Source organism: Psittacula echo (assembly GCF_963264785.1).
Source record: "Psittacula echo genome assembly, chromosome: 1".
NCBI classification, from domain to species: Eukaryota; Metazoa; Chordata; class Aves; order Psittaciformes; family Psittacidae; genus Psittacula; species Psittacula echo.
Window position 1 is genome coordinate 15,508,058 of NC_137735.1, and position 288,358 is coordinate 15,796,415.

Genomic DNA, 288,358 nt, shown 5'->3' on the forward strand with positions numbered 1-288,358 from the left:
AAACAACTCAAAGCAGTACCACTGATATAAGCTCGATAAAGCTACTGAGATTAGAGATCATGTTAACTAATGGAGATAGCATAAATTATCAAGTGGAACAGCTCCAAATTACAGCATAAATGGACACATTTAAGAGGGATTATACATCAGGTTCAAAAAGAACGAGGAATCAATGAGAATAAGAGTACATACCAGATCCAACAAGTGGTCACCTTTTCCAGGACTGCTGTATTTCAGAAGGCTATATTTAACTTTTCAGGATAGGCAGTGGAAAGGAAACTGCAACAGGCACAACAAGAAGGGCCATCAGCTGTCTAAAAATCTATAATGTACTGAAAATGGCACTTAACGCATATTCGTCAGGGGCAGCAGAGTATTCTACACTGCAGCTAAATGCATTAGGACTAGCAGCAGACAGTCTAGCTACCAAAGATTGTCTCCATAGTATTCACTTTGGTTCCTCAGCATCCCTTCAGGTTACTCTCTTGTATTTGTTATGCCACTGCTGAAAGAGAAGGGCCATCTCCAGACCAGATTAAGCTCTTGATCATCTGAAGAAGAGAAATGACAGGTAGTTAGGTAGCACTCCTGTCTTCCAAACAGGGCTTTTAAAATGAATGGTTTATCACAAGTGCAAATGAATTAAACTCCTACTTGGGTTTCTCTATACAGCTACATAAAAGGTGAAGGACTAGGACAATGTCTAACCAAACCCAGCCCTATGCTCTGAGGGCTTGCTGTGATGTTTGTAATTTTACCATTCTCCCTGTTATGCATGGTAGGTTTCTGTGGAGCAACATCTTGCCTGCCTTGTTCACTTGTGTCAGCCGTACCCCAGCTATTAGTTCCCACTGATTTTCCTCAGGACTTGGCAGAACTGGATGCTCTACTTTTCTGGAACCACTTCAAACTGTGAGAAAAATGAGCCGTTTGAATAGCTCTGTGAAGGAGAAAGTCCTGCAGACACAGTCCTCAGAAAAAGGAGCATCAAATCTGGCTGACATTTGTAACACTAATGTACCCACTTCACTAACCAGACATATCATATGGCCAATTAAGCGTGCTTGCTGACAGCTTGTACTCATGGGAAACTCAGAGCTAAAATAGGGTTTCTGAAGATGGGTCAATCTTACTTTGGTGGAACTAGGGGGAACAGCTTGTAGGATTCTCACAATACCTGGTTCTACATCATACCATTAATCCTGATGGTTAATTAATTAATTATATGCATTCTCAAAACACTAATGTGGTTGAGCTCAAACTATCAGACAGTAAAGAAGAAACAAATTTCTTTATAGAAAAACCTTCAAAGCAGATCACAACCATAAAGGTCAGTTATTTCCCTGAGTGTAGCTTCAAGTAGGGGTGGAAGGAGGCAGAAAAGCAGGAAGTAAAAGCAGGCTCAGAAATGTGGTGCTTTGGACAGAGGATTGGTTGCGATCTTTGGGTTGAGAATTGTCTGAATTAGACTTGGAGCAAAAACTCTTTAAGTTGTTTGGCTCCAACTATACTCAGAGAAACAAGGTTTTATTTTAAGTAATTGCTGTAATGTCAAAGGCATTAAATTCTTGGGCACTTAGAGACACACCAAAGCTTTGATTTTTGACCAAAACCTCGCTGAGATAAAAGACATAGTGGTAAACCACAGCACTGCTGTGTGCGATGTTCCTCTTTGCAGGAGGGTCTAAAATTTAAATAGATATGAAAGATTACTTAAATTTTCAATATTTTAGTTAGTCTGTCCAATGATGTTTGAGGGAAATTCAGACTATGCTGTTGCACCGGTTCAACAGTTAATCTGAAGTTTTTTATACCTAATCTTGAACGTTTCATGAACATTAAAATACTTTAAATGGTTTTTGTCAGCATGGGCTGATAATACTTCAAGTGGAGGTATTACACTTACCTCCTGGCAAACTGGTTTGATGTCTACTGCAGGGAGCAAATGTTATGGTTCAGGTGAACTATGCAAAAGCAGACTATACTGTACCTTAATAAACCCCAGAAAATCCTAACCTGTCTCTGAGGAGGATTCCTCGAATGAGGAGCTGTATAAGTTAGTGGATATATCACGTAACAGATGGGCTGGAAGCTGCCCTCACCTAGAAATGTTAGAAGCTTGTATCCACCTTCTCCATTGCTTGTCTGCACTAATCACAGAACCTATTAGTGATGAAATGATAGAGCTAGATGCTGCCACTGGTATGCATTAGATTTCTTACCCTTTGATTTGAGCAAATGTAAGACAAATTAGGAAGCAAAGGAGGCCTTATTGGACTGCAGCATCACTGTCATAAAACATTATTCTTAAGTAGTTTATAGAGTCTAGAAAAAGCAAAATATTTGACAGGAAGGAATAAGTGCTGCCAGCATTGATTGTTTCAGATTTCAAGGGCAAATTTGAAACTGTACTTTCACAGTGAGTGAACATAGATCATTGGATAGATGTTCTCATAAACACCTGCAAGAGATATGAAAATCTGGCTCCTGGTAAAATACATTAATAATATAGAGACGCCTATATGTTAGATGTAGGAGGATGTGTGCAGAAAGGAATGGAAAGAAAAGCAAAATGGACAGGAAGGAGCACGGAAGATTAATAAGCCAGCCTAGAAAATAAAAGTTGTCATAGCAGTCTCCAGAATTTCCTTTTGGAAGGAGGATTGGCAAGAAGGAGCTCTCTGTAGAAGAAGTTCTGGCTTATAAACTGGGGGTGGGTTTCTGACATTATGGAGCTCCAGAGATGAAGACAGTCCCCTTGTCCAAATTCCCTTTCCATATTACTTCAGGTGCATCCCAGCTCCCTGTTTGTGGAAGTCCTTTCTTGTCCACATGGATGATCTTTTTTATTTTGACATAGAAAAGGCAGTAGAATTGATCTACTTTCCCATTTTCTATTCCTCTGTCAGCTACATTCCTAACTCTAAAACTTTGTTTTGTCCCATGGAAAGCCTCACAATCTGCCCTGCTTCCTGGTGCTCCTCTGCACTGCTTATCCTGCTGCTGGTATTACAGCCCTTCTGGTGTTCTTTGCCTAAGTATCCATATAAAAGAGAGGTTTCCATGTGTGAACAATGCAATGTATTCAAGGGAAACCCAACAGGCATAAAGGGCATCAAAGCACTGAAAGGAAAAATAACAGATTAGGGGGAGGAATCAAAAAAAAAACCCAACGAGATTTAACATTTTTCCCTCTGAAAAAAGAGAACAATCTACTGAAAAAAAAAAAAAAAGAGAAAACCATAAACTGTTCATAAATTAAAAAGTTGATAAATTATTCCTTGTAGATTTCATGTCATCTTTAGTGCAAATATTTCTGATTATAGCATTCACATTTCCGTGATTGCTCTGTTTTTTTTCTGTTTGCCTTTATGCAAATCTACTTAAACCTTCTTTTCAAATATTCTTCATATTCTCCTAATATTAAGTTTGCTATGGAAGTTTTCCCAGTTCAACATGCCTTGCCTGCCAACACTTACACAAGCAGCCTTTGTGAGTTAATTATTCCAGGTGGCTTAATTCTTCATGACAAATAATACAAAGGTAGAAAAAATAGGTATTATTTTTGTAACCCTTATAGAAACTGAGCACTGAGCTGCATTAACTCTTATGTGGCTTTTCAGACTTGCATCCTCTGAAGCGATCTAGTTTACAGCCCAACTAAAGGACTGAGACAATCCTTACTCTGAAATCTACAACAAAACCATCTTTGACTTTCTTGCTAGGCTGAAGCTCTTCCAGCTGCTCAGTCCTGGAGTTCAGAGGTGGCTTGGTCAGATTCCCACCATAAACAGTAAATGTCTCCCACCAGAGCATAATGTTGTGGCCAGTAGCCTGGAGAAAGCAGGGATCAGTATTCTCCCAGGGGGTCTGTATCAGAGCCTGCCAAGGTTGTAGTCACAGATAAGACCTACTGAACCACTGCTACAAAGGGGGAGGAGAACACAGCTGCTTGTGGAGGTGCTTGCTCCAATACACACATCACTGCTATGAGATAGAGGACAATCTTATCTCACAGATGAGTTTCAAACACACAGAGGCAGTTCAACACATGTATTTGGATGCTTAACTTCTAAGAGTATAAAAAATTGAAATACTAGTTATTTCTGCACATTTGGATCTAACCAGACTGGTGATCCTTTCTTTCTTCCCTCAGATTTTCTCTCGGGATAATTTTCTATGACCATCTAAAAAGATTAGAAAAATCGTCATACATCAGTCCATACTTTATCACAGCCAACTCGCAAACAACTATTTGTATGCTCTGTTATTTTTATTACATTACTGCCCATGTTATTGATGCTGTTTTTAATATAGACAATTTATATTTGGATTAGGAACAGTTAAAAAGATTAAATGCAACACTACTGTAATGTTTCAAAGTCAAGTTGACATCACAAGCTGACACACAATTCTCAAGATGAAGTGCCATAATGCTAGTTTGGTAAAAATATTTGTTTGCAATTGTGCTCTGCCTGATTGCTTATTTAAACTAGTTTGTAGGCTGATGTACTTAGTGCTATTGTATTATGCAGGAAAAGTTGCTGTGCTACAGATCTGAGAACCATTACGAGATATTTCTGCCTTTGCCTTGCTTTAACATTGCAACTAGAAGACATGTTAGCTCTGACAAAAATTATTTTTTGTTCCTTTTTAAACTGAATTTGACTTTTTTAAAATAATTTTTTTGAGCAAGTATTTGTCGGTATAAAAGCCCATGCTTGTGCCTACTGGTGTAAGCTTACAGATATGATTGAATCCTGTGCTACATACAGCCCAGCAACACTCTCTGCTTGTATGTCCCTGCTTGTATGTCTACTGCTTGTGGTCCCATTTTCCTGCCTAGTGAAAAAAAGTAAGTGAGTACAACTCTGTCAACACATTTTCCTCCAGAGTTTGCTGCAATCACATCGGGAGCCCTGCTGAGGGTCATCCTCTTCAGCTCAGCCCCTTCTTCTACAGGATGGAAAGAGCCAACAGCACTTGGAAATGGGAAGCCAGCTAATACTATAACTGAGAAAATACCATTATATACTCACTCTGAAATACATGTGTGCTTGAGATACAGAAGAAATTGAAGGAAGCTTAGAAACAAGCAATAAAAATTATCAGATACAGGAAGAATTTATGAGATGTATGTAATGAGAATGAGATGGATTAATTTAGCGGAGAGCTTAATAGGCAGACCCTCATGGAGGTGTACAAAGCAGTGAATGGCAAAGGGGGGACATGTGTGTAACCTCGCTTCAAACTATGTGAACTGTGAGACATAGAATGAAATTGAAGGCAACTCATTTAAAGCTGATAGAGGGAAATATTTTCTTATACTAAATAATTTAATGGTGGAATTCATTCCTAGGAAACATTTCTGAATGCACAGTTTAGACAGAACTGAAGAAGAATAGGAACCTTAAGCTAGAACAGGAATACCAAGGGTATAAATGCCTCCTGACCCAAGATCTGCAATAACCAGTAACTGTGGGAGATAAAAACCCTTGACCTTTAATTACATTGTTTCCTATTAAAAAGTTTCTTTCTCTTGATTTTGAAACAGCTCATACTAGCTAGTATCAGACACAGGTCAGTATATTAGATGGTCTGCTGGTCTTTTATGTTATCTAATTCCTCTGTTTCTTATTTCACTCTGGTATGGCACAGCCAGAAACATCCATCATTTATCTTCATCTCCCTGGATGACTTGTAATACATGGTGATTTAGGGCAGCTAATGAAACAGTTGTCTGTGAATGACACTGGTGCTGTAATATGTTCCTTGGAACAGGGAGGACCACTCCAAAGATGATAAAATTAGACTTGTGCATAATAGTGAATGACCTAAAAAAGGAGACCTTTATGATAAGCAGTTATAACTCCTCTCTCTGTGGAAGTCTATAAACCAGTCAGTAGGTGAATTTCAGGTAGGCTAAACTAGTTTTTCTGCCAGCAAAATTCCCATACAAATATCACAAAATAGAGCAAGAGCTTAGGGCTGACCTAGGCAATTGCATAAGGCTGAATTTGAGTTGTGAGTCTTAGGCAGGGCCAGGACAGGAAGGCAGACGTGTTTGAAGATGAGAGGTATTTCTAGGCAACAGAGGAACTCATAAGAAGTCTCAAATTTTGCTTAACTTTTGTTGGAAACTGTTTCATCCCCCACTGAGCACAGAGAGTGAAGAGCACAGTGGTTGCTTCTTTCTAAGGCTTGTATTCTGAGGAAGTCAAGACAGAAACTAGTTAAAATCTATGCTAAATATCCCTTCCAGGTAATTCACAGTGTTGTATTATATCTGACTGAATGTAAATATAGTTACACTAAAGCTATTTCTCGAGATTCCTTTAATAAGTCAGTGGACATAAGCACTTTTACAGTGTGATTCATGTCATCCTAAAGTAGGTATCTGACTAGTTCAGCTGAATCACACTTTAAAAATGCCTTTCTCTTTTATTCAGATCTAAGGGTAGGTAATGGTGATGAGTTTGGGTGTTAACATCTGGAGTACAGGCAAGTAAAGTTAAATGGTATAACTCTCACCCAAAGGCACAGGGCTTAGGGAGAGAATGGTGCATACGCCCAATCTCAGGGTGATTGCAGTGCTTACATTTGCTCCATTTTTGCCTACAGCCCAGATCTTGCTGCAGCCCTGTGACATGAGATATTTGCTTCAGAATCACCTCTGAGATAGAAGCCTGTTTTCTACTTGTCCTTTCTGATGACCAAAACAAGCAATGGGGCTTCATGCTGCAGCCCCATGCAAAATACCTTGCTCTTTCCTAGCTACAAACCCTTTCTAATGTGCTTTGCCATAATGGCTTTTTAGCCACAGAAATACAGCAGGGAGCAGAAGAAAATCCATTTATAAAACTGTTTCTGAATGCACTTCCACAGTCCTAAACCTCATTTGTTTTCTTTTCCCTTTTAATTAGGTTTTCTGCAGGCTCCAGCCATTAACTCTGTTTTAAAACAAACTGTCCAAGGCTTTTCTTTGATAATGGTTTAATTTTAGCTTTTTCTCCAACCTCTGAAACACAATTAACTTTCATGCCTGGTATCTCTCATCAGATTTTCCTACATCTCCTCCCTTGGCAGCCCTCCAAAGCAGGTTCATTTAACACCCACAAAGTTGCCACAATTGAATCCAATCTCTACAGATCTCACTTTCCCTGCACATCACCTCACTATGGAGAGCAATGGCTTCCTGTTTCATTTACATCAAAGCCACCAGATACTGTGGGCAGCAGGGCTTGTATGACTGGACTTTTTAATCCAGTCCTCACAGCTAAAGTGCCCAGCCAGGACACAGAAGGAGACTGCTGCTACTTATTATAAATGAGCTTCACAAATACATTGCCAACAATGCCACCGCAAAGACAATGACATGGGTTTCGGCTTGGAGTTAATTACTTTCCATTTTCCTCCCTGTACAGGCAAGAGGTGATCTGAGCATTTAGGCTGCTCACAGAATCTTGACACAGCCCCATTGCGAGCTGTTTTCTCCTGCTATTCACAGCCAGGCGTAATGATAGCCGTACACAGGGAGACAGCACAGCTCTTCCTCTTCGATGTGCGCATCACCAAACCAGCACAGTACTGCTTTGGAGGAAAGCAGTACCTCTGGTGGGGACAGGAATACTCATCATCATTCCCAGCATTCCTGGAGAAGCTTTCATCTGAAGGTTTCAAAGGACATACTCTTTTCCAGCGTTGTGTGTAATGCATAAACCTTACGATATCACTGACATGCAGGCTAGGCAGCTGCACTGTATTATGACTTGCTGAGTCCCCAAGAAAGCTTGACATCAGCAACAAGTAAACCAGAGGCACTTTAATTCGAAGCTACTGGATTCTCAGTACGGCAGGAAGCCAAGATGCTTCCTTTGAGCCAAACAGTTCTAGGCAGCTAGACTTGGACAAATTGTTGTCACAGGCACAGTACTGAGCTTTGACACTCTGAAGCCAAAATGCCTTTGCTTTAGAACTGCACATAATGCACCGGGGTAGAAAATTGTGTACAAACCTGCTACAGTGGGTGTACTGAGGACCCATTCGGCAGTTTTGATCATCTACAAGTCTAATTTAAGGAATTCATTGCTCTAGAGCCTTGCCACAGCAGTGAAGTTTACACTTCAACCCTCAGACCATCCTCACATTCATTAGTGTTGTTTTCCTGGGGTCAGATTTCTTTCTGCTGATAGGGAAGGGCACGATGGACATGTCTCTTCCCAGATTTTCCGAGACCGTGAAAATCTTATTCAGTGTCATAAGACTACTTTGCTCTCAAGAATCAGATAAGGTTTTGAAAGAAATAGACAAAATTAACATGGCAGAAATGAAGGAAAGACTAGAGCAAAGGAAATAAATGTAGGCCCTAAATGCTACAGAGAACTGCATGACAGAATTTATAAAGGCATCTTGAGAAATGTAGTTGGAAACCTGTCAGCATCATTAGATGCCTGGGCACTTTTACAAATCCACCTCTGAAGCTATGGAAGTAAAACAAGGGTTTTACTTCCAAGAATGCTCTCAGCAATGGATTGTGGGAGCTTAAAAATCTTTCTTTTTATTTTCCTTAACTTTATAGAGAGTTTGTAGGACAATATGTTAATCTATGCATACAGGGTTATATTCCTTGTGTATGCTTGAGTTTTTCGGGACTCTGGCAGGGTGTAAAGCAATCTGGTACAGAACTGCTGTGTGACTGTAGGCAAGTATCTTCTTTTTATACTCATTTTTCTCTCTATTTTGCAAATTTAGGTTCTAAGCGTGTTGTACTGTGACTCTTGGCTGTAGCACAGTACTCAGAATATTCCAAGTAAAACTGAAGAGGTGTTTATCCCTGTATAATCTTCCACTCATCCATACCCTGAAAATTGTCAACTGAAAACATTAAAATGAAATGTGTCTTTGAAAAACTATGGAACTTGCAAGTGAAATTTGTGCCGTATTGCAGTATAGCTCCTCCATTTTGTTGCCATGAAAACTATGCCACAGGGTGAGTCACAAATGTATTGGTGGACGCAAAGGTAAGTCAGCCCTGTTGGTGTAGATGGACAGAGTGAGCTTTATTAGAGAAATAGTCAATGTAACATGGCAATTCTATTTGTGTTTGCGAAGGAGAGACTGGTTATAGATAGCAAGAGAAGGAAAGAAGAACTTGGTGTAATCACAGAGGACTTTTTTTCTATAAGGCAAGAATTTGAAGTCAAGGCAAAGTAATGAAAGCACAAGGCTGCAGCTGACAGTGTCAGAAGCAGCTGCCAGGCTTCAGAGAATAAGGCTGGAGGGCTGGTGATGGACTGACATGTAAAGGTCTATAAAAACTTTGACAAAAGGGGTCTCAATGGAATAAGAGTGATAAATGAATTGGTGAGTGAGTAGTTTAATGAAGAGATTAGGAAGAGAAAATGACTGGTCAGGGGTTGAGATAGATCACTGACATGGACACAGCCGAAAATGAGGGAGAGGGATAACCGACTCAAGGGGGACAATAAAAATGGGTAAAAGCAAGCAGAAATGGTTTTATGAATCTGAAATGACAACTTTTCAGTGTTTTCGTATTTTGTTGCATTTAATTTAGATTTAGAACCAAGTCAAGATTGGAAGCCACAAAATACTTTGTGAAGTGGAATGCGCGTCTCCTGCACAGTTCTCACTGAAAGTCAATTGAGTTCTGGTTAAATTCACTTTCCACTTTCATGTTTATCAGATATTAGATTGCTAAATAATTGGAATATTTTTTGACATTTAAAACCTCTACACTTTTGTGTAAACTGATTTTGAAGAATTCTGAACAACTCAGTGCTAGGATAATTCCTTTATGTATAATGCAGTCAGTGGTAAGACTGGAAGTTCTCTGTGAAAACTTTCAGGTTATATGGGAAATGATGTTTCTAGACTATTTAGGAACTACTTTATTTCAGCCTTATTGCTGGAGATTTGAGTCCTTTAGTTGTGAAGCAATGCATCACCTGCCACTTGTAATCTTCAAGTATATCAACATATAATCGTTAAAATATGGTACAATCTCTTCCAGGAAGGCAACACACTTCACTTTTACAAACTCATCACCTGTCAGAGTATTCAGCTTCCATTTTTTCAGGAGAACCTTCAAATCACAGATGATTTTAACTGGAGATTTGCTGACTTTCATTGTTGTCATGACAACATCATTGAGAATTTTACTGAGCATCTTTTCCATTCAGCTTTGACTTGTGTATGTACAGTTATCATTTAAGATTATTCAGATGATGATATGAAGCTATATTAAGACAGTCTTTACTCTGGCACCTCTAAAGGTGCCACCAAATTTAGGCAAATGCAAGCTGAAATATTCCATATGCTTCAGCTGAGACATCCCTGAGAGAAACAAGGTCCTTTGTTTGGTCAGGAGTAGAAATCAGCTGAAACATATGTTACTCTTCCAGGCAGAAAGATAAACCTTTCTCCAAGGAACAGATTGATGTATCTCAAAAACAAGGTGGGGAAATGTCTTTAAAACCTCCTGTATTGCATGTGATCAGCGCAATGTGTGGACAGTTGGTCACCTACCTCACAATGTATGAATTTAGATGGTGATTCATTTTTCAGTTACCACAAGGACACTGCTCCCGCAGCAGTGATGGATAATGATGGGACAATTTTGTGACTGACCTGCATGGAAATTGAGGAGCAGTCACTGACCTTAGTGTTGGCTGAAGAAGAGGAAGGAGTGCGTGAGCAACACAAGCACCTGTCTGCCAGTGGCACAGCCACAGACTGACAGAGCTTCACAGCACTGCATCCCTTCACCTCTCTTCCTTTGGGCAAGTGCTGCTTTGCACAACAAACAAATGATGGTCCCTGGCTTGTTATAGCACATTCATGTCTCTTGAAGCATTCAATTTATATCTAACTTCTGTTCTCTTCATTTCCCAACATCTTGCCACATCACAGCGAAGACACATTTTCAAAATCAGATCAATTCCAACTGCCAGGGATGCATTGCTGAGCCACTTCACACGCTTTTAGTTTTCTTCTTGCTCTAGGTGGCTGGAACCAGAGACCTTTTCTCTTCAACCGGAGACTTTTCCTCTTAAACCCTTCAAACCCAGAATCTGATGCAGATATTTAATTGTGGTAACTTAGTTTTCTGCTCAAGGTTTTGGTTACATCCTCATTGCTACTCTGGAAATGCATTACTTCACTGGAAATGCAATGAATTGGGTAAAACCAGCAACCCCACCACTTCCTTACAGCTTAGCACCACTCCCAGTAAAGTGCCATTTCCTTTTCTTTGGGGTTTTTGGTAGTCCAGCACTGATCTCTAATGCCTGCTAGTTTCTTCACATTTCCAAACATTTCATAGTATCTCTAAATGTATTAGTTCCTTCATTTTTCTGCTCCCTGTGTCAGGAAGAGCTCTCAGGTCTCTTGCTCCCCACTGATTTCCAGTTTCTAGCAAAGTACTAACAAAGTTTCATATCTCTCTGTTTCACTGGCAGCTGCAAATAAATGCTCCTACTTTCATCTGCTCTTTGGGGAGCTTCACACAACAATTTCTATTCTGTTCAATATGCAAATGCCCTGGCTTCCTTCTGTTCCCCAGAAAGTGAATAGAGTTTATAAGGAGAGGCAACATCTTTTATTAGATTAATGGAGTGAGAAGAAAAAAGCAGAGGAGCTTGAGAGCACACAAGCTTTTCTTCACTTTGCAGAGATGCATGGATGCTGCTAATATATAACCATAATAATTCCTCAGCTGCCTCACATCAGGAAATATCTTCAGGTACGAAGGAAGCAAAAAACCATCACTGAATAGTAAACCTTGTGGGATTGTCAATGTAAGCTCCCCTGGGAGGGGGGCAAGGAGGGTGTAAGTCCTTTGAAAGGAAAACACAGATCCTCTCAGGTACCTGAACTGCACTCATCTTGAAATAATGATCTTTAAGAAAATGTGCTTTATGTGAGAATTCATGATCATATTCCCTTGTTGTTGTTATTCTGTTTAAAAATCAAAGAACAGGAACTTAGGCAGCCAAGTCACGGAACAGGAGTAATGAACATTGATAGCGTGAGTGGATGGTTTGTGAGCAGTCTATAGCTCAAATGTTACTCATACAGATTATTCAGAAAATAACAAAATGCTCAGAGAAAATAAGGGACAATGTAGTGAATGGTCCCATCTGCACTTCTTAATGCTAGTTATGAAAAGGTGATGGCAGCAGCAGTGGTGGTGATGAGTTTGACAGTATTGGAGTCACTGCAGTAAAATCCTATTTCAAACGCAGTGATGGCAATAAAGGTAAACTATATGGGAGTACAGATGAGATCCAGAGGAAGGCTCTCACTGTCATTAGTTATGTACAGCAGTGGCTCTGCTGTTAGTTACTCCAGAATAAGTTCAGAAACCAGATGATCAGTTATTCAACACTCAGGAGTCCTTTATGCAATCTATAAGCAGCAGAGGAAACTTGGTGGAGGTTTCATAAAAGGGCAGAGCAATAATGAGGATGTATGGTCATGAGGATGTGCACTGCAGTGAGGTAAATAAATAATAGAAAGACTAACTTAGGTAAGCTGCAGAAACAAATCTTTGGCTGAGACTAATGAGACACACAGAGTATACCCACCTTCACAGTGGAGTGAGATGCAGGGATCTTAAATAACTGCAAGCCTGTGAACTCTCGACCCAGAAGCAACATAACAACATCAGAGTGATACAGTGCTTCAGTTAATTAACAAATTAGATGGCACCAGCATGTTTATGTCAGTGTAGATAGGCTTCTAACTGCTGCTAGATAGGCTTCAGGTGCTATGTCCAAAATCACAATCCAGAAGAAAACATAATGCCATGAGTACTCTGGTGCCAGGTAATTAAAATGAGAAGGTCAGAGCTGCGTTCTGCCAAGGACTGGGATAAGGCTTTCCCTAGGCAGGCACAGGGGTGCAAGCAGGGCAGCAGAGCTCTGCACTGGGGATCTCATGGGAATGGAGACACCTGCAAGGGCTACTGGTTTCAGTTCCAGAAAAAGGTAGGATTTATAGCATACTTTGTGCAACATTTACTTTTAATCTATTACTAAATTGTTTTCTGCTCAGCTGAAACTAGTCTTATGAATTAATTATCTCCTGATCTTTAACACAAAATATATGTCTTCCATAGGGTTCCAGCTTCCCTCTAAATAAGAGGAGCTGACTTCAGAATGTCTTTATTCTTTATTGCATTAGCCCTTTTTTTACTATGTAAGGGACAAGCTATCTTCACTAGCAGATTTTTGAAATCTTTGACTGAAAAAATAAAAAATTACAAAGAAATGCATAAAGAGAAGATAAGTTATGTACCAACACTACCAGGAGCAAGGAAAATTGTCACCTAGAGCCCCTGTGAATCACTCCCGTGGCATGCTCCCAGGGATCTCTCTTACTGCTCACCAGCACAGCCAGGCTTTCCTTCAAACAGAAGCTATGTTTTTCCCTCAGCACATGATATTGTTCAGCTTTGCTCATAATCTAATAAATAACGTGTTCATATGAAGCCATGTCTGTCATGTTGTCACGTCAGTCTTTCAAAGTGATACACCAGAGCTTTCTCACTTCACAGGAGTCAATCTCTTTGCACAACCAGAGGCAACCCAAATCCATTTAAAAAGAAATCTGTACATGTAGTCTCATACATTGGAGAAAAAGCTTGTAACAAATGCCATTTGGGTTTGTCTTGTAGTTTGCGATTCTAGGATCTTGCCGAAATAGCTGAACAATAGCATCCATGTGGCAAATTGCCACCTTGGTGGCCAAGAAGATAATGCACATTATTAGGTAGACATTATCTAGACAAGAGTATACAGAAAGCCTGTGAAGCATTTTAAATTGTAGCCTTCATTTTGTAGTCCAAATGGTGTACCAAATATTTTGATCACTGCTTTTCATAAAAATCATATCTTTAACTCCTCTCCCTATCTTGCTATCAGCTTCTACTAAACACATAAGATAGATTAGTAGAGGTAGGATCCCATGCTGTTCTGAGATAGATAAAGAGATGATGAAAGGTCTTAAACTGAATGAGCAAATAACCCAGGTGTTCTAGAGAAGCAATAATAAAAATGCTTGGAAAATGAATGAACTCTCATTTTTTGTGCTTGCAGGGTTTATGAAAAAGTATAAAATACTTGGATGTTCACAAATAAATTCTAAATTTTATTACTATTTATTTTAAGCTCTGATCTGTGGCATGGTCATTTTAAGATTATCTTGTTTACAAAGAAAATTCTTTTGTACGCTCTCATAGAAATAACCATTTATCTGTCATATGAATTTTATCTGTGTCTCACTGTTTCCCAGTTTGCCACAGCTACTGCATTGAAAGCCGAGTTGTGCTTCTTCCTTACAATGCTCTTGCTCCTACAAAAGCCATAATGATGTCAAAGTGCTAAATTTGTGACAACTCTCCCCTCCCCCCAATTTCACATAAATCACACAAATCGCCAAGACAGTATCATCTCTGTGGGATGGGGAGAGAAGAACAATATAGACGACATGGATGGCTCCTCCGTCCCATCCTGAGTGCAGCAGCCCATTTTCCCTGGCAGCGATCTCTGTCCCTGATCCCATAACACTGTCCCTTCTGCCAACTTGCAAGCCCTCAGCTGGAGCAATGCTCATGGACCATCACTGCCCTTCCTATGTCAGAAGGGATGCAAACCTCACCTCTCATTTTAGAATTCTGCAGACCTCTGCCATGCTCCTTTTGTCTTTTACAGTTTATGTCCCATCGGCTTCACTAACAATGCCTGTCTCCTGCACTGAATGGTAAGCTTCCCAAGCAATGATGAGCTTTCGTAACAAAATTTGTCAGGGCTGCTCCTCTCCTTCAATCTCTCCTCAGGAACTACGACATTTGTGAGACAGGAGTCAGATAAAGTAAGAGTTAGGTATCACTTCAGTTGTCCATGGATTTATTAATGACAAAAATACCTGGCTTTCCCTCAGACTGCCTGGCTGCATAGCCTACATATATGCTTTTGGGTGTGAACGGCTTCAAAGCCAAATGATCCAACCAGTTATATTGCTTTCTGCTGTGAGTGACCTTCAAACTGTAGCTGGATTATAAGGGGTCTCTACATGCACACTGTGTTTCAAGGTATATCAGGGACAGCAATGACAGCCCCTGGCATGTCCTCCTGGCCCTGTTAGCTCCTTATATGCGGGAGCCCTTATGGGATGGTGTGGCTGATAGCAGGCAGATGAAGTGACTTGGAGTTCTGGAAGACCCCAGAAGTCCTCTGATGAAGCCAATTGCTATTTGTGAGGCAGACTGGTCAAAGTGTGATCATAAGCAATATAGGTTTGTGGGAAGGGGTCTGGGGAGAGCCTGGAGCTCAAGGATATCCCTGCTCACTCATGCCTAGGAACTACACACATAGCTGTACTTTCTATGTGACATCTAAGATGCTGAACACAAACTTCAGCAGCTATACACTGAACACCTCCATAATGTGTCCCTGACACATTCATCCTCAGGGGCCCTCAGGAGGAGACAGGACAGCGCATGTCCCAGAGGTGGAAAGCTTTGGTACTAAGTTCCAGATATTGAAAAATATAGATGTGTTTCATTCCCCTTGAAATTAGTAGCAGTCAGGCACATGAATATTGTCAAAACACAGAACTGTGGTTTTCCCAGCACCACTGCAACGGTGGGTAATGGAGCACAGAAAAGTTGCTTATCTTCTTTACTACTGCATTAGCTACCAGACCATCATTCCACTCTGTGTAACAATATGTTCTGATCAACATTACCCTCGTCCTACCAGCATCTCCCTGCCTGGGTGTTACCTTCATCTCCCTTCTTCTCAGCGGACAGCAGTAGCCTGGGGCACCCATCACAGCTGCAGCTGACAGGGGATCTGTGCCTTCTTACTTCTTGCATGGGGTCTTGTCCCTCTGTTTAGGCTGGGGTTCAAAACAGGTGTGCAGTTGGGGTCCAAAAGAAAACCATCCCAAAAAGAAATCTTTCCAGCTGAAACAAATAACATTCTTTTCCCAAGAACCCTCTTTTTTCTTTTTTTTCTTTTCCCTCTCTCTTAACATTTTTTTTCCTAGAAAGAAGCAGGGGGTTCAGCTTGGGCTATGTTAAAACAATGATAAGACACAACCCGTGTATTTATAAGCATCTGTTCTTCTAAGCGCATTTATACAAAGCACATTTCTGAGTTAGAGCAGTTACTAAGGTATATGCTCCCATGCTGCCATTTTACATCTATTCGCTAGAACTCTGGGGAAAAAAAAGTTAATTTTCTTTAAATGCTTTCTTTTGCACATCTGCTCCCATGTGCAAAGGCCTTTCTGAGGGCTCAATATAGCTCCTGAGGAGTTCAGCAATAATAGGAATACATTCTTAGTTTGTATAGTCAGGATGTGGATCCATTATTTAGAAAGAATTTCAATTGTCTGATGTCATTCAAATTTTTTTGTCATTCAGTGCTGACTGCCTACATCTCTGTGATGGGAGAAAGAAAACAACCCTTCTTCCAGGGGTAATAATACTGCAATCAAACTGTGTGATATGATTAGGTCTGCCTGAGCCCTTGGTGCATTCTCAGTGCATTGAAACAGTAGTCCCAGAGGGCCTGTCCATTGTATAGCATTCCTCTCAGTACCAGCAGCTGATAGAAGTCATAGCCTAAAGTTGCATAATCTGAAAAACAAACATACTAGCAGGGGAATGAAGCCAAAGCAAAAAAACCCATCATGAAAGAAAAAGATATAATTGAGAAGGGGGAAAAGCAGTCCAAAGGAAAAATATATCCCAAGTAAATAGAAACAATATTGGAAGAAAATAAGATCAAGAAAGTAAGTTATGTCAATAAAACAAGGAAAGGTTAAAATGTTTGCTATGAAAATGAAGGAAAGACGTAGAAAGAATAAACTCTACTTTGTCTCCAAAATCAAACCCAGCAAAAACAAAGCAACCAGAGAACACAGAGCAACCCACAGAAAATGAAGGTTAAGAAAAAAATACTTCTGAAAGAAGTACCACAGCTCCTATGTGAAAACTAAATGGTCTGCAAAGGTGAAGGTGTCTTCACCCTTGACATCTTAAAGGAGATACAGGCTATAATAACTACTGTCTGCAAAATCTACAGTTCAGAAATAGACTATTAGTTAGCTGGGTTTCATATGTTTTTATCATTGAAGATGAAGCTGGTTTTATTGCTCACATGGGGCATATTATACCATTTCTCTTTCTCCTTGCATAGTATTACTCTTCAAAGCAAGTTTTAGGTGCAAATAACTGATCATGACTTTCAATCTGCTCTTCTCAGTCATCTGGGACAGTCAAAAATGAGGCCCCATTGACTTCCTGGAGTTGAATTTCTACCTGTGAAATTTATTCATTTGGCAAACTTTCCTACCAACAAAAGCATAATGTTCTGGAATATTCATAAAAAGCAAGCAAAAAAGACAAACCCAGAGCTGGAGTCGAGGCATTTGAAAGGTCAAACAAGGAGCTGCATAAGTGTCACTGAGAGTTACCTGAAAGTAAAAGCTATTTTAAATGTATCTTTTCTTTGTTGGCTTTGTGTGTTCCTTCTACCAAATTAGTGTACTCCTGGGATAGTAGTTTCTAAAACAAAACTACCCTGAGGTAAGCGTGTCCAGTGCCTGTAACTTCCCACTTCTCCATCCCGCTTGTTTTCACTGACTTCAAAGTTCAGAAGTTCAGCAAGCAGGCCACCCATTAGAATGCTGATTTCCATATAAAAAGCAGTATTCTATGCAAGGAAACCCACAGGTCCCTATTAGGAAAGCATTTGATGTATTTTATTGACAAAAAATGTTTGAAAAGATTTTTGTTACTTCTGAACTGAGGGTTTTGTGAGCTGTCACTGTGATACATTGCTGGCAGCTCTGGTTTCCATTTCTGATACCATACAGAAACTCCAGGAGAGGGTCATTTTATGGTGATAAAACCACAGCGTCATTTTTCAAATCTTATTTTGTAAATCAAATGACAGCGAGTTTGAGCATTGACTTAGGGCATGACCACTTCATCGGTTCTGACTGCTTTGGTCAGAAAGATCAGCACCCCAATTATAGGCACTTTTGACAGTTAAGTCTTACTTTTGTCTCACTCACAATATAAGAAAGTTATTGATGAAGTAGAGCAAGCCCAGAAGAGGACAGTCACAATGGTGCAGGCAGAAGTACTTGCTCTGCAAGGAAGGGCTGGGAGATCTGGGCTGGTTCAGCCTGGAGAATTCAACCTGGGGGGACAGCATCAAGGAAATGGAACCAAGTCCCTCTTAGCAATGCATATGAGACATTTAAGAGCTCAAATCATCCCAGACACTTATAATCTGCTTGACCAGGGCCTACACATTGCAACATTCACCTATACACTTGTAACGTAATAATTGTCTCCTAGGGCTACACACATTTCTGACAGAAGTGCTAAAATATTCATGAATACAGGTGTTACAAAGGAAAAAGAAACAAATGAAACCTCAATAAATTCAGACAGAGTTATGAAGCACAACTATACTATGTAAACTAGCATAAGTAATACTTGATAGAGAAGACATACAGGCCTATGCGACAGTGGAGGTGAAATTATTTTAGAGTTAATATAAGCACCTGAAAGATCCGTGGTTCTGTGTTTACCGTATTAGTATCTGTTGTTAACTATGTTTACTGCAAGTAGTTGTCAGAGGACTGCTGACTTCTCTGTACAGAGTTAAGGAGAAAGGTCTGAACTGTATTGCTGGCCTGTTACCACCTCTTATAGAAAGGCATAACCCACAATGGTTATAAAACATGATGTGTTATATATACTCCATCCACTTTCCAGGTTTGCCTCCAAAGAGCTCTACATGTTACAGTTACTTTTGCAAGTAATGTAAAAGTCTTTTCCTTGGGCTTTGAGGAGCTCTGCATCCATGGTAAACATCACACTGTGGCAATAAGGGTCATTGTAGTTGCAACAAAATTTAGGTGTTTCTCTCCTAACAAGCAACTATCATGGTCTTTGGGCAAAGGAATTATTAGTAATTTCTCCAGAATGTTGGCAGACCCAGTTTCCTACTGCTGTTTCCAGGGGACATGTGCAGACAGCATTTAGCAGCAGGGACTGGTGCCTGGACACAAATTCCTTTAAGGGCCCTGGGCCAGAATAACTGCTGCAATCAGCTGCTGCAGCTTAAGGAGCTTGTTGGGTATGTAGGATTGTTTGCTCCTTATTGCTGTCTTGCTGCTTTCCCTGGTGCTGCTGTGGGGTAGAGAAAGAGTCTTCTGGAGTGCTTGGCAGCTCAGACTATTGCTCTTCAAACCTTTACCTTTTCCCTTCTGCCTCCTTTGTACCTTCAGTGCAAGAGGACCCAATAAAGAGCTGGTTAACAGCACAGTTAGGACCATATCCACAAAGGAAGCTGCGAGCAGTTTCCATGAATTTTCTGTAGTCTGGAAGGTCGATGCTGATATTCACCATCCCAAAGTGTTCATCCTGATTGCCTTTCCTCTAAAACCCATTTTGTATTTTTCTTTTTACAATTAGCTGGCTGTTCTTTGTGAAAGCACTGTCAAAGATATTGTGCATACATCTGGTTAGCTGTCACAGGTAATCTGCTACTTTTGCTAATGGCTACAGTTCTCTGAAATTGTTCTGCATCTCCAGACTCTCTGAATAGAGGTGCTGTCTGCAGTGTGCTCATTTCTCATTTTATTACAGATATAATGGTTCCTTTGCAAAGATTAACTGAGTCACAGGGCCTCTTAGTATAAGCAGCCTCATAGCAGAAGTCAGAAAGTTTGATATAGTTTATCCTAAATCTAAAAAATGCTTCAGATGTTTATTTAGTAAGCAGTAGTGTAAATGACTTCAAAATACCCACCCTGCAATGTCAAAAGAGCATCAGAAAGGTTACAATGAAAACATCTCACGAGAAATCGCATGATATTTCATATTCTCATGAAATCTTGTATTCTCGTGATATAAACATTGCACCTTTTCCTTATATTTACACATAATTTAATTTGCTATGTGCAGACAAAAAGACCTGTCAGAGATTTACCTGGTTCATAAAGTATTAAAGTGTGCCTGGCTGTGTAAGATGTAAAGAAAATGACCATCTGTGTTTCTAAGGAACCACAGGACTACCTGATGCTCATAAGCTATCCTGATGGCTGACACAATATCAGAAGAGAGAGCTATTAAGTATAAATCAGTTAGAACAGATATGCCTGAGATAGCTCTCTGCAATTGAGCATGGTATGCACAGGCTCTGCTTCATATGAGCTGGGCTGAGTCCAAAAGCAGAACAGTTATGTTCTTGGATAAATGCTTTTGTGTTGCCATTGACTTTGTGTCACACTCTGCTGTGTGGTGTTGACATGCTTGCAGTTGCCTGAGATGAGGATTTCCAGAAAGTCTCAGGTCTTCAGTAGAAAATGCTGACAGGAGGAATGAATGTGTATTGCACAGTGCTCTGCTGCTCTGGCAAACCTGACTTTCTCATACCTTCTGTGAGTGCCCATCACTGGGTGAAGACAAACTTCACAGCAAAAAATCCCCATTGTTAGTTTGTATTGGTCCCAGTCCTCCATGAATGATGCAGAAATAAGGCAGCAGAGGGGTTCCTGGCTGTGAATATTCTGTAGCTTTGCAGTATCACAGGTGATACAGCTATGTACATGGCCAGCAAGCCAGACATCAGATTTTACTGGCAGACACCTGGGTACTTAGAGGATTACACGGAAGCTGGTGAGAAACTGATGTGATGCCTAAATCTTCAGACTTAGGATATTAAAGCAACAATAACAGACTTTAATGATAAGCATTAATTCCTAATGCTTATCATTATTCCATATGACAAACTACACACACACACACATGGGTATGTATCTAAGCCAACATGGTTACACTGCTATATGATTTAGGTCACATATTTTCAAGGCCTTTCATAGGGCTGTGCAATCTTTCTGTAAAGACTAATAAGCAAAAACTGTGAAATTGCTCAAGAAAGGATTGAGATCATAATTATCTCACTAGTAGGCTTTCAAAATTAAAGTTTTCAGAAAAGACTGAAAGATCTGAAAATTGGAGCAGAATACAGATTTTGGATTGTTGGAGCTGAATTGAACCAATCTATTATGAAGAAGAGATCAAGAAAAACGTTCATATTCACATCAAGATTCCTACTTACATCAAAGGCTGGTGAAGGTTGGATGAAAAGCTGAAAGTAATATACATATGTAATATCAGTTGACATTTTTATGCCTAAGAACTCCACCTGCCATCAGAGGAGCCAGCTATTTTGTTCTCAGAGTTCTTGCAGGCTGTATTACCTTCATTTGCCTGTCTCGTATATTAAGTACTATGATGATACATCTTTATCATGTCTTCATTGCATAACAGTCTCTCCTAAATCTGTGCCTCAGTACACAGAGGATGAGGCTCATTTAGACATTTTCTATATTCAATACTTTTTCCTCTTTGTTCTTTGTAGTGGTTCCTACTTTGTTTACCATACATTTTCCAAACCCTCTTCTACAGAGTCCTTAATTTTTCATGGTTTTTGTTTTAGTGTATCTTATTTGTATAGACCTCATGATTTTCACAAACTTCCTGTTGTTTTTGTGATGCTTTTGAGAGATAAGTAGTGTCACCTCCATTTGCAGTTGTCAAACAAAGGTGTGGAGAGAATAAGGTAAAGCACAGAATAATTTGATATTATGTTCAAGTATGTAACATGATACAGTATTTTACATGTTTGGAGTTCTGCTTCTTTTAACATTCACTGCAGCTGTGAATCTTCAGTTTCTCACCTTCCTGCCAAATTTCAAGTGCCTTCTCTAAGGACACGAGCTTATGAAAGAAGAGGTCACCAGCATTTCTAACACAGACAAAAAAAATAGCCTCATTCAGAGAAAGACCCAGAACAGCTAGAGGTAAAATGCTCCACAAAACTACAGTCTGAGGCAGTCATGGGGCATATAGCATTTCAGTCTACATTATTAGAATTTGACAATTCACATGCAAACTTAAAAGTCTTGCTGCAGTGTTTAGCAACCATAGTAACAGCTGATGCTCTCAGACAAAGAGCAGTCTTCTAAAAAAGTGCGGTTGAATACATGATAACCTAAGGGTCGTGTTGGCTTCTATTTCATTCCTAAAAAAAACTGGCTTGTGCTGTGAATTCTTCTCTGTTCCTTACAAATACAAAACCTACTTTCTCTCAACCTATACCAAGATGCCTTTTAATATGAATTTTCAGTTTTAAACTTTGATTTGGAAATGTCATTCCTTAAATATTTTTGTTTCCTGAAATTCAGATACTTCAGCAAGATGTTGGTGCGAGCCTGGACAAAATGGAACATTATTCATATTGCATCTTTTCTGCAGATTCTTACACCTTTGGATTTTCCACACCATGTTTTCCCAACATGATCTCTGTTTTCAAGCTGAAGAATGGTCTTCTAGTTAAGGCATTCCCATGGGATTCAGAGTGCATGAATTCATTTCCCACACCTGCTTGGAAAATGCTCCATGTGGTGGATTTGTTCTGTCTCTGGTGCATTTTCCTATCTGTCAAATTGCTACCACAGTGTAAAGCCTGCCATCTATCATGTCTCTGACTGGCTGACATGGCTTTATTCCTGTCTTATCAACTGCTGGTAAGGCAACTCAACCTGCCAGTTTCATGCCATTTAAGATGTGATGGACTCAATGGACATGGGCCAGGTGGGTGACCTGTTTGTGCACCAAAACTGCAATAGATCTCAAATGTGATAATAGATCTCATACACAGAGCTACGTGTACTATACACAGTCTTTCCAGCACATCCTGGCCCCACTGGAGAGGAGTGCAAGTGTCATACATGTACTTTCCAAAAATTTCTGAAGGTGTTTGGTTCTGGTTTTGTACTGGGTCTGTAAATCGCAGAACTCCGTATCCCAGTATAGGCCTCCTTCTTCTAACAGAAATCAAATGAATAAGAAAAAGCAGTTATCATTTTCAGTCTTACATGCCCTCATGTTCGTAGAGGCAGATTATTTGAAGAAAGCAACTGCTTGTGTATCTACAAATACCTGCACACTCAAGATTTTCTCAGTTACAGGACTAAATGAAATAATGGCTAGGAGTTTTAGTGATATTAATGCACTTATCAAGGCAGGAACAACAAGAATGATGTTATTAAATTAAAAAGTGGATTGTTTTAACAATGCTGGAGTTCCAGAACCTTAATATTGATGAGAATATTTATACTAGTTACAAAAAAAAGCATCATTTTGCTAGTAAAAACTTATGCCACTTAATTTTGTCTCATATTCTTTTCTATTTGCCAAAAGTATCTATTCAGCAACATTTTTAGAGTGATTATAAATAAATCTATACCACTTCTGTATGTATTGTACTGCCATATTAATCTAACTAATCTTGATATAACTATCAGGAAGTGAGTTAGCTGTTCACTCTTCTGTATTTAATGGATCCCAAGTCACATTTTTCCTATATAATGGAAATGTGATGAGTATTCTGACAAATTCTCTTTATATGAATCTTTCTTCATTCTTACACTAGAAATAATTACAAACATTTATACAATCCTACATCTGAACTAAGTAAATTAATTCAAGATTTCCACTCTGAATTTCTGCTTATGAAGCCATGAATATATTTCCTGTTCTCTTTATTTCTCCAAAGGGATGCCATCCATTTCTCTCACAATAAAAGCTGTAATCTAAAGACTGCTGATAGCAGTGTGATTGGTGGCATGATGTTATTTTATTGGCATACAGGGTGAAGAGAGTAACATGCAAGTGAATAGATTTTGAATATATCTGGTTGTTTGATGTTCATCACCTAGAAGAACCAATTCTAATGTTAGCAATTCTGGATTTTTTGCTTTGCTGTCCCACAAAGCGAGCTTAATTTTTTTATCTTTTTTTTTTTTCATTTATCCTAGCTGTATTCTGATTTCACTTCACTGACTTCACTGAAGTTATACTGATTTTAATGTAAGTTAAGAATTACATTCAATTTGCTTTTGCTAGGATAAATTACTCTCAAGGGTCATGACTGAAGTTTAGAGAAAAGGAAAATGGAAAGACTGCCCTGTAATATTTTTCGATCAGGCTCATCAGAAGGTTTGCAAGGCTTCTCCATTCTCTAGCTAGCCTTTGAGAGAGATCTTGGTGGATTCTGATGAAGTCTGCTGAAAAGACCTGGAACCCTTGGCTGTCTGAAATCAAAAGATCTGAAGGGCCAGCCAAGAAAAGATGAGCATCATGTACTGAGGAAGAAGAATGAGCAGATCATAGTGTTTTATTATTATTATTGTCATGACTAGGCTGCCAGCAGTGCCCTGGGCTAGGGTTAAGCTAACCACACAGGATGTGGAGAACTACTTTACATGGCTTAGGAAACTGCTGGATGTGACAGATAACAATGAAGGAGGCTGGCAAAGGTTACAGTTAACACTGTGAAGAATGCTTCGATTTTAGAAGAGTTACGTGAGGGTGGGCTGAACTTCATGGGAAATTAAAGGGGGTGTGTTGAAAGCCATTTGAAGGTGGTATCTTGCAAGGACAACAGTGCACAGCAGAAATACCATGCAACTCTGAGATGACTGAGGAAACTATTAACCACACCCTCCGGTCCCAAATTTAGGTACTGATATAACAAAAGTAGGACCAATGAAGAAAAAGCAATTGGGGATGAGTTGTTCATTTGCAAGGAGGCTGGGTCAGGGAAAAGGAGGTCCAGGGAGGGCTGAGTAACTGGAAAAGGGATAATATGGAACAAATGATATAATCCTGGCCCTTGTGGGGTACTTGCCAGGCAGTCCCATGCTTGATTACTGCAGCCTAATAGGGACAATAAATGAAACCTCTTTGTCTTACTGTATGGCACACATCAAACCTGCTACCATGGTCAGGACTGGGGTGGGGACAAGAGTGATGCCCTTGTCTACAGGACATCACCCAAATGAGCATGCTGAACTGTGTCAGTGTTTGTCCTCTGCCTGATGGCATCAACATCTGCTCATCACTTTCTATCATTAATATTTTAATAGATTATGTTCAGACAGTGAACCATTTAATGAAGACGTTGACCAGCATTAAGATTGCAAAACCTGAGATGCTGCACACACCCAGACATTCTCATGGTCAATGAATGTCGCCAGTCATCGCTAGCATAAATGCTACACAAGTGACTTATGCCATTGTCTACACTGATCAAGCCACAGTTCATCACTGGGTGTCAGTACTTAAGGTGTAACACATTGATTTTTCTGAATTCAACCTACATTGCTGAGTAATTAGGTCTAAAACTTGGCCTTTTAAGGGATGGTTGCCCAATAAGAAATACCTTTCTGAGCTTAAGCATCAATATTAAAAATTCCACTGTCCTGTAGACAAGTACTTTTAGATCTTTTCCAAAATAATTCCGAAATCATGACTCCACAGTTTTTAAGTTCCTTTAGAAGCATCTAATAGTCCAGTAGAGGGAGCACAAGCTACCTTAAAAACGACTAAAGGCCGATTGAATCATATTTGTTGAATAATTTAATGTGCAATTCTTATATCTTTCAAATAAATTATTCAGAAAATATATTTTTTCCATTATTCACAAGTGTCTAGTGCTTCTGGAATAATTCACAACTATATTAATCACAAATTTTACTTGGTGAATTCAATTATTATTTAAAATAAAACATCCATACCCAGAACTATGCAAGCCACAGAAAGTGATGCTGAAGGCGATTAAAGACATCATCACCTAACTATTCAGATGACTTTTATGAAAACAGAGCACAGAAGCCACGGCATATTGATTTTAATGATGGGACAGTGGATAAAGGCAAGCATAAAAAAGAAAATAGTTGTCAGAAATTCAAGAAATAGAGAATAGCATTGTGATAGCTGCTTCTAATATTGACAGCCACCAACCAAACTTATGCTGTGATAGAAGAGATACTTTATATGTTAAGATCAAGAGAATAGCATGATTTGTCTCACAACACAAAGTGATTCTTAAAAAAATTATGTTAGCGTTTGGAAGGAAAAAGATTTCATTCAGTACAGTTAGAAATTAATATTTAGAGTTTTCGTGTCAGATTTTCACTAACTCTTAGGCTTGGGTTGCTACTGTAATGAGAGCTGAATATTAATCCTATTAGGTGAGGGAGGAGAACTGCAAATACAGGAAAAAGCGTACCTCTTGCTAACTTCTTCCTCAGATGTAATGTGGCAGGAAGAGGTGCTATTTCACAATGAATCATAGAATGATAGAATCATAGAGTTGTTTAGGTTTGAATAGATGTTTAAGATCACCAAGTCCAACAGTTAACCTAGCACTTCCAAACACTCCTTGTCCTTAAGTGGCACAATGAGGCATGGAGTAAGCTGACTGATATGCACAGTCTTGGAAAATCTGACAGCCTTATCCCAAACCAAGGGCTTATTCCTCTAAAATCTTGTGAAGCAAACTGCCTGCTTTGAAGCTATTTAATTTCCATTGCAAGCAATGTCAGCAATGGTAGGAAATTAATCCTGAGGATCAAAATCTACTTCTGTAACAGATCTACATTGTCAGGATTCTGTAGATCAACAAAGTTGGTCTACACTTATTTAGATTTTGTGGTACATTGTGGCAAAGGTAATCAAAGTTATAGCTGATCAATTTGCTTTAGGATTTTATGGGTACTTTAATCACTAAGCTTTGTGCCATGACTTGTTTCTCCCTGGGGAGACAACATCAATGGGCAGTTGCTGTTGAAGCAGAAGGTTCAGAAGAGATCCTACAGGCAAAAAAAAAAAAAAAAAGATGATTTCTTTTCTTTTCTTTTCTTTTCTTTTCTTTTCTTTTCTTTTCTTTTCTTTTCTTTTCTTTTCTTTTCTTTTCTTTTCTTTCCTTTCCTTTCCTTTCCTTTCCTTTCCTTTCCTTTCCTTTTCTTTTCTTTTCTTTTCTTTTCTGATTTTGTGTATATTAAGGTTGTGTATTAGTGCAATATTATGGTTTGGCTAAGTTAAATGAGAGTATTAACTTCTGATGAATTCAAGTTATCAAACATGTTTGAGATGTTCTCATAGAAATCTCTAATTTGCAAGAGGAGCAGATTTTGGGCTGCATGGAGATTTTTATTTAACATCGTGATAAGCTTAGTCTTATCTTTCAGCTGTGTGTGATAAAATCCTGCCCGCTGTTGTACTTAATGTACTAGCTGTGCTGCCTCTGTCATTAAACTCAAATTTTTTAACAGTATCGTGGCCAGCTTTCCCTTTTATGTTGCATAGAAAAAGGCTAAGAAACAGGGTATTTTCTATCGGAACCTATGGAGGTAACTTCTATTGCAAAGCACACTTGCCCACTCCTACACTGCATGTGCTGGAGTTCCACTTTCCCTGAGTAATATCCTGATGATGATTGTATTCCCCAGTTCTTGCAGCCCTTCCTCCAGCTGGTATCTGTATGCAGCTTGTGAGATCAGGCTCAGAAAGCACAAACGCAAGATGCTGTCCTTAAACAGGCATTAGGGAGGGGGACCACATGTCTAGCTATGGTGACCTTGACGTAGGGTTAGCATGGGACCGATGAACCAAAGCATTGTATTTCAGGCTATTGAACACTGCCCTCTTCCTTATGGTTTCAAAGGGAGAGATTTGTATTCTAAATGAAGCAATGACCTTTGATCTTGCTTTTTAATTAAGCACCTAGCTAGAAGGTTTCACAGGCCATGTTATTACCTGTGGGTTTATGATTAGATATTAAGATAAAAGATTCAGAGTATATGGTCTTGGGTCTTTTTCTTTTCTTACAGTGCCTTAAAGCTTGCTCTCTGTCTGCAATTTTAAAGATTTTATGCCAGCAATAAAATCCAAGTAGAAAAAGAATGGCTCATCCTCATAAAGAGGTTGGGCCAAATTGTATCAGTGTGACTTTTTAGAAGTTGGCAAGCAGAATTTGTCCTATAGTATCTTGCAGAATTAGGCACATTAGAAAAGGGTTGATCATAGAAAAAGTCAAGTTAAATGAGACACCAAAGCTCACCTGCCAAACCCCTTCCCACAAGTGGAAGCTTTGAAGTGGAATGAAAAGACTAATTATACCTTGTTTATCTTGGCCCTTTAAACAGCTATCCCTTCAACTTGCTTTTCTTTTTCACACGCCTGCATACTGCGGAACTCTTCAAATCAGCAAATCAGAGCTTAATCAACAGATGATTAAAAATCAAATCTATATTTTATGCTTCTGCTTTGCTGAATGTTGCACAAGTTAAGCATATGTTTAGTGGGTTTAAGGAATCAGGACTTTTTTCCTTTTTCTTCAAAATGTTTTTCTCTTTTCTTTTGAAAAGTTGGTTGAAATCATGTACTATATGCCCTTGTGGGAAAGAATTAATCTTGGACTGGAATGTATAGGGATCATTGTCCTAATAGGATTTAAGCTATTTTTTTCACTTTACTTTTCAGTATTCACTGTGACTGGAGAGAAATGGGTTTGCGTGGCTATTTCCTATATTAGTTTCTCTTAGAAAGGTGCTTGAATGGCCATTTAGTTCATGGTGATTACGCAAAGTGATGAAAATAGGATTAGTACCTTTGACTACCTTTTAAAAGATAACTGACTTTCTTCACATTTTAGTGCTGGGTGTACATTTTTGGTTTTTTTTGTTTTTCTTTTTTTATATCCTATGTTAAACTTCAAAAATAAGCAGACTGGTTACTGGAAGTCCTTGACTTCTTTTGTTTCAATTACTCTGACAGGATCCATTTGCACAGTAACTTTAACAGTCTGAAGCCTAATGTATTTAAATAGTGTTAGTAAGGTGCTGGAGGACAAGAGAAAGACGAGATATTAGCTTCCAAGAAAAATAACTTGATATTTTGCTCAGAGCAGTATAGAAATCTCTTTAGAAGAGAGTGTGAGTGGCATGATGGATATATATCCAGGCTAAATAAGTCTTGTCCCACTGGTGGTTGTTCTCATCTGCTCTGTACATTTGAGTGTTGTATCAGTTAGTTCTCCTCCTTTCCGACATCGTAAGAGCTGCTTCTCTTGCTCAGCTGAAGCATCTGCAGCATACGGGTCTGCCTATAGCCTGAATACCGCTTCTAGCAGTCTGTCAGACTCCCAAAATTACTTCACAGCATTCCCATCCTAAAATCTCTTCTCACTGAAATTGATCTAAAACCATCATCACTCTGTACTCTAGTCCCACTTCTTTTGAAATTAGAAAGATTTTTTTTTTTTTTTCCAAGAAAAATTCAGAAAAAAATAGTTGAATGCAACTATATCAAAAGGAGCCTCTGAGACTTCAGATTTCCTACTGGAGAGAGGCTCTGTTCTAGATGCACTGAAATATGATGCTTGCAGTATGCCCAGATTACATAAACATGCATGATCTGTATACAAAATAATTTGGAATGTCTGGAAATATATTTCTCTTCTTACCTGTGATCTGTTTGCCATCACTGTGGTTTGCAGAGGTGAAAAGAGTCAGGGAATTAATTTTACTCGGAGAGGATTTTAAAAGCGTGAGAGTTTTAAAAGCCCCCTCTCATCCTGGTAACTCCTGCTGACTTCGTTAGCTTTTCACCCCTGCAAGTCACAGGTCAATCTCATATTGAAAACTTGCTCCTACACTGTTAAATAATGCCCTTGTTGGGAAATTGCAATTAATAAATAACAAACAGCAACATGTGCAAGGCAATGTGTATCCTGAGAGAAGGGAGCCTGAGATTTTATAAGCAGCTGAACTATATATTTTCATATTCTAGAGGAGAAACTAAGACAGATCCTCTCTATCCTATGTAGCAGTATATTGCTCCACAAATTTATTGCAAGAAGTTTTTTCCCTTCTGTAAACAATTCATTTAGATGTGAACAACTTCCAAATAGCACCATAAGTTTAATTCATCTGTCTCAAGTGACATAACATATGTCACCAGTGCCTGTTGCAGAAGCAAGGACGTCTGCTACTGCGTGTAGTATTATGCTTTATAGCCATGCAAACCGTGTTGTCAGTACTAGAGCATTGTGAAAAAGAAATCTATGTGGCAACTATGGCAACCCTTTCTGCATGCACTTTCCTTCTTCAGGCTGTTGAATTTTGGTTTATTTTTGAGAGGTTTTTGGTAGGACAATAAAGACTCTTGGAAGGGAATTGATTATTTCACCTTTTCTAGGTAGAAAGTTCTTTTTGAGACTAAAAAATAATGTTTTCTTTCTCTCCATTTTCATTTTCTATTTGCTGTGAATGCAAATGAGATCTGAATGAGAAAAGTGAGAAAACCTCATTGATTCACTAAAATGCTGAGCTTCCTCTCTTGGAAGTTAAACAATTCTTAATATAAGTTCTCTCTCTTTACTAATCTGCATAGTATAGTTTGGCATTTGAAAACATAATTGTTTCAGTTATGAAGCATAAAGTCTGGATTAGGAGTGAGATTATGTTAGTCTAGTGGAGACATTTTTCAATAGTGTCAATAGGTGACACTAACCAATTACATTTATACCGTAAAGAAATGTCACATAGACTCAGGTTCTGTAGTCACCAAAGCACAAACTCTATACTGCTATGAAACTTATGGCCAACCTAAAATACCCCTTTTGCGATAAACTGAAGTCAGTCAGGTGAGAAGACCTTGGGCAGCTCTGATAATATTCCCAGTTTCAAATCTGGGTTTTTTGAAAGCTGTGCTTGTATTTGTATAATATGGTCAACCAAGAACCTTGAATCTGTTCTCCAGCCCTACAAACAAATGTAGGCTTCTTAAATTTAGATACAACTTCAGGGTTTGCCTATGTAGATAATTATACTAACCCTTGAAACATCATGTCAAAAATTTTAGGAATAAGGTAGAATCATGGCATGTGGTATCTTTTACCTATAAGATTGACCGTAATATTTTAACATAAAAACCTTTCAAACAGTTCAAAAATATTGAGACCACGGAGTGGAAACGAGCCCAAAGATGTGATAGTTGTACTTTTAAGAGTCAAACAAGACATTGAAAAAGTAAACTCTCCATTTAGGCATTTCTATACAGTGGGAACCCCAAAACTATTTATCAGGCAGAGATGACAAAAACAACTGCAAAGAATATATACAACCCTCCACACTGAACAGATGTTTTACCACTTACATGCTACAGTTCTGAAATTGTTAGAATAGCTCAGACGCTGCAGAAGCTGTGAGGCCTCTCTGTTTATTGCTCCTTGTGGATATAAAATCAAATAACGATTTGTTTGTCATTTTGTTTTATGGAAAGTTTTACACTGTCTAGTCCAGAACAACTGTGTTGATCTTTCAAACAAGACATAAAACTTGAGGTTTTAACCACTTCTGTTCATTAATATCCCTTGAGGGTGCAAGGGGATTTTTTTTTTTTTGGCAAGATTAGGAGTATTAGCATCCTGACTAAATTACTGCTCTGGTAATTACATTCTTCTTATCTACATATCCCCCTGCAGCTTAAATGGAATATGGTTTGCTCCTCTCCTGATGTGTTGTGCAGTGCTGCTATGTGCTGTTAAACCATTTGCTAAAGTGTGCCCAAAATCTGCCACTGGCAACAGATAGATAGCCTAAAATTGCTTATTAGGGACTTGCTACCCTTTCTCTTCCTAACTCTTTAAGCTAGAGTGGGGCTAGAGGCATTCAAAGGATGGGCATGGGGGGCAGTGGCCCCCTTTTCAGGTGCAAGCAGCACCTCCCTTGGGTAAAGCCTTAGGAATGAGCATTACTTTCCCATTTGTGGAGAAGGAACAAATTTAGTTTCTCTTACCACACGCCCTCCACAGGCACAAGAATAGCAAGGGTGAAGGAAAACTTCAGGGCAAAAGCTGATAGAGGTACACAGGAAAATCCTCAGCCACTAATATTTTCTGTGCTGCACACTGTCTGTTTGTCACAGTTTTTCTCTTTGCTAGAAAGGGTAAGGAAAGGGACTTTCAAAACGGCCTAAAGGACTGAAGTGCAAAAATTACATTCAATTTCAGTGACAGTAAAGCACCTAAGCCCACAAGGCCTTTGGAAATCCTGGCCATTGAATATAATAGCAGGGAGCAGAGCCAGAAGCTCCATATGGTCCTCTGGGTATTAAACTATTGCCAAACCTTTTTCTGTGTAAAACACTCAGATGCTGCAATGACAGGAGAATACAAAACCTTCAGTAGACAGATAATAAACCATGGTTAAATATGAACCACTGTCTTTTCTTTCCCAAAAGAAATAGTGCTGGGTTTGCTGGGTTTTGAAGGGTGCTCTTTGGCTCTGCTTTTGGGGCAATAGAAATTGATGAAAAGGCAAGCAATGCAACAAGCAATAGTAAGGTGACATTGCTCAGTAAACTGAGAGGGAGACTCTGCTTTAACAGATACCTTGGCACACACAGAGAAGTCAGACCTGCTTAGTTGGTGGATGGTGGTGCTTATGAAATTAATGTACAAGCAAGGAGAGGCTGTTTTGGGGTTGTCATTAAGCCCACAGTGCCTCACAGTCTCACAGTAATCTTAGGGTCATTTTGTTCTGAATAGCCTCACAGTATGTTAGAGATTGGAAGGGACCTCAAAAGATCATCTAGTCCAATCCCCCTGCCAGAGCAGGAACACCTAGATAAGATTACACAGGAATGTGTCCAGGCGGGTTTTGAATGTCTCCAGAGAAGGAGACTCCACAACCTCCCTGGGCAGCCTGTTCCAGAGTTCTGTCACCATTATGACCAAGAAAGTGGCCAAGACATTTGCGTTCCATTTGGGTTGAAATGATCACCAAGAACTATCTACCACTGCTATGTCTTAAGCTTTAAAAGTGTCTTGAGTTATAAAGAACTACCAATATGTGTAAATGGTGCTTATGGTTGGTTGCAAAGATGTGTAGCTGTAATGATGAAGTAGTCTATGCATGTGTATAACTCTTTGTTGTAAGTTACACTGTTTAGATGAATTTTAATGATACAAACATGTATAACAAACAAGTGTTGATTTCTCTATTGACAGTTTCAGTTTCATGAATTGCAGTTTTCAAGAATGAATCACTTTATCCCAGATCATTGTGATCATATACATGTATACTTATATAGCTGACACAACAGAAGTAGAGTAGTCATATCTGGTCAGCTTTATCTTCAGAATTATATGTTTTGCAATAGCATGTGTAGTATGATTGGTCAATAAAAGCCATTTTATTCTTAAAACAAATGGCAGAATAATGGTTGGCTCTACAGTGTTATTTCTTTTGGCTTGGATGGCTTTTGATGTCATCATTAACCTATATGTTAGAAGGATAAGAACATAAAACAGTATTCCTGGTAAATTAGACATTGGAGTGCAAATAAAAAAGTTAAACCAGAACCATGGTTCATCTTCCCTGCAAGTTAGAGCAAGTTGGAGGAGCAAGTCCAGAGGATGGCCATGAGGTTAATAAGGGGGCTGGAACACTTCCCAGATGAAGACATGCTAAGAGTTGTTTAGCCTGGAGAAGGCTGCATGGAGATCTCATAGCAGCCTTCCAGTATCTGAAAGAGTTTCCTATATCTTTCCAATATCCTATAAGGATGCCAGAGAGGGGCTCTTCATCAGGGACTGCAGTGATAAGACAAGGGGTAATGGGTTTAAAATTAAACAGGGGAACTTCAGGTTAGATTTAAGGAAGAAGTTCTTTACTGTGAGGGTGCTGAAGCACTGGAGCAGGTTGCCCAAAGAGGTGGCAAATGCTCCATCCCTGGCAGTGTTCAAAGCCAGGCTGGGCAGAACGTTGGGTGACATGGTCCAGTGTGAGGCATCCCGCCTATGGCAGGGGGTTGGAACTAGATGATCATATGGTCTTTTCCACCCCTAACAATTCTATGATTCTATGATTCTAACTAAAAGTAAAATAAAACATGTCCTGTGTTATTATAATTTGGATACATTATGAACAGCTGTCTGCAATTGAGTGATCCAGATTTCTTTGAACTTCATCCTCAAAATGAGGATCATAAACTCCCAAGCAGTATGTGGGGCTCTAGACTGATAACCACTGAATGGAAACAGGATTGAGGAAGAGTCTCTGTTGGAGAATGACATGAACAGAAATTACCAATGTTTTGTCCAACAAAGCCCAGTGTGCTTATTAGTAAAAGCAGGAATGTGGAGAAGGAGGCAAGTTAGTTAGGTGAAAACACCATGCCATTGGGTCTCTGTTGGGATTCTTTGTTAGTGCAAGGGTGGCACTGGGGAGTTAGAAGGGCTCCTGAGAATGTGATGATGATTTAAAAATCTGAGAGCAAAGGATTCCAGCAGCTAATTTAGTTTAGTTTATAAAAAACAAAGTTCCTGGCAAGCTGAACAGAATCTGTAATGGCTATGCAGGGAAGATAATTAGCTCTTCAATTTGGGAAGCAATACTAGAACTAAAACAAAGTGCTGGAAGGTAAGGCTAAGGCTAATATTGGATATTTTCTATAAAATACTCTATATTTAAATTAAATAAATTAGGACTGTTATGCAACATATGTTAAACAGCACAGCCTGGCACAGGTACTCCTTCTGGCTTAATTAGGAATCTCAGAAATCAACAGCAATATCCCAGCAGAAAGTTGTAGGGCCCCACATGCATCCCCCCAGGTCCTGGGAGCCCCTAATTATTTCGTTTCAGAGCTGGTGTTAAAATTTTGCACTCAGTACCATGACACTGTCAGTGGACAGCAACCCCTTGGTCTTATGCATGATCAGTTCAGAAAGTAAATCCCGCTGTTCCTGGCACTTTGGTTGATAGCCCCAGGCTCTGATGCAGAAAATACGTGAACACAGCCACATTTAGCTGTATTCACACAGGAGCCACTTTCACATTTGTTAAAATGCAGATAGGAGACAAGTAGGGTGCTCAAAAAGCTGGAAGCAGGTTTCAACCTGAGCACATCACTCAAAGTGCCGTTTCGAACTTGGCCTTTCAGATAGTGGGAATTAGCAGGCAGATAAACCTCTTTTGCTCAGCGTGCTGGTTGAATTGATTTTCCACAGAAAACGTTCACGGAACATTCATGGCTGGGGATTATTTTTGGAAGTATTGGCAGTTTAAGAAACATTTATATTTATTAAGCTACAACTGAAAATTTTTGGTGACTTCAGAATGTCTTTAAGGCTTTGCATAGAGATGCTAGCACAATAATCAACCAACAAACAAACCCAGAAAAGCTCAATTGCTAGAGCAGGAACGATTTCTCAGAAGGTCAGTTAAGCAGAGTGGGAGTGATAGCCGCTCAGATTTTGGCAGTCATTCTCTACTGAGTAGCTAAAAACACACAGAAGTCTTCTGTGCTGAGATGGTTTTTTTTGTGTTAAAAGAAAATAACTAATTTTGCTTGCAAAAGTTGAGGCCACATCTACTCTCTGCAGTAAGTTAACATTTTATCAACATTACACTGAATCTATATGAGCTTCATAAATAATTCAAAATTATTTTCAACAATATCCTCATAATGAATAAATCTATGGCAGTTGAGAAATGAAGTCAGCTACTTACTGTACACACTAAATACTTGAGATTTATCTGGCGTAATGTTTGGTGTCTGTAAAGCTCACTGGTTGTGAATGTTATGGTATTGCCTGAAGCATGTTTTCTATCAATACAGTCGGATCAGATAATCATTTCAATGAGAGTTAGCTACTAAAATTCAAACGCATGAGCTACTGTATCTTAAGGACCGCATACTATCTCCCAATGAATGAAAATACCTACAGCCAAATCCAAAAAGGGCTTTGATGCCTAACATGGGATTTAGGTACCTAAACAGAGAAGTGTAATCTTGAAAATCTTTTATAAGCTTCTGTTTAACCCAAGGCATGTCAAAACTCCCTCGACAGCTTGTTATTTCAGTTTTCAAGGTATCTGGTGTTGACTAATGCACTACTCAGAACTACTGTACTAGCAGATCTCATCCGCAAGTTAATTAACACTTTGGCATATCATTCATTCCTACAGCCAACCATAGTCTGTGAAACTATGTTCCCTTGCCTAAATCATTGGGGGGAAATCAAGACAGTAGAAAAGCCTGACAGGACCAGCAATTGTGATTATCCTTTCTATTTAAACGTGACTAAAACAATATTGGTATCCTGAAACAGTATTGGTATTTTTTTTTCTTAATAGGCACAGTAATCTTGCAGAAATTTGCCAATCCTCTCTTCTTAGCCTAAGTGGTTGAAGGCCAGCAAGACTCGGGGGTCTGCTGATGATTCAAGACAGTTCTAGACCGCCAAACTGTAGTCTCTTGGGAAGTGGACATACTCCACTAATCCTTACAGCAGGAACACAAGAGAGACAGGAACTCAGGATCGACTGAGAGATAGAAAGAGGAAGAAGAGTCTTTATAGTTTTTTTTCTACAGGGCACAGGCCTGACATCTCTCCTTCAGAGGCATCATAGAGTCCTCATAGATTCTAAGGAAGTGTGGATCAAGTCCTTAAATGTTAAGTATGATAGCACCTAAATTTTAAGTGCTTTGGTCTTTAATTCTGTCTCCCTCTCAAACTTATATTCATCAGATGCCCCTGGTCTAATTCTGCAAGTCAGGTAAGTGTCGTAAAGGGGGACTGCAGATGATGATGCAATGTTCAAGCTCCACAAACTATTCAGATTATGAAATTCGAGGCTTCCACTATTAGGCTTTTAGCTTACCTGTGTACTCTCTCATGCAATTACTCCAGAATACATCTACTTCACACAGGTATTAATTCCCATTTTTAATAGTAAAGCCAACAATTAATAATCACTTACATTGTTCTTTACATTTTCAAAGTGCTGAAGAAATAGTAATTCAGTTTCTTCATAAAACCTTAGTCTCTTTGTGATACTAATAGGCTGGCTGAATCATACCTTCATATTCATAAGCCATAGTTTCTTTCTCAGTACATTTCAGAATTTGCACAAATTGATTTTACAGCTGTTTGTTAAAAGGAACAGCAGCATCTCTGAAGCACAGGTTTATGCTATTGCAGTTACTGTATGAAATGAAATTTGCTATACAAAATGATATTTTTTATTTTATTTTTACATAGGATTGAAACATCTTAGAATAAAATTTTCTAAATTTAATTTTATTAAGTGTAGAAAATGTACCTTTCTCAACATATTCTTTGAACACAAAAATTTCGGTTCAATTTAAAAACTTCTTGGAACCAAGAATAGACCAACCTGCTGTTAAAAATCCCCAAACAACAAAACCCACAACAACTTAGAAAAAGCAGAAACCTTGCCAGCCTTTTGTTGCAACATTTCATTTCAATTGATAACTACAAAAACATGTGCTTTGGAGATGGTGAATTTCCTTGAACAAATGACTTTACAACACATTTATTTTTATTCTGAAATGTGTGAAAACACTAGCAATGGTTTATAAATATGAAGCTGTGACTCAGACAGTCTAGTAGCATCACAAGGAGCCTGGGGTTTTGTGAAGAAATGAGACTGACTTATTTAATCCTTTTCCAGTTCAAAGCCAGCTTCAACACTGCAGTGTATATGAACAGTTGCATAACCTGAAATCTCAGACCGCTATGCCAGTAGGTGTATGCAAGTAGGTGGTCAGATTTTCAAGCTCTGTTGTAATGTATGAATTATGCTCCTGAGACTAGAACCTAGCACTCTGGGAAAGGTGCTTTTAAAATAAAATATGACAATTGCTGTATTGGTTTTAATGTAACACAAATGCTGGCTTTCAGAACAAGTGATACACGACACCTATTCTGCCAGGACTGAATGACTGCGCCTTATCACATCAGGAATGTTTTTATTTAAGGGAAATTCAAAGGGTATAAAATCAGCATATGAAAATGTACATCTCACTTGCACATGAAACTTGAAAGTGCTCCCCTTCTGCCCCAAGCTGATAAATGTTCATGGCCATAGGTGGGGGAAAAGTCTGGGTTTAGATTCGGGTTTTGCACCAAAAGCTATTTCTGTATTTATCTGATGTCTGGTACCCAAATTTGTTCCCCATTCTTCTGGGGCAGTAACTTTAACAGCGTTAAGAGATAATTGGCCTGCTTCTTGTTTATATTTAATCTGATCTTATTTGTGTTGCATTTATTGTTGCCAAGGGGTCCTGCTTGGTCAGGACAGATGGACAGAGATCCCACTGGCACTGTGTTTCATTCAGCTAAGGCAGTCCCCTGCGTGTGGGAGTACTTGAAGAAGACCAGGTGAATATGCGAAATCTGCCTTATAGGCCATCTGTCTCAGTACTTTCCGCAGCATCTGGCTGTCTGGGTGATGACTCTTTGCTTTATTTAGGTTCTATTTGCTAGAAGTTTGAAGGAGAAACCCCTTCCAACCACTGCTTTTTCCCTTAATAACAGCTCCAGAAAGAACAGGATGAATCACAGCCTCATGAATCTTAATCTTTAGGTGTGTGAAAGCTTAATGGGATTCAAAGTTCTCAAACGACAGCCCTAAGCTCCGAAAACGATGGATTGGTTAAGCATGCATCAAAAAGTTAAGCTGCCTAGAGTCAGATTGCCCAAAGGTCACACTGTGCAGGAGGTAAAATATGTGTCCTAAATGTAGGTCCCTTAGCCTGGATTGAGTGCTGCTGCTTCCCACCGCTCAGGATTCACACCGCTAAGCCTGTTTCTGCAGTTAGGTGCCCAATGCCGTTCCAGAAACTGCCACTGAGTCAGCCAAAGCTTTGTAAGACAGGAAAAATAGTCTCATGACTTTTCTTGCCCAGTAAAAGTTACCTGTTAAATTCACAGAAGATGAAGGAAATGTGCCTTCTTTCCAAGGAAAGTGGAGCCACAACTCTCATCTACAAGGAGAATGCCCAAACCTCACAATTTAAGGAAATTTGTGGATGGATGGGGACATTTTTTATCCTTTGCCTTGAAAATGTCCCAGATTGCACAGATATAATTAAATATCCCCTGAGAAAGATGATAGAAAAAATCATAGACTTGAGTACAAGTCTACAGCTTTCTGGCTGGGACATTCACCTTGAAGGAAGGGATCTCCTCTCCCAGAAGTATGCAATATAATTTAGGGAAATTGTTCTTTGAAGCAGAACCTTGCAGACTAGCTTTCTTTCTCCTGGGTTAATGCCTTCTCTATTAGCCCAGATGCTGCTCTTTCCCCATGCCTGACCAAATTAATGCTATTTTTTTTATTCCCACCCTGGTAGAAAAGCCTCAATAAGAAGCTTAGCTGCAAATTCTGCTTGCAGGGTGATTTTCCAAAAGCAGTTCACAGAATCACAGAATGGCTGAGGTTGGAAGGCACCAGCAGAGGTCATCTAGTCCAACCTCCCTGCTCAACCGGGGTCTCCTAGAGCACATTGCCCAGGATTGTGTCCAGACAGCTCTTGAATATCTGCAGAGAAGGAGACTCCACAACCACTCTGGACAACCAATTCCAGTGCTCAATCATCCTCACAGTAAAGAAGTTCTACCTCATGTTCAGGTGGTACAGGTAATTTGTTGGCTTAGGAGCCCCAATTCTACTAAATTTCTTAATGAAAAACTATTTTTTGGGGGGAAAGGGAAAAGAGAGTTTTGAATTAAGGGACTGTTACCTCTCCCAGGAATAAAATGCAGTTTAGCATGCTAGGATTTCCAAAGGGTGGGCCTTCAATGAAAGGTTTTCCAAGCCTCCAGAACCCTGCATGAAGAAGACAAGGCTCATCACAGCTGTCAGATGCAGAGGCTCTGTATGAGCCTGAAGGGTATACAACGGCAACCCAAGTCCACAAACTTGAGATGAAGAGCAGAGAAATGCCTTGACTCACAGGAATCACATGAACAGCCCTGCCACAAACTCACTCATGAGCAGTCTGTTTGTTTATTACATCCTCCTTCTCTGCCACAGGGCTTTTCAAAGAGTGCCTTGGGTGCGTCACAGAAAGGTGTACAAATATTAATCACTCAAAATCTATAAAGCAATAGGTGGGTGGTTGGTAATTATAACTGTTGTGCTTACTACATTTGTCAGGATTATATTGCTGTTACCTCTCAGCCCACTCCATCCACCTGACACCTGAACTGAAAGCTCTTGAAGCCAACATCCCAAACTAGGGACGGTAACCTCTACCAGGGTTGTCAACCTGTTCGCATGTTTATCTACTGTTTATGCTTATATCTGGGGCTGTTTGAAAACAGTTGAGCTACAAGACTATCAGATTCAGAAGAAAGGTTGATAATTGCTGCATTAGACCAGCTGCTCTGGATACGTTTTCTATCAACATTTTCTTTTCAACGTTTATTATTGCATGTCTTTTTTCCTCTTCAGTATCTTATCTTTAACAAAAGAATGCCAGAATAGTCCAAAATGTCTTGTCCTTCACTGGTTATCAGATGATGCTTATATTAGAAGATGTCTGCTTAGGCCCCATTTTATCAGGAAAACATTTCATCTGCCTTTTCATGTAGCCATCTTCAGTATTCCTTGAAGCATGAAAAAACTTCCCTACTGACTTTGTCTTTTTTTAATTCCTTTGCCATAGGAGCTCTCTGTTCATGTCAATATAAACAACTCGGATTAGAGGGACCCTCTGCAGTGTCTAGAAAACTGATTCTGAGAGAAATCTGCAGTTAAAGATTGTCTTGAATGAATTTATTATGCTCACATGCTAAAGCATAAAACTGCCAATGCAAAAATGTGCTGCAGTGAAAACTGTCTACAACTTCTACTCCCATTTACAGGACCAAAAAGGATAAAATTTTATTTTAATAGTGTGTTTTGTTTGCAGCTGGGAGTGAGGTAGCATCAAGATACAATAAGTAAAATAGACATTAAAGGTGCAATGTAACAGATGGGTGCAAAAGTGAATTTTTATCATGATGATCCATTAGTGTTTTGCAGCCATGCAGAGAAACACAGTGACCTGGAACAAACCAAGAAGAATGATGCTTGACTTATGCTTTCTTCTGCAAATCGTGACCCATATTCATAGTTTTCAATTAGAAATGTATTTCCTTTATGGGAGGATGAACTAATTTCTACCCATTTTCATAATTCATTAAGTACGCAGGTCAAATTACAAATAAATGGGGAAAGAATGGGCTGGTCTTTGGACCAGTATCAAAAAGATTCCCTATGAAATAGAGAAATTGATTGACACATAGTGCTGTTGCATAAGCCACTGTTATCCTCAGACAACCTTGACTAAATCTTACCATCAATATTTAAAATAAGTCTAGCCCAAACCATGTTTTTAAAATCCTAAGCTAGTCATCTAGACAGATTTTTGTCCCATAAATGACCCCTGGAAGAGAAAATCACATGCACAGCACTTTCTTCTGTTAGTGGAAAGATGTTCATCATGTATAGGACTGGCAAGCAGTGCACAGGAAAGTACATTGATTTAAAGGCAATTTAAGGGAACTCTGAATGAACACAGCAGTGCTGTCTGGAGAGATAAGTCCATGGGGTTAGGTCCCCAGTCTTCGGTTTGAAAGAGATCCTGTTACTGCTAATTACTGTGTCTAACATTGGACATGTAAATGACCACGCATATGTGTTCCTATTAGCTGATCTGCTGAAGTGCAATATCACAGACAGTAACGTATCACAGTAAGACCAGATTCGGCACTCTTCCTTTGGTGGGATGTTACTATCTATGAAATATAACGCAAACCACACAAACCCTTACATTGCATTTTTTAGATCAGAAGATCAAACACTGCATCAAATGTTCAATGACAGTGGCCTCTCCATTTGACACTGGACTCTTCATTGCACATGCCATGAGTGTGAAAAGTGCAATGTATATGCAAAGATTTTGAAAACCTGAAACAGCGATTGCAATAATTTGTAGATTTACTCCTCTGAAGTCGGAAAAGATTCTTGAATTGTGTTTTCATCAATACTTAATGTGCAAGTTTCCATATTTCAGTGGCAAAATACTCGAGAGATGGCTGAAGTGAATGGATATATATGACACTTTTTGTCACTCAGATTGAAAAAAACACTGAAATATTGGCTTGCTATTGTTTTTATTTTGGACTGAACGGGCGCTTGCATTTTGCCAAGAATGGTGAATACCCAAAAAAGCATTCCATGTTCCAGCAATTTCTGTCTCTAAAGCTCTGAAATATCAACCAGCAGTATCTTAACAGCAGATAGCTGGAGCAGGTAAGGTTTAATATGGACTGAGACACACAAGTCTTGATCTAGACTCACGTCAAAGCAACACCCAGCTGCTCAATTAGCTGGTGAAAGGGAGGCAATTGGGAAGTTTACTTTTTGAGTGAGGTTGGCTGCAGAAATAACCCTTGATCATGTGAGCTTAAGGGGTTGTGTAGGGTTTGGTTAACCTTGACCCTTTTGCACTGCTGTGGCTGAAGAAAATATGTTCCTCTAATTATGAAGAAAATGAATACATTACCATTTAATCATCATTCCCTTGAAATGGCAACTTTAATTTCACGGTAGTGTTTACTGTTCTAGACTCACTACTTGTGTCAGAAATCCAAGCTCTGGTGAGCAAATGCTCTAAGCTTGACTGGAAAAAGCTTTTGAACTCACTGCCTCTTGCTCAAGAAGATGAAAAACAAACCTTAAAGTTGCCAATATTTATGTTTTGGGGAAACCAGCTGAAAAAGAGAAAGAGATTTTCTGAGCTCAAAACAAAAACAGAACATTAAAAAAGCTTATTTTGTTTTCTCCCTTTGAAAATTTGCTTTTCATTTTAATTAAGCTCTCACAGGATTCATGGTGTTGGCGAGTTTTCAAAGAAACAGAACTTGCTTGCCAGTTTTTTTGTCTTTTTTTTTTGTCTTTTTTTTTTTTTCTTTTTTCTTTTTTTCACCCTGCTAGCTCAGACAGCTCTACTTGTTACAAATATTTATCTGCTCTGAGAAAAGCAGTTGAAGCAGAAGAATGGTTGGGTGTGTTCAGAAAGCTGAAATACAATAATATTAGTAACAACTTCTACGTATTATAGAGAGAAAAGTTCAATGGTTCTTCTATTGTAGATATATTGATCCAAACTGAAAAATAAAACCTGCTCTAATTTAAGCCTTGTGTTACCTTACAGTTGTAAACCCAGGGTCATAGAAGCTTGATACTTCTACTAGGACTAGAAAGATACAGCTGTGCAATAATACATTGATTTGCAGTAAATTTTATGTAGTTTTGGCCACCATCCTACAAACACCAAGCTGGTCATTTCAGATATGGGTTTCCTTAGGGGCTGACAAAGACTTTATCTCCTTCCCAATAGCTCTGGCTGTTTCTCTCTTCCCAGTACAGGATCATGACTTTTCTCTGCATTTGGGAACTGGGTACTGAGTACATCCAGAGAGGCTCAGCAAGGCTGCTCAGCAGCTGCAGGGCAGAGGCTTCTCCTTGATTTCAGCTGACAGTACTGTGTCTGCTGAGCCCTGAGCAGTACTGCCAGGTTCCACACCAATCTGTCCCCAGGTCTGGGTATACCCAGATTCCATGGCATAAAATTACAGGCATAAACAGCCTCAGGCCTCTAGAAGACTGGCTTTCATAGCAAAGCACAGGACAGAAATGAAATAATGGGAAGTAGGGAAGGGAAGGGAAGAAAGAGAAGAGGATGGAATAATTTAGGTTATAAAAGACCTTGAAGATCATCAAGTTCAACTGTAAACTTAACACTGCCAAGTCCACCACTAAACCATGCTCCTAGAAAGAAATTTTTCCTAATATGCAATCTCAACCTCCCCTGGCACAGCTTGAGGCCTTTTTCTCTCAGCCTATCACCTGTTACTTGGGAGAAGAGACCAATACTCACCTTGCTACAACCTTCTTTCGGGTCATTGTAGAGAATGATAAGCTGAGCCTCCTTTTCTTCAGGCTAAACAACCCCAGGTCCTTCAGCCATTCCTTATAAGACTTGTTTCCAGACCCTTCATCATCTCTGTTGCTCTTTGGACACGCTCCAGCACCTCAATGTGTCTCTTGTAGTGAGGGGCCCAGAACTGGACACAGGATTCCAGGTGTGGCCTCACCAGTGCCCAGTACAGGGGGAAGATCACTGCCCTGGCCCTGCTGGCTATGCTGTTTTCGATAGGGGCCAGGATGCTCTTGGCCTTCTTGGCTGCCTGGGCACAAGCTGCTCATGTTCAGCTCCATCAGTCAGCACCTCAGGTCCTTTCCCTTCTACTGCTAGCCTCCAGTCAACTAGGACCTCCCTGGTTAGCCAGGACTGCTGATAAATGGTTGAAAGTGGCTTGGTGAGCATTTCTACCAGCTCTGTCAGTACCCATGTGGCCCCATAGCCTTGTGTGTATCTAAGTGGTGTAGGTGGTCACTGACCATTTCCACTCGGATTATAGGAGCTTCATTCTGCCATCCCTGTCTTCCAGCTCAGGGGGCTTGGAACCCCTAGAACAACTGGTATTATTCTTAAAGACTGAGGCAAAAAAAGGCATTGTACCTCAAGTACCAAGTACCAAGAACTTTTCCTTGTTCTTTGTCACTTTATTAGTTGCAGTTTTCCCCTGCAACCAATAAAGAATGGAGATTTGTCATCAAAATTAAGTCCATCAGGATGTTTCAGGTTTAAGTATTATTTACATTTTTAAATGTTTTAAAATCTATCTTATTTAGCCTGAAAATTGATCCATGTATCAGTTGCTAACTATGACATTCTGTTGAATTTAACAGAAGTCATATTTGTATATACAGGAGTAGAATCTGGCCTAATTAGATATTAAAAAGGTGGTTGTACTTGACACTTACGCAAGGCTGAAATCATCCTCAGATCTCAAAGTGTTTTATAAGGCATTAAAATAGTACAATCACCCTCTGCTGAATAGAGAAAATGACAGAGGAAAAAGTAAGGTGGCTTGTCTCAAATTACGCAGGTTTTCTGCACTGTCAATGGGACCAGAGTACCTTCATTCCCAAATAAATGAAAATCAGTATCAAGGTACTCAGTTTATGAGCATCTAGAACAAAAAATGGCTGCTGGATTTAGAACCAGTTTTTGAAAATTATCTACTTCTTGTTACATCTTGGCAAAAGAATGTGTATGAAAGATATTTTATGAGTAACATATAGCAAGTTTCCAAACAATATGAATTATATTATGCACAGTAATTTTCTCTTTTTTTATTCTTTGCAAAGGTCATACACGAAGATGAAGCAGTTTGATGTAACAGGAAAATTCAAAATGCTTTATCAATTTGATTTTACTACATGACTTAGTCCTTTTCTGGCTAAACTTTGTTGTTATAACAATGGAGAAACCTGGCCTTTATCAAGCATGTGCTCAGGTCTCTCTCCACAAACACATGCATACATGCACATACATCCAAGAGTACTGTCAAAGGCTTTTGTCAATTTGAATTGTTATTAATGTTTGCAGTCTAAAAATAAAGCCTTTTTTTGCCAAGATTGAAAGATCTTCAGGCAGTCCTGAGTAATTCATTGTGTGCTGCAACATATAAGTAATGACTGAATAGTGTGAAACTCCGAACAGACCTTTGCATTAAGATGAATAGGCCAGCAGACTACATTTGCTGAAGTGCTTTCTGTATGGGTGAGCACAACAGTATGTTTGAAATATATCAAAAGGAACTGTTGTGTATTTCACACTTCTTAACAGTGAGAGCAAAATGCATTGTATGTGGTATCATACAGGCAAGAGTTACAAGGAAAATGACACAAGATAAAGCTCCTCTGAATATTAAAATTAGGTTCAGAAAATGCAGCTATACTCTTAACAACTGGCTGATACAATAGCAGCAAACAAACAGGCGAGAGGGGTCTGAAATTAGCTCCTGTCTCTGCTCATATCTTGCCTATAATGAGGTCCCAGACTTTTCCCATTTGTTTGTTATTTAGCAGTTCATCTGAACAAATATCACTGCTCACAGAGCATTCATAAATGATTACAGCTCAATTGTCTGAGCGTTTAATGTTTGGGATCTGCTCGCTGAGTGTGCTGGTTGGTCACCTAAGGACACATCTACATTACACAATGTCGTGTCATGGGAGAGATAGCCAAGATAGCTCAAAAAGAAGGACAGTATGTCTGCATGGCACAGTGCCATGCTGCGTACTCATTCAGCTCCCAGGGGCTGTATAAATGAATTAGCTCAAGTCAGCTGGCACAGCTCTGTGCTGACCTGATCCTAGGACTGGAACTGCCTTGTTTGAAGGCAGGTCAATCTAGATAGACTTTTTGTCCCTCATTTGGTTGGCCTCAACTGTCCTCCTGCAGTTTATTTGCAATAAATACAGTATTTTCTCATTATTTTGTTTGTTTGTTTCACAATTAAACAACACTCAGGCCTAAAAGTTACTTCCAGCACACATTTCTGTAAGAAAGTCTCGCTTGACTAGCTGGAAAAATGAACAAAAAGAGGGCAAAAAAATAGTTGTTTAAAACAGAATTAAGAATTCGCAAGCATTATTGCAAATACATTTTCCTTCTGTTCACCCAGCACTAAATCTTACCCTTGGCAAACCTTAGTTATGCCTTTCATTAATAAAAATACTACTAGTAAGCAATAGGATATAATTCCACTAGCCAAAGAGTAATGATCAGACGCTACATTATACACAGCTGAATTCTTGAATTTTCCTTTCTGCGTTACAAGTGTATGATAATGTAATGACTCTAAACCACCCAGAAGTATTTTTTGTTATGACACAAGTGATTCTGAACTGGAAAAGCAGAGTGAATTGTTCGAATGAATCATAAATAATCCTGCTATCAAATTGTTCTAATTTCTTGCTGCCCCTGGTTTAAATTATTTCCATGTTTTTCCAATTATTTTTGTTGTTTATTAAATGGCACAAGACCACACAATAACTGTAAAAGAATGAGTCAAGGCAAACTTCATATAAACTTACAAGCTACTTTGCTCAATGATGCTGTGAAAATGTGAATCTTGGCAGGCTTAAAGCATTCGTTAGTGTGGCCTTTTTCATTGCCAGAAGGAGATTCAGGTGGGATGGGGAGAGCTCAGCCCCTACACTAATTACTGATGAGCTCAGTATTGAAGATGTCATTTCAAAACTACCGGAAGCTTTCTTTGTACTGTCCATCTCTACTGCTTCTTTAAGGGATGTTTGCAAATGAACCAGAACCCAACAATAACCATTTATCAGTAAAAAATATAAAAAATTATGTGAAAAAAAATCTAAAAATAAATTTGCTTTTGTCATATTATGTGATTTTAAACAAAGAGAACAGTAAACAATAGGCAAAAAATATAAGAATACAAGATGGAAACATAGCAAGAAGAGGAAGATTGCATAACATTTTGATGGGACAAGAAAAACACTTCACAGCGGAAACTTAGGAAGAAAATCCCTTTACAATCTCCCAAGAAAGCCTGGCAAACATATTTAATGTTGCGTATCATAACAGCCTTTTGCTGCAGGCTAGGAAAAAGTGAAATGAATAAGAGAAATTTATATCTAAGAAAGGAAGGATATTTGTATCCTCCCTGCAATCTGATGCTGTAAAAGTTCATTGAAGGGCTGTTACCTCATTGACTAATAAGCAGAGAAAAGGGGTTGCTAAAGGATGGAAACCTGATAAGATCTCGCATAAACTAAGAAACTGAAATGGCAGAACTGCAAAGCAAAGCCATTCACAACTCATCCCTGCTCCAATCCATGAGCAGCAGTGTGTGATTAAACTGAAGGTTTCCTGAGCACTTTTACATGCAAGAAGCGTTGCTATTACTAGTGACTTTGCTGGACTGATGTATGGACCCTATAGTGTCAAGTGACAGCATACAAGTCAGTGTATAATTTTACCTGGTATGAGCCTGTTTCCATGTAGCTGCACTGGGGCAATGCTGAATCTGAACAGATGAAACCTTGCCAAAGGACATAGTGTTTAGCTAGCTTAGAGGATGAGCAGGACAAGCACTCAACTACTGCAGGGTCGGCAGAGGGTCCTCCGTACTCCCTCAGCGAAAATGTAACCTAAAATAAACAGACAATGTTTATAGAAAGGAAACCTGATGTGTGTATCCAGATAAAATGAATTTTCTTTTTTTTTTTTTAAAAAAAGGAAATCTGTGCTACCCCTTCCCTCAGCCCTAATAATTAAATGAATGCAATACATACTTACTAGATTAAAAATGTAGCATACACTAATGGGTTGATGAAAGCTTCTCTGTCTAAAGAGTATGTACCAAATCAGCTGAAAAGTAAAGGATGCCAGATTCACCCCTGGGTTAGCTCTGTTGCTTGTTATGTTGAATTACACTGGCAGTGAATTTGGCCCTTTTACAGATTCTTCAGCTGCACTGCAGTCAGCGTTTTCTCATCACTCTTGCTTTCTTTCCTACAGTAAGCCGTAAAACAAACAACAAAAAGTAATGGTAGATAAAGAAACCACCACTTCTTATACAGAGCTCAGCAGGCACAAATGGCTAGGCTTCAACTAGCAGCTCTGTTGGCTTCCATCTGCTAATTTCCCCCATTGTAACATCAGCTCTTTCTCTGTTCGCTCTAAGATTTATGACATCTGAGCAAGTTTTCCAGGCTCTAGATTCCAGTCTGACCAGGCTTTCTCTGACCAGCATGGGAATTCCTTTGTTTGTTTTCCTAGAAACAAGCCTGTATCTTGTTGCAGCAGCTTGTTTTATATCACCAGGAAAGAAGTGTCTGTACCATAACTTGGTTAAATATTATTTTCAGAAAAAAAAAAAAAAAGAGAAAAAAAACCAACAGGAAACAAACAAACAAATGATCCCAAAAGGACTGCCAGCTCTGTTAGTTGCTGAGACTCCTGCAGCCTTGATAATAATGGCTGAATGACAGTTCATCTCTCGGTGTAGATTAACTTTCATTTTGATGGGCCTTAACTCTTGCTAAGTACATCATCTTACCTGAGATACTAACTCGAATGTTTGTCAAGCATAAATACCATTTCATCTATGGGAAGCCATACAGTGTGCTCGGGCAAATAAAATGTTGTTGCTTTGCAGCTGGTGAGCAAGTATTTCAGAACAATAATAAGACCATTATTAAATGTCAGTATGACTGCACTATATAATTCTGGATGACAAATGAAAAACCCACCACAGAGCAGATTCAGCATTTTGCCCATCGGAAACAGCAATACACAACAGCTGAAAATGGTCTATTTTTACATCCCTATCAATAGAAGTCTGAGTAGCTGTTAACAATGTTGCATCCGTGGATTTACAGCTGCAGTTATTAATGCAAAATTTCACCTATCACTGTCTATCATTTGTGACTCTAAAAGACCCATCAATGTAAGACCTTGAAGATTAGGCATTTTCAGTTTACTCACATGGTGTACATATATCCCCACACAGCTTTTCCCAGGCAGAGAACACATCGAATTCATTATTATGGTGAATTTGGCAGCAACCCCTGTATTTAAGTAGCTCAGCAGTACTAATTATAATGGGATTGTTGTGGCCTTTCCATTCCTCCATTATGTGTATTCAACCTTCTGCTGAAATGAATGCCTCCAGGATACAGCCACATCTTTTCCACATTCTGTGACATTTTCTTTTTTTTTCTTCTTTTTTTTTACATATATTTAAGTGATTAAAATTGTAACTTCCCTTCTGTGTGTTGCTGACCTAGGATAACTTTAGCAACACAAGAAAACAGCTGACTGAATGTGTGAGTATACTATAACTATCATTCAAGGCTAGAGATACTTCAGAGCCTTCTTGTGTTTTAGGTCCAAGGCCAAAGCACATTACACAGAACATTCATCCCTCGAAAGACGTGCTTCTCATCACCACTGTGTGAGGATACTTGTTGCGTATTCAGTTTTCCTGCCAATGTGCATCCTCATCTGAAAGGAGAGCCTTGAGCCTTTTATTTTCATTCTGAATAGTAGAGAATCTCAGTCCAAAAGTCAAGATGTGATTTGCTTTCTGTTCAAAGTTTCTTCTGTACTTTTTGGCTGCTGAAAAAAAGATAGATGTTTCACTCCTTAAAAATCTTGGTTTCATCCAAGGTGTGACACATACTCTTTAGCATATCCTCCTGTGGAAATGTGTCTTTTAGCCATAATATTGTCTGCTCAGATAAACATGATGGGGTCTCGTTCACATACAGAATTAGAAACAAAATAAATATTTATTAACCAGATGCTGAAGCACAGCATTTTCCAGCTCAGAAAGAGCTTAATAATCCCTGCTGGGGTTTTACCTTGCAGAGCTCTAAAAATCATTTGTATCCTCTCTCTGTCAGCATGAGTGGAAGATCAAGATGATGAACGATAGAAAGGGAGGAAGTTTTCTCTAGAAAAAAATGAAATGAAATAAAATGAAATAGAAAGTTATTTCCAGCACAGTCAAGGGTTGTGTGGTTTTTTTTTTTGGCGAGGTGGGGGGGTGGGGTGGGGTTTGGGTTTTATTTCTTTTTTTTTTTTTGTTTTCCTTGTAAAACAACCAACCTATGCTTTTTTAACATGTTTCTCACTACACGTCAGTATTCACAGATGTCTAATTATCAAGACATTGTCTTTATCCTCCAGTAAAGCACTGAGTGTAGCACCCATTGCAGGGACCTAATCCCACATTGTAGTATTGCAGGTCTATAAAAGGTAAACCAAACCCTGATAAGGAGTATAAAAAAGATCTGGTAAATTACCACAACTTTCTATTCTCAGAGTGGATGTCAGTCTGAGAAATGGTCTCATCAAACAAAGCAACAACTGTGCTCTTTAAATAATCGATGCTCAATTACAGTGATGACACCCTTGCTGCACAGCTTTATGCTGACCTCTTGCACAAAGATCATAAATCAATGAATACGGATGGCAAGAGAGAGGGATTTAAAACAGAGAAGTTGATGGGCACGAAGAAGGAAGATGGAGGTTCCAGTGTCTCCAGAGAACAAAAATTTTGTAGAAAAATAAATACTTTGTTGACTGTATCGGGCATGAAAAGAGAGAAAGGTACTGATGCTGCTGTACCACACTTTACAAACTTCCCATCATTATAATCTATAATTTTGGTCAGCTAAATATAAGACGCTATAAAACTGCAGTAGGGAATAAAAGGGTTTCTAGGACATGGCTTGTCATCCTTATAGTATGACCTTAGCCAAAATCATCCTTGAAAGAGCTAAATATTTTCCATCTGGTCATGAGGAAATCTTTGCTGGATTTTGAAAAGAAAATTGATAACTATGAGTACACTGCTGCTCTGGAGCAGTGGGAGAGGAGAACCTGATTATTTCATGACAGAGGTTAATAATTTTGTGAAAAGGGTGGTGCAACCCTGTCCTACATGATAGCAGTTACTGGAAGATTTTGTTTTGGGTGAACTCAATGATCCTCACTAGGTTTCTGGATAATGATGTTTGTGAAAGTTGTGTTAAGAACGCCTTCAACTTTATATTATTGTATTAATTTTGCAGACATTTATGCAGATGATATTAGACCTCTAAAATCAGAAGAGGGGTCTGAAGCTACATGTTATGTATAAACCTGGTATAAGTAAGTAAGATGTGAAGACTGAGCTCTATTAATCTCCAGAGAAAAGGAATTTACTGATGGCTATGAGCTCTGGGAACATAGGAGAATACGTTCACTGAAAGCTTAGTACTACTTAGTACTACCTGATGGTCATGCATGCCAATTTGGTCAGCATTATGGACAGTAAAAAGAAAAGCAATGTGTAGTCAGACGGCATAGAAATGCAGACACTACACAGCTATGCCATGCAGTGTCTGTGGACTCTGACAAGAAAAGGTATCTACCTTGATAAGTTCCTTGTGACTGCTTCTTACAACTTTCTGGAAAGTGGTTCTGTAGGGAAGGCCCTGGGGGTCTTAGTGGACAATAAGCTGTCTATGAGCCAGCAATATGCCCTTGTGACCAAGAAGGCAAATGGTATCATGGCACTGCTTTTGTTCATACTGTTTTGACAATTGAATGGGTCCGTTAACCATATCTTATCTGGCAAAGTCAGATAGTGATCAATGAAGAGGGATGAGGTGGCTTTACTTGCAGTAGGCTATGGAACATGTGGGAGCAGTGCCTTCTGGCAGGAGAGGCAGGTGCAGTACCATCTCCAGTCAGCTGAGCTAGACATGGGAAGTAACATCTTATGGCCTTGGCAGAGCACTTGGATGCACACAAACAGAGTGGCTTGCTGTGTGCCTGACAGAAAACAAGTGCTGGAAGTACTTTGTATGAACATTCACAGCCTGTGCTTCCTTTCTGAGAAAAGCTATGAATTTTAAACAAAAATGCCTCTGGTACTGCACTGAACACTCAACTATTGCAAGACCTCTGCTCAGTTGCCTCTGTATATCACCATATATTTTTCTACAATATCATGGCAAGGGATTATCTTCTGAAAACAGTTAAGCACCATATTCTGCAAGTAATAGAGGAGCCGAAAATGAGAGGTGTCATGCTTGACCTCATGCTCATCAACAGGGAAGGGCTGTCTGGAAATGTGACGCTCCAGGGAAGCCTTGGTTGTAGCGATCATGAGATGGTCAAATTCGAGATCCTCAGGACAGTGAGAATAGTGTGCAGCAAGCTCACTGCCCTGGACTTCAAGAGAGCAGACTTTGGCCTCTTCAGGAACCTGCTTAGTAAGGTTCCATGGGACATAGTGCTAGAGGGCAGGGGGGACCAAGACTGTTGGTTGATATTCAAGAATCACCTGCTCCAAGCTCAGGAGTGTTGCGTCCCAACTAGAAGGAAGCGCAGCAAGAGGGCCAGGAGACCTCCTTGGATGGATAAGGAGCTGCTGAGGAAAATTCAAAGGAAAGAAGAGGATTATGAAAGGTGGAAGCAAGGACAGGTGTCCTGGGAAGAATACAGGGATGTTGTTCAGGAAGCTAGGGACTAGGTTAGGAAAGCTAAGGCCCAGTTAGAATTAAACTTGGCTAGGGATGTGAAAGATAACAAGAAGGGATTCTATAGGTACATTGCAAATAAAAGGCAGACTAGGGACAATGTGGGCCCTCTCCAGAAGCTATCAGGAGAACTGGCTATCCTGGAGTTGGAGAAGGCTGAGGTTCTTAATGACTTCTTTGCCTCAGTCTTCACTGGCAAAGGCTCTGAGCACACCACCCAAGTCTTGGAAGGCAGACGCAGGGACTGTGAGAATGAAGACCCTAGGCCCACTGTAGGAGATGATCTGGTTCGAGACCATCTTAAGAACCTGAACATACACAAGTCCATGGGACCGGATGAAATCCATCCGTTGGTCCTGAAGGAGCTGGCGAATGAAGTTGCTAAGCCACTGGCCATCATATTTGAAAAATCATGGCAGTCAGGTGAAGCTCCCAATGACCGAAAAAAGGGAAATATAACCCCCATTTTCAGGATGGGGAAAACGGGTGATCCAGGGAATTACAGACCAGTCAGTCCCACCTCTGTGCCTGGTAAAATCTTGGAGCAGATTCTCCTGGAAGGCATGATAAAGGCACATGAAAACCAAGGAGGTGGTTGGTGACAGCCAGCATGGCTTCACTAAGGGGAAAACCTGCCTGACCAATTTGGTGGCCTTCTATGATGGGGCTACGAAACTGATGGACAGGGGTAGAGCCGCTGACGTCATCTACCTGGACTTGTGCAAAGTCACTTATGTGACTCTTCTTTAGGGACTGTAGTGATAGAACAAGGGGTAATGGGTTAAAACAAGGGAAGTTTAGATTGGATATAAGGAAGAATTTCTTTACTGTAAGGGTGGTGAGGCACGGGAATGGGTTGCCCAAGGAAGCTGTGAATGCTCCATTCCTGGTGGTGTTCAAGGCCAGGTTGGATGAGGCTTTGGGTGACATGGTTTAGCGTGAGGTGTCCCTACCCATGGCAGGGGAGTTGGAACTAGATGATCTTAAGGTCCTTTCCAACCCTAACTATTCTATGATTCTATGGTTCTATGATTCTATTGGCTTTGAGCACAACAGGCTGGTGATGCAGTTATGAAATTAAAACATAAAACATAGGGATACCTAAACTTGCTCAAAGAAATTCCAGCAAGCCTGGGCCTGTGTTACAGTGTCACAGTATGCTAGAGATTGGAAGGAACCTCAAAAGATCATCTAGTTCAATCCCCCTACTGGAACAGGAACACCTAGATGAGGTTACACAGGCATGTGTCCAGGCGGGTTTTGAATGTCTCCAGAGAAGGAGACTCCACAACCTCCCTGGGCAGCCTGTTCCAGTGTTCCGTCACCCTCACTGAGAAGAAGTTTCTTCTCAAGTTTAAGTGGAACCTCTTGTGTTCCAGTTTGTACCCATTACCCCTTGTCCTATCATTGTTTGCCACTGAGAAGAGCCTGGCTCCATCCTCATGACACTCCCCCTTTATATATTTATATACAGTAACAAGGTCACCCCTCAGTCTCCTCTTCTCCAAACTATAGAGACCCAGCTCCCTCAGCCTTTCCTCATAAGGGAGATGCTCCACTCCCTTAATCATCTTAGTTGCCCTGCGCTGGACTCTCTCCAGCAGATCCCTGTCCTTCTTGAACTGAGGGGCCCAGAACTGGACACAATATTCCAGATGCGGTCTCACCAGGGCGGAGTAGAGGGGAAGGAGAACCCCTCTTGACCTACTGACCACCCCCCTTCTAATACACCCCAAGATGCCATTGGCCTTCTTGGCCACCAGGGCACAGTGCTGGCTCATGGTCATCCTGCCGTCCACTAGGACCCCCAGGTCCCTCTCCCCTACACTGCTCTCTAACAGGTCGTTCCCCAACCTGTATTGGAACCTGGGGTTGTTCCTGCCCAGATGCAGGACTCTACACTTTCCCTTGTTATATTTCAAGTTATTCCCTGCCCAACTCTCCAGCCTGTCCAGGTCCCTCTGGATGGCAGCACAGCCTTCTGGCGTGTCAGCCACTCCTCCCAGCTTAGTGTCATCAGCAAACTTGCTGACAGTACACTCAATTCCCTCATCTAAATCATTGATGAATATATTAAATAATACTGGTCCCAATACTGACCCTTGAGGCACTCCACTAGATACAGGCCTCCAACCAGACTCCGCCCCATAGACTACAACTCTCTGGCTTCTGTCCTTCAGCCAGTTCGCAGTCCATCTCACTACCTGATCATCCAGACCACACTTCCTCAATTTAGCTATGAGGATGCTGTGGGAGACTGTGTCAAATGCTTTGCTGAAGTCAAGGTAGACCACATCCACCGCTCTGCCATCATCCATCCACAATGTTATTTCCTCATAAAAGGCTATGAGATTGGTCAAGCATGACTTCCCCTTGGTAAAGCCATGTTGACTGCCCCTCAGAATCCTCTTATCCTTGATATGCCTTAAGATGGCACCAAGGATAAGGTGTTCCATCACTTTCCCAGGGATGGAGGTGAGGCTGACCGGTCTATAGTTGCCCGGGTCCTCCTTCTTGCCCTTTTTGAAGACTGGAGTGACATTTGCTTTCCTCCAGTCCTCAGGCACCTCTCCCATTTCCCAAGACTTGGTAAAGATGATGGAGAGTGGTCTAGCAATGACTTCCACCAGTTCCCTCAGCACCCGTGGGTGCATCCCATCCGGACCCATGGATTTATGGATGTCCAGATTGCTCAACTGGTCTCTAACCCATTCCTCATCGACTAAGGCAAACTGCTCCAGTGACCTGACTTCATCTGAGGTCTCAGGGGTACAGGGCTCTTCAGGACTGCCTCCGGCAGAGTAGACAGAGACAAAGAAGGCATTCAGTAACTCTGCCGTCTCTGTATCTTCTGTCACCAGGGCACCCATCCCGTTCATCAGTGGGCCTACATTGCCTCTGGTGTTATTTTTATCTGCCATGTATTTGAAAAAGCTCTTTCTGCTGTCCTTGACCCCTCTCGCCATTTTTAATTCTAAGGAGGCCTTAGCCATCCTAGCTGCCTTCCTACATCCTCTAGCAGCAGCCTTATATTCCTCCCAAGTGGCCAGCCCCTCTTTCCATGACCTGTAAACTCTCCTCTTCCACTTGAGCATACCCAGCAGTTCCCTATTTAGCCACGCAGGTCTCCTGGCCCTCTTCCTTGACTTCCTATGTGTCGGGATGCTCTGATCTTGAGCTCGGAATAAGCAATCCTTGAATGCCAACCAACTGTCTTGGGCCCCTTTACCTTCAAGCAGCCTTGCCCATGGGATTTCCCATAGCAATTGCTTCAAAAGGCCAAAGTTTGCCCTGCTAAAGTCCAGGGCTGCAATTCTACTTGCTATTGTACTGGTCCTACCACACAAGATCCTGAATTCCACCATCTCGTGGTCGCTGCAACCAAGGCAGCCCTCAACCTTCACTGCTTCGACCAGACCCTCTTTGTTAGTGAGGATGAGATCCAGCAGCGCTCCTCTCCTGGTTGGCTCATCCACCATTTGTATGAGGAAGTTATCATCCATACACTGGAGGAACCTCCTGGACTGTGGCTGGGTTGCTGAGTAGTCCTTCCAGCAAACATCAGGGAAGTTAAAATCCCCCACGACGACCACGTCCTGTGACTGTGAGGCCACTCTCAGCTGCCTGTAGAAGGCCTCGTCAACTTCCTCACCCTGATCTGGTGGCCTGTAACAGACACCCACAACAGTATCACCCCTGCCAGCCTGCCCCTTAATTCTCACCCACAGACTCTCAACTCACTCATCATCTGTCCCTGGACAGAGCTCAGTACATTGTAGCTGCTCTCGCACATAAAGAGCAACCCCACCACCCCGCCTGGCTGGCCTGTCTTTCCTGAAAAGGACATAGCCCTCCATGACTATATTCCAGTCATGTGAGCTGTCCCACCACGTCTCTGTAATTGCCACCAGATCATAATCTCCTGATTTAACACAGGTTTCTAACTCCTCCTGCTTATTTTCCATGCTGTGCGCATTGGTGTACAGGCATTTCAAGGAGGGAGATGAGCTCACCGATTTCACTCTAGGATTATAGGAGGCCTCCCAGTCTTCATCAATCCTAGAGTGCTGCCCCACTGGGGCAAGCCCAGTTACAACCCCATCCCCCTTCGAATCTAGTTTAAAGCTCTCCAAATGAGCCCTGCTAATTCATGCCCCAGCATCCTTTTGCCTCTGTGAGAGCCTCTGTGAAAGCCTCTGCCTTTCCCACGTGCCATTGTCTGGACTGGTGCCTTATAAAACCAGCCATTATCAAAGAATCCAAAGCCCTGCCTGCAGCACCAGTCTCGTAGCCAATTGTTTACAGACTGAATTTTCCCATTCCATCCCACATCATCACCAGAAGATGGAAGAAGTGAGGAGAAGATCACTTGAGCCCCAGACTCTTTCACCATCCGCCCCAAGGCCCTGTAGTCTTTCTTCATCCCCCTCAGACTGCAGGAAGCAGCTTCCCCCCCACCTGTCTGGAAGACCAGCAGCGGGTAGTAGTCTGTCGGGTGCACCAGGCTGGGGAGCACCTTGGTGATATCCCTGATCCGGGCTCCAGGCAGACTACACACTTCCCTATGATGAGGGTCAACTCTGCATATCGGGCCCTCTGTTCCTCTCAGAATGAAATCGCCTACTACAATGACCTTTCTTTCTTTCTTATCAGAGGCAGTCTTGAGGTGCGAAGTCAACCGCCTTTTCCTATGTGACCTTGTAGGCTGGCCTTGCATCACATCCTCACCTACCTCTCCTTCAAGATCCAGGGCCTCAAACCTATTACGGAGGGACACCTGGGGAAGCAGGGCAGGAAGGGAGGAGGGTTGCCCACGACTCCGAACTGGAACTCGCTTCCAGCCCTCATCGTCTTTTTGGTCCCTTACCTCTGGGCGACAGCTACAGGGCAGGGGCTGTCTCGGGCCATCCCCCTCTGTCTGAGAGGGCAGGGGGTCCATCCCCTTTTGGGGGGTATCTCCCTGGAACCGTTCCAACTGGCACACCAGGGAGTTACTCCACCAGTTGATCTCCCTTTCACACTCCCTGATGGTCCTCAGCATCTCGACCTCCTCCTTAAGTTCTGCCACCAATCTAAGCAGATCTTCTACCTGCTCACAACTCACACAGGTGGAATGCTGGCCTCCCTCCCTCGGCAGCAGCAGGCTCTGGCACTCCCTGCAGCCAGAGACCTGAACAGCCACGGTCTGGGACGGGGTCTCTGAGTTGCTACAGTCTCCTTACTGCAAGCCCTCCTTCTGGAGGTGACCATGTTGGTCAGCAGTCTGGGGCACCAGCAACAGGGTTCGCAACATGACTCTGATGATTAAGGGAGTGGAGCATCTCCCTTATGAGGAAAGGCTGAGGGAGCTGGGTCTCTATAGTTTGGAGAAGAGGAGACTGAGGGGTGACCTTGTTACTGTATATAAATATATAAAGGGGGAGTGTCACGAGGATGGAGCCAGGCTCTTCTCAGTGGCAAACAATGATAGGACAAGGGGTAATGGGTACAAACTGGAACACAAGAGGTTCCACTTAAACTTGAGAAGAAACTTCTTCTCAGTGAGGGTGACGGAACACTGGAACAGGCTGCCCAGGGAGGTTGTGGAGTCTCCTTCTCTGGAGACATTCAAAACCCGCCTGGACACATTCCTGTGTAACCTTATCTAGGTGTTCCTGCTCTGGCAGGGGGATTAGACTAGATGATCTTTTGAGGTCCCTTCCAATCTCTAGCATACTGTGATACTGTGATACTGTGATACCTGCTTGTTCCTCCCTGCGCCTGGTGGGCAGCAACACGTCGCTGCCCTCTCAGAGGCTCTTTCAAGGCAAGGGGCAAGGGTGTGTTCGCGGTCACTGTGGGAACGCCCCCTGCTACGTCAACCGCTCTCTCGCAAGGGCTGCTGGGGCTTCGGGGATCGGTAGATGTCAGGAGTTGCAATGCCTCTGCGATATCCTTTCTGATTTTCCTAATCTCTGCTGAACCTCGCGGTCGCTGAAGCAATATTGTTCTTGCAATAGAGGGTTTTTTTTTAAATCTTGTTTTTTAGTAAAGTGTCTGTGGTAGAGTCAAAGATTACTCGTGCCTTCTCTTCACTGCCGTCATGTTTCTTTATCCCAACAGGCTTGTTCAAAGAGATTATACAGTGCACTAGTAAAGCATAATTTAATTTAAAACAAATTTTTATTATTAAAAAAATATATATCATATACATCCTATACTGAGTTAGAAGGCTTTCTCTGGTTTTCAGCTTTTAAAAGAGAAGACAGAGAATAAGAGAAGTGATCTCCAATCAAGTCCAATGTTTGTGTAAAGACTTTTCTGATGTTCCAAATGTGCATTTTTTTATTACATTTCGTCAAGATATTTCTTACTTAGGCTCGGGATTTGTGCAAAACTTTCCCATGCTTTAGGTGTGAAAAGAGCTTGGGTAATACTCTGCCCCAAACTGGGTACTCTAAAATAACTAACAACCAAGTTGTTACACACAAAACCTCATTTATCATTCTAAGAAATATATTTGAGATCAGCCCAGCTTATTTAGTAATACTTCAGCATTTCCTTTTCTTGTAATATTTATTCACACTTCCCTGTACTTCCTTGACAACAGAACAGCAGTTTGGCATTCCTTAAGTTTGGCAGTTCTTGTGTATCTCCTTTATAGAGGCACACTTGTTTTTCCTTTGTGTGGATCATCCTGCCTCACATACATACGATATTTACGAAGCACAGAGATGGGAAGTTTGTCTTTTGTGCGTTCAGTTAAAGCTGTTCTTTGCAGACTGTTCTCTTTTTCAGCATCCCTGAAGTGAGAGTGCCTGTGGCTCTGGTATTTCCCTCTGCAAGAGAAGTGGCCTGAATTGCCCCAGCTGGTGGCCGGGTGTCAGGCAGTCTGGGTGTTCTCTGTTCCCCATGCTCTACCACTGGCTGGTCAAAACACTTCTTATCAGAAGGACAGCAAAAGTTAACAGTCCTGATAAACCCTGCTGGATGTTGCTAGAAAGGTTTTTTTTTTAAAAAGACTGTTTTGTTTTATTATTATTTTTAAAATTAATTTGGCTCTTTGGCTGCTTGTCTGGTTCTGTGTTGAAAGTAAGACACCAAAACTTTCTCTTAAGACAGCAAGAGCTTTTTGTGAGATGGTCACTGCTTAAGTTGCTAGGAGTCAAATGCTGTGGGACTTTTAGGGCCTTGAAACAGAGTTGTGAAAGAGGCAGATTCTCATCTCTCAACCAAGCCATGCTTTCAAGGACCCAGGAGCCACCAACAAAGAAGTTTTCTCTTTTGATATTTTATTGTTGATTTTTTCAAAGCCTCAGCTGCTGGTCGGCCTGAAGGGAATAGCTCAGTTCTTTAGCCTTAAAAGTCTCAATTCTGCCGCAGAAAAGCTATCTAGCTGGCTCATTGGTATCACCTTTTGAAACTTCTGGAGAGAACTCAAGATTGACAGGTTCAATCGCTGATCAGGGTTGTGATCTCTGTCTCATTTATAAGAATTTTCAAAAGCCCGATGCTCTCTGTGCTTAGCTTGTGCAGCTGTTTTTTTCTGCCCTGGCTATACATATTCTGACCTATGGATACTCATACACAATTGATTAAGTCCCATCTGCATTTCATTACTTTCAGAAGCAGCATCCGTTAAAATCACCCACAATTAATAACATTTCTCACACTGAGTGTAAACAATCTTCTTCTGTAAAAGCCCTCCATGAACAGAGAAAAAGCCTCTTAAAAAGGGTTCCTTAAGCAAAAATTACTGGTGGTTGCAGTGCCCGATACCATATTTCCAGGCAGAAAGAACATCAGATTCATATTTTCTAACTATTTTCTCTGTAGAGAAAAGTTTCCCATAGTTACTTCTCCTTCAAAAATGCCTGAAAATGGACATGTTGGAAGAGAGTTTAAGTTTCTGTCAGCACTCTTATGTTTCTGATGCTGGCTGGCTCTTGGATGATTATTTTTCTACAGCACTCCTGAAGAGGGTTTAAGCAAAAGACTAAAGTTCTCAAGTTTTTGAAGTTGATATTTTCACGAGCCTTTCTAGACACAATAATGCAATTGATTTTCATGCAGGCCATTCAGTCTTTGTTTGCTCACCCTGCTGACGCTGGTGTTCTGATCTGGCAGAATATAGCTAGTCAGGTCCTCTGCATAAATGGTGTAAGAAGGTTTACAGATATAACAACAGCTGGATGAAGGTTCAGACACTACTCTGTAACAGCTGGAACAGATTGCATGCATCTGGAGGCATATAAATAATATAAGAGCAGTTCTGAGAAAATAGTTCTTCCAAAAACTTTCTTGTACATACCTCCCAAACATATCAAACCATTTGCAAGAAGTCTTGGAAGGCAGCTAAAAAAGCCATATTCAAACAAGACAGCAATCATTCATGAGGCCAGTATCAAATATTTTTGGTCCCTATCAGAATTTTACCATGAAGGAATTCAGAAACAATTTGGCAGAAACTTTAGACAGACAATGCCATCATAAATTGATACCTTTCCTACAGAAATAACCTATGAGTCGTGTTTGTTCACTAAACAGGAAACCTTGACCTTTTCTGCCTTCACTAGAAGATCTCCCTTATTGTTCTTGGCCAGCAGCTGGCTGACCCTCTGAAAGAAGCTAGAGGCTTTGCAGGCTGTTCCTCACTTTTCCAATCACATTTGGTTCCAAAGGCACCTGAGGTTTGCAGTATCTTTCTCCCACCAGTTATACAACATAGATGACAAGATAGAAAGTGCTGTGCAAAGAAGCCCTAGTAGCACCTAGTAACTCTAGACGTTGAACAGATGCTCAGGAGAAAGTCAGGACTTTCAGAACAGATTACAAGTGTCCAGGATTGCATAGCTTAGTTTAATCTCCAGAGAGGTTCAAACATGTAAAATCTCAGCTATAAATTTGCTTGCTGGCCTTGTGTTTCTTACACAGAGAAATGGTATTATCTCTATCCAAGAAGATCTACAAGATACCAGCAAGTTCAAGTTATATCACAGCCTCCCAATCATGCTCACACAGATTTAACATTTTGGGTAAATCATCCTGGTGGCTCTTAAAAGCAGTAAAACAAATAGCTGGAAACCTAACTGCATGACTATTTCTCCATACAACTGATAATGCATCCATAGCAGAATAAAACTCACAAGGACTGACTTTACCAGTGAAGACCACTTGAAAGTAGGGGACCTGTTGATATTTCAGCAGTAAACATTGGCAAATGCATGCTAAATGTTTATGGTATGTGAATAACAGCTTCCAAATAGCCTGGGTAGAATCTCACTTTTTCGCTTGAGACGGTTATCTGGTGAGAGAAGTTTTCTGGTTGAAGGGATAAAAATTGTAGGCCTGAGGCCAGCATGGAAAGCTTCTAGATCCAAAGCAAACTTTCAGTTTGTTTTCTAACTCCCACTGTCACAGCCACTTCTTTCATTGCTTTTTGTAGAGGATGCAGTCTTCTCTCAACATTTTTACATCCTGTTGGCTGCAATGACCCAGCTCTTTTTTGAGGTCAAATATGTTATTTTGATCAGTTTAACACCTCCCCAGAAAACCTGTTTTATCCCCATGCATCATACAGTCAACAGCATCCAGGTCTACTTCAAGCATGCTCCCAACATACTTCTGGCTTTTCAGTGTTGAAAATGTGGAAAGTAGCCTTTGGGCCTCTCAAACCCCATAATTTGCAATATCTGCCTGAACTTAATGGGATTTCATTAATCAACTAATCCTCAAATTTGGTAGCTTGCCTTTGCAAGCTCTGGAATTAACATTTAGGCTTTGTATCCATGTCTTCATGATAAAGTATACACCATAGTCATTGGCATGGGGAAGTCTCACAGCCAGACCATTTTTGCTATGAAGATGTTCACAAAATTTGAAAATATTCTTCACTCAAATTTTCATGAAATCTTACTTGTGTCTACACACCCAAATTAAGTGTTTCCTACACATGCTCAACATCTGGGAAAAAAAAACCCAACAAATGCACTATAAGTGATCTTTGGATGCTTTTTATTTCTGTAACCCAAACATTTGTTCTTTAGCAGTGGCATAAAGATATGTAAAGGTCTGTATTCTTCCTCTGCTCCTATTTTATAGAATCCTTTCAGTTGCCAGTATTAATTGTGCTAGTCCTGTACTTGCAGTTGACCTTTTTAGTGAGATCTAAGACATCTTGAATGGTAAAAGGTTCTTGCATGGTAAATTGCTGGAGATGTCATTAATGTCATTTTTTCATAGCTGATTTTTAACTCCATCCTTTTTGCAAGAACAGGTAGACCTCCATCCTCATATGAGTGACATTTCATTTAGAAGGGCTCACCTGTCATCAAACCCCAGATATTCTAGGGCATTATGTCTAGCTAACAACTCCAACATCCTTATATCTTTCTGAAACACCAATACTGCTGGAAATGTCAAAAAACACAGGGGGATGGTACAGGTACTATGCTTTAGACAATTCATTCCAGCTGCATTTACTTCAGCTGTGAAAGGAAAAGTTTCAAACAAAGCTCTAGTGGTGTTAACTGTTTTTGTTGGCGTGTAATAGTATTTTAGTATGAATCATGGAAATGTTTTCTTGAAACCTATGAAGTTTCTGAGTGTTTTTTGACACTTAGTGGCTGTCTCTGACAATTACTCTTAAGGTGAAAACCTGGTCAACATCTCACAGTATGAAATCGAGACTCCTCTGCACCAGCTTAACTGTTTTCTTTGTTCTAGTTCTGATCATTCTGGTGGAAGACTTTGTGACTGAAAGCAATTTCACATTGTACAGTGTAAACTGAAAAATTGTTCTTGCTTAATGAAGTTTTTGCTTCAGTTGCTATGGCTCCCATCATCGTTAATTCATTACCAGAGAACAGAAAAACAGATAAATTAGAATACTGTTGTCATGGCATAGGTAACAAGAATCTAACGAGAATATGAGACTGACAGAAAAGAAGAACAAATAAAGAGCCATCGTTCTTGGTCTCAGGTGACTCAAATATTTCAGAATAACAAGGTATCAAAATTCTTATAAAAGAAACATAAAGGAATAGTCTAAATAATGACTCAGGTGGACTATAAGAAAATTATTAATTTATGGATTAATATAATCAAGCTTACTGGATAGATAATGTCTGAGAAAAACAATCTTTTTCTTGTTTCCCCCTGATGCTTTAGAGAGGTTTCTGTATCTCTCTAGGTTTCCAGGTTATGTATTAATAACAATCAGAAAAGAATATAAAATACCTTGTTTTCCTACAAAGCTTTGTATATCCAAGACTGACCTTAAGACTTAAATATAGCAAAGGATTATAAATAAAAATAGAAAGAGTCTTATTGGTAGAATATTAATTAGTCACACATGTCATACTGTGTCTGTGTTTGCTATCTACTTGCTCTCCGTAACACCTAGAAGCCTTAGCTGAGCCTGGACATCATTGTGTGACGTGTTCACACAATATAAACTGTGTGATAATTTCCCTAAGTGTTTTTATTTACAGTTTAAAACCAAAAGAAGAAAAGCTTGGCTGGTGAAAGAGGGAACAGCAAACCAGTGCTATTAGATCAGTACCATGTGACTGCTCTATGGTGGCACAGTGCATAACAGTCCTGTAGGAAACATTTAAAACATGAAAGATAAACTGTAACTCCACATTGAAATTCATGTTTGGTGACAGGCTCATTCCCACTGGCCTTTTATTTAGTGAAAGGTTGTTCTTAGAAGGTTGTTTTTTTTCCTTGATTCTTTTGACTAAGCCTGAATAATTTGAATTAACCTTTGATGAGCAACTGGTCTGTTTTTGTCACCAACACATGAGCTCCTGCTTAACTCTTCCCATAAGCCTCCCCTCAGTTTTTAATGAAAACATCACTTAAAACCTCTGACCATTGATGCTTTTTTCCCTTGCTCAGCTGATCCTGAGATACAGAAAGGCTTTATTCCCCTCTAGTCTCTGCAAATTTTCCCCACTGATGAGATAGGTATTTGCTCTCAGATATTCACTTCTTGATGCAAATCAGACATTGCCTGTAGCATGCTTATACTTAGTCTTCATCCAGCCTGCTAGCCCTCATGGGAACCTGAGCACATCTCTTCAATCAGAGATGGTACAGACCAGAAAACTGTTCTTTAATGCCTGGTAGACATCACAAACTTGGCTGCTAAATGTCAGTGGCTCAGAAACCCTTTTTGTAAAAAAGTAACCACCTTGCTTAAGGGGCATAGTTACTGCAATTGGGATGCAGTAAAGAAAACCTGTGTTATTTAATTAATCCTTTCAGGTGCATGTCATTTTATTTATCACCAAAAGATAGCCGTAGAGAAAACTATTATCTCAGTGATGGTCCTGGGGAAGGATGAGATGAGAGCAGTAGTAGTCTCAGACATGCAGACTCCCAGCTAGGAGAGCTGCGGAAGTCAGTTGAGGCCTCAAAACCTTGGCAGAAGACATTTGTTTGCCTTATCAGAGACAGTGAACAGTCATTTGTTTTATATTTTCTTCCCACCTTCCAAGGTTTTACAGACTCTAGACACCTTTTTTTTTGTTTTTTCCAGGTTATTTTATTTTTATTCCAAGAATCCTAGTCTATTTGCATCTGGCAAGAAGAAAACATATCAAACTGTTTTAACAGGTTGGAGGGATAAAGAAGAAACCTTAGAGGTCATGTATCTTAGAAAACCTTTTGATGCAGCTTCATGTAAAACTTTCATAAGCAAGTCAAGAGAATGAAATGCTGTGGGGTGGATACAAAACCGTTTTTAATTTCATTTCAGAATAGAAGGATGTGTAAGTAGATTTCAGCCAGTTTGTCCTGGGCCTAGCCAATATTTTCACTTACAACTTGGATGAAGGAATAGAATATGAGTTTATTAAATCTGCAGATCATCCAGAACTGGCCAGGCTGTAATGAGATTAAAGAACAGGATTAAAGTGCAAAAGGATCTTGATAAATTGAAGAAATGTTCTGAAAAAATGAGATTCAGTTCAATAAGGACAAAGTTCTATATCAAAAATTATGAACTGCACAAATACAGAATGAGGAACAATTTGCCAGGAAGTAGTTCGGGAGAGGAGGACATGGCGAGAACAGTGAGTCACAAGCCTCGGATGCCACATTACTGTTGAAAAGCAGTATCATTGAGGCGTATAAGGTGCTCAGGGAAACATGATACAGGAGTGACTCTTTCTATGCTACACAGCATTGATAAAGCTGTAGCTGGAATCTTGTGCCCACTTTTGGGTCTTGTGGTCCAAGAAAGACAGAGAAAGAGAAGAGGAAAGCAGTGAGATGGAACTGAAGTGTGACAATGAGGGAGGATTTTAAGAAATGGGACTGTTAAGCCTAGAAGAAACTAGAGAGAAATGCACTAGTGTTCAAATATGTAAAATAACTCTGTAAGAAGAGAATAATGCCTTGCTTACATTCCTTGTGAACAGCCCATCCCATTTCAGAGAGAAATTAACTCTGAAAGAACCTCTGGAGAAAAGGAAGTTAGTATTAGATGTCAGGAAAAACTTTGTGATGTGAAGGTTAGCTAACAACTGCAACAGTTTGAGACATGAATCTCTGTCACTTGAGCTTTTTTTTACAAACAAGTTTAATAAACATATTTGTTAGACAGATGCCTATCAGAATAATTTTGATATTCTTGATCCTTCCTTTCATGGGTGGATGCTTTTTGATGACTACCTGATGTACTTCTCATCCCTGTTTTCTAGGTGATTTATGTACATAGCTAGAGACATACAAAGTAAGAGGGAATGCAGCACAGAATAATGATACAAGCTGGCAAGATGCTGGCTGCATTTATCTGCTTAGATAGGATATGATAATCAAACATCTGCAGCTCTGAAGCTTCAACTCAAACATTATTCCATCTTGAGCAAAAAATGGATATGAAGGATGACAATCTACCCAGTAAACAAACATGCACCTGTGTATATGCTCTCTTCAATATCTTATGCATTAAATAGATTGGACTAATAACAAATACTACAGTTTATGTCAGCAATGAGATGATACAGCACAGGTAACAGTGCCTCTTGCTGAGCAACTGCTTAATACCAGAGAAGTAGTCTAGTTTCAAGAAGAGAGGAGAACTACCAGCTCTCCAACAATCTCTTGGATAAGACCCTGAGTTAATGTTACCACAATAACCACTTTAACTTGGTCACCGCTAAACTAAGCAGTTTTGGGAATCACACTCATATTTAATACATTCAAAGGAAGAATGCCAACTGCATGATTACTAGGGTTATGAGGAATATGCACACACAGAGCCCAGAAACTGTCAGCAAATCTGTTTCTTCAGGAGATGTACTTGCTCTGAGAATGCATCCCTCAATTAGGTTTGGGGCATCCTGCAATTTGAGTTAAGGCACTTAGATTTTCTTTCTTTTCTCCATGACAAATAACCATCACCCAACCTCAAAACTTGCACATCTTTGCTCCAAATGTCCTTTGGATGATTTGTTGTCACTTATGTTGATAGAACTAATGTCTCCTAAGTAGATGAGATGGTAAGACCATGGCAGGGTCAGTAGGACAGGAAGCATTCAGTGTGCCTCATGATACAGAGGCACAAATTAGGGTTTTGCATGCCAAAACATTAGCTTTCTCAGCTGAGCTCAGTGAAAAATATGCATATACCTTTATCAGCAGTAGCCCTATTTGAAGCCTCTGAGAAAATGTTTCAATAGCAAGTATACTTTTCTGTAAAGAGAAGCTGAAATCACCACCATCAATCAGAGCAACATACATAGTATGTAGTCAACACTCGTACAAAATACCACTTGCTACAAACAAACAAATCATGCCTCCAAACTGCACTTAAATCTAATGAGTGCAGAAACCATAGAAAAGACATGATGTAAGAGGAGGACGTCTGTAAAAAAAAGAATTGAAAAGGATGTTATCCAAGAATTCTGTTCCATCAATGCAAGATCATAAATTTAAAAGGATTCATAGATTAGTTGAAAAAAGTTGGAGAAATTCACACCTACAAGCTACATATAATAAGGGAAAAAAATCATTAAGTCACTCTGACACCACTACACCATACTCTCCCACTGAAACTCCAAACATAATTTCTGGGAAATTGTTCCAATCACTGATTCATGGTTAAACCTTGAATCTTTTTTCTTGGCTGAATCTGTATAGCTGGAAGCCATGGGCTTCATGATGCTTTATCTCACACATTTATTGACACTATTTTTAAAGTTTTCTTCCCCATGTTGGTTCTTGCAGGCTATGATGAAATCAAGATGATCCAACTCATATTTTCCAAATATCAAATTGTCCCATTAAGATAGCAAATACATGGGGTTTGTCTGTTTTCACTGGAAAAAGTGCAACAAAGTCAGTGACTTGGCACTCAGTATGGCCCAGCTTTCAAATCTATAATTATAGTATTTTTCTCACTTTTTGGATTTCAGTGTGTTCATCTTTAAAATTAAAAATTTTCCAAGGACACACCAGCAGGGTCAAAGTTGTCAGTTTACGAAATCTGAGTGAAATAGATGCCCCCATCACAGCATGTATTTTTGTCACACACATATTATAGAATCTTTAGGATCTCCTTCTGCTGTTCCATAGTGTGATCTAGTGATCTATGTCAGATACAAACTATTACTCCCTTTAATGTTTTTTGAAATTTGTTGTATATATATTCAAGATAATTTCCTGTAAATTATCAGGAAGTCAGGGAGTGATCATGATATTTTGCCTTCCACTTTTCCCACACCACACTTCCCACATAAACCTGAACTTGCAGTTTTTACATTCCATTCATTCAAATCTTGCAGAGTTTTAGTACCAGTAACTAAATCAAGTAAATGTTCCTAAATACAAATTCTTCCTGATTTTTACACAGAATCCTGATACTGATGTGTAGACGCGCAGATATATTGATGTATTGATGCATAAAAAATGTCTTCTCATTCTGTCCCTTGAGGGTTTGCTTAGTTCTAGTTTTATTTTCTTTATTTGGCATAAAATTAATGCTACTTGTTCTGCTCTTGTTTTTGTAATCTAGCTGCTCCCCCAGCAGAAAGGTTCTTCCGTACTGTGATGGACAATGAACAGTTTTTTGCTTCCTTGACTATGGCATCACTTGCAGCTATTCAATGTGAGACTTTTCAAGGATATGGAACCACTGTGAATTGCATCACTACCAGTCCCCTTCACACTCTCCATGTGTTATGTACAGAAGTGCCATTTGTGCTAATATGCAATTTCACTCATGGAACTTTTCCTGCCAACCTTGAAATGTCTTCCTAGAATGATGTCATGAGATTTGGCTCCAAGGAGACAGCAGTTTGTTATTGTCTAGTCTCCTTTACAAACTGTTCTTTCCATTTCTTTTAGCACAGTAGTCTTGGACTTATGGGATCCTCTTGGACGCAGCTTTAGTGTCTTGTGAGGGGCCCTGAAAGCCAAACTCATGTTTCTGTCATGCAGTTCTCAGCTCTAGTTGACCAGCTTAAGCTGCAGAGAAAGCCTCTGTGGCTTCTGTTTGAAACTCAGCAGTACTTGGATATTTCTAAATGTATTCTCTTGGATATCTTCTTCTTAGTGGTTGCAATCTTCCTACTTTCATATGCTTCCAGCATATTGATATTCGGTGCCACCTATTTTACTTCCAGTATGTATGAAATCCTTCTTTTGTCTTTTGTCTTTCTCTCTTAAAATTCTTTCTTCACCTTGATTCTGGCCAGCCTGTCCTTTCTAAGGTTTTCCAATGTTTCCTAATGTCTGAGATTTCATAGCAGAGTCAGCAGCTTTGATTACATACAGGAGTAGTACTTTCCAGTCTCAGGAAGCAAAGAAAGCACAACACCAGTTCCATCTCTTTTCACCATGGTAATAAATATGAACTGTATGCAGGGCAAAATCTGCTTAAATATTTTCGAAAACTTCTTCTCAATACATCTGTTGCACTTGTCCATCTGATCAGAGCTTCACAAAGCAGTTGACAAGCACAAAAAGGCTCATAGCTTACCTCAAGCTGCCAGTGATTAAGAATTGAAATATTTAAACCCTGGAACTGGTATTGTACCTGCAGAACCCAGCAACATAATCCTTAGAGAGAAATGCATGTAATCAGGTATGGCTTTTTTCTATCCTGTTTAAGATCTATGCAGCCTTCATAGACAGCAAACAACCCTTGCTATTTCACTCAAGGGTGAATATATTTTGGTAGTGGGTAGATTAATTTTTTCTCATAAAAAGAACACTTAAGAACACTTTTCCCCCCAAGATGTATGTTCACATTCTTACATGCATCATTACGTGACATAAACACTTTGTATATGTACATAGGCATAGCTACTGGAACCATGAATATATAAAAGAAGCACACATAACGGCAGTATTTTTGTAGTACATGTAGTTATGCTGCTTTTTGAAGGTCTGCCTCATAACTCATAGTATTTAAGGCAGTTTTTTCTCCCCTGGATTGAAAAATAGGTATAATTATCATAAAAGGCACCACTATTTCCAATGCACCTTTGTGAATAAATATCAATTAATTCACACATCATGAAATGATAATGAAATATTACAACTTCATCTGTGATAACAGTGTAACTTTTCATGCCAGTTCACTTGCAATCATCCTCTCTAGATTGCTAATTATATGCCTCAAGCTGCATTTAGTAGAAAAGATGGAACCATTTGTTCTTCTGCATATTTTGTCAGAATAAGAATAAGGCTGTATGAAATATCTTTGGGCTTGTTCACCCAGGAAAAAATATCAGCACTCAAACCTACCACATTGTTTACTGGCATACCTGTAAAATACCTCACTTCTGTCTGCAAAAGCACTCCTTGGAGCACATGCATCCTTTAACTACATATTGGACTGTTCTTGTATGTCTTTGGGCTATTATGTTGCTATTATGCCATGGTATGTGTGCCTCAGCAACTGTGGCAACTCTACTAAAAAAATAGCAGCATGCACAGATCTTGCAGGTGTCCACACAATTTTCCCTGGATCAGCATCATCAGCTTTATGGTCTCCTATACCCCACAGCATAGATATTGAATAGATATTTTTCCTCAGAAAAAAAATCCTCCCACCCTTTTACTTGTGCACAGGATAGAGCTTATTTGTGTTATCTCTTTAACACTGAGTAAAACCTTGTACCTTGGTAATGTTATCTTCTGCTTAGCTCGAGGCTAGTTTTGTCAATCCCTCATTGCAGAAGTTAAAGTTTCCAGATCCAGTGTCTAGGTTTGAAGTACCAAGCTTTGACTGCAGAGATGAGGCTCTGTATTTAGCGATGGATCTGTCTCTATGGAGACTCCTATAGAATTGTGTTATTTGTGTTACCTGCAGTGATGGAAAAAAAAGAGGCTAAACCCTGACAACCTGGAGGAAGCACTGACAAAATGCTGTGGCCCTTGTTGCACAAAAGGCACAAGAGACCAGATGATTATAATTTTCCCCACGAACTCTAAACCCTGGAAATCACACCATAAGTAGCGTTGTATTTAGCTGAGACCACTTTCAGGGATATGCACAGTATTTGTCAGTCTCCTTCTATTCTGAGGGGTGGATTGGTTGCAGAGGGAAGCATTTAAAGACTACTTTCTGAGGTATCTATGTTTATGAAATATTAGCAAAGAAAGTAAAATACTAAACAGAACAGGTATCTTTCAAGTATTTTATTTTAGTGAGAAAATCTTACAAAGTCAGATGCTGCTGAAAGGTCCCAAATTATCGGCTGGAAATGTTTAAGGAGAGTGAGGTTTTTGCACAGGTAACAGTATTTACAGGAGGCTAAGCTTTCACATCAGTCTTCTTACAATGGAAATTCGTGTATTTATGTCTCATAACATAATTTTCCTGCACCTGAGGTGCTCTCAGCATGTATACATGCATATTCAATAGCTCTGTTTGATCGATATAAACCAACTTGTGCAATATGAAAATGGTGCACACGTATTTCCTAAACAAAGCAAAGGTTAGGGGGCTGGATGCCTTATGTGCATGGTTTACAGGATTTGGTCTTCACTTCTGAGAAAAGTATTTTGAAGCCAATCATGTCAGGAACAACCTAAAAGAGTTGTCATCTGTCATGAATCTGGAAACCCTTAGGGAAGAAATCTGTGAACTTTGCCCAGTTTCTAATGATTTCACATTACAGTCGGCACTGTCTGGTGATGTTGCTGCCATCTCACCCTATGTATGGTGGAGCACAGTAGGGATCCACATTATAGGCAGTTGCCCCTTCATGCTGGGCTCAGCATCAGGGTAAGAATACATAAGAAAATTTACAAGTCTCCTTTTCCTGCTACCTTGGCATAACAAACAGACAGCATCACTCTCCAGTCTAACTTTCTGCATGACTGCTGTTAGCTCTGAAAAAAGGGCAATAATATTAAACATTATCACCAAGATACGTGCAAAGGGAAACTGTACAACCATTTAGTTAGCAGCCCTAAAGGAAAGGGAAAGAAAACCCAATCTTATTGCAACAGCAGACCTCTTTGAAAGACATTTTTTACTTTTACCTGCTGATTTTAAGCTAAATAATTTTATTCTGGGCAGCCTGTTCCTGGAAATGGCCTCATAATTGCTAACTTTATCTTCTGCTGCCAGTGTCTATTTAATCACCTCCTTGTTGCATTCACAGCCCACACACTGACGCAAAACCTCCTCCTGTTCTGATCCTTCACGTATTGGAGTCTAGGCCCAAATACTTCTCTAATGCTGAATGAGCAAACACCAAGTCAATGTGAAAGCCAACCAGGCGTAACTTGTTGCAGAGAGCATTTCTGTGCATGTTTCCCCTTTCAAATATAATATAGACTAACAATATAGCCTTAAGGATGTTGGAATTCAATAGCTGCAGACATTTAGGTACTTTTTAAAAGCAAATACTTGTGCTGTATATTAAAATAGTCTTGTTTAAACTGCTGCACTGATTTATCAACAATGTAAATGAAACTTTAAGTTTAGTTACTTAGAAAAAGGAGTCAGAACTTTGAGTCAGCATTTGTTGGACGCTGGCCACCAGGAGCTTTGGTAATGCAGTCCACAAACACCATTGAAAATGAACAGGGTTAGGGTGGCTGCTGAATTAGGCAGTGACATGTCCACTTATGCAAAATCTGGGACAGTTCTATGTAGGCACTGCAAGCCCTGCTTTAGGCATCTGGAGGCTTTACAGTAAGAAAGTTAAGCATCCCTGTACCTTGGGCATCTCTAGGCTTGGAAAACAGCTGAACAGCAGCCTTTTGCAATCATGTTGTAACTGTTTGGTACTCAGGTGCCTGAATTCCCCCTAAGGCCCACTAAGCCCTTGTCTAGATATGGCCTTGAAGCTTAATTTTAGGCATCTAGGAATTCTGGCATAATGCCAGTACTTTAAAGCAGCTGAGGCATTTCTGCACCTAATCCAGGAGATAAGACTGTGATATGTGTCCCTGGTATTTACAGAGACGTAACCAGCGCTAGGGCGAGGCAGCCATGCGGCTCTCTGTGAGGACATGTATCTTCCAGGCACTGCGGGTATGAGCACGGGGCCAGACACCTTTCTGGGACTCAGGAGCTATGTGGGAGGTAGCATAGCTGGAGTCGGGGTTTATGGCTGCCAAGAAAACAGATAAGTAGGAATAATTTTGGTACACATCTGTGCAAAACTAAAGCAATGCAGACAGAAATCAGGCTGCTGTGTTTGCCACATGTGTACTTCAACCATGTACGAACAAGCTGTGTTCTATTGTGTTGCTGCAGAATATGTTATTTCCCCAGGAAAAGGGTAAGTACTATATTTCCACCCGGGGAAGCAATAGTTTGGTGGATTGGAAGGGACAGCTGGCATGTGTCTGTTGTGGCACTTTCCCTCTGCGCAGTTTTCAGGATGCAGCACAATGTTGGCTGCTGGAGTACAGCAGAATTTTAATGAACAAGCTGCAGGGAGAGAAATAAAACAAATTTGTCTCCATCCAAGTGATCAGCCACCAAGCATACACATAAAATTCAGGCATAAAATGGCAGAATAGTGAGGGAGTGTTGGTGATCAGTTTGGATTTTTCTTTTCATTCACTTTCTCAGATAAAATCTATCCTGGTACATTTATGTGAATGCAAATTTTACTTGAAATCGAAATCCCAGCCTATTAGTAACTAGTTTGTTACTGCTGCTAGTACTGTCTGTTGCTGTTGCACACCTTACATTTTTTCCTGTTACTTTAAAAATCTCATTTTATGTAAACAATCAATTTATCTGATGTGATGTATTTTTGCTTCAAATTCAGGCTGCATACTAGACAGTATATTACAATGCGGTCTCCACTACTTGCCCAAAGAAACAACTTACAGTGTTTCCCTTGAGAACATGATGGAGCCCAAGGTTGTGTTGTCTTTTCTACGTAGTCCAGCTGTGCCAAGGAACAGCCCTTTTGGGGAGACTTCAGGGAAGCTCCATCTGACAACACATCAGTGGAGGGTGAGCTCTGTGGGTCGAGCATTGAGGCACAATCTTGCGCCAAGCTGATAATTGCCACTTTTAAATCCCCTGACATTCAATCAAATGATGAGATTTTAACATAAATTAAGCATTGGATGAAGGTGTTTTATTATTAGTGATTTTTCAATATGCAAGAAGGGGACCAGATTGGGGGACATGGTCCTGTGCTGTCAGCACTGCCTTATACCTGCTCAACTAGAAAGACTCTATTCTAGCTGTAGAGACAATGACTGTAGAGACAATGTCTGTTACAGCTTACAGCCACACTGATGAAGGGACAAGTTTGGAACAGAGAAGAAGCCTAAACAGCAAGTTTTAGTGCTCCTTTCTGCAGTTTTGATGTTATCAATTCAAAATGCCCGGTACTACATACACAAAATGGGAACAAAGCCGAGTCAGAGTAGGAGCATGGGACTGAAACCCAGACCCATTGAAATCTTGGCAAAGGTGTCATGGATTAAAAGCGACCAGCATTTTGCTGCAGATGTGTTTCTTCTCCTAGGATATAGCAATGCCATTCACTCAGAAGAAGGGAAACGTGGATAGGAAGTTTACAAATCTTCCCTTGATAGGGACAGGAAACTCACTAAACTAAGTTCAGCCAAGAAGCCAAAATAAAGGCTGGTGAAGGGAAAGTCTGATGCATTTTTCAGTGCTGACAGCAAGACTTGTTAGTTACTTTTCCTGACTTCAACAGATTTTCTAACACCCAGTGGGAGCCAAGCATCAAACTTTTATTCCTGCCTTTAAAAATCACAAATGCAGCCATACAAAAAATAAGTAAATAACAGCTGCTTGTCCTTTTGCTCAGGTTCCTGCCTCTACCTTGGGACTTTTCCTAGGAGCACCTATTTCAGCCCTTTGGATCTCATGACTTTCATTTCCTGCAGTCTGTGTGTACTTTCCTAGGAACACTCAAAGCCAATGAGAAAGTATTGTCATTCTGATAAGAAAAGTGCAGAGATGTAACATGCCTTACAGAGCAATATGCTGTCAGCAAACCACCCGGCAAAGAGGGCCAAACAGGCTCCTACAAGAGTAAGTCTCTTTTCTCTCCACTACTTCTTGCTCAGTGCAGCAAACAAAAGGGAAATGAAAAGCCTGATCCAGAGTTTATTGATACAACACAGAATCTCCCCGCTGGATTTGGCTTCACCATAGATTTTGTCAGCAGCTCAATCTTTAACATTTTCTACCCTTGAAGAGATGCTACCTGCTACTAGCCCCAGTGACAGGCTCTTCTCTTTCCTTTTTAACCTGTAATTATTTTTCAGTTGGAGTTGTCTGTAGGGTAACTAAGTTAACACCTTGCTCTGGGGTGATGTTTTCATTTCCAGTGCACAATCTTGTAATGAAAGTAGCTTACAGTGACTTGTCCCTCCCTATGCCTCTGACTCCTGTGGAAGCACCGTAACTTCTCTATATAAAGTGCTGTGGGCCTCTGCTTTACCCCATGACCTCCTCTGCTCTCTCACTGTTTTCCAGTCTCATCTCAACTCTTCTTTGTTTTATCTAGTGTGCGTAGGTTGATAGACAGGAACACTCCAAAGCCTCGGTCAGGAATGAATTTCGATGCTCCTAACACATAGTCTGCTTTGACAGACTTGCCTCTTTAAACAACTGTGGCTGCATTTTGTGATGCAGCCAGACATGTTGCACCAGATGCTGTTAGCACAGGGGAGATTAGGACATCTTCACAAGATTCTTCTTGCAAATGCGTATATGGGAACCACAGTCCTAGGTAAATGCAAGGTCTAACAAGAGATAGTAATGAATTACGGAAAGAAAAAGAGGAAATAGTTTTGGGTTGGTTTTTTTTCAGGTTACAAGGACTAAGACAGAGACCTGGTCAAAAGCCCCGTAGGAATCTTACTTCTAATGTCAACAGTCTTTATATCAGGATTTGCATTAACTTCCAGTCTGTTTTGTCAAGCAATGATTCATGTACCTCATAAGGTGTCAATTCTGCCTTGTGATAGGACATCACTGGGAGCCGAGGGACATTCCCCTTCCCTGTGCAGCTGTCCATAAAAGAGGAGGTGAGCAATTGTAGTTTTGATGGAAAAGAGATTCTGGTTTGTTTCCAAGAGGTGCCATTTCTTCAGGGATTTGCAGAGAGCTGGGTTATTTGCACTATCTCCCTCAAGACTTCCTATGTATCTTGGCCTATACTTCAGCTAAGTGTGTTTTGCCCAGTGTTTGGAGAATGCAAAGGTTGCACACACACCAGGACTCCAAGAAAGCAACAAGAAAGTAAATGAGAAGAAAAGAACAGGAAAAAGTCTATTGCTTTGTATCTCTGTGAAAGGCATTGAATTCCAATGATCCCTTTCTGTTTTTCATGTCTTGCTGTGCTATCTTCAATGTAGTCTATAAACTCCTCAGTGCAGACACCTGCTTGCTTTATTTGCACTCATAAGATGTCCTTTGAATAAATTGCTGACAACTACAACAATAATATTGTGCAACAGTGGTATTTACTATAGCTAAGGCAGACAATGGGGAGTTCCCTAATCCAGAGCAAAGAGGTAAGAAAGAGCTTACGAGTGCAGTACAATTAAAAGGTGCTAATATCATTAATTATTATTAACACTTGTGTTTCTGTAGCAGAGGAGCTACAGCAAATTCAGATCCCAGTGCTGAGCAAGGCTGTTCAAAACCATAATAAGATCATTCCTGCCCTGAAAAAGAATACATTCAAAGTCTTTTTCTCTTGCAAAGGGTTCACAGATGAAGGAATAATGTACATCTGAAGAGAAGCTTGCAGGACTCCTAGGCAATGCAGACAGAGGAATATATAATAATGTTCCCATTATACAGATGGGGAACATGGATATTTGCATTAGCTCACAAAGAAAACCTGGAGCAGTGCAGTGAATCCAAATTTCCTGATATCTAGTTCTGTACCTTAACTGCTAGGCTGCCTTTAAGTTACTCCTTAACAGTATTGAGCATTTCTAAAAATGTCTTTGGTGTTGAGTCTTTCAGCCATTCAGAACTGAGCAATCTAGATTTAACTCTCTTGAACTGTTGCTGGATTCAGTTTCCTAAAACTTTAAGATATAAAGCATAACATTATATGTATAGGGAGAATAAGTCTTAAGGGTAAAATTAGTGAGACAAAGACAGAGATGATAGTACAAACTTTCTAACCTCTGCCTCAATAAAAGGTAATGTTCCAGTACACTGAAAATTGTACCAGAAAAAATTTATTACATCAAATATTATGTGGCATCAGGGCATACCTGACTTTCCAGGTGACAAGAGCTCTTGCTTTTTGGGAAACTTTTTCCTGAACTATTTCACTTAACATATGTGTTTTAATTTTGAATATGTTTATAACTCTTCAAATATAACTTTTCCTCTATTTCTTTATTTTTCTGGACCCTAACGTTTGCCTTGATATTTTCTGAAAATAAACATCGGATGGGCACCAATGAATTGAAAACCTAAAGAAGCCAGTTCCTTCTCTGTACTTTGATATGGCTGAAACCTACAAAACAGTAATATGGCCCTTCCATTCCAGAGCCCTTCTTCTGCCTGATCTCTGAAGATGTAAATTTATTTCTTGGATGCCTTATTGCCAACTCTGCCTGTACCAGTTCAGGCTTTTAGTGCAGAAGATCCTGAATAAATCTCTGGTGGGTTAATCAAGTTGGCTGCCAGCACCCTGGGTTCAGCAGCAGCAGTCAGTTTTTCTCCTTCTTAGTAGCTGTTGCAGCACTGTGTTTTTGACTTTCGGCCTGGGAACAGAGCTGATAACACCAATGTTTAGACTGACCAAGGACTTTGTGAGTCTCATGCTCTGCCAGGGAGGAGGAGAAGCTGGGAGGAAGCAGGGGCAGGACACCTGACCCAAACTAGACAAAGAGGTATTCCATACCATAGCACGTCATGCCCAGGATGTAGAATAGAGAGGGCCCGGAAGGGCTGGAACGCTGCGGGGTGGGGGCGAGGTACCGGTTGGTGAGCGGTTGTATTCTCTTCCTTGTTATTTCCTTTATCATTATTACTATTGGTGGTAGCAGTAGTGATTTGTGTTATACCTTAGTTATTAAACTGTTCTTATCTCAACCCGTGGGAGTTGCATTCTTTTGATTCTTCTCCCCGTCCCTCCAGAAGCGGAGGGAAGAAAGGTGTGTGTGGGGGGGAGTAAACTGCGTGGTTCTGATTTACGGCCTGGGCTTAAACCACGACACACATTAATACTTGATGTCCTCCCAGGGCCAGCAGCTACCTGCAGCTTGTGGGATGTGGAGTCTCTGACCTCTGAGCCATGAGAAGAAATGCTCCATACATAGTGGCAGGATGTGTGGCAGGAAGACTCAAGCATGCTACCAAGAATGCTTTCTTGGATGTCTCAGTTGTGTCATCTGGGTCTTGGTTCTCTTGTTGACTCTAATTGCTTAATACAGAGGCTGAACCTTCAGGAGACATGTCTTGTGCCCACCTCCCCATTTGATATCGATGCACCTTCAGTCTTCTATGGCTTAGCATCTGAACATGGCGTGGAAGGCATACATAACCTAGCTGCAGTTTCTTGGTGACAGTTCTTGAATGTCCTGCAGACAGTACATCTCCCCAGAAACAGCGTAATTCCATATTGTAAATATGACATTAAAATGAGAAAGGCATGATCCAGACAGTTTCTAAAGCCAGGCTACAGTTTCAAAAAGTTCTTGCTGGGGAAGGGAAGACTTTTCATGGTTCTCACTGTTCTCTCCAAACTGGGACACTGAAGTAGTTTTATTTCACAGACTTTTTTTATATTTATCTGTCTCATGATGGAAACTCTTAAGTCTGCTGACATTACTGCTTGCTCCATGCTGTAGTTATCCTACACTCAGTAGGAGTCGATTTCTTTCCACAGCACTAGGTCTTTGCAGTCTAATGAATTCTGCAGTGCAAGCTCTCTTCCTGCTATTTTCTCACCAGCATTACACTCAAAGTTCTACATACAGCACAAAAGCAGATTAATGCAACTAACATCAACTAATGCAGATGTCTGGTATGGAGAGAGTTAATGTCCTTAAGGTTATCTTACTGGAAAGAAACAGTAATTCCTCTTAGAGTAGACAGGTAAAATAGGTCAGATGAATCACTACCTAAAAGTGCCTATTTCTAACCACAGATTATAAATTGAGTCCTAGGTCACTTGCTCAGTTTCTGGTATCTGTACTGTAGATGCATTTTTAAATGAGATGAAATCCTCTCCCAGACCCTGTTTCAAGTATTGACTTTTGTAATCAGCTTTTTAGCTCTTACAGCATAGGAGACCTGATGATACCCATTAGCATGCTCTGAGTGCAGCATGCAGTGGTTTCCTCATGGAGATTTCCAGTGACTCCTTATCACCCTAGGTATCCTCCTGACCCCAAAATTAATCTGATGAATATATTTTTTCATTAAAAAACACAGCAAATAACTAACTCCTTTATCTAAGCCACAAATATTTTTGTGTCTAAGAAATCCACCAGAAAATGGTTTAGTATCCTGTTTATTATTTTGTATTCTGTTTATTTCCAGATTCATCTGGGACCAGTCCTGCTTCTGAAGTTGGGATCCTTTTGTAGAAGAAATGCATGCTTTCTGTGACCAGAATGATACTAATTGGAAAGTCACTTGTTCTGTCACCACTAGCATTACACAACAGCAAGTGGTGGTTACAGAGGCAAAAACATATCTTTCTTCCCTGGATGAGCTCTGTGACCCCTTTTGGATGATGCCTGCCATGTCAAATTTCAGCTTGAACAGTTGAAGCTTGGCGGAGCGTAAGTAACAGAAAGTGGGATCTCTTCAGGGCAAGGGTTGGATAGCATTAATAATACACACTGCTACCAGCTCTTTCCTAGTTGCTCACTGACAAGGCTTTATTTCTGGTCTTTCTTATACTTGATTTGAAGTGAAAGATTCTTCATAATCCTTGGTGATTTTCTTGGATCAGTTTGATTGGTGTAGTTACACTGAATACCATAAACAATGTTATTTCATTAGAAGGAATAATTTCCTTTCTTAACTGTAAAAGTCATGCTCTTAGTAACTGAAAGCCACAGGCAGCCTCCATCCTTGTCATCATAAAGGTGAAATTCTCAAGTTTTGCCTTTTCTGTTAAGGCCCTGAGCAGGTGAATTGTCCTGGAGCACTGCAGCAGAACCTAAAACGTTCAAAGAGCTTGGTCTATTCCTTCGAAGTACTCATATCCTTTTCTCCTTACAGACCTAGGATCAATCGTTTTTTTCTTGGAGGCTGGGAAGAAAACAGTGTAGTCCCCAGTTTGTGTTCTGACTTCCAGCAGTGCACTGCTTCCAACCTCCAAATGTCTTTGAAAAATCCTTTGCTAATCCTGACATTTTTTTCTCAGTTTGCAGCTATCTGACTGATTTATAACAGTTTCAAAGGGAACTGAGGACCCCATCTATTATCAATCAAGCCTCACCTCTCGCTAAACTGTAGAAAGACTATTCCAGCTGTATGGCTGTTACTCACCAGCACCATGTACCAGCAGGAAGATTAGAGGTCTTGAACTTTATAGAGCATTCTCATAGCACTCACTGAATTATGGACTGCAGACAAAAATTCACTATGCATCATGATCAGAGTATGCTACACTTATGCAGGACAGTGTTATTTTCAATCAAATTTGTGGTAGGTAGGGATATGAGAATGTATTTTCATGCCAGCCTGTTACTTGCAACACCAAGTGTATTAAACAGCTGGCAGAAGCTTCAGAAGCTCAGGACTTGCAAACTCCTCACGCGACTGAAGGTGGAACTCATTTTACCAGACTTTAATCTAGAAAACAGACATACAGCCCAAAGCAATTAGGGAATTTTTTATGGCAGGTAGTGTGAATGTTCTGAAGGTGCCTGTTTTCGGTTGCTGGCTATGGAAGGGACCTTAGAAAACCATTTAAATTTATTCCTAACATTTAGATGGCTGAAATCAGGTGAGATGAATCCCATCCTAATCCTATGTTGCGACTTCTACACTCCTAATTTATGGAAGTAAAGAACGTCAGTGTTAGAGCAAATGAGAAGTTTAGCAATTCCATGTTTCTGTCTGACCGGTATCGTCCCAGTGTAGTCTCTGAAAATATAGAACAGCACTGCTTGTTTTTTAGGCCAGGTCTTTTTTTTTTCCTCAGTTTGCTTTTTTTCTTTAATCATTCTCAACAAATATATAAGGAAGCCTTTCTTCCCAGGAACAAGGCAATTACTGAACATAGCTTGAAATCCAAGATGTGTGTATCTCCAATAGATTGTACCCAACTGCTGTATCCTCACAGCAGCTGGTGTGTTGCAGACCCCGTGATTCAGCCTTTTTTGCTGGTAATTTTAATTGATTTGGTGTTGGTCAGCATTAGAAAGCTGCAGAGAATTTGTAGTGCTGCACAACAGCTGGGGAGCAGGAGATGGCAATTAAGATTTTCCTAGTCCCTCCCTTGCAACCCCTATGTGATATAGCATAATACAATACTGAAATGATGCCACGGTTACAGCAGAATTCTGAACCTCCTGTAAGTCAGCCAAGGTCAAAGAGACCTTATTGAAACAAAGGATTTTGACTACGCTAAAGAAAAAAATAAAAATGCAATTAGAATATTTTGATACTTGAAAATACATTTTTTTTCCCATGTAAATTATTAACCCATCAGAAAAGTGACAAATTTAACTTGACATTTTGCTTTAGAGCAAATAATTCTTTATTAAAAAGCTAAAACTTTTTTTGAGGAATAACATTCCCAACTTCAAGCTGTCTGGATCCCAATATGTCATCCTGAAATCTCGCAGGGTGGAAACACATATTGCACAGGATTAATTGTTCATATGCGGACTGCAGCCCTGCAGCCCTGTATATGGAGAAGGGCTGACAGTCCAGTCTCTGAGAACTTGCTGGTGGCTGTGGAGCGGCTGGGCTACGCCCAGGCTTTCTGCCTACCACCTACCTGTGACAGGTGGAACCTGAGTAACAAAGCTCCCAGACTTTTCCATTGTGTTTCAATACCATGTGGAAGCTGATTTGTGTGATGGGACAAACACTTACTCCAATGGTGGATTTTGCTGGCATCAGTAGGACTTGTCATCTGGAAAAAACACTGGAGACAAATAGCAGTGACCCAAGAGCAAACTGCTGCCCTCCTCACCACTAAAAGATGAGTTTTTGAAAGCAATCAAAGCAGGTTTCAGTGACATTTAAGTCTGTGTGTGGTAAAACAAACCTATAAAACTCCACTTGCCCCCCTTCTTCCCTTTTGATTTACAAAGGTGGAAACTTTCAGCATGTCTTAGCTGTAGACCATAAAACATTTTTCAAAAACACATTAAGAGTGTCAAAAAACCACCTTTGAGATGAGTAACATCTTTTAAAGTAATGGGCTAAATCAAACCAAAACCTTTGCTGACATTTTGATTGCATTTGTGTTAGTCAGTATAATGAAAAATTAACTTTACACATAAAAAATTTATTGTAGCTTCTTTTATTGCTATGGAAGGAAAGTTTAGTGTGGCCAACTGAACCATGCTTCTTCATGGGTTGTCACTTTATACACTTTATTATTATAACTTATGGGGATGTTTGTAAGCAAAGGAGTGTTATTTATTCTGCAGTACTCCCATTTGCTCACTCATTATGCTCATCATGGCTCTATGTAATAAACTTCGTAATATCACACATTAATGTGGTTATTTAAACTATAACTACTGTAAGTTAATGTGCAAATGCCTTGCAGTTTTTCCATGTTTACTTGCAATTTTGAAATAATGTTCAAGACGTGCTCTCAGCTGGGGAAGAATCAGACACTTTAGTGCAATAATGTATGGGGAAACGTACAGTTATTTAATAAATATAGCAGAATTGACATTAATGTCTGTATATCACTGGGTGTGTCTATTCATTAAAATGATTGCTTGATGCTTATTTGTGGCAGATAAAACATATTTAGTGCCTTTTCATGCAAATTGCTCTGTCGAATGCTTGCCCAAACCAGTATAAACTTTGAAAATAGTTAAAATATTGTTGAAGTCTCCTTGTTTTCCTAAGAGTTAGCAAAAATGAGAAGCAGCTAAACTGCAGTTACCCAAAGGCAAGAACTCTGGTGATTAACTTTATTATTGCTTATTAATGTGTTTTCTTTCCCATTCTGACCAGGTCTATAGATCCATAATTCTTGTAACTTTTTGGTTGACTTAAAAGGGTACTGAATATTCTTTCCTTTATTCTGGAAACCAGAATGTGTGTGTGTGATCAATAATGCAGGAAGCATCTGAGTATTGAAAAACACAGATTTTCACTTGTGCTGAAATTGTAAACTTCATCCTAATTTTTCAGATGATAATTATTTTAATTCAGGAGTTTCACACACCGTAACTGTTCTTTAAATATATTTTTAGACATCTAACAGGGTACAAACAATGCACATTAAAAAGTTTATCTGATGAAATTACATCACTATCAAAAGCAGATGTTCCCATTATTCAGAAGAAGCCATTGATTTTTCAGAGTACTTCCTGATCCTCCTGAGAATGACAGCTAGTGATGAGGATACCTCTTGGTAAAAGCCAGTGATGTAAATTTGAAACACCATTTTACATGACAGATGATAGCTATTAATTTGCAAAGAGATGTGTGTGCTTTAGTGCATATGCCTATAAACGAATAGTCCAACATCAGAACAGCTCAAGCTTAAGTAAAGAAATAACTGGGTGGAGGGGGTACCTAGTGCACCTTGAAGGTCAGTTCCTCTCATTTTTACATAAGCTGTCCCTGGCTTTCTTGCTACCACCCTGCTTCATATTTGGGTTCCCCCCTCTTTCATTACAGCAGATAAAAGGATAGGATCTTCTGTTTTGAAATGACCCTGAAAAGTTCAGATCAAAGCCCTTTTAAATTCCATTATCTGAAATGCAGAAATCCTCTATGAAATGCTGCCAAGCATTGCCATGGCAACATGATGTCACCTGGTGACAGAAGAACAAGCATCATAGCATTTAGCTGAGACTGTGTTTCTTCCTTCACGAGCAAAAAGATGATATTGGAAGCTGGGGCAAAGGAACATCTTCAATCTAAACATTTCCATTCACCTTTGGTGGGATAGAAACTGCTTTCACTTTTCATCTCTGAACATGGTACTGGGTCTAAATCACACAGGCAGGAGACACACACTATCAAGAATGGAGAGTGGAGGATAAAACGTTATCAGTCAGTTTATGCTTTAAAGGCAAGCAAGAAAGGGAGTAGCTGTGAGTCCAGCTCTGCAGACTGTCCCATCCTCAGGATTCAGAGACCTCACTTGGAGTATTGTGTACAGTTCTGTTGTCCTCAACAGAAAAAGGACATGGAACTGTTGGAACAAGTCCAGAGGAGGGCCACAAGGATGATCAGGGGACTGGAGCACCTCCCGCATGAAGACAGACTGAGAAAGTTGGGGCTGTTCAGCCTGGAGAAGAGAAGGCTGTGTGCAGACCTCATAGCAGCCTTCCAGTATCTGAAGGGGGCCCACAGGGATGCTGGGGATGGACTATTCATCAGGGACTGTAGTGACAGGACAAGGGGTAACGGGTTAAAACTTAAACAGGGGAAGTTTAGATTGGGTATAAGGAAGAAATTCTTTACTGTGAGGGAGGTGAGGCACTGGAATGGGTTGCCCAGGGAAGTTGTGAATGCTCCATCCTTGGCGGTGTTCAAGGCCAGGTTGGATGAGGCCTTGGGAGACATGGTTTAGTGTGAGGTGTCCCTGCCCATGGCAGGGGGATTGGAACTATATGATCTTAAGGTCCTTCCCAACCCTAACTATTCTATGATTCTACGATTCTATGATTCATGGATAAGGCACACAGTCACTGCTGAGGGACTCAGCTTGGGCAACATGAGTGTGGCTTACCTGTTATATCACAGATGACAGACTTCTCATGCAATTCTGACATGCTTTAAATGTCAGCTTGTGCTCTCACTTTGGGTGCCTGGAAGATTTTAGACTGAGCTTTAAACTTGTCAGGGTGGATCCCTGTTATGTGGGTGCACTGCTTCACTATTTTGGGCCTCAGCCAAGAAAAACCTCCCAGTCAATATGCTTTTCCTCCAAGCTTTTAATAACCTTCACAGGAAGACAACAAGTACAGAAACCACCCACAGAATCTGCAACAGGATGAGTAAAAATAAGATATTTTGGCATGGATTAGAAGTGAAGAAAACAGGAAAGGGTCTGCTGGAATTCCAGGCAAACAGGAGTCCCACATACAAACAGTTGCAGCATCCTCTGGAGAAGTTTAACTGTAGTACGCATGCATTTTCCTTATTTTTTCTTTATGTTTTATTTTTTTTACATATATATTTCTGGCTTCTTTAATGCCTCTGATTTCTGGAACCCAGAAAGGCTGTTCAGAGGTGTGAGGCAGAGCCAAAACTGTGCTATGCTGCACTGAGGATCTTTTGCAAATATGCATGTCAAAGTTCTCACTAGTTTTAATCTGAGTTCACAGTCCTTGAGGCATCAGTGAAACTAACACCTCATAATGAAACCCGGGAAAAACTGCAAGGCAAATGTGATTTCAATATTTACAGCAAATCTCAAGCACATTACAAAGCTGTGAGCCAGCCCAGCTTTGTTGAGTTTTATTTGGATTTACACTGAGAAAAGTTATACTTGGAAAAGTTATAATTGGGATATTGATACTCCCATTTTCTTCCAAATAGGCTAGATTGCTCCACGTCAGTTGTAGTATAAACAAGAAAATGTTTGAATGAAGAGGAACTGTAAGAAACACATTTAGGAACACTTGAAACAATGCAAGATTTTAAATTATTCTTTCTTGTGCTGATATCCTTCAGGTTTCATTATTTCAAGAGATATCTTAAAATATGAAATTGAAAAATGTTTATTTTGGCCTTTCATAATCCTTGCTGATATGATGCGGGAAGTCCAATCTCTTCACCTCTCCCATTGCTCTTTTCTTGTAATTTAAAACCAACTTAAGTAAGCTGTACATCTTCACATACTGGGTGAAAACCATGTCCTAGCTCTGACCATGTCTGAGTCCAGCTCCTCAACATACCATTCCACACTGTATCACTCCTTTTGTAGACCTACTGAGCTCTACCTTAGTCTCTCCTATGGTGATCAGGACACCTTTCCAGAATCCAATTTTTCTAATAATTAGCAATTTTTTCCTAATTTCCAGTCTGTGTATATTCACACTTTCTTGAGTTTTCTCATCAAGGCAGATGGAAGTAAAAACCTCCTCTATTCCTACCATTCACAATCTGTCTTGCCTGGCTATATTTCTTGATACATAATTTTGCTGCTCTACATTTTAACAAAGGCATCACCCTCAACTCTCTAAGAGGAACTGTGAGTAATTCTATGCCTATACTTCAGCAGCAATTTTTTGCAGCAAAACTGAGCTGTTTTCCAAGGCATACTATAATTCTCCACAATGACCATTTGGCATGAAGTCAATGAAGAGTAACTTGGGTTATAACAGTTTTTCACTTTGGAGGGCACTCATTTTCTTTGAAATCAATGATGATTACTCCTTACTTCCTGAGGGTTTAGGTGAGATCAATTGCTGTTCACCATGTCTCAAGTACAGGTTTTGTGTGAAGATACTGAACCTTGGATTCAGGCACCCATCTTTAAAGACCTTTATCTGGAAACACCTGCAATGGTGATCTGGTGTTGAACAATGGTATAAGTACTGCTGTGTTCAGTGATGGTGGAAAATGTGAAGGAATCAGGCAGCCAAGCTCATGGGTTTTACCCTGTCCAGTTCATGCTAATGGTCTGCTGCAAGTTCTGTTTCACTGGGCATGTGTTAACTGTTTAGCTGCAGTCATATTTCACACAACTGTTGAGTTAACATTACATGAATTATACACGGTTTATAAAATGATTATTTAATCAGTGGAAAATTAAGTTCATAGATGTTTTCCAAATCTGAACTAGGACATTCATCAGCAGAACTGCTAAATTTTTAATCAAGTCTGCTGTGCTTGATGTAGCTATCACTCTAAATTGCCCTCTCTCCACTGGCCCTCTTATTGCAACATATATATTAGCGTTATACGTTCTCATTGCTAATTGATTTTTTTTCAGCTCAGATTTAAGGCAGAATGACATGCCATTCAGTATTTTCATCAAAGGACAGTTTTACTTACTTTTAACAGAATAAATGTTTTAAATATCAGGATGAGTGATTACAAATGTTGTCCAAAGTTCTTCAGCTCATTCAAACCAGCAAATACTTAGAAGAATCTTTTAAAAGCAAACTTGTGGCAGAGTTGTTAAAAGGAAGGTTTTCTGCTTGTCTTGAAGATGAAGACATGAGGAATAATTTGAAACAGTCTGGCCTGGATTTGTTTGGGGATAGGATTGCTTAACTTATTTCTGGAAAACATCTAGATGAGAAGAAGCAATGAGCAATACAGTTTCTCTAGGTATTTAATCATTTCCCATCCCATGCAGAATTCAGCTGCAAATGCATATTTGTCTGTTCTGTAAAACCTTTGGGAACTCTGTTCTATGGAAATCATAAGAAAAATATTTCCAAAGACGAGAAAAGCTCCAGATAATTTACTTGAGAATAACCTGAAAGTCTAGGTATTGTGATTTGCTAGAGCCATGGCAGGTAGGGGAGAGAGTGCAATGTCTTCTCAATCCTGATTTCTCACATTCCCCTGAGTAAGCTTTTCAGGATGCTCAGTACCAGAAGGTGTGAAGCCTTTTCTGGTAGACATACATTCATTTCATCCCTTCAGTTGTAGATTCATATGTACAGCTTATTCCTAAAGGATTTTGGGATGCATGTAGGAAGCTAAGAATTCTCACATTTACCCAACTAAACAAACACTTTACTAAAGCTCCTTGTAAGCACTATCTGTCTGCACAAACATGTTATAAATCTCGCTATGCATTTTTTAAGCATCCTAAATTTGCTCATCATGAGAACAGGGTTCACTCTTGCTTGGGACTTCAACCTATTACTTGTTCCTTCCTAATGGCATGACTTAACATATTAGTACTGCAAATTAAAACTCAGAGTAATTTTTTAAGGACAGCCATGCTTTGAATCTGGCAGTCAAGTTTAATGCAAGCTGGAGATTTTTCCATTAGGCCATAATGTAAATTAAAAAAATAATGCCCAAACGAACCAATTGTCATTGTGCCAAACTTTCTGAATGCTGGGTTTCAATCTTTTTCAAAGGTTGCTTACAAGCCTGTGTACCTGCATAGCCCTAAATAATGGTGCTGCACAATATATTAGGAGTAGAAATAAACGATATCCTGGATGTTAGAGATGCTGTGACGCATGTAAATTTTACTCTCAGCTTCCATCCACATGCTCTGTACTGCTGAAATTTTTCCATTTGTCCCCATTCTCTTAATTTTTTTTATGTCTAATGCAACAAGGAAGAGGTTCGATAGAACTGAACTACTCTCCTGTATTCCTAATCCTGTATGCATCTCTTTTGGAACAATTCTTCTCCATCAGTATATTTTGAATACCATGTTCATTTTATAAACATAATTCTTCACAGTTTTGTTATTCATTCAGCTAATATAAAACCAGTGATAATAAGGACCAGATGCTCAGCTGGAATAAAATTTACACCAGCTGAAGATCTATCCAGAGTTACAAAAACCTCCTATGGTGAAACACAGATGAAAGTGTCAAGCCACAAAATGTTATTTCATATTGCTCTGAAGCCATGCAGAAAAATAAAGATCTGCATGGGTTCAATGAAGAATTATAAAAAAACCTTCATTTATTCAAGGCATTTCATGAACCATTTTTCATTTCCTGACAAATCTGAGATGATTTTTAAGACTCTAACAAAACCATAATGGTTTGAGGTTTTGTAAGAAAAGTTTTGCCTTGTTTTTTTTTACAGATAATGGTTTGAGATTTATTTCACTGGCTCTTATCCTTTTCCCTGCATTTTGAGTTTATTCTGCATATAGACACAGAATATACATATATGCCACATATATATATGACAAATACTGCTTATTCACACTGCACATCTAAGATCAGATGTGCCCAAAATATGAAAATGTTTTCAAATGAAATATCTTAATCACTTCCATATTCTGCAGGTCTATTTTTGGCAATAATACCAGCCTCTGTTTTGCACATGTATTTATTTAATGACAGTCTCTGTTCCTTAAATTGCCAATTGTATTGCTGATTTTCTTTTCATGGTAATAACCCAGTTCTTTCAGACTCTTTGTATTAGGTTGTTATCAGGGTTGTTTTCTATGTTGGGGGCATGTCTTCCTTTTTTCCAGGAGGTTGTATTCATCAAGCTGGAGAGCAGGCAGTTATTATAGAGATTTTAAATATTTACAATTAAGCCCCACTCCTGCAAAGAATTATCCATGATCCTTACTTTAAACACATGATCTGTCACACCAGAAGGTTAATGCTAAGTATATATGCAAATCTCAGCAGGTTTAGAACCTAAGTAACATTTGGTTTTTTGTATACCTGAACCTAAAACAATTGACCAGGTGATGATTAGACACTAAGCAGTTAGTTCCAAAGTGAATTGTCAATTACAAGAGTATTCATCCTGGGGCAAAGTTCTGAGTTGCGACTTACCTAGAAAGCTTGGGTCAAGATCTGGCTCTCCCATGCCCTCATGAAATAGCCTTGAATAAATTACTGAGGTTCAGATATCAAAACTCCTTCAGCTTCCTAACTCCCTGGCTTGAATTTCTCAGATTTAAGTGTCTCAATGTTCTCGCATTTGTAGACAAAAAAGTCTTGTAGCTGATTGCAGTAAGGCAGAGTGCTACTCCCATAAAGAATGACATTATCAGTGCTCCATCTGTCCATGGTGCTAGCATGCATGTACCCATGCTTCGGTTCCTTGTGTGTTTAAAAATGCCTTGTGTGCTAAAAATACCTCTTCCAGAGAAGGGTTCACTGCTTTTACATTTCAAAGTATTTGAAGACATGGCCTTTTTACCAGTGGTATTGATTGTAGTTTAGTCTAGCCACTAAGTGTTCTGGTCATGAAAATTAATAATAAAAATATAGATGAATAATGGTGAAATCAATGTACAGCTACTCTTTAAACATGCTTGTATGTATGTAGAAGCTATGCTTTATATCTACCTGCTTTCATATATATTCAACAATGCTGAGCTAATTATAACATTTGTATTCTAGAGAATTATGGGAGGCTACAGCAAAGTTTCCTGTGTTCTCCTCACATCCTTCAGCTGATCATGAGTGAGACCTGCAATGCTTATTACAATATTATTAGCATAAGTTGTTTTAGTAAAATAGTAAATAATTCAGAAGGAAATCTGCAAAAGCAAATGTTTACCTTGTCCCCCATTTCCATTGGGTTTGAAGAGCATTATTCACTTTCTTCAAATATTTGATTTAAAAATATGGTAACAGTGTGTTTTCCACTCCAAATGGCCTGTGTGTTTGTTCTTTTCTGAGTAAAACTTTTGAAAACTCGGTGCCATAGTGAAAGTAAGGAAAGCACCCAGACAACTGAGGTTCTTCATCTGTTCTTTAAAGAGAGCAGGACATAAAAGAAAAAGTGGATCTCAGATTGCAAGTAGCCAGGGCTAGGTCTGCAAGGTGCTGAAACAGCTAATTTCCACTGAAATTTCATCATGTGCCTGTTTAAAATAGAAACAGCATTGTGACATCTATGCTGCAGTCACACAAAAAGATGAAAGTCAGGGAATAAATCCCCACTGCAGTGGGCACTGTAGAAATTAAAGGGAGATTCTGTTCACCAAAGAGTTTACAGTTTTATCCTATTTATTTCTTTAAGACTAATTTCTGTTAGTACTTTATATTCCAGGTAGGCACACAACTATGAAATAAACCCTGAAATATCAATTTGGAAGAGGTCTGTATCCTGTAATGAAAGAATACCCTCTCTTTTTTATAGAGTTTCAAAAGGTTATAGTATTTCCAAACAGTAGGGATGTCTCCAGCCTGTTGTGTTTGACAACATAACTTATATACAGACTGCCTACAAGCCCCATGCTGTATGTAATCCTCCTGGGAAGGAAGAGGCAAGTAACACAAGCAAACCTTATGCAAGCACAATGTGAGCAGATGGTGTTAATTCCAAAGTCAACTCATGCACCTAAACTCTGTTCACTTCAGGAGGGACAAACACACAACATAGTTGTATGAGTTCGAGCTGTCATTTCCTAGACCTGGTAAGCCTAAAAGAGATTAATCTTTCAGTTGTTGCTTGAAACGTCAAGTTCAACTAAACTAGGGGCAAGGCCTGCCACTACTGAATTCAGGTCAAAGCTAGAATTCTGCCAATGAGACAGCCAGTTTCAGATTGATTTTTATGCACCAAATCCTCTTAGACAACAGAAACACAGTTTTGGGGGAGAAGGAGAAATAATAAAATAGCATTTTAAAAGATTCATATTCATACTCTACTGGAGAATGAACTTCTAAATGGTACTAGATCAAAATAACTCGTGGGAGAGCATTTTTTAACCAAAGAGGGTATTTCTATAATTTGGGGGAATTAAAAGTTGTCAAGGAGGCCAGTAGTCAAAGGATGACTCAGATCCTCTGATTTTAGCAGGTAAGAAGATAAGACCCACCTAGGCTTGGTGTCCAAGCTCCCATGAGGATGAATGGAGAAAAGTATGTGTCTCCAGAGGCAATCCACCTCACCTGAGACATGACTTTGCTTGGACTCACTCCTCTTTATCAAGTTTATTTCTCTTTCTGTTGACTCTGAAAGGGAACCAGAGCACTGTCTTGTTTGAGAACATCGTTTTCATATGGCTAAAGACAAGATAAAGTATATTATATCCTCAGCAGAAAATTTATATCCTAATTACAAACCAGAACTTTTAAAATACAATTTCCTTTCTGCTATCTTCTCAGCTGAAGCCTCGTGTAAACTTCACAGCCTGAAGACAGCTTCTCTTCCATTCTAAGTTTGTATAGCACCAAGAACACTGCTATCAGACAAATAAAAAGAATAATAAAACTCAATCATGCTTGTATATATAGAAGACCAATCAATGTAAACACAGGGTTTCTCTAAACAGGAGAAAAGCGTGAGCCAGATGGCATGAAATCATTGATAGCTGTTTCATAAACTTTTCCTGCAATCAAATCTAATTGAAATAACACTAGATTGTAGGCTTTAGCAGGTGGGCAGCACACACAGCTGTTTCTGCTAGATGATTTCCAAAGAATGCATACATAAAACATTTCACAGGGACTGACATACGGGGGAAAAAAGGTTAGCCCAGATGGGATGCTCTCTTTCAGGCTTTATTTCACTGACAAATTTCTGAAGCCTGCCTCTTTAAAAATGTGAGCAGAAGTGTTTGTCTGGTATTGCTGAACCAATTACAGTCTTATACAATGAGGCTGGGAACCATGGCCTGGTGAGCTACTGTCTTCCAACATCAATTTGTATTTCAAGGCAAGGTAGAGCAGAGAGAGACCTCCTAGTGTCCAGTTTATTGCTTTGAAGTGAGGTAGGGTAGACGTAGCTGAATAATCTCTGTGAGATATTTCTGTTTCATGGAAATTCCCCAAGGAAAAATTCCACCAGTTTCTTTGGCAGTTTATTCCAGGCTTTCCCTGCACTAATAGCTAGGTATTTTCACAACCTCTTTAGGTTTCAGTATACTTTAAAGTACAATTAAGCTAATGGCCACATATGTTCAAGGAGAGGAAACAGTTAATGTCTTTTTCTGTTTTAATCTTTTACATATTGTAAGATTTATCACTTCCTCTCTTCTCCTTCTGCCATTTTGTGCACAGATGTCTCATGGCACAACTCTTGGAGGCTCACAGATGACCTCCAGCAATCAGGTAGGTCTTCCAGAGAGGTCCAGCATCTAAGGTGGGCTTGGCAGGGTTTCCTGTGGCTGACCAGAAAGCTAATTTGAAAGTTTGGCCTGAATTTTTCTTTGAATATTTCCTTGCATTGGAAATTAAGATCAAGCAAAAGCATTAAAGAAGGACGGACAAATGGGAAAGACCAACTTATGTGGATCACATGAGAGCTGAAATGAGTGAAATGAAACACACAGTGTAGGTCCAATACCTTGTGCCTTCTGGCTAGATGACATAGTAAAGTTTCTATTCTTCATAATCTTTATATATATATATATATATACACACATCACATAAAAAACAACATGGTCTTTTCCATTACTATTTATAGCAGAATCTGAGCTTTTACACTTCAGTCTAAAGGATCAGAAGCTGCCACAGTCTCACTAACAGTAAACCAGAAGTACTGGTATAAGTGAACTCAGATTTGTTTTCAGATCACATAAATCTTTTGCCTTTTACTAAAGACTTCCATGGAGAGGAACAATTTATTTATAGCAGCCTTCCAGCACTTACAGGGGGCCTGCAGGAAAGATAGGGAGGGACTCCCATCAGGAAACATAGTGATAGGATAGGGGCAATGACTTTAAGCTTAAAGAGGGTAGATTTGGATTAGATATTTACTATTAGGGGGATGAGACACTGGCACAAGTTGCCCAGAGAAGCTGTGGCTGCCCCATCAGTGGCAGTGTTCAAGGCCAGGTTGGATGGGGCTCTAAGCAACCTGGTCTAGTGGAAGGTGTCCCTGCACATGGCAGGGGGTTGGAACTGGCTGAGCCTTAAGGTTCCTTCCAACCGAACCCAGTCTGTGATTCTATGATTCTATAATCTACCCGCGTGGTGGCTGATGCCTCCACTCAGACGGAACTGCTGCAGGGAAAGGCTGCAGTGCAGACCCCGGGCTGCAGGAAGAGCCCAGACCTTTCTTCTGGGTCAGGGACAGGCAGCAGACCTGCCTGCAGATGTGCCCATGTGGAGGACCTCCTGCAGCAGACAGCTGAGCTGCAGGAGGCAGTGAGGAGGCTGTGTAGCATCAGGGAGGCTGAGAAGGAGTTAGATAGCTGTTTCTAGGCACAGTCTGCAGTGAGACCTACAGCCAAACAGCCAAAAACTCCCCCACCAGCACACACAGAAGGGAGGGGGCCAATAATGCAGAGGAATGGAAGCTTGCAAAACGAAGGACCTGCAGGAGGTAGAGACTTCTTCACATAATCCATAACTTGAAATGCCATTGCCATAGGATGCTTTGGAAGCCAAAATGATAAAAGGGTTCAAGAAACATCTAGACAAACTCATGGAATAAATATCTGCTCTGGGCTGACCCGCAGAAGTGCCCCATGGAGGTGTCACTGTGAGCTGACCCTGCAGTCAGCCTCCTTAGGGTCATTTTGCAGTTGTTGTCAGAACCAGGCATGGTGTCATACAGCCCCTTCTCGTGCGGTCACAGATACAGACTTTAGGTTACTTCAGAAACCAGGTACAGTTCTGAAGTGAAACCCTACTTTTCTCAGAGAGAAAGCAGGAGGAAATCGGCAGTAGCCCCAAGTAGTGGAAGCAACTGCTTGCAAAAGGCAGTGAGAATCAGCCTTGGGGTCATATGACTCTGCAAGAAATAAATAAGCGTGAAATAAATGCTTTCAAAAGCACCCATCTCAGCTCTGTGACAGAGAAAACAGGAACACTCAGACAGAATCAGTAACAAAATATCCAAAAGAGGCATTTGCTTCCCTGCAGGGGAGAAAACAAAGAGTTTACAAAGATGCAGAGCAGTAAACCATCAAAGTGCTCTTCTGAAAATATTTCAAATGTGATGTTCATTCCCACATTTATACAGAAGGCACAGTAAAGACAGAAAAAAAGATACAGCCCTTGTCTTTAAGGGCATTTGTACTAAAGTAGGTGTAGCACGTCAAGTAAGAAGGATGGCAAAGCAACAAAGAGGAAAAGAGGAAGGACTGCAGGAGGGGTGGGGGCACAAGGATTATATGTAAATTTATATGAGTGGTTTGGATTGCTGGGAAAAATCTTCATCAGCTTGTTTATTGCCTTGTTCTGTATCTCTTTACTTGCCTTAAACTGAAGTAGTTATTTCAGGCTGCTGAAGGGATCTGATTTGAGTGTGGTCTCATAAAGGTTGATTATAGGATGGGGTTTGTGGGAGGCAAAGGCATGAAGACAAAAGCAGAGATGAAGATAAAGAACAATAAATGCAGAAACAGGGGAGACCTGGTGCAGGTCCTAGCGTTGCTAATAATAATAGCTGGCTTTCATATAGAGCTTTTCAAGAGCAGATTTTGAAGTGTTTTAAATTGAAGTCTGAATCATTTTGTTTGTAATATAACAAATTATATGCTCAAGGTCACTCAGCAGAAAAATATGCACTGTAGCTGGGCAGAGGATTCATAGGCCCTGAATGCCAGTGCCATGCTGCTCAATAGTCGTGCTGCCCTTCCAACAGCTTGAACTGTCACCTGCAACATGGAGGTGATGTGTTAGAATTTAATTTATCAGCTGCTTTCTCTATAAATGATATGCTGAAATACCATATCAGCCCATTTGTAGGAAGTACTGACCTTGGTGGGAACATGTACACCAGGCAGGGATTTACTGCAGAGACAAAGAGAGTTTAATCTCTCTTCTCTGTCATTATTATGACTACCTGCTGTAAAATGGGATCCAGACAGGTAACAGTCTCAGCTAGACTGGAGACATAGTAAGACAGACAAGCTGGTTCAGGGCTACAGCCAGGCCACTCTCAAGGCCAGACACAGAGTCTGTTCAGACAACAGTTTGCAATACACCCCAAGCAGAAAGGTCCAATGTCCAGAGGTTTACCAGCAGGCTTGGATATAAAAGCAGAAAGTGCCAAGCTCATGGATCATCTGAAAGGTTCTCTCAGTGTTAGTTTGTATAATGGGCAGAGGGACAGTTTAATTGCACACAGTAGTGTTCTTATTTATTTATTTTCTTAGATAGAATTCTTTACCACAGGTGAAGAAATCTTTAAAAATCAGAATATCTGTGATGATAATACTTAACTGTCATCACAAACAGAGATGTTGCCTATTTAACTAACTAGCTAATATTACTGGTCTTTTATATGCCCTTCCTTCTAACAAACACAATTGTATCTCAAAATCTAATATTTTCAAAGGAGAAATTACAGTTTTATGTGACTGGACCGTGCTCATTTATGGTAATAGTATTCCCTTAACTTATTGCCATACAACAATGAAATTTCTACTTGCCTGGTTCATTGCAAACCCACTCAACAGCTGTGCTGCAGATGTTGTCACACATTCATCTGAAATTGCTGTCTCCCAGCATTGTCTGGCCTAGCATACATTAGGAGATGTTCCTGTTTGGGTTTTAGAATGAAATCTTGCTTTATTACGTCTACCAACTCAAAATTAGCTGAACATCATTCATCTTTATAGATCTATAAATAGTAGCAAACATTACTCCAGGTTCATTTCTTATACAAAAAAAAAAAAAAAATTTAATGGTCTAAAAGTTACAGTAACAATTTTAGTGTTTATATCTTTTTTTACTGCTGATGCTACTCTTATCATGCAGCAGTTTAGAGGGGATCTTTTGATAAATGTGAAATTTTAATGGCTTGAAAGATTTTGTTACATTTGGTTTGACATCTTGAACTAGTGGTAGGAACTTTCTCTGCTGAGATAATTATCACATGAAATTGTTTTGAGCAACTGTACATCATCATCATCATCATCATCATGTTTCACTGCTAATCAGAAAACAAGTGGCTGCAGCACCATACTGCAGATATGAAATGCACAAACTGTAGTACGCCTATTGTATGGAGCAATGATTATTTTCCCTCTTTGTGCTTATCGAAAGGTAACTTTAATGTGCTGGCTAATGAATTCCACCCCAGCTGTGTGTGATCTTATAATTACATGGTTCAGGCTCCACATCAGCTAATCAAATAGTCTCTTCAGTTCAATTTTACAATGATTCAGACCCTAACTCACTGAAGTATTTGCCTAAAATCAGGTTTATTTAGGGGCCATTGGAACCATCTTCACTTGCTTAAATAGTTGGCTAAAATATATACAGGATCATTCACATACTTTTAGGCAGATTGTAGCACTAGTTTGATCTATAAAGATAATACTGTGGAACCAAGTGCCATACTTGGAAGTAATGTATTGATTTCTGCTAGAAATTATTCTATAACACATAGTGTCAGTAGCACAAGACAATTTCAGCACACGCAACATATGATCTAAAAGGAAAGAAACCCAATGAATCAACTCCCTAGAGCAAATACTCAGTAAACTATACATTTCCAGTCAATAACCATTTTTCTCTAAAATCTATGGATTATCATATCCTTCTAGTTTCTTGTTTTATTGTTTTGTTTCCAGCAAAATCTTTCTCTTTGCAAGAAAACACAGGAATAATGTGTATCCATGCATCAGCTATTTGGCTGTTAACAAACAGAGATAATGGCCACTGGGAATGCAAAAGCCAGAATACTTAGCTGCTCTGACAAATGGAATCCAGGAGTAATGAGTCACACTAGATGTGATCATTTAAAAAGAAACATTGGCAAACTCTCAGATTTTAAAATAACTTTGCTGAGATCAAGTGGAGCTGTCTTCAGCCATGATGAAAAAGCTAAAAATGAGTATCTGACTGTGCAGATAATTCCAACAGCCTAGTAGCATTCACTTGTGAAGCAGCCTAGCTTAATAAAAGGCTCGTACTGATGCTAATGCGAACTGGACGATGCGGATATATATTGCATAATCACTGCATACGTGGCACCTTCATTCATATACTGCCATCTCTGGTTATCAGTTTAGAGAGAAGATAATGTACATGCCTGCGAGCCAGCCTCTGAGCCGGGTTTTGTTTTGCTCTGCATTGCTAGGCAGAGTGCAGAGTGCTCACTTTCCTGAGCAAGGAAGGCCAAGCACATCTTCCCTGCAATTTTAGCAAATTTAGTCAAATGGAACAGTGCAAGCATGCCACTCACCAGCAATGGCTGAAGGTGGATCCTCTTCAGGATACACAAAATACACAGGTCTTGAGCTGGATTTGCAAGATCTATTGCCATGGATGTTAACTCAAAAATCACCTCTGTGGTTTGGCTTTTTGTGATAATGTGCGGTCTGCATCCCTTAGAAATCAAAGGTAAGTTTTTTATTGAACATTGCGCGTTTGCTCCATCTGAATGTGAACCAAACCCATCCACTGCTCTGCACATTTTGAATAAAACCCCAAACTTTTATCTGGTGGTGTTGCTGAAGGAAATACCATTTTTCATTTCTCTGCACCTTCTGACAGCCACCTCCAAGTTGTTTGTGATTCAGGTACACTTAAAAAAAATTATTAGAATAATTATCTGTCTGCAGCAATAGCGCATGCAGAAGTTTACCGCCAGAGAGAGGCCTGCTTAACTTTCTGGTTCAACAAGAAAATCTCAAAGAAACAAAGTTCCGGGCTATAGGAAGAAAGTCTACCTGTCATCCCATATATCTTTTAGGCTCTGAGGAACCACACATTAATCAATAGAAGCAAGGCAGTGAGCAGAAACAAACAAGCTGAAAAATCCCAGGCACATTCCAATTTTGTTACAGTGGATTTCTTACGGAGATCTCTTCAGGCAGACTTTCCTTTAACTCCCAGCTAAATGATTCCTGCTAAATGAAATAAAAGTTTGCACTTCAGTGCTCTGCTTCACCAGCATACAACGCAAACCACTAACATTGCTGACTGAAATAGTTTTATTAGGCAGATGAGAATTTTGCAAATGGTTAAATTAGAATTGCGTCTGTTCATGTTTTTTTAATATTCTACAATACTTTTTTCATATCAGTAAGGAAATTCTAGGTGTACAATAGTGCTGGGCAGTGTTCTGTAAAGTATTGGTATTTTACAGATACATCACAATATGGAAATGGATTTGAGAAACATAGAAGAGAATGATGTATAAAATGCAAAGCAGAAATGTCACTGATCACTGATATAACTATTATATTCAGAAGCAGGCAAAAATTCATATTTACTGTCAGGCAACTTTGCAATACTTCCATTTTATCTAGGCTACCTGTGGTTTCCCAGCAGAAAATTCACATTAAATAATATTAAACAGACAAGAAGAGACAACACAGTAGTGGAGTCTCTGTGTAAAGGTTTTATCTCTGGGAGATTGAGTTGCCCAAGTTATTGATCAGTTTGTATATGGCAGATATTTCAAAGGGAAGCAAAAGAGGGCACAAGCAGTATTGTTAAATGTTCTTGTGTCGTTTTTTGTACATATTTCCCTAGATTCCTTTGTTACATTATGAGACCAAATGCACAAATTACAAGGGAAGAAAGACTTCATAACCAGTTTGTTAACCTCTGCAGGTTTGTAAAGGATCTGATTCAACCCTGCTGAAATCAATAGCAGCCTCTCATTTGATTTCATAGACTTTTAGATTTCATCATAGCTTATTAAAAATATCTTTAAAATGCAGTGATTTAGGACATTACACAAATCTGCTTTTGTAAGGCCAGGAATGACCCTTCTGCATGAGCATAAAGATAACAGTATGATCACCAGCTGTCAGACTGAACATTTTAATGGCAGATCAGGAATGAGTGAGTAACTCTTACCCCTCTACTTGAGATGTTACCTGTTGCCCTCAGGGGGAAAAAGAGAGGGAAGATATATTTCCATAATGAATGTTATTTTTTCTGTAGGATCCCTGCTAGATACAGATACCTTTTGGTAACTGTTTGAACTTGCTCAGCTGGTTGGAATGAAAGGATTGTCCCTGGGGAAACAGATAAGCAGACTGACAGCAGAGAGAAGGTGAAACTGCCAAAAGTGTAAATTTATCAAAAGTGCATGCAGTTTTTCACATGACTTTATAATTTATAAGGAAAATTAATAGATACCACCATCCTGTGATACGTCAGGTGCTTGTTGGATGAGATAGTTTTGGTTTTGTTGAGAGTTTGGCAAAAATGGTGATAGATCCCAGAAAAATCAAAAGTCAAGAGTAGGGTTTCTCAGCTAAAGGAATACAACCATGGTCAAAAATGAAGACAAATCTGGAATTATAGGAAATAAGAACAGAAAATAACTGAAGGAGTCACGCAGTCATTCCTCTACTTTGAGACTGGATGAGCTATTCTTATGCTATTTCTGATAGACATTTGCCCAAACCACTATTATAAATTTCTCAAGTGAGGTTTCCAATACTGTACTGGATTCTCTGCTTCATTATCCTTCTTGCTGGAAAGATTTTCCTTATGTCCAACCCATATTGTCTTGTAGTAATGTGAGAGCATTTGTTCTTATCTGACAGGCAGACAAATGGAAGAGCTCATTCGCTTCCTCATCTAAGCTGTCTGTTATTTAAACTTACAGTCTTTGGACGAATAATATCCAACACCTTCATTTTTCCCCAGATGTCCCTTCTTAATCTTCATCATTCTCATTGCTGCCCTTTGGTCCCTCTCTCGCTAATCTACATCTTTTTTGTGCTCCATCACCTAAGCTGGCCACAAGACACATACTGAAGACATAACATCACTCAGAAATCTTATTGTTACAGCAGAGCCACTAAATAAGTAAATACACATGTATTTGTCTTTTTTCTTTTTTTTTTTTTTTTTTTTTCCAGCAAATGGCAGTATTTTTGGTGATTCATTTTAAATCTGAGCTACTTTCTGCAGTGCTGCTGCATTACCCTCCAGCTTTTGAGTGGTTTACTATTCCTGCCGAAAGGCAGAGCTTTGCATTTTTTAGCTTATTGAATTGCATTCTATTTTTCCAGACTATTTCTCCAATTTATCAACACCATTTTAGTTCTAATTCTGTCTTGTCATACATATATCACCCAGCTGGTGATCTCTGTAAACTTAATATATTGTGCTCTCCATCCTGTTTTGAAAATCACAAAGGGAAGCATTACGTAGTGTTAAGGATTATTCCTGTAAACATCCACTCAATCCATCCTTCTAATTTAATCAGGAATTAGTGACACCTATTCTTTTAATAAACATCTCTCCAATGAATAAGGCAGTCACATAATAATTTTTTTCATCTAGTCCATATTTCCTAAGTTGCACATGAGAGTCCAGATGTGTACTGAAGTCAAGATAAATGATATCTACCAATTTTCTTCCTATCTGCATAGCAGAAAATGCATGTGACTGAAATTCAGTTCTGAGATAGCCTGTAGAATGGCAATCCAGGAGAAAGAAGTAGGTAGCATAGCAAGGATCTCTGTTGTCCAAGTCCATGGTGCACTCCACTGTAAACACAATTTCACAATAATTACAGGCAGTGAAGTATATTGCCTTTCCTCATTAAGAAACACACTTTTGGGTTGTCCAACAAGAGGATGTGCCTTCTTAACACTTCTTGGGTTGGAAAACCCTTAGAACATCTCACATTGGTCTGGAAGACTCCTGGAAAACTATTACCTAAACAAAATGGTGAACCTACTACTAGCTTAATACAATATACTCCTGGTACAGTTTAGCTTTCTATAAGTGATACTAGGTGCCGAAAGCATGGGCTAAGAAGAATTGCCTGGAATTATCTCTTTATGATGCTTACCTCAAAGCAGATTATTGTTGACAACAGTAAAGGGTCCTCTGAATGTTAGGTACAGGACTGTAGGGGATGTGAAATATTCTTGCTCATCAACATATTGAGACTTCATATAAACAGAAAATCTAACGGACTGTATATTTTGTTGAAGTGTATCACTTTGCAAATGAACAAGCAAAAATCAATAGCTGGTTGCAAGCTCATCAAGGGAAACTATTGTGGCGAGAAAAGAATGGTATTTTACAATTTTACACTTCACTCAGATGGGTGAATGTCCAAATGGCTGAAATATCAATTTGGAAGTTTGACCCAAAGCTTTTCTAAACCTCTTTAAAAATGAACAGAAATTTTAATGAGTAGAAGCTTTTAATGGATTTTTTTTGACAAACATTTTTCCAACTTGGTAAAAACAAGAGAAAGATCTTTAGTACATTTGATACCCATCTTCATAGCTGCTGGTGGTGAAACAAAAATGTACTTTAAACCATTTCAGAACCTTGAAGAAGTTTGACTTCAGTGTAAAGTCAAAAATTGCAAAGGTTAAACAGGAGACTGTGTGAAAATCCCATTTAATTGCGATGGCACAAAGTGCCACTGTCCCACTCAGTGATGCAAAACTGTAATTAGGTGAACTGTATTTCTTTCCCTACAAGTAAAACAAATAAATCTCTTGAGGGAGGACTGAGAAGGCAAAGAAATGAACCATGTGTTTGGGAAAAGAAACCTGCAGTCACCGACGAAAAAGTACAGTAGGAGGACACCTTGTCAGGAGGTGATGTCCTCCCCTGTTTAGCAGTGGCTCCACTGCAGAGCTCTAAGTTTTCCCTCTGTCGCATGTCAGTTGTTGGAGCAGCTATGTCCCAAAAACCCATTGGTTTTGACCACAGCCCCTGTGCTTTAATTTGAAGTTGGGTCCTTCAGGTTCTTAAAAATGTTTTGGAGTCTGTCAGGAAACCTGTGTATGTTGAACGATTTGTGGTGATCTCTTTCTCGTACCCCAGCAACAACACACTGACAGTCTCTTGGCCACTTCAGCTTGATTTATCATAAGTTCCCAGAGCCACCTCTGTGTCACACCATATGCAGGGATTCTGATATACTCCTAATCTCAGCAAGGTCTGGCCAGTGTTTCTCCAACCATTACCAGAGACAGAGAACAAAGCCTGTTTCAATAGCTACCCTCACAGCTGGATAAAACCCCTTTCCATGCACATCTTTCCACATGCACAGGTTACCATGTTCCCTCTGATTAAGGAAGCTTCTTCATCTGAGGTATGTACAATATTTTTCACTTCATTTGTTATCAAGGAGGGACAATATAATGTAATTAAGCCAAAGTTTTGGGTCACAAAACATGAAGAAAAGAAAAATTGTCTCTAGACATTTTGACATATAACTACTTCAAGTGAATAGTGAGAAATAGAAATATAGAAATATATTAAAGATATTTGCAGTCATCTGTAACATTGCATCTATGTAGGAGATACGAATCAGCCCAGATTTCAGAAAAGCTTACTATTTTCTCTTATGTTTGATACTTGACTCTTTTAACTTGCTCAGTACTTGTGATTAAAACTTTTTCTTCAGTTTTTTCCCAAATTATTTCCCACTCTGAAATGAAAATAGTGCCACAAGTCATAAGATTCAGAATTTATCCATCATTTTTTATCTATGCATTTTTGGATGAAATTTCAATTTTTTTTTTTTTTTTTTTTTTTCCCATAGGAAATGCCTGTTGCCCACAGATATTTCATAGAGGATCACAGAGCTTGGAATTAAAGGTGGTTTTTTTTAGGGGAACTACTTTATTGTCACAAATTTTCCTCATACAACCCATTGTCTTCTAGAAGCCAGGTAGTTTAGCTAAATACAAGGCTCCCTGTGCAGCAGTCGCTGTCTTTGAAGGTGCAACCCATGCCTCCACAGCTTAGGGTTCCGCCATACCCTCTGGGACACTGACGGATGATTCCATGAGAGCCCTATAAGGCAGGTAGAAGGGGTGGGTGAAGCAAGCTAATTATAATACAAAACCAATACCGCACTGCAATGTCACAGTCAAATATTCAGCTATTATTATTATTATATTGTTGTTGTTGTTTTGTTGTTATTGTTGTTTTACAGGCAAAGATCTTATATTTCCAAAGAAAATGTCAACAGTAATACTGATGTAGAAAGCACCTTCCACTTTCTGATGTGATCAATGGTAATTATGACAGTTGCCTACATACCATGGAGTCCCTAAAGGAAGGAAATGCTGTCCTTCCTTCTCACTCTAAAGTTATTTTAGATAAATTATTATATACCTCTACAGGTAATGATGGCAGAGTAGAAGTTATACTGGCTGAAAGTAGGTTCATGTGCCATCGCCAATGCTGTTCTACCTTTTGTTGGTGATAAAGGCATCTGTGATGTTTTCTTATGATACTGTATGAGAGAGAATATGTGGCAGTCAGCAATAAGACTGTCATTGCTGGTTATTGTACCACCAGCATGGCATCTTTGAATGTCCTCTATTTTCCCTCCTCCCCAGGGTAATACAGCTGAAAACAACTTTTCATATATCAGCTTTTGACTCTTGTGGGAACATGGCAAGCACTGATAGATATTAGCGTTCAGTGTGCTGAGCTGAGAAGTGAATTTATGCTTGTGGATTTCTACTGTGAAGATTCAAAGAAGTGAGACATTACTCACTCTTAGTTTGGGCTGGTAATATTAGACTATTATTCAAAAAAGGCAAAAACATATGTCTAAGCTGGTGTGTCATGACATATTTAGAAGGCATGGAATGTGTTTCGGAGTGCTTGTTATTTTTCCTTCTAGCAAGTCTCAAAGTCTTTGTACTTTGTTCTAAGAATCACAAACAAACTTTACTCCTCTCTATTCTTTCCCAAATGATTCTTTTCTGCAGAAAAACAAGATACATTTTTTTCAGTTTTGTTTTGGGTTGACAAGCTTCTTTAGCTCTTGACAACTGATGCCGCATATAACAACAGCAAATCTCTAAATCAATTCTCCCACACTCAGTGTTTTGCTGACCAGCCCTTGAGGAATACAGGAGAAGAATCAAGAATATAAAGTGTTTTGGTGACAGCAGCAACCCTGTGTCCATTTGCTTCTGAGTCTGTTTTACAACATGACCCTTGTAGAGGTTACAACAGTCCCTGAGATATCAGGACAGAGTCTCTCCAGACCTTAATTTACAGAGGACATCCAGTCTGTATAGACCATAGAAAGAGGTATCACAGAAAGGGAGACTTTGACAACAGTGTCCCTTTGGGGGAACAAAAAGAAAGAAGAATTCTAGCTATGATGTGGAGAATCCTACTCAGAGGATATACTGAAAATAATTAAGTCCTCTTAGGCTCAGAGTTCCTTTTCATACATATTTAAAGTGTTATTTATAGCTTCATCCTCTCATCTGTTGTATTTAATTGCACTGGATCTTTCAGCTGGCACTGTTTGCTATCTTGCTTACGGTTATAACAGGAGCCTGGAAGAGAAGTGCATGCCAGTAAGTGTCAATGCCCTTACTGGCAACATATTCAGGTTTCCTTAGGATCAAGTCATTCCACAAACTTTAGTTGCTACTACTTTAGGCAAAGTTTAGAGAGATCTGACATCTCACTAAAAAAGGTTCTAACATAGAACCAAATGACATTGCCAGAAATGTTGTTGAAAGTAGAAAATTAAAGATCATGCTCTGAGGTATATATTCTTTGTTAAAGTTGCAGAATATCTGAAGAGGAGATTTTTATTTGGGTGAAAAAGGCTGTAGACTTTTTAGTTAAAAATTCAGCATACCTTACCTTCTCAGCCTGAAGCCTGTTGAGAGTTCTGGGTATTGTAGTCTAAATGGCCAATGCCAGGGATAATTTTAGATTTTCTCACAGACAATGCTGGAAATATTAGTGACCAAAAAACTCCCATGCGAAGAGGCTGAAACAGAAAGTGCATCCTGTTGGCTATCACAAAAAACTGCTGGCTTGTACAGACAAAACAAGTACAAGAAACCAGGCAGAATGCCACAGGTATAAAACCCCATTTAGTATTCTTTTTGATAGGTAAACAAGGATTCATGTTTGTAGCCACTTTTAAATAATCACCAATATAGATAAATAATAAGTGAAGTTTTAAAGAAAAGCACAGTTAAGAAAGGCACCTTTTCCTAATATCTGTTACTTCTCCCATTAAAGACATTTTTAGAGATTTGAATGTTTTCTATAGTGCCCTTTACAAGAGGCAAGGCAGACACTACTATGTAACTTCAGTAAAAATCTTCTGCTTCTCAGTAACTTCAGATTGCTCATAAACGTAAATCACAACGGTTTGTGACAAAGATACCATTACCAACTGTTACTATAAGTTTTGCTTCATGATGGGTCAGTGGCCTCAAATTTATTTTAAGTACCAATGAAATATTTTAAAGAATGGTAGCTCTGTCATTTTATATTAAATATCTGCAACAAGTTTAGCAGCTGAAAGTCATGGGATTATCCAGCTTTACGAACCCTGCTGAGTAAGCTGAACTAGAAGAGAGCTTTGTTTCTGATGGAAAAGGTGCCACCATGGCCCAGAAAATCAAACACATTAGGATTTACGTTCCTGCCTCTAAGCTAAACGGTCACTTGCTGCACTACATAAACAGCAAGGAAAATACTCTTTTGGCAGATGCCCTGACCTGCATGAGTGGAAGCCTACATAAAAGCTTCTGAGAAAGGCCCGATTAAAGCTGATCACAGAGAAATTTCCCCTTGGAGACTGTTGGTGTCAGCAGTTTTTGGTAATCTGTCATATTAGTGGCATTTGTATTGTATTAGTGATTTACATAGTGTAATACAACATTAAAAATGCTAGCACAATGTGAATGGCTAACATTTTACATCTGATATCTCTATCTCACAACAGACTTTTACAAACCATTATTAGAAATGGTCAATATTCAAAAATGTTTTTGTAAAAATAAAGCAGCAGTAAAAAAGTTGGGAGCTTTAAAAAGAGCACCAAAGCCAAGGAAACCTCAGATCTATCTAGAAAAAAACAAAGGAAAGTTCTTCCGTAGTTGAAAGGAAGCATAGGAGCATAGGCTTTTGTCAAATTGTCTGCTGATTTCCCTCACTCTTCCCAGAGCTCATAGAAGTATATGCAATATGACCTGAGCTGTGGAACGGAACATACACTTATTAAATTTGCAGCTGACATGAAGCTAGGAAGGATTGCAAGTAAATTGGAGGGTAGGATTTAAATCTAAAAATCATCTTGACAGATTGGAAGAATGGGCTGAAAAGAACAAGATGAAATTCAATAGAGACAAATGCAACTCTCAGGCAGGAATGATCAGCCACAGGAATTGAAGATAAAGAACAACTGGTGAGGCAGCAGTTCAGCAGCCAAACAGCAGGTTCATTGTGAAATGCGAGTGGTGGTCAGGTTTGCCCACCTGGGCATTCCCCAGGTATGCCCCAGGTTTGGTTTTAGGCAATTACCTTCTAGAAAGCTGCAGACCAGCCAGAGAAATATTGCAGAGATGTGACAGCAGTCAGAAGTCAAGGAAATGTGACTCTGAGATCAAAGGGGCATAAAAAGGAGGAGGCTGAGGGGCATGATAACAGTTTTCAAGTGTGAGAAAGGGTGTTATGAAGGGATGAAGAGGAACATCTGGTGCTCATGGCCATAGAGCATAGGATGAGTAGTGACAGTTTTAAATTATAAGCAGAAACATGCAGGTCAGACTGAAAATGCTGGGGATAGAAAACCGATGGAAAAGTTTTACAGATGGAGGCCATGGGATCTCTAATTTTAGAGGTCTTTAAGGACATCATACTGTTGAAAAACAGCCTGTCCTAGCAGATATCTCTCAGGAATGACTAATCTGGGGAAATGGACCAAATGTCCTCCTGATGCCCTTCACAGTCATATCCTTTTGTGGGTTTGTGAATTACAAGAAACAATACAATTATTGAATGGTAACACTGCACTATAAGAGAAGGGCAGTGTGTCTCAGGGTACGGGAAAGCAAATATTTATCAGTGACTTTTAAATTATGACAATGATTTAGAAGTGCATAATGCCAGAATTTCTGGCATCTTTTCATCACTGGCTCTGTAGTCATTCCCTCCGTGAAAATAACCCAGTTGCTTTGTCTCTTGGTATCAACCCTCTATCTGTAACATAGCTATAACTCAGTACTATCATGAGGCTGTGAGTTAATGAATGCTTATACTGCATACAGAGAATTCTGGATGAAAGGGATATAAAACTGCAAGTAATGATCCCTTATTTATTAGTGCTACGGTTCAATAAAAGCTAGTTGGTTCCAGTTTTCTTATGTAGCACTGGTTCCCTTACATTAAGCATCTGAATTTTGAAGGAAGTTGAAACCCAAAACCAACCTCTTTTGAACTCTAGAAAGAAAGATAATGTCATCAGCATTATGATTTCCAGGCAACTGCATGAAACACTTTGTTTGCAAGGATTAGCAGCATGTAGACCAGAGAGCTAGAGATGCTTGACCTCTGTAGCGATGGAGTCATAACTCCTTACTTGTCAGCTGCCCCCTCTCCTGTAACAACCTTCCACCCTCAGCAAACATGAACCCTGGTGCACACTTGAACAGCTGTGACCTGTGCTGGAGGTCAGCTTCATTCCCAGGAGCTTCAAACCCATGAGAATTAAATGGTAGTGTGAGCTCATCTTCACCACACCTCAGAGTGGTCTTGTGAGCCACAACAGCACCCCATCATTCTGCTATCCATCAGTCTCTGCACTGCACACCTCATATCAACACTAGTGCTTTGTCACCAGCAATTGTGTTCACTCCATAGATTCAAGAACAGTCATGACCATGACGCAGATAGAACTGTTTTTAGCTGTCAGTCTTAAGGCTGTAAAAGTACTTGTAATTTGTACTATATATGATGTACAGCTCTTAGCTACTTTTGTGGTATTTATTGCTAGAAAGCCTTGATCTTTAAGGGAAAAAGCCAGATAGAAATCTGAGACAGGGCCCACATTAGCACTCATGTGCTTTGACAGAGAAAGTGATGGTTTGGCCTTCCTGAAGCTGAAATCCAGAGCACTGAGACAGGTTCCTCAGCTCCTTACACAGTGCTTAAGAAAAATAAAGTATATCATAGAAGTCTTAAAAACAACCCACACTTTCTGCAAGGGAAATGCCTGAGGCTGACATACTGAACAGGGTATTGCCTGAAACTACTCACCAGCAAAACTCTGGGAATAGAGACATCTCCTAAATAAAGCCCTTTTCAGGTGCCTGCATCTATTCAGAATTCATCAGAGCAAAGAGCTTGTGACCTTTCCTAAAAGAAAATGAATGGAAATGGTGCTTTTTTTTTTTTTTTTTTTTTTTTTTTTTTTGTGGGTATGAGTAGTGACAATATTTTTCTTTTCTTTGGTTTTCTCAGGGCAGTCTGGTGCTGCTGTGCAAGTTATGCAGTGATACTAAGGTAGCACTGGGTAGTCTTCTCTCCCATCATGCAACAGATCATAACTATTCGCAACCCCTCTTTCACCTAAAGTTATTTCTTTGTCTTACTCTGGCAGTTTGAGAGGACCCTCTCTGAGTAGGGAACCTGCCTCATGCTGTCTTGGCTAAACTATACTTCTAGGTTGCTAATACAAATGCTGTGCAATATGGTCAGCTGGCTGAAAGCAGGGTGGTATCTTTCTAATAGAGGGTGGAGGGCCTGATGCTGCTTCTCCTAGTCAACCTCTCCCATAGCATTATTGCAGATAATATAACTCTTGAACCTATTGAGAGTAGTCAGTAGCCTAAATTCTGTGTCCATGTCCACCAATTCCCTAGAGTGTCAGGTTAAAGATGGAGATAGATGTCTCGGCATTTTTTGCTCAGGTGTGCAGAAATACATTAAAAACTTACCAAAAACCATGGTGTTTATTTGCAGTGGAATCCAATTTAATGCCTGAAGCCAGAGCCTCAGTGGAGGAATACGTAAATCTGGTTTCTGGGCCGTGATGTATTTAGTTATGATATTCTATGATTCTGTGATGGGTATGCTGTGTCACAGACAGTCATATCTTCTGGACATGAGCTCAAGAGATCTCTGGATGCCCAGCAGATGGCAAGTGAGTGTTCATGACTTCTGATCTCATTCAGGGATACGTAGCAACTGAAGGAGGACTCCAGGTCACAGTTTTCTAACTCAGATACTTTTGTTAGACCTACTCCTGATTTCATGCAGCCAAATTGTTCTTGAATCTGCTCCTAGTCATTTACATTTAATTATCTTTACTTGTCATACTGGGAGATCAAGGCAAAAGTAAGTAGATTTGCCAAGCCACAGTATTCAGACAACCAGATCGCCAAGTCAGTCTGAGCCAAGCAAGAGTCCTAAAATTGGATTTAGATTTCTCAGTTAAGGATTTAGTCCTAAGGAACTTGATGAACAAAGCTCAGACTAGCCAAGAAGCTCCTGACCCCTGGCCCAGCATCCTGCTACCCTGCTGGTACCATTGTTTGCATACATACAAGGGAGAAAGAAGATCACTACAGTGGACTGTTTGTGGGAGTTTGAGCTATTAGAGCACTTTCACTAGTTAATTTCCAGGAGCAGGTGCTGAAATTAAAGCAGAAACAAAACCTGCCCCTACACGTGTGATTCCCATGAGAAAGTAATTGGTCCCCCATGGTCTTCCTTACATGAATTGCACATGACAATACCAACATACACAAATTAAGTTGATGCTTGGTATGTGCTCTTTCAGGAAAGCAATTTTTCATAAGTTGTTATAAAGTATTTTATTGAATATAACCTTAAATATCTTCCCTGTAGCGCCCCAGCCCTTGTCACTATCTTTCACCTGAACGCTTTGCTCTTAGCCCATGAATAATGAAACTGAGCAATTACATACAAGCAATGACTCCTGCTGCAAAGCCCAGAAACTAATCCAATGGAGCTTTTCTCTTTTACTTTTGAAAGTCTGGACACCCCTGGGGCGAAGAAGGTGATATGTGCCCCTAGTAATCTGGGCAAAAGACACAGTGGACTTTTCACAGTGCTCCAGTTGCTCACTTTGCTTAACTGTGTAAAAATTTTATAGTAGCCTAATGTGGTTGAAAAAGCTCTGAATTTCCAGATTTATTGTTTTTTTTTTTTTTTTTTTTTTTTTTTTTTTAACAGACTGCTATTGTTTTTACTAATAAGGAAATGTCAGCATTTATTTATGGTACCGTAACACTATACGGTTCCTTCATGAGCAGTATAATTCTGATACATCTCACTTCATTTAAAAACTTGTTTCAAAGAGACCTTGAATAAATTTTGCAGAGCTGCAGTTGTGAACACGGAGGTGAATCTACTGACACAGCTTCAGCAGATGCTTTTACTACTGTTCATTAACTTTAGTTCTGCTGCCATCAGAATTATACAAGGAACATAAAGGAAATTTAAAAAAAAATAAAAATGACTCATGCAATTTGATTTCTGCTGCGTCATTTCCCACTGTTTTCCTCTTTGTACCTCAACAAGCTGGCAATCGAACAGACTATTGAGGTCACAGTACAGAAACGAATGGCAAGGGTTCAAAGTTGAAAATGCAATTATCTTTCCCACTTCCAAATACAATGACAAGAGTAACATCAGTGAGGCTGTAACACAAAACTCCTTCTAAATTCTGGTTTGATTTGGCAAAGATGTTCTTCCCTCCCTTTTCCTTGTTCCTTCACCCTTTCCATCCTTCTTTCCCTTCCTTTTCCCCTATTCTTTTCACCTTTGTGGTGAGGTTTAGAAACATTTATTGTAGAAAAGGTGTATATTTCATGTGTTCAGTTTGAAACCAATTAATCGCTCATTTTATGTTCATGTCACATAGAGTACCTGAATCTTTAGATACTACTTTTCTTTGCTTTTACAGATATTCACTTAATCTAAAGCCACAGTTAAACTTTCTGTTCTTCTACAGGATATAAAATCAAACATAGTAAAATCAGCAATTAAGAAAACTGTGGGTTTTTCTTTTCCTTTCTGCTGCAATTTATGAGCTTGGGGATTGGGGGAAGTGGTGAAAAGGAGGAATGAAAGTATAAATCCTTGTTCAACCAATATTAATCTATATGCAACACAGCTACCCAGCAAATGTTTGGTTTTATCTGAATAACAGAATAGGCATTTCCCATGCACCTATTGGATTGACATAAAAGAAACAAACTGAAGCTTGCAGGTGCTTCAGTAAGTGAGTTTTGAGTACAGGAAGCCTGCAATTTTTCAGGATGATCCAAATAAGCAGATGATACAAGACATAAGAGGAAAGGTTTTTTTTTGGAACTTCTGAGAAAATGCATATTAGAAAAAAGATACTAGTCTTGAATTTAAATTCACTTCTTCATTACTGTCTTTATATTGATGAATTTTTTATTCTTCTCCTCCCCTAATTTATGTTTTCCCATTTGTTTTTGAATGAATCTTTTTCCAGTGCATTTACCTTCCTACTGCTTTTTGTAGATCAATCGTTTGCCAATTGCACTTATTTTGAAAGACCTGATCCAATACTATCAACTGCACTATCCTACCACTGTAACTCCACTGAATTTAGTGGAATACTTATTCATATGAAATTACAAGAACAAGCAGACATATGACTTTTTTTGGACCAGGTTCATTAAGGTGCTAACAGGTCAGATATTACATAGCATAAATCCTAGGCATAAGATTGAGTTTGGAATCCAAGTATTAGAAATAAGCTCTCTACGTGAACACACTGCTTGAGAAGAATGAACAAAAAGAAGTTAATGGGTTGGAAGCTGTTTTAATAACACAGAAGTGTCTAAATCTTCACCTTTCTTTCCTGAAGCTTAAACTCCTCAGTTAAATTAGGATGCAGAAACTGGTGTCTTCTCTTGGAAAAAAATCACTTTGAAATAATCTCAAAAGTCTTTAAATGCAGGTATTAGTGGAGGATTCTTTCACAACATTCCAGTAGCTAGAGTATGAGTCTCATACTGAAGGAACGGAACTTTGTTTCAGTTCCTTCCTTCACTAGAAAATTAAAATCACAATTCACATACCAGAAAAATGTGTGAATCAAAAAAAAAAAAAATGATTGTTTTCCAATAAAGAATATTCAGCATATTAAAGAAATTGTTGATGTTATTTCATCGTATACTTTAAAATGAGTACATTTAGAACAATGATCCTTAGGAACCTTATTGGCAACAGGAAGAATTCCATAGGAGTTTTGAACACCAGAGGCTGTGGATCATGTCTCAGGGCATAGACGGACACAGTTGTATAAGATTAACAGCACTCATTTAAAAATCTGTGCATTGCCAGGTATTGCTATCAGCTGCAAACTCAATGCCACTGAATTTCAAAACTTTTAAGTTCAGTTAAACCATTAGCAATCACCTTGGTTTTAACTGCATTGCTGCCTGTGTGGCAGAATAGAGACATATCAAATAAATCACCATATCTTTCCTTTCAATCATTGCTCTCAGGTTCTTAGGGGACACACTGATGGAAAATGAACAAGTAAAAGGAAAGAAGGAGAAATAAAAAATTCAGGTCTGTTAACACTTATAAATCCACAGGCTTTTCTACAGATTAAAGGCTCAAGCTAAGGGGATAAAGTTAATCTTACATTTAAGACAAACCACTTTTCTTTTCCACATTACAGTATTTCTTTTAGCAACAAACAAATATTTTCTCATTTATTCTTCTAAAATTGTTCTGTGTTGGGGGATCTTTGCAGAGCTTTTGCAAAAATTTTTAAAGCTGTACTTAAACTCCTAGTAGAAGTCTACGCTCCTGAATATTTAGAAATATAAAACGATACAGCAGGTAGAAGACAGACAGATAGACAAATTAATTATTTAAAAGGAACAAGCATTTACTATTGCCACTCAAATCTCACTAAAGCCAGGTGTGAAGTTACTGTAGTATAGATTTCACAGTTCATCAAGATTCTGATGGCTAAGCAAAACTTAATAAACAAAGCAAGCTAGTTATTACTTTGAAAACATTTGGTATAAAAATCATTAATGAGTCAAAATATGAATAACAGTTAATTTGTGGACATGGAAGATGCTCAGGAGAACATGTAATTTCTTGATACATCTTTGCTTTATCTCATTTTTGTGGCTTTCACAGTTGTCTTACACATAACACAATGCACTTGACTAATTATATTTAAATTTACCTCCCCTAAAATGGTTTTATATTGGATATTAGTTTGGACTAGAAAATGCATATCTAAGTTTTGAACCACTATACAGATCTAATTTTACATTTGAATTGTATTTCCCAAAAGCCTGAGAGTGTTAAATTCTGAGATATTAGTGTTAGCATATCTGCAGCCTTTTCACACTAGGGAATTTCAGGAGAAAATTCCCAGCTGTGTTAACATTGGTTCAGCTGTGTCAGCAGGAGCTTGATGATTTGATCATCTTTCCAGTTTTAATGCAGAAATTAACTATGTGAATCCACATTCATTCATTTTTTTTCCAGTTCAAAATTTAAATGTTTTGATGATTAGCAAATATTCAAATGCCCTCTTTAAAACTACCTAAAACTCCCAAATATGTTCTCAGATAACCCAGACACCTTCATGAGGGAATACTGCCATTTTCCTGATGATACTGTAATTCTTATAATTTCACATTTTGCCATTGAGTTCCATATTCCTCTAAAATGTATTATGATTTATTTTTCAAACAAGTGGTTCATCATAAAAGTTCTTAGCAACAGAGAATTATCATAGATAAGGTAGATAATGGAAATGGCAGACATATGTACAATTTCTCAAGCTCTCTAGACTATATTTGGGAGCTAGATGATGTTAAGGCCCTTTGCAACCCAAATTATTCTATGATATTTGAAGTGCAAGTATTCAGAAGAGAGGCTTCTGACTTTCTGAAACCCCTTACTCCATAAAAATCAGAACATGTGTAAATACATTTATTGAAAACAGTATTGATGCCAAATTTTCAGCCATTCCTAAAGTCTCTACTCTGTATTTTAGCACTGCTGAAATGGTGCTATAATGGGCGTTATCTTTTTCTTACAATTTCCTCACATATCCAAGGCCAGTGATACAAACATTATCTGAAAACGCTCTACAGTGTTAAATAATGCAGGCTCACAGTTGCTTTCTTTTTTTAACCCAGTTGCACTGCATAGCTTTACAGCAAGAAGACAAGAAAGAACAGCCATGTTCTGAAATACTATTTCCCAAACTACATTGAAAGAACCAAGTGAAGGAGTCGAGAAGGTGATCAAGGAGCTCAGGCACTGGAAGGGGAAAGGCTGTGTTCTGCTGTTGCTCTGCAATCACTCAAAGCCAAGAAGTCCTGACATGTGTCTGGTTTATTCACTGATGGAAATACCTTAGTTCAGCATTGCATAATGTGAACCTCAGCAACACAACTGCTGTTATGAAAGTCTTATAAAGATACCACTCTGTGCAATGGGAAGGCATGCAGGAACCCGGGAGACTGATCCTAGAAAGCCAGAAGCCATTGCCTAAAGCTCTCCATTTCACTCTCAGTCTGATGTTTGTCCCCTGGCTGTGAATGTACACAGAGTCCTTGGCTGACAACACAGAATGAATCTAAATCAAAAAACCAAGTAACCAAGTAACCAAGTTGTGTCACAGTTCAGGGAAATTCTCAGGAGAGGTCTTTAATTCACAGACTGTACTCATTCCCACTGACTGCAATGGAACACCACAATAACGACAGATAATCCTGAATAATATGGTGGATGCAGATTAATCAAATTACAACTTCTTGCTGAGGCACCCTGGCAATTTTCTTGCTCTGCAGATCTCTGTAAAAGATGTCTGAGGATTAATCTATTTTTTTTCTTCCATCCATGTTTCTCTTAATGTAGGGAATCATGCATCCAGACCAAAACTTTAGTAGACCTTGCTGTATACCAAGTAAGGCAACAAATGATAAACTACTAAAGAAAGCCATGTCTAAGACTCACAAAGTTGCAAGTTCTCACTTTTATGACTATCCCATTTCATGGCAGCAGAGTGACATTGGTAGGGGTTTTTTTTTTGGGGTCTAATGGGCACATCCAGGCTCCTGCCAAACATGCTGCTTGCCAGATGAGCTGCTGCCAGATTGTAAACTTCAAAGGACTTGTTATCCAGAGGAATAAAAGAACTTGCTCTCAGGCTACATTTTGCAATTTTATTAACAGCTTCATTGCTACCTGTCAGAGTATCTTCATCAGTCAAAGAGCACCTTGAGTGCTGTCCAAACCTTGGAGATGGATCCAAATGTCCCTGATTACATAAAGTTTCCATTCTGACCTCAGATGTCTCTAGACAACCTCAGTGTTCTCATTTGGATTCAACAGAACACCAGGGTTTCACTTGGAAGACGTCACAATCATGAGCACAGGGAACAAACCATGATATATTTTGACAAAAAGAAAGGGGAGAAATGCAATTTTCTGTGGCTATGTAAATTAGAGTTTAATCAGAGATATAAAATATAATGCAGAAAAACAATAACATGTTTGGATGTGGGCCAGCTCAAGAAAACTTGAAAGAACACTCGCCCTACTCAAAGTTCATGTGCACATTCTCACCTTACAAGAGATATGTTCATGATCCAAGACAGTAAAATACTCAGACAACCATTAGCATTCATTGCATATGAGACTCAGAGAGTCTGTCTGAAAATACAAAGTGTAATTCTGCAAAGAATATCCTATAAAATATGGGTAGCTTAAAATGCATCACAATTTGGGTCAGCATCAAATTATTTTCAGAAAAGCAAAAATTTGAAAAAACCATGTTTAATATTTTTATTTTTCATTTAGCTCTGCATTTCAGTCAGAAAAAAAAAAAAAAGAAAATCTGTGCTTATTTTGAGCTTTTAAAATTATTCTTAAAAGTGGTTTTGAAAGGGAAAATTCAGAAGTTTGATTTACAAACTGATCTGGCCAAATATGTTGATTGTTTTGTAATGTATTTTCTGGTATGTGCCTTTTGGCAAAACAGACATGAATTTACCAAACAGTTTGGTTTCATCATATCTCCAATTTTCTATTTCATCCAGAAGCATTGATAGATATAACAGGATGAAAACTATGTCATGTGTCTTACCTCAGATCAGGTTTTTATGAAGTAGGTCTTTAAAACCCCTCATGTTTTAGAAGATATTCACTGATGTCTTATAAAAGTATCTGCTTTAAGTGATGTTTTTACCTATATCTATCTTCTGAACAACTGTTGCCTAACCCTGTTGATCCTCTCAGGGCTATCATAAATACTCTTTCATAAAGTAAACACTGTTATTTGGTATTTACTATTATTTATATATGTAAAGGTTGCATCAACTTGTTTTTAGCAATCAAAAAATTAGGTGGGAGATACTGCTTTGATACTACTTCCCTGTGGGATTTGGAGTAAATCACCCTGCAATGCTGCTATTCTGCTTATAACATCAGTTCTCTGAAAAGAAATTGTCTTTCACATTGTATTTGTATGTTGCCTCTCATCTGAGACCTCCAGATGCTACTGTAATACAGAAATTAAATAGCAGTACTATCTGTTAAATAATGAATACTACAAACATGCTGATGAGACATCCATTTGGGATGAGGAAGCAAAGCAGGGATATTGAATAACTTTCCCAAGGTCATGTGATTAATTATTGCCAGAGAAAGAATGGTGAGTGCAAGAGCCTCATGCCCAGAATAAGGGTGCACAAGGTCTCTTCAAGGTCTTGCAGGCTCTCTGCTGGGGTAGTACACTCCTGCTGTCTTTGACCAGTTATCAGGTAAAGTGGCTCCAGAGATAGCGGCACCGCTCAGCCAAGGGAAAAGGTTGTGGGATCTAACAGTCATTTCAGAAGTGCACAAGGGGCTTGGGGCTCCACCATTTTACAGGTGAAAAACTGAACTAGAAATACAGATTATTATAGACTGTATTAATAAATTAATGTCAGGGAGCATTCCTAGGCATTGGATATCAGTTGCATGTATCAGTTGAACAGCCCTGCCTGTGCATCTGGCCAGGGCCAACCAGCAGTCTCTCAAAGAGTTCCTGGCCATAATTCATGAGATCAGGAGCCATTCCTACTTAACTATTTGCCTCCTGGCAAATACCCAGTACTAGAGGATAAGGGAGATACATGTAGGGACATAAGGCATCTCCTGCCAGAGATCAGTCCTTGATGTGCTTAATCTTCTCATACAGCCACTAGCACTTGCAAAAACACTGAGCTCAGTCCTGCATTTGACACTTTGAAGGTCAGACTATGTTAGACTGCAAGATTTCCTTTTTAAGTTCATTATGCTGGTCAGAGGATTGATACTTCACCTTTCTCCCTTTTACCTTTATTGGCGCTCGAAGACGTCTCATAACCAGAAAGAAGCTACTTGCATCTCCAGGACTGAACTAGCTACCCTACTAATTATGTGCCATGGTGCACAATGGTAAATTAAGCCAACCTTAGCTGTACGGTACTTCTCTAACATAGTCCTTATGTGCGCTCTGACCGCTGTCATCCTCAGGCAGTTGCTTGGCAACACCAACATCTTTGATATTCACTAGCCAGGCGTTAGGTAATAAACTCACCAATGAGGCTACAGCTAGCTAATTTCCTTTGCTGTTTGCAGCAAAGGATAACATAAATCTGCAGTATCTTCGTGATATGCCTAAACAACTGCCTGAAGACATTCTTTTGTTACAAATTGAATTTCTCTGTTTCAACTGACAAGTCCTTTACCCCTAGTCGTCTGTCTCATGTTTGGGAATAAACAGAGAGATGGAGCACCTGAGGAGCTGCTATTTCTATTTGTGCACCAGCATACCAAACAGTTTGCTATCTAGTAATCAGCAACTGCAAGCCTGACATTGTGCAAGATGCAAACTACAGCTGGTGCTTGCTGGACAGAGAGAAGCAGTACAAATTGAACTGTGCAGGAGGATGAGTAACTATCACATTTCCTGTCTGGGATGATGATTTTAGTGGAAAAGCTAAAACGTTATGATTTGTAAGACACCTCCATCTAATGACAAAAAAAAAAAAAAATAAGAGTGAGTCTGGGCTAGTATACCCCCCCCTTCTTCCTTTCTCATAGAAAGAAATATGCTTTTTCAGGGAAAAGACAGGGTTGAATCAGCAGCCCATCCCTTTTCCATTGGTTTGGTGAGGTGGTAAAGTGAACTAATTAATAATCCCCTAACTGCCAATAAATTGATTAAACCCACTCAAAGTGCTCTGTGACTTCTCATGGTAGGTTTGGGCAAAAAGCCTTCATGGTGCCATGACTGAGATTTTGTGCTCGATGTCACTATTGGATAATCCAATATATTGGATTCTTCAATCCATTTCAGACAGACATATACAGACAGAGAAGGTGCAAACTCTTCCTGTAAGACAAAATAAACAAAGTGAATGAACAATAGAGTGGAAGAAATTAATATTAACCTATTATTAGCTTGTCAAATATAAGCCATCTAGCCTGAGTTACTGTCTGCTTTCCTTCATGAGTCACTGGAGAAGATGGATGGGGTGCCTTAGAGAGAAGGAGCTTGTCTATCCTTCTTCATCACAAGGAAGGACTAAATGATGACTTGAGACTAAACACTAAACACTTAAATAGCTAATGTTAGTTGAAGCTGAATCCTGTCCAAGTTTCTGTAGATAATGTACCACTTTGGTTGTGCCAAACTAACTTTTTCTGGGAAAGGTCAGATGACGAGCGTGTAAAGACTAGTTAGATAGCTGCTACCCATCACAGATTTCACAGTCAGATGAGAAATCTGTTATCTATGATCTATGATTCCACTATAAACGGACATCTAGAATTTTGGGGGAGAATATGTTTAAATTGGGTCAAATAGATCAAGGCTAACTTCAGAGGCACTGGACTGGATCTTCATATACATGCAGAGGCTTCCTGGCAACCTGGTGGAAGACTTGGCTCTGTTCAGATTCTGGGTCTTATGTACTTAAATAATGCATAAGAACCTAAGGAATGTTGCACTGGATCAGATTAAATATTTATCGCTGTTTCCCTCTCTAGCAGTGGCCAAGCGCAGATGCCTTAGCAAAAGACGTAGCAATGTGATAGAGTTATAATGCTTGATAGACAGAAATTTAAAGACTTGTTTGTTCAGAGGCTTTATCAACATGTTTGTTCATAGGAATCCCTGATGACCTTTTCTTCCAGAGTAAATTTTTTCATAATAAAACCCTGTAGATTTTGTCAAAAAGCCATCTGAAATTTCTCCATTTTGAAGGCTACCCAGAGGAATAAGAGTGGCCATGAATAGATTAGATAGATTAGAATAGACTGAGAACTCCAATTAGAAATTGTGTCCATCCTGCAGTGTGAAGCAGAGATGAGTCTGTGGGTCTTAGCATAGCAGGGTTCTGTCTTATAGTGGGAGTCCATAGGAGATGCCTATTGTTCCCTGGTACATAATTCTAAGAAAATATTTGAGGATGCAGGTATTACTTCTACTAACGACAACATATCATTGCAACAGCTGTTTGATATTCAAAACTATCACAAGGGAAATGTACTGCCCAGGATTTCACTAAGTGTGCTTAGCAGTGATTCCCCATCACATAAATGAGAGTATGAATGCAGGCATAAAAAGCTGAGGTGATAAAAAGAAAGCTAACACCTTCAAATACTGACACTGGGGCATGTGTTGCCAGCACAGCATTTCTCTCCTGACATTCGAGGAGCATATTTCAAGTCCTGAGAAGTGCTGAGCTTGGAAGGTGCACCTATTTCTGAATGAAGGGTACTTCAGAGCTCCGAGATCTTTGATGCTCTTTCCTTGCAACCCAGAGCAGGAAGAAAGCCTGCCCCTCCCAGTGCAGTGTATATCCAGAGAGATTTGTAAAAGAAACAAGTTTCACAGACAGCCTCAGTGGTGGATGTCTGAGCATCATAGCTTGTAGCAAATGAAGGGAAATGTCAAGCCCCGTCAATGCTCTGCTTATGAGGATGGACAGCAACCTGTGTCTGTGCAGCCCAGCAGAAATTAAGTGTCATTTAAATCACTTATGTACAGAAATGAGTAATGCTGTTGGCATCTATTTCCTACCTTTCACGTATTCTACCACTTTTGGAAACCAAGAACCAGCTTTGACAATGGATTTAACACCACAGTTTCTAATTGCTTCCAAGCACCCTCAATTGCATTCAAATTTGTCTCTCACAAAATCTACTCTGGCAAGTCTATAGGCTCAAATGGATGAAATGAGATTCATTGGGATGGCAAGGGAAATCTAGAGGATTATTAATTTATTAGACTCAATTTCTGGCAGAAGAAAATATCTTACAAGACTTGAATCTAGAAGAGCAGGAAACAAAAATCATTCCTTACAGAAGCAAAAGGAAGGCAAAAGGACAAGGAGAGGGAGACATTTAGGATGTCCTTGTTGGTGGAATAAAACCATCACAAGAAGCACTCTGTCTTTACTCCTGCAGACTCTCCCTGGGGGCCCGAGATTCCTATAGCCCCAGAAGGAGTCAGGATAAAGGAGGAGTTTGCTTTGGTAGATGAGGATTGGGTTAGGGATCAGTTAAGCAATCTGGACATCTATAAATCGATGGGTCTGGATGGAATGCACCCACGGGTGCTGAGGGAGCTGGCGGAGGTCATTGCTAGGCCACTCTCCATCATCTTTAGTAAGTCGTGGGAAACAGGAGAGGTGCCTGAGGATTGGAGGATGGCAAATGTCATGCCAGTCTATAAAAAGGGCAAGAAGGAGGACCCGGGTAATTATAGACCTGTCAGCCTTACCTCCATCCCTGGAAAGGTGATGGAACAACTTATTCTTGACACCATCCCTAGACATATCAAGGATGAGGGGGTCATTAAGAGTAGCCAACATGGTTTTACCAAGGGGAAGTCATGTTTGACCAACCTTATAGCCTTCTATGAGGAAGTAACTAGGTGGATGGATGATGGTAGAGCGGTAAATGTGGTTTTTCTTGATTTCAGTAAGGCATTTGATACTGTCTCCCACAGCATCCTCATAGATAAGCTAAGGAAGTGTGGGCTTAATGATCAGGTAGTGAGGTGGATCAAGAACTGGTTGAAAGGAAGAAGGCAGAGAGTTGTGGTCAATGGGGCAGAATCTAGCTGGAGGTCTGTGACTAGGGGAGTCCCTCAGGGGTCGGTGCTGGGACCAGTGCTGTTTCGTATTTTCAGCAACGGCCTGGATGAGGGAACTGAATGTACCCTCAGCAAGTTTGCTGATGACACTAAACTGGGAGGAGTGGCTGACACACCAGAAGGCTGTGTTGCCATTCAGCGAGACCTGGACAGGCTGGAGAGTTGGGCAGGGAGAAACTTGATGAAATTCAACCAGGGCAAGTGTAGAGTCTTGCATCTGGGGAAGAACAACCCCATGTACCAGTACAGGTTGGGGGTTGACCTGCTGGAAAGTAGTGAAGGGGAAAGGGACCTGAGGGTCCTGGTGGATAGGAGGGTGACCCTGATCCAGCAATGTGCCCTGGTGGCCAAGAAGGCCAATGGCATCCTAGGGTGCATTAGAAAGGGGGGTGGTCAGTAGGCCAAGAGAGGTTCTCCTCCCTCTCTACTCTGCCTTGGTGAGGCCACGTCTGGAATATTGTGTCCAGTTCTGGGCCCCTCAGTTCAAGAAGGACAAGGACCTGCTGGAGAGAGTCCAGCGCAGGGCAACTAAGATGATTAAGGGAGTGGAGCATCTCCCTTATGAGGAAAGACTGAGGGAGCTGGGTCTCTTTAGCTTGGAGAAGAGGAGACTGAGGGGTGACCTCATCAATGTTTACAAATATGTAAAGGGTGGAGCTAGGTTTTTCTCAGTGATGTCCAGTGATAGGACAAGGGGTAATGGGTGCAAACTGGAGCATAAGAGTTTCCATGTGAACATCAGGAAAAACTTCTTTACTGTGAGAGTGACAGAGCACTGGAACAGGTTGCCCAGGGGGGTTGTGGAGTCTCCTAAGTTGGAGATATTCAAGGCCCGCCTGGACAAGTTCCTGTGTGATGTACTCTAGGTTACCATGCTCTTGCAGAGGGGTTGGACTAGATGATCTTTTGAGGTCCCTTCCAACCCTTGGGATTCTGGGATTCTGTGATTAGAGGCCAGGCTGGAAATAAAGGCAAGGACAGAGTCATTCAAAATCTCAAAGACAGGGACAATAATACTAAATTAGCTTATAAAGAAGTGTCAGCAGAGAAACTTTATGCCTTGATTGACAAGGAAGAAATACCCCTGTACAACTTGCAGTTTGAATGGAAGGGAGTGGCTGAAACAGTTCACAACAGTTGTTTTCTATCACTATTTCTGCAATTGCCACACTTCCACTTCAAGTTGACTTTGCACTTTTTCATAGCGACATCTTGAATGATTTTTTTTTCACACTGAGATCAATAATAGACAATACCAAGTGACACAAATCATAACCATCCTTAAAAGGCTACAAACAGGTGGAAATCTAGTTTAATTTACATTATACACTTTGATAACTTATTTAGTCTGTCCTTTTATTGATAGTAGGACAAAACACAGCATAAAATAGCACGTAACAAGAATGAGAAGCACATACACATACTGTAAAGTCAGTTTCTGAAGGAAGTGTAGTCTGTATTTTGTGTGCAATACTGTGACTCAATCTTGGTTTTGAGATATGACCAGGTCTTCAAAGATAATCATATGGCTCTCTTTTCATTTAGTGCTTGCACATTGGCTAGTTTGCACATACACAAGTTGCTCTCACAGTTTAGAACTTAAGAAAAATTGACAAGTTTCCCACCTCTGTTCTGTCATGGGAAGGTGAGTCAATTTAAGGGCTGACTTTTAGAAGTTGCTGGTCACATCCCCTTAAAATCATATTCTCCAGAGGTTCTTCCCTGAGGCAACCAAAACCATATAGCCTAAGATTCCTACTAACCTCTGCAAATGTCAGCCTATTGCAGTCTTCTCAACTTTCAGTTTTACAGGAGGCAAGTGTCACAGTTGTTCTGTAGAACTCTGCAGTCCCTTCGGCACTGAAGGATCTTCCTGAGTTGGTTAATAGGGGCCAGAGTGTATTGACTAACACTACAGGATGACTGTTGGGTCAGGGTGTGGACATTTGCTGTGCTGCTGTTCCAAGGTCTTGCTATGCTATTTGCCGTTCTGTTTTCATACTCCAGGAGGTTTCTTCTCCCACTCCCACAGACTGTGCATCACTGATACCAGGAGCTGCGACCTGAGGCTGGATACCACCAAGGATGGTTATTCTCTCACTGTCTTGGGATTTCTGTAGCCATCACAATGTGCCATAGCCCTTATGTGTCATCTCAAATATACCTAAAAAATGTACTAATCATGCAGAAAATCACTAATACATGAGTTTAAACAGAGTGTGAAACATGGAACAATGATGATTAGATAATGGCTCCATTATCTGTGCAAGTGTAGTGCTACTGCAGTAGTTCATCATAAGATAACATTATCTGAAATCTGCAGCTATTTTCAGAACTGTCTAGGGGATTGAGGTACATATACACTGACATTAATGGTGGACATGTTCCCTCCATCGATTAAAAAATTTCAACCTACATTTCGAGATAAAATAATAAGCTAAGTACAAGATGATTCCAAGACTGAAGGTCACAGATAGCACAAGGCATTCAGGCTGGCCCTTACCACAATGAAATATCAAGCACAGATGCTTTCATGGGAAACCTGTTCCAACTTAGATGTAAAATTAAATCTGTCTTCAAATTTCCTCATGAAAGGATCTCAGGGAAAAAAAAAGTTTATTAACAGTTTCATTGCAGAATTTTCTCTTATTTTTTGAGATTTGCTTTGAGAAACCTCTGTGCATATTATTTTTTAGCATAGTATTTTAGAATGCAGTAGTACTATCATTGATGTGGAATGATAAGATGTAACAGGTGAAGTATTTTCTTTTGGAAAATTTTTACATTCATTAGCTAGCATTGCTATAAAGCCTTTTTAAGCATCAGAAAATCTAAACATGCAACAGAAATGAATAGATGGAAACGTTCAATATGAGAAAAGAGCATTTTTTTTTTTTTTAAATAAGATATAAGTAAACACAATTTTCTTTCCCCTAAGCAATTTTTTTTTTAAATTAAATTATTTTACAAAAAACTTGGGCTTGGAACAATTTCTCTGCATAAAAACACCTTTTCAGAGGTGGGCTTGGAAATGGCAATATTATTTAATATTTAAATATGACATAAAATTAAAATATTACACAAATGAAATGGAACCATTAATGTCATTTATACAGGAGCAAATCATCTGTATTCACATACACAGTGTTGTTTAAAAGAGGTTAAATACAGCATGTCTTTTGGAAATCAAGTGGGAGTTTATTTAGATATAACATGATATCCTATTTGAATGGCAGCTGTGTGTTCAGCTCTACTGCCCTCTATCAAAGACTTGCAAATAGAGGTGTAAAGTGACTACAAAGGAATCTCTCCGTATTCTTATGATGGGAAAAGCTTTTACTCCAGACGTATTACAGGTGAGCATACCTATTGAGTAACGGGAAGCATAAAAAGTAGTAGAAAGAAAAATGTTTTTTCCAGGCATGTTGTGTTAGCAGCTCTTCAACTATGCATGTCTGGAAAGACATATGTAACTTCATGACTCCTACTTCCGTTATTTAGCTTGTTAACTGAATGACTTAGTAAAGGCAAGTAAATTAAATGTCTGATGCAGGATGGGTCATAGATGGCATTACTCTGCCTGCAGAAAAATGATGTTGACAAACTGCTGATGAAGATTAAGCTGATGGGTGCCAAAGTAAAAAGAAAAGTTTGTCAGCTGTATGGTAAAGTACTTGGTAGACCTGGAACGCACTTGTATGCATGAATAAAATGTTTCTTGATGATAGTCTGCCTCACAGTTCATTTGCCTGAAAATTGCTTGGCAGACGTTTGGATCAGGTTTAAATAAAATGTAATAGTAAGCCCCTAATCTGACAGTGATAAGCTGGTGACAATGATTATTCATGAGTTTATAGGGAGAGTAGACCTTGAGAAGCAGATGTGAGTCCTTTCTTTCAGGACCAGTTTCAGTGCTTTAAACATATTGGAACCACTTCAGAACATAAGGTTTGTTTTATATAAAGAAAAAAAAAAAAAAGCTACTTTAATTAGCTTGACATCTAATTGCTTCCTAAGTCAGAAGTTACCCCAAAGAAAAAGAAACAAAGTAATTTCCCAAGGCTTTCTGCACATGCACCCTCACACACACACACACACACACAGAGAGAGTTTTTTTTGTTAAATTGACAATCCAAAGTTCATGAAATGGCTTGTTCCTGTTTCAGAGGGCAACTGCTCTGAAGTAGGGGGATATCACTTTACTGTTTTATAAAAATAGAAGAACTTAGGGAAGGTGTTTCAGAATCACTTAACTTCAACTGAACTCTGCCCTCAGGAATTAGTCTTCAAGACTTGGCCAATGGAGAAAGCTCTTTAACCCTAATGGGCCTAATCCAATGATTTTTTTAAGTCAACAGGCAGTTTTCCATTGACTCCCCTGCATTTCGGATAGATCTTTAAATTTACTCAAGTTAAGATGGGAATTTAGGAAATAGGTTTTCCCAGGGAAGTGGTTGTGTCACCTTTCCTGGAGATGTTTGAAAGACATGTACATGTGGCACTTAATGACATAGTTTAGTGATAGACTTGGCAGTGTTAGGTTGACAGACTCAATAATCTTAATGGTCTTCCCTGTTAAGAGACTCTATGATTCCTTCAGAAGCTCATGCATGATGTAAGTAAAGGGCTTGCTTTTCTGCTTGCTCCCAAAGAAGACCTTCAGTTGCTTCTGAGAAGGGAGATAAATGGAAAGCTTTGGCTTGAGAGCAGTTGCAGCGTTTGCAGGCTTCCATGTTTGACCATGTTGCATTCTAATGCACAATTTTATGCCCCTAAAGGACAAACAATTGGGATTCTTATGGATAATTCAAGTGCTAGGAGTTCATGGGAGAAATTTGGAGTAAGCTAGGGGAAGGAACATTCATATTGGCTAGAGAAACCCTCATAGGAAAACCCATCCTTGCAGAATGGAGACCGTGCGCACTATTATCTAAGTATTGGCATTGGCTGTGGTTATTTCTGTAATACAATGGCATCTAGACATTCCCCCAAGAGTGGAAGCCTGCAAAAAGAAACTCATTGTTCAAAGATGTGCTCCAAGAAACTCCAAGCTTAAACTGGTGTCAGCTGTAAAGGTAACGTTAACAGCTTACTGTCATCTAGCTAGGCTAGGCTAGTCTCTAATAGAAATGAAATTTCATGGTTTAGTGTGTGATGTCCCTGCCCATGGCAGGGGGGTCGGAACTAGGTAATCTTGGGGTCCTTTCCAACCCTATTTTATGATTCTATATGATTACCCAAGATTCCATCTACTGCCACAGTCCTACATGGTTTTTCAGCTATTTTGACCTTTTCTTCAGTTTCTTTAGCTTCTTTTCTCCTCTCTTTTTGTTTTTCTTTTGGACCCAGGAGTAACAGGCAAATAAAAAGCTAAAAGTTCAGAGTCATCAAACATACATCCGATGATATTTTCTCAACTGTTAGCAGATGTGAGGATAAGGGGTTACAGAATCCCAGTCCTAAATGCTCTCCTGGGATCCAGGAAAATATGGGAATATGGCTGGATCCAGGTCGGATATTTAACTCTGGCAAAGGAAGCAATTTTCACACCATGTGGCTAGAAGCAAAATACTCTACCCATTTGAGCTAACAAGAAACAACAGCCCTTTTGGCCTCCTTAGCAAGTCCATACATAATGGAGAGCTGCTTCTTCCTCTTTATCACCACAGGACATGGCTTGAGATACACAGTTTTAATCTTACTGTGATGCATGAGGTTGGTACAAATTCTGCCCTCAGCCCTCTTTGTAACAGCACTAATGAAATTACTCTGGGGCTGTCATTTTTCATCTTGGTATTCTTATGTGGCTGATCTGCATTGCAGCACTTTTCTTTGCTCCCAAGGACTCAAACTTTGCTTTGTAGTTATACGACTATTCAGGAACAGCCTGAAGACTCAGTCAAACCAGAATCAGCAGAGAACTGACCTTTAACACACTGGGAAAGGGAGAAGCCAAAATTAACCTTCAGACCAAGTATCCTTCTTTAATACAGAAAGCCAGTGGGGAAAATATTCATGGTTGCTAAAGGAGCTTAGCTGAGACTAACCAGAGCTCTCCTTTGAGCACATCCTTGGCACAGCTAGCCATGAACATGGAAGTCAGTTTGAGACAAGTTCAACTGGAACCAGTAAGCACAGAAAGCTGGTTTCAAGCCTACTGATACACGCAAATTCACAGTAAGCAAATCAACTGGTAGAAAGCAAGACTGATAGAAAAGTCTTAGGGGTGTGAAACTGTTATTCTAGGTGGACCATGGAGACTTTCCTACTACTTTGTGACATCTCCCAGTTTCACAGACTTCGCATTTCCAAGAGTGCAAGAGTGACAATGGAGTCATGCCATTCTTGTTGTCTGGACAGGGAAGCAGTAGGTGCTCTTCTTGGCAAAATAATGCAGGTTTTGGCTTCAGTATCATTTCAGTTATGTATCCCCCCAATCCCAGATCTACTCGTTAGGATTCTACAGGGATCCATGTCACAAACAGCACTAAGACAGCTAGCAGCTGAGAAAGAAATTACCCATTAGAACTCAGAATTGTTGTAGCACCTTTTTAGATGCAACACAAATTGCAGAATAAAAAATAAATGAAGAACATGCTCCAGAATGGGGTGACAGGGAGAACAGGCTATAGTCAGATGTAGAACAGGAAGAATCTACAACTACCAGAGACTAAGGAAAAAATGATAAGTAAATCCATGGCAGGAGATAACATGCTTGCACATTGCAGCTTTCTGAGAATTTTTATGCAAATAATTAGAAGAACTCCCCAAATCAGAATTAGAGAAACCTCTCAGTGAGGAGACCCTTCCTGCTAAATACAGTACCTGCCACAGGGCACACACTACTCCCAGTCTCTAGCTGTAAGCACATTGTGTGCCATGCAGTGCTTCATGCCGGAGCAAAGCCACCTGCCTTAATGTTGTAGATAGAAGAAAACATTTATTTCTCTCCCAAAGCTACTCATCCACTGTTTGGCATTAACATACTCTGCTTTGATTTTATCATAAATGAGCTTTTGGTTCTGCCCAGGCGCCTGCCATCAGCCCCACCTATCAGCTCATGAGCACATCTCTGAAGCCTGAACTAGTCGTGGTGGTACTCAGAGGACATCCGGCAGTACTCAGGGACAAAAGGCAGCAGAGATTGTACAACTTCCAAATAGATCTTCCTGTGGGTAATTAAACAAATTGAGACCTTTTTGGATGGACTCACAAATAGAAGTGCTTTGGAATTGGTTTTACAGGATGGAAAGTGTTACAAAACAAGGCCAAAATTAGTTTATCAAAGCACAATGAGAACAGGGGCAGAAAGCAGGTGCAAGAACAGCCAGCTGGGCTAGTTATTGCAAATCGGATAACATAACTCAGAGGGTTGGTGCAGATAAAAAAATTGTTGTTTCATTAGTTTTTCCTTAAAATAACAGATGACTACTAATCCTTGCTATAACATATACCTAAAATGTGCTTGGTTGCAGGCTTTGGATTGTAACCAACTTCTAACCGCTACAAGTCAGTAGTGTAAATAAGCCTGAAGTATTTAGTTATGTGGCACGGTTATGGGCCTGTACCCTTTGAAAAGTGTCCCAATACTTACAAAAAATTATGAAAAAAGAAAAAAGAGAAAGTCTAATTTTCTTGTCTTCTGTCTGTTTTTACACTGGCACACTCCCAAGGATCACTTGGAACCAATAGAGCTGGCTATGATTAAAGAGCCCATACACACACACAAACAAAAACCAGATTACACAGCAGAGCAACAAGACCAAAGACCATTTGAAATGGATTGCTTACTCAAAAGGATCTGTTTCTTGGAAGGGACACGGCTGTGCTAGTTAATCAGTACTGTTGAAATAGATGTCTCTATCGTAGCCTGTTATTTATTTTGCATCAAGAAAGCAACAGTACCTGATGAAGTTTGGAAAGAAAACACAACACTCCAAATTGCTTTTCTAGAACTGAAAAGAGCAGATTTATGGAGGAGACTGCTCCAAAAATGCACTGCTATATAATACTGGGGGTGAAAGGAAAAAAAAAAAAGTATGTGTGATATTGCTGACTGCACTGCTGACAGGGCACTTGTTCTGGAGGAAAGAATTTTTACAGTGCACCTGAAAAAAAGCAGCCAACCATCTCCTGAGATCAGATTGGTTAGAATACAAAATCTTGATCACAAATACAAAAGAAACTTTCTTCTGGCAGCAAATCAAAAATCAAAGGGAAGCCTCTGATTAAAAATGAAAAAATGTACTACTGAGCCTCAGGTCATCTGCATGATAGTGCATCATTAATGAAGAACACCAAGAGTATTAATATTGTTACTATGATTAATTTCTTTTTTTTGAATCTAGAATTTTAAATTATCACAAGTAAAATATTACTAATTCAATATATATATTGAAAGCATATTTTACTAGGGTTTTTCTTCTGAACTGAAATAGCTACAGGTTTCTTCAAGGTATAGAAATACATTAGTATGTTTTCATTAGCAATGTTTTGAACTTACATTTTAAGTACATCTAAAATGAGAATGAAATGGAACATATTTTAGACAAAATTAGAGCTAGAAAAAGAACAGGATGAAGTATTGGGGAGGGGGGTTCAACATTAGACCACTTGTTAGAATCAGTAGTGAAAGTCCTGCACTCTTTATATGCTGATGACTAAGATATTGCTGTAAAGACTTCCATAGACAATGAATAAAAAGAATTGTTTTGCATGAAAGTATTGGTGATTCCAAGCTTGGTAGTATTCCACTGAGATCTTCCCTCCCTCCCCCTATTAGTGGAAAACTAAGCTTTCACCCCTACAAGGTTTTGATGACATATGAAAAATCAAAGGCTATATCTTAGCAGAGTTAGTGTGGACATTGACACAGAATTTCTCAAGTTATTTTTGTAACTACTGTCTTTTGTATAAATAAATGCTTATTGATATGGAGCTTGAAGGGTAACCTCAGTCTTTCAAACCCCAGGTGAGCACCTGTTTTGGTGCTGGAAAACCTAAATAAAATACCTGTTCATACAAAAGCATATAAAGAGTAGTATAATCTGCAAGAAGGACATTTCAGAGACAACATTTAGTCCATCTTTATATTTTATACAGTGATGGCATGAATGTCCTTGATATTTCATGTTCTCTACTAGTTGTTGATTATGAAGTTCCAGATGTCAGTAACTCAGCAGGCAGCTTTCAAACGAGTGAAATACTTAGATTTGAGCACACATTTTCCATTCCACATCTCCCTTCCCCCCTCCCAGGAATGCTTACTGGTGAAAAATTGATTTCTCAGAGTGACAAAAGGTATTGCTTAATGGTTACATGTGAAATAAACAACTAGGGATGAATTCTGAACTTTTCAGAAATTTTGAATTTTTTCTTATTTTCAATATCTAACTTTAACATTTATATTAAAAAGTGTTGATTGCCGATTTAGGTATGAGCTTTTTTTGAAAATGTCTGCATAAGATGAATTCATCCATGAAATTTAAGAAATTTTGACACCCCACCCCCCAATCTAGTTTTTGTAATCATACTAAGAGTAAATTTCCATACATATGTTTCAATGAGCCCATGTACCAAGACTATCTTCCCTGTGATTCACAAAATCCATACTCCTGTTATATTTTTTAAACTGAAAATTAGTCCTGATAGTACCAACACAACTATACTCTCTATTCACGTTATAATGAAAAGAAGCAGAAGGTTCTAATTCAGTATAAGCATTAGTTTAAGCAAAAGAAACAGGAAAATTACTCAGACTGGGTTTTTGCACTTCATTTTTCTCCTGCCTTTTAACAAGGACCATGACCTTGAACATGCACCACCTGCGTATTGGAGAATAACTTAAGGAATACATATCACCTAGAGATCTTTTAGTATCATGGAGTGAGAACAAAAGTCCAGAGTTAAACATTCAAATATTAACAGAATATGATGACAAAAAAAAAAAAAAAAAAAAAGGAGAGGAAGCCATGAAGAGGAGCATTTATGAAATAAAAATTGAAAATACTCTAATTCCTCACTAAGAATCCATAGTCAAGGCCTGAATTACAAGCTGACTAAATTCCTGGAATATCAAACTTGGTTGGAAAGCTATATTTTATAAATTTTGATATTCTTTATAGGTAGAAATGAAGCTTACAGTTTGTATGTTCTCAAACTCAGGCATATTCATTATTTCAAACAATTCGATTATTTATTATCTTTCCTTCAGTTTTCTAAGGCTGTGGTCCACCTCCAGTTCGTGCACTTAGACCAATGAATCATAGGTGTAAACCACAGATGACTGCAGCAGAGGGAGCAGGCAGTGGCTGCACAGCATGAAAACAGCCATAGGACTCCTGATTCTAGGCCTTCCAAGCATCCAGCTGCACTCCAGCATCTGCCTGTATGCTCTATGGCTTCTGTCAAGGCATGTTCTTGCTGGAGAGGGTGGATGCTTTGGGCAAAGAGGTCTGGCCTGGGTGATGGTATCTTATTTGGTTGGTTGGGTTTTTTTGTTTGTTTGTTTGCTTTGGTTTTATTTGTTTGGGGTTTTTAAGTGTAAGAAAAGAGTAAAAAAAGATGAACAAAAACTTGCAAAAAAATTCAGATAAGAAAATCCTATACAGCTTGAAAAAGTTGCCCTAAGTTCTTCTGAGAGAAGGTTTTCAGCAAAGAATTGAGAAGCTGCTATTTGAAAGAGATTTGCTTCTTTTAGCTGGAAAACTGCCTCTGGGTTTCTTGAGTCTTCATGTGTTCAGGGTCTTTCCTAAATGTCTAATGTTTATGACCACAGGAAATACTGCTAAGTTTCACTTTTTGTAGCCTGCTCCTCCTCTCCTTGGGGCCACTAGACCCCAGCACTGACAACAGCCTTGCTTGTGTCTCTGCCTGCTCCTGCAGGTTGCTCTTCCATCATGGGTTCCTTGCTCACCCTTCCTGGGTAGAACCTGAGGAACCCTCATCTGCCCTTTCTTCAGCTGCTCCTGGCAAGACTCCCAGCTGACGCTTTGACCATTTTCAAATGGGGTTTAAAAAGCATAAATTTCTAATGAAAGCCAGTCACTGAAGAAACACTCAAGGTTTTCCAGACAGAGACTGTCTTTTGTTGGACACATTTAAACTTCTAACTTTGTTAAAAATTATTTTAATATCAGCTTCTATTGGAAAATTTATGTCTTCTGCTATTACATCTATGCTATTATGGAAAACAATTATGGCTTAACTTTCATTGAAGCTTGGTGATAGATTTTGGCTAAAATATCTCTTAGAGAAATTATTCAGTGAACAGCAAAATATATCAACTAGTGACATTGAATTTACTGAATACTTTTAGCCACAGGCAGCTTAAAGTAGTCTTCCTTCAAAACAAAACTAAACAAACAAACAAAAAAACCCCAAAACAATAAAGTTTTGATATTTAAAGAAAATTAGATAGTTCTGCTTTTTCATTCAAAATAGTATTTAATTTAGAAAATTTCTAACAAACTTTTTTTAAAACTGAAAAAAACCCCAAACCCAACATTTAAACAACAGATTTTGCTTCAGGTCAAAATGAAGCATGTAACCTGACCAAAGGTAATTTCATTTCTCTTAAAAATGTTTCCTTTACTTTCAACCCAAAATAATTTTTTCTGTACTTTCAGAAATACCAGCAAAACAAAAGATTCATTATTTACACAGCTGCTTTTCTGACACATATGCCACAGTCTCACAGCTACATTTCTTATTCCTGGCTGGGCTTCCCAAGGACATTCCACTAGTTAATAGCAGTAACATGGGTCAATTCAGGCTTGAGGTAGGTAGGTGGTTAGAGAATTTTTGCCCACTGCCATTAAGTCTAAATGGATTCCATTTTATTATTTTATCAGTTTCTCAAATCTGGGGTAACATTTTATGTTGCAATCTGTTCTTTGATTCTGATAGAAGTAAGGTTCAGGATTCTGATAAAGGTACTAATACAGGTTTCCTACTTCAAAATGTTTTATTACTTCCTTACCATTCTCATTATTGTGTTTTTCCAAAGTAGCATATTTGCAGAAGTCTTATTCTTGGCCTAGTCTATGTTACTGGCAATTCACATCCTCATTTTTGGAATCTGCTGCAGCAAGCCATTGTGGTGCTCTAAAGTTTGCCCACAGACTTTGCTTACTGTGCTCTGGTAAGATGTTAGGTTTCTCAGTTTGGGAATATAATTCTGCTGAAGCAGTGGAGGTGGAATGTCTCACTAGGACTTAAGCTCACATTTAGAAAAACAGAGTCAATGTTTTCTTTAGCATTTAATCAAATTCACACCAAAAAGCTTTTCCTCTACATGCTCACAGCTTCTCTGAAATTTATTGCTTTTTCTCTTTCGCACCTTTCCATTTTAAGTTCTCTGAACACTAGCTTATACTCCAGTAATTCTCACCTTTCACTACTTTACTCACCTTCTTTCTGTTTCACCATTTTCTTTTCATTCATCCACTAGACATATTTCTGACACCATTTTTTTTACTGTCTCACTCAATGCTTTTCCTGTTTTGAATTTCTGCACTAGCTTATGCTTCCCCTGTCCCCCACCACTTCTGTGTCCTCTATGGAGCTTTCTTGGACTCTATTATTTCTACATTTCCGTTCTTGTCCTCATGCTGATATACTCCTTAACGCCTTTTCTCCTTTGGTTTGTTGTTTGTTTTTCATCAAATCCTTTACACAGAAGTTGTTCAATGCCTCCCTCAATCCCCTCATTCATAATTTTCTCATGCTTGTAGCACTCTCCAGATGCATATAAACTTCACTTAATCCAAAAGCTAGAATGACCAATGACTTTTACCCATGACCAATTCAAGTAACCACAGCAACTAGATTCCAGTCTTCCTTTGTTCGCTCTACTGTGATACTTGTCCTCTTAGCCTTTTCTTTCTAAACAACTATTTTATTGAGCTTGTAGATGTGATCAAGGCAGTGGGTCCCAAAGCACTAATAAAGTATTTTGGATAATATTTAGCTTAGCTTTAAGGTATCCTTCCTGCCTCTCATCAGAAAGCTAGCTTTCTTCTGCTTCCTCAAGAAGATCATGATTACAAAAGGGATCACTCTCTCAGCTGGAGTACATACTACCCATACTTCGCCAGACAGATCCCTGGGTTTCTGTCCGGAGAATTTTTACATGCTGGGTGGAAAAAGGGCCATTAAGTAGTTTAGGAGCCCTCAACAAAAGGATGTAAGTAGCGAAGCTTAACTGTAATTTAATCGTTGCTAACAATAAACTGTTATTTACAATGTAACCAGACAAAGGAGGAACTTGCTGTATCACATAGAAAAAGGAGAGGGGAAAAAAAGAATATATCACCATGTTATAGCTTCCATCTGTTCAGACATAGAAGGAGATATTTGCATGACATTTAGAACAAATATGATATTTGTTTATCCAAAACAGAGACTATCAAATTGTGCAGCCCGTTCCTCAGGCACATCTTGCTGAGAGTGCCTGAGCTGCAGGATACTGCTCCGAAGGTGACCTCATTCTGAAAGCTGAATCCAAATGAATATAAAAATATTTGCTTATTGAAATGTGTTGTAGCAGTTTTCAAAAAGTGACCTAGTGAGACTTGTAGCCGAGGAAAAAAGGTTTATTTTAGTTACTGCTCAGCTTGGTATATTATGCATCAGCCCAGGGCTCCTTCCACTAAGGCTCTCAAATTGTTTTAGGAAAAAGCAGAATGAATAAAATAGATATATATTACTTCCACAGAACAGCTTTGTACTCTTAGTTGTATCAGGATAAATTCAGAGTAAGTCTAATTAAGTCAATGGTTTTCTAATAGTGTAAAAGCGAACAAATTGAGCTCTGAAGCTTCTCATGTTTTATTTGCCAAGTGTTTTCATGTTATGCTGGCAAATGGACAGTGACAGGATGTACAGGTTTTGGGAACCCTTTGGCAGGCACCAAAGAAGCCCTATTATACCCTACGACAATACAGCCATTTGCAAATGCTACCAGAACGGGACTTCCTAGCCAGAAGCAGAGCAGTTCCTGTCACTGGTTTGTTGTCCTCAAATGCTTACTTGCTAAATTGTAAGGAAAAAGGCATGCTGGACTTTTCCTTGAGGTGGCAATTGGGGTTGAATGGGATTATTTTCACTAAAACCCAAATATGAAGGAAAAACATTAAAGAAAAGTTGCAAACAACAGTCATCCACTCTTTTCCTCCTCTCCTCAAACATAGGCTTGAGCTCTTTCTAAACTCTCACAATACCCAGTATCATGGCTCTTTTATTCAGTCAGAACAGATAATTTTCTTTTGGAGATAAGCTTTCAACCTCACATTAAATTACTTGCATTATTTCTTAACAGCTTCTATGTTTGCTGAAAGAATAGAGTCATTTTTCATATTTAACTTCATTTGTGCTGAATGAATTAGAGGGCAAGATCCAGAAAAGACCTTCGGCACCTTAACCGCATCTTCCGGAAAAGCTGGGTTTGCAAATGTGTTTTCAGTTCTGAAAGCATCCTCTGAATTGTCATTTCACATGAGGGTGCTGGCACTTCAAAGCCACCTCCCTTCAGAGATCAGAAAGGCCTTGCTCCCAGGCTGCCCCTCCAGCGACAAAGGGGAGCCAGCAGATCAGCAGAGCTGCCTAGAGGCTTCAGTGAAAGAGCAGTAGTTTATCCCTCAAGAGGACCTAATACATACATAGGACACTGCTTCTGGCTAAAGTCAGCAGTGACTGGCGCTTTCACCTAAGACAGCTGTAGGAGGTGTAAGCACCCACTTTAAGCCAAGCCTGTCTGCTGGAGAAACTGGTTGCAACTCTTCCCCTTTTAGTGTCCTAAATGATCCAGCATAGGCACATTCACTGCTGATTTTGAACCATTCTGGAAAGCAAAAGGAGAGCCACACGAGAAATAAGTATGAACATGATTGAGACCAAATGGTTATAGCTGGTATAGAGAAGAAAATGCTAAGCTTGGGTTTCTCCTTGAAGCATTCAAACAGCTGGAATACAACCCAATGCCACCCTTGCAGGTTTCTTTCAACATTCCCCTTGTAATAACCTTGTTGTGATTTCACGTGACCCGTAACCCTACTGCATCTCCATCCCTCATGAGCAAGATGAGAAGCATTGCAAGCTACCTATGGGGCAAGCCGTTGCACAAGAAACCCTGCCAGATGGCTACTCAAAAAATGAGCAGAAAATTATAGTCCAAGAAGGAGGAAGAGTCCTAAACTAGTTCTTATAGCAATGGAAGAGACTTCTTCAGTGCTGCCTCAGCTGTCTGGAAGGCTCATCTCTTCTGTCAGCGTTGACTGAATCTGGTCAACAAGGCTCAGAAGTTATTGTAGGGAATTGCAGCAGCTTGCTTCCTTACCCTTGTACAAAACCTCACACCACCTAAGCAATGTCAAACCACTCATAATCAGCAAGACCTCTTCTGTGTTATTACTTGAGACAATATAGCACAATTGATGATCTTCATCCTATCAAAAAAAGCCTGTAGCTCATCCTTGTTCTGTACATCTTGGACATGGTCCTTCCTCATTCAGCCCTCTATTCTTTCCCCAAGTGAAGTTAGAATGGGGATTCAAGAGAAAGGCTGAAAGGGAGGGGGTTGTGCCCATTAACTCTTGTTAGCGTATCTGGGCATCAGCTTATCACCTGCTGTTAGTGTACTGAAACACAGAACAAAGCTGCATTTCTGTAAGAGACATTGGGTGCAAAATTGGACAGAAGAGCGTCAGATTGCAGTTATTCCATTCTTTCACACAAAATGTGAAATAACATGTTAACTGCCTTCTGGGCATACAGTAAGCTTCCATTAAAATAATCACCATATGGCTCTTTTTGGGACATGGTAACTTTCATGTTATTTCACAGTCCATTCAGATGAACAATTTCACAATGGACCCTACAGGACCTTGAAAGGATTTTATCAGGTTACTGGATTAAGGCTTTGATAGAGATTCTAAGGAAAAAGCAGGTGGAAATAACAGTTCATACAGTGCCTCTGCAGAGTGATTACTGGGCTGTATTCTCTGTTCAAATGGGAAAAGGAAATCCCTTGATATAAAAGTCTGGTTGCCGCTGATTAGCTGACAAGAAGGAAATTCAATACTACACACATAAGCCATACACTCTATGCGCTACCGACAGATCCATCATGTCAGCAGTTCATTTTCTTATGGTAGGCATGGGTTTGGAGAGGAATTCTTTAAGGCCCAAATAAATTAATAGCAAAGAATCCCCTGCCTTGCACGATTTTCTATATACATAGTTTAGAAGTCTAATTTGGGGTTGTTATTTTTTTTATATTTATCCGTTCCTCACTTTACTGCATTATACAGTCAGGGATCCAAATATTTTGCTTTTTGCTGCTATCAGCATAAAACATCAGTTTCTCCAGCTGCAGGAGTACTGTAGTAAGAATATTCTCTATGGAACACATTTCCAAAACTTTGAGTGGTTCCAGTTGTACCTGGAGCTTAGTACAAGGATTAAGGGCATGAAAGATTAAGGGTGAGCTCTGGTTAACATTCACCTAAAACATCATTATAGGTTGGGGTTTTTTTTTAAACAATCTGTATCATCTTTTTTTCCTTCAGTTTTACCCCTTTCAGAGACTTTGATATGCATTGTCTGTTGGAGGACTCCAGTTATACTGGTGATGGTACGTTAGGTGGCAAGTCCCATGAAGCACGTTAATATGCACTAATCTTTTAATGATGATGAATATTTGACTCTTTATAATAGGGGTATTTTTTTTTCCATAAAGAGGTTTTCCACAAAAAAAAAATCATCACAATGGCTGTCACAAGTAAGCTTCCCTCCCCTTTGAAAGAACAGACTATAGTGGAAAAGATAATTACTTAGTTCCTTTATCTCCAAATTATTTGTAATAAAACCCGAAATCGCACCACAAGGTCTTTCATGAGGATGTCATAAATTAAGATGCATCGATGTATTTGGTGCATCTGTTCAGCTCTGTGCTCCTTTGTCTTCTGCAAATAGCGCAGCAGCTTCAATACCCAGCAGACAGCATTTACGCAAATGATGTCGTGGTCTGTATCATTAATATTCAGCGATTGTCTGTCATAGACACCTTACTGTACATCTGTTATGCAAATTTATGTTAATTTTTGCTCACTGACAGCTGCCTTGGTTCCCTCCCTAAAATGATCTTTTCCATTTTGAAGTTTGCAATCTGTTCCCAAAAATGTTAATCTAACAATTAACTGAAATTGCTAAACAGAAATTTTACATGTTATGTCCAAAATAGAAACCAGTGTTTTTAAATAGATGGTGAATCTTCTTTTCACATCATTTGTTTTATATGCGATTCAGAGAAGGGTAAACATTGATCTTTGCACAGCCTGTGTTGGGATAAGTGACAATCTCCCTATACAGTAATAGGTTTTGCAGGAAATGATGCCATCTTTTCACATAGGCTATAGGCATAAGACTGGCTTTTCCATTAAAAAATGCTCTTTGTACAATTGCTTTTCTATTTAGACTGTTTGAAACAGAGAGGCAATTCTTTATTAATATGTTATTCATTTAAATCTTTGATATTAAGTAATATGACCACATTTCAAATAAAGACAGCACTTAAAACATGTTTCAGAGCAACTAAAACATGATAGGATAATGTATTAGGAAAAGTAAGATATGGAGGTCTTGAAATCCAGGTTCAGACTGCTGAGGCAAATGCTTTGACCCAGTGTGTGCACAACCAGGTTTTTGCTTCTAGTCAGGAACCAGACAAGTTACACCAGGTATCCCGCAAAGAACCAGTGGGCATGTGGGCACATGGGGTACAGGAGAGGGTTTAAGTCTGTTAGACATTAGGGGAGGTACATGAGTACAGCCTAGACAGAAAAACAGTCTTCAACTTAAGCCAAAGTGTAACTAGATTGCTGGCACAGTGTTTACATGTTCCAGGGCATTACTTAGATCTGGAGCAAGTGAAACATTGACCGGAGCCAAGGGAGAGCTTCAGTCAGACACACACCTGCAAGAGATGTCAGAAACACCAGGGTATCTCCTTGTCTCAGAGAGGACAGCTCTTAAACTGGGAATGAAATGGAGAGAGACAAGTTGCAGTTGCAGACCAGGCTGTTAGGAAAGGGAATTAAATAAGAGTAGGCATATTGCCCATAATGAGAAAGAAGCCCTTGAGTGTCCATATACTGAGGCCTACACCTTCAAAGCAGAAACCTCTTAACTACATTTACTGATGGTGTAAAATATGGCCATGAGTTTTTAGAAACCTATGAGCAAATCTGAATTTAAGAGAATACAGAACCTTACTATAAACCACAGATGAAGACAGGCTGAAAGAAGTTAAGTTGTAGACATTAGAAACAGCATTACAGCACACCACAGATTCAGTATCAGTCTTCACCACAGAAAATACAGCCAAGATACCTATCCAAGCCCTACCCTTATCAGAAAATAAAGAGTATGCTATGTCAGGCTGAGCTGTCAAAATAAGAAGAGTAGGAAAATTAAACTGATAAATTAAAGAGCAGCATGTCACCTGACTGATGGCATCCCTCCAGGAGATCTCTTAGAAGCATAGCTGCTGTTTCTAACAAAGAATACAGAATAGTTCATTAAAAATACAGAATTGCAGGGTAGCAAACATTGCCTTTTCCTTCCAAAAAGAGAAACAGGGGAATTCTTAGTTACAAACTATGAACCCTCAGAAAAGTTTTTGGAACAACTCATTATGACAAAAGTATAAAATCACAAAAATGAGAACATTATGAGGCCAAGGGAGCAGAGCTTTTGTTGAGGAAAATTGTTCTTCTCTAGTCTATTGTAATGCATCAAGAGTGTTAAACAATGGATGATGAAGACCATTTTGTAAATAAGTTCACTTGAAAGCCCAAGTATTTAATTGAAAAACTATTTCCTGAGGAACCAATTAGGAAAACAAAGCAATCATGTAAGAAGGGTGAATATTCTGCTGTAGTTCAGAAAGTGATTGACAAAGCTACAGCAAAAAGTATATAACTTACTCCTAAATTGGAAACTTATAATGAAATATTGCTGAGCTATTTCTGAAGCTGCAATTAATAAGATAGATTGTTTGGAAAAGGGCTAAACAGGCATATCAGTATTTGCAGGTGACAACACTTTGTCTAGATGTCCAGACAAAAGAAAGTGCTTGATACTTAGGAAAGCCCTTAAAATAAATCACAAGGCAGCACTTGAAAAACAAATTCAATGTCAAATACAAGATAAATTTAGGCACATGGGATACTAGGTTTCAAGTAACCTCCTGAGGCATCAGATTCTACTATTTACTGTTACAGGCAACCACATCATATAACTTCATACAGTTTATCAAGTTCCAGTTTTTGTTCAAATCAGAATAATCATACACAGCTTTGATAAACAATCTTAGAATAAAGTTTTAATTGTTTATAGGAACATTCAAGCATATAACAAGCTTCTGCGAAACAACGATTAAAAAGAATTAAACCTTCCTTTGACTCTAGTGTTTAATGTCTTTTAATTAACTTTACTAGATAAAGCAGAGCTTGAAATATAGTTCAAATAATATAATATTATCCTAGTGCAGGGAAACCCCTACACAAAGATTTTTTTATATATATATATATATCAATATCAGCTAATATTGGGGATGAGGCATTTTACAGTCATTACTTTTTTATTTTTAGGCACCAGCAGAGAATGGAAGAACCCTTCCTGTGGTTCTCTCTATATGGCCTTCTGTGCATTAACGTATTTCAGCACTTCAGCCTTCATAAATAGTTTTTCTAATTACAATAGCCTGAAATACCCTCCTATGAAAATTTTGGTTGGTTGGGTTTATTACAGAAAACTGGCATGGCGGACAGGAGAACACACCAAAGATTGTCTATCTAACAGCACCTGTAATGTTGGAGTAAAGCAGTGGGATGACAGCAGGACAGTGGCGCAGGCAGAAAGCTCTTAAGAGCGTTAGATGAGTCCAAGGTTACTGGCACCCCAGCAAGCCTATCCCTGCCTGCTGAATGCTATTCATCAGTCCCAAAGCTCAGGGCTCTGCCTCTGCTGTTTTAGCTTAGTTTTGAACTTATTTCAAACATCCTAAGTCCACAGAGATTGTTATTGAGGTCCACAGAGAGATATAGCTTTCATTGTTTGAAATAGTTCAGTCACAGCAGCTAGAAGAAAAATGCCAAATAGCAGCTACAACATAACTAATCTCAGAGTTTAAATCTGATATCTCTTTGGTGACCAGATCTTCTAAAACTGATTTATTTCCCCTTGATATTATAATTAGATGATTTTCTTTTTTAATACAGCATTTTACCATCATCATTTCTAAGGAAACAGAATGTGATAAACTGCTTTATTTAGTGTCCTTAAATCTTGTCAATATTTTTGTACCATGTAAAACTCAAACTGTGGACTGTATCCTCAGCAGGAGCTCAAAGGCTATGCCAAGAATTTCCACTTATAGAAGTGAGCTGAGATAAAGACGATTTTGCCATTTTGATTTTCTCCTTTCCTTTTTGAAATGGAAATACCTATTTCAGTGTTTCCTGATTGAAAAAAAAAAAAAAAAAAAAAGCTGTCAGAAAGTTGTGACAGACTGATAAGGGTATTTTGATTCCAGTAAACAAATGCTGTAGTCTAGTTCTTAAGGTTCTGAACATATTTTTTATATAGACAAAATAAGTTTTTACAGAAATGATGCCTTAATATGAAATAAATCAAAACATTGATCCAGAACTGGTGAAACATTTTAATCATATTGTTTTAAAAGTGTTTCTTCCAGACTACTTTTAAAATTCTTAATGAACCATATTTCATTTGAAGTGGTGGAAGAGAATTTCAGAGGTGCCTTTGACAGTAGTTTCCTGAACAGCCCTTTCCTGAGCTCTGATGCGCAAGACACTGGATTTTAACTGTCTGAAACCAAAACGGTGAGTCTGAGTGAACTGCAACTCACACTCTACGCCCAGCTCTTCGCACATGCTTTGTATACAAATAGAATCCAAAGATAAGGCACAGTAGCTTTCTAGGTCTTTCATATCAAAGAAATGCAGCAAAAGCCTACCCAAAAGCACAGGGATGGGCAGCAATTCTCCAAAGGACCAGATTGGTATGATGACTGTTTTGCAACTCACTGCTTCTGCACTAGGCAGCGCACAATTCCTGCTCAGCACTGGTGTTCCCCAGTACCCCTCACCACTGCACAGACAGTTTTTTTCCTGCTGCCACCTTGCTATTGCACAGTGACTTTTGGAGATGATATCTGCAGCCACAAGGACAAAAGGGGCTTGTTTGTTTTAGGAATGCTGCTGAACCAGAAAAAAAACCACTGTTATTTTCACTGTAAGTCTTCTTTATCTTGACATCTACCTCCCCAAGACAGAAAACAAGCCTAAAAAAGAGAGACTTAATTATATTTCTTTTTTCTGACAGTCACTACTGCAATAACATTCTCTCCCACATAGGTCACAGAAAATAAGATTGAAGGGATCTGAGAAGATTGGAAGTCTGATAAATTATTCACAAGAGCAGCGCTGAGGCTCACCTGTGGAGCTGAATTTTTTCATGGGACTGACTTTCATCAGTCATTTTATTGACCAGTGTAGAAAAATGCAAGTTAATGCACATGGGAATACCCCCCACTAAAACACAAAATCTGCTCCAGCACCACAACTTTGACTGTCGCTAAATTAAGTAATGGGATCTTGGGGTTATAATAAGTGATTTCATAGATCTATCACCTCACTGATTAATAGTGATCAAACAAGCCAGCTAAATACTAAGAGTCATTAGGAGACAAGTAGACAAGAAGACAGAGGGTATTGTGATCCTACTGAATAAATCTGTAGTTTGCCTGCATGTCAGGTATTATGTTTTACACTTGCCTCCAGTTCTCAAAAAGTAAAAAGATGACTGTAAAACCAGGAAACATTCTGAAAAGAGCATAATGAAAAATCACTTTTGTGTAAGGAATGGCTAAATAAACTGTTTTCAGTCCGCAGACTGTAATAATGTGTACAGTCATTACTAGCATGGATGTTTAGGAAGTGACTGTTTACCCTCTATTCTGTTGCAAGACATCAGGAGCAAAGATGAGCTGGACTGAACACAAAGAAGGTAGTTAGCAAATTAGTCCTCAGAGAAGCCACATTTGGTTCAGAAAGCCTTCAAGCTGAAGTTGGAAAGTAAAACAGTGGCTAGGGAGGACACAGCAGCAGCATATTCATGCATCCTACTGCCCTCTAGGTCATCTATTTCTTTTAAATGCAGACACAAGATGTTAAGGAAGAGAAACCTTCCTTTGAGGCTTAGGTACTCAAATAAGACTTCCATGCTGTCCACAGGAAAAATGAATTAGTGTTCAAATTAGGGTGCAACCCCCCAAACAAAAAAATCAATATATTTTGCAGTTTTCAGCCCTAAATAGACCACAAAACATGCCTAAACATAATCAGCCAAACTTACCTTCAAAGGTAGGGCTCTTTTCCTGATATGAGAAAAAAACAGCTCTTTGCCAACTGTTCAGAAAATCCCAACACCACCTAAGCCCTCAGCCTGCCTTCACTCCCCATATTTATAGGCTGCAGCTATGATCTGTGATCAACCAAAGGCTGAAAAGCACCATCCCAAATGAAAACCATTTAGTCTTTAGTGTCATCAAGCAACCCATTTCACCTGAGAAAAGGACTCCCTGCACTTGTGGTACACTTGGGAACTTCTCCCAGTTCCTGCAGTGCCTCTACCTCATACATCACCCCAATTGTTTTCAAATACAAGTGTTTATTAGAATGCGACTTCAGCTAAAGGAAAATTAAAGTCGTGTGTTTCAAAAGAGATTTAGCAACTTAGTAGATAGAGGTAATTTAGAAAACAAAAACATGGAGGTTGATAATAAATGATGATCTAAAAGAGATTTTTGATCACTAGCTTTCATTCATCTGTTCCTTTCAGTCCCACTTAATCTAAACCATTGAACTAATTGCACATTCCTTGTATTAAGATAAAACTGCTGCTAGTCTAACAACTCCCAGTGAATCGTGAACCTCTGCTACATGTATTTAATTGTTCTGTTTCTTTAAAAATGCTACAGTGATAAAGAAGAACAGAAACAAAATAAACCTAGAATAATTAATTATCATGTGGCTGGGATATGGAATAGCTTGAATTTGTGAGTGTGTATATGCTGGTACTTCCAGAGATCTTACTGAAAATGATACTATACCAGAAGTAATATGAAGGGGAAAATGACGCAAGATGATTCAATAGCAAGTTATGAGTATCTGCAGAGGACACTCCACAAATGCTGAACTTTTTGTGGCTTTGACTGCAATAATTAATATGATTCATGGAAAAAGATGCCTCTAATATCAGAATAATGGAGCTTTAGAAGGTCATTTTGAGTGGGTTTTTTATAGGCTTAAAAAAATAAAACAACTCCCTAGACTTACTGGAAAAATTTCCATTAACCTGCATGGAAGAAAAAGTCAAGCTCACAGTTGAGTAGGAATAGGTGACATTTTGATCTAGCTAATACGAGAGTATACAAAGCATAAATGGATCTAATTTAGATGTGCAGAAGCATATGTAAGTTTAGAATTTTGCCAAGCAATTTTTATTAAAATGAAGTCTTTCTCAAATGCCAAATATTCTTTGGGAATAAATAGAGGTGTCAATGAAAAGACCAAGTAAACCCAGATAAACTTTAAGATGAATTGCTTAAGTAGGTGTGTAGGTTAGAAAAAATCACAAAGAAATTCCCCCTGTGAAAAGGCATGTATTCACTTTGTGAACTGCCTGGGTTTGTATATTCACACCTTTTTGGCCTTTGTTTTTCATTAATTCTAGTAAATGAAGTTATTTTGGCAAACCAAAGAAAAATACAAATTTAAGAAAAAAAGATACCCCTGAAAAGCAAATTTGCAGTATTTCAAGCTCACCTGGGGATCTGCGCCAAGACGTGAATCCTATGAGCTGTGTTCAGGACTTGGGAGAGGGAGATTTTTGCCAAGCTCTGCCTTTGTGAAGAACATAGCATACTCTAGTCATGTGAGTGTTCCTCATGCATTGCAGTTTTCATGAAAGTCATCAAGCTTACAGCTAAAAGCAAAATGACTGAATCCAAGGTTTAACGTACATGTCTTGTACATTTCCATCGCATCATATTTACACTGAAAAGGTCACGAGCTGAACTGTGTAAAATGTAGCAGATCCAGTGTGGTGAATCATTTGGGTTTTCATTTTTACACATGAATACACTGAGCTTTCCTCCACTGTGTTTTTATACAAGCCTTAGGATAACACCTAGTTGGCACCCTGTCTCCTGAGCCAAGTTATGCTGCAGTAAGAAGTACACTCATTTATTCCCAGGGCCTGTTGGTTAAGTCATCGTTGTGTAAGGAGCAAATAAGCATTTTCACAAGGAGATCTGCAATCCACTTCATTCTGCAAATTTTTAGGCTTAGTTCTCCATGGTCCTGGCAGCTTCAGTCTCACAAGTAGACTGATTCAGGCAGCCCTACAGCAAGTAATACGGAATGGGATTACTGAAATTATGTTCTTGAGGGTGTTTTCCCCACCCTGTATTTGCACTGCGAGTTAAAATGAATTTTCAGTGTTTTCCTAGCACTTATCACTATGACACCCAAACACCCGGGTACAGGCAATACACACTTTGATCTGGCTGGCTAATGCAAGGTAATTCTTCCTGTAAAATCAAACTGCCAAGGTGGGCAGTCTCTCCCATATGGTTAGGGTTTTATTATTATTATTTTACTACCTCACATCAGGACCTCTATATTCTCTGTAATTGACTTCTTTGTTCTATTGACAGCTGCTGCAATCATTGTGCATAACTATTGGAAAACAAATTTGAAGTAAAAAGTCTCACAAAGTCAGAATGTAGTAAAATTTCTTTAGAGGACTTCAATAAGCATTGCTTTTGCAAAATTGTTGTGATTCTGGGCTAAACCTGCAAGGTAAAATCCAGCTACACACAGTCTATGTGACCCTTTGGTTATAATGTGAAGACAGGTACAACCTGGAGCCAATTCTGGAGAGGCATCCACCAGATAAGCCATGCAAATAAGCCTTGTCTTCCACAAGGAGTCTTTCTACTGTCGACTCTATTTACTGTCACTGTAACATTATCCATCACGCTGTAGAAAGTGTCAGACATAAAAGTAAAGTGTAAATCTATAAGACTGGTTTTGAGCCAGTAAAAAATATCAATTTTGTGGCAGCCTTTATTAATCCTATTAACTGTGATATTTTGGAATCTGTAGGATTTCAGAAGACTCATAATGCAAGCAGTGTTTGGATTAAAAAAGACACATAGAAATCCCACAAATGTATATGCAGGGAAACTTAAAGAAATGACTCAGTGGCTGACATTCAGTTGTGTCAAAGCTGGTATGGTTGAGAGGGCTATTGAGTCTTGTTGAACTGGTTATCTTCTCCATAGTACCACCACGGGAAATTTTAATGTTGCCATTTAGAGATGTAGCTTCTCACAGTTGACTTGAACAGTACCCTTTCCCTCACCTATGGGCTGAGCTGCCACGTTGAATGAGCTATGCCTCCCTCTACGTATCATGTCACACCTCTCTTCTTGAAGAAAAACTTGTGTTTTCATCAGAGGAGATCTAATCCAGCCAATCACACATAGTTACAAGAGTATTGTACAAAGTGTGTTAAACACCTTTTGAAATATTTGTCCTGTTATCAGAATAATTTTTATCTTTTTGCTTTATTTGTTAGATTTAGATTTACTATTTTTCCTAAGTAATTGTATGACATGTAACTGACCTGGAGGGTATAGAATTAAATATTTTACAATAAGAAATTCTGAAGGAAAAGAAGAAAATGGCAATGTCCTTAGCTCTAAGGATATACAATGAACTAAAAGTCTGACTGTGAACCTTTTCTTCCCTCTGGGGAACATTTTTTCACATAAGTAAACTCATTTATTTACACTGGAAGTACACTGAAGATTCCAAAGGCAAGTGTCAGATAAGAGCAGTTCAGCTGGAGCTGCACATAAGACAACAGGCTGTGAACTGTGGTTTATTAATTCATTCTGGCAATGTGACCCAGTAAGTGCAAAATAATAATGTGAAATATGGTACACAAAATGTGAATAACAGCAATTATGCTAACTGTGAATCTAATCTTTGAGAAAGCTGCAATGAGGGATGTTCAGCATCCCAGGACATGTGTGGTTAACCTCAGCTAACTGGGTTAATCTCTCTATGCTCTCTGTTATGCCTATGGGGAACGATAAGCTCATCCAGACTATTATTTTAGAGCAGAAGTCTAACTTTACTGATTTTTACTTACTCTTGAGGACTCTTTGTGTCTGTCTTTCTCTCTCTTTCCACACATTGCAGGAGGACACTTAGACTATCTTAGAAAAGTGGCTCTTGTAAATACCCATCTTAGTACTGTGGTGGAAAGTAAGTTTCAGTACATAAATTAACATAAGTTGCATATGAATTTACATGTTGAAAGTCAAGATATATAGATATATATAGAAAAGTCTTTTAAAGATTTTTTACTACAACATATAGATTGCCATCAGTAATGCAAAAGAGGATGCAAATGAAGCACATGTTTGGTAGCTTTGCTTGTTGGCAAATAACAAACAAATAAACAAATCAATATCCACTGCATTAGGAAGTTCAAAATAATTGTATAAGCACAGAGAAAAGGTCCAAAGGACCAGGCAGCAGGTTGTCACAGGCTGCCCATGGCTGTCCAGTGCCAACACTACTGTGACTTGGGATTTGACTTGGGCTAACTAGTGCTGCCCCATAGCATGCCCAGGCAATGCTGAAGCCCAGGGAAGGTACTCAGAAGCCACCCTATTCTGTGATGGTCAAAGTGCCAACTATGCAGACAGGTTATATCAGGCTGTTTGCCATATGGGGCAGAGGATAACCTGTGACCTGCTTTATCTAATAGTTTAAACCAGCCTATCTTGACAAGGCTGCAGCATGGCTGCATAATGTGATACTAATTTCCATCTCTATGCCATGTCCATCTTCACAGGTAATATGGACTCTTGCTTCAAAATTGCTATACACAGGTTCACCACAAACATGAAATAAACACCCCTACCTAATACCTCAGTCCCAGCCCTGGCACAGGCATGTTTCACTGGTATAGTGACTGAATTATTCCCTTATCATTGATATATTCCTATTAATAACATTCTGCTGTGACTAACAAACAGCTTTATTTTACTGCCATGATTCCTGGCTTTCTCACAGTCTTTAAAAATACGAACTGAAACACTCACTCCAGGAGTGGTCAAAAAATATTACTACTTCAATACAATATTGCAGGTAGTAAATCTTTTCACATATGAAAATTAATCCCTCTGCTTGTTTAGAAAGACATATATTACAGAATAAAACCACAACTGTAAGTGATAAGAAAATCTCCACAAATGAAAAATGAAAATCTCCACTTCACTGTTTTCAACTGATATCAGAGCTACCTGGTGCAAGGTAATCTGCTGCTTTCATAGAAATATCAACCATAGTTGAGATGACATTGCTGGGATACCACATATCAGCAGAGAGAGGAAGGAGAATCTTCATTAGCAGCATCTCAGTTAAACAGGATATGCAGGTTCAATCCTGGGAATATTGACTTCATTTGTGATATTTGCTCTCTATGGACTTGAGAGAGAAAGGCAAGTCCAGTCTGAGGTCCCAGCCACTAACAATACCTCTTGTCTCATGATGGAGAAGAACTTTCTCAGAGAAAGCAAAGCTTGTCTGGGCAAGGACTTCCCTGAAGCTTAGTCTGAGACAGTCAAGACATCTAAAGTCTCTAAGGTCTACAATAAACATCAACACATTCAACTTCAAGTGCAAGGTGAAAATCTTTTCATCTGCCTTTTCCAACAGGAACACAAAATAACATGCAGATTTAAAAAAAAGGAAAAAATAAAAGCTTCACATACTTCACAGCCAATGTGTATGTAACTGAAGTACTCATACACTATGGCAATTATGGTGATAAAAGATCAGTGAAGCCAGAGTGGCTGCAGCTCAGGATCAGGCAGTGCTCCATGGGTGTGCAGCCACACAACCAGAATCCTGAGACACTTTCCCAGGTGTCTGAAGATATCTCCTGCTCTGAGAAGCAGTTATGCATTGGGCAGACTCTCCACTCTAAGACAGGACAGTATGTCTATGTTCAGTAGTCAATTTAAAAAATTATGCTTTTTGGAGGAATCAGTCATCTCAAGGCTTATGATAGCTTTGATCACATTCTAAAACCCCTGAAAATTATCCTCCTAGTCTACTCTGCAGCACCATCATTGTTTTGGGTTATATGATTGACTGCTTGGGCAAATGAAGATGTTAAATTAGTCCTATGAGTAACAGATGTCCTCTACTGTATTCCTGATGACCACATTTTTGATGGAATGGGATTTGCGCTGAGTGAGCTCATACAGCTCTAAAGATAAGATAATCTGTGCAAGCAAATAAACCCCCGAAACCAAACCACCAAAAGAAATGAAAAAGTTCTTTACTGTGAGAATGATGAGGCACTGGAACAGGCTGCCCAAAGGTGTTGTGAATGCTCCATCCCTGGCAGTGCTCAAGGACAGTTTGGACAGGGCTTTGAGCAACCTTGTCTAGTGTGAGGTGTCCCTGTCCATGACAGGGGGAGTTGGAACTAGATGATCTTAAGGTTCTTTCCAACCCAAACCGTTCTATGATTCTATAAAAAAGAAACCCATTCCCATCTGAAATTGCAGTACTTTAATAAAAACATGAAGGGACACATGGTCCTTCCTAAAAAATAAACCAATCTCATTTTGTAGCTCTCAGGAAAGCATATGCATAGTGTGGGAATAGGGAGAAGGACACAGACTCCATCTTCAGACTCCCTCTTCAAGTCACCAGCTATCTATCCTGCAGGATGTTCTTGGATTTGCTGCTCTGATGCACAAGTATTACCCTGCTTTAGCTGTTTTACAGGAGAAGGTCAGTTAAGCTGGACCTAATCAGTTCTGCCTGTTTAAGAAAATAAAATTGCATACAATGAAATCTAAGTTAAAATAACCATTTTTTAGTAAGTTGAAACGTACTGTCAGGAAAGGAACTAAAAGCAGAGAAAGCAAAGCAAGCTATCACAGAAAGCATTGCACTGCCACTACCAGCCGAGCTTAAGGCCATGCATGCTTTCACTGGTTTGGTATGTTCTGAAGGCGGAAGAAGTTTACAAGTTGTCCCGCTCACCGTGTGACCCCGTGCAGGCTGCTCCACCCTGCCTCGCAGCTGCTCGGAGCCTGCCAAGCCTGCACAGAGAGTACAGCACAGCTCCCCCGTTTCTCTCCTCTGTGCGTTGTCAGCACCATGATAAAGTGTTTTGGGGGTTGTTTTTTCTTCTTTTCACCTCTGTTCTGAGTTACTTCCCATTCTTCCTCAGGGGATACATAAATACAGTCATAACAGTTTATTCCTTAAGCGCAAAGGGCTACCAGATAAAATAACACAAACTAAGGAATGTAGGCCAAGTATGCGTCCCAATAGTCGAAGTGAGTTTCACCATGGGCTGCAAAGGGACTCTGACTTGGCCTTATTTCTGCAGATGTGGAAAACATTAGCGAAGCTTTAGAACATGCCTGGGGCTCTGTCCTAAGATCTGCTGAGCAGCTATAGGAAAAATATAGGAAACATAAATTTCTCCTCTTCTCATGAGCCAGGGCAGGAGACTTGTCCAATGAATTATTTTGAAGGTGCCATACATTTTGCAAACTATCAGAAGATATAAAATGCATGCAGCTCCCAGCAGCAACTTTAGCCAGTAGGCTAAAGTGGGCATCTCATAGAGGAGCACGAAATATTTCATAAGGAGCTGCAGCCAAGGCACAGTTCTGATGGGAGCTGACACTATCTCAAAGGCAGAGGAAACATCAGGCTGTGGTATTCTTCTGTACTGCTGCGCGAGCTAGGCCAGTTTAGCTCATGCTTTGTAATTACCAAAGGTGATTTATTCTCTTATTATCATCACAGAAGATTAATCAAGAGAAAGGTCATAAAAAAAGATCGAGACTTTTACACATTTCAAAAGTCTGGCTTGATATTCTGCTACGTATTAGGAGTAGAGCTTCTTTGCTCCATAGTCTGAGCAGAACTGGGCTTGGCAAAGGAGAGGATGCAATCAACTTCATTTGTACTTTGCCTTCTCTCACAGAAACTGGGAACATATGTCAAAATAAGCAACCACGGGAGTATCCAGGATCATGGTTTTCATTTTTCTGGAAAAATAGAACAGATTGAAAGCCAAGTAACCACATTTTTTCATTGAGCGTGACTTTTTACCATGGGTGTGTAAGAGGTTAAATATTATCTTCCTCCTGTTGTTTGCCAGTTCAAGTTTAAGGAATTTGATGTGGAATTATTCTTAAAGAATTGTGCATGAGACTGACAAAACCAGCAAAGCAATTGGAAAAACCACTGCAGAGTGTTTGGGCATGTAACTGCACTTCCTGCAAGACTTGAAGAAGATGAGAATTACTATGGTGTAATGCAATTTTGCTATGGGAGGGAGGTAAAAATCTCTCCATATGGTTTGGTCTTATTTTAGAGAATGATGCACGCAGACACTGTAATTTCATACACAAGAAGTGAAAAGGGTGATTTCTGCATAACAATATGTCACTTCCTTCTATCCCAGGCTGTTCTGTATTCTGATCATTATGGCATGACCTTTCTGGTGCTGAAATCAAGCAGCTCTCTCATAGCATATGTGAAGGGTTTAGCTATGTTTGGTGTTCAATATAAAGATCCAGGCGTGTCATTTTGCCATGGCAAATTTTGAGCGAAAGAATGGATTAGTCATGGTAAAAATGCTAAGTATAGATGGAACTCTGCAAAAGCTATGGGCTTGTTTTCTAGCGGCTCAGTGAGTGTTGTGTCATTCTATTTACCAGAGAGGGTTTTGCTAGCGATTGCTTTTATTGGTTTTGGTTTTAAACATGAGGGTAGGTGACAGTGGAATGCATGAGCCAGTGCTAGAACTGAAATGGGGGCAAAGACCACTGTAAGATTAGTGACTTTATGTAAAGATAAAAAATGTTTATTATTTACATCCATATTGCTTCACAATTCTAGCTGGGGACCAGGAGTTCATAATGGTTTGTGATGGACATGGCAAAGACCCTTAGGATCTTAGAAATGAGGTATAAGATGAGAGGGAGCACATGACTTTAGGCAAGTAGCCACAGAAGTATGAAAAAACAGTGGCATAGACCCTGTTCCTCAGAATCAAATGTTTCTGAGGTCTGCACAGCAGACCAGCAGTATAGTCTTCAAACATGTTGGGTAGCACAGAAAGGAAAAATAAGAAGAAAGATTTTGAAGGAGAATAGCAAAGTGAGATACTGTGAATGTTTCTTGTTCAGAGTATGAATCAGTGAGAAATTACTCCAAACATATACAAACCAGTTACTGATTTCTAGCACAGGACACAGGACATAGCATGGTCTGAGCCTTGAGCTGCCACAATTGCCTTCTGCTGGTATGAGGGAAGAATTATTTTCACCTTCCTGGGTGAAGGTCAAGACTCTCCAAGGCAGGGATCAGTGAACCCATCGAGTTTAGCATTGTGAATACGTGTAAGACTCCCATTTTCCTCTTGTGAAGTTTGCTTTCTATTTGGGACATCAATGCCCAAAGTGAATTCTGTGAAGTTCATGGAGTTGCAGTGTTTAATTTTGCCCTAGGAGATTAAAGTAAAATGCTCAATACTTCTGAAATTTCTATGCTGAACACTTCTGTTTGTATTCCTTTGTTTTTTGGATTTTTTTTTCAAAAAAGAACTTTGATTTTCAGGTTGAGATTTTAAACACACAGAAGTCTGGAAGTTCTAAGGTACTGTTACCACAGCAACAAAAATTATATATACCAATTAAAGACTGTAAATGTAACAACCACAGAGAGTAATACTGATTCCTAAAGGAATCTCCATTCTGGCTAATAAGGATCTTTCCTTGTCTTTTTGTGGGTTTATGTGAATAGAAATGGATATGCAAATAATAACACTACTCCAAACAAAAAATCTTCCAATTAAATTACTGTATAAGCATTTTATTATAGAATTTTCTACTTTTCCTTCTACATTATCTTTGATTTTTGTCCCTTTCCCCAAAAGCTGGAAACCTAAACATAAAAAAATAGAACAATTAATCTTAAATATTAAACAATAAGGTAATTTAGGTTCTAATTACCTGTGGTTTAGTTCTGCAAACCTGATTGAAGAACTTGTGCAGCACTGAACCTTTGAAAACTTTGACTTCTGCTTAGAGCAGTCTTATGTAAGAAAGCATTGCTAACACTGGGCTGACTGATTAATTTGTTTCATAGTGGTTGTTAAGTGTGCATCAATTTATCATCCTGTACCTTGCACTGGGAGACAGCTATGCTTAAAAAAAAATACTTCTATTAAAAATTGGAATATAATTTTTTGACAAAGAAAACTGGATGCACAGGACTTGTCTCACAAAATCAGTCTCTGGAAGAGTGTGTCCCTCTCCATCGACCATAAAAAGGTCTGGCTGACAGTCTAAGATGAGGAGCCTAGCATTTACGCACTAAATTTAGATAAAATTCATTCCTTTTTTATATGGATGATGCACAACTCTCTTTTTCTGTTCTTGGAAGGAAGGTCTGCTGAAACTGACCTCTGAGTCTGGCACCTTCATGCTACCCCATGAGAGCTGATGGGCTTTAGAGAAAGATGAAGCCACTAGGACATTATGACAATCCCTAACAAGTCGCCATTTGAAGTTCCCGTTTCCTGCCCTACAAAATGGGAAACAACAGGGTCAAGACAGGTATCACAGAAAGGGTGTGCACATGAAAAGGTGACACACTAAGGATCACTGCAGGTGGTGTGACACCCCCACACAGTACCTGTGTGTTACTGAGGTGGCATAGTGCATTAGCAGCTTACACTGCTTCATTTGTCTGTGTATATAAGCTTCACTCTGTGTGTGCGCACATGCCACCACTGAGCAATTAAAGCTGCTGAAGATGACAGGCCTCACTGTAATAGTTTTAAGCTTTGCTCAGTCATAACTAAAGGAGAAAAACTGGTTTTTAAATGGAGAGCAGTGATAAATAATAGATGTTAACATTTCAAATAAAATTATTAATCAGTCAGAGGAAGCACAGTCTTTAGGTTTCAAGAACAAAATATTAATCCATTTCAAGGCCAGGAATATACTTCTGAAAATGATGGGGTTTGGCTCTACCAAAATTTCACCCAAATTGTCATTTCAAGGTGTTTTGTCTTTCTTAACCATGAACTGATACAGGAAATCAAAACCTTGTAAAATAACTGCAGTTATCTAAAATATGCTAACATTCAGCCACTGCTTCCTGGCTTTATGGATTACCACGTCTACCCTGTTACTGGTAATTTGTTTATTTATACTCCTTGGGGAAACACTTGTGCCTCCTAATCAAAAAAATACAATAAAAATCAATGTCGCATGCAAATCATAGGAATGGTGGAAGGCATTTCACTTCCAAACTATTTGAACCTCAAGGCTCAATGCACCAAGGTGCCAGTCTGTGCTTTGAAGCATTGCTCCTGAGATTTCCAAGAAGGTGGTGATCCCCTAGGTGGATATTTAGCAAAATCCAGCCACTGGCACTTTTACTTGTTGCTGATCAGAAACACCCTTTGCTTTGTATCTCCTTTTTGTGGTTATCCTGGAGGAAAAGAAAATCATATGAACAAAACCACAGACACTAGATGTGCAAACACATACAGAGATGCTGGTAAGATAATTCTCACACTCTTTTTAGACTGTGCCCAGGTTTTATCTCCCCAGTCATCTATACTTTTTCCTTCACACAGACACACACTAGAGGATAGGAGTAATCTCACTTATCTTTATTAATCTAAAACTTGTCTAGTCTAAACTAGTTATATAGGTTCCCTCTGGAGTCTGCAGGGAACAAAAGCAAGAGGCAGGCACATCCATAGGGCAATTTACTCGCCTGTGTTAGACACTGAGGATAGGATGAATCAGCTTTTAGAAATGCTCCTCTCTCTTCTGGCTGCAGACAGAACACAGACAACCTGCCTGGAGAAAATAATTAACTGACACAGTTAGTAAGGTGATTCACACAAAATGCATAGGTATACCCTGCTTTTGGAGATTGTGTTGTCCTATGTTGGGACTGTATCATGATAGCAGAAGAGACAATACTTCACTAAGACAAACCAGCAGAGTGATTGAAACCTAATCTGAGCTCATACTGCACCTTTCTGCTAGTGAGAAAGTGTTTGGAAAGCATCCCCAAATTTTCATGCACCAACATGTTTCCCACTTCAGGTTAGAAATGGAAGTGGCAAAACAGCACAAGAAAATCAACCTTGGCTCTGCTGCAAAGCAGCTCTCATTAGATTTCTTCCAAGGCTGAATAAGTAAAGGATGTTGGAATAGTTCAGTCAAATTCTGGGTAAGTGTCCATACTTCAGGGTGCAGCAAACAGAGCGAAGCACTTGTCTTCTTCAAAGATTGCCTAAGCATTGTTTGAAATTGCAGACTAGCATAGTATATAGTAGACCAACTACAGTGCAGGATAGGGCATATAGAAAACACAAAGCTCAATGCATTAACTCTCTGTGTGAGGCTACCAACAGCTCCTTCAGGAACTAGCACTCATTCTGCACTTGTAGCAGTAATATTCATCCAGTAAAAGCCCAATATACCTCTCACAGAAGATGAAGCAGAGTGTTATGGAAATGGAGAGCAATTTAATATGTGGCCTCATGCTGCACACTAGTCAAACACTTTGTGGAGAGAGGACTGTTCCTTTCCTCCTGCAATTCCAGACAGAGCTCTGTACTGGGTGGTTAAAGATGCTATAGCAGCACCATGGAGGTATAAAGGTATAAAGGTCAAGATCTTCACTAGCCTTGTCTGTCTGTTTTAAGACACTAAACACCTGATATTGTCACATATGTGAAGACACAGCACACTACATAGCATTTATCATATAAAAGAACACATCCTGTCGATTTAACTTGTGACAGTGAATCCATGGAGCTTTCAAAAGGCAGATCTTGGATGCTTTATCACAACTAAATGATTAGAAAATGGAACAAAAGAAAAAGGTTGGATTTGGTTTTGTTTTTTAATTCATGAGCTACTGTAAAAAGTTTGGTTTGAATGTCATGTTTACCATGAAAAGAGAATGTAATAGAAGAGACAGACAGAGATATCTTCATATTAGTAGATGCCTTAATTGCAAGTCTTTACTTTCACTGCAGTTTATGTACATGTTCTCATTTCTGCAAAATTTCATTAAACAAACTTTTTAGCTTTCACTCCTTCCCTTATGCCCTGCATTTTCACTAGGAAGCTGAAGAATTATTCAAGACCTCACCCGCAATCTTTTGAAACTTCTGCTCTACAAAGATTCATGAATATAAGTCTTGGAGTTGTTTGGTTTTTTAAATTACATGTCTCCCTTTCCAGCCAGAGAAGAAGCGCTCAGTGGGCTATCTGGCTTCCCAAAATTCTTTCATTGTCCCTTTCTCTTTTCACTCTTCAAAATCCTTCAATAATTCATATTGTCATTTCCCCTGATTCAATATAATCTAGACTTTGCCTCATTAGGCTAGGAAAAATCCTTCTTCATTTAAGAATGAAAGTGAGGTTTCTCAAGACAATTGGTTAGGAGTCACAGTCATCAGTGCTGCAATTTAATATCAGTGCTCCCTTTAAATAAATTGTCGTTACAGCTTTTGGGTTGAGAGGTTCAGAGACTGAGCTGTACAGTTCACATTGCCCAATCACTTTAACTTGGAATTAAATAAAATCCTTAACTTTAAAAAATATGAGCAAATTTGCAAGGTGAAAATTAGATGTGTAAAGGCTGCCTTGTCCCAGTCTGATGGGAAAGCTCTTGGACTGATGGTCAGATGACTATTTTGCAGAAAAGGACTATCTACTGCTTAATGAGAGGTGAGGTGTCCATGGCATATTTTGGTCAATTCTCAATGAACAAAGCAAACTTACACCCTTTGTGGATATCATCACTACCAATGGTCCAATTGGAAGGAAAACTGGAAATTATTTTCTAGCTTTAGTTCTGTTTTCTAAAGAAAAGACATTTCTAGTCTCTTTCTTTGTGATTAAAACCTTCGACGTACAAGCTGCTAGAAAACTGATGTAACCAGATTGTCAGGATGGAAAGAGAAAAGCAGCTGGGATCCCCATCTGCTGCAATAAGAAGCTAAGCTAAAAATCCTCCCAACTTGCTCATCTGAGGTAAAATGAGTCAATAAAACTGCATTTTTATCCATAGAAGCACCCCAGAAATTCCTTCCTCTATTTCCCCTTACTTTACCTCTTTACAACACCATTTAGGCCAGTATCATCCAATATGGTCAGGGTTTTTAGCCAAGTCCACAATCTGCTATATGAACAAAATGCATAGCGTGCGATTTATGTTTAATGTCAAGGACATGATTTGCCTCACTTTGTTCAGCAATGCTACACAAACGTGTCAATTGTGGTGCTTCCTCTGATCTCTCAATAGTTCCCACAATTGCCACTCCAGTGTGATGGTGATGGGCTCACTGGAGTCACTGAGGCAGCATTAGGCATTTGGTGCAGACTCTCCTGAATACTAGTCAGCACTATAAATGGTAACACACCAGTTCCACTGCCTCCAGAAACTGAAAAAAAAGAAAAGACAGATTCAGATGAGAGATGGCATTTCATTTTAGTATGGGAAAAACAAAGAAAACCAGAAGGGGACTGACAGTTTTAGATAGGTATAATTAAAAAATTGTTAATGTTTAATATTTTATATCAATCAAGTTGAAGCTGAAGTCATGTAGCATTTCTGCCTTTGTTATAATTAATTTATTTCCTTTTCAATGTAAACAATACATTTAGTTTCTTTTCCTGGTCTACTAAAATATTTTTCTTTTACTATATCTTTTTTTTATTCTGTTCCCTCTATTTTAGTTTTAATCTTATTTTTGCTAATTGAAAAGTTTTATTCTTTAAGTATAAACTATTTCTACCTTTTCATTTCTTGACCTTGTTTTGGTGTTTCTCCCTTATTATTATTTCAGTTCTTATTTTCTGGATATTCTAAACTTGAGCACAACTCAGGGGATGCCCTCTTATTTAGGCTATCCAACTTTAATATTTTTTTTTAAGAATGGAACCTTAGAATTGAAGATATTTCTTTTCATAGAACTTTAAATTTAAGAATTTTAAGATATTAACCATAGTGATAATTTCATTAGTCTATTTGATTATGTAAAGTTACATTAAAATGAATATGACAAAGACAAAATACTAAATTTTCTCAAGATAAAACATTTTATAATGCAAAGCATTTTTTATTTTAACACAGAAATATTTAATTGCAGTAATTTTAATCTACAAGACCCTCACCCTACTTTTTAGCTCTCAAAATTATTTTTCTATCTGTATTGCAAACAGAGAAGAGCAGAGAAAGAATACAAGAGAGAAACAAGGGAGGAAAGTGGGAACAACGTGCAGCTTTGGGGTATATACACCTTTATACAAACAAACAAAAAAAACAAGGTACCCAAGCTATCTTGTTTCTAGGAGTCTTGGCTTCAATGACATGCTGCTTTGTTTAACCAAAAAAAATGGCAGTTATCCACATGCAGTCTTTCATCAATGTACTGTATGTTGTTGTCACACCTCACAACAGACATGGACTATGTCCATAAGATCATGGCATTATGGCTATATATGTTCATAAACATCAGACTAACACAGTTCAAAGAGGATGCGTAGACCTTAATGTCATGACTACCAAATATTTTTCAAAGCACAGCTGTATTTCTTCTCTTTTGCATATTCTTCATGACAATCTTCCCATGGGTCTCATTTTTGCCTGTTTTTCCCCCATACCTGACAGTTTCAGCTACACACATTCCTCAAGTACTTCATCCTTGAAGAAGTGTTTAAGGATCAGCACTTTGTATGTATTCAGCAATACTGAGGAAGAGCATCAGTAGGCAGCATCTGTGTAAAGCCTTAGTGCTACATGGTCTGCATTCTGCCAGACACCAGCAGCAACATCTTCAGACCAAAATCTCGGCAGTTGAATGGTAAACAAGAGCCGCTAGGCTTTGCAGAAGTGTGCCTGTGTCTCCCCTGCAGCGCCATTTGTGGTACCAAGCAGCCTACCAGCCACCAGCCACTTGGCCACACAGTGAGTGTTCTTGAGCACAATGAGCACAGCTCAAAGGAGAAAACGACAAAAAGTCTTAAACAAAAAAATCCTAAAGAGGCAGCATTACACCATGGCTTATTGGCTGTGGTAAAAACAAGTTTAAGGGGTATAAATAGCAAGCAGAATTCCTCTCCACCATTGATGGAGCACTGAGGGGTGTTTGAAAGTGCTCTTCAGATTTGGTGCATGAATTATCACCTCTAATAGCTGATAATTAAACCACTTCAGCAAAGCTGTGAAATAGAGAGGACTAGCAATAAAATCTCAGTCTCACCTGGCAATTATTTTGAAACTATGCTCCAAATAACCAGATAAATAAATCTGTCTACGTCACAGGCAATTCTCTGCAGACTACCAATTCCATAAATAAACACACACACACACAGATGCACACATCCATAGCCACATCTATATGTATAAGCTTCAGTGAAATATACACTAGGTCTTAAAATCAATTGCACAATCAAGGAAAAGAATACGCTAAAACTAGAGACGTTCTCAATGACCTCTCTTGAACACTGTGTAACTGGCTCGAGAACATTATATAAAAGCCTAGATCAAAAAGAAAGAGCTAATAAGCAGATATTTTCATTTATGGAATCTGAAAAGCTCTCTGGCAATCCTGCTCATTGTTCTGTTTTAGAAGTAAACCAAACTGTTCTAGGAACAAGTATCAATTTCACCATTAAAAGAAAACTACCCATTCATAAATATTAAGTGATGATATTATCTCTTTCCATGGCTGCTTCTTTTTAGGCAACAAAAGAAACATACTCCACATCCAGGAAAACAAGAAATAGCTTTAGCAGCTACAAAATCTACTCATCCAACACATATCTTAAATGGAAAACTGGAAGTATATTTTGGGAAACTGTCCCACTGCAGAAAAAAGAAAGAGCACTCTATGAAAGACTGTAGTACTGCAGATAAACTTCTACAAACATAGAAGGGACAGTATTAAGTATTTCAAGCCGTTTGATCTAATGAAAAATGCCCTCTATGTCTTTTATCTTCTAAAAAAGTTGTTTTTGTTCTCCATAGTTGCAGAATAAAACAAAAACAAGCCTCATGCAGTACTGTGAGAAACTTTGCGTTCATTAGGAAGCTTAACATTTAGAATCTTGTGATAAAATTATGAGTTAGAGTTCAGAATTTCTCTTTACTTATTATTCCTTAGAAACAAGGAAGTTTGGAGTCCCTTTAGGTAAGGATGTAAAACACTGGAAAATTCTTCATGGTCGACTGTGAAGATGTAACTGTTGATTCCTAATCAGGTCCAAAGACCTCTTTCAATATCTTTACTGTCTTCTCAAACTTACAAAATTTGCTTTATAACTATTGTACTCAAAACCTGCTGACTTTCAAAACCAGTTGTGGAATTTGACATTTCAAGAGGTAATTGAATTATCTTTCCATCTCTTCTTTCCATGTACGATAGATAAAAAATTCTGCTTTTTTTTTTTTTTTTTTTCCCAATATATATAAAAGAGGGCATTTCGTTTTAGGCACATAGTGCAAGAAAGACACTAAGTGTGGAATCATGCAAATAAAGACAATGAAAGAGAAGACAACACTAGAGCTACATGCAGAAGTAAATTAAGAGGGGAGAGAAAGGTGTTCACTGCTAAAAACATGCTATTCACAGTGTGAAAACATTTGAAAACACTTTATGGGGGGAAAACCCTGAAAAAGCTCATCACTACATAAAAGCGAACATGAGGCACAATCCTACACAAAAGCTCAGTCCTAGGTGGATGATGTAATTTGTAGAGGAAGGTCATTTGGAGCAGAATGAAACACAGATCTACTTTGCCTCCACATAAGACTGCCTTCTCTCCTTGATGCTGTGCTACATATTTTCTCCCTAGAAATACCTGAGATAATTTCTTTTTGCTAGTTATGGGCATACAAAAACTGCCCCAAGGGAAATTGTAGTGGGAAGTAGAACTGAGAAAGGAAACAAAAAAACCCATAGGAATGGGAATATGCATAGACAGACAGAGAAAGCAGGATTATATTAGTTTCTCTGATTTCTCTGGAGTTATTTCTAGCATGGCAAGAAGAATATCAGGCTAAACAATTCACAGCTATTACCTGATTCAGAAATTTCAGTGCAGAAGGGAAGAGTGCCAACGAATAAAGTGTTTTCCCTTAATAATACATACATTAATGCATTATTTTACAATCAGTACAGTCACTAAAATTAAATAGAAACCCAAATGCTTCAGATAAACCCATCATCACTTATAATAGTCATGTTTCATGCAGTAGCTTTCATTATAGTGTAGGCAAGCAACGACTTTGTTTTTACTGTACCTAAACCTCCCACTCTACATCAGAATCAAGCAGACAGATAGAAGTTTTCAGAATTTCTCCAGATCTGACAAGGAGAGAACAGCAGCAAGAACAGCAAACAAAGAACACTTCAGTTTTGAAAATCTCCTGCAAAAGCTCCGAACAAATTTTGATTTGTTATGAAAGGCATGTTTGAGATAAGTCCTAGTGCACCTGGAAGAAGTTTTTGACTGGAAAAATCATATTCTTATAGAATTTGGATCTATTTACACATTTTAAATCCAAGGTCATATTTCAAGCATCTTCTTGTTCTTGTGAAGAATGAAGCAAATGCAAGTCGTAAAGTTATGCAGCTTCTGAGGAATTTTTTTGTCTGTGTATGGAGGTTATGTCTAGGGGATAGGCTGCAGCCTGTTTTCACTGTATTTCTTCTACAATTTTGGTGCAAAAGGCAGTATATGGAAGACCCTATGGTGTCATTGTTTAGTTCCTTTCTGGTAAGGAATATATAATTTTTAACTCACATTCCTCTTTATCAAATGCTCTATCCATTTCACAGATTAATGTGTTTTATACACATATTATTTTATATTTCATGGTATTGTCTCCTAGAACAGCAACTCAAAATTTAAAATAAGAGAGGGTGAGGCCAAAAAAATATTATTGAAAGTAAAAAAATCTTCCAAACAGGCCTACTGGTTTCTGTTCTAGTCTCAAAAGACCAAGCATACTCAAGTATGACAAAGTCACACTATAAACCAAGGTACATTAAAGGAATCCCTGAAGAAATTTATGCCAAGAAAGTATGACCTCAGATAAGCTGCATTAATACAAAAATTAACTGCACTGGTAAATTAGACAGAAATTGATAGGTTTTACAGACAGAGCAGTGAAAAGTGAGGTGCATAGTGAGATGGCAAAGTCAGTTCTAAGTGGACTGTGAGAAGTTGCATACGGATCTCACAACACTGACCATCCAAGCGGTTAAATATAAGATTAAGTTCAGTGCTGCTGAGTTCAGTGCATGTGAGAAAAACAATTTTAACTACATGTATACTTCAAGAGCCTCTAAATTACTTAATAACCCTCAGGAAAGAGATTTTAGACTTGTGAATGCTCTTAGAAAATGTCAGCTCAGTGCCTAGTGATGGTTCAAAGAACAAACACCATCTTCTGAATTGTCAGAAAGGAATAAAGAGGATGAAGAAGAACAGAAAATATTATACTAGTGTATAAATCAATGGCACACCCATTTCTTGAATCTATGTGAAGTTTTGGTCCCACTATTATAAAAATGATAGAGTAGAACTAGAAAAGGTGCAGAAAAGGGCAATAAAAACCATCTTATCGAATGGCTTTTTTTTGGGAAAGCGAGAATAAATAAGGTATGACTCTTCAAGCAATGAATAAGAGTAAATACAATAGAGGTCTATAAAACCAGACTTGGCAAAGAGAAGTTGCAGGGACAACATATATTGACATGTGCCACGAGTCATACAAAAGTATTATTAGACAGCAGACTTAAACCTAACAAAAAGAAGTACTTTTTCAAACAACACATAAATTGTAAAACTCATAGCCACAGGAAGTTCTGAAAGCCAAAAATATAAACTGTTGAACTATTAGAATAGCTTTTAAATGCAGTAGTATGGGTGTGACCTCCAACTAAGACAGTCCCCAGGCTGCTGATTGCTGGGAGGCAGGAAGACCAGGCTGGAGAGCGTGATTTCCAATATGCCTTTTAAGATCAGAATATTGAGAGGGTGATATTTTCCTTTCTGATTTGTGAACAATAAAAATCATTGCTATGCATTTTCATTCTCTCTCTGGAATTAGCACCTATTAAAATATTCCTGTTCCCTTTAAGGCAGAAAAGCTAAATATCTGGTTCTTTAGTTTTGTTTCAGGCTGAAACTGCCTCTCACAGAAAGAGGATAGATAAGTAAGTGGACCTTTTGGTTCCCAAGTTCTTGCTAAATATCTCGTAAAATAAAGGTCAAAGAATCACAGCCTCCTTAATTGTTTTTAAACAAATGCTGAAGGGAAAGTAACATCCACGGTGCATTAAAGTACAACTTTCTTAGAGTATCATACAAAAGCTTTCTTCTTTTTCATGTCAGCTTCACCATTCTTTTATGACTTGCAGAAGCTTTGTATCAGTCACAGAAAACACATCTGAAGTGTGTAACTCAAAATGTTCTGGCATTATACAGCAGATAAGTCTAAACTCAAGAGCTAGGGAAAAGGGCAGCAAAAAAGTATAACATCTTCCTTAATGGTATCATCAGACAGTTTTACTTCAAGTGCCCAGTAATGCCTTGGTTTTGTCTGACATAAAGTCAAAGAGCCAGAAATAGCTTCAGCAATGTTGTCAGAAAACCATTTCTTTAGCTTTCCTGTCATGAAAAGAACAAGAACTTTCCTGTGATTTATATTTCCATTTCTGGAAGTATATGGTACTTTCTGTGCTGTTCATAACATCAGGTAAAGAACAGTTCCTCTGATGTTTCTTTAGTCCTCTCAATATACTGATCTTAATGGAAACCTAGTGGATCCTAACAGTATTTCTGCAATAAATATGTGCTCCTAGCTATCTGTTGTAGTTTGAGTTTCGTTGCTTTAAGACCTGACTGCACTTTTTCACGTCCAGGAGCTATAGAGTCTGGACACAAACCCAGCTGAGTGTCCTGCCTGCAGCAAGTCTGGAGAGCTCATTAGGCAAAGCTTACAGGGAAAGCACTGGAAGGAGGCAGAGGTAGCTGACTGAAAAAGCATTTACTTCTGAGCTGTGACTGGAACTCAGACTCTTTTACAGAAGACAAGGCTGTTGATTACACAGGTCTACATGTAAATTAATAGTGTTAACACAGGAAAAATGCATACTGAAATGCTGTTATATCTAGAAGCTGTCTTTGTATTTTCATCATTTTTTATGATCTGATAATCAACAAGGAACAACATTTTTTCTTTTGTTTTCAGCTATATACAGCTTGAGAAGGTGAAGGTACTGAGCAAGTGATAGTGAAGATGAACTTTAGAATTTCTGGAGACATGCTGGGTTAGTTGCAGATTTCCTCCATGTCTGCCTATGGGGATCTGAATAGAAGAGCACTGCCCTTCAGGGTGCAGAGCAGTGCCAGTCTTGCTGTTCCACTGAAACCTGATGGAATGACCCATGCCTTCACCTATGGCTGGCACAGCCACCTCTGATCAACTCTGCACCTTTAAAGCAGAGAAACAGACACATCTGAGGCATGATTCATCTCACACGTTTTGGCTGTTTACTTGAGGTTGAGATTAATTACACTCTAAAAAGGAATTTTTTATTTCTTCTGAATTTGGAGGGAGTCTGGATGACTTGCTCAGGTATAGCCATCTGTATAGCTGTATAGCCATCTGTAATGCCTACAGTTAGGTGAGATGAATGCCCCAAATTTCTCTTGCTTGCTTTCCTGCCAATGCTACACCCACCAAATCCGTACTTCAGTTTCCTTTGTCCACATCCTTTTCCCCTGGTGAAAACGAAGCATCCCAATCCTGTTTTTACTGTGGGTCTTGCATTTGAGATGCAAAACCCCAGTGGCTGGCTGTCTGTTTCCACTCTTAGCTCTGCAGATTCTAAACCATAATCTTCACCTGCTAGTCTGAACTCACATTAGCTTAGATGCCTGTTGCATTGGTCCCCTCACAGTTTTCCGGGTGGCTGCCTATGCCCATAAAAAAGAGAGACAACGGCATGCCTTGTAATCATTCCCATTCCCCAGGGGGGCTGGTTAGACAGGCTCGGCCTTTTGCTTCCCTTAAAGCATAATTCTTCTGTCTTTAGTCATGGACACAGTCCCAGTAGTGTCCAGGAGAATTACTCCCTTGAGTTAATAGTGCTGAACCTCTGTTTCACTTCTCTTTAATTGTGCTAATCTTCATCTTTTATTCACTAACTGATAACGATGGAACTGCAAGCTCTGTCTTGCCTTCTTCTAAATCTTAGGCAACAATATGTAAACCATTTAGGAATTCTAGAGAAGATGGGAGATTTAACTCTTTGTTAGTGATGCCATGGGTGAGTTAGTTCATCTGCTGAATCACAATTCAATAAAGAAAAATCCGATTGGCAAAGCATTATTTATTTGTTTGTTTGTTTATTTAATGTTGGTATATTTTTCTGGCTTGGAAGTAATTTTTTTTCCTGCTTTGTACAATACTGAAGGTAAAAGTAATCTCTAGACATCAGAGCGTTTCACTGGGTGGCAGAAACAAACAGACTGCTTTTTTAAAATGCTGCTATGGCTATTCTGATGTTCTGTCAGGAAGCCAATACTATTCAACACCTATATGACCGATTATACCTCAATCCCTCACCAGATAACCAAACAGATGTCACCACCAAGGATGCCTAGTGGCTACTGAATAACATTTCTGCTGCAGTGACACGGCCTCAATCAGGAGGAGAGGGGATTTTCTCAGGGAGGTAATTACTTCTTACTGATATGAAATCTGGATGCTGAAAACAGTGAGCTCCCAAACAGTGAGGTCGAGGGAACAAATTTAAAAAGAATAGAGGCATCCAACCTTACCTACAAATGGTGAATAGGAGCCTAGCAACAAATATTTTGCAATACTAGGCTGAGCTCTATTTGAACAAATATCTTCTCAAAGTGCTGGGGATGACAAATACTGTATTCTTGACTGCACTAACACATTATTCAGTCAACACAACACATTCAAGTGAAGAAATGCTCTTTGCTTTGAGCTGATATGCAGGAATGTTACTAAGACTCAGGCATGGCATTCAAATATATTTCTAGTTTGTTTTACATAAGCCATTTCTAAGGAAGAAAAAAGCTTCTGAAATACAAAATTTACACTAAAAACAATGAGCATGTTGAAGGTCTCGTAACATTGCAGAATCAGAACAGGAACCTATGTGTTTTCCCACCTCCTTGAAACGCACTGTGATAAACAGGCTGAGTTACTGTTAATGATAGTGATATGTAGCCTGCTCACACAAGGAGAAATATATTCCAGATATGCATCCATCACAGCTGTAGTCAGCTCTGGAAATAAAGCAGCATTCTTACCTCTGTATAGTCAGGTTTCTTGCTAGAGACAAGAGCAGCATTTTAACTATCTGCTGAGTCTCTACTTCATTTCACTGCATTGCAACTTTGAAACTTCATCTTCTCTGTCTGACCTTGCATAGATTTTTATTTCCTGGGCAGTTTTTTCTTTAAATTTTAGCCTCTCAGTAAACTCAGGATGGTCAACATCTAAATGTGTAAAATTTATTTATTTAGTATTTTGGCTAAGTCCCACGTAGCTCTTAAAATCTCAGTTTTACTACTTCATTTATACTCAAAACACCTATTATTATTTACAAGGATTTGGGCTAAAGCTGTTTAATGTGAATGCCTAAAACCTCATGCATAAATCCATACTGACACCATCCCCCCCCTCCCCCCTATAAAGAGACTGACTAAGAGGAGGTAAACTTCCTCTGAAAGCAAAAGCTGTGATCACATCCTGGCCATAGAACAAGCACATCAAACTTCCTTCAGCCACGCTGGGGTGACTTAGCCGAACTTACACCAAATATCTGCGGCAGAACATGAAACAAACATTACAAGCTTTAGAAATTCCTGGTTCCTGCACCGCCATGGAGAACAAAGATTTTGTTGTTGTTGTTGTTAATAGTTTTCATATTGCAATACTTACAGAGAAAACAGCCCCTCAAGGTACAGGGTATCTCTGCAGAGCACCTCAAAAAATTTTACATTGTTAAATGAACCTGTCTCTATCTAGCACACAAAGACTGTTGTGGCTTTGGGCCCTTTTGTTGCCTGTGCAGCACTTTGGTCTCTCTTCCTCCGTCTGAGCCAGGGTGACAGGAGCTTGTGGCCAAGCAATTGGCAGGAGCCCCCATTGATTCCAGACAGTGGGAATAGCACAGACTGCTGAAGCCTGGGCTCCCCTCTATGAAACCACCAGATCCATTTGCTGTGGTCTTCCTGGGATTGCTTGCATCATGGAGAGGTCAAGTCATGGATTGCTTTCTTTCCCTCCAGTTGCTCCTGGGTTGTGGTGGTCATTCCTGTAGGCAACCCCTGCCCACTCACTTTTATATTCCAGGCACAACACAACCACCATACTTGCCTCTGTCTCAGGAAAACAAGAGATAAATGTGACTTTGAAACCTAGGCTTTGCATAGCACCAGCCATCATCTTAGAGGAGTTTCGTGCCTCAAAAAAGCAGTAGGATCAAGAAACTGAGACAAAGAAAAAAAGGCCTGAACCAGACTATATAAAGTCTTGGTTAATTTTAGTGTTGATTTAAACTGACTTTGCACCAGGCCCAAATTGTACAGAGCTGTTCAATGAATCAGATACTTAAATGAAGCCAACTGAGAGGACCTGAAGAGGTTATGTGCAGAAGACATTGCCAAATTCCGCACATACAGCAATGTGCAAAGTTAAAAGGCCAAATGTTTCTTCAGAAAAAAACTGTAGAAAATATGCAGCTTAAAGCCAACCTGTGTTACACAGTAGGCATGAATATTTTGTTTGAGCACAGAGGAAACCTACAGCTATTTAATAGAAGATCTCCCAACTCATCTGCACTGATTAAGATATGCACATATTTATTGTTTGACAATGAAACAGGGGGCAAATACTGGTCTTTCAGCTATCACTTGAAAAACCACATGCCTTCTTGTTAGCCTTGTGTGATACCTGATGGTGTGATGGAGAGGAGCAAGGAACATCTGTCAGTTTATACTGCATGCCCAGGAACACAAATGGCACAAGCATTGAACTATGGCTGTGACAACAGGGAAGGCTGAGTCCAGCTTTTACCTCTCAAGAGAGGCCCAAGGGAGCGTGTCATTGCCTTTTTCAGTGGATTTTTTAGGGGTTTCATAGCTCCTCCTCATACCTCTTAGGAGCATGTCCTGCCACCCGTTCTGAAGAACTCCAGCAGGACACGTGAATGGGTCACACCAGGTCACCCTCAGGCATATGTCCATGTGGGGATGGCTACAAAACCTGAGGTGCCGGGAAAGGAAAGTCTACAGAGCCTTGGGATTATCAGTGCCTTGAGTTCACAACTCTGTCTGATTGTAGGTGTGCAGCAGTCACTGCAGATTATTGGTCATATTACCAAAATATCATGCCACCAGGGTTTATTTTGCACTAATTATGGGCTTACTGTTGTATACTTAATATAGTAAATATCTTTTTAATTCCGGTAAATATCTGTCTCGGTATGCATCAACAGCAGATTTCTACAGTGAATGTCATTAAGATAGTTGTGAATTAATGAACTAAAGATGTTACTGCATCTGCTACAAACCTGGTAATGAAACACATTGTCTTTACTGATACCAGCACAGCAAGGTTGTTGAAGAGTTGATAATGAAATTTTAGCCTTTATTCATCAATAAAGAAATCATAACTTGACAGGGAGGAGAAGGTAGTCAGTTCCCATTACTCAAGAAGCTGCAGCTCCAGGAAACCTTTTGCTCTGTAAGCAGAACTATTTTAGGCTTTATGCAACACTATTTAAGAGCTGTAAGGGAGATGCTTAGTCCAACACAGCCCTTTTTAAGACTTCTGGGAGAAAAAGAGATTCAGATTGTGAACTGGCCTTCAGGGCTTTGCGACGTCTGTAAGAATCTTGTACAGGTTTCGAGATGTGATGATAAAGCTTCCTTCTGAGCTTAACCTCAAATCCTTGGTGCAAAAAGACTGAAAAGTTCATGCTGACTTTCTGATAGTCCTGAGGTCAAAGAAACAGACAGACACCACTTAAACATTTGCCTAAATTCCACATGGGGCCTCTGCAGCCCAGTACAGGACCCAGGGTATGACCAGGAAAGAAGGGTTCAGTGAAGAACCTTGCAACAGTGCAGTATAACTGTGCATCATAGTATGTTTTCTTCAGAAGTAAACCTGTGAGTTTTTTTAGACAAAATAATTTTTATTGTAGATTAAAGAAAAATATCAGAATTAAAGAAAATACAAACTATTTAGGAGAGATCACAGTCCTTCTTCAAGACCTGGAATCCTGAGCAGCACCAAAACATTTACCCCTGCAGACAGTAGTACGCTAATGTACACAATGGTAATTGCAGTTGCTTAGCTGATTGAGCTAAAACCTCACATGATGTTAGCTGCTTTGACTTAAATCCCAGTTTGGATAGTTTCCAGGAAAGAACATAAAAATTATGGCTCAATGTTTTCTATTCTTTGTGTTCTTCTGAAAAAATATTTCCTTCTGGTGTTTACCAAAAAATTAAAATCGATAATTCAAAGCAGGCATTTCCAGTAGAGACAGAAGAATATGGATGTTGTCATAGAAGATGAAAGCAAAATGTCAACTGATTAAACATAAGCCCGTGTTCATATAAGTTTGTTTAAACTGAAATAGGTTCTGGGAAGGGCATTGAGATCAAGGCAGAGGAAGTTTAAAATTTGCTGATGGTCCTTCTTTTTAGATGAAATGACAAAGGTGCTACACATCTAAGGAATGAGAAATACAACAGGTTTTAAGGAGTTGAAGAATATGTGTGGTACAGATCAGCATAAGAACATCTGTGAAAACTTTGCTTTTCCCAAGTTGTGGACCAAGAAGTTATAATGTGACTCAATGAACTGAGGAGGTTTCCTGCCTGTTGTTACTAATTCTTTATTATGCACTCAATGCTGACAAGTCATTCTCAACTGTGCATGACACAAAGATAGCCCCTTTCCTACACAGTAGAGGGTGCTTGTAAAATTTGCATTTGTAATGTATAATTGATATTCATACACTGTTATTAATTCTATTCTTATGGGCTTTGCATACAATGGAGAGATATTAGGAGGGCTTTGAAATGGAAGTCATAGGTAATTTGGCAAACTCTGAATGGGAATTTGGCTTCCTGCGTGTTTTCTATGCTTATATTCCGTTTCCATGCCTAGCCTTCTTTCCTCATTAATATAATTTCTTTCTGGTTTTGCCTTGCTCCAGATATTTTTGTTTTAAAGACAGAAATAAAGATAGAGGTATTTAAAATTAGTTCAATCTCATTGCACAGAAACTATAAAAATGTTCCAAGATACCCATAAAATAACAAGTTCTGGCTTTTTTATTTATTTTTTATTTTTTTAAAGTCATAAAAAAGCCACTGAAACTTCCCAGCTTTGGGATTTTTTTCACAGAGCCACTGTTTAATTTACAGTAAGTCAAGAGGCAGGAGGGATGATAAAGTTAAGCTCATGCTGTTGAGAACAATTATCCTGGCCCAGAGACATATGTAGCCCCAGAAGGCTGAACAGACCACCATAGCTTAAAGGCACTAAGATAAAAGGGCACGTGCTGTGTGGGCCCAGTGGGAACAAGGCCACAGCCTGCAAACAGAGCCCACTCAGCTTTAATTTGATTTGTGCCTCTCTCTTTCCCCATCTCTCATTTTGTGTTGGGTGGGGTTTTTTTGTTTGGTTTTTTGTTTTGTTTTGTTTTTTTAATTTGATTTATTTAATAAGACCCTGGTGCATTCATTGGAAAGAAAAAGAGAATGGTTGCTGGGGCAGCATGACAACACCAATCTAGCATTTACTACAGACAAAAATAGCTAGTCCAAGAACCATGGCAGCCTCTCTAAAAGATTGAAGACACTCAAGCAAGATGTAAAGTAAAATAAACTAAGTCAGGAGACATTTAGATTCTGCACCAACAGAATAGCAGCAACTATTCTTTTTTTCCCCTGTCTCCTTAATCATGCTGGTTAATTGTTGAGATAATGATTTCACAAGTTCATGTAATACAGAAAAGGATTATCCCTGAACTGTGCATTGCACTCGGCATTTACTTCTACATATGCCAGTATCTCTGCAATAAAATGAGAGGATGCTTTTAATTTTCCTTTCTCTATTGCCCAGTTTTCCTGGAGAACTAATTGTTTGTTGTTCTCAAGGACAGAAATAAAGAGAGAAAACTTCAGATAGCAATTCATAAAGGAGATCACATCTTTTCAAAATGAAAACGGTAAAGGACATAAAGATAGAAAAATAAAGAAAACAGTTATGTAGTGTACGTGATTAACTCATACCTCTGAAAAGGATTCCATTTTTTGTTAGGGGTGTAAGTTTTTTTTTATTATTCTTTTTTTTTGCCAAAAACAGTGGAATTTTTCATACCTTTTGGCAGTGAGTTCAGATTTCTAAAAATAACAGAATATTAAGACCGTCATTCCTGTGATTTCAGTTCATACTGTTCAGAAAAATGTGATGCCTATCTGTCACTGAAGCTAAAGGAGATTTGCTTCTGGATGCCTGTAAGAAATGGTGTGCTTACCTGAATTCTAAAGCACTTAATGTTTGCTGATTAAAAACATACATGTTTTCTACAAGCTGAAATCAATTAAATTCTTTGGATTTTTAAATTGATAATATTTTATTACTGTTTTACTCTAGTGCTTTTTCCCATTTTCATGTAGAATTTAAAATAACTTTCTTTTTTTTTTTTTTTTTCCTGAAGAACACTGCCAAACCCACTCTAAATATTATTGATCCCCATCTCCGAACTGTAAAAAAGATACATCAGGTTTCTGTGCACTATTCTGAACTTCCAAAACTTTGTAATATTCCAGCAAGGTGACTTGTGAGACATTATTTTTTCTAATGTAATCACCCACAGAAAGACTGATTCCATAAATTGGCAGTTCGAAACCTTCCCCTTGTAATTCTGAAACCATACAGATTTATTGACACAAAACCTGCCCACCAAAGGAAGCACGGATACAATAAGAGACTTTGGTTTCTCATATTTGTTCTATTTTTTCCACTACAAATTGATATTTAAGCAGACGAACAGTGAGCTGCTGCTGTAGTAGTACTTTATGATGTCAAGCATAACAAACTCACACTTCACTCTCTCTTCTTGGTGGAAAAACAACTCAGCAGTAATCCTCTCAGCTAACTCTTGCGTGCTTCAAGCTGCAGTATGAGAAACTCTTTGGGGCATTTTCTTAGCTGAATATTTGCAACTCTTTCTGACAAAAATTTGACCCTGTCTGAGGCAAAGCAACAATCTCTCAGGGTGAGATCACAGTCACGCGTTTTATCACATCAAGGAATGAAAGACTGATAAAAACACAGCTCAGAGCGACTTGGTTCTGTCCTCTGCTTTGTAGTGGAGGCATCAGGAAATCCTTTACTTTTCGCATTGACATAAAGGTCCATTTCATGATGCAATGTAAAAGGTGTAATTTATTTTGGAATAGGTCTCAGAGTGTCCTGTCTCAAGCAATGTCTCCTTTGGATACAACCCTGGATTAAGTATCTAGTATTAATGATTCAGACAGAAATAGTCTTGCTTGTTTCAATAATGACTGCACATTAACCTTCCCATGCAAAAGATAGAGATATTAATCTTTTCAAAAGGAGAAATTCATGTTTTGTCTCAAAATGACAGATTTCACTTTGCCTCCTCACTGTTTCACCACAGCCACAGGGAGGACAAGCATCTTATGATCAGTTAGAAGTGTCATATCACACTGGGCACCATCACACTAATAAATATTGCCTCCTTCCTTTCATCCCTAAAACTTTCATGATCTTGAAGAGCAAGGGAGTTTGAAGCCACTGCAGTCAGTATGTGGGGACTCCATGAGCAGGAATGAAGGTTAAATTCAAAGGCTAAATTATTTATTTCAAACTATTTTCTTAGCCCCAGCACTGGAGAACAGCGGAACAAATGGAATTTAGATACAACACGTAGTAAGAACAAAGGCTGCAATCCCATTTCTAGTACTCCATGCTTAAATTTCCCGTGTTTTAAGAACTGCAGTGTTAGCTTTTCTCTCTCATTAAACTGCCTTTATTCTATATTGAACCTATCTTGCATTTTTTTTCCCATTTTCAGTTTACCTAGAAATCACATGTTCTGAAAAATTCAATGGGCATAATGAATGAAAACAGACATGGTCTACAAGGCAGAGCATACAGACGTTGTATGTACAGACACGGGACTGTTCAGAGAGGGCATCTCATTGCTATTGTGACAATATACTATAGAGGTTATAACTCAGCCAAAAAGTAGCTGACCTGCTTGCCTTGCTGCAGAAAATCTGCAGCAATCACAGACACAACGCAAGTGCTGCCTTTGGAAAGGTGGTGAGCAGTGAGCTGGGACCACCACAGCAGCAGTCCTGCACCCATGCACATGGTGCATTCAACCCTTCTCCATTTAAGGTGTCAGCACAGTCCTTTTAATCAACAAAGAAGCTGCTGCTGGTTTCTGAGTGTGGCATCTCCCCAGCTTTATGCCTGTACCTCTTGGCTAGTCTGTGTAGTCCAGCTAAGCAAGGCCAGCTGAAGGCACAGAAATGTTTCTGCAGGCCTCCTAGGAAGGAGAAGGCATGCTAGGTCGGCTCAGCCCCCTCTTTCTGCTACTTTTGAAGCTTTCATGATCTGTGTTATTTTTATGCATTCCCTCAGCATCTCACAGACACGGGAGTATAGCATTTTAGTCATTTAGAGCCAAGCTCTGCCTTTGCTTACACCCATGCAACTCATGGCCCTGGAAGACAAATAAATCTGTCAACAAACCATCACTCAAAGTTCAATTTCTTGAAACAAACAAACAAAAATAGACCACTAAAACAAATAGAAGTATTTTGCAGCAAACGAAGTGAGGTTGGTCAACTAATACTGAGCTGAGCTGAGCTCTGAGCGAGTTATGAGCTAATTTGCTGTGATATGATGCATTATAAACCTGGTAGATTACAGAGACTTCAGGAAGCTGAATGAGTATAGTAGTTACTCCAAATTAATGAGAATAAACCATCTTATTTCACTTTTACATACAGGTTGTTTCTTCCTCCCATTCTCTATAACAAGTCAGTAGTCATAGCTACAATGCTAAATTTCTTAAGGTAGAACACATGAATACTATCATACACCTTCTCAGTAAAAATATCTGAAACCTTATCCTAAGGATTCTTAGTAACACCAATGCTTTTAGAGATAAAGTCCCTCAAGTGTCCTGCACCAAGCATCCTTCTCACCTTCTACTTAAGAAAACATCCCATTGACCTCGATAGGCTATTTTTTTTCACATTTATCAGTCAAGACTGTAAGAACAGGACACAATACATATGATATCCCACTTCCAAATTTACTTTTTTACCACTTTTAGAATATGCTTCTTTACGAAATAGAAAAGCTCAAACGTTAACATGCTGGTTTGCAACAGTTATTTTGTAAAAGTTTTAATGTTTGTAACAAACTGTGAGAGTTGGTTACAAAACAGTGGCTTTGCTCATATAAAAGCAATTTTTGGAAATGTTCTGAGCTCTGTTTTCAGGACACTCTTCCCAAGAAGAATTGTTGAGTATTCAAAAGCTGGAATAAAGCCTCAGATCAATGTTCTTTAACCTCTTACCAGCACTAAGATATTCACATCCATTTTCTAAACAATTGCTGCAGGTTTATGCTGCAGAACAAAGGGGATGAGAAGGGTGGTCATCCCCTGCTGAAACCTACCGAACTCCATAGGTGTGGAGCCAAATACCTCCTGCTTCAGATTAGCAGATGTGTGCATGGAAGGACTCTTTGATTCAGCTCACTGGTTATTGCTGATCTCTTCAGTGTCGATTGCATACTGATGTGGCCAAAAAACCAGAGCTTTCTGTCTCCTGCTAGAGCTACTGATGCAAAACCCTAAAAATTCTAAACTGAGTTAATTATACTGTGGTTGTGCTGCCATCATCCCACGTTTATTCATTTTGTGTTCCAATCTGGCATAATACTGATATTCATCCTAAATAATCATAGCACTCACTTTTATTTTGGTCTAAAGTTCCTAGTTTCAAAAAAAGGTTTTTAAATTTGGCAGTTTTTTAAAGAAAATGTCTGCTATGAAGCTGGCATTTATTTTCAGGGATTTTAAACACTTCATAACTCAGGAATAAATTAACAAGAAATTGAAAACCTTCAAAATTCCCCAGTTGAAAGTATTATAATGTTTTAACAAGTTTGGGTTGGAGGTTTGGTTTTTTTTTAGTATTGGTAGTGCTTGTAGGATGAGTCAAACATAATTATGGAATCATAGAAACTGTGGTTGGAATAGTCCCCTCTGGACGTTTCAAGGCCACCTTTCTGTTCAGAACAGGTCTGTCACCAGCACGAGCAGGATGGCTGTGCCCTTGTCCAGCTGAGCCTTGCAAACCTCCACAGATGGAAACTGCTGCTTTTCTGGGTAACCTCTTCTGGTCTCAGACTAGAGAGTTTGTAACAGAAGCCGGACATAGATATTTATGCAATGGTACAGCACTGCTAATCATTCTCAAACTGAGAGGGAGACACTAAGATCGTTCATGTCTTCGTGAGACTGCAACCACAAAGGAAAAAAGCATCCAACTAAAAAAAACTCCAACCAGCTGGAGAGTGAGTGTCACATCTAAGTGCAAAATGGAAGGTGACAGCCTCCCAGCATTTCCACTTGTTTTAGTTTGCTTTAACATCCAGCCTAGACCAACCGGCCAAATCTGCAGCACAGAGGTAAATTTTGCTCCTGCAGAATTTTAATCTCTAAAGAAACTGAGAAACGAGGACTGTGCCAGGCTGTTTGTGACTACACTGACTTTTCTGCAATGCTTTGACCATGGTAGTCTTTCTTATTTCAAGATAACGTTTTGCCTTTTCCTTGACTTGATAGTGAATTCCTCTTTCTTTCTGAATGCCTTTTGTGCAGCTATTATGGAAAATTAATTCCAGCATAGAACTGGCTAAATTTAGTCATGAAAGAAGGCAATTCACATGCATTTATGCATTTCAAGAATGCACGCATTTGCATCCACATGTGTGTGTATGGTTTATATAAACACAGATCTGTAGATAAAATTGGAAAAAAAATAGGTAGATAGAAATAAACAACTATAATTAACATGTACTTTCATATTTGTAAAAAAAAATACACAATCATTCATAAAAAAATCTAAATATTTAATTGCTGAAGAATTTATTTAAATTATAGCTTAAAGATACTCATTTCAAGCAGCCACAGACTTTTATTCTTTCTAATTGTTCACTTCCTTTTTAGCTCCTGTTTCCTTCTCCATTTCTTCTTAGTCCTCTCAGGTATAAGAGAGCAGTTCATGCCTCCCAAGTGCATTGAGCCACATTTTAAAGTACCCTGCAAACTTGTATTAGGCATCCATAGTCATTAGGTGCCCCTGATGGAACTATAATGAGATGCCACTAACTGATGGATTAGACTTTACACTCAAGATAAAATAAATACTGAAATCTTTAAGATGAAATATGCCACAAAATAACACAATGCAGATGACATTTCAAGATTAAATGTAGCTTGTGCCCCACTGATTAAAAATATACTGAAAGACAATTTTTTTTTGTACAAAGATTATTTTGTAAATCAGCATCCCAGAGCCCTATCTATCTTGTCTAGGGCAAGATGCTCACTTTGGGACCTCAACAACAAGCATGCTCAGAAGCTAAATCTATACTGCTAAGTGTGGCTGAGCCTCAGTGGCCAAGCAGATGGTTGGAGCCATACTGCTTGGAGCTACCTGCCTCTAGAGCAGACTGCACCATTAGTCATGCAATACATACACTGGATCTCCTCTAGCCCTTCATTGTCCTGAAATGTAGAAATTCCAGGGAGAAACAAGTTTCAGCTAAAAGCTGTTTTACAGCCCTCTGGGGAGGTGGTGGAGAGTAGATGTGGGCATCACGACAGAAAAGAATGTATGAGATGCTGAAGGATGTAAAGCCTTTAATAGTCTTGTAGGACAACATAGGCTAAGAACCAAATCAGGTACAGTTTCATCCATGCTGCTTTAAAAGTGGTTCTTGGAGTTAACTATCCCCAAAACTATACTTCGTCTTTTTTTTTTTTTTTTCAGATAAAACTAGTTGGTTGATTCAAAAAAAAAAAAAAAAAAAGAAGCCAAGAGCAAACTAACAGACCGTCAGACACCTTATTTTATTCACAGCTACCTCAAGGGAGGGGAGCTGGAGACAAGTTTCACCTGACATCCTTTTCATCATGTAATTGCGTCATAACAGTTATGAACTTTGGTTGGGAGGGACTGCCAGATATTGAAAGTGCTTGTTAAGATTTCTCAATATTCCAAGCAGAACATGTTTAGTGTGGCAGCAATAAATGGACTATTGATATACATGTTCATGGTGATAAATAATATTCAAAACAAAAATTACCCCGGTGAACATATGTACACCATCAAACCCACACTTCTGCTCAAGATGAAGGCTCATTCAGGACTCCAACTTGCTGGCTGAGAAAAATGTTCCTATCTGAGGAAGACATACTGAGATCCAATGTGGCAGTTACATATCCACACATACTTTTGTAAAACATACATCTTAATCATGGAAACATGACCTTTTGACTTGTATAGACACATTCTACATAGGTGATAACCCGGGAACCCTGGGATTCCCATCTCCATAGCCAGATACAATAGCTGTTGATAGGAAGAGTGTGGTATATCCTTTCCAATAGGACTGTAGCTTTCCTTCATATGAAAATCTCAGCAACTTCACACACAGAAGGCTGCAAGTTTACACAACAAATGTTGGGAGAAGTAACAGCTATGAAGATAGCTGTATCCTTTATTTTCTCCTACTATATTTTAATTTCTTTTAAGAGTTTTCCATGGGCAATCTGAAACTTATTGTCACATAAACCCTAACATCAACTGCCTTATCTCTTCCATACATTGTAACACAGAAGTTCTACTTATGTCCACGGATATTGCTCATTAAGTCTGTCCTTTCAAAAGATAAATGTTGTTCTGCTAAACTTTATCTGATCCTCAATATACATGATGACCTAAGTCCTCCAGACTTCACGCTGGCAGAGTTCTCAGAGAGCTTTTTTCAACGAGCTTTTGGATCAGGTTTTGTGCTTGTGATTCATTAATAGAAGCTCTCAGTCTTTCCCGTAACATTTCACTCAGGCTTAATAATTATGTAATACAGAGAAACCTGAGAAAAAGACTCCCCTGCCTCTATACTCTCTAGAATACTTTAAATTCTAAAATCCTTGTCTTCCTCATCAAACTCCCTAATTACTTAATTAAAACTATAGTATGTGCCTAAAAAGCTGCTGCAGGCTCTCGGAAATTTAGCTTGTAGTAATTAAAACAGTGAAGCCCTTATAACATGATACACCTGAAAAGATCCTCTTTTCCATCCCTTTTCTTACCTCAAAATCTTCTTGTCTTTCATTTTGCTTCCTCCTAATATCTTTGTTTCCTAGATGGTGCCTTCTGCCTTGGCAGGTACCAAATTTACTTAGCTCTTGCCTCTGTCACCTAAGTCCCAGTGCACAGTGCTGTTTTGGGCTGGTTTCAGGCTGCCAGCATCACCTGGTCAGCAAGACACTGCTTTTTCAGGCATTTTCCGACCTAGCTAGTAACAGGTAAGAGGCCTATGAGCACAGAGCTCACTCTCTACCCATTTCTTCCCAACATCACAGTAGAAATCTTCCTCAAAATTTGAGAATCCCACTGCTCTTTATAAGTAATTCAGGAGAACTCTGCTTGGGCTTCACACCTGGTTGCAGCCATCTACCACCAGGCAAATGAAACCATTTCCACTTTCTCAGCTCTCTGCTGAGGTTAGTGCAAACCAGCACCCCAACATATACTGAGGTAATTGCCAATCTACAGGAGCAAAGAGTTAATTGAAAATCACAGGCTCTTTCAGATGGTATCAAGCCTGCAATTCTCCAGAGTATCCAGAAATGGTAATTACTCAATGAGCGCTTTTCCCTGTGCTCCCATCCCCTGAGGGTGACCTTACTCTACAAAAAATCCATCCGTCTCTTGCATGCTTTATGCATCTTCCCCACAGAGTATGCGTTTTATGTAACAGAATGATTAATTCTTCATCTCCACATCAGGGAGAAAGAATTCCTTGAAGAGACAAAGCAAAAGGATTAGGGTGATGCAGTCCTTGCTGAAACAGACTTTCATGAGGCTTTACTTTGCATTTGTGTTTGAGTTGTTGTTATGTGAATGGACTTGATGCTGGTAAGTCAGAAACAAAGGAGGTTTTTGCCATGCTATTTGAAGATAATTGGTTTTCAACTTGTCCTACTGAGTATTTAGTACCTCCTGGGCATTATGTGATAGACTGTACTCTGTGCCTGTTCCTCATACTGATTTTACCTGTTTACAAAGCTATGGTATACCTGGCTGTGGTATTAAAAGATAGTCAGCATGACTGATCCATAAGAACTTCAGCCCCATGTAAGCTTTAGTTGTTGCACTGGAATTAATGCCACTGAAGAGATTCTATTCTTATGTGCCCTCAGCTCACCTTCTGCTTCTCCTGAATATTTAGCCAAGAGTTCCATTCACGTAGATTACTATCTACGGTCAGAGGGCTGTCTCAATATTGGAGCACTATCTATAACCTTATTTCATACATTTAAAGAAGCATCTGAAACTAGGCACCTAAATTTGCATAGTTATAAGTATCCTGAATGTAAAAAATAGCCTGGCTAAATGAAAAAAAAAAGGTATTTACTGACTTCAGAGAAGTTTAGTGTCCTTTGCTGTCTTTGAACGGCGGAGAATTTGGTGTTGGAAATGCTGATCCTGTACACAGAGCAACAGAAAAGCCAACCCAAAAGGTTCTTTCCCTGCATGGCCCCAGAGACCCATCCTTTCTTTCACACTACTGGAAATAAAATCAATTGTTTATCCTGGGTCACTCCGTGCTGTGATCAACAGACCCTTCTTGTCTTACCCACCTTCAGCAAACAATACTTCTTTCTTGAATCTTGGTATACTCACAAACCTCAGATGCTTCCTGGCTCAGGACTGCAAAAATACATCCTATCAACTGATGAATGTTGCAGATAGGAGCTGCTGCATATAATCATTCATTGCAGATACCAAAGATATTTGTTCTTAACAGATTCTGCAGGTGCTATCACAGCTAGACTGTTTCCAGTACCTTGTCCATCTTGCTGGCATTTCCAAACCACAGTCCTCAATGTAGGCATGCTCCCAAAATGAAAAGACTTTTTGAAATCATGGGGAAAGTCTGGCAGAACAAAAGTTTAAGTTTAGATCTCCTGATACTCATTGCAGTCCCTTAATCCACTACTACTAGTTTTTTGGTTTTGGTTTTTTTTTTTTTTTAAAGAATAAAAGAAAAAACAATGAACAGGCAGAGGAGTAGAGGATCTTGAGTGAATTCTCAGTGTATTGCAAATTAATTGGAAATATGCTGTGCTAACTCAAGTAACTTAGCTTATTAAGCCCTGTGGTCTGTGCACTTACTTGTTCTTAGATTATGTTACCCTTCTTTTCTGCTTTATTATGATGAAATTATTTTTTTTATTTAATTCTGAAGGGAATTCCTAGCAGGTTGCTGGTGCATTTATATATTTATATGCATTGTGTTTGTATATTTATATGCATTGTAGGCAACAAAGACACCACATCTGTTCTGTCTCTTTGTTACCACATCTGGGAAATCTCTACATTCTTCATCTGGCATGACTTACTGCATGGCACAGCTCAGGGCAGATAAACATACAGAAATGGGAGAGAACTTCTTGGCTTTTCACATCAGCTCAGTGTCAGAATTTTGCACAGCCAGAACCTACTCTGAATAGATTGTTCCTGTGACACATGGATTAGGCACCTATAATCAGTGTTTATTTCTGTTATTCAAATAGACCATTCACTAAAAACCAGGAACGCTAATGCCACCCTGGATAATGTGTCCGCCCTGGGTAATGTGTCCATCTTGGGTATGTGTACATTGTGCAATGTCAGCAAAGGCAAGTGAGGGTCTCATCTTACAGAGTAAACCTCATTGTGTTTGAGCTCATTTTCCTTTAACCTCAATTTGTTTACAGCAATGCATCTTCCAGTCTTTCTATTAACAAATATCAGTTGAATAAATAAATAGCAGATTTTAAAATAAAATATCAACATTAAATGCATTGATCCTGCCAGGTTTTACTTGGAAAGTTATTAAAATAGAGTATTTCCATCTTATCATTTTCACTTCAAAACATAAAAGAAGCTAAAGCAGTTATAGGAACGTTATTAGCTGAAAGAATGAGGCATAATTTAACCTATTGCTGTGAAATGTCTTTAAGGCTGTAATGACCTCTACGTTTAGCAGTTTTGCTCTTAACACTTAAATATAGTCTTAAGCTACTCTTTGTCCTCCAAGAGGAATGCCATATTGTAGAGTGAAAAGTAAAGTAAATTTTCTCATCTAGAAGAATTTTACATGATATATTCAGGGTTCTAAGACTATTTTTTTATTTGATTTTTGCAAAGGTGACTTTAAAACTGTCTTTCTTCTGAAAAACAACTGAAGGTGTGGTCCTAAGAGTTTGTGGGACATCATTAGTTTATCTGAAGAGGAGTCAAGAAAGTTCAAACTGAGGTCTTATACATAATAAGTCTCATGGCTGTTAAATAATTCCCAGTAGACAGTCATGAACATTATTAATGAGGCCTCATTAATAGTTTAGAAAACCCTTAGTTGAACTCTACTCGCAGTTCCATTCATTAATTACAGTAATTAACATTAAGGACTGCAAAAGCTTAATAAATGGCTTTTCCATTAGTACATATGATGCTTACAGTGAAGTCAGGTGCTTAGAGCCATAACTGTGGAGTGCATTTGAAGCAACAACAGCAACCAAATAACACACAAAACTTGCAGATTATTCTTTGATATTTGCAGAATGAGAAATCATATCTGTGAAACTAAAGAGGCTTCTTATCACACTGGTAGCTTAGCAGGATTTATCTTTCCATCTGTTCCTATCTTCAGTTACACTGTTGGGGTTTTTTTGCTAATATAATGTGTAAATTTCTGGGACAACTTGGTTGTCCTTCATTTCTGCAAATCATCACAATTATGACACTGATTGTAATATGGATTGGATTTTTCATTATTTGAACAGAATGTAAAGCCAGGGCAGAAAATAGCTCAACTGAGAACAAAAAAAACCCCAAAACCTGCTGCATAGGTTAGGCAAAACTCTTCAAATAGGTATGGAAAGAATTAAAAGATGGAGAGTATCTTATCAGTTATCAATACAAAAAGAAAGCAAAACCAAACACCAAAGAAAACATAAACCACGTTAAAAGAATAGACATAATCAGCTTAGTTGATTTTCTCTAAGGAATATAGAAAACCTAGAAATAGTCCAGAATGGTAAAGGCAACAGAAGGCATTACCACCTGAATGAAAGGCTGAGTGTTATTTTGACTGATTCTTACTTAGAAGAAATGCATAAATGTCTGTGAGAATATGATTATAGAACCCATAGAATGATATTAGTAAGACAAATTTAGAAATAAAGTGTTAGGAGTGAAGATTCTTCTTATTGTGAAGTTGAATTATTTCAATGAAAACAAAACCAAATCCCTGATGCAGCAATTCTTTTTAAGGTATTTCTGGTCTTTCTAATATGTAGATCCACCATTTCTTTAGAAAAACAATACTGCTAATTATAAGGTCCCTCTTAAATCCCAACTGGATAATTGCATTTTGTCTACTTATAGAATCACAGAATCATAGAATAGTTAGGGTTGGAAAGGAACTTAGGATCACCTAGTTCCAAACCCCCTGCCATGGGCAGGGACACCTCACACTAAACCATGCCACCCAAGGCCTCATCCAACCTGGCCTTGAACACCGCCAGGGATGGAGCATTCACAACTTCCCTGGGCAACCCATTCCAGTGCCTCACCACCCTCACAGTAAAGAACTTCTTCCTTATATCCAATCTAAACTTCCCCTGTTTAAGTTTAAACCATTACCCCTTGTCCTACCACTACAGTCCCTAATGAAGAGTCCCTCCCCAGCATCCTTATAGGCTTCCTTCAGGTAGTGGAAAGCTGCTATGAGGTCCCCACACAGCCTTCTCTTCTCCAGGCTGAACAGCCCCAACTTTCTCAGCCTGTCTTCATGCGGGAGGTGCTCCAGCTCTCTGATCATCCTCTTGGTCCTCTGGACTTGCCTTAACAGTTCCATGTCTTTTTTATGTTGAGGACACCAGAACTGCACACAATACTGCAAGTGAGGTCTCACGAGAGCAGAGTAGAGGGGCAGGATCACCTCCTTCGACCTGCTGGTCATGCTCCTTTTGATGCAGCCCAGGATACAGTTGGCTTTCTGGGCTGCGAGCGCACACTGAAGCCGGCTCATGTTCATTTTCTCATTGACCAACACCCCCAAGTCCTTCTCTGCAGGGCTGCTCTGAATCTCTTCACTGCCCAACCTGTAGCTGTGCCTGGGATTACTCCGACCCAGGTGTAGGACCTTGCACTTGGCATGGTTAAACTTCATAAGGTTGGCATCAGCCCACCTCACAAGCGTGTCGAGGTCCCTCTGGATGGCATCCCTTCCCTCCGGCGTATCAATCGAACCACACAGCTTGGTGTCATCAGCAAACTCGCTGAAGGCACACTCAATCCCACTGTCCACGTCACCAACAAAGATGTTGAACAAGACTGGTCCCAACACCGATCCCTGAGGGACACCACTCGTTACTGGTCTCCTGCTGGACATCGAGCCATTGACCACAACTCTTTGCGTGCGGCCATCCAGCCAGTTCTTTATCCACCGAGTGGTCCACCCATCAGATTGATGTCTCTCCAATTTAGAGACAAGGATGTCATGTGGGACAGTGTTGAACGCTTTGCACAAGTCCAGGTAGATGACGTCAGCTGCACTGCCCCTGTCCATCAGTTTCGTAGCCCCATCATAGAAGGCCACCAAATTGGTCAGGCAGGATTTCCCCTTAGTGAAGCCATGCTGGCTGTCACCAACCACCTCCTTGTTTTTCATGTGCCTTAGCATGCCTTCCAGGAGAATCTGCTCAAGATTTTGCCAGGCACAGAGGTGAGACTGACTGCTCTGTAATTCCCCGGGTCATCCATTTTCCCCTTCTTGAAAATGGGGTTATATTTCCCTTTTTCAAGTTGTTGGGAACTTCACTTGACTCCCATGGTTTTTCAAATATGATGGCCACAAATATGATGCCAAAACTGTGACAGGAAGAAGTCTTATTCACCTGCTTTTTCAAGCTTTTGTGTATTTTTACTATTGATTAGTTGCTACATTTCCCCCCAGAAAAAGCTGAATTTCACAAGCGGATTGAGAAGACTCCTGGACATTCTTTGTACCTATAGGTATAGAAGTGCTTTGATCCTTTAAAGTATATGACTGTAAGATGATTTTAATTAACTTATAATTCCGAAAAACATTTATCTGGTCCTTTGAAAGCTGAAATAGCTTAGAAAATAGAATCTTTTCCTTCTTTAAAAATCTGAGTGAAGTACCATATGCAGTAGGAATTTATAGGCAGATCCCAGCTAGTAATAGAAAGATGAGGAATCTATTCCCACTTTTATTCAGTTGCTGTGAAAAAAAAATATGGGAATTAAGGTATTTCTACCTACTTTTAGTTCTTAAGCTCATGTTCAGTGCAAAGATGTAGCACATTTTTACTCCATGAAAATGGCACAGGTATTTTTCTTTCCAGCTTAGGGGGTTAAATATTTCTAGATTAATCACAGCAAGAGAAAGCAAGTATATTTTTCATTAAAATTGACTCACACAGTGTCAGAATATAATGTCATAAAATCATCTTTTCACTACTCTCTAGAGAACGTTGTGTTCTGGGCCTTCCAAGTGGCGTTGTCATCTTTACCTTGTTATGCGACAGCTACTTAGAAATCACATCGCTTAAGCAGAGCACTTTTGTGCCATTCAGAAATCTTATTGACTGTAAATTAGAGATGAAATGGACACAGAAACTAGCAGTCCAGGTTGATACAGACATTATTAGATTCTTATTAATATTTCATCTAAGTATTAATCATCTATATTATTCTACATATGGATTCCTATCTACACAGAGAACTTAGCTGCTTTTTAAGTTTTTTGTGTTTGTAACAGTATTTAAATACTGAAGCTAACAGCAACAAAACTCTGTTTCCCTGCCAACATAAGGAGAAAGATGTGAAAGCCTTTGCATTGAGAAATGGTCATTATCTGGTGACAAGGTAACATCAAATTTCAGTGCATTCTTACGGAAGCCAAGATTCAAATAAAACCCTGTGAAAAGAAAGTTCCTTCCACTACTGCATCAGGTAATGCTGTCATTTACTATCAGTTGATTTTTTTTTCTGGTAGTCCATGACAGTTAAGCCTTGGGCCAGCCTAAAGACATGATGAATCCAATGTGTTATGTACAGTATGGTTACAGTCAGGCACTAGCAGTTCCCCAGGTAACTAGCACCCACTGTGGACTTAGGTACTGCTCTCATCTGTATGTCTTGGCCTGGGAAAAAACACAAGACCTAGAAATCTTTCGACTCTATTTCAGTGATTTGGGGATAATGTGTTTTGAAGAAAGACTTAAGCTTAGAGAGGATTTGACCTCCAGCGTATCCAGAAGATCTATGGAATAATTGTGGATTGCAGTGTGGATTACAGCTTCTTTTTATCCATGCAGATACAGCTCAAACACTGCCTGAGGTACGAGACTTACAATGGTAGACATTGACTTAAATCTTTTAGGTCACATCCAAACAGAGGATGTGTAAAGGCCAGTACTAATATGGTGCAAACTTGGACATATAGATGCTAAAAATATAGCTGTGCCTATATGAGCAAGAATATGGTACAACAGAGACAAATCTGCAGAACAAAGTCTTTGATGCTGCAAAGCTACACCCGGCATGGTTTGTTTTGAAGTAGGTCTAGTCTAGTCATGTGGACTGAGCATCTATTAGTACTTAGAACACATGTGTGCCCTCCCAGAGCCCATCTTTTGGTTTCAATTCACCCACAAGGCATCCAGTTCACATGCTCTGTACCAACTCTACAATGTGATTACAAATGCTGAAAATGAGTGTCAACCAGATTTGCTTCCATATTTGCATCTTCCACCCCAGAATGGAAATTAAATGGTGATGCAGATGTACCCACTATTGCTGCCTATGCAGAAGAAGACTATTTCTGTCCGTATTTTTCATCCAAACCCTAAAAGTTGGTACCTTTGACAGCCCAGTAAAATGTTCCTTTCCTGTTGTTGCCATTGAAAAGACATGACTTCAAAGTAATCTTTGTGTTGTTTCTTTTCCATCAGCCTGAGAGGCAAAATCCTGTTCCCACGAAAGTCAGCAGAATATTTTCTACTGATATTCACGCAGCTAGGATTTTACTCAGGATTTGTCCACACCCAAGATATAGCCTCCTTCAGTGTGTGAAGAACTAGAAAAGGCAAGAGCGTGGAACTACGCTTGTCCTATGTGATGGATGGATGGCTAGCTCAGGACTCTCCAGATGCTTCAGCAGAAAGATGCTGTAAGTCTGCCTGTGTACGCCTAGGCTGTGCTCTTGGGATTTACTTTTGACTTCACTGATAATTCTCATGCCAGTTCTCACGGTCACAGACAACCAACAGTGCTGTGCTCAGAGTCCTAGAACCTGAATTCAGTCTTGCTCTCGGTGAGTATTCACGCAAGTCACTTCAATCTCTGCTTCATTCGCTGCATACCTCCTATCTGGGTTATTTCAGCTGTAACATCAACTGCGTCAGGTCACTTTCCATGCTTACATGCAAAGCTTTGCACAGCAGAGAGCTCTGTGCATGACTGACACTGGCGTAGAACAAATGCCAGCATCAAAATACAACGTTGTTCTTAGAGAAAAATTCTGTTCCTTCCTCTCCTCTAAGCTTCATCTGAGGTTTCTCATCTAATGAGAAATAAAGGATTAATGTAATGAAGGAAAATAACCTGTCACCCTGGACAATAATGTTTTATGAGGTTTATCTATTCTTTATCAGTGTTGGCACTTAACTAACATTAACTAAACACTGATCAATGGCAGCAGAAATTCATGGGAGCTGTGACTTGCACAGCACTATTTCCCAACAAAAGTTTTCTGGATCTCTATTTACTTTATATCCTATTTTTCTTTCCTCTTCTTTTTCTTTAGCAGCTTTTATTCACATGTGAGTTTCTGGCAGTTTCAATATGTTAAAACCCATTTAAACAACATCAAGACTGAGAATTCTCCACTGTATAAGTTTAATTCAAATTACTCTTATTCCCTTGTTATCTGCTGGTTATAATGTGAAGTACTTTCAAAACTGGCACATTAAAGAAGCTATAATTTCTCAACAGCTGTGCAAACTGTGTTAATTAAAGGAAAAATTAATTGGTTTTATTTTGATGTTTCTTTTATTATATTGCAAGCATGAGAATTTTCTCTTCAAGGTAAGAAGTCATCAATTCTCATCTGTCCATCCATCTATATACATACCTCAGCATCACACTTCTCTGAGCACCTTCCAAAAAATGAAAATGTAGAAATCATCTTTATCTCTTTTTTTCTCTCCTCAGCCTGTAGAATAAATAAATTTTAAAGTCAACAAGGACCGCTAGGTTATTTAATATGAGATCCTTGATCAAGCATTGCATCTAGGCATCCCTTTATTGAGCACAATGATGTGATTTCAACTCAAGCATTTCCAGACAGGCAGTCAGTTTTGATATGAAAACTTCAAGAAATGAAAAATTCAGCAATTCCTTCAGCAGTTTCTTCCAATGTGTGCTGTGCTGAGCACCTCTGTGACTTCTTTCTGGTTGAATTTCTACCTGCTAGTTCTTACAGCACCTTTCTCCAGTAGATTAGGAAGCTCTTTAGCAGTGACTATATTCCAAATGACATACATACCATAAAATCAAAGCTTATCTTGGTTTCCTTTTAATTAGATTTTAATTTCTGTCATTTCCATTATAAGAGAACTTTCAGATCACAGGTGAAATGCATCAAATTTCTTATGCACTTTTTAAAATTACGAGATCCAAACCAGAAGCAGTTTGATTCTGCACAATTACTACAAGGTGAAGGGGCAAAACCATTTTCGAGCTCTAATTCCTGTTCCTTTTGCACATTCAGGGGCAGTGGGCCTTTGCTGTGGTTTTAGGCAAGTTGCTCATGGGGAACTGCTTCACCAGCATGATTCCTAAAACATTTGCCATCTATTTTCATGGTCCTTTCCTCAGCTTCAGCTGTGAAGGACAGATTCCTACTAGCCCAGACACTAATTTCTAGTAAATGTTCTAGCAAATTCAGTTCCCATGACAGATGTCATATATTGATTCTTACTATGCAGGGCACTATGATCTCTAGAAGAAAGCTACAAAGAAAACTCAGTTCAGGCAAACCTAGCTCCAAGGATACTTACAGAGATGAGTATAGACTGCACCTATGTGACTGGACTCACAACTGGAGCAGACCGGCTCACTTTTTAAAATTAAGTGGTGCAGATCCTTCCAAAATTATAATTAAAGGATTGTTGACTGGTCTTGCAGATATTGGCTAGAGCCTTTCTCTTCCTTAAACTTCCAATCGATACAACTTGTATACAAGTATTTGTCTTTATAAGTACTTTTCATTAAAAGCTAATTATAGTATACTTCTGCAATTAATTATTAGCTGCTTGAAGTAGATATCTTACAAGATCATACTAAATAAAAAGAATCAGTCATTCTTAGCACAGTGCAAGTTAGAGAATTGTTTTAAAGATAAGTTTAATTCCAGCTAAACAAGATGTACTGTAAATGTTCCCTTATACATTCTTTTGACATCCAAGTCTCTGGAGAACTTTTTCTTCTTTTCTAGTTCGCTCTGCATCCGTTTTACTTCCCTTCTGGACATCCATTACAAAGACGAATCGGGTTGCTATGCTGAGACACCACTGCTGCAGCACTACCCTGAGTTATTCCTTTAGCACGCAGGTTCAACTCTCTTTGTTTATTGATTTTCTCCAGGTTTCTCAGAACATCTCCTTATGGCTGATTGCAGGACAACTGCACTGCCAGCCACAGGTCTGCATCTGGTAAGGGCAGGAGGAAGCCTGTCCTTGGGGGATAAGGAACCCAGCAGCATTGCAAATACATCAGATTCTACTGTGAATTGCACAAACAGTTAATAACAGGCTAAATTTCCTTTCCTTAGTTGGATCATGAAAATGAACAGAACAGTAGGTAAACAAAAATAACACAGTAATAAATAATTGTTGACACCTTAATTATCACAGTAGGGAGATAAAAAAAAGAAAAGCTGCATATATCTTTCTTCAGATTTCTGACTTGTGTACTGGAAGCTTTTTGCTCAAGAACAAGCTCAATGCAAGCTACTAGGTTCCACCTAGAAGAAATACCTGTACTGAATAAAAACTAATGCAAATGAGGTTAGTATCTACTTACCACCTGGTAAGCTATCCTTAAAGGGTTAGAAAAGAGAGCGGTAATACTGCTTGAGCATGCCTAAATTACCGATTCCGTCTTTTGCTTCTGCAGATAAGATCCAAGAAAATTAATCTGTGGAGAGACACAAGAATATCTCACCTTCTAAAGGCAATTACTTTCACTGAGAAAAGTTGTTATAACAAAAGCTTTCTACTTTCAAAGTGTGAATCCACCTTTGGCTGCATGTACCTGAAGAAGAAGTTAAAAATAAAAGTCACTGAATTACCAGACTGGTATTACTGAGTTAATGTAACAAAGATCTACATTTGATTTTAAACAGTTCAGAGTCATTTCCATAATTAATCATGCAAGTTTTACTTCAGTTTACCCATTGTGCAGCTTGACCAAAACAAGGCACATAGTACTCTTTAGGTCTCATGTGCAATTCATTGACACTGAAGGGCCCTCCTAGATATTTCACTGAGATTTCAGATACAACTTTATAAATGCATTTTGAAATAAAGCTATGATCCCAAAGCAAAAAGAGTAGTCATAAAGAAACCAAGGTATTTTCTTGACAAATGTTCAGTCTTTCCTGGAGACTGGACACAAGTCCTGGAAGCTTTTCTTTCAGCAGTTTTGTTCTTTGCTGAAAGGTAATAGTGTTAAGGTATTAAGGGCAAAAGAACAAATGTGAAAAAAAGACAACAATAAAAATGATCCATTGGCAGGAGGACATCATGCATTCTTTCCATTTTGTACCAAGCTGTTTTACTGTTTTATTATCTGAAGGAGGAGATGCAGTAGGGTATGCTGCTCATAGGACTGTGGGGACCTGGTCTACCAGGGTGTGCTGTGACCATTGGCTTGAGCAAACCAGCTACAAAGCAATTGTAAAGCTGTTAGACTCCTGATGGTAGCATCATACGCACACTGATTTCACATTCCCTTTACACTTTGCCTATGCAAAGAGCAGGAAATGGCATCAGTCGGGTGCCAGTTTGTCTTCCACCATGTGGTATATCTTTAATATAGCAAGAGAAAACTAGTCAAACTATACTGTGAAAAAAAAAAAAAAGTTGTGAAATGGGGGTGGGGGAATGGTGGTGTCTTTTTTCTTTTTCATGAATTGCTTTAACAAATGCAGGTTAGACTGTTATTCTCTGATAAAATATCATTCAAATACTGATTTTAAGAATTTAAACCACCTAGATATAAGTCCAGAGGCAGTATAAGAAAGTGAGGTTTCATCAATGATTATCTGGACAGTTAAAAGGGTAATATCTAATTATTCTTCACTTGTCATTTAAAGGAAATGTTGAGCTCTTTTATGTTAAAACGGTGCAACAAAGTTAACATTTTCTGTTGTTTCTACAAATATCACTGCATGTGATAAAGGCTTCTCTTTGCATGGGTCTGTTTGCTAATAATGAACTATATGTTAAGATACCTGAAGTCAGCTGAAAAGCATAAGTGGCCAGAAAGCACATTTATACCCTTTCAGTCCAACATATCTTATGAAACAAATAAAATTCACATGATAGACTTTGCAAAAAAGAGTGAAAACTAGAAGGACTTTTTACTCATTAACAGAAAAGAAACCACTTTTGACACATAAAAGTGTCATTTCCGTGTCTCTTGCTTAAGATGTGTAAACAACAAAGTATTCTTGGATTGTATACTGTTTCTGGTAGAAATGAAAGCCAAGTGGCCAATTTGAGTCATTTTATGTCTTTCAGATGAATAGTTGTGAGGAACAGCCTTTGAGGCAGACGAATTATTTGAGACAGTTCCCAAAAGGTATGATTATATATAAGCACCTGCTCGCTGTTATGATGATTCAGGCAAGAACAATTGTGAATGCTTTTATGAGTTCTGCAAAGCTATTAACCTCAGCAGAGTGAAAACCAGCCTTTTTCTAAAGTGTCATAGCTCTGAAAACCCTCCAGCCACTGTTGTGTATAATGTGACGAACAAGTCTTCAAATACTGGACCACACAGTCTAGAAGGACAAAACTTCAGACTGATGAACTACCAGGACAGGAGCAAGCAGTGAACCTCTAAACTGAATGAAACTGTTTGGAAACTGAAATGAGTATAAATTCAGCAATGACTGGATCTGTGAAAGGCCTTTTCTCGTACTATGGACTATGAAACTTAGTTTAGTAACACCCCTTGACAGAGGATCTATTTAGTTACCTCAGGGTGCAGATTCTGATGTTCAGATTTCTGCATCAATGTAGGCAAGGACTGTGTAGCATGAAGCCCAGATTTAATTCAGACTTATTCACAGGAGCACAAAAAGCAGCAAAGCACAGTGAGACTAACATTATACCAAGAGAAATGCGAAGCAAAGGCTCTCGCCTTGCATAATGTTGTGAAGCAAGGACCAATAGGAGCATGAAAGAGGTGGTCCAAGAGAAAGTGAATGCTGTTACTGCTTATGCAAATGGATTATTAGGAAGGTTTGAATGTTGGAATGTAATAGCACATCCTGCTTTCATTCATGTCTCTCTTCAAAATCAAAGACAAGAAAAGAGGAAAGAACATTGTGTGTGGGAGCATGAATACGGACCTTTACACTTAGAGAAGACAGAGATTATGGACCTATCACAAGCTTAGAGGTTCTTAACAGAAGACACTTATGAAAATGAATGTGGCTTAACAACACTCCTTAATAAACTGTTATGTGGCAAGTATTGTACAAAGTAGATAAAATAATATGTATGTATATATAATAGACATAAAAATATTATTATGCACATCATTTGATGACACATTTACTTCAAAGCCAGTGAACAGGCAGAAAATGAGATATCATTATGAGTAGCACTTGTCCATGTGAATGGAATTCCACCATGAACGAAACTCCTGATCACAAGGCAGTGGTGCTATTATCCCCTGTTAACTGAAGAGAAACATTATAGTCAAGGCCATGAGCTTCTCTTCTGTGATCAGTGATCTCCAGATTCATTATGAAACTTCATAGACCTTCACATGTCAAACACGTGTTTGGAAGGATTTACAGATATGTATTCAGCTATATTTTTCTGCTTTGCAGCATGTTATGGCTGTTAAGAGTCCAGACATCTTAGCTCCAAAAATTCACATACGTTACAAAAATATTTCTCATGTTAGGCCTCTGTCATTGATGGCCATGCATGTAATTGAACTTGAAAAATAATTTTCTCATCATTAAAAGCCCTTGTCTACAGAACAGCGTGACCTAAGTGGGCACAGAATTAGCAGAGGAGAGCATCCTCCTCTGTCTTATTATGATGTTTATACATTGATAAAGCTTGTCTTCATTCAGTGAAAAGCATCTGGTCTCCTAGTCATGCTGAATGAGTGAAGAATGATTAGCAGAAAGACACAGCTAGTGTCTTCCTCTATCACTCCTTTGCCTCTTTGGCTTTGTCATGGTTTAAGCCAGTCGGCAAGTCAGCCATGCAGTGCCTACTGCCCCCCGCCCCCCTGCTGGAGGGATGGTGAGGAGAATCAAAAGAATGTAACTCCCACGGGTTGAGATAAAAACAGTCCAGTAACTAAGGTATAACACAAATCACTACTGCTGCCACCAATAATAACAATGATAAAAGAAATAACAAGGGAAGAGAATACGATACCACCCGCCAAAAATGACTCCGACTGAGCAGAGCGTGCCCTTCCGGGTAACTCCCAGTTACATCCCCGGGCATGACATGCTGTGGTATGGAATACCTCTTTGGTTAGTTTGGGTCAGGTGTCCTGTCCCTGCTACCTCCCAGGTTTCCCTCCTCCCTGGCAGAGCATGAGACTCACAAAGTCCTTGGTCAGAGTAAACATTCTGACCAGCAACTGAAAACATCAGTTTTATCAGTACTATCCCCAGGCCAAAAGTCAAAAACCACAGCGCTGCATCAGCTACTAAGGAGGAGAAAAAGTGACTGCTGCTGCTGAACCCAGGACAGGCTTCATCACAGTAGCTGAAGCTGAAGCCTGCACAGCCATGACCTCTTCTCCTGCCTGCCCTTTTCTTACTGCTCTTTTCAAACTTGGTAGGACAAAGACTGATGCTAGCATCACCCAGATCAATGATACTTTTCAAAGAGATTGAGTCAAGCGTGTAAAATTCCTCCTGTCAGCCTGCACTTTGTAGCTTGCATAACCTTGATTGACATATGTGAAGTGGTTCGGCGAGCTGTGATCAACTAGGGATTAGTCTGATCTTGAGTTTCATGCACAGATGAAGGGGTTGGATAAGGGAAGTCAATTTTTTTTTCTGCTTATTTGTGCTTTTTATGAGTGGAAATACCTGTCTTGTTTGCAAACACTGTTGTCTCAGATCTGGATATTGACCATTTCTCCCTAGCTGCATAAGAGGCATAGAACAAAAGGCTTCAATTGCCTGTGGTTTGCTGCTCTTCCAATCTGAGGCTTTGCTTGACTGCTGTATTAACCCAGTTGTTCAGTTCTGAATTAGATCCCTCTAGTCAGCAATGGCTCACACACCAAACCCACACACTTAGAGCAATGTCTGTTCTGACTGCAACATGAGTAAATATATCAAATCCAGTTTTAATCTTGGTAGCTTGTGTTCTTGTGCATTAAAGATGTATTTGAGAGTAAGTGCTCTCTGGCAGGCTTGCTCAGTATTTTAGTGTTGAAATTCATGCCACCATCTCCTCATTTATTGGCCAGCAGTTAGACTGAATCCAGCCCATTGTGCCTAAAAGTAGTGCACTCATTATACCCATTGTAAACCTTGTAAGTTTGCTTCTGCAGGGTTGAAACACTTTAAACCTGAGCAACTAGTTCACCTAAGGTGTATAAAACAGACTGCAGCTTACAATGCAGAAATAGTCCACCAGTTAGGCACAGCCTAAACCTTTGTGCATTCACGCTTACCTGGTGTCACAATTTCTGCTGTAGACTCACAAAAGCTGTCTCATTTTTCTGGAAAGAACAGTAAAAATACCCCAGAATGGCTGAACTTAACAAGTGCTATGAATGATTGAACATGACTCTCTCACATGTATGATACACAACCTCTTTGGATACTTTTGAGTTGATGTACTTGGTGGAGCTTGCAAAAACTTTGCTCTAGACCTACCTAATTGCCAAGATCAGCTCTTGAGTTCTTGCCTAAATTCAGGCTTTGATTTCAACATGTGCACAGAGAAATGTTGAAAAACTATTCTGATTAAATACTTTTCCAACAATTGTTCTTTTGCTAAGATGCATGAAAGAAGTTGTGATGTACAATAAAACATTTCCCAAAAAATCCTTAATCAGTTGTTACCTGCTTAAAAGGAAAGCTCCTGATTCAAGTCTTTGTGTCCTAATAAGCTATGGGTTTTGCAGAGGATACTTCTCCAATATCATTTACCAAATGCAAAGTGAAAAATGTCTGAAATCATCATGATTTTCATAGTCTAAGAAAGCTGTCTCCTACTGATTATGAAACACATATACGTGCAAAAGGTTAGAGAGGTTCACAACAGCTGATTTTAGTTGATTTTAGGGGCAAATATTTTTAGTACACTGGCTATAAAGAATCCCAGATTTTGTGTCCAAGATTTTTTTTTAAGAGAAAAATGTAATTGCAGTTTTCCAGTCAACTTCATTTTATACATACAAGCTTTAACCTTCACTTTATTTGCTCAATGGGTGGGTCATGACTCATCACCATAATCTCTTCAGTCTGCCAGCCTGGGTGCCCTCTCTAATGGTATTGCTTGTTTTGTGCATTGATACAGTGACAGTTGAGAAAAATGCTTATTCTTTGAAAGGTCATTGTACAGCTTAATCTACATCAGAACAATCCGTTTCAGCAAAACCTACTGCTGAAACACAGTTTTTAACCTTTTTACCTCTCAGCTTTTCAGTCCTCTTTTCACTTACTGTGCTCTAGACTGACACAACAGCTATTTGACGTTAAGGTCTGAATTCTTCTCTCCAAAATGCTAAGTTTGGTAAGGTCAGGAGGTATATCTGTTCTTACTTATCCTCAAGAGTATTTTAATGAAAGACCAGCATTACACAGCTCAGTGCTAAAAGGATTATAGAAATTGCAGAGCACAGCACTCCTGATTCTGTTTTATGTGGGCAATCAAAGCCAAAAGTGGTCTGTCTTTTCACTACAAATAACATTTGCATCCCATCATGACTGGACAGAACCTTGAGAAGACTTTCTATCTACCCATCTGCAGTATTGTTTTTCCTGCCATTTGCCATCAAGCTGTGGTCAATAAGCAACTTGGGGCAGAGCAGAACTTGCTCAATGCAAAGCATACAATCATCACTGAAAGTAACTCCATTAACATTCCTCTGCCTTAAGGCCTTCAGAACAACATTGTGCTCTTGAGAGTGTTTCATGCTGAGTATACATGCACACACACAGGAGGAATACACACTGTTGGAAAAACAAAGTATTTGGCTATTGCAAGTTTTTTCAAGACAACTAAAGAAATTATTTAGGTGGGCCAGATGCATATGTGCAAACATCTGAGACAATCAGCAGAAAGGCAGTGAACCACATAGAATTTTACCACACGACTCTACTTGCAATTTATAATGTGAGTTAAATAATACAGTTCAAAACCTTTTCACATCACTTTGCTGTTCTCCCTTGGCACAACAGAATGAATTAAGCAGCTGTCACATTGTCTGTAAATAATGTTCAAAGCTAATTTCTTTGAAGATATTCCTTTATATGCATTTCAGTAAGACGAATGTAGATAATTAAATATTAAGATATTTAAATCAAGTTGAATATAGTCAGCAGCCGAAGTAAATTACTACCTTGTACTGAATCCTTATCACATGAATTTGCTTGTTTTGTTTTGCTTTGTCTTACTCTATTCAGAAAGCAATACCGATGAATTCTCTCTAGTGCTGGATACAGTGTTCAGATGACAACCTCCTTTTCATCAAACAGGGACATTTTTTTCCATTCTTTGTGTCTTGCTGTATATGGCGTAAGGTAGGAGATGTGAGGATCATATTCTAATGTGAGATTGTATTCTGTGCTCTGTAGTTGGAGTAAATTACTAAGCAAAATGTTGGAGTGAAAGCTCCTCTGAGGTCATGGAAAACAACTAGAAGCAACATTGTCTGTACAAACAGCAGTACCAAGGAGGAAAATGACCTCAAGGGCAACGAGAAGCATCAGAGGAAGTTCAGTGAGGTTTTTAATGCCCGTTGAGAGGCAATGAGGGGTTGGTGTTTCATATCCACATCATAGGAGTCTAAAGGGCCTTTGTCACCGGGCTTTGTCTGACACAGTAAGACACAACACGCCATGGCTTCGCCTCGGCAGGAGAAGATGCTAAGCTAGAACTGACCACCAGAACTGAGCCTGTGCTCCCAGCTCTGACACGCCATTATGCCACGTTTCCTGGATTCATCCCTCAGGCCTGTCAAATACGTATATCGCATGACAAGCAACATGAAGCATTAACTGATTGGGAAACGGTTCAGTATGAACTCAGTAAAACAAAGCTGGTTACTGTTTACTCCATGAATTTTATGCTATGCACTTAAACGTTTACAGACTAAGATATTTCAGAGCCACAAATCATTTGCAGCCATCATCCATAGCTTATGACTGTGACCTGAGTCTCCAGGAAACCAGGCATCATTAGCTAACCAAAATAAAATGCAATTTCTACTTATTGACGCTTGCACTAAAATGGAGGGAGGTACGTGGGCATGTGTATAAGCTTTCCATTGAAGCAGAGCTATATGGAGGTGAGAACAGAAGAGCTGTCCAAAAGTGGCGCTGTTTTTAACTTACTTCCAAGCTGGTTTGTGTACCATACGTTGTTATGTCAAGTCATCCCACATGCAGTCTGGTTTGGTTTGATTTTTAAGAGTCTCACACTCCCTGGGTCAGGAGAACATTGCCAGAAATACATATTTAACAGTGAAAGGATAGAGACTCTTCGCCATTCGCATCCGCTTTCTGCTACCTGCAGCCCATAGTTTAATAGAGGAAAATGAAAAGTAGGTAATGTAAAGGGTATGATGAAAAATAAAGGATTGTATGAAAACAAGAAATTTGCTGTATTCCCTAACATCTCATTTACAGGCATCCTAATAACACAATATTTTTTCAAGCATACATTGTTCTTGTAAGGGAGACATAGCCTCATTTTGGAATGGCACTGCTACGCTGCAACACTTTTGCAGCCTTTACATTTCAGTAATTAAGTTATTTATGGGAGAACTACTCTATAAATTCCCCCAAACAGGTAGTAAAAAAACCCATATACACACATAATGCATGAGTGATTTATAGGGACTGTCAGCCTGTAAGTTATGTAGCAAAATAATGATTTCTTCAAGTTAGATGGCTAGTTTTAGTGACATGTGCACTAAACAGTTGCCACGTAATACCTCCCTGTAAACGGATACATTGCAAGTTGTCATTGCTCTTTGCAGTATAAAAATTGTGACAAACATACTGAAAGAGTGATCTGTTTTCTCTTTCAGTTGACTGTTCTTCCAAGATTGTGAGGAGAATAGCAAGCATGTTTGTAATTAAAGATAACACAAAATTATTCTGTGTTATCATTTTACCTACAAAACCCTAGGGTAAAACAGCTTTAGCATGAAAAGAAACACATATGGAGCTGCTGATGGGATATTCTCTGCTTGAAGTATGGCTTAGATAGAGCAAAAATTTTGAGCACAGATCCTAACAATAAGAAAATAAATAGGATTCCATCTTGTGCCTCTGTTTGCTCAGTATTCTCTCAAAATAGCTGTCTTCAAAGAAAGTGCTGAAATCAAACTTCTCCTGGACAACTATTACCTGTTATTACCATATAGGAAGATGAGACTGCCTGTAATCTCCATTCACTGTCCACATCAGTCAGCAAACCCTCTTAGTGCTTGGAGACTTTCAGGTATTCCCCTTCCACAAAGGTCAAGCCAAGGCAGTGAGAAAGTCTCCTGCTGACTTCTGTGAGAATACAATGTATTGGAACCAATAGGAAAATGTGTGCTCTCAGAAAAACATGAAAATTAGTCCTGAAAAGCAGCACAGAGATGTTAACATCTTTCAGACAGAAGAAAAATGGAGTACATGTTTTCATGAAATGTTAACTGCAGATAATAAGTTTAAGAAAGATCTGCTCTTTCACAGAAACTTTTAGAATTTCTTGGGTATTTTTCAGCAGGACTCCCTGCCATGGCCATACTATGCTCAGCAGGGCACACAAAAGCAGGAATGGCTTGATGAGGCTCTGAAGTCTGTCCCACTGCATCTGCCTGTGAGATCTGGCCATAGTCCAGATTTTGTCCAGTCTTCAGGCTGGTCAGACGTAGGCTTGTGAGGCCCTATTCTCTTCTGAAGAGCTAAGGCTGAATGGTCTCACGAATGGTGCCTTTGGTATCCAGTGCAGAAAACAGACTAGTTCTTCTTATTAATAAAGATCATCTGATCACCTTACTACTGTCACCTCTTGCTTGGCACAAATTAAATAATTATAGCTGTCCTTTCTGGTATTAAAGATCTACTAATTTATGACCCTGGATTTAAAATTTGTCAAGGCTTTCTAATACTTAGATCAAGGATTTCTGTTCTGCTCAATCTTTGTATTTTGTGCACACACAGTTTTGCCAGTTATGTCAGGAAGCAACCCCCATACCTATGTTTTAACTGGAAAAAATGAGCACCAGTTCATTACATTCCAATTTATTAACATGCCTCAGTAACTCCCAACGGGAACCAGGCATGGGTTTTCACAGGAGCATGCAAAAACATTTGAGAACACAATAACAATCTGATATGTGACATCTTTTAGACACGATAATGGAAAAGACCATGGCAATTTTATGTGGACTTTAAGGAAAATAATGAAATATAGAAAATGTATGAGTAGAGCACTGTCAAAGGAACTCTGCAATCAGATTATTTTTCTACCAGACTCTAACTCCTGCTTCATGATGCATAGCATATATCACAACCTAGTATTTCCCAGTAGAGCCCATAACAGTGAGAACTATTGATTAAATGTTAACCCCTTGACTCTGAAAGTTGAAATTTCACGAAGCGCATCCCATTACCAGAAATAGCAATGTGTTGAGAAAGATCAACAATTCCAAAGAGTTACTGTAATAGGAATTTTTATCTGTGGATTTGAATTTAAACATTATTTTTCACTGCATGCAATTGTAAAACAAGTGCACCTCAAAATATAGTTTAACTTATACACACACGCACATATATTTATACAGTAGTGATAAAATATTTGCAAATTAGCAAATAGAAAAATGAATATCAATCTGCATGTAGATATCAACATACTGTTATGCTAAAATCTGTATGTGTATTTTCAACTACTCACCATATTAACATTGGAAGTTTATAATAGTTGGTTATTTGCATATATAATTATGTGAATTGCACAAACTCTTTAAGTATTTAAATGTGTATACAATGTATTCCTTTTTTACCTTAAAGTAATTAGTTTACCCTGAATTTCTTCATTGGTTTTCTTTCTGAAATTCAACTTCTTCCTGACATTTTTTCCCTGTAAAACCTTGACATCTTATCTGTAAGGCAAGCTCGCATGTTTTCATTTTTCTAATGAAATATTTATGAGAAGTAGGATTTTCTTTATCTGAAGAAAAGATATAATTTAAGTCAGAAAATGTTCAGCTTCTACAAGCATAATTGGCAAATTTAAAAATAAGCAATTCTCAAAAAATTCACTCAGATGAAAATCTCTGGGGTTCACACAGCAGAGCAAAACCTCAAGGTAAAAAGTACTGGAATTCTCTGTAATGCTTTCTCTGGGTGAATATTTTTGACTTCATGATGCAACAAAGATTTTACTCTCAGTCCCTTATACTAATAATGCTGTCAATAGAGACAGCCTCAAGTGAAAAAACCATTAAGTTGTAGAAATTATAGAACTGGGACAAAACTGTGATTTTTGTTCACTCAGTTTAGTTACAGGTTTGATTTTGGTTTTGCATAAGAAAATATATCACTGCTTGTAAGCATTACTATTAGTTTCATTAATGCTATACACATCAACAGTCAGAGATATTTAGATGCCTGGTTTCGCTAGAAGTTGCCTCTTAAAGATGTCAGAGGATAGATGTGTCTACATTTCCCAGTGGCACTGAATCAAGACTCAGCATAATGAGTCTGTGTAAAGCACTGTTGTATCTGCCTTAGAAATGTTTGTAGGACATCCTAAAAACATCTTGAGCAGCACACTGTTGCAGTCAGAGGCTTTATACAGCAAATCCATGTTTATGCAGCAACCCATAAGGTTACTCCTTTGGAAAGTCCTTACCAAGGTGTAGTCAATGGCAACAATATCATGCCTTTCATTTATTAGGAGCTGTGTAAAAGCCAAGCACAGTACTAAATAAGGAGGGAACATATGAGAAGTCCTGAAGAGTTTTACCTTTCATTATAGGGGAGTTCCACTGCAGCAGTTTATGGACTTGTGATTTTATGGAGTGTGCTTTTGATTTCTTATTTTTTATCTAGATATATTCAATCAATTACTTTAATTTACTCTCTGGGCAGGCTGCAAGTTATTGTGTGAGAAGTTCTCAGTGCTTGCAAACAGTACATGGCAATATTCATTGTAGAGAATAGCTGTGTTGGAAATGCTTTCTAGGATCTTGATCTTTCTCATCCCCCATATTTCTTGGGGATGAGGGGTTATTTTTTACATTATGCGTCATGAAGGACATAGTAGTCAGTAGTCCTTTTACATTCTTATAAGTCTTGATATATTGTTCATAATCATACTGTCTGTTTTAATCAATGGACAAACTACAATGAATAGCAAATCTATAGACAAAAATAATTTGATGTCACAGAACAAACTGAACCTGAGACTTTGTCAGAGATGGTATCACAATGAACAGCTAGTGATTCTTACCTGATTACTTTAAAATCTAAGCTAGCTGGACAGCATTGCAGAAGCAGGGAAATCAGGCACATGGTGCCTCAGTTCTCATTGTTCCCCTTTTGTTTTGTACCAAGAAACCAGCCACAGCTTCTGTCATCAGTAAATGCATGTGCAAAGGAAGGGGTCAAAGGCAAGGCATGGGAAGGAGGTTGCTGGGTACGTTTCTCTGTGTTGACACAATTTCTTGGTCTGAGCCTGCGTGGATCAACCTTGCTGGTCCTCACTGCCTCATCTGTGTAACGATCAGAATGAAACCAGGTGCCATAGCTCTCCCTGTCCATGGCCACCAGCTATGCAGAAGGGAGCAACAGCTCTCTCTGTCCATGTACTAAACCAGGGTTAAAGCATGCATGCAAGAAGTGGGAAGTCTGGGGTTTTAGGCCCCTCACAGCCATCAGAAAATGTGCTTTTTCCATTTCACTGGAAAATGTGTCCAGAAATGTCCCTGTGAAGTGCCTGGACCATCAGGCTGTGATTCAGCTGGGACATTTGATTCTCCCACTGAGGCTGTGACTCCTGGGACAGGCATGGAAAATTGATGGGGCTGGGAAGAGAAGGTAATGGGCAGGAAGGAGCCTGGCATTGAACTGTCTGCTGTCATGCTGCAGAGAGCAAAAATACAAATGTATTCCAGAAAGGATTAGACTAATTCATGAACGATAGGTCCATCAGGAGCTATTCAGTACAAAGGCAGGGACAACTTCACCTTGCTCAGAAAGTCTTCAGATCACTGATTGCTGGGGAATGATGCACATCAGTGGAAACATATTTCTACATTTATCTTCTTTACCATGCTTTTCCCTGAACGTTGACTTAGAGCAGGGTGCTGGCTTAAGCAGACTCCACATCTGAATCAGAAGGGCTGTTCTACCTATTCTTTGTACGTTTTATATTAAATAGTCATTGACAGGAGGGAGTGGGGGGCATTAAAACAGCAGATATAATCCTACAGTAAAGGTCAACTTAAAGTAAAAGCAGGAAATATGGGCAAGAGGAACAACTTATGAATGAGGAGAGTTAGTTCAACTTCAACACTACAGGAGATCAGTGTTCCTGCTGTCCTTGCAAATATGCCAATGTATGCCATTTCAGGTGGCTACAGTTGTGTGATGTACATGTTTCTCACAGGGAACAGAGGGAAACATCCATTTCATATAGACCACTAAATAGCTGACAGATGATAATGACTTCATGTCACAGGTGACCCAAAGGTGAAGGTCTTCATATCTCATTACGCAGCCCCTTAGCTGTCCAGTAATCCCAAGTGCTTTTTGTCAGACCCACACTTTTTGACTGGGGAAGAAAGCACTCAATCATGCAGAATATTTCTGTTCCTTTGACAGATACTTCCTTCAGGATGGGGAGCCCCTCAGGCTTTTCAGGTCTGAGATACTGTATTTGAAAGGTTATTTTCACCAGCTTGTAAAGCCCGAAGTAGGCATCACTAGTCCCAGGCACACAGAGCTCTAATTGAAACCGTTCCCAACAGCTCTGTATCTACATGTACACATCCTGATTATGACAAAGCTCATGAATAATCACTGGTATGAACTTGTTCCTTATTGTCACCAGTTCAGGAAAGCAATGGGGATCCAATTGCATAACCTGATCCCTCTGCATGGCAAAGATGACAAAGTTCCCATTTTCTAAAAATAATTACATAGCCCAGTGTGAATTTGTGCTGCAAAGGACGCCAGGATGACTCAGAAAGACAGATTATGAAAATGTATTCGTGCTGCAGCATTAGGATTAAGACAGAGTGAAGTTGTAAATATTCAGCTTCACTTCAGGTTTCACCTCAGCTCTTCAAACTTCTGGCTAACCCCATTTGCAGAATTAACTCTGCATTGTAGTTTCCTTAAGCACCCAAAAAATATTCCCTCCTAAAAGCTTTTAACTGTGATACAGCAAATTCTGGCTTTAATGCTGTGCTCTCACTCCCTTGTTAACATGTGGTTTTCGAAGGGGGAAATATAAGCCAGGCAATTTCTGTTTTCTGACCCCATGAATCTAAAATGAGATAGTTTCATTGTTTTTCTTTATCCACACTGTAATTGCTGCTCCTGGTATATTTCCAAAAGTTACCTCTCTGGGGATCCACACACAATCACAGTATATTACAATATTTCAATGCTTTTATTTTCTTCATGGCTCTTGTAGCGCTTTTCTTTCATATTCCTGATCCTTACTGGAACATACTGGAGTACCTCTGCTGAAGTCAATGAAATGTCATTCATTTGCGCCCACTGACAATTTGATCAGAGACCTTTAGCTTTATCTGTGTTGTAACACAGCCTAGAAAGTTTACTGTATATTTTGCTCTTTTGAAGAGCATAAATATATGTGGTTATGTGTGCAAATTTACTCAAGTAAAACTTACATGACCATGATTATACAAAGTAAAGGGGTTATTAATAATGCCAAGAAAATAATTTTCAACATCCTAAATAGACTTAAGTAATAAAAAGTATAGAGTGAAAACTTGTCTTGAGATGGAACAAACACCGAGATCAGCAACCTTCATGGTACTTTTCTAGAAAACTGAGGTCCTTTCTATTAGTTACTCCAATATTCCAAATCAATATTTTTGAAAGCATCGGCAGGTAGAATTTAGGGATAGGTCTTGTTAAAATGGGTATGTTTGTTTTAAGAGAAATGTGGATTATCTTTTTTCCATTATGACTAGAAAATAATGCTTTGGAAATATTGGTGTAACAGTAAGCTTCTTACCTTGAAAATTGTGTTTAGGAAAAATGTTGATTTCAATTGCATTTATTTCAAAATACATTTTTACCTGCTCACTATACAGTTATGGCTTTGCATTTCTTTGTTTCATTATACTCAGTAAAAGGTGTGCATAAATGCCCTATTGTGCAATGGCTAAAAGTGATATGGCATGGAAAAATAAAGAATACAAGTATATATATTTTTCTAAATTCCAAATGTAACTCTGATTTCTTTTGATGACAGTAACTCCAAAGCAAAATGTTTTCAGCTGCAATTTTTTTCCTTGATGGCTTTGATTTAAATGGGTACACATTTGAAGTCTTGGTGCTTCTATGTATTATTTTCTAAGGAATCAGTTTGACAAAATGTTTAGACAAAGTGTGTTGAAGCTGCAGAAGAGGTAGCTGATAAACATGACTGAGATAATGGTAACTTTTTCCCCTGAAGAGTGCCATGCAGTGAAGCAGGCTGTCCAGAGAGACTGTGATGTCCCCATCCTTGGAAGCTTTGAACACCCTGCTAAATAAAGACCTGAGCAACCTGGCCTGATCCCACAGCTGTCCAGCTTTGGGCAGGAGGTTACACTGGAGACCTCCTGCAGTCCCTATCAGCCTAAATTGTACTGCTATCTTCCAATCCTAGAAAATGTGAAAACACATCTTCCAACTTCATCCCTCTAAAACTAACTGTCTTGTCTAAACTAGTTTTCTAAGCTACTTTCCTTCTAATGGTAAAAAGAGATATATAGACATCTTTCAAGGCAGAATTACTGGATCCTAAAACATATATCATGAATCACTTCATGGGATATCTACCATGTATATAGGTATTTAAATTCTGAAGCCAGATGCAGGAAACATTTATCATGATTTTGACAAAAGGCATCTAAAGTTATAATGAAATTCTCATTAATATCTCCCATCTGATTTTTTTAATATTAAAAAAAATATTAATGTTAAATTCTGAAAAAAAAAATAACCCAATAGAAATATCTCCCGTTTCATACCCTTTCTTCCTTTTCTTTGTTCATTTATGAAACATTTTAATAGCAGAAGTGAAATCTACAACTTTTTTAGACTGATATTTACTTCATTTTTTCCACCTCTCCAGATTGCTAGAACTGGCCACATTTTCAAATTTTCCATGAATATAACATTTTGAAATGTATTATTGGATTTGATCATAGCACCCACAAGTATACCTGGAGCATAACGGTTTCCAAAAAGAAGGGAGAGAGGGAAGAAAAAGGAGGAAGGGGAAGAAAAAGACGCACATTATTCCCACAAACAGAAGTGATGAAGTGCTACTGGTTCCATTTTTATATAGTAAGAAAAAAGAAGGCAAAGCTTTAAAAAAAATATAAAATATCTAATTGCAAAGTTTTCTCTTTCAATCTGAAATCCTGAATAAACCTTATTCATTTATTTATCTCTGGTTTATAATCAAAACTGTTTTGAACACCTTATTTCTAAAAAGATTTTACTGTTTATAGCTAAAATGAGAATTTTAGTAAGAATTTCCAAAGACAGTAAAAAATCTTCCTATCCAGAACCCCGGCAGTTCAGAGAGATGCATGAGACCTTAGCAACCTGGCCAGCACACACCACTTACAGGCTGCCAGCAGACCTTTAGTGCAACACTAATCACCTAGAAAAGATCAGGAGAGCAGGCAAGGCTCATACTGCTATTGATCTACAGTCAGAAACTCTTGTGTGTTTGACAAGGGTCTCTGCAGCAAAATAAGCCAGAGAGTATATAAGTAGATATTTAGATTAAGGCAGTGGCTCCATCATTAGCAAGGTTGTGTTAAGGTTACATTCAAGTCATCACCACCACCTGCTGTTTTTGTAAGTCCTGTGTCACTCCCTCAGTAATCAGGCACTGTGCAGATAAGGTAGTGTTCAAAGGCACAACTGACGGTTAGAAACTGGAAGGATAAAGCTCTGAGAAAAGAGCTGAGCATAATTGTAGCCAATTTATAAAGGGCTTTCTGCAGTGAATATCAGGAATTTTAAAGACTGGATAAGCCAGGAAAATGGCAGTGTGGTGGACAAAATGGCATCTCAAGCACTATGAGGTCCTCTGTGATATGAACTGGTTGCAAATAAAGTGTCCTCATAATGTTTTGTCCTTTTTTATTTTAAATCTGTGCTCCCTCTCACTGTAAAGAAAAAGCTAATATATCCCGTGCAGTGCAGGGAGTCCTCACAGACTGTAAAGGGCAACCAAGGTAAACCAGTACCAAGATACAAACTAGTTGCTAAAACTTTTAAAGTTACACCATTTTTTTAAAATATGTCTTACTCCTTTCACCTCAGTGCAGACTGAATGTTCATCAGTGTACTACTTACTGACCTTGTGCTCATACACTGTTCCAAAGCACTATATTATCAGAGATTGTTTTCTTGCCTGTACTGTGTTTATAATACACTCAGAGAAGTCCATATCTCTTAAGAGGCTATAATGTTGAAATGCATTGTAAGGATGAGGAAAATCATATAAACAAATCATTCAAGTGCTGCAGAATTGAGAACATTCCCAAAGAACTCAGCTTAAAAATACATTTTGGACATCAGAAAAAACACCTTTGTATCGTGTTGTTTCTTTCTCTGGATAAAGGTATAAAAATTCAGAGCCATTTAACTAAAGCACATTTCTAATACCATAGTCCACTGAGCTCCATACCACCTTCTAGCTTTGATTTCTAATGTTCCACATTTAGTAATCACCCCATTTGTTCTGGCGGGTAATAGGAATAGTATTTATGGGTGAGAAGTGCTCCGAACAGCTCCTGTCCTTGAGAAGCCATTTGCTGCACTTGTATTCCTCATACACTGCGCTCTGTCATATTTAAAAGCTGCTCACACGTACAGTACTGCGGCTTCAGTTCCAGGAGTAAAAAGCTTTCCTTTTCCAAACCAGAACACCCACTATACCTATGTATTCCTGAATAATTTCCAGAAAATATTTTTGTGAGCAGTTCTGAGTGTTTAGTGCACAGCCACCTCTGCAGTGTTGGGAAAAGATATGAGAGATGCTTAAAGACTGGGAAAATGTGCTATAGGAGCAGTTGCCTGTATGCTTTGGGTACAACAGTTGTTGGTACAAAGAAATAAATCAACAGAAAGTTCTTGCTTTTTATGCCTCTCTTTCAATAGAGATTATTTGTTTTGGTGATGTAGACAAACTAAATATTGCCTTGATAATTGCTCCACAAGACAGTGTGTCTGTAATTGAGTGGCACCACTGCAGAGAGACATTTTAAGATATTTAGCCTAGCGGCCTGCTTCCTGCCATGGTAGAAGGTGGTTCAGTCAACAGCTCACATCTGCAGGAACCTTGGCTGTTTTACCTATTTTTTTCCTCAGTCCAGATACTCCCTTAACATGCCGTTAACCTCTTCATTTTCCTTGAGTTTGGACTAAAGGAAATCAAACCCAGGCTAAGTAAGATATCGCTCAAGAAGATTAGGATACAGCATGATAGAAGTCAAAGGGCTCAATAAGTAGCAAACTAAGTAGATCAATTGCAAGACATACATAGCTGATAAATCATGATGAAAAGTATTTGGAACTTCATACCTGTGAGAAAAGAGAAGTATCCCTCATTGCCTCAGGTACCTAACACAGTGTTAAAGTGCTGTCTTCTCAGTGGAATGAGTATTTTTAAAGAATTTATGAGCTGAATCTTATGTTCTTTGTGAATATTACCAAGATATAATTGGTCAACACAGCCTCTTGAAAATGTGCTTTCTTTTCTGGAGTATGGTGTTTCTCCTACTTCCCAGTCATACAAAGTTCTTCTATGACTGGTTAGCATCCACTGGATAGAGGTGGCCTCTGCGTTTGTCTCACCAGAGACAGGTGTGACCTAAACTACTGAAAGTGTACTTGACTGTTTTTCCAGGTATTCTTGCTATTCCACTTGATGGTTCTGAGAAACTCCAAGGACTGCAGGCACTTCTGCAACCAAAGCGGAAATATCTCCACAATACACTTTAAATTGAATAAAGTGAGACATCTGTACAGAAAATCAAATGGTATAACATGATTCCAAAAAGGAAACACACCCTGACAGGGATACAGCCATCATTCCCCATCCAAGAGATCCACGGGTCCAACTGGAAAACACACATGGAAGTTTGTTCAAAAAAATCAGAACTGAGCTTTTTTACTTCTAATATTATCGAAAACTCCTTGCAGAAAGCTGAGTGTAAAACAGGCAAGGTCAGATAAGCCTAAAGCAAGCAGCTGAATACCCAGCTGTAGAAATCCTGAGGCCATCTCTTATAGAGCAAGTTCCATTAAAATACAGATTGTATCAGAGAAGAGATGTATCTTTGTACTTTAAAACCTGCCTATTGTGCAAAAGGCATTAGGCTTATATCAGTCTAGCAGAGATTTTTATGGCAATTTAGATGGCAGCAAATTATTAACCTGTTTTATCGAAAATATCACTTTGCTTTTTGCCTGATTTTCATCATGTGCCATATGTACAGCAGTTGATCAAAGGCTGTGAATGCATTATCTCTTGCCTTGCTTATCATTTCTGAGAAAAGATGAGAAGGAGGAGAAGGGAGGGACAAAAGATGATGATCAGAAATAGAAAAGTTGTAAAGTAGATCTATCAAATAAGGCTGTCCGTAATAGTTTCCCTTTAATGAAAGGCATCATTAATCAGCTGTAATGATGGCTGAATGTTGATGAAACAGTACATAAGCTGAAAAAAAAAAGCAGTCTCCAAGAATAAATGTGCACTGCATTGCAGCAGACGTGCTTCTTGTTAGTTTAACGCAAATGTCACTAGTTAATGGGGAAAGCAATTTAGCAACCATCCTACATGGTAACACTCTAGTTACTTCATCAGCCTTTCTCTAGGCACCTAACTAGTGCACATGTACAACATGCTAACAGCAGACATGCATTTATGAGTACTTTCCAGACCTTTCTTACACCCTGCCCCTTCAAAAAAAAATGAGCAGGGAGATACACAGAGCTCTGCTACTGCCCATGAATAAGAAATTGCCTTGCTTGAAGCCCCACCAGAAGGTTTTACACTGCAGCACAGCCTGGGAACAGCTGTGAGACAGAAGGGTCAGTTGCATCAATGATATTGGTGCAGTGTCTGCGTGAGCCAGACCACCTATGCTTGGCACCAGGCTGAAGCAACACACTCCACAGTCATTCCTCTGCCTACTGCAACTTGCTCCAGCACCCAAAACCTGTGCACTGCCGGGCTTATATCCTTTCATCAAGGGGAGACTGCCAAGGCTCTTAAACAGAGAAACTGGCTGAGCTTTTCAATAGTCCCTTCGGAAAGTTCCTATAATAACCTTCCCTTAAAAGTGCCACATGCATGTAATGATGTAATGATGGTATAAGTGTTGTATCATTCTCCTCTGCTGTTTTGCAGATACAGACCACAGACCTGCTAACAACCTGTCCTGTGGCTACTGTGCAGAGTGGGCTGGAGCTAGAATAGAGAAACACCAGAAGTGCAGACTGACTATCTGGAAAAGCCCCTAAAACTAGATCAAGAGACCAGGGGCTAGAGAGATCATGAAGCTCTCCTAACTCTGCTTCTGCCAAAGTCCAGAAACAGGATCAAGGGCAATCATCCCACAGCTCTGTTTTACATCTCTCTCCTATATCTGCAACATTGAGAACATTCATAGTAATTGTTAAGAAAATTTTATTTGAAACATTAATGTTAAGACTAAATATAGATATTTTGTATTCATTTTAATATGAAAAATGAGACATGCTATCCAAGTGAATCTAACAAACTGAAAACTTACGGTACTGTGACAACAGGAAACCTTCAGTGCCAAATATTCATCTATGAAATCAGAACTTTCATTCAGTAGTAATTTCAGAGGAGCTGGTGTCCATTAACTGAAGTTCCAGTGGTAACAAGCAAAGCAGGAGGAATTAACCAAATCTGGGGTCTTAAATCTTCTCAGAACTGTGTCATCCTCTGTGTGAAAAAAGTTCAACAGTGGAACAAAGCCACTCATTTCATAATTAAATCAAAGCTTAATTTGTCAACACTCACCTGTCCTTTTTATAACCTCTGATTCTCCCTAAAACTTTTCTGTGCTCTTCAAAAGGCACATACATTTGGGTGAAAAACACTCACCTATCACTGCTGCCACACAGTTTTGTTCACTTTTTCAGGATATTTCCATTCACATTGATTGTCTTTCAGCTTGATCTGTACATGATAGTGTAATAATGCTGGCTACATGAAATAAAGCCCAGATTTCATAGCTGAATATTTGGTATTGAGGATTTACCGTTGTTGCAGTACCATAAGTTTTCATACAAGAATGAGCTCTAGTAGAACAGTAAAGCAGCTGAAATTCAGTCATTCCATACGCCAAAGCAAAATTGTACTCTTTCACTTCCAACACTAGAGAACAGTTGATTTTCACAGAGAACATGCAAAAAGTCATGCCCTGCTGATTTGGTTTACTAACTGTGGAGCTAAGAGTATTCATTTTGGCCTGTCAGAACAGCTGATCTTGTAATTCACTTCAAGATCCAAGTGACCTGCACAAAAAATGCCTGCTTTGTTTTTTACTTAACCAATCTCAGTAAGGCAGTACACTAAACAAGTGAAGAAAATATCTCATTGAGCTGCAGCTGGAGAATACAACTTGCTTCCACTCTCTTTGACTTCACATTTGAAAAAGAAGTCTGCTAAAATTTACAATTGGAATCAGATTTTTGCAATGTGCTAATGCAAAATGCATGTGGCACATGGGAGCTTCTGCCTGCACACAGGACAGTTGTCAGTCTCTCAGCATCTGCTCTTAGAAACTAAGGTGAAGTGGCTTGCAGCCAGATACCTGCCTTTATCTGTCTGCATACTTTCTTTCATGTACTCTGGGTTAAAACTTTGAAGAAACCTTTGATAATATGTAAAATAGGAGGCATTCTTACCCTACTTTGAAAAGATTCCTTGAGCTTTTTTAACTGATTAACCTTGTATCTTTACCAGTGAGAACTAGTGAGCACAGATAACAATCCCAACAGCAAATCTTTACTAAGTAGCAGAGAGCTGAATCTTGACAAACTGAGTAAGCACTCCAACAGGGTCAAGAGCAGGGCAGTTGCTAGAAGCATCATCTAAAGCATCAGCAGTGGTACCATCGTACTGCCTGTCTAGCCAATTCATCGTGTCAATGAGTGATGTTAAAATCTTTCCAAGAGCATAATTACTTTGAAATGGAATTATATCACTATCCAGGTGGTCAGGGTCTTCCCCAAGATGTTTCCAGTAGAGTCAGCGGAATGTTATTTCTGAAGAGAGGTGATAGAGTAAAGCCAAAATACATCCATACTGAGACTGGAGGTGCCTTTTTCCCTGGAAACACCACTACACGCACTTAGGTAAAAATGTGCCTGTTGGCATATTTTGGAAGGAGTATGCAGCCAGTATTTTTATATCATTTCATTCTAGGTCTAGATGTAGGTCTATTCATTTTCTTCAACTGTGCCATAACTGGACCAGCAGACTGCTTTGAAAGCTGTGAAGAAAGAAGGGAGTTAAAGCGACAAACCAGGAGTCTGAAACCCAAATTGCTGCAGTGACAGCTGTTGACAAGCACAGTATGGGAACATCCCAGATACTAGTTACCTAGCAGCATGTGATCAACCCAATATATGAACTTTGCCATGAGAGGTTAAGAAGGAACCATCCTCCCTATGTCTAATGCATGTTTGAACTTCAGTCATGAGATCCTTTGGTTTCTGTCCATCTTCTGGTGGCTCCAGTGCAGTCAGCAGGACACCACAGGCTGTCAGAAAAGTTCACCCTAAGCTGCAAAGCACCCAGCATTATAGAATTCAGCTCCATTTAGTTCTTCTAATAAAGAGACTTGTTTTTGGTTAGTTTGGTAGAATTCAATACTAGCATTGTCATCTGTCACACATAGAACCCAAAGCGTAGCATTTCCATTTAAACACTTTAAATGGCGTCTACAGACTTATCTAGATGTTTGTCTGCATTGTTTTTGCTGATCAGATGGAGGGATGTTTAGCTCTATCAGTATATGGTGGCAGAGAGAAATAGGCACAGTGCCAAAATGTTTCAAATCAGATCACCATCATGAGCTCTGCTATCTCAGAAGGGAAAAACAAAATTAATCTTGCCTGCAGGTGGGTAAAATTCAATGCTGCCAATAAAAATGCAAGCAAAACTGCTTTTACGTCTACAAAGTGTCTCCAGCTGCTGCATTATGGTACCAAACAAGTTCCACATGTCAGCCAAGGAATGCAGTGTGGTGCTGAAAAAAAGAAATGGCAGGCATCATCTGCATTCTTATATATTCAGCAGTTGCCTGGAGAGTTGCTGCCATTGAAAGGAGCAAGATTACTTCTCTGCTATTAATAAGGAAACTTGACAAGACTGAAAAGGACTTGAAGGAGCTGTCATTAGAGAAGTTTACATTTCACAGCATCTCCCAGCAAAATGAATGCAGCCCTGAGACATGTAGGTACTTACCAAAACAATGAAATGTAGGTATTTTCTGCCAAAAATTTCCAGTAAATAAAACCTAGTTCTTCAAGAGGAAAGGCTTGGGGCAGTAGCAGATCTATATCTTTTTTAAGCATTATTACGCACTGTTTGGCTTCACTTCTTATGAAGACTTCAGAGCAGCTCTATCGGGGTGGTGAGTAGGGGTATCAAATGTATACTGGACAACCCTTCATGAAGCAGCCTTGAAATTTGTACCATGAAATCAAGAGAGACTTGTTCTGCAGCTTTGCTGTCAGCACATGCATAAAGATCTTCCAAGGCAAGGACCACCTATTTGTGTTCACACTCCCCCCGCCTGTAGGAAGTGGTATGAAATGAAAGGAGGATTAAAGGGATCAGTAAGGAAATCTGCAGCAACCACAAGATGCATCATTTTGCATTGGTAGGTATATATTTACTTGTGGATGTGAAAGAAGGGAGGAAGGCTATTGTCATATTCGTTGACCCCTGGGGTTTTCATCTACTTGGGCTGCCTGCCTGAATGCTGCTGCCTTCTCTAAGCATGGTGTACCATGGAAGCGAATTAACTTCTGCAGAGTGGCATGGAGGTGAATATGCCAAGCAGCTTGTTAGCGTAATGCTGGTACATTGCTCATTGTTCAGATGCTAATTCCCATTTTGAGCCTGGAGGGTATGCAAAGGGCAGGTAAACAGTTAATGAATATGATTTTTTGAATTGAGCGGCTGAATCTGTGCTGAACTTTTAAATCTTTTATATCTGTGATATTTCAGAGTCCTAAAAATGAATCAGAACGTCTGACAGGTATGCCATGAAGTTCCATATATGCACTGTGCCTAGATTTAGCACTGAGCATTTACCTTCTGATATGCTGACAAAGGGAAAATGGTTTATGCAGAGGTCTGTGGGCTGTTTTGCACCTAAAAGAAGCTGGTAAAATAGAGCTTTTTACTGTTTCTTCTTTCACATAGAAAAATTACATCAAAACACAATCAGTGGTTTCATAGCACTACTACAAGCAAAAGGTTACTTCATCACTAAAATAATGTTGGTGCTCGAAGGCTTAATATATACATTACTGAGGAGATGGCACCCAAGGTCAATATTGAAATAAAGTCAGCAGTGTCCCTAAAGTTAAACTAATCCTCTACACTTACATTGCCCAGTTCATCTCAAAGCTCCTTCCTTTCTAAACAAACACGGAACAGTTAACCAGCCTGAATTACAGTTACAATTGCAATGCAGCTTCTTTGTGGCATCTATTTACCATCCTGCAGTAAAACTGTGATTTTGTTGACCAGAAAATCGCACGTTTCCTGGAAAAAGAAGTAACAAATTTCCGAGGAATTACTAATTTTTCCAGAGGCAAAGAAAAATAAGAATGTAATGTTTTATTTTGCTATAAAACAGAACTGCTGCTTAGGTTTCTGTCTTTAGGTTTACAGATTCCCAAGGCTGTGTCTGAATCTGTTACTGAAGTCTCCTGCATTTTTGTGACTATCACTCACTGCCCCTTTGAAATACCCACATACAGATGCTACAAGCTTTGCTGTTCCTGTATGGAATCTTGCACAACTGCCAGATGCTGACATCCCCATGTTACCAAAGCAGTGTAAACTGTAAAGGTTTTCAAGACCTGTCTGGATGATGCCCTGAGCAACCTGTTCCTGCCGCATGGGTGATCCTGCTTTGAGAGGAGGCTGGACCAGAGAACCCCTGAGGTCCCATCCAGCCTGAGTTACCTGTGATCCTCCCTATCTGGTGGGGTGCACAACCTCTAGTGCTGAAGCCTGCTGCAAGGGTAGAAGGAAAGGTGAATGAAAAGTACATGCCATGGGAGGGATTTGCTTCCAGAAGGATTTTAATGTACAGGAAATTTCCAGAATTTGCTAGTCCAGAGGTTAATCTTTAAGATTTTATCAGGACAGGAGATTTTTTTTTCATTTAACTCCTCTCTAGAATATTATCACATACAGAACAGGAACTGCTAGTAAAGATACAGATGCATTGTTCTGAGACTGAGTATGGGCTTTTCTTCCCCACATATGCCATGAGTGCGTTTTTAAGATGTGGTATTGAGAATTCCTGAATCTCATATAGTCATCTTCAACTGCACCCCGAGCCCTTTTGCTGCAGCATGAACTCCTCTTTCCTTCAGAAGACAGAGATCTTCTGACTCTGGGCAGATATTCCTGTTCAAGTTCATATTCATAAGAAGTATCCATAAAAAAAAAAGGTAGACATTCACAACAAAAATCTGTCAGAAAGAAAATAAATATTTCTGCTCCTTCCTTGATTTGAGTAAAAGTACACAGAGAAGCAATTAAAAGAGGCTTAACTTAAATTGGTTTTCCAGATGAACAACAGTTTGGATAGCAGTGATTGCATATATAACATTTATCCCTTGGGTTAATGATACTCGCTTCCAATTCTCCTTAATCTCATTACAAAGTCAATAAATATTTCTTTTTCCCCAACACTCTTCTCCGGCATTGTTTAGAAAAAGGAAGAGGAGAGGAGAGGAGAGGAGAGGAGAGGAGAGGAGAGGAGAGGAGAGGGGAGGGGAGGGGAGGAGAGGAGAGGGGAGGGGAGGGGAGGGGAGGGGAGGGGAGAGGAGAGGAGAGGAGAGGAGAGGAGAGGAGAGGAGAGGAGAGGAGAGGAGAGGAGAGGAGAGGAGAGGAGAGGAGAGGAGAGGAGAGGAGAGGAGAGGAGAGGAGAGGAGAGGAGAGGAGAGGAGAGGAGAGGAGAGAGGAGAGGAGAGAAAGGAAAGGAAGGGAAGGGAAGGGAAGGGGAGAGGAGGGAAGGGAAGGGAAGGGAAGGGAAGGGAAGGGAAGGGAAGGGAAGGGAAGGGAAGGGAAGGGAAAAAGAAGAGAAGATAAAAGAGACTAAATTTAGAACTTGAGTTTGAGGAAACTGATGTCTCCTGAAATTCTTTGTATTAAAATTACTCATCTGATCTCAAACTTCCACTCTCAAGGGCTCTTCAGCCATTCACTTCAACAAGTGTCACAGACCATATGATGTGTTATGCCTCATTTGAGGGACTCTTGATACAAAGCATCTAACAACATATATCAAAAACTTCCAGTAGTGTCCTCCATATCCCACCACCGCACAAATACTACTCATATGCAAAGCTGCTACTTCTTTTAAATGTTGTTTTCCTGTTGATGTGTTGGATCATTTTGCAATCTTCTAAAAATTTCCGGCTCCTCATTTTTCAGCTGTCCATCTTTGAGATTTGACAAGGGAAAATCTGTATGGTCATTAGCTGCCTTTCTTTGATTACATATGTAATTTTTGTGTATATATATATATACACACATAAATACATATGTATGCATGACCTTTTCCATCATTCATATGCATACAAATATATGTAGCTACTTAGTGATACCCTAATTATGTAAATGATTAAGTCAATTTCATTTATAGCCACAATTACAGCACATAATCCATCCCAAAGAAGTGGGTGGATTGGACAGAAAATATCTGTCTAATCTCTTTCATCTTAAATATTTTTATGTCTTTTGTGTTTCCCACTGTGTTTAGTTCATTTGGAAAGTATCTATCCAAAACAGCATGGTCAACTTTTTTAACAAAATCTCTGTTAAAATACCATCAGAATACAATCTGCATTTGTTATGCCTGCTTACAATCAACAAAGCTCTTTTTGTTCCTTGAACTGTGCTTATCAGCTAAACCACAAGTGGGAAGCACAACAAATGCTTCAGAACAATGCCATCAGATACAGAAACTTTGTGATTGCTCCTGTCCGGCTCTTTATGAAAACTGCAGGTCACAAAAGATTAAAATTCTGCCTTGACTGGGTTCATTTTTTAATAAAGAGGGAAAAGGGGGCAGGGAGCCCTGGGAGGATCAGAAGAACAGATTAGCTGTCTACAGAAACACTAGTTATGTATCATTAACTCTACTGAAGCTATTCATAGTTAAAGCTGAAAAATGCCCAAGATGACATTCCTTCCTCCCATGCTGTCAGGGGGGAGGCCAGAGACAAGATTTTCCACTTCATCTCCCAGTTTCCTTTTATATACAGGCTCTCAGCAAACTGCTCATGTTGCCACAACAGAGACCTTGAACCTTCAAAGCTGTCTACAGAAACAGACCCTTAGCCTCAATCAATATGGCTCAGCAAAGAGGCACAGGCTACCCACATATATCTCTTTGCAGGACTAGGACTTAAGTTTTCAGTGACTGAACTTTTCATTAAAGGGCAGAATGTCACTGCCAATTGGTTTCTGCAAAGAGAGCTAAAAAAGTTGAGTTTTCATAGAACAATAAGAATGGGGACATGATTTCTTTGGAGAGTCAGTCATCACTGTGACAGAGGAAAGTCAGCAACACACACAATCCTGAATCCTTTTCTGTGACAGGAAATAAGAGCCAGCTAATGGGAGAGGAGGTGATTTTTCTTCAGAAGAGAGTTCTTCATTAGGTCCTGTCTGAATATCAACATGCATAACCTAAAGGAGAAAAGGCTACATTATTTCATTTTTCAAATAATGGTAAATACTGATGAGGGACAAGAATACTGTGCAATTCAGAGCAAGAGAGTAACAAAGCAGAAATTTGCTTGAAAACTTGCCATCCACAAGAAGAATCACTCACCTGTGGAAAGTGATGAGGAGTGGAAAACCTGAAAAGCATGACCCTGATAGAAAGCAACATTGAAAGGTGGAAGTTAGACACAAATAAGATGCTTAAGACCAAATAGGCTTGGTTGGAATGCTCACATCAGCTTTTTCCTCAAATATTTTTTTAAGAGAGGAGACTAGCTGAGCTCTTGTGTGTCTCTATTGCCCCAAAAAGCTACCTCCAACAGAGATGGCTGAAGAAAAAAAGGGAGATTGTTGTTTCAATTCAGCACTGCTTCAAAGCTCCACCATGCTTCTTCCATCCACATGCTAATGTGTTTTTTAGATCATAGAATCATAGAATGGTTTGGGTTAGAAATGACCTTAAGATCATCCAGTTCCAACCCTCTTGCTATGGGCAGGGATTCCTCACCCTAGACCATGTTGCCCAAAGCTCTGTCCAGCCTGGCCTTGAACACTGCCAGGGATGGAGCATTTACCACTTTTTTGGGCAATCTGTTCCAGTGCCTCACCACCGTCACTGTAAAGAACTTCTTCCTTATATCTAACCTGAACTTATCCTGTGTAAGTTTAAACCCATTACCCCTTGTCCTACCATTGCAGTCCCTAATGAAGAGTCCCTCCCCAGCATCCTTATAGGCTTCCTTCAGGTAGTGGAAGGCTGCTATGAGGTCTCCACGCAGCCTTCTCTTCTCCAGGCTGAACAGCCCCAACTTTCTCAGCCTGTCTTCATATGGGAGGTGCTCCAGCTCCCTGATCATCCTCTTGGTCCTCTGGACTTGCCTTAACAGCTCCATGTCCTTCTTATGCTGAGAACACCAGAACTGTACACAATACTCCAAGTGTGGTCTCATGAGAGCAGAGGGGCAGAATCACCTCCTTTGACCTGCTGACCTTCGACCTGCTCGTTTTGATGCAGCCCAGGATACGGTTGGCTTTCTGGGCTGTGAGTGCACAATGAAGCCGGATTGTGTTCAATTTCTTGTCAATCAACACCCCCAAGTCCTTCTCTGCAGGGCTGCTCTGAATCTCTTTTCCAACCAACTTTTAGCTGTGCTTGGGATTGCCCTGACCCAGCTGTAGGACCTTGCACTTGGCATGGTTAAACTTCATCAGGTTGGCATCAGCCCACCTCACAAGCGTGTCAAGGTCCCTCTGGATGGCATCCCTTCCCTCCAGTGTATCAACCGAACCACACAGCTTGGTGTCATTGGCAAACTTGATGAGGGCACACTCAATCCCACTGTCCATGTCACCGACAAAGATGTTGAACAAGACTGGTCCCAACACTGATTCCTGAAGGACACCACTTGTTACTGGTCTCAAACTGGACATTGAGCCATTGACCGCAATTCTTTGCGTGCGGCCATCCAGCCAGCTCGTTATTCACCAAGTGGTCCATCCATCAAATATATGTCTCTCCAGTTGAGAGACAAGGATGTCAGATATCAATAGTTTAGGGATACCAGTTAGCTTTTCTTATTGCTTTGGTGATCCCTGTGTGAGTGTTGTTGCCATGTATCACCCCACCCCTCTGAAGCAAGTCTCTGCCCAACACATACTGTTGCATAACCACTCTTTTAGAAGATCGAAGTGTCATTTTTTGAAATAAGGAATGGAGGAGTTCATGATGTTCCCATGATGTTTTTCTTTAAAGCCATTTATTTTCCTAGGGTATGTCCGCATTTTTCATTCAAGGAAGATGTAAACTTTTTCTGGCAAAGATGCTGATAGAAGGACTGCTTTCCATAGAGAAGTTGCCTGCATTAAATATGCATAGGCTGTCTAAACAAGATCCATAGGGAATATTAAAGTGTTTTAATGACTGGAGTGTAAGGACAAAGAAAAGGAAGGAATGTAGGTGCATGTTGATGGCAAAACCAAACCAAAATAATACGATAAAACACCATAGGCATTTGCACACTTCTGACATGATGTTAACATTAGACCTGAAAGCCAACCAGCGGCAAAAATTCTGCATAAACTAAGAAATGCTCCCTATGAAAGTCCACAGAACTGTAACGTATTCCTCCCAACTTATTTTTCTATGTTTGCATTTACAAAGCAAACATAAGATTTAAAGATCCCTACCAAAACTCAGTTGTTCAGATATGACTTATGAAATGTCAATAACTGTGAATATAATATGAAGCAAGCCAGAGCATGCTTCTGCTGCATCATTTGTACTGAAAGCCTGATGGTTGTGGGGGGAAAACGTGGGGTCAGTATCCACATGATAAGAATGAAATACAAATTGAATGAATTCATGTTGCCTGCTCAGCAAGGCCACTCTTTGTATTTCACTTCATGAAAAATCAGTCCATGTTGATTATCAACACTGCAGTATTGATTATCCAGAGTACAGGCAAGCTGTTTAAAGGTAAAAGGACAAGAAAAAAACTCCTAAAAAAGGCCAGAGACAGCAACCAAATATCTCTCATTGGCTTTTGGGAATATAAGTGTCTCAGTGCATGACACATCATCACATGTGAGTGGGACATGGAGTTCAGCCAAGTTAATATTTCTGTTCTTATTACCTAGGAAATAAATTCAGATTTTGTTCATCTGCTGTGTCAGATGCAGCTTTTTCAATCTAAACAAGGTGGAGATAGGTCTATCCTCTCTAGTGCCTTTAGGAAGAGCATAAATAAAACTCTGCAACATACTCCCTGCAAAGTCTCATTCATGTTTCCTTCACAGCTACAGAAAACGGCGTCCTCTGCACACATACATACAGTCTCATATGTGAAATAATCAAGGAACCATTCGCCAGGCAAACTGGATGTTAGGATCCCTGCCAGGAAGAAAGGGCTCATCTATCTCCTTGCCCAACATTGGACCCTTGAGCCTAAAGCCAAGAAGGCCATCATTTGCAGGACTGCAGAGTCCTTGCCTAGTCTGCAGGCTTAGCCTCCAAAGCCAGCGAGCACTGAGAGGCCACTAACTCACTGTGGACATACAAACTTGCTTACCCATTTTTTCTTGCATGGTAGAGAAACACATATCTCTTCAATAATGCTACATTACTGCCATGGGTATAAAAAGACATCCTCAGCATCCAAGCAGAAGCAATAATGGTGTGAGCCAGCTAACTCCCTCAGGCACACCAGGCCAAGCAGGAACACTATCCATCTTAATTTAATTTTAGGCATCACAGAGCGGAGATTTTCTTAACTTCTGTTTCTGCCTTCCTTATAATCAGCCACAAAAAACCCGCAGTAATCCTGGTTACACATTACTATGAAGTTTTCTTTACTGTGTTTCATGCTGACTATTCTCAGTGCAGTGTATATCAGTCTTTTTCAAAACAGGCCTTGAGCTCACTCTAGAGTATAAGAAGGTTTGCTTTTTTGTCCTTAAGGGAGAAATGCAGATGATCTCCTTCCAAATAGAGATCAATCAATTTTAAAGAAATCTGTACTGGATTGCTCCCTCTTTTTGCTTAGTTACCTTTGAAATAAGAGAAGAACATCTACATCTCAATTTGAATGTTATTTCAGTGATTGTCCCCCATTAAAAGCACAACTCAGTAACTATGGAAGAAGGCAGGTGAGAAGAGTCTTTCAAAACAGAAAGAGCTTGTTGTGTTCTCAGTAGCAAAGAGGAAGACAAGAAGCTTCTGGAGAAAAAAGGCAAAGCATCTCTTCACTGCAGGTCTTCTCTCTACTGTATAGAATTATAGAAAAATATAATTCTCTAGCAGTGCTCCCAGAGAAGTCCTTCATAGCATCACTTTTAGCCTGTGCCTCACCTCTAACCCCAGTAGCATCCCTCAGCTGGTGATGCAGGTTTCAATGTTCCTCTGACTGAAGTCGTTGGGAGTTTTACCTGAACAATATCATAGCAGGCAATGGAAGCCAAGGGCTCCTACAGACAAAGCCACTAAAAATCAACACAATAGACATTTCAATTGGTTCAGACACTACACAGCACCAAAAATGCCAGAATTCTATTAGCTTATGCAGAATCTCCCTTGTTAGTACCTAGGCAACTTACGTTTCTCATTTCAAACTCATTACCCAATCACAACTTTACCTCAGGTTTGGGGTTTCTTTGCACACCAGTCTTCTTTTCTTGTAAAATTCATCAGGCCTTAGTGGAGTTTCCTAAACATCCCATACTGTTCCCATGCCTGCCGTCCTCATATTAAGTAAGAAGAGTGATGGAGAACTTTCTTTCATATTGTGAAGAGCTGTTTGCCATTCAGGTCCATCTGAATGGTAAAGCAAAACCTTGGTTTTATAGAATCACAGAATAGTTTAGGTTGTAAAGAACCTTTAAAGATCATCTAGTCCGACTCTCAATGCAATGAGCAGCAACATCTTCCACTAAATCAGGTTTCTTAGAGCTCTGCCTAGCCTGACTTTGAATGTCTCCAGGGGTGGGGCGTCTACATCCTTTCTGGAAAACCTGGTCCTGTGTGTCTCCACCCTCGTTGTAAACAATTTCTTCTTTATATCTAGTCTGAATCTCCCCTCTTTTAGTTTAAAACCACTACCCCCTTGTCCTATTGCAACAGGCTCCACTAAAAAGTCTCCATTTTTCTTCTAGTCCCCTTTTAAGTACTGAAAGGCTCCAACAAGGTCTTCCTGGAGCCTTCTCTTCTCTAGGCTTAACAACCCCAAGTCTCTCAGCCTATGTAGCCTATGGAGCAGGGGTGCTCCAGCCCTCTGATAGTCTTTGTGGCCCTCCTTTGGACTTCCTCCAACAGGTTCATGTCTTTCCTGTGCTGGGGGGTTCCAGAGCTGAACACAGTACTCCCAGTGGGGTCTCATGAGAGTGGAGCAGAGGGGGAGAATTGTCTCCCTTGGCCTGCTGGGCACTTTTCTTCGGATGCAGCCCAGCATAGAATTGGCTTTCTGAGTCGCAAGTGTACGCTGCTGGCTCATGTTCAGCTTTTCATTCACCAGTACCCTCAAGTCCTTCTTCTCAGGGCTACTCTCAACCACTTCATCTTCTATTCTGTATTGATACCGGGGGTTGCCCTGACACAGGGCAGGACTTTGCACTTGACCTTGTTGAAACTCATGAGATTCACACGGGCTCACTTCTCAAGCTTAAGTCCAGGTCCCTCCGAATGGCATCCATTTCCTCAGGTGAGATCAGGTTTCTGATGCATTCATCTTGTTTGGTTAGTATTAGAATTATAGCTGCTTTTTCTCAGTGTCCTTACCCAGTAGGCTGTCCATAACATGCAGAGATGAAAGGCCTGAAGCTCACAGCTCTCCCACAGCCCAGGAGACAGGCTGATAGGAACTAGTCAGACAGGCTGGTAGGAAACATGGGGATATTTTATCTGAGATTTTTTCCCATCATTAACTTCTTCTTGAAGTGCCCAGAATCACAATGTAAACACGCAGTAGGGGTCCAGAATTAATCTTCTGTATATGCCATGTGAAAGACTTGTAAAATTTATAGAAACAGGTCTTTGCATATTAAAGTGAACCAGGTGGGTGTTGAAATGACAATGCTCTGTCTATGATTCAGTCTCATAGTGATAGAAAACATTCCCAGCAAACTATCATTGCTGTTTGTCAGGATAGATCTTTCCTGAATTCCAAAAGGAGGCTTTGTCCAGGATTTGACTGCAAAACAAGCACGAGTGCCCTGGAGCAATTCCTGCAGTCACACAGCCTCTGCCTTCCTGCCGTCAGCACAGCACCACAAGCGAGGGGCTTCCAGGGACACATCTGTGCTGTGCCCCTGCCTCAGCCCCATTTGCAATAGTTTCTTTTCTCTGTTAGAGCAACCCCAAAGCTGCACGGTTGCCTTTGGACACAATAGCTTCCCAAGAAGGGCTGTGCTGTGCCCATCTACTCACCTCTATGCCTCATCTCTGACATGCCTGGCTGCTATTTGGTTAGACCCAGGGATCTGCTTCCCTTACAGCAGTCACTGCCATTTTCATCAGCTTTGTCCTCTTCCCCACCAACACCTTCCTCCCTACGTTCTTGAAGACAATTTCATTATGCAACTTTCCAAAGCTCTTGGGCAATCTGCTTTCATTCTCCCACTTTCCTTTCCTTATCAGTATTTATACTCTTAACTCCAGCACCTCATTCTTTATACATGGCATGTCCTTCTCTCTAATGCTTGATTACTTTTTGCACTCACTTATTCAGAGTGACCTTTTTCACTCCTGGTGTATTTATCATTAGATAGCTCTCATAACCCTTGGGCATATTGTCATTTATCTTTCAATCCATTCAGTTCCCTCCCCATCCAATTCAGCTCTGCTTAGGATCCTTTTTGTTCCTCCAAATATTGTGCTGCTGAAAGCAAAGCATTTTAAATACTAAAATAAATAAATAAGTAAATAGTAATAATTAATTGTTGCCTAGCAGCTTCCCTATTATAATGTTTCCAGCAGTTGCATTTCCATAGATAAAGAACCATCAGATGCTTTCGGTAAGAAAGGCTTAAAAGCTAGATTGAGGAAAACAGCAGCAAGGCAGGAACTGGAGGATGAGACAGCAGAGGGGCTGGGAGGACAGCACAGTTGATGCCTGTACCATCCAGCTGCCAGTGCAGTAGATGGCACAGAAATGTCAAATAGTGACAATCAATGTATGATTCATCTGCCATATCTTCCCCAGGAGAAGACTAGGACAAGAATTGATTCATTTTAGAGAGAATCTGAATACAACTTCTGGACCTTAATGATCTGTGATGGTTTTGAGGCAAAACTTCATGAAGTGGTGCAATCCTTAAATCCAGTCCTCACTTCTCTCATGTATTAGGAAGCAAAGTAGCCACACCCTAAAGTGGAAACCATATTGTCTGGTTTGTTAATGCAGCATCTTCTATTTACATCTAGCTAAATCTGCTGCTAATACACTGTTTTCAAAGTTACCTCATGAAAAATGGACTAGATTTTTAATGACAATTGACAAGCATCTTTTGCACTATAGACAGATCCCTAGAACTAAACTTGTTGGCAGTTTTAATGCCTTCGGTATTTTTCTGGCCATGACAGATAATAATTTCTTAAGTCCATTTGGAAAGGCTGACTACAGGATGGACTCCAAGAGCTGGCAGACTTCTCCAATGAGTCAGTCGACTCTGCTTCTTTGTTCTGTACAGAAAGATAAAATGAAATCCGCTTTTCTTCCCACTTTAAAATATAACATAACCTGAACAGTCAGTTACTAAGGTTTTTCCCACTCAACCAAGATGACAAATGCAAAATGGAAGCTATGACTAAGAATAAAGTATCAAGCAGCTGTGTTGACTTAATTGCGGTGCAATAACCCATCCATAGCACAGAAAATGCATTTTCAGCACTGGTAAATGGAACAGCCTCAAAATATCCATCATCTTGAGTGTACTGTTACATATTTACCTATGGAATTTTATTTCCTGAAAGCAAGCCTTAAAATTAAGACACACAGTAAAACAGATGTACTTGCACAGTGACTGACATCCATCACCAGGATTTTAGTCTATTAGGATAATAGAACATACCCACATTTCAACAGCTGGGCAGGTCAAAACAGTTCTGAAGTTCCCTCATTTGGAAAAGCAGCTGTACATAAGTCTATGTGATGGTTTGCAGCCACCAAACATTGTTCCTACTCAGCATTCAAGGCAGTTCAGAAGTCCTACCACCCTGCAGGTCTCCCTTTTCATTTCACGAGGTGAAGACAATACTTCACTTCCTTCAAGCCCTAGCAGCAGAGCTTGCCATCTCTTCCTTTCTGCAGACAATATTTGAGAGACTTTCAATGCTTAAATTAAGCAACATAGGTTAGTGTTAGAATCATAGAATCATAGAATAGTTAGGGCTGGAAAGGACCTTAAGATCATCTAGTTCCAATCCCCCTGCCATGGGCAGGGACACCTCACACTAAACCATGCCACCCAAGGCCTCATCCAACCTGGCCTTGAACACCGCCAAGGATGGAGCATTCACAACCTCCCTGGGCAACTCATTCCAGTGCCTCACCACCCTCACAGTAAAGAACTTCTTCCTTATATCCAATCTAAACTTCCCCTGTTTAAGTTTGAACCTGTTACCCCTACTGTCACTACAGTCCCTGATGAATAGTCCATCCCCAGCATCCTTGTAGGCCCCCTTCAGATACTGGAAGGCTGCTATGAGGTCTCCACGCAGCCTTCTCTTCTCCAGGCTGAACAGCCCCAACTTTCTCAGCCTGTCTTCATATGGGAGGTGCTCCAGCTCCCTGATCATCCTCGTGGTCTTCCTCTGGACTTGTTCCAACAGTTCCATGTCCTTTTTATGTTGAGGACACCAGAACTGCACACAATACTCCAAGTGAGGTCTCACGAGAGCAGAGTAGAGGGGCAGGATCACTTCCTTCGACCTGCTGGTCATGCTCCTTTTGATGCAGTCCAGGATACGGTTGGCTTTCTGGGCTGTGAGCGCACACTGCTGGCTCATGTTCATTTTCTCATCGACCAACACCCCCAAGTCCTTCTCTGCAGGGCTGCTCTGAATCTCTTCACTGCCCAACCTGTAGCTGTGCCTCGGATTACTCCGACCCAGGTGTAGGACCTTGCACTTGGCATGGTTAAACTTCATAAGGTTGGCATCAGCCCACCTCACAAGCGTGTCGAGGTCCCTCTGGATGGCATCCCTTCCCTCCAGAGTATCAACCGAATCACACAGCTTGGTGTCATCGGAAATTTGCTGAGGGCGCACTCAATCCCACTGTCCACGTCACCAACAAAGATGTTGAACAAGACCGGTCCCAACACCGATCCCTGAGGGACACCACTCGTTACTGGTCTCCTGCTGGACATTGAGCCATTGACCACAACTCTTTGCGTGTGGCCATCCAGCCAGTTCTTTATCCACCAAGTGATCCACCCATCAAATTGATGCCTCTCCAATTTAGAGACAAGGATGTCATGTGGGACAGTGTTGAACGCTTTGCACAAGTCCAGGTAGATGACGTCAACTGCACTGCCCCTGTCCATCAGTTTCGCAGCCCCATCATAGAAGGCCACCAGATTGGTCAGGCAGGATTTCCGCTTAGTGAAGCCATGCTGGCTGTCACCAACCACCTCCTTGGTTTTCATGTGCCTTAGCATGCCTTCCAGGAGAATCTGCTCCAAGAGTTTGCCAGGCACAGAGGTGAGACTGACTGGTCTGTAATTCCCCAGGTCATCCATTTTTCCTTTCTTAAAAATGGGGGTTATATTTCCCTTTTTCCAGTCATTGGGAATTTCACCTGACTGCCATGATTTTTCATATATGATGGACAGTGGCTTAGCAACTTCATTCTCCAGCTCCTTCAGGATCTGCGGATGGATTTCGTCAGGTCCCATGGATTTGTGTATGTTCAGGTTCTTAAGATGGTCTCGAACCAGATCCTCTCCTACAGTGAGCCTAGGGTCTTCATTCTCACAGTCTCTGCGTTCGCCTTCCAAGACTTGGGGTGGTGCAGTCAGAACCTTTGCCAGTGAAGACCAAGGAAGCAAAGAAGTCATTAAGAGCCTCAGCCTTCTCCAAATCCTGGGTAGTCAGTTCTCCCGATATCTTCCGGAGGGGGCCTATGTTGTCCCTAGTCTGTCTTTTATTCGCTACATACCTATAGAATCCCTTCCTGCTATCCTTAACAGAAAGAGTGTTCTTCTCTATGTTCTTTTTTTTTCTGTTTTGTTTTTTTTTTTTTTTCTGGGCTAGTGTTAGCTGAGCTTCATGAAACATTGCATCCTGAATTTAGCACTCCAGTATTGTGTGTTCCTCTCAGGGCTATTCTCTCAGGTTGCCTGCTGACAAAGACATGCACCAGACATGCACCAGCTTGCAATTGCATTCATCTCATCAGGTTTTCCCTTGCAACTACAGCTGATTGATAGCAACTTGCATTTTATTATGAATATAAGTTTAAATAGTGATCTAATCTGAGCCAGGGCTTTAAGCAAGGGCATATATTACCTGTGGTTTAGCCAGCAGAGACAGATGTGTGATATGCAGGCAGCAGCAAGTCCCATAGCTGGTAGTCTCCTTTTCCTACTCTTACTCTAATACAACAATTTCACTATAAATGGATAGCAGCAGAGAGGAATTCACATGACATTTGCTCTAAAGCACAATGAACAATGATATGCTACAGGCTTCATTGTATGGCAATTCTGGATGAAGTATTTCATTAGTTCTATAAATACATTTATTTGTAAAATTTTTGCCATTCTAATTAAATAAGCATTTTACTCATTTCATATATTTGGGTTGTATCAGAAGTGTTAAAGTCTTATATGGTGTTTCAATGTTTAAATAATACAGTGCAAGCAAAGCACCAGTGTAAAATAATGAAATATTAATATCCTGTTTGGAAACTGTGTGATTCAATCACTGCTGCACTCATCCACTGAGCTACATGCAAAGAATCTGTCCTCAGATGAACTTGCTTCATTCCCCAAGTATGTTCTGACTTTTTTTTGGGGGGGACGAAAATTATATCCCATCAATATCCATTGCTTTTCACCATGGTGTGATGAGGTATGCTAGCCTAACAGAGAAAATATCATGCTTTTCCTTCTCCTGTTTGGTTGTTCCTTGTCTCTGTGAGTTTCACAAACCTTCTCACTCTATTCAACTAGCATCTTTCCTTTATTCAGCTATAACTTTATTTCTAAAGAGAAAAAACCCAAACAAAACAACAACAATGTTGTGTGATAGAGAAGAAACAAGAAACACTAGTTGGGAGTAGTTTCTCAAAGTCGAAGAGGGGGCTAAATTTAGAAGCTCATGTGAATGACCCTGTTTTAGCTGCACCCAAAACCAACCATCACTCTGTGAACTCAGAAGCAGTTGGTTACACTATGTCTTTGGTTGTGGTACCTAAATGAAGATGCAGAAATACAACTGCAGCTAACTCCAGAGTCATCAGTTCCTAGAGTTCAGAGTGACAGCCACACACTTGTCTTCTCTAGCCTTCACATGGGCTCTGATATGAGATGCTTCCCACTGCAGCTTCTGGTGACACCTTTTTTTCTGTCACACAACTGCATGTCAAGCTCACCCTCATGACATATCCTGACATTGGACTGGCAGAAGCTCAAGGAAACTTTATTTTCATGTTAAAGATTCATAATGGTAGAGGAAGCAAGCTACAGATAAACTGCCTTTGTATCCAAATATCAGGTTTCCTTGTCTTCAGAGAAAAAACTTGCATCATAAGGACCAAGTATGGCAGGTGCATGGGTACAAAGACGGTGGCAAAGCAGTGGTTAAACTAGGACTTGGAGCAATTCAAGTTCTCTGATTTGGAGGAATATCATATGTGTTTTAAATGTGAACTTACTTAGAAATTCTCAGACTGATTTTTATAGGTTGAATTATTTAGAAAATAGTGTTTCCTCTCAAGGATTCTTCCCTCAGGTAATTGATAAATATTTATAACCCAGACTTGATCTTAATGAAGATTTTTGCCAGGGAATAACAATTAAGAGTCTTTATCAAAATCCCAGGTTGAAAATAACTGTCATTCAAATGTTATTGTTTTTGAGTATGTGTAAAATATTTCCTTCAAAGATCCAAGGAAAAATCTTTGTTGGCAACTTGTCTGAAACAATGCCTAACCAAATGTGAAAGGGCTTGTCTTAACAGCATACCAATGAGGCGTAACTGGCAATCAGGTGTGACTTGTTTAACAAATTAACAATATGTTTCTCCAGTAGGAAATTTGTTGCTCCATATTCAGAATTGAAGATTTGCAGCTACTTAAAAAATCTACAGAGACTTTCAACATAATTAAGGTTAAATTTACTTTGAAATTCATGACGGCCATATAACAGCAAACTAGTAATATTTTACACTGGAAAATCACACTTTCATGAAATTCTTTAAGCCTTTTGTTAAGGTAACTCATTTACACCTAAAAATATATGAGAATTCATCACACTATCAGTAACAGTTGTACATAATTCTGAGGGAGGTTTCGTGTTAAAAAATCAGATGTCTCAACCTTATTCTTGATTTGCAAAAATATCTGAAGACGAGATGAAGATGAATTTGAGGTTATACAGATAATCATAATTCTTTTCATGCTAAGCTGATCTGTTCCTGTTTGCTAATTCTAAAAATCCCTACAGCATTTATCAACTCGCTGCAAGTGGCTGCTTCTGAACAAGTTTGATCTCATCATAGATTTCTATGCTTACTCAACTAATTAAACAGATGTCTCTGCCCCCCTCAACAAGGCAACTGAGATGTGATGGCCTCTGTGTCCACAGGTTACCTGTTTCCATAGCTTACATTTCCAGGCTCCAAAGAATGACAAACCTGCAGAAATATTTGATGAGAATCATTGACAGGAAGAGCTTTTCATGGAGTTCTGTTTCTGAAAAATGCTTCTGTTGATTTTGCTACTGATGTTGGTTTATCTTCAAACATCTGTATGCTATATGGTTTTGAAAGACATAAATACACTTCCTCTCTTTGTAGCAAAAGTGGGCATTATATGGTATACAACTAAACGTGTTTAAAGAAAACATGACAAGTGTTCATAAGACACACCCATAAAATACCATCTTCAAATTTCTAGTTTCTAAGCCTTCAGTGTTAGATTTCATTTTTTTCTTAGCAAAATTATTGATTCAAATGGATGTAGATCTTTGAAAAACCTCCATTTCAACATATGCTTTGGTTTTGTATAGATAGGCAATTAACCTTATAAAAATTTGTTGAAATATCTACATTATGGATAAAATTAATATTCAAAAGAAATGGAAAGGAAACCCCACTTTGGAGCATACCATCATGGTAGACCTCCTAAGAAGAAGAGGATTTCTGAGTAAGTACTTTAAATACATCTTCTACAAAATGCATTTTTTAATTTTGCATCCACTAATAAATGCATTTCTGTTAGTGATCATTCTAATTTTGTTAGCCTTTAAATGGAAAATCACAGACCAGTAAAGGAATTCCTCTAGGCTGTCTTGGATTTTTTCCCATATGACTTGTACTTTTAAATCTCCTAAGCAACACGCCAGGTACAACTTCCCTCGAGAGACTCTTCTCACCCTAAATTTATTTACTGCTTACAGTCTGAAAGTTTTTCATGAGGTGTGTCATAAATGCTCCTTTCCCTTGCTGAACAGGAAGACTCCCTTTTCAGCCCCTTTGTGATATCCCACCTTCCTTAGCATGTTGATTCCTTCTACTTTTCCACATAACAGCTCTCCTCACTGCTCTTTAAATCCCTTCCAGCTCTTTGGTATCACTACAAAGATCAGGCTCATCTCACTTATTTTAGAATAGCTGAATCTTTAATGATCAGCTAAAAGAAAACCGCTGCATTGAAGATGGTAAAAATTAGAGAAGTTAATCTAAGTACAGGTGATTAGAAAGGATCACAACATTATCAACAAAACAGCCTGCTTCCTTTTTTTAGTAAGATTTAACATGATATGTTTAGTATACACTGAGGAATCCTGTAAGTCACAATGCACTTAATAATAGCCTTGGTTTATGTGGATACTTTTTTCCAGAGGAAAGTGAAAGATTGTATAATTACCTCATTGGCCCAGAATCAAACATTTGCAGGAAAAAAACCAAGAATTGTAGGAAGTATGGCCAATTTGTAGCTTTTTAACAAAAATAGAGAAATTAATATTTACCACTTTTCTCAAAGGTCACAATAGGTTTCTATCAATCTCAGCTGAGGTTAAAGAACTCTTAGTATTTAGGATGTCGTATGAATATATCATAAATCATAAAATGCATGCAACATAATGCATATTTTATTTTATTTTATTTTAAATCAGCTTTATTTAATTTGAGATATTCTGGTTTTTCCAAAGATAATTTTTAAAGCCAAATTCCATTATAGTGAAAGCAACATGGGCTGAAAACAAAACATTTATGTCTTACCATAAAGCCAAAGACAGTGTACCACATTCTCCTGTTTCTGATTGCAGCAATAACTACTGAAAGTTTACAGGAACATAGCAGAATCCCTAGAGGTAAAAATAAAAAGGTAATATTTAGGTGCACTCTTATTAAATTGTATTTAATCCACACATACAGAGAGTAAATCTGAAATAATTTGAAATATTTCTAAAAGTTGTCCCTATGATTCATTTTCACAGGGGGAAAAAGAAAAAATCTTTTATTATAAATCACATGAAATATCATGAGCAAAACCAGTCAGTGCCGGTTATTTTAGAATGAAAAAGATAAAGGTTTATTCTAACCCAATGAACATCTATCACAGCTGAAATCATATTATACGTTATTAAATCCTACTGTTACTTCTAACTATAGGAGATCATATAAATACATTATTCTACTGATGCTCTCAACTTTTATGAACTTAAGACCAAGTGTGGCTTTCAGGCATATCCAAGTAACTCCAATGACATCTGAGAGAGCTCTACAGATTTAAGACAAGATTTCTGACCATGTTGCCATATCTTTGTCTTGAAAACTAACAGCAGGGGTTAGGCAAGTCCACCCCGTGCAGAGAGAGAGACTTACACACACAGATTTGTAGATAAATACATTTCTTACAACTCCTAAGAAGGGTACATCAGAGCCACACAAACAAGATGTTATGGAGCTCTTGGGCTGAAGAGGTCCAAATCCACAAGACACTGGGTGTCCTGCTTGTCCACTGCAATGATCTCCTGTCAGCCCTGGAGGTGACCTAATCAGTGAGCAATAGCTGAGCACCTCTTTGCTCACCAAAGCAGACGTGAGATGATGATTATCACATAATTATGAAAACTAAAAAACAAACAGCCTTTTTTGGGTCATTTACTACATCCGAATAGCACTACAGGAGCTAAATGTCAGAAGAAACATCTGCCATAATACATTTAATTTATCAAAGTAGAAGAAACTCAGTGATACACTTTAAATTCCTTAGAATCATAGTTACTTGGTACATAGGTACATAATTTCTGGTTTTTCAAGCCCTAATACCCAGAGAGTTGACCTGACATGGCACCATGTAGCTCCTGACTTAGGTTGTCTTGGCAGATATGTACTGACAAATTTTTGTGCAACACTGGCATCTTTATAGCTCCTTCATAAACTGGAAATGTAACTTGACTCTGTCACCTCAAGATAATTTTGTTTAATGTAAGTATCATTATGCTCTGAGATTTTTAAGGACAATCCATACAATCAATGAGATACAAATGCCATACATACTGAACGAGATGGATGTGCGTATATTTGTGTATACATATAATCACATGTATCCACACGTCTGTGTGTATCTACACACATGTATATATGTATGTATATAACGTAATCACAGTATAATACAATTTTAATTAAAAAAAAAGGTCTAAATTAAGTTTCGTATTCTCTAGTCTCCTTTTATAGTTTCTTTCTATGTATTTGTGTGAATTGAAGAATAAAGCACAGCTACTGTACTTACTCTGGAGGTTTCATTATACCAAGTAAAAATCTAAGCTAATAAAAATGCTTTGCAAAACATGCCTGAGGTCATTCCCAAGTAGACAGTGTTGAGACTACAATGCCAGATTAATAGTCAGGCCAAATGGATCAATTCTTCAAGCTAGTCAGAGATTGCTGATGTCATAGATGATGATTGATATCAATCAATCTTTACACATTTCAGGTAGAAAATGAGCAGAGAAAAAGGTTCTCTCAGAAACACTGCATATGGAAGATCCCGTGGGAAGTTATATGACAAGTCAACAAGATTATGGAGGCCTTGTGAATCCCTAGATACATTAAAAAATGGATTACACTGCAAAATTTCAACCAGCTAGCATCATAAGAGTGAACGCTTTGAGGAAGGTATCTCCCCACTGATCACTTCAATTCTCTCTCTTATGACTTAGATATCGCCTGGTTTCTACACTCTTTTCAGCCCATAGCACTTACACTCTTCTGATTTTAAAAATCCACAAACAAATTTGTCATAGAAAAGGCAGAAGAGCCAGAAAGCTGAACAGACCATTTCTGTCTTCATCACAGCACAGAATGTGTTAGCTGAAAAATGCAGAGCATGCTGGTAGAAAAGTTGTTAGTAATGAGCCAAACGAATCCCTAGTGTGACTTCACTCATTTCATTAGAGTTATCCCCAGGATAAGTTTGTCCCAGCATACAGAAGGCTCTAAAAGTTTTGAGCTGAAGAGAACAGCAGTGCCAGGGAAAATGACAGTCTTCCCCCGAATATTTAAACTGGATTGTGAATCCAGTGAGTCTGATTCCAAATTATGTTTGCAGCTTGCTTTTGATACAGTCTCTTGAATCACTTTTACAGTTCCAGAAAGTGTTGCATGATCCAGCCAGCAATACAGTGCATTAATAAGCAATGAGCTATGCAGTCCTGTCAAAACAAGCTCATTAGTAAGTTGGCTGCTGGGTTTTAGCAACCACTAGGTAAACTTTGGCAATATAAACAGGGGCACCTACAGGGAGGTCCCACAAGCTCTCTGTACTTTAAAAGATTTAAGGACTTATTTTTAAGCATCTAAATATGACCCAGCATCAATTATCAGCAGTGCAAGTAAAAAATAACTTTCCAAAAGTCTCACAAAAGCCTTATTGCAACAATTAGGTAGAAAGTTTTTTCTCATGTGATAAAAAATACCCCATAATATAAACTCAAAATGATGCTTCCTGATATATTGTTAGGCTCATAAAACTTGGCTCTAGCTTTTCAGGACTGTAAACAAAGCAAGGCACTTTGATGCTCTGATGATTGGATGGTAATTAGAGGGCCACACAAGTTCATAATATATATGAAGAGTATAGTACTTTAAAAGTCCCTGTTTATGAAAAGCTCACTGATTGCTTCTCCAGTGACTCAACCAAGCTTGTCCATGAAAATTAAAGGGTACTATGCCTAGATTTCCTTTGCAAGACTACAAGAATGCACCCAGACTACCCCAGGCAAACATTAGTAAGTCCTGTCAGACACTTCAGGTAACAAAAAGAACTGCTAGAAATGACTAAAATATTTGAGTCTAAAGAAATACTTTCCATGGCAGAAGTTCTGAATGTATTTGTCTTTGCAATTATATATCTATATATATGCATATTTTTAAAATCCCTTTATACTTGATGAAAATTGTTAAATTTCATTTATTTATCACCAGCCTTGGAATTTCAGAAGCTGTAGTTATAGCACTCAGGGCTGCATTCAGGCATTGACACCATCCTCCCACCATCTGCGTCTAAGGGTAGACTCCCAGCTTTTCATACATCACCAATGAACAGCAGCAGTAACCTGAGTGGATTTTGAATCTGCCTGCTTGACCAGGAGGCAGATGAGCATTATGCTTGCCTTCACACTTTGCCTCCGCAGCCGCAGCCTTTGCTACCTGAAAGTTGCAGTGACAGTGTTCCACTTATAAGCCATCTGGAAAAGAGAGCTCTTTCGCACCATCACCTGCACTGGTAAGTGCCTTGCCATGAGGATGTGGCACTTGTGCTGTGTGAGCAGACATGGCTTTTCTGAATGCATTACCTTTGATCTGTGAGGCTCGAATTAGTTTGTTATCTGCCTGCTGTGAAAATCACCTGTATTCACGAAATAAACACTTCTTCAGCCTTATTACTTTGATTACGTATGTTAGAATGCAATGGTTCTTTTGCATATGGACACCAGATATACCTGTCTGCAATAAGAAAACATTATCTGTAACTAATATATTTCAATTCATGATCTTTTCCATAGGCCTTTTCCAACACTATGCTTCTGCAGAAGCAGAGACATGTAATGACCACTGGGGCAACAAGAACGGGTGAAAATCAGCATCAGCACAGGCCAGACGCTGGCCTTGTACCTAAATACATATTGTCCCTGCCCATGGCAGGCGGGTTGGAACTAGATGATCTTAAGATCCTTTCCAACCTTAACTATTCTATGATTCTATGATTGTAGATTAGTGTCTACTTCCTAGGACAGTTATCCTTAGAAAAAGCAACTGGGGCCTTTTATTTTCACTGAAGTACTCAGATTCAGAAGTAGCAATATTCATTTTTAGAAAAAGAAATTAAAAGCACCCTTTTCAGAAAGACAGCAACTATTAATGCTACTTTCTAACTGCAGTCCTGGCTGTAGTACTGGGATGCCAGCAGTTTTTATCCAACATCCAAACTGTGTAAATGTATATTTATTTATTTTTTTCAATGACTACTAGTATGAAACCATGTATTTTGTTCTATTATGTAAACTTTCCCATGCAGGTGACAGGCAATTTATTGCAGCACTTCGATGAATTGTAATAGCTGTAGTAACTGTGCAGTTAAGTGCTGTTTCTAAAAAGTAGAACTGGCAAAATATTTAATGAAGCATTTGGCTTTCTGTGCTACGAGATGAGAACACCCTGTTGTGTGCCAAATCAATCTGATTTTGCACAATATATCCATTCAAGCAGCAATTCTGGAAGCTGGAGAGCCAGAGGAGCTGAAAGACTAGATTTTCTAGGCTGTAGAGAAAATAGCACTTCCAAATGTAATTTCCAAGTACTAAGAAGTGCCATTTACTCTCAGAGACATGGATTTGCAGCATGATTTGGACAAAGTCTGTGGAAGCTCTTCAATCTTTGCTGAAAGTCAACAAGAATTTTCCTCAACTTTACTGCTGCTACTATAGGTTTAAAGCTGTAATATCAATATTTGACACTGCTGATTCCCTAGAAAATGTATATCCTGCAATCATACTCTACAAGGTGAGACACAGATGGGGTAACTTCTGCGAATGAGCAGCTAGTTCTACATTACGTGTGCAAGACTCCTGTAAAGCTATTTTTTCCTCTTTTTTTTTTTTTTTTTTTTTTTGAGGTGCATTTTGTTGTTGTTTATTGCTTCTCTTTTGGCCTTTTTCCACTCCATGCTCAATTTCAAGGCTATTCATTTCCATGCATTTCAAGAGTACACAACTTGACAGGAGCAATCTTTCATCTAATGTCAGTAAGGAAAATATTACAATTATCACTTCATCCAGACACCAGAAAGCCTCTGTAAATTTCTTCCATAAATAGCTGTAATAAAGAGTAGAGCATCATTAAACTCTTAGCACATACCATTCTACTGAAGTAACAGCTGATCCCAAGTGGGTTCTGGATCCCACAATTATCTCAGATTTCTGGCCCTGAATAATCAGCACAGGGCAGCCTTTCTTCAAGTTTTTTCATACCAGACTTCACTCCATATTGTAGATGTGCCTGGAAAGCACTTGCATAGTTCACAAATCTGCTCTGCTGAGCTGAAAAGAAAAGCAGTGAGAAAGCAGCTGAGCTCTGACATCGCCATGTTGTCATTCTGAGAAACAAGTAATAAACTGTTGGGTTTAGAGGCACCACTGTTGTCACCTGCAATGTTACCAGCACTTTTATCACCCTCAGAAGTCTCCCTTTGGCCAAACAGCTATTAAATGACATCATGGGATAGATATTTTTAGATGGTGTCTCAATTCCTTCTCTGATGATGGAAAATCTTTGCTGATACCAAGACAAAACCTGGAAACATTCAGAGGCTGAAGGCTGGAGGAACAAATATCTACAGCCTGAAATCAAAAGGTAGCTTCTGCTGCCAATAGGGCAAGCAGCACCATGTCCTCTACTGGCGAGCACTGAGCAGTGTAGGCAAGGGACAGCACAGCAACCTAGAAGAATCAGTACAGTAATTTAGAAACCCTTTCTAGATTATGCCTGTGGAGCACAGCACTGTGGAAACGGTCAACATGGGACAACAGCAGCCACCAAGACTACAATGATGTGAGTGGGCAGTGTAGTGTCTTAGTGTGCCACAGGAGTGAATGCCAGGGGGGAAAAAGCACTTGGCACAGGAGGAAATCGAGACAGCCACTTCCCCGTAAGCAGAAATGACTCGTATGTGTGCTTCCATCAGCAAACCATGCTGCTAACTCAGTGCATTCTTTTTTCCTAAGAGTAACAGGAAGATTATAAAAAATGGCAAATACTGTTTAAGGCCACCAAGAACTGAAGCTATATGAACCACCTCCAAAGAATTTTCAAGTCAGCCGCTGTGATGAGTATTAATAAGTCAACTTCCAGCTTCAGAGCATCATAGGGACATGAGCTGAGACAAGAACGCTGATAGAAATTACGAAGTCACTCTGCAGCAGCAACAGCAGCACCATAAGCAAGAGGGACCCTGGATTTCAGCCAGGGTGTGACTGAGGCTATGGATGCAGCAGGGCTGAGCCAACTCCCAGGCACCTCTAGACAGACAAATAAAGGAAAAGAGCATTTTCTTAGCACTGCTACCTCTTGCTCTTTCACAGCTCCTAGGATCCATTTTTGTTGTTGTTGGTTTTCTTTTAATTGGAAAAGAGCTGGCATTTTTTATAGTCTCATAAATTTTTAAATAACCCCTGAGCTTAATAAAGTCTTTTCTTCTGCTCCATGTTCATAACACCTGCATTTAATCAAGCCAAATGTTACTTTTCGCCATCTTTTCATGGCTTTCCTGCATGTGTTCAAAAGGACCTGCTGTCCCCTTCCTTTGAATCAATCCTTTAACAGTTCTTTGCAGATACCAGCAGTTCAATGTTTGTCACCCAAGATAAGAACATTTCTGGATTTGAATTCTCAAATACGAGCCACTGAAGACATATTTATTCCAAGAAGAAGGATGAGTGATTTGGAAAACAGAAGGTAAAATATGAAATGTCCTGCAACAATTGAACTTTCACTTTGTTGCAGAAAAAGCATGGCATTAGAAAGAAAACAAATATGGCTTGGTTTTGAGTCCAACTAGTTAACTATATTTTTTAAGAGGTTTAAAGTTCTACTGCATTCCAAAAAGTGATTCCTTATAAATATTCCTTACTTCAGTAATTTACAGAAATAAGTAAAAACTATGATCACTTCTGCAGGGTACATTGTTGTGGAACAACACAGACATTTGCACCCAGAGAAAACGTTGCATATGTAAAAGCAACATTATTGGAAGAAAACATGCAGGAGAGTGGGAAAGAAGAGCTGTCAGAGAAAAAAAATGAGTTTCATCTTCTTGCCAATTGCATTACAAAGTTATTTTACAGGATTATTTTGCACATTAAGGCAGATTCCAAAAAAGCAGAGATGCATGAGTTTCAGGGTATAATTGCCCAGGGAGACAGCTCATTCCCTCTTTCTGGTACAATTTTAGAAGGAAGGTTAGACACAACACAATAAGTCTACAAGTGGGTATCAAATAAAAGACGTTGCTGCAAATGAGGCAAATGATGACTCCTTAGAGAAGAAAGACCAAAAAGAAGCAAATGGCAATAATTTAAAGCACTGTAGGAATAAAATTGCTCTTCAAAACATGAATAAAAGTGAAAAAAATGGAATTCAATGCAAAACAAAACAAAAGAGTGGCAAGCTGTTCTCTGCCAGAGCCATTGACTCAAATGGCTTAGGTATAACTGGAACAAACATCCCAATCCAAAGTGAGGAAGTAAATCACCTGAGGGTTACAGTAGCATTTCATAAAATTAAGTTCGAAGAACTTGTGCATCTATGTGAGATCTGATTTGGTCTCTACTCTCCAAACAAGATGTTCCTCAACCTACTGTAAGCTGTGGGCAGCCAGCACTATTTTCTTTTGGAAGATAAAACATTCTTCACATACATCCAGACATGTTACCAAGTTGCCACCAAAACTTCAACCATGTCAGAGGGGAAAAATGGATAAAAATCAAAGGACAAAAATTAGGAGATGCATAATGAAAAATTAGCCTACAGTGTTTCCTCAGTCATGCTTCATACAATTCAGGTCAGACAACTCAGCTAAATTCAGATTTGCCCTATTTGCAGCCAACAAGTCAAATAAGGGGATAAAGTGCTCCTCATCATAACTGAATGTCACTGAATTTGACATCTATGCTTTGTTTCTGACACTTAACAACCTCTGTCTGTAGTAACAACAGATTTCTCACAAATACAATTGAAGTACTTTAGGAATTTTTTTGCTCACTGAGTGAATTATTATTGGACAAAACCAAAGATGCACCTCCATGCACTCTCACATTTTTCTCGGTTGCCTGTTTCACCACTGGCATCTCTCAGTTTAAGCCTAATAAATCATCACAAGAAAGATCTGGAGTTCTGTTAATCTGCAAAACAGTTATGGGTATTTTTCCCAGATTATCTATTTTGTTCTCTTTTTTTACATACATTTAAAAATCACAAAATCTTGATTGCAAGAAAAAGCGCAACACATGACCAAAAGCTTTATATTCTTCCCGTTTTTTCCCACAAACGCACATGGTCTGATTTGAATTTCATATTGGTTTAACTTGTGTGTTTCCCATTGAATCATGATATACTCTGGTGTGAAATCAAACCAGGCCTGTAATAGGTAGCATAGCCAGAGGGGACTAGGGAAACTTTAAAAACTTAATATCCATTGGTCATTTCAGTTCATCACTTGCATTGTTAGCAGCAGCTGTCCTACTACAAACCACATTTTCCTACCCTTTGGGTATGCAGGGTTGCATCTCTAAATAGCTGCAAATGTTGATGTAGCCTGTTGAGAGCAACTGACTGCCATCTAAGGTTGCTGGGGCATCTTGGCAAGAACCATTTCATCCTCTCTCTTGCAGAGAATGCTCTTTTTGAAGTTCATCCACCTGTTTATTCACAAGTGACTTTAAAAACATTCTCTTCAGACAGTAATAGAGCTGCTGCTTCACACCACAGCTCCACTTGAATTACTGTTCATCCATATCCCATATAGCTTGGTGGCTCTAACAATGTATTTTCAAAACATATGTCTATTCTATGTTACAATCATTAGTAAGAAACCTTTAGTGATCTATCCCACAGATGAAACATTGGCACTTCTGCATCTGTTTTCAGACAGAGAAGATATTCTTTCCAATCACTGTACTATTTTCACTAGAATAGGTGACATGCAGAAGGAACAAGGGAACTAAAAAACAGAACTGCAGACCAATGCTCTTCTAAAAAACTCCTGAAAATCCTTCAGCCAAGGGAAAAGAGAAAGAGAATTAAATTCAATTCAATTTTGGGGTGAAGATTTGGTAGGCTATTACAAGAGATTGTATTTGAATTGTTCTGCTTTGCCTATCCTTAACGTAAGTATTTTCATCTCATGAAATAAAAATACTCATTGTTTTCTTGAGACATTTCTATTTTCATTTCTAGCCAAAGAAATATTATGCCATAAAGCACAGATGAATTTTAACTAAAGAAGCAGGGAGATTTGAAACTACATAGACCTCACAAATCTTGGTGAATAATAAGCCAGATATAATAATTATACATCCAGACCATTAAACCCACTGTCATACTTACCATCCATGTTATTATGCAAGCTAACATTTTCTTTCCACTTTTTTCCTCCCAGCTGTCTTTCCCTTCCTTGGCAGAAAGACTTGCTATGCTAGCCCTCAAATTAAAGGTAACATACCTGTGGAAGGAAACTCCCAGATCACCAAGTGAAAATTCCTGCTGTCATAGATAACTATGTCTGATAATCTCATCCATAAACTGTGCCAGCTCCACCTTATTCTCACTGGAAGTCATTTCCAGAACCTCAACAGCCTTCATGGTCAGAAACTTTTCTCCAGTTTCCAGACTGAACTTTTATTCCTCTTCAGTGCCTTCCCACCCAGAAGAATTTGCAGACAGCAGTCGTATATCCATTCCCAGTTTTCATTCTGACAGTTTAAATAAATTCTGATGCTACCTCTGCCTGTCCATAATACTTCTATTTTTTGGTACCACTAAGAGGCCTAATTTTGGACAAAAGTTCCTTGACCTAAGTTTCCTATACCTAAGCAAATATTTTCTCTGTTTTCATTTTAATATCATTTCCCAGTTCTAACTTAGATGGACTTCCAGCACAATTCTTTTTGCACAGGCAATACAAGTATTGCCTACCTTACAAAAGCTGGGTTTATTTGCTCATTAGTTTTTCTCCTATTAGGAGTTTTTTCTGCTAGTGTAGGTTCTCCATTGATTTCTAATATCTTTCTGATTTCTAATATCTTTCTAATTTCTAATATCTTTCTGAGTCTAGCTTGGGAAAGAACTTTCTGATAGTTTGTGTACTTCTGACAGAAAGAAATTCCTGGAGTCCTTTGCAGTTAATTCTCAAGTTCCTCAGTCTGGGCTGACTACATACACCTTTAGTACATTGGGTTTCCTCTTTAAATTGTCATAGTTCTTCAGTGCAGAAAACATTTTGTCTGTTCTTCAAACAAAAATCTTCTCTGTTGTCCAAGCTCTGCTTCTGCCTTGGCCTTGAGGGGAGGTGCTTCTATGAAGTACCTCTTTCAGTGGACATTTGGCTGGCTAGTACACTATCTACTATTCACAAATTTTTACCTCCCCTGGAAGTTTCCTCTTCCTTTTTCTCCTTGCTGTTTTCAAAGTCTTTTGAATCCCATCATTATCCATAGCCTTGAATTTACTCATCCAGGAACAATTTCAAATGTCATTTCATTAAAAAGTACTTTCCTCAGGTAACCCCTCAAGGACACTGTTAGCCTCCTGCTTATTCACACAATCAATATATAAACCACAAAGCGCATGAAACTCCAAGTAAGTTCTGTAGCTCTTTGGGCTCTCTCAGTCACTAGTCACTTGGATTGTTGATACCTTCCTGTCCCATTCAACAGTTGAATATTCATCAGCAGCAATTAAAGACAGGAAACCTTACTCTCTTAGCTACAAGGCCTTTGACCTCTCACCACACACAAATACAAAACTACCTTTAAACCACAAATAACAACTAGACCTTCTCATTAAGAACTGCGATCAAACCAGTGAACCTACAAATGATGAAGTGCAACCTAATAAACCACTAACAAAAAAAGCCAGTTAACTTACCCCCAAAGTACAAGAACTTCTTTATCCTCCCCCAAGGCCAACTCTCATCCAGACACCCCTGTTTACTGCGCTCCCATCAGTGGGTTGTTTTATGCCATGGAAAACCCAAAGTGCAATGCAGAACACCCAAAACTGCTGGGGGTTTTGATACATTGCTTCATTAGATGGGTACATTTACACTTCTGTCCAAATTTTCAACTACATCTCAAAATCAAGTACAAGAAACACTGTGGACTCAGTAGTGCAACCATTTGATAAAAAATATTAAGAAGATGATGTTAACTGACTTTAATAACAACCATAGGTTAAACAAGGACTGTGTTACCATTATGGAGAGAAAACAGCCAACTATGTAACATCTTTGTGCATACAAATGAGAAAAAAATAACCTAAGGCCCATTTTGTTTATTTATTATTGCCATCTCAGTCATTATGAGATGCTGTGACTTTCTGTAGCAAAGCCACATAGTGCAAATGTCATTAATTCCTTTCCCTTTCTAATCCAAAATTAAGAACATTAAAATGCATTAAATTCAAGACATTATAATTTAAAGAGAGACTTTATAAAGGCATTTTGGTAGTCAAGGCTGTATTGGTATTTCCATTCCATCTTTTAAGTGCTTATAAATCAGCCATAAATGCTGCTCATTTTGGAATCTGCTATCCAAGTTTTCAAGCCACAACCTATCATTCATTCTATCTTTTCTTGAAAATGTGATTCAGATCAATCTTTCAGCTGGGTGAGGTGAGTTTTTGGATTCTGTTGATCTGAAAGAGTGTGCCAGAAGGATAGGAAAATGCATTATAATGAAGTCTTAATGCAAAACAGAACTCTTGCTGATTTAAAATAATGCTGTTTGTAGTTTCTTTGCAAGAAAACAAAACCAAAATCCAAATAAATTACTATAGTTTCTCAAGCTATACTATACACTTGTAGGTTTTGAAAATAAATTAAGAGCCAAGCTAGTAAAATGGTGAGGATGTCTTTAGCTTGCTTAACTGCTTCTCAGCTTCCTAGCTCCCACAGCTCCTACAGCTACATGGAGATCTCTATACCTGTCAAGGAAGGCTACGCATCCTCAGAGCATCTTTGCTTTGCATTTAACAAAGCAGTCACCAGTGCTGCTTCCCAGTGGCTAGCCATTTTATAACCAGGCTTCTTCACATTTTGAACCATTCTACAGGGTAGAGAGAAAGAGGGGTGTGAAGACTTGTCTTTTCAAACTCCAAACAGGCTGTTACAGCAGATTCATGAGTAAAGCTGTTGGATGGATCCAAAACCACCTAACAGCAATCGGGAAAGGATTAAGGCCAGCTGCTGCATCCTTAGCTGTTTGTCTCCTTTACTGTGCTACTCACAGTCATGCTCATTGATATAGGAAAAATGATCTTACTGGTACTGGAAAAGCAAAAGCCACCAGACCCACAGATGTATCTACAGCTGGGAAGAGGACATTTGTATCACACAACTCAGCTTAGAGGCATTTTGCAGCCTGACAAACACACTAATTCTTAGGGGATCCTGCTCATTTCTTTATGGCGGACCTCAGGTCAGAAATCACAGGGCAAGAAAGGGACTGAAATCAAGCAAAACCTTCTGTCTCACTAAAACTTATTTGTATAATTATAATTATACATATTATATTATATTATTATATTATATTATATTATATATATTATATTATAATGTGCTTATTAATGGTCTTTCTATAATTACTATATATTACTGTTGGCATTTAGAGGCCTTCAAGTCTCCACTGTGCTCAGTGCTGCCTGTAAATAATGAAAAAAGGGCCATGGCCGAAGAGCTTACATTTCAAATCCACTGATGAAAGTATATACCAGCTGCAATACTCAAACTTTCAAGGCTTATTAACATCAGAAAAAAAAAATTAAAAATACTTCCAGAGCTAAGCAAGATGATCTTTTGACTCTGAATCTGGATTAGTGTTCAGTTTGGAAGGAGAAATGTGCTTTAATAAAGTCAAGAACACTTTCTACTCTCTGTGGAGGCATGCATTGAAGTGATTAAAGAATGGCTCTGTGGGATAGCTAGCTTTCAACTGAATAGGTGAAAAATCTTATTCTGAGATCTTTTGAAAAGGAACAGCAGCTTAGGTAAATTGATCATATTTATCACAGTTAATTAATAGATTCTAACAAAAAAAAATAACATACATGAAAAATAATACAGTTTCAGGACAGTCTTCAGAGTTTTTTATAATCTCCATTTTTAAATACCCTGTTTATTTTGTAATTATGACAATACGGCCCTAACAAATGCTGATCTGTAGAAGTGGTCAAATTATTATTGAGGATATGCTCTCTTGTTTATAGTCTTTTTTTTTCCTGTTTGTAGTTTACTCTTGACATAGTTTTAATAAATAGAAATTTATCTATATACATTTCATAAACTATGAACTATGTTTATGAAATATAGTTTATTTTATAAGAATTTATAAACTACAAACAATTTTCTTTGCCTTTAGATCATTTGAGGTATTCAGTTGTTTACAGTTATTGTTTCTATTTCTTGCCTGGATGACTGTTTGTGTTGAATAGTTTTACTATTGCCTTGCAGCTATGAAGTGAGTTTTCAAGGCTAGAGAAGTGGCTATATCGGGAATGGCTAATCAACCTTTACAAGATTTTTTTGTCCCCAGAAGAAAAAAACCAAATTCAGAAGTCACAGAAAGGTGCAAGAGCTGCTTAGAACACAGAACCCTCTTGCCACAGGGCAATTCCTTCAAATCCCTTCAGGTCACAAGGATTTGTGTATGTCCAATTTTGTTTAAATATTTTTTACCTCTCTCCTCCTACAAGGGTAAAGCTTCCTTGCTCTGAACTTTCCCTTTGGTCCCAAGGACATGGGACTCCCAGTCTTACTAGTGAAGACCATAGTGAAGAAGACATCAAGCACCTCAGCCTTCTCTGTGTCCTCTGTCACCACATCAGCAGCAGGTTCACATTTTCCATAGTCTTCTTTTTGCTGCTAATACACCTGTAGAAGCTGTTCTTGTTGGCCTTCACTTTCATCGCCACATTCAACTTGATGGCCTTGACCTTCCTTGCCCCATCCCTATATATTTGAATGCTGTCTATATTCATCCTGAGTGATTTGACCCTGCTTCCAGCTTAAGTGTTCTTCCTTTTTTATATCTGGGTTTATTCAGATGCTTCTTGTTCATCCACGCTGGCTTCCTGCAACTTTTGCTTGCTTTCCTGCTTGTCAGGATGGACAATACTTGAGCTTGGAGGAAGTGATCTTGAAAATCAACCTGCGCTCCAGAACTCCTCTTCCGGGCCATGTCCCATGGTATTCTTCCAAGCAGGTCTTCGAAAAAGATGAAGTCTGTTCTGAATTCAGAATTGTGATCCTGATTTATGATCTGCTCCTGCCTCTCAGGAACGTGAACTCCACATCTCATGGTCAGTACAGCCAAGGCAGCCCCCAACCTTCATAGCCCTGACCAGTTGCTACTCATTTGTAAGTATCAGGTCTGTCAGAGCATCTCCTCTCATTGGCTTCTCTATTGTCTGTGCCAGGAACCTGTCAGATTACTTGTGTCCTGCTGCATTGCCCTTCCAGGACATACTGGGGTGGCTAAAGTCCCCCATGTGGACCAAGGCTTGCAAACATGAGCTCTTCCAGTTTTCTACAGCAGGCTTCATTTACTTCTTCCTGATCAGGCTGCCAGTAGCAGGCATTCATAACAGTCACCCACATTCTTACAGCCACTAATCCTAACATGGAAGCTCTGAGCTGCCTCATTGTCCACCCCAGTGCAGTGCCCCATGTATCCCTGCTGCTCTCACACAATGCTCCCTGCCATCTCCCTGGATGACTCATTCATCCATGGCAGCACTCCAGCCTCGTGCTCTGGTTGAACCCAGATCTACGTTTGTATGAGCACAAACATGCTGTTGAACAGCTGAGTCATTCCCAAGGTTAAGGCACCATAAATTTTTGTCTAAGCTTTATGTTCCTTCATGAATTAAGGCAATTCCGACAGCAGGCAGCATTCTTGTTAACAGGTCATTTTCTCTGCCCTCTCCATCTCCTGTCAGGAAACAATTTACAGGTCTTCCTGATGGTCTTCTAGACAAAATCATAGTTACACAGAGAATTTTATAAACAATAAATTCTGGGATTAAAAAAAAAGACTTTGAAAGGTTGTAACAGACATGTAGTCAACAAATAGGAAACCTTTGTGCTGTACAAGCATGCTCACTCATTGCATTTCCTGGTCCTGGGCTAACAGTGGTGGAGTGAAGTAAGTGCTGTTTACACAGATTTTTCATCATGGTTTGGGGCAGTTCTCTGTTTCTGGAAGGTGAGTGCTTTTTGGGAGCTGTTTAATTCACTGCTAGCTGAGTCATGACCTCTGTCTGAGTATGACACACTTAGGAAATGCATCCTTGCTACTTCCTGCATCCATGTGTGGAACATGGATTCTGCTGACTTCATATTTCAAATTCTGGGCTCAGAAATCTAGAGGTATTTATAACCGGAAGCCTTTATGGCAGGGTGAAATGCACATTGTTGCACAGTTAAAGCTGTTAAATATTGACTGTTCCAGAAAATATGGGAGTAAATATCCAGCCTATACTGTCTCCCTCCTCTTACATCAAAGCAAGCCATAAAAAAAACTTACTTGCAAAGTACCTTTCATTTAGTTAGAACAGTTTGGCTAACTGCAAGTGGCCAGCTAACAGAAAAGCAATTGTCTGTGTTGAGTGTTCCCAGCTGCTTATCCTCCACCACAAGGCACAAGTGAAGCTCTCTGCACTCAGATGAGAGTAACCTCTTGACTCATGAAGTGATGGGCTGCACAAACCCCACTCATTCGTCCACACCACCACCAAGAGAACATCTTCTCATTGCTAGGAACAATGACAACCACGTCTAACCCAGCAGTCACTGCATTTGCTTACTGTGTTGACAATCTTGCGCAGATGTATTTTGCCAAGGATTATAGTTGTCTTGATTACTGTACAGAAAGTACACCTTCCTGGACTTTTTACAATTCAAATATATCAAATTCACACATGATCATGAACATGGAAAACAGCAAGGAGTGTTGCAATTATCACAGTGAATGAGAATATAATTTCATTGATCCCAGCATCCAGCCATCTGCTGCCACCAGGATATGGTGCTTCAGAGAGGAGAGACAATATTCTTCCTTTGCCCCCCACTGCCTATTAACTTGCAAGCTAAACCCCATATTTGGCAATCCTTCTCATCATAACAAAGATTACTGCAGAAATCTTGAACTTTCTTAATTTAGCATAAGAGCTCTGGCAGTGATATCAGCTAGAAAACTTCAGAAAAGTCGTATTCCAACTCTTTCAACCTGCAAACCTCTCCCTCTGAGACTGGCTTGAAAAGCAAACAGAAAAGCAGGTTTAATAAGTGAACAACAGGTAATATGTACACAACGGTGGAATGAAGCCTATCTAGTAACATAAATTTCTTACAGAAGACAAGTCAAAACATACAAAATGAATGTTAAATATTTCCTTACTAATGTTTACAGCTTTTTCCCGACTGACTACAAAGAGATGCCATTTAAAGTGGATACCTCCAACAAGCTCAACTCTGTAACTCTGCTGGTTTCTTTTACAGTATGTAGTAATCCTAAACCGCAATTTTTTCTTGTTTGATCTTCTAGTTTTAAGCAAGAGAAAGGATCATGAAAGCATTTTCAAGCATTTTTTTGTCTTTTAATTCAGTCACACTTTCTGTTCTCTATGGTTTAAATTATTCACAGCAAATTGTGCAGATTCAGATGTCAGCAAGTCATTGGTTAAGTAACAAATTCAAACAGGACTTTGCAGCCATTCTCATAACATATTAGATGCATCCTGTACCCAGGCAGGAGTGGTCATCTTTTTTCAAGTAACATTTGCAGTAGATCTCACCTCATTCTTTAATGACTTTAAAGCTACTTGGTGCTCTAAATGCACAGGTATTAGACGGTCATATTCTGTTTAAATGTTTCTCTAGATCTGATTAAATGGCATTCCAGCTGAAATCAGTTTACTGAAGAATACATGGGACTCTACCTCAACAGCGCACTCAGTCAAAAAGACCCTTCAGAAGGGGTGATGAAGAATATTCAGGTATTGTCTTGGGTTTGCTTGTTGGATATTTTTTTTTTCCCATCAAATTTAATCTAATCCCAGACATTAGCCTCTGAACCTCCTTGGAGCAGTTGTTCAGATCACAAATGACACCCTTTTTTCTACATCCACTGTAAGTTACTGCCCAGTAATCCTTGACCTCTTCACCCATGACTATCAAAAAGTAGCATAAATATAGCAAAATTTTGGCCAGAAAGATCAAACTGATAAAAAAGCAGGGATTCCTCTCATTTCCGTTAAGGGCACTTTGGCCATGGTTGCTGTATTGGTACAGCAAGCTACTAGTGGTCCTGAGGCCAACCTGAAGCTCCGTTGTGTAGGTGGTTCAGACCAGGGACATGGAAACACAAGCTCAATGTGGGCAATTACAACCTCTGCATACCCTCTGAGGACCAAGAAATTTAAGACACCTCGTGGCACCAGCAGGCTGTCTCCAGACAGATATGTGGCAGCTCTGGAGAGAGATGGTGACATTCCAAGTTCATGGCCCCTGGACACTGGTCTTGTAGGAACTGCAGGCACATTCCTAATGCCTAAGAGTACACTGGGTTCATAAGAGGAAACACGTAAAGCAAACCTCATACTCAGAGAATTTATGATCTTAAAGATTAGATGGACATTTCAGAGTGGTTTATGTCTTGGGACAGGTTAGAGGGAAAAGGGACAATATGTAACAAATAAAGGGTGAAAAATATTTCTCATTAATCAGTTTAAGGGCACACAGTTACATTCATGTGTCACAGATGCCTAATGCTTGTCTCTAGATAAGGTACTTGTACAGCAACACAGCCAGTTAGGCAGCTACCTGGTCACCTGTTGAAGAAAACAACTGATTTATGTGAGTACACTGGGCATTTATACACATAAATTACACAGTAACTCACACAGTATATGTCTGGGTTTGAGATTCCAGGTCCCACTTTGCAAAGTACCTTGGGAGGTCTCTGGACAAGTAATTGATAAACTGTAAAATCATAGAATGATTTGGGTTGGAGGGGACCTTTAAACATTATCTAGTCTAGCTCCTTGTGCAATAAGCAGCGACATCTTCGTCTAGATCAGGTTGCTCAAAGCCCTGTCAGCCTGACTTTGAATGTTTACAGGGACAAGGCATCTCTGGGCAACCTATGCAAGTGTCTCACCACTTCACATGATATCTTTCTAATATCTAATCTAAATCTCTCCTCTGTCACTTTAAAGCCATTACCCCTAGATCTATCACTACTTGCCCTTGTAAAAAGTCCCTATCTAGATTTCTTACTGGCACCGCTAGGAACTGAAAGGCTGCAGCAAGGTCTCCCTGGAGCCTTCTCTTCTCCAGGCTGGACAATCTCAACTCTCTCAGCCTGTCTTCATAGCAAAAGTGCTTCAGCCCCATGATCATCTTTGTGGCCCTCCTCTGGACTTACTCCAATAGGTTCATGTACTTCTTACATTGTGGGCCCCAGAGCTGAATGCAGTACTCTAGGTGGGGTCCCATGACAGTAGAGCAGAGGAAAAGAATCCCCTCCCTTGTCATGCTTCTTTATGCAGCCCAGCTTTTGGTCTGCAAGTGCACACTGCTGGCTCATGTTGAGCTTCTCATCAGCCAACAATCCTTTTGATTCAGATCCCAATGGGCTAGAGATGTTCAGCCTACCTATACAAGGCACCTCAGAGAGGATCAGTCCTAGGTTAGCCTCCTGCCTTTTCCAGCAGTGACTGCATAAGGCACACAAAGAAAAGGTTTGCTCTATTTATCAGTCTTTTCCTGAATCCCATAAGCCCATGTTTTTTCTAACAGCCTTGGCTAGTTTTAAATAAAACACAAAATGATCTCCAAAATTAGACCAATCAATGCATGGAAAGCTCTCCAAGCACTGTCTGTGCCTGACCTGTGACTGAATATTCACCATATATTTAGCTCAACCATTTGCAAGTCTGTGATGTTGAACAAACGCTCTACTTTCCACTAGTTTTGCAAAGTGCTCCTAAATTTAACTCTGAGTCAACACTGTACGACTGCGCATTGAAGTTAACCTGCAGAGTCAGCTTATAAATTTTTAAGAAGCTTTTCCTTCTCTAACAGTGAATGTAAATGCAAGTTGTTTGAACAAAGATGTTAATTTATCAGTTATAACAATGAATTCACCTCCTTGGCTACTCCTGACTGCTTGAAATGTGTATTTTACATCAACATTAATGGAGATAAATGACAAAAAATTATGTGTAAAATGCAGTATAAAAGTCAGAAAGCCAGAACGTAGTGCAGTGTAAATTGCCATACTTCCAGCAACATCAGCAATGCTGTGCCCATTTTCTGTAGCTGAAGATCTGGCTGCTAGTTTCTAACTAGCTTCTCAAGATATATTTGTGATGTGTGATGCTTATAGTCTTCATCTAGTGCTGACTTTCTTTTGATCTGAAGCAATGACAATACATAGTTTATGCTTTCATTCTGACTGAAAACATGTCTCCTTTACAGTCAACAAGTTTTGAACACTGCTTTTTGTTATTAAAGTTATTTGTGAGTCTTTATATGGGTTTTTTAGAAAAAAAAGCATTGTCATTGCTTCTAATCTTGACTGACAATACAAATAGAGGAGAAGAACATTATTTAAGAAAATTTAGTAAAGACGACAGAATTAACTAAAGTAAAATAATGGATATTCCATGAATGACTCACATGGAAGGAAAAGGCAAAAATACACTGGGAAGAAAGTTAAGGAAGACTTTGAGGTGATGATGCCACATTTTCTTAAAATAACGATTTACACAAAATCAACTAGCGTGTGTTTAACACAAAGTCACATTCAGAATCACAGAAAAATGAGCAAATACTACATTTGTGGCAGTATTCCCTCTTACAGTTGTAATAGTGGAATTGCATACTGAGCAAGCTTGTGTGATCTCTGACATGAACTAAGACAATGGCCCCACACCAAGGGTTTTGCAATGAAAGAATCAGAATGGATAAATCTCTACTCCCAACACATGAGCCCTTGGCTTGTGGAGGTAAAACCCACCATAACCAGTTTTCTCAACTCTTACACTTCCTGCTCTGCTTCCAGTATTTGGTGGTTTCAAAAGCTGCAAAAAGTTGACTCTGCCCTTGCCATGAATCCTATTTCAAATAATTTTCCCTGTCAAATAAATGTCAAATGTTTCTTCAAAGAAAAAATCATTCATAAGCTGTCTCAGCCACACCTATTCTTACCTAATGTGTGTGGTCTTTCAGTGAGCTCTAGTCCTTTACTTTAAATTTACACTCACTGACAGAATTTAATTAAAACATTATTATTATTATAATTAATTATATCCAAAGTCCAAGATGAGAGACATATGACAGAAAATGAGCACAGACTTCAGCAACTCAGATTAAGTTCTTTGGCATATATGAAAAGCAAAGAAAAAGAAACTGTAGGTACATGCAATTATTCTCTTGCCCACTTCAAAATTTATGCCTAATGAACTAAAAAGTGCCTCAACCATCTTGAAGACATAAAAGGGGCAAAATCACTCACCTGTGTTAATTTTGAGATGATCCTTGAAGTCACCTGGATATTGCACTGATGCACACGCTGAGAAAAAGGGCCTTTGCTGTCTGTTAAATGAACACAGGAAGAGAAGATTTACTTGCAAAATAATCCCCAAAAGTTTCACCTACCTTTCACCCCTGAATCCAGGAAAACCCTACAGATTCTAGGTCTCACTTCAGACCAGCTGAGACAGTACTATACTAGGTACATCAGCAAGCAGCAAAGGCTTCATTAGCATTGACGGTCAGAACTGCATTATTAAATCTCCCAACCATTTCCCCATTACTGCACAACAGAGCTGTCTCAGAGCACACAAACCATATCTCTTTCAGCTGAAGCTAAACCCAAAGCTGTGCTCCAGCCAGTGATGAGCACAGAGTTTACAGGACCAGGCTATAGCTAGCATGAATTCCCCAAAACCATGTGTAGTGCAGAGGTTAGTGCAGGTTGTTTCACTCAGCAGATCCACTCCTAATGGAACACAATACTTGCTAATGTAGAAAGAGAGATGTTCAACTACTGCACAAAGGGACAATGACAAGTGGGGACAAGGCTGATTATAGTCAGCCAAAATCAACTGTCAAGCCCTAACAAGCTTGTGATGAAGTACAGCTAATGTAATTATCACCTTAGGGTCCACAGAGAAGTGCACTGATATAGTAGAAGACAAATGGGTTAGTAAGCAAGAGTCAGACAAGTAAAAAGCAAGGATTTCCAAACTGAAGGCTGTGATCAAGACAGCAAGAAAAAGTGCACTAAGTCAAAATGCAAGGTAATGCAGCCAACAGAGGAGTGTAAGAGAGCAGTTACTTGAGCAACGAACCCAATGCCTATAATTTATGTTAAATAACATCAATAGTCCATCGTAGTTCCTGAATTACGTTGACAGAAAAAAAAACTATTAAGAAAGCCACTTTTCTTTAACTTCGTTCGTCTTCTGTCTTTCCTCTGGCCTCATATTACTATAACATATACATATAACATATATAACATATAACATATAACATATAACATATATAACATATATAACATATAACATATAACATATAACATCTCATATAACATATAAGGCTGCAAAGTTTTTTCTACAGTTCCCAAGACAGGGATGATGGGTTTTGCTGGTGACATTTCTAGTGAACCACACATGAATTCATAACAGCTCCCACATCCAAAGGAGACCCTCATCCAAACATCTTTTTTTCCTTGATATGTGATACCGTAAACCTGTTGCTTCCATCATGGATCAAACGTCCTTGGGGAAAACCAAAGTGGAACACAATTTCTATGGAAAGAAAAATATTAGAGTTTCTACTGAAGAACTTTGTAGACTTTTTTCTTGCATCATAAAGAAGACAAGAAAACATAGTATAAAGCATTGAATTTGTAGGTCACCTTTAAAAAATAAATTACAAATAATTATACGTATCTATCATACTGAGTTCTGCATATCATGTTGTTGTTCCTCAGTTCATCTGTCTCTCATACTGAGGGGATGCATCCATCAGCTATTCATCAACAAGCCTGTCATATGGGGGTAATAGAAGTTATCTTCAAGGTAACTTGCTGACACTATTTAATTAAATATCTTGAAATATTGCACAGTATTTTCCTGTACCACTATGAGAGACAATGGTAATTACATGGTGATTCCCACAAATGCTTTATGAATCCTCAATTACTGTGCTACTAACCTGATTTGACATTATTATGACTAGACTGTAATGAATTATTTGTAGTTAAATATTTTAAATATTCAGCCACCTTTTCTGTTTATAAGTTATCCAAGATTGTCCATTTTTCAAAGTTACTCAGAGTGTTTTTGCAAAATACCTAATAATTAGGTGTTTGAAAAATTCCTGACGATTTTGACTGGGTAATTTCCAAGGCAACAAAAAGTTGCAACACATCATAAAATCACAGAATAGCAGCCTTCTCTTCTCCAGGCTGAACAGCCCAAACTTTCTCAGCCTGTCTTCATATGGGAGGTGCTCCAGCTCCCTGATCATCCTCGTGGTCTTCCTCTGGACTTGTTCCAACAGTTCCATGTCCTTTTTATGTTGAGGACACCAGAACTGCACACAATACTGCAAGTGAGGTCTCACGAGAGCACAGTAGAGGGGCAGGATCACCTCCTTTGACCTGCTGGTCACGCTCCTCTTGATGCAGTCCAGGATACAGTTGGCTTTCTGGGCTGTGAGCGCACACTGAAGCTGGCTCATGTTCATTTTTTCATCGACCAACACCCCCAAGTCCTTCTCTGCAGGGCTGCTCTGAATCTCTTCACTGCCCAACCTGTAGCTGTGCCTCGGATTACTCCGACCCAGGTGTAGGACCTTGCACTTGGCATGGTTAAACTTCATCAGGTTGGCATCAGCCCACCTCACAAGCGTGTCGAGGTCCCTCTGGATGGCATCCCTTCCCTCCAGCGTATCAACCGAACCACACAGCTTGGTGTCATCAGCAAACTTGCTGAGGGCGCACTCAATCCCACTGTCCATGTCACCGACAAAGATGTTGAACAAGACCGGTCCCAACACCGATCCCTGAGGGACACCACTCGTTACTGGTCTCCAGCCGGACAAGGAGCCATTGACCACAACTCTTTGTGTGCGGACATCCAGCCAGTTCTTTATCCACCAAGTGATCCACCCATCAAATTGATGTCTCTCCAATTTAGAGACAAGGATGTCGTGTGGGACAGCGTTGAACACTTTGCACAAGTCCAGGTAGATGACATCAACTGCTCTGCCCCTGTCCATCAGTTTCGTAGCCCCATCATAGAAGGCCACCAGATTGGTCAGGCAGGATTTCCCCTTAGTGAAGCCATGCTGGCTGTCACCAACCACCTCCTTGGTTTTCATGTGCCTTAGCATGCCTTCCAGGAGAATCTGCTCCAAGAGTTTGCCAGGCACAGAGGTGAGACTGACTGGTCTGTAATTCCCCAGGTCATCCATTTTTCCTTTCTTAAAAATGGGGGTTATATTTCCCTTTTTCCAGTCATTGGGAATTTCACCTGACTGCCATGATTTTTCATATATGATGGACAGTGGCTTAGCAACTTCATTCTCCAGCTCCTTCAGGATCCGCGGATGGATTTCATCAGGTCCCATGGACTTGTGTACATTCAGGTTCTTAAGATGGTCTCGAACCAGATCCTCTCCTACAGTGGGCCTAGGGTCTTCATTCTCACAGTCACTGCATCTGCCTTCCAAGACTTGGGTGGTGTGTCGGAGCATTTGCCAGTGAAGACTGAGACAAAGAAGTCATTAAGAACCTCAGTGTTCTCCAAAGCTAAACATCCCTAAACACAGTCATCCAAAGTGCCCACAGATAAATGTATATCTATAGTAAAGCTTATTTCTGTTAAGAAGTATTTGACCTTAAAAACCTTCATAAGAAGCGCGGACTCAGGAGCATGTATTCCTCACATTTTCATTATCTTCTTCACCGAAGGGCATATAGATGCAGCAGGTTTTGATTTATCAGGTAAACATGGGGCCTGTTTCTCAGTTTGTCAGTAGATGTGCTCCTCTTTGCAGGTCATAGCGTTTGGACCCCAATGGAGGATTCACAGATTGTTAGATTTCCAAGGATGTCAGTGGTTCACGTTTCTGCCTGTACAATTCCTTCGTGAAGTTTCAGTACAAACCAGAACCTTATTCCAGGGAGTTGGCAGCCGTAAAGCATTTTTGAAAGTACCATAAATGCTCTTGTATTTGTACTCTGCAAATCAGAGTGTTTCCCAAGTGTCATTTAAAATGCTCTTTCCAGTTGCCATATCCTGTTTATATGTGGCTGCTATTTCTGACTATGTAATTTATTGATATTCTATTATGTTTGTCCCAAGGAGATTTTGCAAATTCTCCAGAGTTTTCTTCTTGCTGTGTCTTCCACTGATGAGTGCAGCTCATCCCAAGGTGTGTCACAGACAAGGCACATACTGAGAAGACTAGCAATGGTATGAGGAGTTCAGAGGGACATTAACAGACATTGAAAACATACAACTTAAAAATTTGGAAATAGTTCTGTGTTTCTGAAAATTCAAAATCTCATTTTATCCCCTCATTTTCACTAATTATAGTTGCAGGACATAAATCCACACTAGTGTCCCCTAGGGTCTCCTCCAGATATTTTCCTTCCATATGCTGTGAGGCTATTTTCTCCTCTTAGTTTCCATTTCTCTTATTCTCTCTAACTCCTGCTATTTGCTCTACCACATCTCTGCTAAGCTCCAGGTCCCAGCAGACTCTCCCCCTTCAGTTCTTTATTTTCTTTAATATGCTCCTTGCCTGAAAAAACGTCATGTTTTTCACCACTTCCACTAATTTTCTTCTCCTTTTCATCCTAAACATGACTATTTCCTGAATCACTTTGAGTCACCTATATACTTAACTGCCACTATAAAACCTCGCCTAAGTACTTCATATATATTTTTTTATTCCCTTTTTCAAACAGCCTTGTGTTTTTCTACTTTATGTCTAAATCACCAGTTTAAATACATCTCAACTGCTGTTGACTCTGGCCAATGAGGACATTAAAACACATCTACTTTGGCCATGGATGTTACACCACAGAGGAATCAGTACCAATATCTGTTGTCCTGGTCCTTCTGCCAGTAATTGTGAAGCCCAGCCATTGTACCCCACTAGACTCCGAACACAACTGAGGGGGCTCTCTCTGACTTTCATGAATATTGCTTATACCTGGAAATATTTGAGACAACAGACATTTTTCTGAAAGATATCTTCTAGAGGTTTTCTGTGCTAAACCAGCCACACTCCATGTTCCTAATCCCAATGCCTTTACCACAGTGTCTGCTTTTACTTTACATAGCACACTGTGTTGTACTTTGTGGAGTACAGACAGGGAATACTTATCACCTGCAGAAATGTTATGATCATTTCCTCCTGACATTTCATGCTATCAAGTGGTATAAACTATGGTGAAATGTCATCATTCAAATACAGCAGCAAAAAAAAAAAGCCAACTCCAAACACGAGCTGACTACAGAGTATGTGGAAAACACCCCCACTTTATCAGCAAATAGTAGAAAAGTAGTTGATAATTTATGTCATAGCATACAAAGTCTCTGAAGTCATACATTATTCATAGAAAAAGTCATCTTTGTGTCTTTAAAGAAGACACATTAAAAAGTACAATGTTAAAAATAGATGGCATTTTGTTGGAGATCATAATTATTTTAAAAGTTGGCAACAGGGCTTTTCAGTTCCTGAAATGACCTTTCAAGATGAAATGGGGAAAAGAAAAGCTGCTCTGAGGAAGAAGCTATGAAAAACTCTATGCATAAAGAAGACATTCATCTTTAATATGAATGTGAGTATATTCGCCAATGAGAATAGAGGCCAGTAAAATCTCATTTGGAAGCGTTACTAAATAACAGCATAGGTCTCTTGAATGACACAGCATTTGGAACCTTGTTGTGACCAAAATTTTCATGATATATCTGTAATTTGGAAATCCAAGCTTTACCTGTGCAGTAAATGGGAAATATTGAAGATCATAAATATGACCAGAAAGCAATCCCTGAATACCATTTATATGTCTCAGTGTTGCTACATATATTACCAGTAAACAGATTCGATTTCATTTCCCTTAATCAGTGTTCATTCTTCTGTTTACTTTCCTCCTAAGCAAAGAGCATGAAAAAATATTGATAATGTTACACTTTAAATCAACAGTAACAGGGTAATCAGAGCTGGACAAATAATTGGACAAAATTATACAGGAAAGCAATTAGCAATTCTGAATTGCCTTTTAACTCCCTCTCCCCACCCTTGCTTCATGTCTTCTGTGGTATATTACATGTGGTCAGTCTGTGGTGCAGGTGCTGCTGTGACCTTCTACAGCATTTACAGGGCAAGTTCCAAGTAAGGATGCATAAGAGAAAGCACTGGGTGCAGACAACCAGGATGCTACACAAAGATATGATGCCAACTGCTTACTTTATCCTTTACCTTTATTTTTTATCTGCCTAAAGCGCAGTCAGCTCCTCCAAAGTGTTGCAGAAGAGATAGGACTCAGAAAGCAAAGGAATTAATGAGCTCCGCTGTTAAGGCCAACTCCCGAAAAGTATCGCTGTTCAAAGACAATAAGTGCCACGTTAAATCCTGTTGAGGCTGGAGGGACTGAAAAAACATGCTTAAAGTTAAACATACTGTTAAAAGCTTTTCAGACTTAAGCTGTTACTGCTTTTCTGACAAGTGCCTTGTTCTTGGAGGCCATTTCATTTCTCAGGGGCAATCTGAAAAGAAGCTAAGGCTCTTGTCTTCTGCAATGGTGGTGGTGGTGGTGAGACAATTGTTTGCCCAGGTGCACTTCTCCACTGCATTAAGGAAGTTCCAGAGGAGAAGCCAAGTATTCTGTATTTACTTTTATATATGTTTATTCTCATGTTTATATTAATTAAACTGCTTTCCTTTGGAGCAGTTGCCTCCTGTTTACAGCTGCCTAAATGGGAATTGGGAACTCCATAACACAGTAACATCAAAAATGAACAAGAACATAGATGCAATGAACAACCGACTGGATCCAGAGACAGCTGACTTAAAGAAAAATAAATCTGGGACACAATCAGCATGTTCACAAAATTCAGACTCCTACTGGATAGCTAAAAGGAACTAAATTGTCTAGTGAATGCCTAATATCCCTATTAACTGCAATGATCAGGGTAGCAAACACTATGCAGGGAGTGGAGACAACATGCATGCAGCAGGCACAGCATGTGTGGCTACAAACAGATATTACAGCACCAGAGAAATAACTTTAACCTCTGCCTTCAAAAAATACCACAAATTCTATATTTCATTATTCATAGGAAACATTCTGCATTAAAAAGTATAAACATGGCTTTAATGCAACAATATTGCATTGTCAGCTTTTGGTAATAGGTTTAACTCAGGAAAGCCACAATAACAAATCAAGCTTTTTGTGTCCCTTTGCATTCTTACGGTTACAAATGAGATTTCCAGCAGCTTAAATTCCAGTGTATGGTGGCTGCACATTGACTCATTAATTACCTAAGTAGGTAGCATAGTCTAGCTACTTTCTGGTAGAAAAAAAAAATATATAAATCAGATTGAAACCCTAAGCTGTGGTTTGTATCTTTTTAAAGAAATCCCATCTGTTAGTTTCCACTCCAGAACATTCAGAAACGCTTGCCTGAGGGGAAAAAACCTTAAAACTAAAAATGTCATTGCAGTAGTAGGAGATGGGCTTACCTCCCACTATGTTTCAAATCCAGTACTGCAGCTCTGGCCCTCAAACCCGTCTTGTGCAGTGACAGGTCTGAGCTGCAATATTGGACTTACACAGGTTTGGGGAGCCAAAACTTTACGTTCCTTTGCATAGGTCAGAGCACACCTAAAAAAGATGCCTATAGGGAGTGCTTAGGAAAAAGGGCAGATGAAAGCAAAAGGGCACTTAAGATCTGTGTGAGAACATGATGCTTTTTAAAGTTATCATTTTACAATGAAGAAGAAAGTTTTTTTGTTATTTACGTTAATGTCTGTGCCAGGGAAAGTGCTGAGCACTCAAGGATCTCCATGCTGAGCACTATTTAAACACATAAGATAGTCCCGTACTTAGGAAGTTTTCAGTCTAGGGCCTTTCCTCCTCTGTCTTTTGCAAAATTGTAAAGCTATGCCTCCTCATTTAATAGCGAGGAAGCGCTGTCAAACTAGATAAAGCAAAATGCTTGCTGTGCTTACCATCCCTTTCAGAATACATTTTATAATCCATAACAATAAAGCATAATTTATGCATTTTTATAAAACTCTGCATTATTTTAATAACATCTGCAAAGATCAGATTCCAGTGTGTTCTGGGAGATATTGTTTTGCCCTGAGTTCATAAAATGTTATATTTTTCAGTTAAATCTCCTGCCACAATTTCATCAGTTACCAGTAATTTTTTATCTGTTTTGCCAGATCTCATTTCAAGTGTTAGGAGTTCTCAAAGACAGACGATTTGCAAAACTTTCTTCAGCTGGCTGTGAATATGGATTTAAAGCAGGACAGAACCAACAGCCATGGCTCATTTATTTGGCTTCTTTCTTAAAAGGACATATGTAAAAGAGTCATCAAGAAAAGCAGCTCTTTCATAAGTTTTTCATTTATTTAAGTAACCCTTACCCTCATGCAGGACTGTACTCAAACATAAGCTTTTCCAGCCTTTCTACAGAGTATCCTAAAAAGGATTTCCCACTGGTATCTTGACTATCCACTGTTCTCAGGAGCTTTTGCTTCTCTCACAAGGGAAAAGGAGGCAACTGGAGGCACTTGGATTGGTTTAGTTCAACAGTGAACAGGTGCATCCTTCATCCTTGCCCGAATTACTGCTATATCTCAGCAGTTTTTCACACTTTCATGAATTGATAGGTCCTCCAGGGATTATCTCCTGTTTCTCTGTGCTGCTGCTCTAGGGCTCTTCTTTGATGCATTTGGGAAAAATCTATCTGTCTTCTGAGCTCCTGAAGCAGACTGTGAAAAGTAACTAATGTTAATGATTGCTAGCAAAGTGGCCAGGTCATTTCCATGAAAGAAAGAGATGCTGGTAGTCTGTGGTTCTGCAAGGATAAAACCATCTATCTGGGACTGAAAGCATGCTTGCTCTTGGATTAGTACTTTGGACAACGCGAAAGCTGGCATAGAAGCCAAAATTACTTTTGCAATGAAAAGCCAGAGCAAGGAGCCCACCTCTGATCCTGACCAAAATTCACTGTCCACAGTCTCCTCTTCCAGGACGTGTTCAGAATTGAAAATATTTAGCCTTTATTTGGGGCTATCTAGCCTGAATAGAGCCTGAATTCTGAAGGATTTTCCTTTTGATATGTCAACCACAACTCCACCAGAACTCTAGCATAAGAAGCCTGTGGCATGCAAGACTAACAAGGTCTTTGTATATCAAATTTATCAGTTCTTGGGAAGTACTGAGGCATCTTTTCCATGTCTGTAGTTGATGTTTTCTGTTCCTCATCTCATTTTTAAGCAGGATCCATGCCTTGTACCACATTGAAAGGACACATGATTTTCACTCCTGTCTCACTTCCCTCACTCTCCATCACTACTCTGACCCTGCAGCAAGCAAAAACCTTACTCAAGGGATGAGGTGTTGTCTCTAGTGTACGTACATGGAATTTGCACGCTGTAATTAAGGAAGGATTAGCTGCTAGTTTTCACTAGCTACTGAGACAACTTCAGAAAATAAGGTCTTTATTATGAAGGTAGTTTAAACAGTTACTTTGCTTTATGACTCACACACAAGCAAGTATAGGAGCCTATTGTAATAGAAACCATAAGAATTGTAGAGCTAATGTTATTTTCAAGGAATCTGTATTAGGAATTTTTGAACCACTGAAAATATAAAAATGAAACATTTTCTTGCCCTTTAAGCCATATGCTCCACATTTCTGTCATTCTTCTGAATAATAAAAAATGCACACATAAATATGTTTATAAAGAAGTAATTCCATCCCTGGGTTCTGAGTCCTATACACCAAGGCAACTTTGCTTTCCTTGCTGCAAACCTCTTATGTTCAAGTTATACAACTAGACATAGTTGAACATATATATGTGGTTAAACCCATTTAATATGATTTGGGGCTAGGAAAACTTATTTGGAATGTACTTCTGGTATCCAAAAATGTACAGTTATAATATCCCAATGGTATAAGCAAAGAGAGGGTAGGAATTTATATTGGGCAGTATACTACAATAAGGTCTCACAGGCAGAGAGCAGGACTAAGTTAAAAAGTGGAACAGTGCAAGGGGAGGAAAGGTGGAAGATGAGTTTATGAGGTGACAGCTCTGTATTGCCTAAACTTGTCTAGAAGTGGGTGGAGAAGAGTTCCGTTTCAAAGGGACTTCTGTGTTTCAAAATGTATTTGTGCCCCTAACCAGGTTTTAGCTTTCCATCAGCAAGAAGAAGGCAAGGCTGGCACCAGGGTGACCTACTAGAAGCACCAGCAGCCTCAGAGAGAAGACCCTGTAGAAGCACCTACCAGGAGAACACACAGAATTCATGGGAGAGAGGGGGAAATAGAGCATGTATACATATAAATGTCCATACACACACTGCAAACTGTAAATGGTCTCAGTTGTTCCTGATCCCTCTCTTTTATTCCCACCATAAAAAAATTATGAGACCCAACTATTCACATAGCATTTCCAGAAATTTAATAGACCATATAGATTAAGCTCTGAGGGCCAAGCGCTGGTGTCAGATACACCAAATGAAACCCCATCTGAGAACAGAATTTGGCTCAGTTTCAGCAGGAAAATGAAAGTTTTTTTCCACTTTCAGAAGAAACCCAACTATGTAAAGTTTATAGGCACTAGTAGGAGAATAAATCAATTTAAGTCCATGTCACACCATTCTTTACAGTTTTGTAACAAGGTGTACTTTGTTAGATTTTAATCTGCATACATTTGAGACAGCAAAGCTCTTCAAAATCATCTTTTAATGGCATCGCAATTTATAGACAGTAACTAATTTCAAACTTCATAGCACTTGGCTTTTATGATTATTTCAAATCATTTAAATGCAAATGAATTTCCAGAGAGAGAAAACATCAAATGCCCTTGAGTGGCAACATGTAATAGAACTGCGAGCAGAAATCACAGTAGGAATTTGAAGCAGTCTGATAGGGTTTGACGGGAGGTCTGTACAAAAGTGTTTGCCTAAATCCAATTTACATTTCATTTCACATTATATTCTATTTAACCATTTTGTCATTTTAATATGACTTATTTACTTAATCCTGCTCTGAAATCCAATCTACTATCAAGAGCAAATGTGGAATTCTGGTCAGGATAGGACTTACAGCTATTTTTCATTTTAGGACAATGGCAATATAGTTCCTAAAATACAGCTAGCTCTCTTTCCCCCCACCGTTAATAATGTTACAGCACCATGCAGCCAAAAACATTTGTGTGTGCCTTAAATAATTACATTTCTTTCAAGCTAAGCAATTGTTTGCCTACTGACAGAGTAATATTTCCTGGGAGGCATTGCTAAGCTACAGTACATACAAAATATTTGGACACAGAGTGCAGAGAAAGATCTGAACTATTCTTAATGTGATTGCACTCAGACGGATAAGAACCATCCTAGAACTCCCCATTCAGCAGCGTTTACAATGAAGCACTACAGGTTGCTTTTTTTCTCCAGCCATTTGGATTTGCAGGAGGCAGCAAGAGTGGGTCTACTGCTAGTGCTTCCTGTGCTTTGGAGTAGGCAGTGCAGGGAAGACCCAACTGCACCTTTTATGTTTGCATCACTCCTGTCTTATCTACTCACATCTAGCCTTCATGTGAAAAAATGACACATTCTTTTTTTCCCTGAAAAAAACCAGTGCCTGTCCATTTGCAATTGTGAAGTGACCACAGTCATCCTGCCCTGCCCTGTCCCACTGTAAAGTCTGCATTTGAAGCTACAGCAAGCTAAACCACAACATTTTCCATTTGTACACAGCAGTTTGCACAGCTTGCAAAGGGATTTGGCCATAGCATGGGCCAGACTTCTGTGTGTAACCAAGGTATACAAGTCTGTTCTGAGGAAAGGTGAACAACAGTGACCAAGCTGGACCTAATTTTATCACTCAACACTTTTCCAGGCCCAGTATCTGAATTAAGAAACAAAGCTGCACCAGAAACTCAGTTCTGGCAAAGGCTATACACAGCTTCCTGAAGACTTCCTAGACTGCAGGAGAGGAGGATGGCGAAACAGCATGAGTTTGTGTTTCTGCTGGCATCTGAATATTTTCCAAGAGATGAATTGCACTATTTGAGACTACTGCAACAAAGTCAAAAATTTAGATTTCAAGTGTTTCCAAAATCTGTGTTTTTAAAGGTAACAGAAAACACAAATACATTCAGACGCTCGGGGCTACTGATAATTCTTTGCCATACTTTCAGCAATGTAAACATGGTTTGCAGAAATCGATTAATATTTTCGTTTCTTATCAGACATAAATTACTGATACAGTTGGTACAATGTTTGTAGGTGAAATCTCCTATAGTAGAGTAAACTGAGTGATGGATTTGACAAAAAATAAGAGTAAAATGTTGTGCTTGAGGTAGAGAGATTACTAAGACTGTGCTATTTCAATGACAGACAATTTCACAATCAAGATGTCTTTTCTACTGCAAAGGCAATTTTTATATGCCTCCTGAACATAAATGTCACTATTTTGTTTATTATATGTTTCTTTTTCATTTATTTCATTAATTTTGCATACAATATCTGTGAAGAGACTTCTAAGGAAGTACATTTGTCTTCTGTTTTGAGCAATTTGTCTTTTGCAAGGGCAATGTAACTGAGTAAAAGCAGTAATACATAGCCTTTTATCAAAAACTTATCAGAGCTGTTCAAACAAGTAGGCAGTTCATTAGATTTGAATAAGCTAGCTGCTGAGTTAGCTTTGGACCTACAGTTTGTCAGGTTAAATGCTGGCTGTTTTCTTTCAGTTTTCAAACTTCATGGAAAGAGTTACTCAGAGAATGACTCATATATCTACTAGTGGTGACCAAACTAGAACAAACCTCTACAAATACCTTAACTGTTTATCACTACTAGCCACATCTCTACCATGAAATAATACAGCTCCCCAGCTGGCTCCCATGTCTTGGTCAATGATCATCCTTGTTTCATCAATGTGCTTACTCCTGAGCTCTGCCTGAGAGATTTCCCTTTGAGAAAACCGAGGGCGAGGTCTAGAGGACCCTTCCAGAGGCCACCTTTGTAAAGCTGGATGGCCAGGCTTCAGAAAGCTTTATTCCCAGTTCCTTGATCTTTCCCCAGCACTATGTCCATACTTTCCCTCCTCTATGCCCTTCAGCTGCACTTCAGGGCATGCACCTTGGAGGTTCTAGCCCTGAGCAGTGTAAACCCAACCCAGTCAGCGCCACTTCAGCTGGCAGCGGGGTTCACCATGTGGAAGGGGAAATTCAAACAAGGCAGACAAAGCCATTATTTGCTGAGATCACTAAGTCACTATTTGCTGAGATTTGCAAAGCACAATGCTCAGTGCAGCGTCAGTCACTTTGCCATGAGGTTATGCTGCGCAAAGGCCATGGAAGGGCATCTCCTCAAGGATACCTCTGAATCCCGACTTCGGTCTTACTGGCTTTAAATAGCTTCAGGTTTCACTCAGTTCTGTGGTGGTGTGATCACCGTCACACCGGCACAACCTAGGCAACTTCAGTGAAGCTGCCCCAGGTATTTGCTATGTGCAAATAGCAAATAATAGCAGATAGCAAAGAGGTTGTGTTGCAGGCAAGTGAAGTTTCTCAGTGGAGAAATGAAGTCCCCTGCAAGAAACTTTTGTAACAACAGAAAACAATCTTAATGAATAAAATAGGTGGAGCCTAAATCAAATCCAAAATCTGTCAGGACACAACGTATCTCACCTTTCCTTTTTTACACACAATACTGCATTCCTTTTTTAGTTTACTCCCCTCCTATTATTCTTTCCATGGAGCAGTGGGATGCTTTTGGTAATATCTGAAAGTCCCTATTTTAACATTTGTTTCCTTTTCTGTAATGAAAAAAACTTTTTCCTCCTGGAACAGTTGCTGCTGTTTTCTAAATTTAAATATGGATGTTATATGATAAAAGAAATAATACAAAGTTTCACTGTGAATTAGAAAGCTCAAAAACCACCTAGACTTTGGGCAATACATTTTGTACATTTACAGTACACTTCAAAACCAAGAAGCACTATTGTTAACGTAAGAACAGACATCTTTGCAGACATCTTTGAAGACATGTGGTATAGTTCTTCCAAACCTGCTGAGTGCAATGATGTTTTTGCCTGTGTTTGTTAAACACTCCCTGCCCTATATAGCTCACTATCAATAGGTTATTTTATGCGCAACATAACTGCTTTGAACAAGCAAATTTTTTAAAGTAAATACTTCAGAGCCTTTTGTGTTACAAGAAAGAAGGGAGAAAACACAAGAATAATGCAGTTGAACTGTAATCTTCAAAACGTAACATGGTTGAGAGACAAATCTCTAATTTTATACTGGACAGACAATAGAAGAAGAGGAGGAGATGTGACAGTCCCATTTCTATCCCACAGATTAGATATGATGTGGTAATAACACAGATTGAAGGGACATGTATTGTATCAGGGCCAGAACTGAACAAATGTCCTACCTCATCACAATGTGTGATCAAAAATAAAGGATAGACTTCCATGTAGGACATACACATGTCCCATATGTGTTCTACATCATTTACAAAATACTCATTAGCATTTCAAACTGACATGAAAATTATTAGCTTGAGAAAAATATCAGTTTGCTACTCTTCATCACACAGGTTTCTGCAGTGAAAAGACTACTGAGATTATGAACATCTCACAAAACAGTTATTCACCTAGAAAAAGAAAAAGGTAATTATTTAAAAGAATATATTATATACAAAATCTAGTTCAGTGTATATACATGTGTGACTCTACACACACATACATAAAACCAGATATTTAAGATAAGAATTAATATTCAGTATCTGTAAAATATTCAACATTTTCCTCCAGTATAATCATCTTTTTAAACATGTTAGGACCTTTTTTCAGGTCAATCACAGTTTTCAGACAAGCTGTAATTTAAATCAGCTCCATTCTGCATCTAATACGGATGTTTCACTGAAAAATAATTAAAACCAACCACTCTGCTTACAACTCTTTGCCTGTCAGAAAGAGATCACTGTTGTGCATGCACATTGCTAATCTCAGGGAAGGAAACCTTGCAGAAGAGACAAGGAGGTGACAAAGTAATTGCCCACAGTGGGTGATTTGAAGAGTTGTAATAAAGAGGCGCTCCCTGCTCACGCTGCCTTCATCTCACCTGAACTCCTCCTATTTGGTGACTCACTTTCATTGCCTACACCACCCTTTAGGCTAATAATGGAAATAGATAGCTCTCCTGGCAAGCGACAGAGAGTATATCAGAGCTATCGACTATATCTCTACCTTTTCAGCAGCAAGATGGTTCAGTTTGTTCATCAAAAGAGCTTCAGCTTGTTTAATCTCCTTTATCAGCCCTGCTTCCCTCTCAGGCTTGCAAAGGCTCCAGCTCCTGAAATTGCTGCCTTCATCTAAGCCAATGCAGTGCATATTTCCCCCTTCTACAGAATGATGTTTCAGTGCCAAAGAGAGGGAGCATGAGAGAGAGAAATAATCTTGGCACTTGTTCAGGTTGTTGTGCAGAAAAAGAAGGGAAAAAAACCCCAGACTGCCAATGGGGATTTCCTCCGTAATAAGCCAGATGGCATCATAGGATGCTTGGGGAGACTGTTTCTGTCTAATTCTCTTCAGTGGCAGAAACTGCCAAGGCCTGGCTTTTGTGGTAAAACCAGTGACTAGCTATTTTATATTCTTTCTCTTTGCTGTGCATGCTGTCCCCACCTGTCACTAATGCCTTCTTAATGCAACCAGTGCCTGATGCAAGCTCTTTCCCCTCCTTTCTCTCCCTCACTCCTAGACTTCAACTGCTATTTCTCTTGCACCTATACCAGCAACATGGCTGCAAGGTTTGTTTTACATCACAGTGACTTACACACTAATTTCTTTCTTCAAGTGCAAAATATTTCACATAAAGTGGAGAAAACCAGCTGTGCAGTTTCTAAAGGCTGCCATCCCGGTGAGAGACCAAAGCAGGGATCGAGGTAGTGAATCGGAGAGCTGGTGCTCTGTAAAGCACAGAGTTCAGCAGCCCAAGTGTCAAGACAGAAAACTTGCTAAAAATCCTTGCTAGGGTTACCAGGCTTTTTTTTATCTGAATGTATACATTTTATCTATATATACATGTATCTGTTTCTATTTCCTTTTTTTCATATCTGTAAAACTTTGGTGTTTCTGTTGCATTCTGAAATATGGGCTTAATCTCTACATACCAGATACATCGATCTCCTACATACCAGGAGAGACTGTGTATTCCAGAAACGTGGAAAACCTTATAGAAAACCTGTATGTGATTGCTGCAGGGCTTTTGGTTCCTTGGAGTCAAATCTATAAGCTGTCTGCCTGCCCTAAGGGCTTGTATATCCTGTGTATGGACTAAATTGCTTTTCCCCTCCAGAAGCTGCCCTATCTTGTATTCCGCTAGAAGCAGTCAGATATTTTAAACTCACTCTTCGCTCAGAGCAAAGTGGCATTTTCCCACTACTTTCTGAAGCTAGTTCTTCCTTTTTGACATGGCTGTTTGTCTCCAAGTAGTCATCATGTGCAGATATCACTGCAGCAAAGTAAAGAAACAGAGTATTGTTTCATATAGGCAATAAAGCTGCTGATGGTTGCTGTAGCAAAGGCACTTACAAAACTTTGTATGCAGTGTGCTGGTAAGAAGATGCAGAGCTAGTGCAGTAATGTAGGTTGAGATACAGGCAGCTATTCGCCTGCAAAAGCAGGACTACAAAAGTCATAAAAATCGCAACATTTATAATCTGATAAGCGATATGTTCATTGATATACTGTCAACTGGGATAATCTAAAGAGAATCAAAAATTATTTGCTTTATCTAGATACAAAATAACAGAAATAATGCTTACAGGATTTTCCTAAAATGTAATAATGTCATGGCTTCATGGAAGTAAAGCCATACAGATAGCAGTCTCATTGTGCAGTTGATGAATATCTCAGGATATAAATGTAGAGCTTTTTCTCAATTAGACAAGGATATACCATTTTCAATCACATTTTCTGATGAAAAGCAATAGTCTGTATCACAGTGGTATTACTCTTTAAATTTATGAAGAGAAATGTGAGGACTGGCAACTGAGAAATGAAGGCCAATCTCCCCAACAGCTTTCCATGCCTCTGACAGCAGAACAGAAACCAAACACTGAATGGTGGTGGGCCTGGTCCCAAAGCATCCTGGGGAGACCAGTGAGAGCCTCCACCCATGCTGAGACTGGGGCCACACACCTGACAGAGAGGGTAGCACTCAGCGGGGCAGGCTGGTACACAGAGAAGCTGGATGCTGCACCGTGCAGCAGAGCAGGGCAATGGGCTCCCCAAGTGACCAGCACGTTGTCCCTTCAAGGCAGAGCCCAGACACCCCCACCAGTTCCCCGTGTGGCCCCTGTGCTGTCAGCATTGTTTTTCCCTGCTCCTATCTTGCTGCATTACTTGCTCATGCAGGCGCAGCCATACAGCCCCCCCCACTGTGCCTGGCCTCCCCTCTTATCTGGCCCTCTGCCTGCAGCAGAGCAGATTTCACTTCCCAGAACTGATCTCTGGGGCCAGGGCGAGCAGGAAAGCAGGATTTCTTGACACTGCTCTGTCTAATGCTGGAAGAGAGATCGGCCAGGCAGAACTGATAGAGCCTCAAGATAGCTTAACACCAGCTTTTGCCGAGTGCCTTCCTCAGCTACAGAGTGTTGCAGCCAAAGCATAACCCAAAATCTGAGCCAGTATGTTTAAATAGGGCAATAACAACAAAGCCATTTTTTTCCACTCCCAGCTGTGTGTTGAATGTTCTTTCATGTTTATGATCACATCACTATTCAGTATTTATCACCCAGCTCCGTGGTCAGTGATGCTTGTCCGTGGTCCCAAGGGCCAGTACGAGCTGGTGCTGCCAGCAGCCTGTGCCTGCCTCTGCAGGGGCTTTCCTGGGCTTCATCTGACCCCACTTAGTGCCTTGGATGCACATCCAAGGGCAAAGAAAAGAAATCCTTCCCTGCACCAACAATTTTTAAACCCGGTATAGAACATAGCAGGCTGACTTAACTGAGATGTTTCTTTCAATTCTGGTGAGCTTTACCCTAAAATCCAAGGTCCGAATTTGCACTAACTCAGATTTACTTGGGTTAGGAGTTACAGATGTGAGCTGGACAGACTTCAGCAGCATGTGTTGGTTCATTCTCACAGAGTCTTGGTTAATTAGGCAATGAAAGGTATAGTTTATCATCAGGATAATAAGAATAGCTATATCACAGTAAATTAGCGAGATACTCCTGGGATGTTAGCACAATAAGATGCCAGTATCTGTATTGCTTTAGGAAAGCTGCATGTTTTACCTCCAAAAAGATCCACTGCTAATAGCAGTAAAGTTCATGTTGTTAATTCCGTAAGATAACATCTATTTTCTGAGTATATCTATTTCTAAAAATGTCCCCATTCTATTCAACAGATATAAATACTACCATACTTCATGCATTTGTGTGCCTTCCTTTATAAAAAACAATGCTGATTTGAGGGACAGTGAGCATTAAATATAAAACAAAGCCTTCTGTTGTAGGAGTTTTCCATTTCAACTACATAATTATAAGGGCAAACTTTCAAGAAATTTGGAAGTATAATGTCTCTGAGGCAAGAGAAACCTTTTGTGGAACACAAGAATTCTGAAAACGGGTATAAATAGTAGGGTCTACTCTTTGATTGTATTTTTGAACTGGGCTTGCCTATGGATATCCATCCATTAAAAGATATTCAGTAGAGCTCTGATCTTGATAGTGCTGCCAGACACGTGAAATTAAAAGTGTTTCATAGAAGCTTTAATGCAGTGAGGACAAGGAGCTCAGGTTAAAGCTTCATTATCACAGGTTTTAAGCTGCAACCTCACTGCTCTGACAATGCAGATAATTTTGATGTGTGAACATAGTACCGAAAGGCCTCTTATCAACACGATCACTATGCTACTGGAAGTCTAGAAAACTTCAAAGCAGGCTGATAAATTCCCATAAAAGAGTTGCCAGCCTGTAATCAGATGTCCAAGAGTTCCCAGCTGAACCAAAGATAAAAACTGATGATATTAATTTGTCCTCATTTGAACTGTGCAGTTCTACTGAAATCAGCAGTACCCGTATGTATTAATATCAGTCCTTTGCTAGAGCTGTTTTTCTGTCAGTCCACAGATTTAGGGATTTTCTTCATTTATATTTCAAAGAGTAGAAATGAAAAGAGCAGAAGATAAAACAAAAACTCAGAGGACTCCATGTCATTTATACTGCAGTTATTTTTCTTGGGCAAGCCAAACCCTGCCTTTGGCTTTTATGTGACTTTCTCAGAGTCGTAGTCTACTGTTTCCTGTTCTAAAATTCAAAGGCAGTGCCTATTGTTGAGATATCATGCTCATACGCAGTTGCTTCTGAAGCAACTCTGCAAATAAATACCCTATTTTTCCAAATCTGGAAATTGAACATTTGGTTTATGACTTGTTCCTACCAGGAAGGATCCAAATCAAAACCCTCCCACCTCAATTTTGTGTTTTTCCTTTTCTATGGCTGCCTCACTAAGCGCTGGCTGTTACGAGCCCCAAAAATATGAACATTTAATGTAACTGCATTTTTTAAGTTGGAAAGGTTTTACACCATAGGAGAGCTAATTAAAGTGATTTTGTACTGAAAAAGAATGTCATAGAAACATCCAATTTATCTGAGAGGATGGAGAAAATGCAAACACAGACAAAAAAAAAACTTATTGTAAACTTTCTTTATAAAGAAACTACCAATAGGATTCAACTTTCTGTAATTTCATCTAGTTCCTTCCCTCCTTTCCCTGATTTGTTATATTAAAGGCCAGAAAGTCCCTCTTTGCCAGCTTTGCTGATCTTAGCTGACAAACATAGTTACCATCTGTGTTTAACTAACAGGTACTTTTTCTTTTTTATCTTTTTTTCTTCTTTATTTTCCTTTTTTATTTTTTTTCTCCCCTTTTTCCTCTTTTCCTTTCTTTCTTTCTTTCTTTTTTTTTTTTTTTTTAATGGAAATGTATGTCATAAAGCCCTTCACTTTGACAGGAGAACACCTGGGAATGAAGGATCCATCTTTCCCCTTATCAGGTTGCTGCCAACCATTCCCTGCTAGAAGCAAATGCCCTTCTCTCATCTTCCACACCCAGCCAAGCAGAGCTGCAGTTCTGTGCTGGGAGGGACTCAAGAAGTGATGTGACAATGGACACATCGCACAGCACCTGCTCTGCATTGCTTGGGCATGGGATGGAACTAATTTAGCCAGGCACAGCACTGTGCAGATGCAATCGCTGCTCCTCCTGACCTAACCTGAAGATGAAGGTAACACCACAATGTTGGACAGCTGCTACAGCAGACCCTGAAGTTCCTGTAAGCCCCATGTAGTGGTTTAATTTTTACAGTTGTTTACTTAAAGGCTTCATTCTTAATAACTCTGAGAGGAGGATCAAAGCAAAGCAGCGGAGCCTCTAGCATTTTCTTCTGCTTCCTTTCTGTACTGGCACAAAGAGATGAAGGAGGCATTTCCGCAAAGTCATGACTCAAGTATAAAAATAAAATTTACATTTATCCTATTTAGAGGCAGTGAAGGAAAACTGACCTCATGGTATGAGCTTTAAGAAAGCTCAGGAGGGAGGAATTAAAATAATTAACAGCAATTATTACCAAAATTGTGGTACTGAATAGGACAGTGCCTAGTAATGAGAGGTCACAATTACTAATGCACCCTTTCGCATGCTCCTTTGTCGTCTCAGTATTGTAGTCATTTGTGTTGTCCCCTCGCACAGCAGGATCCCCGCCACCACTTTCCATTCCCTTTTATAAGAAGTTCACAATAAACAAGGATTCAACATGTTCAGAGCAGCAGTTTGTGGCTTCTGAGGGCTTTAAATAACATGAGCTTTTCTTTCAATCTCTCTGCAAAAGGAACTTTACTGCATCTTTACTTCATTGTCTTTCAAGTTATATTACAAGGGAATGCAGCTAAGAGGTGAGCAAAACCGAGCTAATTTAGATTTTTACCCACATAAATAGAACCAGAATCAAACTTTCCATTCAGGCACTTAGGCTTAGTTCATGCTAGAAAGATTTAACAGTGGATATTACTGATGGAGGTAATTTGAGCTACTGATGGAGCTAATATAGATAAGACAACAAGAAACCTTTTTAATTTCATCCGAGTATCAAAATGCTTACAAAACAGTAACATCCACATAAGTATTTTTATCAAACTAGCCATTCTGATAAAACTAACATATGTATTTTTGGGTCTTAAAACTTGAAACTCAAGAAGGCTTTGAGAGGTCACCTGCACCATCTGCTTACTCTGATACATTTCACACATGTATGATAACTTGGATTCCTAGAATTCTGTAATTTGTAATATTGGTCTGAGAGCAAATCAGCACAAAGGCATTTTGTTACTTCAAAATTCTTAATCAAATAAAAGGCATTTGGGATCAAGTTTTCTCCTTAATATAAATGGTGGTGTTTTTTCAGCACAAATATGAAAGTAAACTTCAAAAAGTAATATTAAAATAATGAATTATGTTATTCTATTCCAGAAGGTTCATAATGCATTATATCAAGAATATATAAGGCATTTTCACAGCCGGATCTCATTCAAATCAATATTGTCTTGAAGGATGTTTTGACTTCAATATCATAGCATTTTCCTGAAGTATTACAAAAGTGTTGACCATATTAATTGTTTCTTGCTTTAGATAAAAGTGGACATAGCATTAAAAAAAATCCCATGAGTGCATAGTACATTATGTTGTTTATAATGTAGTACATTATGCTGGACTTCAGTTCATTGGACTGAAGTCCAATGTAAGTTATTCCAAGGAAAATTGACTGATAAGGTCTAGAAAAACAGCAAACTTCTTCCCTTGGTGTAGTGGACAGGCAGAAGTCCCCTTGTAGATCCAAATCTGTCAGCTAAATCACCCTCTCCTGAAGGCTACAGCCTCTACCAGAAGGCTGGCAGAGCAGTCTTTCAGAGCACTCTAATTTGCTTCAGGAAAAATCAATTAAGATAGCTTAAGTGACTTTAACTAGGAAAGCGTTTGGGACAGTAATCAACACTGCAGTCAATGACTAGTACAGGAGAACAGCAACTTCTTCCATCAAAACCAAAGTGGGCATTTCTCCATTGCGTCAACATCTGAGCCAAAACTCACTCAAGTCAACAGATTTCCAGAATTAAAAAAGTAGAAACTAACCCTTGTTCAGTCTTTGACTGGGAAATACTTCTTCTCATAGCATTTCTTTATCACCTATTTCTATACATATTTTTTGTTGCTCGGGCACTCTTGTGATTGAGTAACCTAGACTGAAAAAGAATGTCTTGATAAAGTCAACATTGCGGGTCTGAATCAGGACTACAGAAAACAACAAATGTCACTCTGCTGCTTCTGCCACTTCAGCACCACTCCAAAGGTCACTGATTCCTTGAGAAGCTGCCATTTCTCATACAGAAATGTTCTGCCATAATTTTAACTAGGAGCCGACTTGTATTTTCACCTTCAGTCATCAGTGCTTTCTGACAATCCTCTGCTAGAACACACTTTCCATCTTAACACCTTATTAATTCCACAGCTACATCTTTCCCCATGCTCCCACGGTAATTGCAGAACTCCCACTCAAGTTTCACTGACACTGAGACGTGTTTTCCACCATAACTAGACAGGAAACTCTCTTTGTAGTGATGTAGCCTCTGTTGACAGAGCTGAGCGTCTACCTCCCCGAAAGTTCCAGGGGAACATCACCAACAAAGATGTTTCTCCATGTTAGTTTAAACTGGATCCATATTAGTGCTTTTGCCCGTACTGAAATGCTGCAGGAGGGAAAAGAATTACATCCAAACCCAGTAGTTCAGTGCAAACAGAGACTTCCCCTGTGAGACACAGACTCAGTTAACAGCAGCTCTATCTCTGCTCCTCTCACACAGGCACCCTTGGTGGGAAACACAAAAAATTATTCCTGTAAGCATTAATACAAATAGGGCACCTTGTAGCATCATTTGCTACACACAACGGTCTATGCATGTGAGGGAATGAATAATCTCAGGAGAGAGAAGACTCATCCTTTTTGCATATATACCAGCTGAAATAGCTATTTCAACAGGAAGTGCATGCACGTGTGTGTGTATGCAAGAAACAGAGAGAAAGCACAAGGGAGAAAATATTGTGTCTTCAAGCCTTACTCTTGGATGTTGCAGTGCTGGAATCCAGTAGACATCTCCCTGCTAGAGAAATCTCCCTCACTAGCTGCATGGTGGAACTGCCATAAAAATAAATAAATACTGAAGGGCTGTCTTCTGCACATCACTGCTTTCTGACCTTTGTGGGTAAAGATGACTCTACCACAGCCAGCACAAGCCCCCAAAGATTATGGAGGATGTTTTCAAAGGCACAAAATGAGCACAGTAATCCTAACAAACACTGGAAAACATTACTGGGCAGCACAGTAAACACTGAGCTGAAATAAGTGAAGGGCTTTGCTTCAGGGAAAATACTGCTAGTAAAAGAAAAGACAGATGAAAGCAGCCATTCAGAAACTGCATAATCAGATGTAGACATATCTTCAGAATATAATAAAACAAGGACATGAATCCCATATCCTGCCCCTCGCTCAATCAAACATGAGCCTTGTTAGTTCAGAAATACAAAGGCTTAGAAGGAATTAGAGGATCTCACTGGATGGACCAGGTATTTAAGACCAAATAATTATTCTTCCCCCAAAAAATCATTGAAGGTGCTTCTTTGAAACATTTCATGCAGTCTTTTCATGCTTGCAAAAATTTATACCACTGGAGATAATCTAGGGGATAAAATTCAAGACATGAACCCTGGAGAGTATGCTACCCAAGAGATGAATACTGTAATTATATAAAACCTGTTATGGTTCTTAATAATGTGTAGCCTACCTGTAATCAATAGGACTAACTCAGCAGGCAAAGAGCAAAATCTGTACCTTAATTTCTTTTCTTACTTAAATTAAAAGGCTCATTTTCTGTAGGATTTTCAAGGTTCTTGTAATCTTCAGACTTACCCTTGAATTTTTCATTTTCTTCTGCTACTGAGCAGAGTCTTGTCTTCAAATTGGCAGCTTTGAACTGTTGCCTTGATGAATGATTGCAGCATCTTAAAGCCTGCAATGAAAACAACGGCAGTTTAGGTGGAAAGCAAAATGTGAATAAGTAAATGTATCATGTAGTTTCTGCTGTCATACTGCCCCTCCCTTACTAAAGGCCATTTCTACACCCTTTATCTTCATCCCACAATTACTGACATATGTTCTTCTTATTTCTGCTTCTTCCAGGAATGCTGCTAATGTACAAGGTGCTTTTTGGGACAGCAAGATAACAGTGGAAAGATTTGCGCTCGTTTCTCAAATATTAAAAATATTCTCACATGCATCTATGCAGCTTATATTTCTATTCTTTTCTGTTCTATTTCCCCTATTGAAGCTGGTTAAAGTACTGGAAAAATTAGATGAAATAGTGGAAAAGGTTGAATGTGCTTATTTAAAGGCCATCCTTGTCTTCAGCTTTGGTATCTGAGTTTTGCTGAATCAGGTTTGCTGACTGGGTGCCTAACATGAAACTTTTCAGCCAGTGTTTAGTCACAGGTAAGACTTTTATTCAGTTGAGTCACCTCTCACTCACCAAAAGATTTGAAAGTAAGAATTATGGGCTATGCTTCGAAAGCAGCATAGATATCTCCTATTCAGATTAAACGCAATGTCCCTGAACTAGGCAGCTAAGCCCTCTGTGTAACACAGTGAGTACTTTGGCATGGCATCTACAGCTCTACTGCACCTGTCAGCCAGTAGAAAAAGACAAAAATATGTCTTAAATCTCACTTTCAAGGTGCTCCTGACAGCCATGGCACCACAGACGTTTTCCTAATTTGGATATTTTTGTGTTTCCTGTATGAATAGAACAGTGTGGGAATGCTGTGCCACTTCCACATAGACACCAGAAGAAAAATGGCCACTACAGATGACTTAGCTAAATGATGGAAGTATCCACAAGGACATTGATGACCTGTGCTCTGATTTCCTACCTCATGTGTTGCACGAAGAAGCCTTGGAGCAGGAAAGAAACACGTCTCCCTTCTCCTAAGAAAATGCTAGTCGCATTGGGCAAGAGAGTCCCGTTGGGGCTTGTTTTCTTTCTGCTTCAATGACAGCTGAATTCTTCCTTGAGCAATGGCATAGCTTCAAAAGGAGGTGTGAATGGTACCTGTGTCACAGACTTACCCACATATCTAATCCTCTTGAGGTAGTAGGAACTAGAGTCTGAGAAGGAGACCATCAAGGCTGTGCAGACACTGCTGACGTTTTCCCTACTTATATAAATGCTTCTGAGAACCCAACCCCAGCCCTTGAAAATTGACCCAGAGATCATTAGGGAGCCAGCAAAGTGCCTGGTGCGTGGATTGATATTTCTGAGAACTGCTGCAAAGGAAGCAGGCGGCTGCATCTGCCAGCAGCAGCTTTTCCAGACCCTGCTCTCAGGCCAGGATAAATGTTGTAATAATCAAGTACACAGGCAAGTACAGAGATGTTTGACCAGGATAGGTCCTAACTGGAGATGATGGGATGCATTGCTTTTTACAGGTAAGGGACCCAGTGTTATCTGGGCTTATAGGCAATCTCATCTCTTGCAGGCCTCTCCAAAGCGCAATGCAGTTAATATTGCAAGTAAGCTAGGATTCTGGTTGCACAGCAAGAGGAATATGTCCAACTGGCAGGGAGAATAAATACTTCTCTGAACAGGCAGTAATCAGTTAATATTACTCTAAAACAAACATTGAGAAAGCACAGCACTTTAGCAATTAAAGGTCCAAATTTGCAAAATTAATTAGTGTTTCCCACAGCATAGCACTCTACTTATGAACAGCTCTATTGTAAATGTATGATGCTCTAATATGAAAAGAGAGCATTCTTATGTTAATTATCTAATTAACTAATCTGGGCACAATTAGCAGCTAAAACAGCACAGCATTACTCTCTCTTCCTTCTTCCCTTCCGGATTCAAGATTGCCTTTAAATATGTACTTTCAAGTGGCAGGGGACCCTGGTGATAGAGCTTGCTACCAAGTTAACCATACCTCAGTGCCAGCAGAAGTTCCAGTGAGCGGGCACTGAAACAGAAGCAGCAGAAATATCTTTGGCATGTTATTTAGGAGAGGTAAAGTAAGCTATTTAATCTCATCCCTAAAGTTATCCTGCCCTCCAGGGAAGCCATCCTTGTCACTTCACAGAAAGTCAGTGTGAAATGTTACAGAATACAATAGTCTGTTTCTCTTCCCCAACGCCATCTAACAAGACCTCCCTGACACCAATATTTTCCAAAGGATGGCTTGGTGGCTATTTCAGAGGTCTGAAAATAGTGTCTCATTCACTTCTACTTTGCTTCCAGGATAGCTGTTGACTTCATTAGAGTTTACTGTGGCATGAAGAGAAGAATCAGAGAAACTGTGTGTAGATCTCTGTTAAAAACACATGAAGGCTTAGACAATGTCTGCAAGTCCCACCTCACTTTCCATTACAGTGAACCTAAAACAGGGGTAGAAATGTAAAGTGAAATATTCATTTCAACATTTTCACATTTGTACATTTCTGCATCTGCTTTAGGAAGCATTTTTTATTTAGGAAATTGATTTTGTGTTCAGCATTTTAAAAAATAGAAAAAGCCAACATGAGCTGAGTGTGGCAAGTTCTATGCTAACTTGTAGAAAATGTGGATCAATCTAGAATATTTTATCTTCCTTTTGGGTGTTTTAGCTTTTAGGGTTCTGTTTGTTTGTTTGTTCAATTTTTTTTTATATAAGAACAAAGTTTTTCTATTAAAAAAGAGTTTGAGTAAATCTACTATAATGTTCTCCCTCTCTCACTTTTTCAGTGTTCCCCGAGGAGAGGTGTATTCACACACATTTGCCTATGTGGTGCAGGGTTGTTTTTGAGACAGCGCTGATCTATTGTGCATTATAGAATTAAGACATCATTCATGTCAGAAAGAATCAGAGTAGGTCATCTAATCCAACACCAGCATGAATAACTGTATCAGCTTACTCAGGACTGTCCTATTGAGTCCTGAGCATCTCCAAGGTTGCACCTCTCCAGCCAACCTGCTCCACCTTTTGCTGCTCTTACAGTGAAAAAGTTTCATAATAGCTAACTGGAATTTCCTGTCTTACAAGTTGTGTCTGTTGCTTTTTGCCCTTTCGCTGTGCATCTCCCATGAGAGTGTGGATTCATCTTCTCTACAGCCTCCCAGTAGGTAGCTGTAGAAAGCAATGAGACCTCCCTTCAGCTGTCCTTTCTCCCGGCTAAAATAAACCAGCTGCCTCAGCTTCTCTTTCTACATCATTTGCTCCAGACCCCAACCAACCCAGTGGCTACTCCATTGGACTTGCTCCTGGTGGTTGGTGTCCTTCTTGTGTTGAGAAACCCAAAACTGGGCTCAGTACTACACCTGACCACTGATCAGTGCTTTGTCAATGGCAATGATCTCTTCCTGCAGCCTGATGGCTTCACTCTTGCCAACCCAGATTCATGGTGATGCTCTGGGTTTGCAAGGTTCTAATACAGCACTCTGATGGACAGGTTTTGAGACACCTGAGCTCATATTCAGGTTGGCCTGGCCTTCATAAAGCAGGAGTGTAGTCGTTCATCTCCAGATGATGTTCATCTCCTCTCACCTAGGTTGGCATGCAGGTCTGTGCAGCTCCTCAATGGGCTGCAGTCACAAGCACCCACCTCCAGCACAGGATCCAGTCGCTGCACACAAGGTCCCCAAGAGTACATCTATGTGGACCAGCACAAACTTTGCCCAGATTCTGAGCACTCCAGCATGATCCCTGCTTCATCTCAGGGGCCACAGCATGCTCAAACAAACAAATCCCACAGGGAGAAAGAATGAATCATCTCAGCAGCAGCATTGCACTAATGAAACTCTAACACAGCCAGCCAAAATCTACCTTGCATGCCCTCGGGTCCATACTCATCTGAGTAGACATAACCAGAGCCTGAGACCATGAACAGTCCATGTGCAGTGCAGGAGGAAAAAAAAACTAAACAAGAAAAGAGAAGAGGAGACTATTTCCAGACACCATCACTATGTCAGGTATTCTCTGGCATGTATTGTTCAAGATGGCTGTTACTTAAAACTCTTTCTTACTCCACATGGTAACTCATTCACAGAGCTAAATTCTGTGAACAATGTACTTCTGGCATAGCAGCCAACCTAGGAAAGGACTCATCACATTTTATTTCCTTGTGGAAGGAGGTTGATTCTTCCAGGATCTTAAAATGTAATATTGGGCACTTACGTTATTAATAACTTTTGCCAAAATGAACCATCATTGTTGGTTCTTAAACAATGACTCATGGGTTAGCCTTGCAAATCATTGCGCCTAATAACCTCTATAAGCCAGAAAAGAATGAACCACTTCAACCATATAAAATTCCACCCTACCAAGAATTAACCAGAGCTGACAGACAGAATGACAAAGAGAACTGTCTGCCTTTGCTGTGGGATAAATCAGTATACTTAATATATGTTACCAGATGACACCAGATTTCCCTGTGTTTAAGCCTTGCATGACCTGTACAAATCCCTAAGAACCCTTCTGAAACTCTCCTGCTGTCCAAAAGGTACCATGAGGTACTCTGGATAACTTTACTACATTGTTCTTAAAACAATATATTTGGGGTTTTAGAGCCTTTTCTTACAAGTCGTAATGAGCCTAGACACCTACCAGTTCTCCAGTCAAATACAGAAGTCAAAGCAAGCTCCTGCCTAAGCTCTGCAAGGAAACTCTCAGCTTACATGCTGGATCTTTCACTACACAGCAGGGCTCAAGTGTGCACAGTGTACCCCAAACACCATGCAAATAATATTGTCCTGTCTACACATAAGAAATCACTTTACCAAGTATCATGGAGAATCCTGTATAAATGTCTTTGTGAGGTGAGGAAAATCCTCACCTCTTTTGCGGAACACACAGCCACAGGTGCTTTAGGGGCACAAGCCCCAAATTGCAGTCATATGTATAAGAAATCCAAGCTAGAGGCAGTAGCATACAGCTGTACCACTGTACAAAGCCTCTTGAGTTCTACTAAGGAATTACAAGGACACCAGGGCAACCAGTAAGGCATCTGTTTACAGACAGACTGATTTTGATCTGGAAGCAGCCGTTTCAGAATTTCTTCCTTATCCAAGCAATTATGGAAAATATGTCAAAAACCAGCATCTGTGACTTAGATTACGAATTGCTATTAAGCAACAATAATTTTTCTATGCTGAGTGCAAACTTTTCATCAAGCCAGACGAAGAAAATATGTATCATATATATTAAAGAGATATTCGTGACCTGCTTATGGATAGCCCACTAGCTGGAGAAAAAGACACCCTGCAGCTTTAATTTGACATATGATTTTCTGGTTTATTTCTTGATCATGAGCCTTGACTTGATGTTTATTTGGTAAAGATCTTCTTGGTGAAATAAGTCATGAAAGTACTGAAATTCATCCTCTTCTGGGACATCTAAGCATTTCCAAATTCCTTACATTAACACATCAATAGAATTTGTTACAAATATTACTAGTTTTTGCCAGAAAGTTTATAACAAGCTGCTGGCCGGCTACCAAACCACTAACCCTCTAGGACTGGCTTAGGGACAATTCAGTATGTTGTTTAATGAAAGAGAGTACATGGCCTATGGAGGCCTGCAAGACTTATTTCACAATGTGGCTTGCTTACTCAGTGATCTAGCTTGGCAGGTCCCTGCTCAGAGAGGGACCCCACCCAGGCCAGCTATGTTGAGACCAGACTATCTTCTGAGTCATTGACTCTCCTGTTTGGCTCAGATTGCCACAAATTGCATTCAGACTCTTTATTTTAACATAAAGGTGAATGACATGCACAGACATCACCCTTTATACAGGACGGAGTGCTGATGCCCTGCTCCCACTCAGCAAGGAATTATAAAGGGCATGAGCTACATTTTTAGTGGTAAAGCTGAACTTCTGATAATGTTCACTGATACTTCATTTTAGGGCTTTTTTTTCTCCTTTTTCTAAGATGAAGCCCAATACCATACTTTCCTCCCTATACTGTCTCTCATACTAAAATAAGTCCCAGTTTAAACATGTTTACACTAATTTTTTTTTAATCTATTCCTGAGCCATGAAAGTAACAGAATGTCCTGGGTTCAGTGCTTAGACCACGACACAGAAGCACTGTGATGTAATGTGCAGAGCATCACTGCTTTTTAATGGAAGCAGTGAATACTGCCTTTAGCTGGAGCTACAAAGGCAATTAACATAGCTGAACTATCAGGTTAATAAAATATCCATTTCTAACCTAGGAAGATTGTTATTAAGTCTAAATGATCAAATCCCTCCCTTAAGATGGCAGGGGGTTGGAACTAGATGATCATTAAGGTTCCTTCCAAACCATTCTATGATTTTAAGATCATTGACATAAGGTGCTTTTTTTTGTATAAAGAAACACTGGTACTTTTCACACTCAAAAAATAAAAGAAGTGTTCAGATCCTTACAAGGTGCTTCTGGACTCAAAGGAGATGTTTGTGCATGCTTATTCTTCACACTAGTTGACAACTGCATTTCTGTAGAATTCTGTTTCCTTAAATTACCATTGCCCTACCCACCCATCAAGTGCTCCTCTTTGATTTGAGATTACAGCTGAGTTAGTTTTAGGATTATTTTACAGCACAGAGCACAGCCAGTGTCAAGAAGCCGATGAGTACATAGGAGGCTGTTATTGATGAGTTATCTTGTAATCACAGTAAGGAGGCTGTGCCTTCTGCTCTTTTCCTCTTCCCTTTGAGGGGGATATCCTTGGCTTCTCAGAAGTTTCATCGCACTTTCAAAAACTATCCTATTAATTTTTCTTTAATGTCTGCCACACTTTCCTAACGGGCAACAACTGCAAGCCTAATAAAGACTTTCTAGAAATCTTCAGATTTAAGACAGAAGTCGAACATCATTTACTGAAATGAGCAAAATGACTACAAAGACCTCAAGGTGCCTTGGCATTTACAGTGTGGCAACCTTTAGAGTAGGTGTCTGCCTCTTTTCTCTCCCCTGCTAAATCAGATTCACTGCTTTCTTGTAATTTAGTTAGTTCTGGAATAACAGTGTTTTTAAAATATGCATATTCTACAGAGATGTTCACCACTATATCTTTTTTGTCTCTATTTCACTAACGAACACTGGTAGAACAAGTGACGTCATCCATGGGTTTGTGCTCCACTTTACTGTGTTTAAGCCACACATTGATACTAATCTTTTGGAACAAAAATGAGTTAATAAGCAAGACTGAATATATTTCAGCTCATCTTAGAACAGCTATCGTCAGTTCCTAACAGGGCAGGGGAGATGAGAGAAGCCTCATAAACCCTGCTCCCATCTCCATCACTGTACATCTCCATCGCTGAATACTTTCTCCTTTCTGGCAGCCATGGGAAGAGGGTGGTGTTTATTTTTCATCAGTAGGAACATGGGCAACAAGGTGGATGGGAAAGGGATTAATGGCAATGGCTGTTTGCGTGGTGGTGACTATCAGACTGGATTGATTTGATTCATCCTCTTCCTCATCTTTGGGCAATGGTCAGCTGAACCATTACATCCAGCTGAATCCATTCAACTATACCAGAAACAGAGAAAAAGCTGCTTTTTTTCTTTGCAGAATTGCTGAAGCCCATCAGCTCAGGCGAGATCAGTTTGAGCTTGAAATGGGAGAAGGTGGGTTGTAAGGGAGAGAAGATCTCTGTAGAGCTAGAAGTGGCACAAAGACCAGGCCAATCATGCCTGGCAGAGGAGCAGATTCTGATGCAGACATGATGAGCAAGCTTTGCTCAAGGGGTACTGCAACCACCCACTGGAAGGTATTTGCAGGATTCGGTACAGAATAAGATCAGCTTGGTGGAGCTCTTTCTGAGGATGAGATAACAGAGTGCACATCAGTTGTGCTCTATGGAAACCAAGCGGCTGCAGACAGGTGCAGAACAAGACCACCAACATGGGAATAGAAAACCAGCAGGACAGAGTACAAAGTATTACAGCAAATAGGAAAGGGGAGGTGGGCATCCTTCTTCATTGACCTTGATGTCTGCAAGGCTGTTTCTGTCACATTCACACTCTTCTCTCCAGCTGCAACTGCTCTTGCACAGTAACTTTTTTCTCCTTACATACATTATCCGAGAGGTGCTGCCACCATCACTGATGGGCTCAGCCTTTGCCAGTGGCAAGTACTTCTTGGACCTGGCTGGCACTGGCTATATTGAACATAGGGGAAGCTTCTAGCAGCTTCTCACAAAAGCCACCCTGTAGCTCCCCCACCAGAACCTTGTTATGCAAATCAAATACACTTCAGTCACACTGCATATCTGGCTGTGGCAGGCACGCTTTCAAGGTACTAGCTTTCAGGGATGCTCTTTTAATCTCTTTGTACTATGCAATGAACATTCGTACCTTATTCAAATATTCCTTTCACATCATCTATTTAAAATCCATTGTTTTCCCTAACAGACAGGAAGAGTTTGAAAATATTCTTTTGGTGTGAATGGAGCCATCCTGTACTTTCTCCTGCTATTTTGATAATGAGGACATAGCAGCAGAGACAGGGCTGTGACAGTTTCTGCCTCATGTGAAATGGGGCACACAGGTTGCACAAGGCTGTGCCAAATAACATTTTTCTTCCCTCTTTTTCAGTTCTACTACCCAGTAAATCTGCATCTGGGATAAACAAAAGAAGTACCACTATAGAAACATCTCTCCATACCAGGGTGATACTGAAGTCAGTGGGAGACCTGTTTTTCTTCATAATTCTTTCCATCTTCATGGAAATGAAATAAATAAGATAAAAAAAAAAATACCCTTGGAAATGATGAATTTCCTCTTACCCAGTTCAGACAGTGCCTCCAAAGAGCTGGAAATAGTTAAATTGGTATTTATGCAATTCACCCCAACTCTGCAGCCTACCATCACCCAAAGAAAACTTCCCTTTATACAAGAGGGAAGTTTATTTAGCTGCAGTCTTGGATTACTTTGGTTCAGTCCTGAGGCAATACAGATGTCAATTATATGATACACGTACCATACAACTTTAAACTCTGTAAAACAATCCCTGAGAATCAATTGTTACTTTCATTCTAATCATGCACCGAATGTTTCCTTATTGTTGATATGAAATTAAATTTTTGGTGTGTTTCATAACAAGTCATTCTTCTGTGTGTATTAGATATGGTACAGCAATTGTGGATTTACCCAGGTCTGTAAAAAGACTTCAATTCTTTTGCAAAACACCAATTAACCTACATGCTTCCACGTCACTTGAAGTGTTAAAACAACTGCTCATCTCCCTTCTCTTCCTCCCTTTACACTAGGGCTGCATTTGACCTTCTGGGTTTCCACTAAATTCTTTGTGGTCAGTAAGTACCAATTAATCTCATGCAATCACTTGTCCTTTGTACAAAGAGCTGAACACTTTTTGTCCTTCAGTCTGTATAGTCTGATCATTAGATGACTAAGGCAGCTGCAAATGATTGAGGCATTTTTTATAATATGACTAAAGAGGTTTTTCAAACCCTGCTATCCAACTCAAGCCAACTTACCCAGTTTTAAAATTTTGTGTGATTTTGCTTAATATGTTAACTGTGTAGAAAAGCCTATATGATATCTTAGTTAACTCACCTCCACAGTAATGTCATACTTGTCACCATGGACATCACCAGTCAACATCCAGTACCCATCCCCAAGGTGGCATCATAACTTCTTCTAGTACTCCCAGAGAACATAACCACTACCCAGAATTTTAGCTTTTCACCTGATTTACCTCACAACAAACTTTAATGAAATAGCAGTCTTCATAGAACTGTCTTCAAACCCCTAAAAATTTCTATGTTCATCATAAGGAGTGGTAGCTTACTAACTGGTTCCTGTTAGAAAATAAAAAAACCCATATATTGCTAGAACATTAAAAATACTTTCATGAAATCAGCAGACACATTAGAAAAAATTATGCACAGCCATACTCTTAATTCTCTCATTTTTTCCCTGAAGAGAACACTCAAAAGGTCCACATTAATGAACTCAAAAGGACTTTGAACCTTGTCAGAACACTACTCTGAAAAGCTTACTTATCATCCTAACCCAAGACATATATAGATATTTAACTGTAAGACAACCTTATTCTAAGGAAAATTTCTCAAACTTCCCTTCCAAGCAGCACCCCAGCTTTGTTAAAATCATCTCAGGTGTAAACCTCTACAAAACCAGGAACCTGACCATGCCTGAGGTATAAATACAAGACCTGGCGGCACACCTGCACAGCCACCAGCATGGATCCCACAAACACACACACTAGGAGGTGTATGACCATGGAACGCACCTTCCCTCATTGCAACTATGCTTGCAAAACCAAGTAATGACTGTTTCCTAAAGCAAACTCACAAGTAATACAGGACACTAACACTCAGATACCACTAGGAGAGCACTTTTTTGCTAAAAAACATGAAAACCCTACAGCTCTGATCTCTTAATCCTGTTAGTTAAGAGAGATGGGAACCTTCAACACGAGCCTGGAAATTAAAGTTCATAATTCTACTGTCTATCTGAAAAACATGGATTCACTAGAATTATAGTACATTATAAAATTCTCCCCTACCTATCGCACACCATTGTTTGTATCATGGATGATCCTGACTTTCTATTGCCAACCTCAATGTTTCTTCTTAGTGATTGCTGAAACAATGGAAGCATCAACTGAGAATTACATTGACTAGAAGACAGACCGAGGTTTAAGTACACTTTTGTGCAGATGACTACCTCCAAAGGAGGCAAAGAAGACATCCACATTAGGAAAGTTTCTCATACTACAAGTCTGAATAAAAGAATGGGCATAGTATCATGAAAAGAATTTGAGGACTTTGAAGAAATAAATTACTTCATTTAATGCTTCATGGAATTAATGTTTTGAGGGTTCTTATTGCATTTAAAGTAGCAGAATCTTTATAGTCTTTGAAAAGAAAGAACTTTTCTTCGAAGAATCACATGGCTTCATCCTCAACCTCATTCAATAACAGAAAATATATTTGTCAAGTGCTTAAACAAGAAAAAAGGTAACAGAGATAGAGCTGGATAGGAGAGATCATCAATATATAGTAGGCTTTCTAATAAAAGTGCCTCCTACTGTTACACATGGGATATTTGATCTGTGAACTACTGTGGGATAAAGCTCTAAGATAAAGCCATGCTAGGCAACTGAAGAAATAACACAGACTGACAAACATCAGCACGCAACAGCTATACTCCAAAGGAGTCTGTTGAAAACAACACAAGCTCATTCGCACTTTGAAGTCTAATCATTTGGTTCATTCCCCCCATTCTATTTCAGTCGGGATATCTGCAAGACATTTACTGACTGTTAAATTGGTAGCCTTCTTTGAGCAAAATTGATCATTGTCATGACTACTACATTTCCTTTATCAGTCAGGGAACAAGTAGTTCTGAACTGTATTACAGTAGAGTTTCTGATTTGAATTTTGTTTTCTGGTTTTCTTTGCTTTTTGTCTGCTGTCATTTCTTTTCCTGGGGATATATTTTGCCACTTGGGAAGTTCTGAGAAGCTAAAACATTGCACTATTAAAAATTCTTAGCTGTCCAAAGTATGTGTGTTTGCATCTGTGGAGGCTCTATATTTATTCTCTGTCTCCCTGGAAAAGCTCCTAGCTTTTTTCTTCCCAGCTCATCTCTGGCACTTCATTTGTAACATACTACAGACTTCCAAAGACAGAT